The sequence below is a fragment of the Panulirus ornatus genome, chromosome 59, assembly GCF_036320965.1.
Source record: "Panulirus ornatus isolate Po-2019 chromosome 59, ASM3632096v1, whole genome shotgun sequence".
Lineage (NCBI taxonomy): Eukaryota > Metazoa > Arthropoda > Malacostraca > Decapoda > Palinuridae > Panulirus > Panulirus ornatus.
This window is the reverse complement of record NC_092282.1, coordinates 24,230,369-24,515,041: the sequence shown is the minus strand read 5'-3', so window position 1 is coordinate 24,515,041 and position 284,673 is coordinate 24,230,369. Positions and strand designations below refer to the sequence as shown.

At 45.3% G+C, this 284,673-nt stretch overlaps 2 protein-coding genes across 8 annotated transcripts in view; both read left to right on the top strand.

The window, feature by feature from the left end:
• LOC139767296 (uncharacterized) overlaps nt 1-27,400 on the top strand; it is a 494,688-nt gene extending 467,288 nt beyond the window's left edge. Inside the window, exon 4 of the mRNA XM_071696503.1 lies at nt 26,448-27,400. Within this exon, the coding sequence (XP_071552604.1) occupies nt 26,448-26,461 (14 nt within the window). The 3' untranslated portion in view covers nt 26,462-27,400. The remainder of the gene's footprint in view (nt 1-26,447) is intronic.
• A 56,638-nt stretch (nt 27,401-84,038) lies between these two features.
• Pka-C1 (Protein kinase, cAMP-dependent, catalytic subunit 1) lies at nt 84,039-268,837 on the top strand. Of its 7 annotated transcripts, none has more exons than XM_071696501.1 (9): nt 84,039-84,595; nt 176,848-177,004; nt 191,830-191,928; nt 198,494-198,576; nt 213,469-213,595; nt 215,444-215,539; nt 223,177-223,299; nt 233,328-233,492; nt 257,665-268,837. In XM_071696501.1, exons 2-9 carry the CDS (start codon nt 176,942-176,944, stop codon nt 257,788-257,790), a joined length of 882 nt encoding a protein of 293 aa, XP_071552602.1. In that variant the 5' UTR covers nt 84,039-84,595; nt 176,848-176,941; the 3' UTR covers nt 257,791-268,837. The 7 variants fall into 7 exon arrangements, with proteins under 7 accessions (XP_071552602.1, XP_071552603.1, XP_071552600.1 ...); XM_071696502.1 differs by lacking the exon at nt 198,494-198,576 and adding an exon at nt 197,983-198,065; XM_071696499.1 differs by lacking the exon at nt 84,039-84,595 and adding an exon at nt 238,854-238,988 and having other exon boundaries at nt 176,855-177,004; nt 257,665-257,803.
• Nucleotides 268,838-284,673: the final 15,836 nt, after the last annotated feature.

The following is a 284,673-nucleotide window of genomic DNA, read 5'->3' as shown; positions in this document are numbered from 1 at the left end:
TGTGTGTGTGCGTGTGTGTGTGTGTGTGTGTGTGTGTGTATGTGTGTGTGTGTGTGTGTGTGTGTGTGTGTGTGTGGGTTTCCTGACAGCGAGAAAACTTCATCAGTCTGCCACATCCAGCCTGTGTGGTTGATGACGCACACTGCACGTACCTATCGTCACGTCGAGCCACAGTGCCCCTGGCTAGGTGTGGCGGTGATGGTCGCCCGTGTGAGCGAGGGAGTGGAGGGAGGGGTGTGGTGTGGTGTGGAGGGAGGGGTGTTGTGTGGTGTGGTGTGGAGGGAGGGGTGTAGTGTGGTGTGGTGTGTGGAGGGAGGGGTGTAGTGTGGTGTGGTGTGGAGGGAGGGCTGTGGTGTGGAGGGGGGTGTGGTGTGGTGTGGAGGGAGGGGTGTAGTGTGGTCTGGTGTGTGGAGGGAGGGGTGTAGTGTGGTGTGGTGTGGAGGGAGGGGTGTGGTGTGGTGTGGAGGGAGGGGTGTGGAGGATCGTAGGACCTGTTGTGCCCCTCCCCCGTCGTCCTGACGTGGGTTAGGACTCCCTCCTTCGGCGGTAGCCATGTATCCTTCGCATTTGACGGGTCGAAGGGGGACGCGTCGATGAGGTATTGGCCTATCATCACCCTGTGCTTTACTGTGTGTTGGAGGTGCTGGTTCATATGCATAAATCCAGTAGAGAGAGAGAGAGAGAGAGAGAGAGAGAGAGAGAGAGAGAGAGAGAGAGAGAGTATTTAATGAGACTAATTAGAAATCGTAATTAATGAGTGGGGGCTTAATAACCTAATCCGCCCAGTTAAAAGGATGTCTAGTCTCATATTTACATGTAATTAGCTGTTCGTAATGACGTATCTGAAGAGCACTGCCAGTGGGCACCTCCACCCGCGCGTTCTCATCGCTTGACCTGCGCGCGGGTCGCACAGCCCGTTTTCTCTCTCTTGATCTTTGTGAGATGATTCAGGGATAAGCTTTTTAAACACTGCTCGCGTGGTTGAGGCCAGGTTGAAGTTGGTTGGTATTGTAACGCTCTGTTGTGGGTGAGGTTACCGCTTCTGTTGAGGATCAAAAAGCTTTCGGAAAACCGCAGGGATTGCATTGACTGCCTTGCTCCCGCCACACCCCAGCTATACCGCCTGTTTGGTTGATCTCTTACAGATGCTGAAGTCAAAAGGCCGGGTTTACAGTGGATATTGGTCGGGGGTAAGCCATTATCAGGCTGTGTGTGTGTGTGTGTGTCTGTCTGTCTGTCTGTCTGTCTGTCTGTCTGTCTGTACATTTGCCTCCAGAAGCGATTTATGAAGCTGTTCGTATCCTACATAAGACCTGGACTAGAATGAAGTTCGCCTAGTTTGGTTATTTTAAAGATGCCAAGTGAGCTGATAGAGAAGGTGTAGAGGAAGGGGCAACAGCCCACGTTGGTACATGCATTAAGGGAGCTCAGTTACACCGGAGGAATGTGAGGAGAGGCCAGTGTTTTGGGAGCAGGTGAGTGAGTGAGTGAGTCAGCCGTGTCGTTTACGAGAGTTCGGGTGTTGGTGATGAGTAACTTGAATGCGAATGTGAGTCATGAGACAGTAGACTGTGTCGCTGCAGGCATGGGTAGTGGGTGTGGGTGTATTCCGTAATGCGAATAGAATTGATGGATAGTTTGTGGAGTTGTATGCTTGGAAAATAGGACTGTAGAATGGGGATGATTGATTTAAAAATAGAGGAATATATGGTATTCGTGTATGAGGAGGATAGATGCTAAGCCGACATTGGTAGATTATGTTCTTATTGATCAAGTCTGCCAGAGAGAGAGAGACTCTTGGATGTGAATGTGCTGAGAGGTGTGGGGGATGACGGGATGTAGTACAAAGCCAGCACTTTGGTTGTGGCGCATTTCGCCATGCCTTGTTCGCCAGCATCCTCGAGCGCTGAAGATGGTTCGTGGGTGCCATAGTATCATGCCCCAGGATTTAGTGCGCGCGTTGAACGTTAGGATAGTGATAACGTAAGTCATTTTTTTTATGTGTAGAATATTTGTTTATGTATTAGTACGTTGATATTAATGGTAAATAACCTTTCATAAGTCGTATCAAGAGTATATATATATATATATATATATATATATATATATATATATATATGTATATGATCATTTGGGACTTCGGTCTGACTGTGTGTGTGTGTGTGGATCTTCCGGGTATATTTGGAGAGGGATGACGTCAGGAAGAATACATGTCGACATTTGAGACGTGAGACACCATGCGTCGGTGCCTGATTGTCATGACTACTGTGATTGTGAGGCTTAGAGTACTGTTGTTGTTGTTGTTGTGTAATGACACAACAGTATTAAACCTTGTTCACCGAAGCTAGGAGGCCCAGGTAGTTAGGGGGGAGGGGGAGCCAAGACTTGCGTCAGTGAAGCAGGGACGATCCAGGCGCTTGGGGTGGTAGGGAGCCAAAAATGGCCCTTCCAGAAGGTGTGTGTGTGTGTGTGTGTGTGTGTGTGTGTGTGTGTGTGTGTGTGTTACCCCTGATGAACATATATGGCCGTGTGGCACCATAGCTTCCCTGGTCCTCGTGGTCGGTTCCAGCGGGGCCCTCCCTCAATATGGCCCGTGCACCAGCAGCCCTACACACACACACACACACACACACACACACACACACACACGACTCCATGATGGTGGTAGGGAGCAAGTCGGGCTGGCCACCCACCTCCCTGCCTCTCCACATCTCACACTCGTTCACTCCTGGTCCAGTGTTGATCCCCCTTTGGTGACCTACGTATTCGTGATGTCTTGTACTGTGAACTGAAGTTGGATTTCCTTGTAACACTTGTATCTTGGCGTTAGCTTTGTTTGTCCTGTGTCTATGCTGCTTCGTTTGTTAGCTCTTGTCGTTAGCTTTGTTTTTCTGTTGCTTTTGTTTACATAGCTTTTGTTCGTGGTTTAGTTCTGGATCATGCTGTTATTTATGCTGCGTATGGTGGTAGTTTGGCCCTGTATGCTGCTTCGGTCAGCAGGTTTGCTGGGAATGCTGCATTGGCAGGTTAGCTGTGAATACTGTATCGGCAGGTTTGCTGTGAATGCTGCATTGGCAGGTTAGCTGTGAATGCTGCATCGGCGGGTTAGCTGTGAATGCTGCATTGGCAGGTTTGCTGTGAATGCTGCATTGGCAGGTTAGCTGTGAATGCTGCATCGGCGGGTTAGCTGTGAATGCTGCATTGGCAGGTTAGCTGTGAATGCTTTATCGGCAGGTTAGCTGTAAATGCTGTATCGGTGGGTTAGCTGTCAATGCTGAATCGGCAGGTTAGCTGTCAATGCTGCATTGGCAGGTTAGCTGTGAATGCTGTATCGGCAGGTTAGCTGTGAATGCTGTATCGGCAGGTTAGCTGTGTTATTCATTTAGCTTTTGCGGATAGCTTTGTTCGTCTTGCTTCTGTTGTTATGTCCTTGATGCCCGTGGTTCGTAGGGTCGCTTTTCATCAGTGTGTTGCACTGTACGTCACACAAGTGTTCCATGGAACACCCAGTAACTGTGTTGTACTATGAACCGCGCAAGTGTTCCATGAAAATCCTCCTAGATAAGTATCTTTGTTACTTATGCTGCTTTTGTAAGTAGCGTCGTCCCTGCTGCTTTTGTAAGTAGCGTCGTCCCTGCTGCTTTTGTAAGTAGCGTCGTCCCTGCTGCTTTCGTAAGTAGCGTCGTCCCTGCTGCTTTTGTAAGTAGCGTCGTCCCTGCTGCTTTTTTGTCCTACCTTGTTCTTGCAGTGTTGCTAGACGTTATAGTGTTATCTGTCTCGTGTTGAACCTTGCAGTACTGGTTGCAGACCCGTGTGGAACTGATCATCCAGTTCAGACGTTCACCAGAGCCAAATAGAATAACTAAATGCCACAACAGAGGGGGATATATATATATGGCGTCCTAGCTTCGTCTCTTCGATGTATATCAATTGACTTATATTTCTCTCATGTGTCTCCCCTGATGATGTGATTATTACACGAAAGTGCACTTGGGAACTTTTCGTGTTTCATTTTCCCCGTGGACTCGTAGGAATATATATATAAACCATGGGGTAAACCATGGAAAGCTGTGTAGGTATGTAATTTGCGTGTGTGGACGTATGTATATACATGTGTATGGGGGGGGGGCCATTTCTTTCGTCTGTTTCCTTGCGCTACCTCGCAAACGCGGGAGACAGCGACAAAGAATAAAAAAAAAAAGAAAAAAAAAAAAAAATATATATATATATATATATATATATATATATATATATATATATTTATCATCTATGTGGGCGAGATATGACAGTGAAGAGTGGGGAGGGTCTGGCTTCGACTGTTACGCCAATCACCCAGGGCATTGTACTGGTTGTACAGACCAGTTGGGTCCCGTCCAATCATGGCCCTAGCCGTGGGACAACCACTACAGGTTGTTAAGAGGACAATTGACGCCCGTGTATCTTTCTGGCCCACGACGACGAGTCGAGAATGGAAACTGATTAGACGGGGACATGGGCATGGGTGGAGGGGGGGGGGACCTGAGGCTGGCAACAGAGAGAGAGAGAGAGAGAGAGAGAGAGAGAGAGAGAGAGAGAGAGAGAGAGAGAGAGACAGAGACAGAGACAGAGAGTGGTATAGGTGAGTGTAAGGTAAGACAGGTAGTTAAAGCAAAGGAGAATGATTTGAAGGTTTGGCCAGCCATCACTACGTACTTTGTTTTGTTTTTTTTGTTTTGTTTTATTTGTTTGTTTGTCACGACTGTCGCAATGACGTGTGTATTGTCAGATGGTTTTGGTCTGGCGCCACCTGGCTGAGGGAGGTGGCTTGGGCCGACCCTTTGCCAATAGTCAGCCAGTTGACCTTACTGGCGAAATGATTGGCTGGACCCTGGCCAATAAGACCGAGCCGATTGACCTTACCGGCGAGATGATTGGGTGGAGCGTAGCCATTAGAGAGCCAGGCCAGCAGTCGATACGTCCCGGCTGGCCTCAGGGTCAAGCTGTGGACGAGGGTGCGGGGTAAAGTGGCAGGGCAGATGCTGCTCCTTGGATGGCAGAGATGGTTTATCTAACTGGCTTTGTGTGTGTGTGTGTGTGTGTGTGTGTGTGTGTGTGTGTGTGTGTGACGTGATTTTGGATCTGATTGTGTCGGGCGGTCCACTCCTCCACCCAGTCCCCCTCCATCTCTCTCTCTCTCTCTCTCTCTCTCTCTCTGAGAGAGAGAGAGAGAGAGAGAGAGAGAGAGAGAGAGAGAGAGAGAGAGAGAGAGAGAGAGAATCCATTCTTTATGTACATGTTTTTGAATAGAAGTAGTAAATAGAATTGGTGGGAGGGAGTTGATGTTTGCGTCAGAACGAACACAACGATACGACTGTTGGCTATGATGGCCTGACCTTTGACCTGACCTACCCCCGCCCCCCCACCAAGGTTCAGGTCAAGCGCGCGCGCCAGGCCATCTCATCATACCCATGCACCGTCGTACTCAGGGTGTCGTACCGTCGTCGTGTTCAGGGGGGGTCTGATGAGAGAGGTCGTATACACCAGGGTTGTGTGTGTGTGTGTGTGTGTGTGTGTGTGTGTGTGTGTGTGTGTGTGGTAAGCGCGAGATGGAGTTATGGCTGCTGTAGTAATTGCCACCCCTGACACCGCCACCTTACGTCTCGCACGTCGTTCACAGCCAAACTGGCGCAACGGTATAGGTGTTCATCAGCGTTGCGCCACCAGCACCAGCACCTTGGCTGGCAGAGTGGGAAGCTGTGAAGATAGATAGACCCGGTGTAAATGTTGGCATACGACACCCTAATAAAATACGCTGGGAGCGAGGCATGAGGCGCCCCGACTCGGGCCCCACCTGTCACCCTACTGTGTATATGTGTTGTACACTGTGAATGGTTGTACCCACTGTATGCTGGCCTCCACCTACCCCCAGCTATTGTACCCACTGTATGCTGGCCTCCACCTACCCCCCAGCTATTGTACCCACTGTATGCTGCCCTCCACCTACCCCCAGCTATTGTACCCACTGTATGCTGGCCTCCACCTACCCCCAACTATTGTACCCACTGTATGCTGCCCTCCACCTACCCCCAGCTATTGTACCCACTGTATGCTGGCCTCCACCTACCCCCAGCTATTGTACCCACTGTATGCTGGCCTCCACCTACCCCCAGCTATTGTACCCACTGTATGCTGCCCTCCACCTACCCCCAGCTATTGTACCCACTGTATGCTGCCCTCCACCTACCCCCAGCTATTGTACCCACTGTATGCTGGCCTCCACCTACCCCCAGCTATTGTACCCACTGTATGCTGACCTCCACCTACCCCCAGCTATTGAACGCACTGTATGCTCTATGCTGCCCTCCACCTACCCCCAGCTATTGTACCCACTGTAGGCTCTGTGCTGGCCCCCACCTACCCCCAGCTGTGTGACCTTCACCCCACACTATCGCAGAATGGACGAAGACAACATTAACAGATTATGTTAAGAACAGGTTTGGGCCGTCGCTTCGCTTCTAGTTACAACGTCTGTCGCGTTACAAACGTATATATCTTCAGTTACTGTGGTATATCTTCAGAGCTTCGTTATGTCGGTAGTTATCGTAATATGTTTTTGTATTTGATGCGTTGTATGTTTCCTAAGTCCTCATCATTGTCTTCATCATTCTCAGATTAAATAATTATATTTTTTTTTCCTTTTTAACATAGTTGGCTCTAATGATAATCATAAGTATGTGAATTAAATCAAGAATGAAGAGTATTCACTTCTGCATTTGGTCATTCATGGGTATGTGTAGGGGGGATGAAGTGTGTTGTATCTAAACCCTTGGGGATCGTTTACCCATAACTTGCATGACAGATCCCGGCCCTGCATGCTTGGGGGACGTCCACCATGGGAGCTTCTGATGTGACGTTGGCGATGCTTAACAGATCTTCCGCTCCACCTTGTACTACGCCTCCCCTGCCTGTTCCTCTAGCCTCTCACAAGCGTATATAACAAAGTTACACACCAGCCAGGATACTCACAACTACCACAGTCAGTCTAGTCCCTCCCTAACGAGCTGAGGTGGGCGCTCCCTTCTTTCCAGAAGCGCTTGATCCTTCGTATGTGATTTACTCTCGTAACTAACCAGCGTATCCTCGCGTATCTTCCCATCCCACAACAAACATAAAGATTACAATACACACACACACCCAGACTTGACTCGACAAGCGTTAAACTACCGCCCTCTCAGCTCACGTCTTAAACAACACCATTTTTTCCTCCAGGCATAGACACTCATCTCAAAAACCACACTCCCCCAGACATACACGATTTATCCTTTCCCATTGAGGCTCTGGACGCTCCCAATCCGTACAACACTGCACACCAGCTCGTGGATTCATCACATCTCAGGACCATTCATGCCCGCGATGGAACTATGACAGTGATGACAACGACCGCAGATGCCCCACACTATCCCCACACAAACGCATCATCGCTACACTTTACGTCCTATGGTCCCTCCCACCCGGTAGACTCAGCCGGTTTCCTGAGCGCTGCAGGAGACCATAGCATGTGGAAGGCACTACTGGGGCAGGAATTAAGAGTCAGGTCAAAGGTCAAGTCATCTTACTTAGGGGTCTTACCGTCGTGTTCACTTTTTTTTTTTTTTTTAAGGCTTCAGTCACGGACAACAGTTCACATCAAGGCCAGGACTTAATTAAAATATAAAGAGGTTAATGAAAGGGAAAACGAAGAGACAGTGAAAAGTATTTACGCAATATGTAGGAAGTGAAAAACCTGTCTTTTGAAATATGGCAGGTTATAGTTATTGGGAGAGACATGAGAGGGTAGAGAGTTCCAAAGCCTCGAGGTGTCGGGAAAGAAACAGGTATTAAAACGGCCCACCCTTATGTTGTTGATGGCCACATTGTGATCATGTGACGCAGCAGCTTGCCGAATATTGCGTGGTCTAGCTAGTGGTGGAGGGGCACACAAGCAGCCAGCTCTCGGGAGCAAAAACCAAAGCAATACCTATAGAAAATGGAAGGTGGACCAGCAGTACAACTTAGGGCAAGCGAGTCAATTCATAAGTCGGTCCGCTTTCGACTCGACTCTGTCAGGTATGGATGGAGAGCTAGGACCACCTCAGATGTGAGAGCAGTACTTCATACGAGGACACGCATATATTCACCTGTCATTACCTCATATGACGTCCTGACAATTAATCATCAAGGCAATTAATCACCTACTGATTGGCCAACACCGTGTGACCCTAGCCGAGTCTCGTAACACCTGCAGTGGATTGTCACATGACGTTATGGCCCCACTTGACAATGCCTGTCACGGTGACAAGATCTTATTACGGTCGAGATTGATGTAGTTGTGATTGTGTGCCAGACCTCTCGTGGCGTCGTATGGAGGCGTAAGTGTACATCTGTGTTTGCTAGATGGGTGATGTGTGTCGCTTGTGGCGCTGCCCTAGAGCACGACAAGGGCACGACCCTTGAGCACGGCGTTGCGACCCTTGAGTATGAGGGTACGAGGGCACGACCCTTGAGCACGACCCTTGAGTACGAGGGCACGGCGCCACTGGGAGCTTGACGGCACAACGATCCCTGAACACGACGGTGCACAACAACCCTTCAGCACGACCTCGGGGTGTGACGTAGCCTCCCCTTTAAACGGTGAGGTCGGCGGCCAAGACCTCATACCAGTGGGTCATACCGTCGTGTTCACGGGGCTAAGAATATGAGGGTCAAAAGCGTGTGTTTGTTGTGTGGAGAGTGAGTGAGTGAGTGAGAGAGAGGAGTTCGCTGCTCGCTATCTCTCTCTCAGCAGTCAGTCACCTGATAGGTGTAAACCTTGTGGCTTGTGGCCAGCCAGCATTCTTGAGATACCCGGCCAGAAATATTGTCATAATGTGCCTTCACCATGACCCGTGGTGCAGGTGTGTGTGTGTGTGTGAGGGGGGGGGCAGCATGTGTTGAACGTGGTGAATCCGAGCCAGCCCCTCTCCTCCGTCAGGAGCGCAGGAGTGGTAAACCCCAAGTAATGGCTAGCACTTCCCCCATGATGGTGGTGTGAGCGTGTGGGGGAGTTCCTGGGACACTTCTCATACCTGATGTGTCCCTACTGCTACTGCTGGTGGTGGCGTGGTGGTGGTGGAAGGAGGTCGTGTGATAGTGCCCTCATATCCAGGTATCTGAGTTAAGGTTATAACAAGCCATGCAGTTAGTTGTTCAGCCGCCTCGCTTGCACACACGCCAGCGATGGTGTTCAATGCCACCCTCTGGTGTTTGCCGCTTTTAATGTGTCCACATTACTTAGCGGCAGTGAGGGAGGGAGGGAGGGAGGGAGTTGCTACGAGCATCGGATACCAAGACTCGGGTGTTTAAAGCGACGTGGCAAATTACTTGTGTCCCGACAAATCTCTTGCCAAGTGGAGGCCGGTGCCAGGCAGGGCAGCCAGGTCGGGCGCCGCCCCTGGAGGTAGCTGGTAAGAATTGACGTGTGTTTCCCCCGGGATTTGCCGTCCTGATATGTGTGTTTGCGTTCCCCATATGTACATATATATGTGTGTAGGGGTGTATACGAGTTGGTTTAACTGCCTGTATGTAGCTAGATATGTGGTTGGTCGTGTCTTTGTGTGTGTGTGTTTATGGCAGTGTGGTTGTTCGAATGTATTTGTATCATTTTATATCTGATTACTTCTCTCTTTTTTTTTTTTTTTGTATTGTTGGTAGTGAGTTAAAAGACTGTTTTTGCCCCGTGTCTGAACAGTGCGTTTGGCAGGCGAGTCCACGAGTAGTTTGGTTGGTTGGGGTTGAAATGAGACCTGGTGTGGGGAGGTACATTTGGTAGCTATTTGCTGGTGGAGCCTGGTGGATCTGTACACACCAGGAGCCACGACGGCGGCAGTAGTGAGGTACTCTCTCTCTCAGTAGTGTCGAGCACCCGGATCGTGTATAGGGTCGAGCCTAGTTGTCGTGGGAGAGGCGATGACCAGGCAGTGAGGAGGTGCAGGTGCCTTGATTTGAACGACGGTCGTGGTGGTGGATGAGGTACTGGTGAGGAGGAGGGAGGGAGGAGGGAGAGTGCCAGGGTATCAACTGCCTCCTGCTGGTGGTGGTGGTGGTGGTGGGTGTGTCATTCAGGCCAGACGAGACCGGTGCCATAGTAGTAGTGCCCCGAGCAGTGGGCCAGCACGCGCGCTGCACACCACGTCTCCCCGTACACCCTGTCGGACCCCCGTCGAACCCCGTCACACCACCCTAGCCCCAACCACAGGACTGGAGCTCCAGGGCCCGCTGGAATTATTGATTCAAACTTTCGCCTGGAAAAGCTTGTCTCGCCGCTGGAAAGAAAACATTGGTTGACCTGGTCAGAAAATACATTCCATGAAAATTTAAGTGAATTCTCCATTAGGAAAACTGGTTCAAGTCTGGAAGGAAACACTGTGTCGTCCTCAGGAGGTCAAGAAAAACTGGAGCTTCCTTGATCAAGCCAGCAAACATTAATGAACGATCGTTTTGGGCAATACTAGTTAACCCATCGTCGAGGAGTTTATGTGTGAAGTGACCGGGGGGAAAAACTTGGGTTAGTTGGCTAGTGTTGTGTTGGTCAGTTGACGCGGAGGGAGACGCGCGTGTGTGTAGCAGGATCTCCTGTGCGTCATTGAGGACCACAGGAGGTGACGGTGTTGTCGTGTGTGTGTGTGTGGACGATGTTGGCGTGAGGTGTCACTTGGACGCCGCGTCGGTGATTAAAGGGAGATGGCGTCGCAGGAAGTGGAGGAGACGGTGATGGTCACCCTCCCGTCCTCGTACCACTGGGACTCGGGCAACGAGGACGACTGCTGCGACGAGCTTGTCCTCTCCTTCGTCCCCTGCTACGGCTCAGACTCGGACGATGATGATGATGACGATGACGATGATGATGACGATGATGAGACGAGCAGTAGCCGCCTGGATGGCCACGACTCCGGTATAGCGGTGTGTCGGCCTAGGGAAGGAGCCGAATTGGAGGACCCGTCCAGCATCTTGCCTCGCAGGGACACGAGAACCGATGAGGACGAGTATGAGGAGTACGAGTATGAGGAGGAGTCCAAGTATTGTGAGGAATCTGACTCTGAGTGCAGTGAAGAGGAGGAGGAGGAGGAGGGCCCGGTGTCCGTGACTCGACCCAGGGAAGGTCAGAACACGGGTTCGCTGGACAAGCCGCCCATCCACTGGTGGTACGACTCAGACGAAGAGGACGGCGACCACGAAGCGCAGGAGGAGCACAAGACCGGTAGGTAGGGAAGGTCCGCCTCTGCCTGCAGCCTCCACCAAGGGCCGGCGGGTCCACAGCGTTGCCGTGGATCGTCGTGAACACCCGGGATGGTGTTCCAAGATTGTTCCGCGGTGATGGGTGGTTGTAGGTTGAGGTTAGAGGGCTTAATAACCTCTGACGCGGGTGGTGGAACTAAAGCCCAAATGAGCATCTAAACAAATATCCCACCGCCTCTCCCGTTAATCAGCTAATTACCGTACATACATGTGTTACTGTAGGAGGGTCTTGTGTTACACTGTACATGCATGTGTTACTATGGGTGAGTCTTATGTTGTTACACTGGTGTTGCCCCCCGTCCCTTAACCTTGTATACACCCCATGTCTCATGTGTACACATACACATCCCAGCTTACGCCAGGTACCCGTCCATCGACCAGCCACATAGGCCAGGATGCACAGCTGAGTAGGTTGGTTGTGGGCCTACTGGCTGGCCGCCCTGCCTAGGATTCGAACCGGGGCCAGGTTAGATTGGTGGATTGCATCGCAAACCACTGAACAGCTTTGGGGGGGGGGGGGCTGAACTTCACCCAGTCGCCCGTCTCGAAGATCTCACGTTGAAGCTTCATTCTTCCGTTGCGTGTTCTTCTTTCTTCCTTCATAGTAGTAACCCACTTGGGTAGAAGTAGACAGGTGCCCCCTTGGACCTGTCATTGCTGCTAGTATTCTACCAGAACGGTGCTCCGCACCCGTCGTTCTGGAGAGGAAGACCTGAAGTAGGAACTGGTGAGGGCTGAGGGTTGTGGGAGTACGGAGTGAGAAGTGGGGAGAAGAGTAGCGTATGGTTGTAGAGTACATCTACAGAGACGGGTGTAGACTGTAGGGTTGTAGAGTACATCTACAGAGACGGGTGTAGACTGTAGGGTTGTAGAGTACATCTACAGAGACGGGTGTAGACTGTGGGGTTGTAGAACACATCTAGGGAGACGGGTGTAGACTGTAGGGTTGTAGGGCACATCTAGGGAGACGGGTGTAGACTGTGGGGTTGTAGAACACATCTAGGGAGACGGGTGTAGACTGTAGGGTTGTAGGGCACATCTAGGGAGACGGGTGTAGACTGTGGGGTTGTAGAACACATCTAGGGAGACGGGTGTAGACTGTAGGGTTGTAGAGTACATCTACAGAGACGGTGTAGACTGTAGGGTTGTAGGGCACATCTAGGGAGACGGGTGTAGACTGTAGGGTTGTAGAGTACATCTACAGAGACGGGTGTAGACTGTAGGGTTGTAGAGTACATCTACAGAGACGGGTGTAGACTGTAGGGTTGTAGAGTACATCTACAGAGACGGGTGTAGACTGTAGGGTTGTAGGGCACATCTAGGGAGACGGGTGTAGACTGTAGGGTTGTAGGGCACATCTAGGGAGACGGGTGTAGACTGTAGGGTTGTAGAGTACATCTACAGAGACGGGTGTAGACTGTAGGGTTGTAGAGTACATCTACAGAGACGGGTGTAGACTGTAGGGTTGTAGAGTACATCTACAGAGACGGGTGTAGACTGTGGGGTTGTAGAACACATCTAGGGAGACGGGTGTAGACTGTAGGGTTGTAGGGCACATCTAGGGAGACGGGTGTAGACTGTAGGGTTGTAGGGCACATCTAGGGAGACGGGTGTAGACTGTAGGGTTGTAGAGTACATCTACAGAGACGGGTGTAGACTGTAGGGTTGTAGAGTACATCTACAGAGACGGGTGTAGACTGTGGGGTTGTAGAACACATCTAGGGAGACGGGTGTAGACTGTAGGGTTGTAGAGTACATCTACAGAGACGGGTGTAGACTGTAGGGTTGTAGAGTACATCTACAGAGACGGGTGTAGACTGTAGGGTTGTAGAGTACATCTACAGAGACGGGTGTAGACTGTAGGGTTGTAGAGTACATCTACAGAGACGGGTGTAGACTGTAGGGTTGTAGAGTACATCTACAGAGACGGGTGTAGACTGTAGGGTTGTAGAGTACATCTACAGAGACGGGTGTAGACTGTAGGGTTGTAGAGTACATCTACAGAGACGGGTGTAGACTGTAGGGTTGTAGAGTACATCTACAGAGACGGGTGTAGACTGTAGGGTTGTAGAGTACATCTACAGAGACGGGTGTAGACTGTGGGGTTGTAGAACACATCTAGGGAGACGGGTGTAGACTGTAGGGTTGTAGGGCACATCTAGGGAGACGGGTGTAGACTGTAGGGTTGTAGAGTACATCTACAGAGACGGGTGTAGACTGTGGGGTTGTAGAACACATCTAGGGAGACGGGTGTAGACTGTGGGGTTGTAGAACACATCTAGGGAGACGGGTGTAGACTGTAGGGTTGTAGAGTACATCTACAGAGACGGGTGTAGACTGTAGGGTTGTAGAGTACATCTACAGAGACGGGTGTAGACTGTAGGGTTGTAGAGTACATCTACAGAGACGGGTGTAGACTGTAGGGTTGTAGAGTACATCTACAGAGACGGGTGTAGACTGTAGGGTTGTAGAGTACATCTACAGAGACGGGTGTAGACTGTAGGGTTGTAGAGTACATCTACAGAGACGGGTGTAGACTGTAGGGTTGTAGGGCACATCTAGGGAGACGGGTGTAGACTGTAGGGTTGTAGAGTACATCTACAGAGACGGGTGTAGACTGTAGGGTTGTAGGGCACATCTAGGGAGACGGGTGTAGACTGTAGGGTTGTAGAGTACATCTACAGAGACGGGTGTAGACTGTAGGGTTGTAGAGTACATCTACAGAGACGGGTGTAGACTGTAGGGTTGTAGAGTACATCTACAGAGACGGGTGTAGACTGTGGGGTTGTAGAACACATCTAGGGAGACGGGTGTAGACTGTAGGGTTGTAGAGTACATCTACAGAGACGGGTGTAGACTGTAGGGTTGTAGGGCACATCTAGGGAGACGGGTGTAGACTGTAGGGTTGTAGAGTACATCTACAGAGACGGGTGTAGACTGTAGGGTTGTAGAGTACATCTACAGAGACGGGTGTAGACTGTAGGGTTGTAGAGTACATCTACAGAGACGGGTGTAGACTGTAGGGTTGTAGAGTACATCTACAGAGACGGGTGTAGACTGTAGGGTTGTAGAGTACATCTACAGAGACGGGTGTAGACTGTGGGGTTGTAGAACACATCTAGGGAGACGGGTGTAGACTGTAGGGTTGTAGAGTACATCTACAGAGACGGGTGTAGACTGTAGGGTTGTAGAGTACATCTACAGAGACGGGTGTAGACTGTAGGGTTGTAGAGTACATCTACAGAGACGGGTGTAGACTGTAGGGTTGTAGGGCACATCTAGGGAGACGGGTGTAGACTGTAGGGTTGTAGGGCACATCTAGGGAGACGGGTGTAGACTGTAGGGTTGTAGGGCACATCTAGGGAGACGGGTGTAGACTGTAGGGTTGTAGGGCACATCTAGGGAGACGGGTGTAGACTGTAGGGTTGTAGGGCACATCTAGGGAGACGGGTGTAGACTGTAGGGTTGTAGAGTACATCTACAGAGACGGGTGTAGACTGTAGGGTTGTAGGGCACATCTAGGGAGACGGGTGTAGACTGTAGGGTTGTAGAGTACATCTACAGAGACGGGTGTAGACTGTAGGGTTGTAGGGCACATCTAGGGAGACGGGTGTAGACTGTAGGGTTGTAGAGTACATCTACAGAGACGGGTGTAGACTGTAGGGTTGTAGAGTACATCTACAGAGACGGGTGTAGACTGTAGGGTTGTAGAGCACATCTAGGGAGACGGGTGTAGACTGTAGGGTTGTCGAGTACATCTACAGAGACGGGTGTAGACTGTAGGGTTGTAGAGTACATCTACAGAGACGGGTGTAGACTGTAGGGTTGTAGAGCACATCTAGGGAGACGGGTGTAGACTGTAGGGTTGTAGAGTACATCTACAGAGACGGGTGTAGACTGTGGGGTTGTAGAACACATCGAGGGAGACGGGTGTAGACTGTAGGGTTGTAGGGCACATCTAGGGAGACGGGTGTAGACTGTAGGGTTGTAGAGTACATCTACAGAGACGGGTATCACCCACGTGAGTCTGTAGTGCGGCGAGGCACGTCTCACATGACGGTAGCATTCAGTGGGTTGCGTGGGGTTTGGTGGTGGTAATGATACAGTCTTAAAGTAACCACCTTATCATGGGTTGTGTGTGAGGCTTGCCTGGCCACACGCACCTGCTGGAGGAGGAGGGGGCGGAGGGCCACCACCACGTCCTCCTCCCATTCCCTCCTGTCTGTTTACCCTCAGCATCTTGAGCAAGAACACTGCCACCCCCACCTCCCTCCTGGAACTCTGCCACCGCGCGCATGCCCAACGCTCCTATCCAGTGTCGTTGAAGTGGTATTATCTTTATCATAACCCACCAGGACTCCTTTTTTTTTTTATATACAAGGCCTCTGTTGCATCCGAGGCCTTCCCATCGGTCGCTGGTCCGCCGCAAACAGAATCTGTTGCAGTCCTGAGCCGTGGATAGGGAAGACGTCCTTCTAACCATGGCCACTCAGAAGCGTTCATGATTTTTTTTTCTTTTCATAAATCAGATATTGTTTTGTACCCCATTCGACTGCATGACCCTTGGGCACGAGGGTTTGATCCTTGGGTGCTAAAGCGTGACCTTTGGCCTGACCCTAAACCTTCAGGTTAAAGGTCAGACCATCATATCCAAGGGCCCAACCGTTGTGCTCAAGGGTCGTACCATTGTGGTTAAGGATCGTATATATGAGCGTGGGTCGTATCCGTGCGTTAAAGGGGTCGTGCCGTTATCCTCGTGTTGTACCGTCGTGCTCAGGTGTCGTACCGTCGTGCTCATGGGTCATACCGTCGTGCACAAGTGTCGTACCGTCGAGTCCAAGTGTCGTACCGTCGTGCTCAAGTGTCGCACCGTCGTACTCCAAGGTGTGAGGGAAGGGAGTTTAAGAAGGTGTGTGTGTGTGTGTGTATGTGTGTGTGAGTTTGTGTGTGTGTGTGTGTGTGTGTGTGTGTTGAGGAGGAGTGGGCGCCAGGTGTTGCAATCCTCCAGCCTCCTTCTTCTACTTGCCACCTGATCTCTCTCTCTCTCTCTCTCTCTCTCTCTCTCTCTCTCTCTCTCTCTCTCTCTCTCTCTCTCTCACATTAACCCACGTCTCTGCTACCCCCGTCGTCTGCTGCACACCCCTGGGTATGAGGCAGCAGTCGCTCTGTGTGTGCCTCGCCTCGGGCTCTCGGGTACAGTCCTTCCCTACCCCTTATCTGTGCTTCCTTTTTGAGATATTTATTGTCACATATATTGTTTAATTCTGCTGCGCTTCCTTCCCCCTTTATTGTTTATCCTCGTATCCGTATTCTCCTTGTATCTTTCTTGCCTGTTTATCTCTCGTGTCTTGTTATCGTTTTTCCCTGTTCCTAGATCACTCTGCTTGCCCGATGGTTGACATACAAACTTGTGGGTAAACATTGTATATATATATATATATATATATATATATATATATATATATATATATATATATATATATATATATATATATATTGTATGTGTGCGTGTTGTTCGTTGTGGTATATGACGAGGTTATCTGCCATATATCAGGTTTAGGATCCACTTCTCCATGTAGATGGAGACATTACAGTAAAAGTAATTTGTTACCGAAGCTCATTTACATATTATGAATAATTAGTCACGTACCCGGATGTCGTCTAGAAACTTAAGATGTTAATGGAGTTGAAGGTTAAACTGAGTTACTTTCTAAGTACTGTGGCACTCTCTGTGTATCTAAGATAGTTTCTAAGTACTGTGGCACTCTGTGTGTATCTAAGTTTCTAAGTGCTGTGGCACTCTGTGTGTATCTAAGTTTCTAAGTGCTGTGGCACTCTGTGTGTATCTAAGATAATTTCTAAGTACTGTGGCACTCTGTGTGTGTATCTGAGATAATTTCTAAGTACTGTGGCACTCTGTGTGTGTATCTGAGATAGTTTCTAAGTACTGTGGCACTCTGTGTGTGTATCTGAGATAGTTTCTAAGTACTGTGGCACTCTGTGTGTGTATCTCAGATATTTCAGTTTAGGTACTGCAACACTCAGTAACTGTGTTGCATCCTGGGTGACACAAGTGTACCATGCAACACTCGGTAACTCTGTGTTGCATCCTGAGGAAACGGGTGTCCCGTGCAACACTTAATCATTGTGTTGCACAGCAGGCAGGGCACAGGTGTTTCGTGCAACACATAGTAACTAGTGGACTCCTGACGATGGAGTGTAACACCTCGTAACTCTATTATTGGACGACCCAAGTGTTCCATGCAACACCCCCCCACTCACCTTCTTGTCTTCTTAAGTAGATATCTTTGTGATGCTTTGTCACTGTCCCCGTAAGAGTGTCAACACACCTCGCCAGGGTACACGAGGGCAAGTAATTGGTCCTTCGCTGTTTTGGGTTTACATATGAGCGTTTTGGTGAACTCGCAGAGTGGGCGAGTATAAAGTGAGTGTTGACGCGCGCCATTGCCCTGAGTGCATAATATATGTTCCTTGGATTCGAAACCTTTTAAGTCGTTTAGCATTGCTCTGTTAGCGGGTGGTTAGCTGAGTGTCCTCCCAGCTGTTCAAGTTAGTTGAGTGGTTTAACGTCTTGTGTTCGCCATCATTAGCGGCCTGTGTTGTGTTTGTGTTTGTGTGTGTTAGGTGAGTCTGGTGGGTGTTTAGACAAGCAGAGATAGATGGTATAAGGAACTTGGCTTCGGAATCGTTTTAACTCGTGGGAAAAATCAGCTTTTACAAGACGGGATTATTTTGTCAATAGCATCGGGTTCTCCTTTTTTTTTTAGGGTGTTGGAGACGGTGTCGGCCCGTGGTCCAAGTTTCTTACGCTAGGAGCGAAGTTAAGGACACAAAATATAGCGTTTTAGACCTTCAGGGGTTTTCTGAAGGCCACAGTGATAGTATCGATATATCTGGGGTGTGAGGAACTGGTAAAAGTGTGACGTGTATGAAGATGGGGAGAGGTGGGTCAGTACGAATCTTGAAATTACTATTCCCGATTTTTTCTAAGTCATGTGATTCTTTTGATTTCATCTCTCACCCGTGTTGTGTGAGGGGCGAATACGCTGCTCTTGTATCATCCGTGAAGGGTTCAGTTTGAGAACACGTCTGCCGAATTTATGTATTCGTACCCTGCGAATTATTTCAGTGTAGGAATGTTTTTATTTTTTTTTTCTCTTATAGTCACCTTGGAATGGAAGATTCTCAGATACTCGCGAGAGTGAGTATTTGAAGAAATAGATGAAGACAGAGAGAGAGAGAGAGAGAGAGAGAGAGAGAGAGAGAGAGAGAGAGAGAGAGAGAGAGAGAGAGAGAGAGGCACTAGAGTGTAAGATCTCACTCTTGTGTACCAACAGAAATCACAGACACACGGACAGCCATTCCCCTCACTGACCGACCCTCCCCAGCTCTGGTGTGTGTGTGTGTGTGTGTGTGTGTGTGTGTGTGTGTGTGATGCTCAGCCATGTAAGATTCTAGTGACAGAGCTTTGTTCAGTGGTGGGGTTGAAACAGTGTCAGGGTAGTTAGAGGGAACACCTCAAATGGGAAGGTAGATAGTTACTGACTGTAAGTGGGGTTTGTGACGAGCCAGATAATGGATCATTGATTCGATTGGATTTTAAAAGGTTTACATATTACCGTATGTGGTGTTGGAACACGCATCTTTGGTGTGACCTACATAACTCAAATCTTCCCAGATTCTGTTCGACTGTGCTAGATAATGCCCCAGTTCGTTTAAAGAACAGACGGAGAAATATTCTCCACGACATTTAATTTTCATTCGAAAACTTACTTTTTTTTTTTTTGAAGTTACGTGAAGTTAGGGAGGAGACTTCACGGACCAGGTGGGCGAGGGAAGGAAGTTTGATCGTGAAACTACAGGATATGATGACCTGGTGGGCATTATGCCACGTGCAGGGTCCATGGTGCCCACCCGCCACCCACACACGCCTGTGCCACGTGTGCACGGCTCGTGGTCATGATGATGGTAATAAGATATTAATGATAATAATGATGATATCAAGGTCAAAGGTTAACCTCACCAGCTGTGTGGGGACTGCTACACGATACTCGTCTTCCCCCCATCTACAGTCACCGATCTCTGCTCAGTGGACACAGAACCCCTGTAGCCTCACACTACCCATCAGCTGCCACGTCCAATCCCTGAAGCACACCACTTTCTCCAGGCGTCCCCCACCCAGACTCTCTCTCTCTCTCTCTCTCTCTCTCTCTCTCGTCTTATTATTATTGTTATTAGTAGTAGTAGCAGTAGTATGTAAACATACTTTTGAGTAAAATTGTAGTGATAATAGAAATGATAGAATTATTATGACTATAACACTAAATATGTTGCTATTACTATTAATGTTCATTAAGCTATAGGTCTGTTAGTATTGATGAATGTGATGTGTGGAGTATTTTTATGTTAATATTTAGCCAGTGTGAAAAGCAGGAGCCTTTGAAAAAATTTTCCCTTCGCTTCAGAAGTTTTCTGTTTTTCGTAGAGCTAATTGCGTATGTATTTGCTCTCTTGCGTAAGCTATAATCGTATTCGTGTGTCAGGCGTACCCATGGAGCTCAGGGACCTTATGATATTCGACACAGAAATATGTTGAACACCGTTACAACCACTTATGTGGTTGTAACTGTACATGGAGTGGCTGTGGTCAAAGAGGAATCAGTTTGTGGTTGTGTGGTGTGGTGGCCATCCACGTGGTAGTGGAGGTCATGTTTGTGGTTGTGTGGTTGTGTGGTATGGTGGCCATCCACGTGGTAGTGGAGGTCATGTTTGTGGTTGTGTGGTGTGGTGGTGGTTCAAGGCCTGATCTTGGCTGGGAGCCTTGCCTCCACCGTCCGTGTGTTGTGACAATCGCGATTCTTGTCAGAGATGGAGGTGGGCCACAACCAGCATCATAAAGTTGTAATATCACGGCAAGGAGGAAGACTGTCTTAAACCCTTTTCCCTCCTCCTCCTCCTCCTCGTCTTCCTCGGGTCTCTGAGGAGCTGGACGTGGGGTGCGAGAGATCATGGTGTGTGATGAGACGTATCTCTTGTTGTGAGAGAGGGAGACACACTTGCTCCCAGTATGTTACTGAAGTTAGATCACATGTGACAGACATCCAGGTGTTGCTCAGACGAAAAGCTTTGGTGTGGTAGACGGGACTTCCCGCCTTTGAAGAGATACTCTTGTTGATATATATATATATATATATATATATATATATATATATATATATATATATATATATATATATATATATATATATATGCGTCATACTGAGTTGGTGTGGTTGCCGTATGTGTTGTAAGAATAACTTTACTATAGTTATTATCTACTGGAGGACAGTACATGGGAAGGACAGATAACACAAGACCTGATGGTCTATGACCAGGTTATCTGCTGGATGTGGATAGAGACAGGATAGTGAAGCAGAAGGCTCCTCCCCATCCACCACTATAGATGGAGACAGGATAGTGAAGCAGAAGGCTCCTCCCCACCCACCACTATAGATGGAGACAGGACAGTACAGCAGAAGGCTCCTCCCCACCCACCACTATAGATGGAGACAGGATAGTGAAGCAGAAGGCTCCTCCCCACCCACCACTATAGATGGAGACAGGATAGTACAGCAGAAGGCTCCTCCCCACCCACCACTATAGATGGAGACAGGATAGTGAAGCAGAAGGCTCCTCCCCACCCACCACTATAGATGGAGACAGGACAGTACAGCAGAAGGCTCCTCCCCACCCACCACTATAGATGGAGACAGGATAGTACAGCAGAAGGCTCCTCCCCACCCACCACTATAGATGGAGACAGGATAGTGAAGCAGAAGGCTCCTCCCCACCCACCACTATAGATGGAGACAGGACAGTACAGCAGAAGGCTCCTCCCCACCCACCACTATAGATGGAGACAGGATAGTGAAGCAGAAGGCTCCTCCCCACCCACCACTATAGATGGAGACAGGATAGTACAGCAGAAGGCTCCTCCCCACCCACCACTATAGATGGAGACAGGATAGTGAAGCAGAAGGCTCCTCCCCACCCACCACTATAGATGGAGACAGGACAGTACAGCAGAAGGCTCCTCCCCACCCACCACTATAGATGGAGACAGGATAGTACAGCAGAAGGCTCCTCCCCACCCACCACTATAGATGGAGACAGGGTAGTGAAGCAGAAGGCTCCAGTGTTGTGGTTAACATATGTTATTTAGTTTGCATGTTAAAGGGTAATTTGTCTCGCTTCCTTTATTTTAATTCTAGCTCGCTAGTCCGCGTATATGACGTTGGCAGTAGCGAACTTAAGATTTTGTGGGTAATTGTATTTTATGGTTCAGCTTCCTTTGTATTTAGCTGCCAGTTTCTTTATCTGTTTTGTTTATGTGACGTTTCGTGCATATGATAGTGGTTTACTGCAGTGCTGTATGTCGTCCGGATAGAGACGGTTTTAGTTGGTGTGTTTCATTTTATTGTGTTGTTTGTGACCTTGTTGTGTTGCTCTTGTTTTTGTGTTGATCATTTGCATGTTGGGCATTAAGTCCTCCCGCTCCTCCGCCAGCTGATGTTGTCCTGTTCCGAGTTCCCTTCTCCTGCTGGGTGTATCTTGGTGTTCCAAGTTCCCTTCTCCTGCTGGGTGTATCTTGGTGTTCCAAGTTCCCTTCTCCTGCTGGGTGTATCTTGGTGTTCCGAGTTCCCTTCTCCTCCTGGGTGTATCTTGGTGTGTCTTTTGTGTTGCCCTGATGACTAGAGAGAGAGAGAGAGAGAGAGAGAGAGAGAGAGAGAGAGAGAGAGAGAGAGAGGAGAGAGAGGCGCACCCTTGTGTGTTGCTGTGGTGGGAACCTGTCTTGCGGAGGTTTGACGTTGTGATCACACGACCCCCACACACATACGTTGTTCCGACGTAACCCTTGCGGGGAGGGAGGGGTCCGGTAGTACAGTTCTCGCTACGTCGCCTCCTCATGTAGACGTGTCGACCCCCGTGGTGGAGGAGGTTTTGAAGAAGACGAGTGTGTGATTGTGACCTTGTTCATGTGTGATGGTGTACACACACACACACACACACACACACACACACACACACACGCACTGTGGGGTTCGTGTTCGTTGAATCAGTCATAATAACCCAGAGAGCAGGCAGGCCAGTGAATGCATTACCTAAATGAGGAAAAAAACGACCGAGTCTGGCAGGCAGGTGTTTATATAGTGTTGGATGGTGTGTGTGTGTGTGATGAGTATTGGATGTTCATTGAGGAAATTACCTGCCTGGGTGTTGGAGAGGCCGCTGGGGTAAGATCGTAAGAAAGTGATGGATGAAATAATGTTGCGACGTTTTCAGAGAAATGTTGATGCTACGTTTACTGTTTTAAAGATGTATGTTTGTACAGTTGACCACAGTGCACCGTGGTGATGTGTCGTGTGTTGGAGCGGGAGGTGTAGACCAGACACAGGGTTATGTGTAGTGCCAGGTGTTCCTCTGTACGTTTAATAGCTAGAGGAGGTGGTGTTAGGTGATCTGTGTGGAGGCTTCTTGCCTATACTGGTCTCAAGGGCGGAGCTGGCCCGTCTGAAGACAAGGGCCCGTGTCAGGCTAAGGGCGGAGGGGCCGTCTGAAGACAAAGGCCCGTGCTAGGGTAGGGTTACAAGGGCCTTCTGAGGACAAGGGCCCGTGCCAGGCTAAGGGCGGAGCTGGGCCGTCTGAAGACAAGGGCTCGTGCCAGGCTGAGGGTGGAGCTGGGCCGTCTGGAGACAAGGGTACGTGGCAGGCTAAGGGTGGAGCTGTGCCGTCTGAAGACAAGGGTACGTGCCAGGCTAAGGGTGGAGGGGATGTCTGAAGACAAGGGTACGTGCCAGGCTAAGGGTGGAGAGGATGTCTGAAGACAAGGGCTCGTGCCAGGCTAAGGGTGGAGTTGTGCCGTCTGAAGACAAGGGTACGTGCCAGGCTAAGGTCCGTTGAGTCTTTAAGAACAACTTGTCTTCGCTTCGATCTTATGATTATATTGTGGTCAGTATGTGACTGTGTGTCTGGTGACAGTCATCAAGTGGCTCTTTGTCCCAATGTGACGTTTCTTCCCTGAAGCTCTTCCCTCCGCAGTGTCTCTTCAAAGGAACTGATGAAATCATTGACTTCCACAGTGGCTGAGGAAGCCTTCAGTACTTGTTCATGTACGCTTTTCTTCAACTATAGAAGTGCTATTTTTATATATTTTTATACTTCTTTCTTCTTAGTTTCATAGTGTGTCCTCAGGTTGGTCTGTCCTCGCATCTCTCGAAGACCTGATCGTTTTCCACGTCATCAGACAGATTTAGAAACTTGCACAGGGTGATCAGGTCACCCCTCGCTTTTCTCTCCTTTATGGTTGGCAAGTTTTTATGGCCTGTAGCCTTTCCCTTTGATGTAGCTCCCTCATTCCTGTTACCATCTTCTTCTTCTGGACCTTCTCTATTAGCTCTCTGTGCGTTGGCCGAGCTGAAGAAGCTAAGTCTGGTTTTGGTCTAGTATGTGATGTGAATAATTTGCTGAATGATTCGTTATCCATGAACTGCATTGCGATTATTTATCATTTACCAGAAGGATGTTTATCTCCTTTATAATCCTCTTGATGTGGACCTCTGATTGTGTGTGTGTGTATGTATGATTGATATTTGCGTCTTTCTGGGAGAGGGTTTTACACTCACGTTGCCCCGTCTCTTAACTCATATATATGTACCATGTCTTTACTGAAATGTGGATACACACATGCGTGTGTGTGTGTGTGTGTGTGTGTGTGTGTGTGGTTCTGCTGCTAGCCCGTATCGTGGTGTAGACATGTGTTGGTAACAACATAGTGAGGGATAGGTCTATCCACAGGTATGACGTGTCTGAGGGACACCACATGTGCTTCTCTCCCCTTAACACCTGTGTAGATGTGTGTATATCAGGTGTATCCATGTGTGTTGGCCCAACATGTCCCCTGGAACACAGAGTCTTTCCCTCAAAGTTGATGACGGAGAAGTTGGTGGTGTTTGAGCGACTGGTTCCCTCCCCTGGTGCTGGTGACTGGTTCCCTCCCCTGGTGCTGGTGACTGGTTCCCTCCCCTGGTGCTGGTGACTGGTTCCCTCCCCTGGTGCTGGTGACTGGTTCCCTCCCCTGGTGCTGGTGACTGGTTCCCTCCCCTGGTGCTGGTGACTGGTTCCCTCCCCTGGTGCTGGTGACTGGTTCCCTCCCCTGGTGCTGCGAGAGAGAGAGAGAGAGAGAGAGAGAGAGAGAGAGAGAGAGAGAGAGAGAGAGAGAGAGAGAGATGATTGTAGCCACTATAGCGTACCGTCATTAGCAGCCAGAACACATGCTAGTGTTCAAGTGTGGCGGACTTGGTCATAAAACCTCTCTTGTTTATTACAGTTACGTAAGTTTAGTGTGTGTGTGTGTGTGTGTGTGTGTGTGTGTGTGTGTGTGTGTGTGTGTGTGTGTCGTTACCTCTCTCCCCCATTACCCATCTGTGCAATATTGGGAGGGAGTTCTACATTCGTTGGGGCCCCCACACACACACCTCTTGTGCGTGAGTAAGACGCTTGGATTTGGGTAGGAGTAGCCAGTGTCGAACAGATGTTGGAAGTCTTCCCCCTCCGGCACCAGACCGGTGTAGTCGTGTACCTTAACACCTGTACAGATGTTCAGCACTCGCGCGCCTCCCTCGAGCTGCTTCAACAGGCCTTCAACACCTGATCTGTCACATCACATTACCGTACTGACTTCGGTATGGGGTGCCCTTCGTGGGTACCAGCCACGGACACAGAGCTCTCTCTCTCTATAACGAATTATTCGTAACGGTTACAACGTGCGCAGACGTTCTCGAGTTCCGCTTCTGTGAAGTTCTTGTATGTGTTCACTCCACTCCCAAGTTCACAGAGTGTTTTCTTATGTTCATTGTTCAGGAGTGGCTCTTGAACACCAGACGTGGGATCTTTGATTGTGGGAGTCAGAGAAATGAACAGATTGAACACGACGGTACAGACCTGCAACACGACGGTACATACATACCTTGAAGGTCTGTACCGTCGTGTTCAAGGCCTGTACCGTCGTGTTCAAGGTCTGTACCGTCGTGTTCAAGGCCTGTACCGTCGTGTTCAAGGCCTGTACCGTCGTGTTCAAGGCCTGTACCGTCGTGTTCAAGGCCTGTACCGTCGTGTTCAAGGCCTGTACCGTCGTGTTCAAGGTCTGCACCGTCGTGTTCAAGGCCTGTACCGTCGTGTTCAAGATCTGTACCGTCGTGTTCAAGGCCTGTACCGTCGTGTTCAAGGCCTGTACCGTCGTGTTCAAGGCCTGTACCGTCGTGTTCAAGGCCTGTACCGTCGTGTTCAAGGCCTGTACCGTCGTGTTCAAAATCTGTACCGTCGTGTTCAAGGCCTGTACCGTCGTGTTCAAGGCCTGTACCGTCGTGTTCAAGGCCTGTACCGTCGTCTTCAAGGCCTGTACCGTCGTGTTCAAAATCTGTAACGTCGTGTTCAGTTAACGTTTATTCACGCATATTGACTTTTATTTACCAGATTCATATTTACATATTTTTCCGTATTTGAGGCATGACGTTGACTTGTTTCTGTTTTAGAATTTATGAGCTCAAGTTAAACTGATTTCTGTGTGGGAGATGTGCATGTCACCCTCTGTTGTGTGTTTGTTGGAGAGAGAGAGAGAGAGTCAGCATTGATGTTGAATCCAGAGATGATGATGACGTAGCAACAAACACAGTGTGTTTGTTGCAGGTGTACAACAAGGAACGGCTCGTACACATACCTGACTGTCATGTATAGTTTCGTATAACATTACTGTAAGGTATATTTTGGTTGTGAAATCTTTATATATATATATATATATATATATATATATATATATATATATATATATATATATATATATATATATATATAGATGTTTCTCTCTTGTGTCTCCCCTGATGATGTGATTATTACATGAAAGTGCACTTGGGAACTTTTCGTGTTTCATTTTCCCCGTGGACTCATAGGAATATATATATATATATATATATATATATATATATATATATATATATATATATATATATATATATATATATATATATATAGACACTGTATATATAAATTATTCGATTTCGATTCTTTTGCACTAACGATATTTATCTTCTTTCTTCCAGGTGAGTGTTCATAGCGTGGAGCCCCAGTGTATGTACGAGTTAGTCATGTGTCCGCAGGACGTGCAGCGCCTGTGCGTAGGTGTTCATGAGCCGTGAGTAGCAGCTTCGCCTGCACCAGCGTTGTCTTTACTTATGACAAAGAGAACATTTCTGTCGTGTGACATTTCCTGATGGAATTGTCACTTCTGATTGCAATTATGGAGAAAAAACAATATAAGGGAATGTCCATTGTTGTGGTATATGGGGGGCGACGTGCTGTCATTGGGCTGAATCAGGGCATATGAAACGATGAGAGTGAAGGATAGACTAGTCTTTGGGGACTGGCTTTGCATGGTGGACAGTGGTTGGAATGCATTGTAAAGTAGAGGTAGGGAGTGGATGTGTGTATATGAGGCCATTGTTCGTCTCTTCCTGACGCTGTCTTGCTAGAATGGGAAAGAGAGTCAGGTACAGAGAAGAAAAAGTCCATTATCACTGAGTGTTGTGCGGTGTAAGTAAAGGTGATTCATCATTGTTTACCCTGAAGATTGTGGTCGTTGGGTACGACCCTTGAGCACGTCAGTACGACCATTGAGCACGACGGTACGACCCTTGTGTACGACGGTACGACCCTTGAGCACGACGGTAGGCCCTTGTGTACGACGGTGCGACCCTTGAGCACGACGGTACGACCCTTGAGCACGACGGTACGACCCTTGGCCGTGCCTGACCTTTGACCTAGACCCTGTAGGCCAAACCATCATCATACCCAGAGTCGTATATCGTCGTACTTCAGGGTCGTATACGGGTGGTACTCAGTAGCCAGCAGGTGTGGGTCGTGCCAGGGTGTTAGGAGAGAGAGAGAGAGAGAGAGAGAGAGAGAGAGAGAGAGAGAGAGAGAGAGAGAGAGAGAGAGAGAGAAACACCTGTGTGGGACGTCCTCTGGTAGACTCATTGACGCAACACCTGCCTCCTGAACGGGTATTTTATCGGTGTAAAATTGGACTTGGTGGAATATTTTTATCCCTGTCATCATATATATATATATATATATATATATATATATATATATATATATATATATATATATATTTATATATATATATATATATATATATATATATATATATATATATATATATATATATATATATATATATATATATATATATATATATATATATATATATAATACTATTCACAGTATTTTCGGGTTATCATTATTCACATACTATTTTCGTCTGTCTGTTCGAGTGTTGTGTGTGTGTGTGTGTGTGTGTGTGTGTCTATCTGATCAGTGAATATCTGCGGACGTTCAAGTTGGTGGAGGTATTGGCAGGGTGGTTCGCTATCTGTCTCATTACCATACCATTATCGTGTAGTGTCCATTACCTGCGCGGGAGAGAGAGCGTCAGGGTTGAAATTGACGATGACGGCGCGTTTGACCCGCGTGGACTCATGCGCTGTGTGTAATGTGATCTGCTGTGTGTGTGTATGTTGGTCAGGGTCTCTCTCTCTCTCTCTCTCTCTCTCTCTCTCTCTCTCTCTCTCTCTCTCTCTCTCTCTCTCTCTCTCTCTCTCACCGTGATAACCTGGCGGTTTGGCTGGCTGGTTGGGTCGTGTGCACGCCCAGCATCCCGCCCTGGAGAGTGGAGTGTGTGGGGATGGGTTCGATACCCTGTGTCTGTATATTCTAATAAGGTTTGCATTCTTATTTATTTTCTTTTTCATGCGAGAGTTTCACTGGTGAGCAAATAGGCTGGATCTTTATGATGGACGTGGCCAGCTTCCTGAGCGCTGCTGGGGCCATATTTAGGGATAGAAGGAACTCCAGAATAATTGAGATAAGATACAGTATATATATATATATACTGCAAGAGGTCACACACTAGTGTATGCACACACACACACACACACACACCCACCCACCCACCCACACACACACACACACACACACACACACACACACACACACACACACACACACACACACACACACACACACACAACACCTCTCACAACCTCTCTACAAGCCATGCACAATCTAGGAAGAGAACCTTTTTTTTCTTTTTTACAACCCTGTGATAACCGTGGCCTCCATCATGTCCGTAATAACCCGGCCGTGTCAACAAGCTTTATGACCTGTGACCCGGGATGACCTCCCTCCTCCCTTGTCTTGGTCCGCAGTAATTTCTCCACATCGTCAATAGATGATGTTTGTGGCCAGTATTCCTTCATGTTTATGTGTTCATTTGTTTTTGTGCTGTCTCGTGACGTGTTCAGTTCATTGTTCACTTCACCCCTTCTTCCTCGTACACGCATTGATATCCTCAACATTCCCCCCCCCCTCCCCCCTTATGGTTTGATTATTCGTAAATCATTTACTTCGGCGTCTCATTTACACTAGGAGCTCCCCAGCCTCGCCTGCTTGCCATGCACCAGGGTCGTATACCACGCCTGCCTCTATCTCATCAGACTAGGGTCTCTATCTCATCAGACTAGGGTCTCTATTTCTCTCATCAGACTATGGTCTCTTTCTCATCAGACTAGGGTCTCTATTTCTCTCATCAGACTAGGGTCTCTATCTCTCTCATCAGACTAGGGTCTCTATCTCTCTCATCAGACTAGGGTCTCTATCTCTCTCATCAGACTAGGGTCTCTATTTCTCTCATCAGACTATGGTCTCTTTCTCATCAGACTAGGGTCTCTATTTCTCTCATCAGACTAGGGTCTCTATCTCTCTCATCAGACTAGGGTCTCTATTTCTCTCATCAGACTAGGGTCTCTTATCTCTCTCATAAGGCTAGGGTCGTAGGGGGGGGTATTTAACTCTCACTGTATCTCACCAGGTGGTAGGTGGGCGGGTGGGTTGATAAGGGCTGGTCGGGACGCCCTTGGTGGGCGGGTGGGTTGATAAGGGCTGGTCGGGACGCCCTTGGTGGGCGGGTGGGTTGATAAGGGCTGGTCGGGACGCCCTTGGTGGGCGGGTGGGTTGATAAGGGCTGGTCGGGACGCCCTTGGTGGGCGGGTGGGTTGATAAGGGCTAGTCGGGACGCCCTTGGTGGGCGGGTGAGTTGATAAGGGCTGGTCTGGACGCCCTTGGTGGGCGGGTGGGTTGATAAAGGCTGGTCGGGACGCCCTTGGTGGGCGGGTGGGTTGATAAGGGCTGGTCGGGACGCCCTTGGTGGGCAGGTGGGTTGATAAAGGCTGGTCGGGACGCCCTTGGCTTTGCAGCAGATAAATGTAAACACGGTGGGTGGGGGGGTAGATGTGTTATTAGTGATGATAATTTCCACAGTGTCATATTTTAATCACGGGTGACGTAGTATTCAATATATATATATATATATATATATATATATATATATATATATATATATATATATATATATATATATATTCCGGGTTTTCCAGAGATTTTCTCTTGATGATGTGTGTATATATATACACTCCGGTTTTTATGGAGAGCCTGTGTGTGTGTGTGTGTGTGTGTGTGGGCTGGAGAGTTAATTCCCTCTCTCTCTCTCTCTCTCTCTCTCTCTCTCTCTCTCTCAAAGTCGCTGGTGGTAATATTTTTTGGTGGTTCTTTTGAGGGAACTGTAATGTCCAGCGTGATGATTTTCTCGTGTATGTGTGTGTGTGTGTGTGTGTGTGGGTTACTGACGTTCTCAGTCGTGTTTGTATTAATGGCACAGTGTAATTTACGTTGCCTGTTGCTGTCAGTTAATTGTTATTATTATGATAGACAGTGCTGGCGGTGTACACATGTTGGGTGGGTGTGTGTGGTGGTTGCTGGCTGGGTTATGTGGTAGCACTGTACAAGCACTTCTCATTACATACCTAGAAGTAATGATATGGGCTATTTCATCTATATATGTATTCATGACTTAACGAGTTTGAAAGTAAGTATTTGCGTGATAGAAAACGGGGAGTGGGAGGTGCCTGGTCACCTGTGTGGCGTGGAATAAACAGCAACTGATGGTGTTGTTGGCTGGCCCCGAGATTGCTTGTGAACTCTGACCTTGTATCTCTCTCTCTCTCTCTCTCTCTCTCTCTCTCTCTCTCTCTCTCTCTCTCTCTCTCTCTCTCTCTCTAGCTAGCTAGAAGCCCAGCCCACTTGAACTTTGACCTCACCTCTGTAAGACCAGGAGCTCTGCGTGGCTGACCTTTCACCTTGACCGTGTCAGGCCAGAAACTTAGCCTACCTGACCTTTGACCTTGACTGTGTCAGGCCAGAAGCTCTGCCTATCTGACCTTTAACCTTGACTGTCAGGCCAGAAACAGCCTATCTGACCTTTGACCTTGACTGTGTCAGGCCAGAAAGCTGTGCCTCTCTGACCTTTAACCTTGTCGGGAAGGCCAGGCACTTAGCCAATGTGACCTTTACCCTTACCTGCGTCAGACCAGAAGCTAAATGCCTGCCTGACCTTTAACCTTGCCTCTCAGGCCACAAGCTGCTCCCGCTTGACCTTTGACCTTGTACCTCAGGCTAGGAGCTCTACCCTGGTTCACCCCAGCCCCCCCCCTTGCTGACCCCGGCTGACCAGGCCCTCCGTGGCAACACGTTATCGCGCCTGGCCATCCTCCTCTCCCAGACGCCACATGTCCCTCCCAATCCTATGCTGGCACGCCCCTCCTCCGCCCCCCGCGCCCCCGCCCCGCCCCAGATGGCACCGCCGCGCACCACCTGCAACCTCTCTATATTCAGCTTCATTCCTCATGATGGTGGTCGCAAGTGTGACTTATTTCCACCGCTGGGAGGTTCCTCTTTTGAGTGTCTGTTGTGAGGCGTTGGCGGAGGCAGAGAGAGAGAGAGAGAGAGAGAGAGAGAGAGAGAGAGAGAGAGAGAGAGAGAGAGAGAGAGAGAGGCAGAAGTGTGTGTGTGTGTGTGTGTGTGTGTTGCTCTTAATGGTTTGTTGACATATGAACGAGCCAGGCTGGGAAGTGGCCTTGATATATGATCGATAAGGGAGTTGTGGCAAGACGACACGCGTTGTGGACGGAGGTGCGACCCAGGGGAACACGTAGGGAGTGGACGTACGTGTGTGTGTCTGTGTCTTGTGTAGGGATGATGTGTGTGATTACCTGTCTGTACGTATGGGCAGGGAACACGACACACACACACACACACACACACACACATATATATATATATATATATATATATATATATATATATATATATATATATATATATTGACCGATGTGGATGACATTTACTTCCTCTTGGTTTAGCTTGTGTCATAAATCACGTTTCCCTCGCATGTTTGGTGTGTGTATATTTGTTTGTATTTGAATATATCTTTGCAGGTAGGAACTCGTGCAAGCATAGCCATGTGTGTGTGTCCTCTCTCTCTCTCTCTCTCTCTCTCTCTCTCTCTCTCTCTCTCTCTCTCTCTCTCTCTCTGCGTTTGGTCTAGGGGCTCACTCTCCCATACTCTAGGGTCGTACCCCGTCGTGCTCAAGGGCCGCACCGTCGTGCTCTAGGGTCGCACCGTCGTATTAAGAGTTGTACCATTGTGTCTTTCCAAGGGTCGTACCGTCGTACTCAAGGGTCGTACCGTTGTGGTCAAGGATCGTACCACAGTGTTGGAGGGGCATTTTGAAGGGAATCTCCTGGAGAGAGAGAGAGAGAGAGAGAGAGAGAGAGAGAGAGAGAGAGAGAGAGAGAGAGAGAGAGAGAGAGAGATGAAGTAGGGTGAAGATATTTTGTTTCGGGAGATGAATGGTAGAAGATGATGGGTTAATGGTCCGGTGAGAGGAGGTAGGGGCGCCGGTCATCATGGTTAGGTAGGTGTGTATTGAATGGGTAATTACCTTTTGTGGTGGAGTTGACAGGAGGCTCATTTGCACCCCTTAATGACCCTGGTGACGATGATGATGATGATGTGGCAGCAGGTAGGTAGGTAGGTTGGTGGGTGGGTAAGTAGGTAGGTACGTGGGTAGGTAGATTGGTAGGTAGGCGGGTAAGTAGGTACGTGAGGAATTAGGTTGGTAGGTACGTGGGTAGGAAGGGAGGTAGGTAGGTGGGTAAGTAGGTAGGTAGGTGAGTAGATGGGTAGATAGGTTGGTAGGTAGGTAGGAGGGTAGTTAGGTAGGTAGGTAGTAAGGTAGATAGGTACGTGGGTAGGCAGGTAGGTAGGTAGGTACGTGGGTAGGTAGGTAAGTAGGTATGTAGGTAGGTAGTAAGGTAGGTAGGAGGGTAGGTAGGTAGGTATGTGAGTGGTGAGTAGGTGTGTGTGTGAGCCTCACATTAAGACACGTGCAGTGTGAGGTGCGTGGTCCTGCTGTGCCTCACATGTGGCCCCAGCTGCTGACCATCTGTATACCGTGATGGTGGAAACTAACTCAGATGGAATCGTACCGGGAGGTGTGGCGGGGGGATCAGGGCGAGGCATCTCTGCAGTGGACGAACAAGCAGGACCGAAGGATACATTCAAAGCTCGAGAAGACATGCGTTTGGTGAGATGTGTGTGTGTGTGTGTGTGTGTGTGTGTGTGTCTCGACGTGTGACTCCAACACACACACACACACACAAACACACACACACTTCTTCTTTCATACTATTCGCCATTTCCCGCGTTAGCGAGGTAGCGTTAAGAACAGAGGACTGGGCCCTTGAGGGAATATCCTCACCTGGCCCCCTTCTCTGTTCCTTCTTGTGGCTCCTCCAAGCCTCAAGGCTGCGTTACGATCAGTGGCAGGTGAAGCTAGACTCCTTTAAAGCGAGGATGTCTTTTTATTTTTTATGATCGTGGTTACAGTGGCTGTTATAATGGTGACTTACTGTACTTTCCTCTGTATCTTTTTATCTGTTATCGTGCGTCCACAGCCAGTTGAACGGGTCGGGATCAGGTATATGCATGTTAACAGCATCCAACCCACACAACCTCTTCATTTCTCGCAGATAACCCGTGCTCGCAGAGATCCTGCTCGAACTCACGTACGCATGTCGACCGTCACATGGCGTAGTATTAATAAGACTCACGCGTCGGAAACCATTGAAGACAGAGCTAGGGCCCCACCCTGTCACCCTCATGTTTACAAGTGTTGTACCCACTGTATGCTGGCCTCCACCTACCCCCAGCTATTGTACCCACTGTATGCTGGCCTCCACCTACCCCCAGCTATTGTACCCACTGTATGCTGCCCTCCACCTACCCCCAGCTATTGTACCCACTGTATGCTGGCCTCCACCTACCCCCAGCTATTGTACCCACTGTATGCTTGCCTCCACCTACCCCCAGCTATTGTACCCACTGTATGCTGCCCTCCACCTACCCCCAGCTATTGTACCCACTGTATGCTGGCCTCCACCTACTCCCTGCTATTGTACCCACTGTATGCTGCCCTCCACCTACCCCCAGCTATTGTACCCACTGTATGCTGGCCTCCACCTACCCCCAGCTATTGTACCCACTGTATGCTGGCCTCCACCTACTCCCTGCTATTGTACCCACTGTATGCTGCCCTCCACCTACCCCCAGCTCTGTGCCATTCACCTACACTATCGCAAAATCACTTCCTTTTGTTTCCACTCCAATAAATTGAACATAAGTGAAAAAAAAAAACATGTACATTCGATTTATTGCAGAGTGGGAACTGAACTCTCTCTCTCTCTCTCTCTCTCTCTCTCTCTCTCTCTCTCTCTCTCTCTCTCTCTCTCTCTCTCTCTCTCTCTCTCTCTCTCTGGTGGGGATGGTGGACATATTCAGAATTTCCCGGGCTGGGCACTCCGAGGCTGGGCGGTTGCCAAGTGAGGAGTCTTTGTTGTGGTGTTGTTTGACATGAGAGTTGATCACACGGTACACACAGAGTAAGGCCAAAGCTCGTGTGGGGGTGTGGGAGGAGGAGCTGACCCCTTTCTTTGACTCCAGGCGGTCATGTCCCCCCCCCCCCCCCGCGTTGAGTCATGCAGGGCACCCCACAACTCACGGAACCATCCAATTGGCCGCAGACGTCGTTAGAAGGGGAAGGACAGGCGGAGAAATGGATATATGAACGGAATGAATAGTTAAAGATGTAATTAGGTAGCAGGCAGGTCAGTAATATAATTATGTAGGTAGCAGGCAGGTCAGTAATATAATTATGTAGATAGCAGGCAGGTCAGTAATGTAATTATATAGATAGCAGGCAGGTCAGTAATGTAATTATATAGATAGCAGGCAGGTCAGTAATGTAATTATATAGATAGCAGGCAGGTCAATAATGTAATTATATAGATAGCAGGCAGGTCAGTAATGTAATTATATAGATAGCAGGCAGGTCAGTAATGTAATTATATAGATAGCAGGCAGGTCAGTAATATAATTATATAGATAGCAGGCAGGTCAGTAATGTAATTATATAGATAGCAGGCAGGTCAGTAATATAATTATATAGATAGCAGGCAGGTCAGTAATGTAATTATATAGATAGCAGGCAGGTCAGTAATATAATTATGTAGGTACCAGGCAGGTCAGTAATATAATTATGTAGGTACCAGGCAGGTCAGTAATATAATTATGTAGGTACCAGGCAGGTCAGTAATATAATTATGTAGGTACCAGGCAGGTCAGTAATATGATAACGTAACTGTCTGATAATTTGCGTATGTTACTTATGACAGGAGGCGTCGGGATGGGATGTAAAGTAACCATTCATTACCCGTACGCAATTATACCACTCAAGAGATAATTTGTGCAGTTAATGAGGATGTGAACAATAAATGATGAGGTTAATGAGGGTGGGGGAAAAAGATGAGGAGACAGTGTAGTAAATGAGAGAATGGATGTAGGACGACTTCAGTGAATCGAAAAGTGAGCGAAAGAAAAGAAAAAAAAGGGACCCCAGAAATGCGGTTAATGAGGAACTGGACGAAAATGGGATGCTTTTAATGAGGAACTGAACGGGAAAGAAAAAGAATGCGATTAATGAGATAATGATAACGTTGAGAGATAAGCAGTAGAGGGGCAGATAACAGAGATTGGATTCATGGTATGAATGAAGGCGTTGTACATGAGTGACGAATCAGCATGTAAAGTGTAAAGTGAAAGAGTAAGAGCCACTTTTCTAAGTGTGTAAGTCCATGTATCACTTTACCACACCAGGGCTGAGGATACGTGTGTGCCTCTGGTGTGCTGCATGCTGTGTCTAATCCATTTCATGACCCTGGGGAGGCAGTCGTGGTGATTTGGTAGTTGTGTCGTTACGGCTGGCGTGACAGACGCAAACGAAGCTGTACGAGAAGCTTAACGACTTGATCAGGGTAGTTGATGGTTGTTACAGGGCGCTATGTGTCATTCATTCAGCTATTGTGATCATTTTTTTTTTTTTTTTTTTTGCATTGCGGCTGAAACCAACATCGCCTCCTGTGCCTGCGTCAGCAGCGGGTGGAGGTGACCACAGGACTCAGGGATCCCCGTTGTGTTCTCACAGTTAGTGGTCGTGCACACAGACACTGCTGACCTGGGCAACCTGCAGGGGAGGGGTCACGTGTCCTCCACATCGGCCCAAGTGAAGCATTCTAATCACTGGGACACACACAGACGTATGTAGACTTGTTCTTCAACCCAGCGGAACATAACGCGCGAGAGGACTGTTATAGAAGAACTAATTTCCATCCTCCAGACATGAACAGAACTCTGATGGTTTATCAGAGACCATAGACTACTTGTTCTTCAACCCAGTGGAACATAACGCGCAAGAGACTGTTATAGAAGAACTGAATTTCCATCCTCCTCCAGACAAGAACAGAACTCTGATGATTAATTTACGAAGTGGAGCGTGTGGGTGAGTACCGAGGGAGCGGCCATGGCTCCTTGGCGTGCCGTCGGAACGCCCTGGGGGAAAAAGGACCAGGACTTCGGGAAACGCGAAGCAGGTGGACACCTACCCGCGGGTACATCAGAGGGACTGGGTCTTGGTGCAGGACCTAGTCTCCTGTGCTGGGTGAGGCAGAGGGTCGAACTTGCTGGAGACCTAGTCTCCTGTGCTGGGTGAGGCAGAGGGTCGAACTTGCTGGAGACCTAGTCTCCTGTGCTGGGTGAGGCAGAGGGTCGAACTTGCTGGAGACCTAGTCTCCTGTGCTGGGCGAGGCGGAGGGTCGAACTTGCTGGGGGGCGAAAGACGAGCACCGGATGGGGCAGGTCCTGCAGTGAGGCGTCTGGTATGTGGAGGAGGGAGGTGTTCGAGGCCTGGAAGGAGGGTTGGTTTTTGTTTCCATTTGCTTCCACGTTCGCGCTGGCATGAGCGTGCCATCTGCAGGACCACCTGGGCTGGCAGGTGAGGTCATGATGATTAGAGAGAGAGTGTTGTGAGGGGATCGTGAGGTGATGAGGAAGGTTATGAGGAGAGCGAAAGACTGAAGAATGAGGACGCCTCATCAACATCATGAACCCTCATAGTACGGTAGTGACTGCCACCACACCACCTCACCAGTTACCTCACCAGTTACCTCACCTCACCAGTTACCTCACCACCTCACCAGTTACCTCACCACCTCACCAGTTACCTCACTCTTCGTGGAGGGGGGCTCCCATGGTCACCGCCACACAGTAATCACAATTATCACCACAAAGTAATCAATTATCGCCACACAGTAATCACAATTATCGCCACATAGTAACCACAATTATCGTCATACAGTAATCACAATTATCGCTACACAGTGATCACAATTATCGCCACACAGTAATCACAATTATCGCCACACAGTAATCACAATTATCGCCACACACTAATCACAATTATCGCCACATAGTAACCACAATTATCGCCACACAGTAATCACAATTATCGCCACATAGTAACCACAATTATCGTCATACAGTAATCACAATTATCGTCATACAGTAATCACAATTATCGCCACACAGTAATCACAGTTATCGCCACACAGTAATCACAATTATCGTCACAGTAATCACAATTATCGCCACAAAGTAATCAGTTATCGCCACACAGTAATCACAATTATCGCCACACAGTAATCACAATTATCGCCACACAGTAATCACAGTTTTCATCTTGATCACCAAGAACGTGTCCCCCCCCCCTCCCCCATCGTTGATCACCATCGTAATTATGGCCGAATGACAGTGGTGCCTCCCCTCCTGGGGAATGGGGGGGGGGGTAGAAATATAATGGTTTCAGTAACGTGTTGATTATTGCCGTGAGGACCGTGATTGTATCCACGCGTGTGTTCATTAGCAGGTCGTGAGTGTTTACATGTGGGTTGCGCCACTAAGCCAAGCCTTTTTGAGCGGGTGTTGGTGGTGGGGGGGTGTGGGGTGATGAGGCCCTGAAATGGAGCCTGGGGGTTCGAAGCCTCAGCATCGTCTTGACGGCCTCAGCTGTCTGTAGACCATGGTATTGGCAGCTACATACTTCGCTAGTTGAGGGGGACGTGCGATGGGCTCTCTCTCTCTCTCTCTCTCTCTGTCTCTCTCTCTCTCTCTCTCTCTCTCTCTCTCTCTCTCTCTCTCTCTCTCTCTCTCTCTCTCTCCTTCCCCATCAGCCAGAGGCCTTCCCTGTGTACCCCCCCAGAAGAACTCCGGTACGACCCTTGACTGCGACGCTGGAGCACGACGCTACGACCCTTGAGAACTGCTCTACGACCTTAGGGCGCCACGACGCTACGATCCACACGGCTGTGATGCCCAGGCCTTTGACCTGACCCTTTGAGGGAGCCAGACTCCCAAGGATCGTGCCGTCGTGCTCGAGGGTCGTAGCGGTATTCACGAGGGGGGTGTCGCACCGTCGTACATTCAAGGCGTCGAGGTTGTCGTCGTAGCAGTTGCGTCCCTGAGCTCTGACGGAGGAGCCCCCATGCCTCGCGAGGAAGCGTATTGATGTATTTTTAGTTGGAGCGGCTCATGTGACCCCACGGGTGTTCTGCGTTGTGATAAGTGAATGGCGGATGCTCAGGGATGGAGGGGTTCACCTGGCCTCTCCCAGGGGCTGCGACCGCACGAGCATACCTACCTACCACGGGTCGTGTCTTGTGTGGTACGAGCGCACCTACCACTGGGTGTGGTACGATGGTCGGGACGTGGTTGATGTAGCCTGCTAGGTAAGAGGACTGGTCCACCGTGGGGAAAGGTAACTATTACTACTTGCCGTATAGTTAGGACGAGAGGTAGTTATGGAGACCTGGTTCCGTGGCTAGGATGGTCGAGGCCTTGATTAAGATCCGGCCGGCCTTACCCCGTCAAGGCCCTATGTCTTTTGACGGCCCTTACACCCTTAGCCTCTCAAGGGCACTTGTCTCTAGACAACACCTCGTCCCTCTCTCCCTTGACCCACACGAGATCGCTGCTCCCAGGTGTCGAGGACACACCAGAGAGGTGATGTGATCCACCCCACAAGCCTTCGTCTGGTGTTTCACAACCCGTTATGAGCTGGTGTCACTGGCGAAGGATCCCCCTACCTCACCCTCAAGCCGGAAGCTGGGGGTCGAACCCGGGGTAAAGAAAAGAAAAGGAAATAGGGTAGGAGGCGAGTGTTGTACATCCATGGGTAAAATGGAATAACTTCCTATTAATCTGGTGTTCTATTGTTGTGGGTTTGAGATGGTGACACGGGCGAGAGAGAGAGAGGTTCGAATCCCATCATGGTACAGTGAAGTGGCGTGTACAATTCCCACAGAGTTTCATCTCATTAAAGGGAAAATTAACAGTGTTCCTCCCCAGGCGCTGTTGGGTTAGAATGTTAGTCTGAATGTAAGATGGTGCTGGGTCGTCTTAGACAGAGGCAAGTGCAGGGTTACTGACATGGTGGTCAGTCAGCCTGAAATCCATTGTCAAGGTTGCTGAGGAAGAAGGAAATACAGATGGGATGTAGGACACTGTACATTCCTCTCCACCACCAAGATATGAACACACACACACACACACACACACACACACACACACATATATATATATATATATATATATATATATATATATGTGTGTGTGTGCTCAGGGGTCGTACCGCCATGCTCAAGGATCGTGCCGCCGTGCTCAGGGGTCGTACCGTCGTGCTCAAGGGTCTTACCATCGTGCCTAAGGATCGTACCGTCGTGCTCAAGGGTCTTACCATCGTGCCCAAGGATCGTACCGTCGTGCTCATGGGTCGCATCGTCGTGCTCAAGGGTCGTACCGTCGTGCCCAGGGGTCGTGCCGCCGTGCTCCCTGGGGTTTATTGAACCGTGAGAGATTCGGGCCTGGTGTAAAAGCGACAGCGTGTCCGGGAACAGAGTCGAGCGTAAATATTAAGGAGTTTGTTGTCTTAGTTTTCGGTCGAGCATCAAAAGCAGAGAGCCTGGGGGGGGGCGTGCACACAAGGCTGGCACTGTGCCCAGTTGCCACGCCGGAAATTGTACGAGAGTTGATATATGTCCACGATGAAGACGGTTAAGAGAGGGGAGGGGTGTTTTACTTCCCGTGTCGTACATGGGTTGGGGGGAGGTTTTACTTCCCGTGTCGTACATGGGGTGGGGAGGTTTTACTTCCCGTGTCGTACATGGGGGAGGGGGGAGGTTTTACTTCCCGTGTCGTACATGGGGTGGGGGGAGGTTTTACTTCCCGTGTCGTACATGGGGGAGGGGGAGGTTTTACTTCCCGTGTCGTACATGGGGTGGGGGGAGGTTTTACTTCCCGTGTCGTACGTCGCCCGTGTGGTGTACGAGATGTGCCTTGATCCCCCCATGCGACACGACATCTGTACGGACACGACACCTCCTCCCATCCCCCCCCCACACTGATGACCTTGACTGCACGACCACAGAGACCTGGGCTGTAAGAGCCTTTGAGCACGACGGTACGACCCTTTAGCACGACGGTACGACCTTTGAGCACGACGGTACGACCCTTGAGTACGACGGTACGACCTTTGAGCACGACGGGACGACCCTTGAACACGACGGTACGACCCTTGAACACGACGGGATGACCCTTGAACACGACGGGGCGACCCTTGGGCACGACGGGACGACCCTTGAGCACGACGGGACGACCCTTGAACACGACCGGACGACCCGTGAGTACGACGGAACGACCTTTGAGCACGACGGGAAGACCCTTGAGCACGACGGGACGACCCTTGAACACAACCGGACGACCCGTGAGTACGACGGGACGACCTTTGAGCACGACGGTACGACCCTTGAGTACGACGGTACGACCCGTGGTTGCGGCAACCAGACCTCTTTTGGGACCCCAGACTGTGAAGGGTTGTACTGTCGTGTTCACATTTACCAAAGCATACTTGACCAGGTATACTCCGGATATACACTACATGTATACTTCATGTATACTCCTGGTACACTGCAGGTATACTTGATGTGTACATCAGTTTCATATTATATGTATAGTCTAGGTATACTCATTGTATGCTGTAGGTATACTTGAAATATACTAGAGTGATATAGTCTTGCCCGTACTGTTTGTGTCCATATAAACAGTGTTTGTATCGCCAGTTTGTTTCCATGTAACAGTGTTTGTATCGCCATTGTTTGCTTCCATGTGTTTGTATTTGTCATTGTTTGCTTCCATGTACGTGTGTATATTGCCATTGTTTGCTTCCTTGTAACAGTGTTCGTATTGGCCATTGTTTGCTTCCATGTAACAGTGTTCGTATTGGCCATTGTTTGCTTCCATGTAAGTATTTGTATTTGCCATTGTTTGCTTCCATGTAACAGTGTTCGTATTGGTCATTGTCTGCTTCCATGTAAAAGTGTTTGTATTGTCATTGTCCGTTTTCATTTAGCAGTGTTTGTATCACCATTGTTTGCTTGCATGTAACAATGTTTGTATTGCCGTTGTTTGCTTGCATGTAACAGTGTTTGTATCATTGTTTGCTTCCATGTAAGTGTTTGTATTTGACATTGTTTGTTTCCCTGTAACAGTGTTCGTATTGGCCATAGTCTGCTTCCATGTAAGAGTGTTTGTATTGTCATTGTTTGCTTCCATGTAACAGTGTTCGTATTGGCCATTGTCTGCTTCCATGTAAAAGTGTTTGTATTGTCATTGTCCGTTTCCATGTAGCAGTGTTTGTATCACCATTGTTTGCTTGCATGTAACAGTGTTTGTTTCGACATTGTTTGCCTCCATTTAAGTGTTTGTATTGCCATTGTTTGTTTTCATGTAACAGTGTTTGTATCGCCATTGTTTGCTTGCATGTAACTTGGTATCGCCATTGTTTGCCTCCATGGAAGTGTTTGTATTGCCATTGTTTGCCTCCATGGAAGTGTTTGTATTGCCATTGTTTGCCTCCATGCAAACATTCTGTTGACAATAATTCTGTGTAAGTGGTCCACCGGAGACTGGTAAACATAAAGACTGTCTGCATATATATTTACTTTTATTAAGTACACCATTACTTCTGTCTTCCCTCAAACCTCGCCGCCCTAACCTTGACCTTTGACCTGGTCTCCTGACGTGTGTGTGTGTGTACTGCAGAGGTCACCAGACGTTTCATCTCTGAGCATTCTCTCTCTCTCTCTCTCTCTCTCTCTCTCTCTCTCTCTCTCTCTCTCTCTCTCTCTCTCTCTCTCTCTCCAGCCACAGATGACAAGGTGTAAACACTGGGGAAATGTTTACTGTGACACGTGTGTTTGCTCTCTTAACAGAATATAGCATATTAAGATTGTCAGGTACTGCGTATATACGCTACGCAGGGATGACTGGTGAGTACTGTCAATGCACGACTGATGGAAGACGTGCGTAGTTTTCAGGTCAGCAAAACACTGGCTCGTCTCGTCCGCCGCTTTTACCTTGGAAATCTCTGTTAAAAGAAAGAATGGTCCTCGTTCATTCGTGGAGCCGCTGAATAATGACCAGAGATGGTGAATTATATACGTGGCCTCCTGTATTGACGGGTTCTGGAAGAAAAAAAAATGTTTTCGAAGTTTTTAGTCTCAAGTTAATGTATCCCAAGGATACATTACTTGCTAAAGTTACGATGGTATATATATATATATATATATATATATATATATATATATATATATATATATATATATATATATAGTCATATATATATATATAGTCAATTGGGAGGTGAGTTTGAATGGAGAAAAACTGGAGGAAGTGAAATGTTTTAGATATCTGGGAGTGGATCTGGCAGCGGATGGAACCATGGAAGCGGAAGTGGATCATAGGGTGGGGGAGGGGGCGAAAATTCTGGGGGCCTTGAAGAATGTGTGGAAGTCGAGAACATTATCTCGGAAAGCAAAAATGGGTATGTTTGAAGGAATAGTGGTTCCAACAATGTTGTATGGTTGCGAGGCGTGGGCTATGGATAGAGTTGTGCGCAGGAAGATGGATGTGCTGGAAATGAGATGTTTGAGGACAATGTGTGGTGTGAGGTGGTTTGATCGAGTGAGTAACGTAAGGGTAAGAGAGATGTGTGGAAATAAAAAGAGCGTGGTTGAGAGAGCAGAAGAGGGTGTTTTGAAGTGGTTTGGGCACATGGAGAGGATGAGTGAGGAAAGATTGACCAAGAGGATATATGTGTTGGAGGTGGAGGGAGCAAGGAGAAGAGGGAGACCAAATTGGAGGTGGAAAGATGGAGTGAAAAAGATTTTGTGTGATCGGGGCCTGAACATGCAGGAGGGTGAAAGGAGGGCAAGGAATAGAGTGAATTGGAGCCATGTGGTATACCGGGGTTGACGTGCTGTCAGTGGATTGAATCAAGGCATGTGAACCGTCTGGGGTAAACCATGGAAAGCTGTGTAGGTATGTATATTTGCGTGTGTGGACGTATGTATATACATGTGTATGGGGGGGGGGCCATTTCTTTCGTCTGTTTCCTTGCGCTACCTCGCAAACGCGGGAGACAGCGACAAAGTATAAAAAAAAAAAAAAATATATATATATATATATATATATATATATATATATATATATATATATATATATATATATATATATATGTTGGTCTTCGATTGATAAGAACCTGATTAAGACAGAGCATGGACCAACATGGACCAGGTTCTGCCCCTACCAGTGTAGACAGAGGGGTCGTCACAGCTTCGACCCCAGACGTGTACCGTGACTTTGGTCGAAAATTATACATTTAAAAAAAAAGATAGAATTGGAACCGTATAAGTCAGGGGGGTTCGAACCCCCAGGGAGGTGTCTGCTAGCTGGCTGTGGCCTGGTGTGGTCAGTGTTCCAGGACATACGCTGATGATGTCAGAAATTCTGTATCATACATACTCCAGGAATTTGACCTTCTTACAAGACCAGCAGAGGCTGGGGCCTTTGCTCAGGGTGTGTGGGGGAGAGGTGTGGCCTCTGGTGTGGGCTATTATGACCTGATGAAGACGACCAATGCTGGAGTTGATGTTAGTTGACCTTTGTGTGGTTCTCTTAATTCCTTTCCTTCCCTGGTAACTGGTCCGTGTTGAAGAATGAACAGGCGAGCGTCAGGGAAAGGAAGGCGAAAATCACTTTGACGTTGGAGCATATTTTTTAATATATATATATATATATATATATATATATATATATATATATATATATATATATATATATATTATCCCTGGGGATAGGGGAGAAAGAATACTTCCCACGTATTCCCTGCGTGTCGTAGTAGGCGACTAAAAGGGGAGGGAGCGGGGGGCTGGAAATCCTCCCCTGTCACTTTTTTTTTTAATTTTCCAAAAGAGAAGGGGAACGGAGAAGGGGCCCAGGTGAGGATATTCCCTCAAGGGCCCAGTCCTCTGTTCTCAACGCTACCTCGCTAATGCGGGAAATGGCGAATAGTATGAAAGAAAGAAAGAAATATATATATATATATATATATATATATATATATATATATATATATATATATATATATATATATATATATATATCGTTAGCGTGTGTGGTTATAGAATGATGATGTTACACCTATACAAGGTGATGAAGGTATTTCGCTGGGCTGTAATAATATGACCCTAACGACCTAACTGACTTGACCCTCGTTGTTACTAGTATTTAAAAAGCCATAATAACCAGCCCCCCGCCCAAAAAAAATGATTAACTCCCCCAAAAAAATAATTAACTCCCCCCCCCTCCAAAAAAAGTTAAACTCGAACATTGAAAGTGAAAATGGGGTTGTGTCGGCAAAAATCATTGTAGTGATCCAGTGCATTTAAGAAAGGCATGTCTCTCACAGCCATTAACTTCTCCTCCTCCTGCCATGCTGAAGTGGCGCCTGTTTTCTTCACAGCTCAGCACCCTCACAGCTGGTGTTGTATACGTCTGTGTTCTGCCATAAGTTTCAGGCTCGTCCCACAGAATCGCCTCGGGTCAATATGATAGTTTTACAGGCAGGTAAAATGTGTTTATGTTTGTACAGTCCCTCCGGTAACCACCTTTAACCATATCTGTTTGAGTTATTTGATCGAACAGGGCACACGTCTCTCCCACTGCCACCAGGCAGTAAGGTGAACTTGTGGTGCAAACAGGTTTTATACACCTCATAAATCTATCTGAACGAAATGCGAGGCGCAAAGTCACACGGCGAGAGGGCCCCAGGTTCGACGCCATGGGAACAGGTGTTTGGCATTACGAAGCTGGTGTGTGACAGTGGTTGAAGTTGTGGCCAAATAGTGAAGAGTTGTGTATGTGAGAGGGGTGTGTGTGTGTGTGTGTGTGTGGGAGAGGGAGGGAGGTGTGTGTGTGTGTGTGTGTGAGGGAGAGGAAGGGAGGAGGGGACCCCCAGGCTGGCTTTTGGTGCCTCGCCAGTGGGGATATTTAAGTCTTCTTTTGTTTATATATATAAGTGTTTTCCGGGTGTTGCACAGAGTGGGTCATGGAGGGTCTGAGCTTGCGACTCTCTGTCGTTCGTGGAGTAAATGGAGTTTTTTTTGAAGGCTTTCCTCCCAGCCAGCCGGGAGTAGCGGATGTATATAGTCGTATCTGCTCTCCAAAATCAGGCTTATAGAGTTGTATTTATATTGCTGTTGTATTGTGTGTGTGTGTGTGTGTGAGGGGGGAAAGGGGTGATACAGTTGGAGCAACGAGGTGGTCTGTTGTGTCCATATGTTGGGCGTGGTTGGGTCGACGAGGGCCCACTCCCTGGTGGTCGCCATACACCATCACCAGTGATGGTGTATCCCAGCACTCGTTGTTATTTTATGAAACCCATCTCACCATCACAGCCAGTCACCATCCCAACACCATCATTATTTTGTGTCGCACCCTGGCCTTCCCTCCCTTCCTCCCTCCCTCCCTCCCTCCTCACTATCACCATCAGCCACACCCGGATTGTATGGTGTCGTCACCATTCCCTCACAGCGTCATCATGAAACATTGCGGTCTCACCATCCCACACTGTGGATCACCATCTACATCCCCACGGTTGACACACTACAGTCGCCACCATCACTCTACCATCACTACCGACCATCACTATGACCCACTGTTACAGTGCAGGTGACTGGAGGTCAGCGGGACAGTAACCACCCACAGTTACCATTAGAATGGCAGTGGTCTGCCCATTAGCCGGAGGGCTAGGAGGAGCCCAGGGGCTGGTGAGGGCTAGGAGGAGCCCAGCGGCTGGTGAGAGCTAGGAGGAGCCCAGCGGCTGGTGAGGGTTAGGAGGAGCCTAGCGGCTGGTGAGGGCTGGGATAACTGCAGGAGGTGGGGGAAGGACCTGGTACAGACGCGAGCAAGGCGACACAGGCACGCCCACCGCTCTTTTCTACACACACACACACACACACACACACACACACACACACACACCCACGAGCCCCACAGCAACAGTACCATCCGGGGAGGTAGGCCCTTCCTCCCACCCGGCCCCCAGGACGAGACAAGGAAACACCCCCCTCCTCCCCCTACTCACACCTGCTGGGGGAAACAGATGGTGCAGCACCAGAGGCTGCAGCTGGTCTCCCCCCAACGCCGCACCGCCAACCCCTCAACCAAACATTTACAGGAGTGACTCCCTTCCTAGCACAGTACCTGACCCAGGGACATGCCACCACACCTCCTCGCACAGTACCTGACCCAGGGACATGCCTCCACACCTCCTCGCACAGTACCTGACCCAGGGACATGCCTCCACACCACCTCGCACAGTACCTGACCCAGGGGCATGCCTCCACACCTCCTCGCACAGTACCTGACCCAGGGACATGCCTCCACACCTCCTCGCACAGTACCTGACCCAGGGACATGCCACCACACCTCCTCGCACAGTACCTGACCCAGGGGCATGCCTCCACACCTCCTCCTCTGTACCTGACCCAGGGACATGCCTCCACACCTCCTCCACTGTACCTGACCCTGGGACATGCCTCCACACCTCCTCCTCTGTACCTTCTCTGTTGCTCCATCCCTGTAGCCGCTTCCTTTACTCTTTCCTCTGCTCTTCCATCCTCTCTCCATCTATAATGGGTAGGAATGTGGGATACTATTGTTGTCATGTTGCAGATAACCTGGTCATAGACTATTAGGTCTTGTGTTATCTGTCCTTCCCATGTACTGTCCTCCAGCAGATAACCTGGTCATAGACCATCAGATCTTGTGTTATCTGTCCTTCCCATGTACTGTTGTCCTCCAGCAGATAACCTGGTCATAGACCATCAGGTCTTGTGTTATCTGTCCTTCCCATGTACTGTCCTCCAGCAGATAACATGGTCATAGACCATCAGGTCTTGTGTTATCTGTCCTTCCCTTGTACTGTCCTCCAGCAGATAACCTGGTCATAGACCATCAGGTCTTGTGTTATCTGTCCTTCCCATGTACTGTCCTCCAGCAGATAACCTGGTCATAGATCATCAGGTCCTGTGTTATCTGTCCTTCCCTTGTACTGTCCTCCAGTAGATAACTTGGTCATAGACCATCAGGTCTTGTGTTATCTGTCCTTCCCTTGTACTGTCCTCCAGTAGATAACTTGGTCATAGACCAGCTTCCACCAGTGTGTTCTAGGCTCGAGACAAGAGTGCTGGGTGCACCAGCTTCAACCATGCTCGCTCCAGGACTTCATGCTCGTGTGTGCTTAGTACAATTAACACAGGAAATATATATATAAAGATTGTGCTAATGGTTTAGACGCGTCTCGGAAATTACAAACTGCGAATGTAATTTTTACCTATTGACTGTGTTTATAGCGAGCATGCGTCTTGCCAGACACGATTTTGCCAGTGTAATTGCCCTTAATGTCTGTGATGAATCTGTGGCTCCGAATTCGATTATGATAACGTAGCGAGCAAGCAGGAACTGTGTGTGTGTGTGTGTGTGTGTGTGTGTGTGTGTGTGTGTGTGTTGTAGGAAGGAAGGAGGGTAGGATTTAATGGGTGGCTGATAGATCGTGGTCTCCCAGTGTTACACGTGGCCATGTCCCTCACAGTGTACACCTCCCTTCTGCCTCCAGGGATCTGATGTTCCTGGATATGGCACACACACACACACACACACACACACACACACACACACACACACACACACACACACACACAGATGGTGACATGAATTGTTCGTGAGGCAGTCGGCTTGGCCCCAGGCAGACCCCTTATTACGGGACGCCCTTGTCCTCAGATACTCTTACTTTCATCTCCCTCCTCTCCTCCTTCCTTCTCCCCAGTTCGTCGTCTCCCCCATTGTTCCCCCCATGCTACCTCTCTCTCCCCGCCTTGTCTCCCCCGTAGAGACGTCCTCAGCGGCAGGAAGGTGGTATTACCCTGGGGGGAGATGAATGGATGGGTGGCGGCGGAGGGTCGACACTTGTGGCTTGATGCTGCTGTTACCGGGTTATGTAATGTGAGGTGTGGGCGACCGCATTTGCATGGGCGAGGTGTCATGCCTGCCTCCTGCCGGAGAGAGAGAGAGAGAGAGAGAGAGAGAGAGAGGAGTAGCGTCGGTAACAGCCCCGTGCGCCTCCTGATCACCCTCTTCAATCGTTGTTCGTGTTGAAGAATTAACCTCCTCTCTCTCTCTCTCTCTCTCTCTCTCTCTCTCTCTCTCTCTCTCTCTCTCTCTCTCTCTCTCTCTCTCTCTCTCTCTCTCTCTCTCTCTCCCCTCCCCCGATGGTCAGTCCGTCGGTGGGGGTCTGCGACAGGGGCCTCGCAACTCATCCCCCCCCCGACGTAACTCTCATTCCCATCCGTCTCGGGGAGGGTCGCAGAAGACAAGGGGCACGTCTCTCGTCGGTGTGAACCCTTGCGACGTCGCGGGCGTCGTAAGACACCGGACACACGGACGGATGTTGTCGTATTGCCCTCGCTTATTTAACCCCCCCAGGGTGGAGGCGGACGACGAGGACGCGGTTAGAAACCATCCCTGGAGGGTGTGGGCTTGATAGTGGTGTGGTGATTAATACAGTTCTTTCGTGTGTCGTTCAACATACCACCAGAGATGATGATCAGGGCCGGGGTTCTTGACCTCGTTTGACAGGGGTGGGTGAATGTGGCCCCAGGTCTCGTTTAACCCATGTGGGTGAATGCTGCTCCAGGCCTCGTTGAACCCATCATATCATTGTGAATGTGACCCCTGGCTTCGTTAAACCCATCATATTATTGTGGATGTGACCCCATCAGATGATGATGGATGCTGCTCCTAGCCTCGTTAAACCCGTCATATCTTTGTGGATGCGACCCCTGACTTCGTTAAACCCATCAGATGATGATGATGGACGCTGCTCCTAGCCTCGTTAAACCCATCATATTATTGTGGATGTGACCCCTGACCTCGTTAAACCCATCAGATGGCGGTGGCTGTGACCCGCTGGCCTCGTTAAACCCATCAGATCGTGGTGGCTGTGACCCCTGACCTCGGTATACCCATCAGATGGTTGTGGCTGTGACCCCTGGCTTCGTTAAACCCATCAGATGGTGGTGGCTGTGACCTCCTGGCCTCGTTAAACCCATCAGATGGTGGTGGCTGTGACCCGCTGGCCTCGTTAAACCCATCAGATAGTGGTGGCTGTGACCCTTGACCTCGGTAAACCCATCAGATGGTGGTGGCTGTGACCCCTGGCTTCGTTAAACCCATCAGATGGTGGTGGCTGTGACCTCCTAGCCTCGTTAAACCCATCAGATGGTGGTGGCTGTAACCCCCGGCCTCGTTAAACCAATCAGATAGTGGTGGCTGTGACCCCCCTGGCCTCGTTAAACCCATCAGATCGTGGTGGCTGTGACCCCTGACCTCGGTATACCCATCAGATGGTGGTGGCTGTGACCCGCTGGCCTCGTTAAACCCATCAGATCGTGGTGGCTGTGACCCCCGGCCTCGTTAAACCCATCAGATAGTGGTGGCTGTGACCCCCCCTGGCCTCGTTAAACCCATCAGATGGTGGTGGCTGTGACCCCCTGGCCTCGTTAAACCCATCAGATGATGTAGTAGGTATTGAGATATGGTGACTATTGTGGTTCCTGGTTGCACGTCTGGTTCTCGACGCTGTGTGCTGGAGGCACAACCACTTCGGATCCCCCTCGCCTGTTATCATGCAGCTAAGAACCGGAAGCAATCGCTGGCCCTACGAGCGGAGGCCTTAATAGACGTTAGGCGAGGTGAACGAAGGGTTGTGGGAATGGCGGGTTATATGGGGGGGGTGTTGGTGGAAGGTGCGTGATGGTGTGGTTTCAAAATGTTGTGGACTGTTTCGCTCGTGGGTGTTCCCGGGTCTGTTATTGAACATGGTGTTGCCGTTTGGGGTTCACGATGACGTGTGTGTGTGTGTGTGTGTGTGTGTGTGTGTGTGTGTGTGTGTTCATCTTGGTCATTTGGGGGTAGGGTGTGGCCTGCGTCTATACTGAGAGTTAGGGCCCAGACCCAGCTGTCGGGGTAGAAGACCTCCCAAACCATCGTAAGGTATACGTAAGGTAAGGTAAGGTGCCAGACCCAGCTGTAGGGGTAGAAGACCTCCCAAACCATCGTAAGGTATACGTAAGGTAAGGTAAGGTGCCAGACCCAGCTGTAGGGGTAGAAGACCTCCCAAACCATCGTAAGGTATACGTAAGGTAAGGTAAGGTGCCAGACCCAGCTGTCGGGGTAGAAGACCTCCCGAACCATCATCAGGTATACGTAAGGTAAGGTAAGGTGCCAGACCCAGCTGTAGGGGTAGAAGACCTCCCAAACCATCGTAAGGTATACGTAAGGTAAGGTAAGGTGGCAGACCCCAGCTGTAGGGGTAGAAGACCTCCCGAACCATCATCAGGTATGCGCATGACCATCCGTCAAGGAAGATGTCAGATGCACTTCTTACATTTGCCTAAACAAACATGTTTATCTTGTGGGAGTGTGTGGCAAGTTCTCAACCCACACTCACCAGCATTTCAACTTGTGCCGTATATTTCCTTTAACATGCGCTCCTCTTCCCACCATATCGTGGTAGCGTCAGCAAGAAACGACTGAACCTTCGAGGAAGAAAATAGATTCCCGTTTGGCTTCCGTTTCTTCTTTCAGAAAGTTATAATCCAGGAGGCGAGGATTGCCAGCCTCCAGGCCCTACCTCCCGTGGTTCGCCCTCACTGTCATGAAGGAAGTACATGTGTAGTGTTCTTTTTTATTCACTACCATTAAGGGTTAGTGTATACAACCACCACTACAACAACACAACCACAACCACCACAACCACAACCACCACCACAACAACAACAACAACAACAACAACAACCTCCACCACTACAACTATTATAGATGCGTTGATCACAGCGTGCCTCTGCACCAGATGGCAACATTTACAGTGTTCGGGTCTGGTGCAGATGGCAGCGCTGGCCTGGTGTCTCGACCCTGATGATGTGTATGGGGAGATGACACCCCCTGGTGACCTCACCCCCATGCTGTTATGGGTATCGGACACCCCCTGGTGACCTCACCCCTCACCCCCATGCTGTGTACACCAGCAGGGGGGGGGGGGGTTGTATGTCATGCGGGGCCTTGACGACCCGGGGCCGAGCGGGACGACCCATCCTGCAGGAGTGGTCGTGGTAAGGTTGTTCAACAACGGTGATCACAACATGGTAGGGGTCGAGGGCGCGATCCCTACAACCATGATGTAAACACCTCGAATGTTGTAACGGGTGTTGTAGGTTGTAGACACCAGCCTAACCCCAGGGAAGTACAACCCTCTCTTGGCTTGGTAGTGTTTCAAGTGATGACCGGGAAATGTATATGTGTGAGTGGTGTAATGTGTGTCTTTGAAGTTACTTCATGGCGATGACGGAGGTCGGTGGTAAATGGCCCCTCCCCCTGACCTGGTGTTTACTCTTATCACTTACAGATAACAGGTTATCGTGACGCATCGTCCATAGACCAGATCATGAGTATACCAGGATGATTTGAGTTAACGTGGTCGGCGTTTAAAGTCCTACGCAATATCTATCGACTTGTGTGTGTGTGGCGTTTAAAGTCGTACGTAATATCTATCGATTTATGTATGTGTGTGTGTGTGTGTGTGTGTGTGTGTGTGTGTTAATTTCCCTGGGCGAGCTGAATGGAGACCCTGAAAAGCTGGGACCATATGTCGCTAATTATTACGACTATAAAGTCTTGAATCATCACCATATGTGACCAGCCACTCTAGCAAGGGGGTGGGGGGGGGAGGTTGACCCGTGGGGGGTCACCTGTCTAACCCCCAGGCACTGGCTGGGGTCGCGTCACTCGCGATCTCCCCCACATGGAAACCTGTGGGGGAGATCTCCAACACTGGCCGCGTAGTAACGCATGACGGAGATCTCCAACACTGGCCGCGTAGTAACGCATGAGGGAGATCTCCAACACTGCCCACGTAGTAACGCATGAGGGAGATCTCCAACACTGGCCGCGTAGTAACGCATGAGGGAGATCTCCAACACTGGCCGCGTAGTAACGCATGAGGGAGATCTCCAACACTGCCCACGTAGTAACGCATGAGGGAGATCTCCAACACTGCCCACGTAGTAACGCATGAGGGAGATCTCCAACACTGCCCACGTAGTAACGCATGAGGGAGATCTCCAACACTGCCCACGTAGTAACGCATGAGGGAGATCTCCAACACTGCCCACGTAGTAACGCATGAGGGAGATCTCCAACACTGCCCACGTAGTAACGCATGAGGGAGATCTCCAACACTGGCCACGTAGTAACGTGTGTTTGTTCTGTCCCCACCTTCTCTCTCTCTCTCTCTCTCTCTCTCTCTCTCTCTCTCTCTCTCTCTCTCTCTCTCTCTCTCTCTCTCTCTCTCTCTCTCTCTCTCTCTCTCATCTTTATTCTTCATGTTTACTGGTCGTACTTCCTCATTCTTGTGTATCTTCTTTCCGTTCCTCATTTGTCCCTATTTATTTATTTTCATTTACTCATTTTACTTGTTTCTCTCTGGATTCTCTTAGCGTACAATGTTGGTTCCTATTGCTCCATATCAGTCTTTTTCTATATATATCCTTCCTTTTCCTACGGTGGCATAGGTATATATATATATATATATATATATATATATATATATATATATATAGTGGAGGTGAGAGGGGTTATTCTCAGGGTAGTTGAGTGTCCCATAGTAATATACACTTCAGCACGTGTTACTCTCCCTACCGTTGACCTGACCCTCTGACCTGTTGCAGTCAGCATCCAGCATGCAACACTGTGGGGGGGGGGGGTGTAGGTGTGTGTGTGGGAGGGGTTGTGTAGGACGTGTGTCGTGCGTGCGTGCGTGCGTATGTGTGTTGGCGTGGCTAGGGTGGGTGTGTGTGGGTGTGGTGTGGTGTGGTGGGGTGGGGTCGAGCCTGGTCTCTGGCAGCATCCTACAGGAAGCCATGTATATTTAGCCACCCGGCGGTGAGCTCTCTCTCTCTCTCTCTCTCTCTCTCTCTCTCTCTCTCTCTCTCTCTCTCTCTCTCTCTCTCTCTCTCTCTCTCTCTCTCTCTCAGCGCCGTCGGACGGAGGTCGTGGTGTTCTCGGTGACTCGATATCAGGGCGTTACCGGTTCGAATCCCTCCTCCCTCCCCCTCAACACCCAGGAAGTGTCTGGTGTAATTTTTTTAGGGGGGGTTGGGGTTGGGGGGTGTAGTAGGGTTAGTTAGGTCAGTAACATGGCTGCAGAGCACATGGTGGTCGCGACTGTTACCTGGCCACGTTACGTCATGGCGTGGGATATCCCGGCCAGCGCTGCCGTCCCTGTACTCCACTCCAGCTGGTTACGTCGTCCCGGGGACATGGAACCACCCCTCCCCCCCCAACCCCAGCGGGGATCTCGCCGAACCCCGGTGTCTCGTGTGTGTGTATGGTACAACCCCCCCGCCCATCATACTCCCACACGACTGGATAGAGTGAGTCACCACCTCGTATACTTCACGCCAGGTGTCTTTAGATATGAGAGAGAGAGAGAGAGAGAGAGAGAGAGAGAGAGAGAGAGAGAGAGAGAGAGAGAGAGAGAGAGAGAGAGGTTAGGTTTCCTTAGTTTTTGCTACTGGCGCTTTGGTTTGGGGGGTTCGATGCAGTGGTGGTGGGGGGGGGGGACAGTAAAGGAAAGAGGATAACTTTATTTAATTAATCAAAGACACGGCGATGTGGAGTGAACCCTGTGTGCGTGTGTATGTGTGGGTGGGTGGGTATCTGTGTACGTCCCCACACGCCACCAAAAAAAAAGGTTCAGAAAAGACCATATTTTGTGGTGAGAGTGGAGGATATTTTTGTTCATTTCTGAGGACGTCCTTAGCGAACATGTCGCCAACACTCGAGGTCTTATAGTGTACTGTGATAGTGTACTGCTCCCAAGATGGTGGTCTTATAGTGTACTCTGATAGTATTGTACTCTTATAGTGTACTGCTCCCATGATGATCTTGCAGTGTATTTGTGCCACGCTGGAGGGCTGGCAGTGACCTAGTGTACCGTGGACGTACAGTGTACATGATGTGTACTGGTGGAACCTCTGATGGACAAGGAAGGGACGCGCTTCCGACCAGTAAGGTACAATTGAGGATGGTACCGTGCACCACAGTCGTACCCCTTGTACCATTGTAGGTGCACCCCGGACAGTGGCTTTTGTACCCAGTGTACCGGGGGAACTGGCGTACCTTGTACTGTAGTTGTGGTACCTCGTGTACAGTCGTACCCCTTGTACCATTGTAGGTGCACCCTGGACAGTGGCTTTTGTACCCAGTGTACCGGGGGAACTGGCGTACCTTGTACCGTAGTTGTGGTACCTCGTGTACCGGGGGGCCTGATGCACCTTGTATACCGCGGTACCTCGTGTACCGTGGGACTGGTGTACCCTGCACCGTGTTCCGGTGCTGTGCTGAACACGTGAGCCGCGTCCCCGTACCCTCCCATGTTTTCTTGAGCGCGTCTTCAAATGGCCTGGTTGCTGGACGTGATAATCACCGTCACATATTTGGTCATAACGGGAGGCATCAGCGTCACGTTAATGAGATCTCTATCCTGCATGATTGGCCAGGGAGGTCCTACCGCTCTCGCCCGGGATCTCATATCCCCTCCGTCTCAGGCTAATGAAATATGGCAAGAGAGACTCCCTCCCCCTTTCCTTTCCTCCTCCCCCTCCTCAACCTCCATTTTTCATGGGGTAGAGGGGGAAGAACGGAGGGGGGGTAAGGAGTTAATCAACTCTGCAAAACATGAAGGCAGGTAAGCAGGCCGTGGGGGGGGGGGGGGGGGGGGTAATAATGACGTCACTGTAAATCTTCGCTTTTAATATTTGCAGTTTGGATATTTTGTTTTCCTTTTTCCCTCCTCCATGGAGGAGGTCGGCGAACAGTGAAGGAGGTGCGACAGGTTCACTGTCCGTCACTTCTCACAAGGGTAAAGTCACTGTTAACCTACATAACTCGTGTCCATATCACTGTCAACCCACATAACTCGTGTCCATGTCACTGTCAACCCACATATCCCGTGTCCATGTCACTGTCAACCCACATATCTCGTGTCCATGTCACTGTCAACCCACATATCTCGTGTCCATGTCACTGTCAACCCACATATCTCGTGTCCATGTCACTGTCAACCCACATATCCCGTGTCCATGTCACTGTCAACCCACATATCTCGTGTCCATGTCACTGTCAACCCACATATCCCGTGTCCATGTCACTGTCAACCCACATATCTCGTGTCCATGTCACTGTCAACCCACATATCCCGTGTCCATGTCACTGTCAACCCACATATCCCGTGTCCATGTCACTGTCAACCCACATATCTCGTGTCCATGTCACTGTCAACCCACATATCTCGTGTCCATGTCACTGTCAACCCACATATCTCGTGTCCATGTCACTGTCAACCCACATATCTCGTGTCCATGTCACTGTCAACCCACATATCTCTTGTCCATGGCACTGTTGACAACATATCTGACCTCGGCAGGTTGTGACATGTTTGGTGTTAAAGAATTGCCAGGCCTTGACCTGTCTCGAGCCCTTTGTTTTCAGATATCCCCTCTACCCGTGTCCTGTTAGGGGCCCTTGTTTTCAGATGTCCCCTCTACCCTTAACCTGTTAGGGGCCCTTGTTTTCAGATGTCCCCTCTACCCGTAACCTGTTAGGGGCCCTTGTTTTCAGATGTCCCCTCTACCCTTAACCTGTTAGGGGCCCTTGTTTTCAGATGTCCCCTCTACCCGTAACCTGTTAGGGGCCCTTGTTTTCAGATGTCCCCTCTACCCTTAACCTGTTAGGGGCCCTTGTTTTCAGATGTCCCCTCTACCCGTAACCTGTTAGGGGCCCTTGTTTTCAGATGTCTGCCTGTACCCTTAACCTGTTAGGGGCCCTTGTTTTCAGATGTCTGCCTGTACCCTTAACCTGTTAGGGGCCCTTGTTTTCAGATATCCCCTCTACCCTTAACCTGTCTCGGGCCCTTGTTTTTTAAAGGCTTGTCTCGCCCTTTCCTTCCTCGCCTTCTTTTCCCTTCTGCCATGGGGACCTGACTGACTGGTGTTGTAATGTGTGTTGGAACATCGGGTTATATGCGACGTATCGTGTGGCGTGCGTCACTGTGGCGGCCTCCTGGCACGGTACATGAACAGTGTCTCCCCCCCAGAGTGAGGCACTGTAGACACTGAGGCCGTATTGGTGGCACCCATAGAATGCCATATGTCTGCAGTGCCAAGGCACCACGTCTACGCACTTGGCTTCCCAGTGTTTAGCTGCTGTTTGATGTGAGGGTAAACAAGAGGGTGTCATGTGGCTTGTCACTCTCTGAAGCCAGGCAGCTGTAAGTTCCACTTTTTTTTCCCCTCCTCTCCCCTTCTCCCGCCTCGTGAAGCGTGAGGGAAGGGGGGAAGGGGTGAATTTTCATGTTAAGAATATAGTATTTCTCTCTGACGTGGTACATAAGGATGGGTCGTGTTGCACCTGCCTCCCGTAGATGGCGTCTGTCTGCTTGTGTTTACTATTTTTTGTGTTACGAGGAGAGAGTTTTACACTTGTGTTGTCCCGTCTCGTTAACACACACACACACACACACACACACACACACACACACACACACACACACGCAAGCCATATTCCCATTTATCGACCAGACCTGAGGAGACAGGATGGACACCAGGGTTGGGTGTGGGCCGAGTGCCACGCCCGTGAGTCGAGACCACTTGGGCCCAATCCGTGATTCATGGTCAGCAACGCTAACCGCACCAGCGCATGTGTGTGCACGAGGCAGTCATGAGTCATGGTGACCCAGCCATGTGCATGGCTACTGTTTCTGATCCTCTTTAGTTAAGTGATGTACGTGTGTGTGTGTGTGTGTGTGTGTGTGTGTGTGTCTGTCTGTCTGTCTGTCTGTCTGTCTGTCTGTCTGTTGACCTGACTTGACCTCATTGAGGAGTATGGGGTCACTCTTCCTGGCTCTTCGCACTGCCCTACAGTAGGTCATCTTCTTCGCTTGGCTCTTACTACTAGTGCTAGTGTCGCATCCTGCTGCTCCTGCTTGTACCTATTTTCAGGCCCCCCCGGCACGCCCATTTCGTGCCCCCAACACGCCCATTTTAAACCCGGGCCACTCCTGCGGGGGATGACCCGAGCCTCCGTGTCATAATGACCCATCATTAAGTCTCTTCCTATCAGGCCTTTGTTTGACATGTATAAACGTTGTAATGGGGGGGGGGGATGGTATTATAGAAAGTATAGATGGCTGGGGTGAATACAGTGGTACGCTGCAACGTTTTACGGACCAGAATGTGTTTGTTACAACGTTTACAGAAGAACGTCTCTCGCGTCGCTGTCGTGAACGTGGCCACAGAAGGCAGTGGTTTGTACTTCACTTCAACTGGGTTACGATCCTGATGCACGCGCGTGGGTCCGGGTCTCTGTGCTGGGTGGCCGAGACGTGACCCATCTCTCTCTCTCTCTCTCTCTCTCTCTCTCTCTCTCTCTCTCTCTCTCTCTCTCTCTCTCTCTCTCTCTCTCTCTCTCTGGCACAATTGATTTGGTTTACTTTCTATGCTATCACGAGGGCGTGAGTTGGTGCGACAATGTGTGACTGCGGGCCACATTATGTGGACGGTATGTGGCCCACCGTGTACGAGACATGGTCCCATCAGTAAATATGTAAATTACTCTCAGGCGCTGAGGGGCTGGGTACGATCCCCCCCCCCCCCCCCCCCACCTGGTGGTGTGTTACGCAAACCCTCCTGTGGTCTCTGTTCCCGGGCCATCCGGGAGAGCCACAGAGGTCATTGGTTCGAATCCCTCCCTCAGCCACCCCAGCCAGGTCCCACTGGTGATGGATGACTCCAGTGGTGATGCCTGGGGGTTGAATGGAAGAGCGGGTGGATGGAGCATGAGCGGATGGACGGGTGGATGGATGGTGGGTGGACTAGACTGACAGGCCTGTCTGTACACTGTAGTTGCAGAGATGGAGAAATTAAGGTGATGAAAGGGAGAGATAGCTAGCGATAGATGGATGGTTAATAGATGAAAGGGAGTGATGGGTAGCGATAGATGGATGGTTAATAAATGAAAGAGAGTGATAGCTAGCGATAGATGGATGGTTAGTAGACAAAAGGGAGATATAGCTCGCGATAGATGGATGGTTAATAGATGAAAGGAAGTGATAACTAGCAATAGATACATGATTAATAGATGAAATATAGAGATAGCTAGCGATAGATTATGTTTGATAAATGAAAGGGACTGATAACTAGCGATAGATAAATGATTGATAGATGATAGGGAATGATAGCTAGCGATGAATAATGATTAAGAGATGAAAGGGAGAGATAGCTGGTGATGAATGAATAGATTAATATCTTCAAAGTGCGTTAGACTGGACGGGGGTTTAGAGTGAAGGGGATGAATAATAAGTTGGCTTGTCGTTTTCCATGTACTTCCCATAATACAGAAGGAGTGTGTCAGGACCCGACATGTCCCTCCTGCTGGTATGACTGTTTCACTCGTAACTAAACTGGTCTATATAGACCCGTCAGCGGTTTGCAGTCCTGGCGGGTAAACTGTGTAAACCTCTCTTGGTTTGCAGTCCTGGCAGGTAAACTGTGTAAACCTCTCTTGGTTTGCAGTGTAGCCTGCTGTAGATTCGTGAGATGTTTTGAAGAATAATTTCATTTCGGTTTCCAGTTTGAAGGGGTAAACTGTGACAACCCAAGTTGGTCTCTTGTCTTCGGTGTGATATTCGTTGATGAGGAGAAGGAGTAGCTTGGAGGGAGGGGGGAATGGAATGGGTAGTTGGAGTGGAAAAGGGAGGGTATGGAGTAGGCAGGGAAAGTGGAACAGAGAGTGTATGAGTAGGTAGGAGTGGAACAGGGAGGGTATGGAGTAGGTAGGAGGAGTGGAACAGGGAGGGTATGGAGTAGGTAGGAGGAGTGGAACAGGGAGTGTATGGAGTAGGCAGGTAGTCTGGAACAGGGAGGGTATGGAGTAGGCAGGTGGAGTGAAGGAGGGAGGGTGGTGCTTCAAGGACAAGGGAGACAAGTGGAGGCTGTGGAGTGTGTTAAAGCTGAGGTATGAGACAGGCGTCCTGTGTGGCAAGGGGCGTCTGTTGCTGGCGCCTCCCTGCACGTCTGCCTCTCCTCCCTGCCTCCTCTCCCTCCCTCCCTGCCTCTGGAGAAACTCATCTGTTGTCGGGGCGTGAGGCTGAGGCTACCAGGGTGTGTGTGTGTGTGTCTCTCCCTCCCCCTCCACCAAGGGAAACTCCTGAAACTCCTGATAGCCTGCTGAAGGTTGAAGCGCGAGAGTTGAATATTGCCGGAGGGTGGGGTTGCAGGAGTGGCAGGACTCCTCCCTCCCCGTCTCCTGCAGGTTGATCACGGGGCATAGCGATGTGCGTTGCCTCGGGGGTCCCCACGCGACGGATGGGTTTTAACCCACCAGGTCCAGCATCTTCCAGCGCGGGGCCACTCGCTGTTGCCTGGTGTCGAAGGCGAGCACCTTCCGCCACAGCTGGGGGGAGGGGGGTATCACACGCAGGTGGCGCTGAGGCAGTTGGTAGCGAATGGGCACGGAGGAGAGAGAGAGAGAGAGAGAGAGAGAGAGAGAGAGAGAGAGAGAGAGAGAGAGAGAGGAACCCACAGCTGAAAATGGAGGGACTGGAACATTGTGTGTGTGTGTGTGTGTGTGTGTGTGTGTTTCTGTGTCGTGACTTGAGGTTGGACAGACAAGAAGGAAAAGAGGGACGAGAAACGCGATGGAAGAGGATCAGTAAGTAAGGTCAGAGGAAGGTCAGGAGAGGAGCAAGGTCACTGTAGGAGAAGTAGACGGTGCGACCTTTGGGTATGATGGTGTGACCTATAGCCTGACTGGTAAAGGATAGGTAACAGGTCACTAAGCCATTTGAGAGAATTCTAACAAGAGGAAGTTGCGAAAGAGAGAGAGAGAGGGGGGAAACAACGGGATAAAGATAAGAAGATGAATCAAAGTTTTGAATTAGATCCAAATTTCCAAGTAGCGGGACATGGAACCTCGTTTCGTAACGCTGTTGTGTCGGGGTTAGCGTTCAGTCCCCTGTATAACAATGAAGACAGACAGACAGACAGACCGAGAAGTAAGACAGACAGACAGACAGACAGAGAGCGAAGTAAGGAAACACGTGTTAAGATGCTTTGCTGACAACACCAGAGCAAAATAATTGGGTGATCAGCTGATCAAAAAGAAACAGAAGAAGACTACGATACAATCTATACATGGGTCATGATTTCGGGAATGTGATATTCCAGGGAATTTTATTCAGGAAATAGTGCTATCGAGCTGTGTTTTTTTGACAACCTCCCCAGCCTTTGGGCAAAATCATTCTTACGGAACGCGTGAATAGATCTATCTATCTATCTATCTATCTATCTATCTCAGAGTTCCGGTCTGGTATACCAGGTCGCCGGGGAGGAGCGAGGCAGCCTCGGGAGGACGCGGGTCGAGGCACCATCACGTGGGCAGTTGTTGCTGCTGGCTCCTGATCCGTGGACAGTGGTGCCTCTCATGAGGCAGCATTATGTATGCCGGGTCACACAGCCTTGCCAGATGGACCCCCTACACACCTCAGGCTCGTGTGCAGGAGGAGGAGGAGGAGGAGGAGGGGGCGTTATGTATACGTCGCTGTTACGATCGTCCGCGTCAAGGGGGTTAAGTAGCCAAGTTGCATCGCATCGCTGGTGGGATATGTTCTGTTCGAAGGTGTTCTTCGTCGTGTCTCTCTCATCTGGGATTAAAGAGATACACAGGCTGGGGGGTAGTTCAGTGGTGATTTGGAGAATGGCGCTTCTGGTTTGTAAGGATGGTGAATATGATGAATGTGGTGTACAATGTGGGCAGCGGAGAGTTCGAGGCAGGTGTGCTTGACCTCTTCTTCTCTTCATAAGCTCTCCACAGTTGGAGTCAGTTCTAGTGTTTCCATCACACTGGCCACCCACTGACCGTTTTCGTTGTCATCATGATATTGGTTATAAAACTATCGATTTTGATTGGGTGACGCGTGATGAATGTCATACACACTGATTACATTTTGCTCATGTGCTCTGCTCGGCAAACCACTAAGGCAAATGGCTACTCTGCGTCCGTTGTGTTGTGTCTGTTTCTTTCCCTACACCGCTAAGCTTTGGAAGTCTTACCTAACACCTGCCACCTGACCCTTTTTCACAGGTTTTTAGCTTACACCAAAACTCTTGGAATACATTTCCTCTCCCCCCCTCCCCTGCTTTTCTCTATTCACCGACGTTTGTGTATCATTCACGGACTTTCCTTCCTGACCGGAGTTTGCAAAACAAAAGAAGATTGAGGATATCATGCGTTTGGGGTAAAGGTTGTCAACTGTGCATCCATGGTTGCGGTGTGTTTGACCACACGGGGTCGTAGGACACCTTTGGAGGTCAGCGTCCGGGTGTATTTCGCCCCAAGAGAAGGGATCATTGAGAGAGAGAGAGAGAGAGAGAGAGAGAGAGAGAGAGAGAGAGAGAGAGAGAGAGAGAGAGAGAGCACAAGACCTCTTTCTCTGCACGTCGGAATGCGGGTCACCATATGAGCCGTGTGTGTGTGTGTGTGTGTGTGTGTGTGTTGTACTCCTCCCATGTGGCAGGAGCGCCGACACCCAGCCGGGGTCATGGTGGGACCTCGCAGCCCACCTTACCCAGATGATCAGCGGAGAGTCGGCCAGGTGGACGAGGTGTGGGCGACCAGGAGAGAGGTAAACAGGACACCAGCAAGAACGTGGGTTCGATGTTTGCTGGGTTGGCTCACAGTATGTGAGTCCCGCTGTTCGTGTAATCCACGTTACGCATACGTTCGTGCCACCTTCCTGTTCGTGTACGTGAGTCGCATGCGTTCGCACCACCTTCCTGTTCGTGTACGTGAGTCGCACATCTCTGCTGACGTAGACTCGCTAGCACTAAGTATAGACGTGCCGCTGTGGGTTGAGTTTGGAGTCATTAGGATGGGCGGGGCGGCCTGGGGGTGGGTGGGGGAGGGGGACAAAGCCTCGACTTTTACAAGAAGGTAATGATGTTGCTGGTGACGTCATACGGTCGGAGTGAACAACGCGGGCGTTCAAGTGTTCGTTCCGGGCACGGGCCGACCGGCCAGGCGACGCACTGCCACCCGCTAATGATCCCACATTAAGGGGCGGGGTGCCCCGCCGCCCGCCCCCCCTCCCTGCCTCTGTACCCACCCCGCCCCCCACCTAGCCCTCAGCCCATGTTATCTATTCCTTTGCCGTTACGCTGTCGATAGATCAGCTGCCGACCTTGACTGACCCGGACACCACCATGGTCCACAAAATGTAGTCTTGACCATGACTGTAACACCTTGTCAACAGGTGATGCACAGGTCAGGACTTAAACTACCCCCCCCCCCCCCATCCCCGCCCCAACAGCCATCATGACGCGAGACAGTGCACTGCACCAGGCCCCGCCACCACCAGAGATCCCTCGTCCCCTGGTCGCTGCACTTTCGTCCCCCACCCCGCGCACCCCCGCCCCACATCGACCCCCTGAGCTGGCACGGCCCCACCACCACAGCTGCTTGATTGATTCGTGTCCGTCCCGCTTGTTTATCATGCACGCCAAGTTCATCCCGGGAGCGGGACGGGGGCGTCCCATGTCCTAGCCGCTGGGAACTTCGCGAGTAACTGGGATAATATAACTTGCGTACACTTAATTAATTAACACCTCCCCTGCCTATGTTATTAGTGCTACAGTGTGTCGTTATTGGGTCTATTTTCTCTATACATTTTCCGTCTTTGGCTGCATATCCGTGCCCAGGAATCGAATCCGTCCGGATTCGATTCCTGGGCACGGCTGTCTGCCCACGGTTCACCCAACTGTTCATCCTCCCAGCGGTTTGGTCGGTACATTGCGTACCTTATATATATATATATATATATATATATATATATAAGGTGGTCCACCTCATACCCCCACACAAGGCAGAGTTCGTAACACAGAGGGCCAGTTACCTAACCTGGTTGTTCGTGGTGGCTGTGATGTGTGTGTGTGTGTGTGTGTGTGTGTGTGTGTGTGTGTGTGTGTGTGTGTGTGTGTGTGGTGCAGGATGTATGTAGCCGCACGCTCCTCTCTGGATTGTTACGGGGGAGGAGGGAGGGGGGGGGTAGTTTGCTTCACTCGGGGGGCGGGCTCGTGTCTTTGAACTTTCTCCATGTCACAACCTTTTAAATTTTCTGTGTCCACTGTCCACATTCACCACCTCATTCTTCACTCACAACCCCTACGCTGTAGAAGTACCTCTTTACGTCTTTTTTTCTATATAACAAATTTCTCTTGATTTCATGTCATATCTGGTTCCTCCGTCCTTAACGTGTCTCGAAGAAATGATTCGCTACACGCATCATGAATGTAGTTTGAGAATTTCAAGTTTGTGATCAGATAATCCATTACTCTTCTCTCTTCCATAGTTGACAAGTCTAAGGCCTGTGTGTCTCTTCCCTGTAACTTCTCTCTCCAGGTTCTGTTTACCATCTGTGTCTTCCTCCTGTGGACCTTCTCCCTTCGTGCTTTTGTGCATCCTTGAGAGCTGTTGATTTGCATAGTCTAATTCCCCTCGTAATTTAGGACGTGGAAAGCTGACTTGCTTATCATCATTACTAATATTATTGATTTGATTTTTTTTTCCGTGCTTGTTTGCTCCCTTTTCCCACTTAAGCGAGGTAGCGCCCAGGTCAAACGAAGGAAAGGTCATGTTTGCTTCACATCTGCTTTCTCTTGTTGTTGTTGTTGTTATTATTATTATTATTATTATTATTATTAGTATTATTATTATATAACCCCAGGACCCCAGCAGAGGGTTCTGAAGGTTTGAAAAATGCGCTACACTCAGTAGCAGGGACAGGGGAGGCTCCTTTGAAACGAGTTCTTTGCCTTGCTGTGTTTCGTCATCTGACGATGATGATACAGCCTTGACACACGTCACTCTCCACCGCCACTATAACCCTCAAGCTGGCGGAGTCCGGTAACACACAGGAGGGAGTTGGCCTCCTTAACTCGCGATGGTTGACCCTGACGACAGTTTGGGCATAATATTAACCCTAAAGTACAGTGTTAACCCTTAAGTACGATGTTAACCCTTATGTACTGCTCACACATGGATTCCTTTTAAGGCCATCTGTCACTATGACCCGTCCTTGTTACATTTTTAACCCCCGGGTCGAATTTCGTCGAGCATGTGTTGCTGTGTTGCTGGGAGAAAGCGTCACACTGGTGTTGCGCTGCCGCTTGAGCATATGTAGCGAGTGTATACACACACACACACACACACACACCAGGCAAAGTTGTGTGTGTTTGTACATATGTTTATGTATATATGTTTTTGTGTGTGTTTGTCTGTTAATGTAAGCACGTGCGTTTTTGTTTGTATATGATAGTAATAAAGACGATGATAAATGATAATGAATGATGATTATGATGATAATGATAATATTGACACGTCGACCATCCTGGTCTAACGTGGAAGCATCAGGGACGAATTAACAGTGGCCTCATTTGCATAAATCCGCTCTCTACCAGTCTTGTACAACGTACGTAAATAATGTAATATTATTGATAATGGTAATAATAATAATGATAATAATTATAATAAAAATAATAATTGATGATAATAATGTGATAATAATGATAATAAATGATCTATATTAAGTACAGGTATATGCTCTAAGTAAAGGGGGTGGGGGGGAGATGAAAGGGTTTGGGCAGTAAGACAGTGAAAAGGACAGTGACAAAATGGTGCTACAGTGCTTACACCAGCAGTGTGGATGACGGGTATGGATGTCGTCCACAAGCTTGGACTGGATGCGTCCGCGGTGCCCAACTGCAACAAGGGGACGTGGGATCTCTGGTGGCAGGAGGTGACGGTGGCGAAGACTGTGCGGGGATCATCTTTCCCGGATTGTAGGATGATGTCTTGTGTGATCACTACGGAGGCTCGTGTGTGTGGGGGAGGAACACGCCCCTAACCCATCACCTGTCCCCAGCTGGTCTGGGCCTCACCCCCACCATACACCAGCTGGCAACAGCTGGTGTATGTAAACAGCTTGTTTGTTTCCCTCGCTGACGTTTCTCTTGGCCGACGGAGGCTAGGTGTGAGACTCCCCTCCCTCACCACGTGTGGTAGGTAGGCCAGGAGAGGCGTCCCTCACTCGTGTTCATTACGACAGACGTACGCGCATGTGGGGCCTGCTTGCTGGGGGGGCGTCGTCTCTTACTCTCTTAAGAGGTCTTGACGTACGCTGGGGTGTGGGTGTGTGTGTGTCCACCTTAACCAAGCGAGTTTTAGCGCTACGTGAAGTAGAGAGGAAGAAAAAGAAAAAGTTTTTCATTTATGGTGAAGTTGGAGACTGTAGGATTATTTTTTCATTATCGTGGGTGACTTGTTAAGTCATTAGTTGGTCATTGGGATAGAGGAATTGAAGTCTCTTTTCTCAACGTAAACAAGAGCTATTGTTGTTTTCCCTGACCCCCCCCCCCCTGTTGTTGAAGCAAACATTGTTTGTTGGGTAGCAGCATTGTTTGCTGAGTATGGCCAGCCAGCCAGTGTGTTTGTTGGGTTTGTTTAGGCTTGTAAGGTTTTACTCGTAATGAAGAGAGAAAAGTCATGAGCGAGTTTACTCTGAAGAATTAAGAGATGAGAGAGAGAGAGAGAGAGAGAGAGAGAGAGAGAGAGAGAGAGAGAGAGAGAGAGAACAATGTGTGACATATTTTTCAGGCACTTGTGTGTGTATATATATATATATATATATATATATATATATATATATATATATATATCCAGGTAAGACATCACATGTGATGAGGTCGGCAGTATGCAAATGAGGCCCCGTTGTTCATTGCGCTTCTGTGTCACATTCCCACTGTCTTCCCAGGTAACCCCGAAAAATTATCACTGGTTTTATTAAGCTGATTTGCACACGAATGGTTGTCTTTTGTGCATATCAGTTACCTAGAGGATTACATTTTACGTTTTCTTCTGTGGAGAGAAAATATATACATTGTGCATGGGAGACTATGATATACAGTGGGGGTTCCATCAGTTGGGGGCAAGTTAGGGCTTGATAGTTGTAGAAGCTGATGTAGCACATTAGGGATGTAGCTATAGGTATTAGATAATGGTATATATATATATATATATATATATATATATATATATATATATCTTTCTTTTAAACTATTCGCCATTTCCCGCGTTAGCGAGGTAGCGTTAAGAACAGAGGACTGGGCCTTTTTTGGAATATCCTCACCTGGCCCCCTCTGTTCCTTCTTTTGGAAAAAAAAAAAAAGAGAGAGAGGGGAGGATTTCCAGCCCCCGCGCTCCCTCCCCTTTTAGTCGCCTTCTACGACACGCAGGGAATACGTGGGATGTATTCTTAATCCCCTATCCCCTATATATATGACATGTGAGTGTAGAGTAGCGGTATACTTGATGTTATGATGTAGTTGTAGTAAGGTTTTAGTGTTGTCACCTGGACTAATAACGTGTTTTCTCTTTACAGGTGAGTTTTGACAACCCCCGCTCTCCAGTGTACTGCCTTACGGCCAGAGCAAGTGGGTATGTTGTTAATTACCTTCTTAATTGGCAGCTTTCCCAAAGGATCGGTTTTCCTTCCTTTACCTGCTTGCCTGCTTCTTCCCCTGCCTGCTGGCCTGCTTGATTGGCGGGCTGATGGGTTTGGTTGACTAGGTGGTGGATTGATTGACGAGGTGGTGGTTTGGTTGACTGGATGTTGGATAGAATGATTAGATTGATGAGGATTATAATTGGGTTAGTCGATTGTGTGGTGAATGGTTTAACTAGGTGGTAGTGGCTTGGTTGACCGGTTTAACTGGGTGGTACTGGCCTGGTTGACTGGTTTAACTGGGTGGTATTGGCCTGGTTGACTGGCTGAAGTGGATGTTAGTGGCCTGGTTGACTGGCTGAACTGGGTGATAGTGGCCTGGTTGACTGGTTTAACTAGGTAGTAGTGGCCTGGTTGACTTGGTTAACTGGGTGGTAGTGGCCTAGTTGACTGGTTTAATTGGTTAGTAGTGGCCTGGTTGACTGGTTTAACTGGGTGATAGTGGCCTGGTTGACTGGTTTAACTGGGTAGTAGTGGCCTGGTTGACTGGTTTAACTGGGTACTACCACCTAGTTGACTGGTTTAACTGGGTGGTCGTGGCCTGGTTGACTGGGTTAGTGGTTGATGGATGATGAGAGATTGGCTTGACCCATGGCTGAGGAAGACTGTAATATGCCTGGAGCCCACAAGGACATTGTGATCCAAATTCCAGATGGACTAGGTTGAAATGAAAAGGAAAACGAGTATGAATGTTCAGTAAGTCGAAGAACCTGGTCAGAGGAGAAGAAAAGAGAGAATGAAAATAGAGTCGTGGGGTGAGGAAGGTGCATGGTGGGTTGTGTCTGGGCTGGAGTGTCGCCTGTTGTCATGGTTAGGGGGAGGGTGGTCATTCAGGTCGCCACCGTCAAGCTAAATCCACCAATCAGAGAAGGTGTGCAGGGCAGTTGTAAGACCACGCATGCGCCGTCCCTGTGTATGTGGTGGTCTGTTAAGGAGGAGGAGTCAAAGAAGTGGACAGACTGCACTGGGCAGGTCTTTGTGTGTTTTAACCTCTTTTAAGAATTATTCCTAAGAATACGACACGTTCATCATTGCTTCTTGTGTGTGTGTGTGTTTGTAATAACTGGTTTTGTTATACGTATTTTGTGCAGTAGTGGTGGGAGAGAGTTCTGCCCCACGTGGCCCCAATTTCTTGTGTGTGTGTGACAGAGAGAGAGAGAGAGAGGTTACTGTTTTGTGCGTTACGGAGAGTCTACGTTCTTGTTGCCGGGTCTCTTCACCTTCTGTATGTGTGTACCATGTCTTCCATGTGTACACACGCACAGCCGTGTGTGTGTGTGTGTTTTACTGGTTGTCAGTCAAGATGGCTGTGCTGTCTTCGTAACACCTCAGCAGTTGACGACATCACTGTGGGAGCGATGTTTTCTTTCCTACATTATACCCTCCCGTCCCGTGAGAAATAGGTCGCTAATGAAAGTGATCATTACAGAGCGTAATTATGGTAATTAATGAGGTGGCCTTGGTGGTCTCTTGCCACTGTCCCACCTCTGTGTATGGTGTTAAATGTTCTTATGGTCTGAGGGCCAGACTGGCGTGGTGATATCCTGTGGCCAGATAACACAAGACCTGATGGTCTATGACCAGGTTATCTGCTGGAGGACAGTACATGGGAAGGACAGATAACACAAGACCTGATGGTGTATGACCAGGTTATCTGCTGGAGGACAGTACATGGGAAGGACAGATAACACAAGACCTGATGGTCTATGACCAGGTTATCTGCTGGAGGACAGTACATGGGAAGGACAGATAACACAAGACCTGATGGTCTATGACCAGGTTATCTGCTGGAGGACAGTACATGGGAAGGACAGATAACACAAGACCTAGCAGCTGATTTCCTTCTTTTGGAAAGTGATGATAGACAAAGAGAGAATGTTCATCTTCGAGCTCTCGACCGTCGTAGTCCAGCAGTACGACAGAGATAATGGATGGTATTCTTCTACGCAATCCACAGGGGGAAAATATGGCGTAATAATGTCGTTTATTCTTCGGCAAAAATGGAGGGTTCGCCTCCGTTACTTCGTTAGACATAACGTCAGACCTTTAGAAGTGTAATGGAAAAGGGGGGAAATGTTATTGGCTCCCTCGCCTACCGTGTTACTAGTGGAGTGAAATGATGGTAACGTGGCGTGGATGCGTCACGTCGGCTCGATCACGCTTTTTAAAGGTTAAATTGTTTGTGCATCGCTCGTAGAGAAGTCGGGGAGGGGGGGGGGGGGCAGTAGGATTAATTCCGACTTTCCCGTACAGATTTTCATCTTTAATTGGCCCCCCACCACGTCATCCGCTGTGACGTCAGTGTCGTCACCAGCGACTCGCGACACGTTCGATTCCCGGTGTCAGGGTGGCTTTCTGTGGGAGAATCCCATGTGGTTGCCTGCTTCTGGTCGGGATCCACGTGGTTGTTTGCTGGTCGGGTTCCACGTGGTTGTTTACGGGTCGGGTTCCACGTGGTTGTTTACGCGTCGGGACTCCTCGGGGTTGTTTACGGGTCGGGTTCCACGTGGTTGTTTACGGGTCGGGATCCACGTGGTTGTTTACGCGTCGGGACTCCTCGGGGTTGTTTACGGGTCGGGTTCCACGTGGTTGTTTGCTGGTCGGGATCCACGTGGTTGTTTACTGGTCGGGTTCCACGTGGTTGTTTACGGGTCGGGACTCCACGTGGTTGTTTACGGGTCGGGACACCTCGGGGTTCAGCTGTACACAGAGGTCCTTGTCTTCTCCCCCATCGGGTATGGACCAGTGCCACGCTGTCATCACCCATTCCCCCTCATCACCTCCTACTAACCCATGCTACCATGTCCTCTCCTATTCCCCCCATCGGCTCTTGTTGACCCATCCTACAATGTCCTCTCCCTCCTTTCCCCCCCCTGCCATCGCTAGCTATGGACCCGTCCTTGTCCCGGGCGGCGCTATAATCCTGGGCGAGAAGCAATCAAGGTCTCCTCCTCTCCCCCCACCCCCCACCCAGCTCAGCCACCTGATTGGCTGGCTCTGTTTACCCTCTCGTCCAATCATCATGTGTGGCGAGGTGCAGCCGGGGGGAAGAGTTCATCTCTGGACACATTTTTTATTCTCAGGCATAACCCGTGATGGCAGCCATAGTGGTACGCTTATATAACTTCCATATTACCCTGTTTAGCCTTCTCTGATATATATATATATATATATATATATATATATATATATATATATATATATATATATATATATATATATACATATATGCAAAAAAAAAGACAGGAAAGTGAAACACGATAAGTTCCCAAGTGCACTTTCGTGTAATTATCACATCCTCAAGGGAGATGCAAGAACGAGATATAAGACGTCGAAATTGGATAGCTTTCTCGAAGGTAAAAAATTTCAGCATTTCCTTCTCTTGTCCACATAATAAGAATTTTATTGCAGCCATGATGCCAGACCCGAGCACCACCATCCCCTCGTCCTCCTATGGCGTCTTAGCTACTTCTCTTCCCCATATATCAGCTGACTGTTCAACGAGTCTCATTCTTGTGTCTCCCCTGATGATGTGATCATTACACAAAAGTGCACTTGGGAACTTATTGTTTCATTTTTTTTTTTTTTTTTGGCATATAGTAGATCACGCGCTCTACAGTTACCTTACACTATATATATATATATATATATATATATATATATATATATATATATATATATATATATATATATATATACACACACACACACATATATGGGAAGCCTCCCCTCCTTGATTGTCACATCTTAAAAAGTAGGAAAGAAAAGGAGCCAAGTGAGGATTTGTCCTGGCAGGGCTCAGAATGTCAGTTGGTAACGCTACCTCACCGAGGCTGGGTTGATGTAAAAGATTGTAAACAGACGTGCAAGTATTTCGTCATATATACACACACGTGTAAATGTTTTACAAGATTCACTTAAGTATTGGTTTTGAAATTTAGTCCTTAACTCCACTTGGATTTACAGTGAGGTGCCATACCGACCATACCGTTGCCAACTTGTAATAGTAGTAATAGTGCGCATGCGTGAACCTTGTTCTTAGTATTACGCATGCGTAACTCGCTCTCAACAGCGCGCATGCGTAATTTGCTCTGAATAGTGCGCATGCGTACCTTACTCTTATTAGCGACCGTGCGTACCTTGCTCCCAATAGCGCACGTGCGTACCTTGGCTCATACAGCGTATTTGTGCGTCATCGATGGTGTGTAGTGCGTATGATAGTTGCTGGTTGGTTACTGGCTATGTTGTGTAGATGACTGGCTCTTGTGTACGCCTTGACACGGTCGTGTCAGGTCAGGTCAAAGGCTAGGCTATCATACTCAAGGTGTCTTACCTCCCTTCTCGAGGGCCGTACCGTCGTGCTCGAGGGCCGTACCGTCGTGCTTAAGGGCCGTACCGTCGTGTTCGAGGGCCGTACCGTCGTGTTCGAGGGCCGTACCGTCGTGTTCGAGGGCCGTACCGTCGTGCTCGAGGGCCGTACCGTCGTGTTCGAGACCCGTACCGTCGTGCTCGAGGACCGTATCGTGGTGTTCGAGGGCCGTACCGTTGTGGGGTCAGAGAGTAGAGTCCCTAGGCTTGGTAATGTACACACACACACACACACACACACACACACACACACACATTAGTCACGTTTTCCTCATGTAAGAATTGCGTTGCTCTGTGCTATTAGCGCTGGCCCAGGCTTTGTCCCCTTCTCAATATCGTCGTTATGTGAAGGGTGACAGAGGGCGCGTGCCTTTAATGTGAGAGGAGGGAGGGAAGGGAGAGACATGCGCCCCTTTCCTTTGCAGGGAAAGTAGGGCACACGTACTCTTAATATGGAGGGACGAGATGGCATACGTGCTGTGGTACAACAAGGTTTCATAACCTCTTGCGTTATGAAAACATCTTGGTTGTGAGGAAGCGTCTGTAGCTACAGGTTTGAGGTTAGGAATTACCTTAAAATTACTGTTTCATAGAGACGTGGAAGAGTTTATATGATAACTACCGGTAAGATTTAAGACATTCTTGATGTCTGTATATAAGATTTAAGACATCCTTAATGTCTGTATATAAGATTTAAGACATCCTTAATGTCTGTATATAAGATTTAAGACATCGTTAATGTCTGTATATAAGATTTAAGACATCCTTAATGTCTGTATATAAGAATTGTCGTGTCGAAGTGCGTCAGATATAGCGAGGGGAACATTGTTATGTGACTGACATAATGTGAAGTGTATTGATAGTGTCTTGATGTGATATCTGTCTAGGTCATATAGGGTCAGGTCAAAGCCCAGGCCATTATACCTAAGGGGTCGTGTCCTCGTGCTCAAGGATAGCGTCGTTTTTGCTGAAGAGTCGGTCCGTCGTGCTCAAGGGGTCGTACCGTCGTGCTCAAAGGGTCGTACCGTCGTGCTCAAGGGGTCGTACCGTTGTGCTTGAGGGGTCGTACCGTCGTGCTCAATGGGTCGTACCGTCGTGCTCAAGGGGTCGTGCTGCAGAGGTTACAGCACCTCGCCACACCAGGAGAGGGGTGACAGCGTCAGGAGCGAGGCACTGTCAGCCGTCAGCACCTACTTCAGCACACGTTAAGCCGAGTGCCAGCGGGAGATTACTGCGACCTGAGTGCCGGGTTAATCCCCCGCCCTCCCTCATCCCCCGCCATTCCAGTAGCTTTGGCGTGTTGGCCAATAAAAACGGGGTTAACAGGTAGGTCTTGGGGTCCTGGCCAGTGAGAGGAGAGATAACAGGTAGGTCTTGGGTCCTGGCCAGTGAGAGGAGAGATAACAGGTAGGTCTTGGGTCCTGGCCAGTGAGAGGAGAGATAACGGGTATGTCTTAGGTCCTGGCCAGTGAGAGGAGAGATAACAGGTAGGTCTTGGGTCCTGGCCAGTGAGAGGAGAGATAACGGGTATGTCTTAGGTGTTGGCCAATGAGAGGAGAGATAACAGGTAGGTCTTGGGTTTTACGCCAGTCAGGGGACAGATAACAAGACTGTTTATCACGGTAACCAATGGATGACTCCGTTCATAAATGTACGAGGGAGAATCCTGAAGGAAGTGTTGGAGTCTTGCCGTGTTTACGACCAGGTTTCGTGGCGGGTGTGCGTACGCAAGTTAATGGTGCACACTTGGATGTGAGGTTGACGATTGGCTGAAATTGTTAGCATGTCTTGGCGCGGATCAGTGGACTTCCACCACAGGCATGATTGCAGGCAAAACATTGATGCTCCAGATTTCTAGCTGGGAAATTTGTCGTTATATATATATATATATATATATATATATATATATATATATATATATATATATATATATATATATATATATTCCTAGGAGTCCACGGGGAAAATGAAACACGAAAAGTTCCCAAGTGCACTTTCGTGTAATAATCACATCATCAGGGGAGAGACAAGAGAGAAATATAACAGTCAGTTGATATACATCGAAGAGACGAAGCTAGGACACCATTTGGTAAACATATATATATATATATATATATATATATATATATATATATATATATATATATATATATATCTTGCATGATTCGTTTTCTCCTAAGGTTGTGGTGTAATCGTTCGGTTAACGCCTCTATATGCTGAGTGCACAAGTGCTTCCATGGTTTTCGTAGGGTTGACGTAGGCATGGGTGAGGGGCTGCGTGGATAGAAATGGGTGAGGGGTCGTCTTTGGTGAGGGGCTGCGTGGATAGAAATGGGTGAGGGGTCGTCTTTGGTGAGGGGCTGCGTGGATAGAAATGGGTGAGGGGTCGTCTTTGGTGAGGGGCTGCGTGGATAGAAATGGGTGAGGGGTCGTCTTTGGTGAGGGGCTGTGTGGCTCGCCTGGTCCGTTCGAACTGTTGACCGTATAACTGCTGTCAGGGTCCCTCCCTACCCCCATGAGACAGTCAGTAGAGAGAGGGGGGGGGGGGGCGGTGACTGTCTGCTGGGGAGACTGGAGGTGGGTGACTGTCAGCTGGGGAGGGAGGAGGTGGGTGACTGTCTGCTGGGGAGACAGGAGGTGGGTGACTGTCAGCTGGGGAGGGAGGAGGTGGGTGACTGTCTGCTGGGGAGACTGGAGGTGGGTGACTGTCAGCTGGGGAGGGAGGAGGTGGGTGACTGTCAGCTGGGGAGGGAGGAGGTGGGTGACTGTCTGCTGGGGAGACAGGAGGTGGGTGACTGTCTGCTGGGGAGACAGGAGGTGGGTGACTGTCAGCTGGGGAGACAGGAGGTGGGTGACTGTCAGCTGGGGAGACAGGAGGTGGATGACTGTCAGCTGGGGAGACAGGAGGTGGGTGACTGTCAGCTGGGGAGGGAGGAGGTGGGTGACTGTCTGCTGGGGAGACAGGAGGTGGGTGACTGTCAGCTGGCGAGGGAGGAGGTGGGTGACTGTCTGCTGAGGAGACAGGAGGTGGGTGACTGTCAGCTGGGGAGGGAGGAGGTGGGTGACTGTCTGCTGGGGAGACAGGAGGTGGGTGACTGTCAGCTGGCGAGGGAGGAGGTGGGTGACTGTCTGCTGGGGAGACAGGAGGTGGGTGACTGTCAGCTGGCGAGGGAGGAGGTGGGTGACTGTCTGCTGGGGAGACAGGAGGTGGGTGAATGTCAGCTGGCGAGGGAGGAGGTGGGTGACTGTCTGCTGGGGAGACAGGAGGTGGGTGACTGTCAGCTGGCGAGGGAGGAGGTGGGTGACTGTCTGCTGGGGAGACAGGAGGTGGGTGACTGTCAGCTGGCGAGGGAGGAGGTGGGTGACTGTCTGCTGGGGAGACAGGAGGTGGGTGACTGTCAGCTGGCGAGGGAGGAGGTGGGTGACTGTCTGCTGGGGAGACAGGAGGTGGGTGACTGTCAGCTGGCGAGGGAGGAGGTGGGTGACTGTCTGCTGGGGAGACAGGAGGTGGGTGACTATCAGCTGGCGAGGGAGGAGGTGGGTGACTGTCAGCTGGGGAGGGAGGAGGTGGGTGACTGTCAGCTGTGGAGGGAGGAGGTGGGTGACTGTCAGCTGGGGAGGGAGGAGGTGGGTGACTGTCAGCTGGGGAGGGAGGAGGTGGGTGACTGTCAGCTGGGGAGGGAGGAGGTGGGTGACTGTCAGCTGGGGAGGGAGGAGGTGGGTGACTGTCAGCTGTGGAGGGAGGAGGTGGTTGACTGTCAGCTGTGGAGGGAGGAGGCGGGTGGGTGAGAGGGGAGGTTATCAAGACATAGTGGTCAACCAGCCATTAGTAACTGGGCTGGTGACTGATTACCTTAGTGGCTTCAGCAGCAGGCTCTCACCCCTGACATTAACCCCTTCTGCACGACTGTACGACCCTACGGCACGACGGTACGATCCTACAGCACGACGGTACGACCCTACAGCACAACGGTACGACCCTACGGCACGACGGTACGACACTACAGCACAACGGTACGACCCTACGGCACGACGGTACGACACTACAGCACGACGGTAAGGCCTACAACACGACGGTACGACCGTACAGCACGACGGTACGGCCTACAACACGACGGTACGACCCCACAGCACGACGGTACGACCATACAGCACGGTGGTTCGACCCTGCAACACGACGGTACGATCCTACAGCACGATGGTACGACCATACAGCACGGCGGTACGACCCTACATCATGACGGTACGACCCTGCACCACGACGGTACGACCCTACAGCACGACGGTACAGCACCAGGGTACGACCCATGGCTACGATGGCATAACCTCAGACATGACCTTTTAGGATCAGGGTCAGAGGTCAGGCCCAAGACTCGTCGAGGGTCGTAGCGCCGGGTTTGATAAGTTTCAGGGTCAGGTCAAAGGTCACGTCGTAATATACCAAAGGTTGTGCGGTTGTGGCCAAGCGGGTCAACTTGACCACACACAGTTACCCAGCCTCTCTCTCTCATCCTCTCTCTCTCTCTCTCTCTCTCTCTCTCTCTCTCTCTCTCTCTCTCTCTCTCTCTCTCTCTCTCTCTCAGATTCGAACTCGTCCGTCTCTCGTTCTCGACCAGGTAGCCGTGTGATGCTGGACAGTGTGGTGGTTCGTGAGCCGGCCATACATAGTCGTGTCGTAATGATCGTTGGCTTTCTTGCTTGTACCCTCGAGGGAAAAAGGGGGGGGGGGGGGGGGGTTGAGGCTCCCCCCCCGGTCCCTTCACAACCTCGGCGTCTTTACGTTAGTTGTTGTTGTTGTTGTTGTTGTTGTTGTTGTTGTTGTTGTGGATGTATAACGAATGAAACGTAGAAGTTGTAATTCCCACGTGGGGTAAAGTGTATTGAATGTCTGGCTTCGTGAACATCCTGTGGAATATGTGATTTAGTGATACGGTGAGATGAGATTCGTGTGTGTGTGTGTGTGTGTGTGTGTGTGTGTGTGTGTGTGTGTGTGTGAAGATTCACCAGGTCCAAGCCTGGTGTGTGAGTACTGTTTGTGTGTTACGGGGAGGGAGTTCTACACTCGGGTTGTGCCCCCGTCCCTTTACCTTGTATACATGGATTTACTGTCCTTGCTCACACACACACACACACACACACACACACACACACACACACACACACACACACACACACACACACACGCACCAGCCTAGGCCAGGTGTGTGTGTGTGTGGTGGGTGGGTATGCTTTGAAGTGAGTTGGTTAAGATGTAAAGATGAGGACATAGAAGGTAGTGTCCTGCAGGGTGGATGGGTGGTGGGTGCAGGAGTGTGTTGCTGGGTGTAGGAGTGTGTTGCTGGGTGGTGGGTGCAGGATTGGGTGGGTGGTGGTGGGTGTAGGAATGTGTTGGTGGGTGGTGGGTGCAGGATTGGGTGGGTGGTGGTGGGTGTAGGAATGTGTTAGTGGGTGCAGGAGTGGGTGCAGGTTCGAGGCAGGAGAGGTACTACCTGCAGGTACAGCCCTGACCTGCTCTGGTCACTCCCGCATGTAAGGTGATATACCTGCCGACCTGTTTTACGAGATCCGTCCTACACACACACACACACACACACACACACACACCTGTAAGATGTATTAAAAACCTCACCTCAATGCTAGCCACACTTGCCAAGGTTTTTATTGATTGAACCTTACCTCATGGATACTTAGAGGTCACGGGTCAGCCATACTTGTAACCACCCCCATTTTTGCGTTAAACATCGTTTGAAATTCCCAGACGACACAAGAATAATACTTTATACGTGAGGGAGTCATTCTTCGTCCATGTTATGCCCTCAGTCTGTGGGGTTGAGGGCCACAGTCAGGGAGAAAAAAAGCCTTCCACGAGGCCAGACCTTAAATAGAAAACAGCTAAAAGGATAGATAGTAGTAGTGAAGAGAGAGAGAGAGAGAGAGAGAGAGAGAGAGAGAGAGAGAGAGAGAGAGAGAGAGAGAGAGAGAGAGAGAGAGTTGATGGGTCGTATAGAAAAGGTTGAGACAGAATCTCTGGTCAGGTTGTAAAGGAGTAACTTGGTAGGACAACAACAATAGACATTTTAGTAGTGTTGTGTAGCTCTGCCGAGCTCAGGTCTCATCTGTGTTGATAGTTTACATGTTATGAAGTTTACTGGACCGTTATTTAATTCGTGCTTCGTCCTTTCTTTGTTACGGGTGTTTGTTTGTCTTTGTTTATCGTGGTTTTGTCATCACGTATGGAACGTTGTTGTGGTAGGGTCGCAAACGTTTCCCATTGGTCCTTGTGATTGCACTCGATCACACAGCGTGTTACGTAAGGCGCATGACGTGGTGAATGCCTGGTTGTTCCACCGTGGTGGGCGCCGCCTCGTGGCACCCTGGAATATAGCGATGGTTCAGTAGTTAAGGCTAATTCTAGGTAGAGAGTCGGGCCTCAAAGCCATCCCTTGTGTGGCCTGTTTCCGCTTGCCTTACCCAACAAGTCGCCAGTGACTCTCCAGTAAATATTCTGTCAAGTCTCAAGCTTGAAAGTTGATGGTAATGGTCTGTGAATGGGTAATTAACTCGGTCATAGACCATCAGGTCTTGTGTTATCTCTCCTTCCCATGTACTGTCCTCCAGCAGATAACCTGGTCACAGACCATCAGGTCTTGTGTTATCTGTCCTTCCCATGTACTGTCCTCCAGCAGATAACCTGCTCATAGACCATCAGGTCTTGTGTTATCTGTCCTTCCCATGTACTGTCCTCCAGCAGATAACCTGCTCATAGACCATCAGGTCTTGTGTTATCTGTCCTTCCCATGTACTGTCCTCCAGCAGATAACCTGGTCATAGACCATCAGGTCTTGTGTTACCTGTCCTTCCCATGTACTGTCCTCCAGCAGATAACCTGGTCATAGCCCATCAAATCTTGTGTCATCTGTCCTTCCCATGACCATACTTGTTCTAAAATGAAGATGTAAACATAGCCTCAAAATTAAATATCACTATATTTTATCATAATTTTTTATTGTCTGATGATAAGAGATTATTATAAAGAGATATTGTTTGATTACAGTCATTATGGCGCGCCTCGTGAATTTGCTCACTTGATGCCCCGAATTACACGGGTCAGGCAGCATCAAACTGCGCCTCGAGGGCTCGACTGTCATGAGAACAATTCCATGTAACTATTTCTATGATAAGCCTGAAGGGGGTTCACCTGAGGAGGTCGTAAAAGTCGACACAGTCACGTGAAATGATTGGCTTTTACCTTGTGGTGGTGTGAGGGCTTTGTGTGATGGCCACAGACGCTCCTCCCCGCTCCAACTTAATACCTTAAAATTGACTTAGAACTCGAGTCATTTTAAGTAAGACAAATGCTTGATGATTTCAGGCTATGGCCATTTTGAACCTGATTACGGAAGTGGTACATATTATTATATACACACCTGTAACCCTGATTGCAGAAGCGGTACACATTATCATGTACACCTCTTGTGTTATGTACAAAGTTTTGTGTCGGTAAAAGAGTATAGTCACAGCCCTGAGGAATATGTATTATATATATGTATCACATGGATACTCTTTATCCCTCCACGGAGGTCTGGACTTGTGTGTGTGTAGGTATGTATGAAATTTCATGTGTAGATCACACCGGCTAAGGTTCCTTGTCTTCCCAGGTAGCTTGGATTGGCCCTCCTAAGCCGGCAGTGGCCCAGACTAGCAGAAAGGCGTGGGGTCGTATATTATCCTGGCCACAGCAGCGACCACGGGTCGTTGACCCGACTCCAAAACGCTCATCACATTATAAGGGCCGGGTCATCGCACCCAAGAGTAGTTCCGTCATGCTCAGCGGTTGTACCATCAAGGTCAAGGGTCGTCGGTCGTAACGTCGTGCCTAAGGATCGTAATGCCTTGTTCGAGGGACGTAAAGTCGGCTCGTTAGTCGTACCGCCGTGCTTAAGGGTCGTATCTCTATGCTCACGGGTCGCACTCTCGTCCTTAAGGATAGCATTGTCATGTTCAAGGATCGTACCGTCGTGCTCGGGGATCGAACCATCGTGTTCTGGAGACGCATCTTCGTGATTAAGGATATAACCATTTTGTACAAGGGTCGTACTGTTGTGTACAGGGGGTCGCAACGTTATATATATATATATATATATATATATATATATATATATATATATATATATATATATATATATATATATATGTATATATTGATAACTACAGAAAAAAATTCACAAGTGCAGTTTCGTAATTACACGAAAGTGCACTTGTGACTTACCGTGTTTCATTTATCCTCGTGGTTATTATCAGAAACTAGATCAAGCTTATCGCTGTAACCTTACTGCAGTATATATATATATATATATATATATATATATATATATATATATATATATATATATATATATGCCTTCCTGTTTTCTTGGCACGGTTTTCCCAGGAGGGGAAGGGAGAGCATCAGTGACAACGAACAACGGCTCCACTTGTTTACATGCACACACACACACTAGCTGCTGTGTGTCATGTACCCGAAACCTGATCCCACCATCCACTCACTGTCACGACCCTCACATCATTCCTTGGTGTTATATATATATATATATATATATATATATATATATATATATATATATATATATATATATATATATATATGTGTATATCTGTTTTTGTTCGCCGTTTCCCGCGTTAACGAGGTAACGCCAGGCAATGACGGATAGATGGCCTCATACGCTCACATCCATTCTGTAGTTGTCACAAGGAGATCGAACAGCCGCGGTGACAACACACAACCCTGCCGCACCCCGCCCCACCAGCGATTAGAACCACTTATACCCTCCTCTCCACGTGCTCGTACACACACACACACACACACACATTCCTCAAAGCAAGCACCTGAGCCCCACACACGCTCTGGCCACGCCTGATGAAACCTTAGGAATAGTGCGACTGTGAGCAAAAAAATAGATCATACGTTGGGAATACAACAATACCCAGGATGAAGTTGAATTGGTCATGACGCAGCGGAGGTTGAGGGTAAGGTGTAAGGCATAACATATCCCTGGCACATAACAGGATACAGTGTGATACACACGATTATGTAATTAAAGGTTACTTGATTTTGGTAATGCATGCGTATAATAACTTATGGAATATCAGATGCTGACGTAAGATACACTTTGAACTCGCCCAGTTCTGTTTACAATTTCATCGTCGAGCAGCTAATTCCACGAGTCGAGCATTTTTGTGTTCATGAAGAAATAAATGCCACTTTACGCCCCTCTTGGTGTGTGTGTGTCTGTGTGTGTGTGTCTGTGTATGTGTGTGTGTGTGTGTGTGTGTGTGTGTGTGTGTTCGTATCCTCCGGTGTGCAGCGAAACACGAAAGAGAAGGTTGTGTGCATTGTGCCTTCACTGCCCACGTTACCAGTCGACCAGTTTAGCCAGAGAAAGGGGTTAGACAGGTTTATTCCCGGTATCACGGTATGACCTAACAGAGGCTACAGTATATTGAAGTAATTGATATATGATTAACCAACAGACACCTGCTTCTCCAGAGTTGCCAAATGTATTTTCCATGGGATGGGACGCGTTAGCATACAGCAGTGCACCCTTGAGCAGGATTTGATAGTAGTAATAACGAGTTGGAGGATATTAGATTACGCGGTTATTACATGGATTCGGATGTCGCAACGCGCTGTATGAAGAATGGTAACGTGGGATCGCAGTGATGGCAACAGTGTATGAGGGATCCGTTGGACACGACGTACTTTATTTCACCGTTGATAAAACCCCCCCGTGTTATCTCATCCTCTCCTCGTCGTCATCAACCACTCTAAAACCTTTTTTGGTATCATTATTCTCACGGGAAGTCTGGCGGTGTGCCACTCCTACGTAATTATGTATTATATGTATATGTATATATTTTCCCTCTTCGTGTGGTAACGCTGGCGGGTGTTGAAACTACCGGAGGAGCGGCGGTGGCGGCGGCGATGCCAGATCTCGCAACTGTGTTTTATTTTCGATACGAACCGTAGTTACGGTGACGGTGCTTGGTAGACCGACACACACACACACACACACAAACACACAGACGCCGGATGTGGACGGCGACTACGACGTCCTGTATAATTGGGGTTGGGTTACCAGTCTGAAGGACGGGGTTGTTGTGTGAGGCAGTGCGGGTGAGCGTGGGGCCCTCTCCATCGTGACCAAGTTCCTTGTGTGTGTGTGTGTGTGTCTGTAGGATGAGGGGGCGTCGCTCTGCCGTACTGGTCCAGTGGTGGTGTGGGCCTTAGTGAAGTGTGTGTGGGTCTTGTAGTGATGGTGACCGCCATGTGTTTGGCGATGGGTCGTGTTGGTGAAGACAGCGACTGTTTAAGACTCTACCCCGGGACTGCTTAGTGTCTGGTGAGGAGGCGGGCGGCAAAAGGTGTGTGTGTGTGTAACCCACCCCTCCTGCCAGTGGTGGTGGAAAAAGGGGTGGGTGGATGATGAGTGTTGGAGAACAGTGGGTGATACACGTCGCCGTGGAACAGTGGTGTGTGTTGTGACAGACGCGGATCTCCCTCTGCCTCTGGTGACAGAGACTTGCTTGTATAAGCCCCGACGACGCACGCATGCATGCACGCACGCCTGCTTGCTTGCCTGCCTGGCCTCCTACTCTGAGGCTGCACGTTATTGCTCCTGTTCTTATCGTTTGTGTCAAAAGTTTTCCCACAGTTTGGGTTGGGCGGGAGAGGGTCTTGGGTGGGGGGAAGATTACGAGGTCTCGTTTTAGTTTGATAAGCCATGCAGGTTTGCGTTCATTCGCAGTGCGTTCATTGTGATATGAATTCTGTGTATTAAAGGTCAGGTGAGGTCATAGTGTGACCTGCGACCGTGTTTGGTCGCTGTCTGTAGGATGACATATGAACGACACTGGGTGGGCTGTAGTATTTACGTGGGTGATATTCGTTCTGTCTGTGGTAATATGGCCCTTATTACTTTTCCCAGTGGGTAGCCTGTGGTAATATCCCACGGTGGATAGTCTCTGGGATAATATCCCGTTCATACGCTTCCTATTGGATAGTCTGCTGTAAAGTCCAGTATTGTGTCCAGTGGATAGTCTCTTTTATGGTATGTCCTTCTTTAAGTATCCTTATGTAATTATTCTGGGCCCAGCCCTGGGCTGTAGGGATGATGAAGATCTTCCTAAGACTCCACACGAGGTAATTAATTACGCCTCCCACTTGTTGGTCACTGGTAATGTCTCAATAATTACGTCTTGAGATCTCTTTAAGTCGCCTGCGACAACATGTCCTCTGTGAAGTCTTGAGTCTTAGTGTTGAAGTGAGGGGAAAATGTTGATCACATGCGTCGGGTGACGGCGAGGGCACGGAATGTAAACATTAGGCTGTTCACACATGTTTGGTGAATGGAGGTTTTAGTGTGCGGTATATTCTGTGTCGTGAATATGATGGACTTCATGTGTACCGCCTTCGGACTGGGGGAGGGTGACATTGTTTCAGCAGGAGGATGGCTGAACTTCAGTTATATTGATGGAAGTGGTGTTGCTGGTCGAGGGGGGCTGTCGGACTCGAAAGACTTGTAAGGGGAAAATAGATTTGTTTTTTTCCCTTCCAGGATTTATCATTTTATTTATTGTTCATTCGTGTTCGTCCTGTGGGGCGGTGGCGCTAAAGAGAACATGGAGTGTATGCATAAGGTTGAGGAGGGACTGGGGCCTCCCATGATTGAAGTGTTAAAACGCTTTACATCATGAGCTGTTGACAGGACCCAGAGTTGGGATACTTCATAACTATGTTGGTCAGAGTTGGGATACTTCATAACTATGTTGGTCAAAGTTGGGATACTTCATAAGTATGTTGGTCAGAGTTGGGATACTTCATAACTATGTTGGTCAAAGTTGGGATACTTCATAACTATGTTGGTCAAAGTTGGGATACTTCATAACTATATTGGTCAGACATTGGATTTTTCATAAGTGTGTACGTCAAAGTTAGGGTACTTAAGCTCGTGAGGCAAAGTTAGGATACTTCATCTGTATCTTAGGCAAAGTTAGGATATTCCTCAAGTATTTGAGGCGTAGTTAAGATATACTTGTCAAGTATCTGGGACCAAGTTTGGATACTTATAAAGTATCTGGGACCAAGTTTGGATACTTATAAAGTATCTGGGACCAAGTTTGGATACTTATAAAGTATCTGTGTCAAAGTTAATGATACCAGTGATCTGGGATCAATGATACTTCCCAAAGTATTGATCAGTATGGATGAAAATGTTCAAACAAATCTGTTTGGTGGCAATTGCCTCTGGCCACACCGATTTTACAACCCTTACAACTACGCTGCTGCTGTTGTAAGGTGTGTGTGTGGTTGCTTGTAAGTTGTGTTGTTACTTGAAATTGTGAGGTGTTGTGGGGTTGCCTGAGGTAGGATATGAAATAGGTTATCTGGAATAGGGAAATGGGATAGGTAGATGAGCTGGATTTGATAGACAGTTGACGTACACTGTGTACACTCCTGAGTTTGATGCTGTGACCCTTGATAACCAAGGTGCGTCATCTTCGTGTAACGATGGCGTGGCATCAAGACTTGGCTTCTCAGCGACTGGTTAGATAGCCAGGTCATCATGATACCCAAGGGTCGCTACGTCTTGACCTCGGCTCGTGCCATCTTGCTCGAGGGGTCGTACCGTCGTCCTCTGCGAGGGTCGTACCACCGTGCTCAGAGGGTCGTTCTCACTTCTCACTTGGCGCACCGTGGTGCTCAAGGGTCGTATTGTCTTCCTCATAGGTCATACCACCGTGCTAAAGGGTCGTGACGAGGTCGTCGTCCTTAAGGGTCGTACTATCGTAGTTAAAGGTCGTATCGTCGTCCTCGCGTGTCGCACCGTCGATCTGGAAGGACTGGCGGGAAAATTGTGACATTTGAGTTAGCGGGTCTGAAGTGAACATGACGTATACCTAACCCAGCTGGTGACGGGGTGTGTGTGTACAGCGTCTGCATAAACTGACTGGGGAGACGTGCATGAAGAGCAATCTCGAAGGACCTTAGTGTTATTCAACGTTTCCACGCCGCCCTGCAGCGACTTGACCACCCCCACGGAGAAGTGAAGAAGGAACCCGAGGGAGCGTTGTGTGTGTGTGTGTGTGTACAGGGGTGGAGGAATGCCGTGAGGGATCATCCGGCGTTGCCCAGATGGTGGAAGGTGGACGGCCGAGCAGGAGTGGCTTTGCTCTGGTTATCCTCAGGAGTCTGGGCGAGGTGGTGTACGAGGTCGTTTTCAACATGGTTACGCTGATGGCAACGCGTATCACGGCTCCCATACTTGGCCTCCCGCCGCCCTTCAACCCAGGTAAGGTCACGCTGCCTCCTGCCTCACTCACTCTTGCCTCGCTTATATTCAACTCTGTTTTGACTTGTGCACCAAAGAACATCCTTTGTCATATTTCTTGACGTATCTTTATTCTCAGGTTAGATCTGTGTGTGTGTGACCTGTTTTGCTTGCGTCTGTTATTCTCGGGTTAGGTCCGTGTGACCTGTTTTGCCCTGTCTGTTGGTGTTCAGCATTGAACAGTTCCTTTCCTATATTTGTTGAGTTTGAGTCAAGCTTTCAGACCCGTAGCGTCTCTCAGACTACAGGTTTGTATTGGCTGAAACATCTTTTTTCTACGTTTAGTATTCGTGTTTATCATTATTACTATGGGGTTCATTTGGAGCCTTGGTGTGGTCCTATGTAACATGGTGGATTTATGTATGTTTGTGTGTATGTTCGTACACAATGTTCCACATATGAGGTTAATGATGAGTGTGGATCTTCAAGAAGGGCCGCTTGAATACGTTAATATCTGTGTACGAAAGAGAGTACTACGTAGGTTTTACCTTGATAAGAGAGAGAGAGAGAGAGTCATGTGTTTTCCATCTTATAAAGGTGGGCGATGGTAGCAGTTGGGGTTCCGTTGGGCTCATACTGGGAACCATTACTGTTTTTTTCCCGACTCGCGTAAATTGCTAACACGTTGAAACCGTATCTCCCTAATGTGCTCTTATGACGATCCTGAAATGTCTGAAAGAAATTTAGATTGAGAGAGAGAGAGAGAGAGAGAGAGAGAGAGAGAGAGAGAGAGAGAGAGCAATGTTGTGCAAAACGCCCTTGACAATATGCAGCGGAGGTCAGATAAAAGGCCAGCTTGGTGTAATTCAGGTGGATGTCAGTTACTGAAGACGGGGAGGTAGGTGTGTGTGTGTGTGTGTGTGTTTGGGCTGACCTGGGCGTGGCATTCCAGGTGGGGAGGGGAAAGGAAGAACGTATGAGTCCTCATCATCACGCGCATGTTGTATCCAGAGGGCCGTGTGAGGTGGATCATAAGGGGGGCAGGCTGTGGTCGCATCCAAGTCCACGTAAGGAAGGATGTTTGGGACGATATAGGTGGCATATATGGTCTTATATGAAGCGGCGCACCGGGAGAACTAAGGCAAATGTGGGTGATGAATTTCAGTGGGATGATGTGGAACAAGAGGGGAAAGTCCTGGTCTGACCTCGTCAGTGGATGGGGTGGGGTGGGAAAGAGAGACGTGGTAATAACCAATACATTCCATAGGGTCGGCCTTGGTGGAAACGTCCATCAGCTCTTTGAAGTCAGAGGGGACTTTGGGACATAAAGCATGTCACCCATGCCCGGGGGAGGATAGTGTTAGGAGGGCCTGGGGAAAACTTTGCCTTGGTTACAGTCAGGAGGCGCGGCCGACACACGCACGATCATGTGAGCGAACGCGAGTAATTGTAGGAGGTGGAGAGGTGTGCGTGTGTGTGTGTGTGAGGCTAGGATACGGGCTCCACCTTACCCTGCTACAGTCGTCACCCTCTCCTGAGCCTGTCACCCTGCCCCACACCTGTCACCCTGCACCACGCCCGTCACCTTGCCCCACGCCCGTCACCCTGCCCCACGCCCGTCACCCTTCCCCACGCCCGTCACCCTGCCCCACGCCCGTCACCCTGCCCCACGACTGTCACCCTGCACCACGCCCGTCACCCTGCACCACGCCCGTCACCCTGCACCACGCCCGTCACCCTGCACCACGCCCGTCACCCTGCACCACGCCCGTCACCCTGCCCCACGCCCGTCACCCTGCCCCACGCCCGTCACCCTGCCTCTCCAGGGCGTTCTGGTAGGTGGGGTAGATGTCGTGCTGTTATTACCATGTTCTGTGATGGCGTTGGGAAATACTGCATCCGGGGCGAGCCATCTTTTTTAGCTGGGGCAAGGGATGTGGAGGAGAGATACGTTGTCTCACTTGTGAAGATACACTCCCTACTCCACACTCCCTATGAGAGAGAGTCTCTCTCTCTCTCTCTCTCTCTCTCTCTCTCTCTCTCTCTCTCTCTCTCTCTCTCTCTCTCTCTCTCTCTCTCTCTCTCTCGAAGAGAGCCTTGGATCCCACCGTCCTTTTATTTCGACGCCTTGTGTCATGTGCCAGGTGTGTCACGCGACACCATGTCATGTCATGTAAGACGCATGACATAATGAAACAGCGAGGCGTGCGCCATGCGAGAAATGTTTGTTGTGTCAACTGTGACGCATCAGTCCCGTCGTTATGTCATGTCATACGTTGGTTGTGACACATGACACCGCTTGACTCATGTGGCACAGCACCGTTGAAACCCTGTGTCATCTGTGCAATACAAGTGTAATAATACATGACTCTTTTAAGTCATGTGTATCAGATATGACGTATGACGCCATGCCATGTGTGACACCGTGTCATGTGTCGCGTGACACAGTAAGAGCCTGGTCCCCCCTCTGTGCCAGTGTGCAGTATAGATTTCTCTGGGGGGTCGCGGTAGCCATGGAGTGACGTGGGTTCGATACTCCGGGGTGATCGGCCTGCTGTAACCCCTCATGATAGACTGGACCAGGTTGGGAGTCGAGCGTTTTCGAAATATATGAATTATTCATTTTCTTTTAGGCTTCAGTCACTGATGTTGCCCAGCAGATGTGTGTTATTCAGTGTATTAATGCATATGGATATGTATTTGATCCGGGAAATGTATAGATTATACCAGCACAAGCTTGGAACAGGTTTTGCCCATAAGTCGAGTTTCTTTTGTTTGACTAAATTGGAGTTTTTGTGTCGTGCTGCGGGTGGAAGGGTCTTCGTTTTCTGTGGATTTCGTGTCAGTTGTTTGTGAAATTCTCTGAAGTGATCTGGTTTTGATGTGTACTGGTTCATTTGGGGGGTTAATTATAATTAGTATTAGTTGTAGTAGTAGTAGTTGTGGGAGCAGTAGTTGTAGTTGTGGTAGTAGTAGTAGTTGCGGTAGTAGTAGTTATAAATAGTGTTTGAAGATAATGTGTTTTGGTAATTCCTTCGCCTGTAATGTGTGGGGTTAAGTAGAATGGCATCTGACCGGTTTATGTATGAGGTTTCGTCCATATCAAACCAAGACAGTTGAAAACTCACTAAAATTTTAATGGAACTAACGCATTTGTAGTAATTGTGTGTGTGTGTGTGTGTGTGTGTGTGTGTGTGTGTGCTTGAGGTAGGTAAGACCAAGAAACAGGTGTTTAGTGTCTCCAGTTAAATCGTGTGTCCAAGATGTGTGGTGTACGACAGTTTTCCATCGCTTCGCAGCGTCCCTGTGGGTTACGCTGCCAGACTCAGGCGACGCCTAGAGGTTTTTTGAGTTGCGTACTGTGCATATGGACGTAGGAGCTACAGTTTGTACCATAATTATACATACATATATATATATATATATATATATATATATATATATATATATATATATATATATATATATACACACAACAAGGAAGATGAATAATGTCAGAATTTTGTCTGAAGTGGGAAAAACCAGCCTTGTAAAAAGTAACATGTAGAAGGTGTTACAAAACACACGAGAATATAAGAGTTCCAGAGCTCAGCCATGTAGGTGAAGAAGCAGACGTGAGAACGACCCCATCTGCCGATTGTAACGCTTGTTACGATTCATATTACATCTGTGAGCTTATCATTGTTATCTTGTGATGGTTTTCTCCAGTTGCTGTAAGCTTAGTCTCGTGTCTGACTTGCTGTTGTGGTTATATAAGTACATTACAACATGCTGTGTAATTTTTTTTTTCGTCTGTAATTGGACGCGCTTATAATTGGTTGTCAGCATAGACTGTTCTGTTATTTTTGTTTTGATATATGTGTTTATTTGAAAGCACTTTTTTCTCACTCCAAAGGAGTCTACATTTCCCTGCTACTGGACGGAACTGGGTAACAACGGGACTCTCATAGAGAATGGTTGTGGTAATTACCGTTTAGATAATATATTTGTGTCCAGATCTTTGAAGCCTCAGAAATTAAGTCCTGTAACGTATTTGTTATATGTAATTAGTGGTTATATAACTTGCATGAGAGTATATCATACACTCTTGATGTTCCATATATATATATATATATATATATATATATATATATATATATATATATATATATATATATATATATATATATATACATATTGGAAAGGATCACAATTTTGCGCGTGATCAAGATATTCCTATGAGTCCACGGGGAAAATGAGACACGAAAAGTTCCCAAGTGCGCTTTCGTGTAATAATCACATCATCAGGGGAGACACAAGAGAAAAATATAACAGTCAGTTAATATACAGCGAAGAGACGTAGCTAGGACGCCATTTGGTAAACAATCGCATGTTTACCAAATGGCGTCCTAGCTACGTCTCTTCGTTGTATATTAACTAACTTATATTTTTCTCTCATGTTTCCCCTGATGATGTGATTATTACACGAAAGTGCACTTGGGAGCTTATCGGGTTTCATTTTCCCCGTGGACTGTTAGGAATATACTTGATCACGCGCAAAATTGTGATCCTTTCCAATATATATATATATATATATATATATATATATATATATATATATATATATATATATATACATATATATATATATATATATTTTCACGTCGTCCCTTATTGTTCCATGCTGTCCCTGAGTGTTCCTTGTCTTCCCTTAAGGTCCAAGTCTTCCCTTGATGTTCCACGTCTTCTCTTGAGATAAGGGAGATGATAATGATAAGAACATTGAGAAGAATGTGTAGACACGTGTGTCATGATGTGTAGACACGTGTGTCATGATGTGTAGACACGTGTGTCATGATGTGTGGACACGTGTGTCATGATGTGTAGACACGTGTGTCATGATGTGTAGACACGTGTGTCATGATGTGTGGACACGTGTGTCATGATGTGTAGACACGTGTGTCATGATGTGTAGACACGTGTGTCATGAGTACACTGCTAGTAGGGTTGTACATGGGGGGAGGCGGGGGACCTTGTCCCGGGGGAGAGCCTGGGGGTGGGGGGGGGGGGGATTGCCGGTATTGGTTTGGGGGTGGGGGGGGGGGGGGTAGTAGGCGGCAGCCCTCAAACGTGGCACCTTCAGAAATCGATGCGTCGGTCGTGTGTGTGTGGCACTGTGCCTCTACAGGTCCTCCTCCTCCTCCTCCTCCTCCTCCTCATCCTCCCACTCCACCCACGGCACCTCCACCTCCTCCACACGACCTTGGCCCTACCTCCTCCCCTTCCCTGGGAAGGTGTTGGGGGGGTGGTCGACCTTGAGCACGACGATACGACCTTTAGTTACGATGGCCTGGCCTCTGACCTGACCTCACAGCAGAAGATTGGGATGGTGAGGAGCCATCTGCTTAGGGGGGAGGGGGTGTCCATGAAAAGATCAGGCCGTCGTACCCAGGGGTCGTACCGTCGTAGTCAAGGGTCACACCGTCGTACTCAAGGGTCGTGCAGTCGTAGTCACGGGGCCGGACCGTCGTAGTCACGGGGTCGTACCGTCGTAGTCACGGGATCGTACCGTCGTAGTCACGGGCCGGACCGTCGTAGTCACGGGGTCGTACCGTCGTAGTCACGGGATCGTACCGACGCAGTCAAGGATCGTACCGTCGTAGTCACGGGGTCGTACCGACGCAGTCAAGGATCGTACCGTCGTAGTCAAAAGGTCGTACTGCAAAATCCTGTGCACCTCAGCATCATGTCCTCATCTCTGACACCTTCATCCACTCTTGACCTACACCCTGTGTGTGTGTGGTGTGTGTGTGTGGGAGGAGCCCTCGCTTCCCTACCCTGACGCCGCTCCCTCACGCGTCCCCCTCCTCTCCTCCTCGTCTCACTTCCCTCTCCCACGTCTCCCTCACACCATTTTTTTGTTCTGTCTCAAGTTATCTCTCGTGTTGCCAGCCCATGTGAAGACCCGTGTTTCTGTTCTCCCACACACACACACACACACACACACACACCACACACACACACACACACGACATTTCGTTGACCACTGATCGCCTCTCTCTCTCTCTCTCTCTCTCTCTCTCTCTCTCTCTCTCTCTCTCTCTCTCTCTCTCTCTCTCTCTCTCTCTCTCTCTCTCTCTCTCTCTCTCTCTCTCCCACGTCCTAGATCGTTTCCAGTGCCGTTCCACACACCTCGCACCATACGTTCCTGCCTCTCTACACAGTTGCCGTGCACAGCTTTCCGTAGTAGTGGTAGTAGAAGTAGTAGTAGTAGTCTAGTAGTAGTAGTAGTGGTAGTTGTAGTAGAAGGGTGGTGTAGCGTTCCTGGGCGAGGAGCCATGTAACCTTGTCCTCAACTTTCCTCCGTCGCCGTGGGTAGTGTTGTCCCCCTCATCTAGCCACCGTGTCATTTACCCAGACATAGTTTATTCAGCCTCGCTTAACGGATCCGCTTGAGCTCGCTCGGCGGACATGCTTGAAGTCGCTCGACGGACGAACTTGCCTGGATTTACCAAGTCGTGGTCAACTTTGTGTTCTGAGTGAAGGCCACGGCTGACCCAGCTCAGGTATATTTGGTAACTACGGGTCAGTCAGAGAGAAAAATGATCAAGGCTCGGTTTTAAAACGCAACAGAAAGCGGAAGAGATTAAGCGGTCATAAGAGACGAAACATCTAAGAATATTAGATTGATTGATTGATTGGTTAGAGAAAGTGGAAAACGGGCCTTCCAGAAAGGGTAAGGTGGTAGGTATAAGGAAAGACATGGGAAGGCAAAGAGTTCCAAAGCTTATCGGTGTAGGGAAAGGGTCAGGTGGTAGGAAAGACATGGTCCATGACCAGGTTATCTGCTGGAGGACAGTACATGGGAAGGACAGACAACAGAAGACCTGATGGTCTATGACAGTTTCTGTGAGAGATGTTGAGGAGGTAAGTGAGGTGTTGGTAATGAATTACTTCGTCCAGTTACGGTTCGGAAGTAATCAAACTGTATTTGGTGGCGGACGTGGGGAGCGGGTGATTATGCTAATGACAGGGCCAGTCTATATGAGGTGGGGTGGCTGGTTGGTTATTAGGCCTGGTAGGCCTGTGGACTGGCTGTCAGGTCCGGTATAACTGGTTAGTTGGTTATTTAGGGTAAGCCTAATGACTGCCTAGGGTCATTAAAGCCGTCACTACTGTTATAACTACCAATTGAAAAATCTTAAACAACTTCATGGGTGTGTGTTGTTAGTGTGGTTGTGGTAGGTTGTGAGAATTTGGTTCACAAGTCGTAGTAACTTTCTCTGGGATGTTTGGGAAGGGACACGACAGAGCAATTTAATCTCCTTAGTGACGACGGCTTTTAACGCCTATATAGAGAGAGTCGCCGTACTCAAGTCGGGTTAAATCGCACTCATGGGATTAAGCCGTCGTGTTTAAGGGGTTAGGTTATCGTGTGGAGGGGGTTGAAGACGTCGTATTCAGGGGGGGGGGGGTTTACCTGGTGGAGTTAACGCGGTTCTTTAAACCCCACCACAGCCCGGGCTGGGGCCCAGCCTAGTGAATGGGGTCGTTGGTGTCGACCAGGTTGTTGAAAGCCGCAGCCCGCAGGCCCACATAGCTACCCTCCCTCTCCCACAGCCTGGCTGGTCTGGTACAGTGTGTAGGTACTTGTCCTGTGCCATCTTGAACTGCTCCACCGTCCAGCATCCCAGGCTGTTTCTGATGATGGTAGATGGTAAGGTGTTGAAGACATAGTCTTGGGTCCCCGGACGCGAAATGATGCTTTCTCTCCTTTTTTTTTTTTTTTGTGCATCTCTTTCCTTTGGATTTTCAGTGGTTGTATTGTGTTACGTCTTCCATGTACCAGTAATTACGGGCGGAGAGAACAGTCGTGTTGGAGTGGCAAGGAAGACGTGGGTCTCTCAAAGGGAAAATGAAAAATGAACACTCGAAAGATCTGCTTCATTAACACCATGTGATTATTCTTTGTTGAACATATATTGCAGCTGTACGGTATGATGTATAATGCAGCTTCTCAGGTTGGTGCATACCACAGCTGCACAGCCTGGCATGCATACCACAGCTGCACAGCCTGGTATGCATACCACAGCTGCACAGCCTGGTATGCATACCACAGCTGCACAGCCTGGTATGCATACCACAGCTGCACAGCCTGGTGTGCATACCACAGCTGCACAGCCTGGTATGCATACCACAGCTGCACAGCCAGGTGTGCATACCACAGCTGCACAGCCAGGTATGCATACCACAGCTGCACAGCCTGGTATGCATACCACAGCTGCACAGCCAGGTATGCATACCACAGCTGCACAGCCAGGTATGCATACCACAGCTGCACAGCCTGGTGTGCATACCACAGCTGCACAGCCTGGTATGCATACCACAGCTGCACAGCCTGGTATGCATACCACAGCTGCACAGGAGCCAAAGTGGTTTTCGTCATAGGTCACGGTCGTGTTACTTGCTGAATTCCTTATGTCGGGCCTGGACTTGGTCGTCTTATGTGGAGGTGGCGAGAAAGATGAGACGGATGGGCGAGTGACCACCTCATGAGACGGGTGGGCAAGTGACCACCTCATGAGACGGGTGGGCAAGTGAGCACCTCATGAGATGGGTGGGCAAGTGAGCGCCTCATGAGATGGGTGGGCAAGTGAGCACCTCATGAGACGGTTGGGCAAGTGAGCACCTCATGAGATGGGTGGGCAAGTGAGCACCTCATGAGATGGGTGGGCAAGCGAGCGCCTCATGAGACGGGTGGGCAAGTGACCACCTCATGAGACGGGTGGACAAGTGAGCACCACATGAGACGGGTGGGCAAGTGAGCACCTCATGAGACGGTAGACAAGTGAGCACCTCATGAGATGGTGGACAAGGACCTCGTGGAAAGAGTGGGTAAGTGCCTCATACGATGGGGAAGTAAGTACCTCATGAGACGGTGGGCGAGTGACTACCTCATGAGACGGGTGGCCAAGTGAGTACCTCATGAGACAGATACATTCTGGAGATGTACCTCCTCCAGCTGTGTCAGGGAGACCCAGCTGCCGTGTTGCCCCTCACGCTCAGTCACTCAGGCAGTTCGGAGGCTGCTGACCGATCGTTAGGTAACCACCAAACTACACCTGGCTGCTCGTTACGCTGTGGAGGTTCCTTTTGACAAGTGACCTCTACAGGCGTCTCCAACGTGTATGCAACAGTGAACCTTAATGACGGAGAGTAGTTTGTGGAATGAGTGTGGCCCTGGATTTGTCCTGCTCTTCTTGGAACGACTGTACAACCCCTCAGCTCCCCGGTACGACCCTTAGACCTGACCCTTAAGGGAGGCGAGGCAGAGGTCAGACCCTCGTACTTAAAGGCCGTCCCTTCGTACTAACGGATCTTGCTGTTGTGCTCGTGGGTCGTGCCGTTGTAGTCGGAGAGTCGTACCGTCGTGCTCAAGGGTCGTACCTCCGTGCTCGAGGGTCGTTCCACCATGCTCAGGGGTCGTTCCACCGTGTTCGAGTGTCGTTTCATCATGCTCGAGGGTCGTTCCTCCGTGTTCGAGGGTCGTTCCACCATGCTCGTGGGTCGTTCCTCCGTGTTCGAGGGTCGTTCCACCATGCTCAGGGGTCGTTCCACCATGCTCAAGGGTCGTTCCTCCGTGTTCGAGGGTCGTTCCATCATGCTCGAGGGTCAGTGCCCTCACCACACGTCAGACCTCTCCCTAGTGCAGGCCAGCCATCAGATGGCCAGCAACAGGGGTCTGTCCCCCTTTTTTTTTCCCCTTCTTTTCTTCTTTTTTACAGGCCGTGCCATTCACCTCACTTGCACGCCATTGTAAAACAGATCTACGTAAATATGTCCTTTCATGTGTTATATTGTGTGTGGTTGTTTGTGGCTCCCGGGGTGGCGGCCGGTGTAAGGTTTCGCCCTGTATGCTCAACACCTCATTGTCAACCGTTGTATTCAACGGAGGGTTTTACGGTGCCCTCCTCCGCCCAAAAGAACCTTTGACACAAATTACACTGGTGGGTGATGTATGCTGATGGCCGCCATCATTGGTCCACGCATGGCTGTATGGTGTGCGAGAGGTCTTGTCGTATGATATTCGAGTCTCTCTCTCGTGTCAAGAGGTTCACGACCTTGTTGTTTGATTTGTATTGTCGAACTCGATAGGTGATTACTGCTTGTGGGATGGTAGCCAGTCTGGCAGCAGGGGAGAAGGGCACCTCTTCACACAAGACTTGAGGAGGGAAGCCCTCGGTGCACTGTGAGGATTTCTGCAGGAAACTGGCGTCTTAAGGTGAGCTGTGAGGAGAGAGGGTGTTTGTGGCAGCGAAATTTGCCAGGCCTCGCTCGGGCCCTTGTCCTTAGACGGCGGCCCTTCCCCCCCATATCTAGGCCTTAGCCAGCCTGGCATGGGGACCTCGTTCTTGAAACAGCCCTTAAGCCCGTCCTTTGACCCTTGTTGTGGCAGTTAATGGAGTGTGGTAATTGGTCGTTTCGAGGGATAGGGATATTGGTATGAGGAGGAGGGAGGCGGGTTCTTCATGGCAGGTCCTGGCCACCTTGGTCGTGAAGCAGGAGACACAGTCATGTGCTTTGAATAAATGAATTGAATGTGGCATTTTTACCACAGAGAGAGAGAGAGAGAGAGAGAGAGAGAGAGAGAGAGAGAGAGAGAGAGAGAGGATTGCAAAAGCTGTATGATGATAGCGGCTTTCTTTTTCTCTTTTTTTTTTTTGATATGATAATTGTAGTTCTCGCTACCAGTTATGAGTGACACAACTGTGTGTGCAGTATGACCAGAGAGAGAGACATTTGTGGTGGGTCCTTGTTCCCGCTGTTCACACCGCAGTTCGCGCCTGGATGCAGATGAGAATATTTAGGGGACTTGAGAACGCAAAGCACCACTCAGCCCGCAGCTCAGGTCGTTTGGTGAGGTAAGGCGGGTGTGTTATTATGTTCGTGTTATTATAGTCATACAGTTATCCTGAACATGGTCTTCATGTGTTGACGATTACGCACGACGGGTGGTTATAACTTGACGTTCGACAGCCCTAACGACCCTGGCAGTGGAAAGGTCAAATGACCGACCAGTCTCGACTCCTCCCTCCTGGATGTCTGTGGGTGGTTCACTTCCTCTCCTGTGTCGCCCCCACTGCTACAATCACTTCAGCGGCGTCAGATGCGAATGGGTTTTGGTGACCGAAATAATATGGTCTTGGATGGGGATCGAACCCTCTTTAGTACGGTCCACGATGCTGGCTGGAAGTCTTCCACTGCTAGCCATCCCCGGGAGGTCGAACCCGCCTTGCGAGGGAGCACTGGAAATGCCTGGAATGGTACGTGCTACAGCTGGGCTGGATGGCTCAGCGATGCCTCGTCCAGGGACGGGGGTCTGGGCGTGAGACCTGCTGGCTGGGAGATCTTTAGTAGGGTGCTTAAGGAACGGGGGTCATCATCACCGAATTATCTCTCTCTCTCTCTCTCTCTCTCTCTCTCTCTCTCTCTCTCTCTCTCTCTCTCTCTCTCTCTCTCTCTCTCTCTCATCTATCTATCTATCTATCTATCTGCTGCAGAGTGGTCCTGTTTTAAGAACAGACACTCACCCTTCCCATCTATGCCCGGGACACTTGAGGAGCAAGTATCTTGACTTTGTCCCAGATACTTGGCAAGTATCCCACCTGTGTCCCAGATCCCTGAGAAGTGTCCCAACTTTGTTCCTGGAAGTATTCCAGCTTGCCTGGCGTGACCAGTTCATCCATCCTGTAACGTTTTCTGTCATTTTGATGACTGTATCCCAGTTCCTGGTGCCCGCCCGTCTGTGCTCCCTACCTGTACGGTAAGATGAGACAGGAGTGGACAGTAACTCAGCTACCCTTCGCGGCTACATTCACTCGCGCGATTTTGAGAGTAAGTACGCGCAGTTCTCTTCCCTTCTTGTATGTCTATTACTTCTATTGTCTACTTCCGAGAACTGGGTGCTTGTGTGCCACCAGTGTGTGTGTGGTGTGTGTTTGTGTGTGTCTGTGTGTGTCTGTGTGTGTGTGTGTGTGTGTGGACTGAGTGATCCCTGAGTTAGGAGTGAACAGGTACGGCTCGGAGGTTCGTAACGACGCCATACTGTGTGTGTAGGAAAAACAGGTTTCAATCAGGGTTTTTTTTTTTTTTTTCTTTTTTTTTTTTTTAACTCGCGGTTGGACAGAGACCAGAACTTGTTTTGCTTTTTGTTGAATATCAGATTGACATATTTTTCTCCCCTTATATTCGCCGGCGCGTGGTTAAAAAGGAGAGAAAAAGGGTATATCCCCCCCCCCTCCCTGTGAAACTGTTAACCTGTTCGGTACATGTGACCTGGGGGGGGGGGGGTTGACATGACCTGGTCGATGACAAGGTCATCCTACATTCCTCTTCTGTACTGACATGGAGACGGGATGGTGAGGAAGGCTCTGTATTCACTCGTGAGAACTGTATTGCCAAGTACCTGGTGTGTGCACCGCTCCTTGTGGCTCGGGGTTCCCGTATGCCTTATGGGTTCTGTCCTGTAGTCGACGTGAGGCTGAACCACCCACTCTAACCCAGTCATATGGCCTGAGCAGGTATACAGGAGAGTTGAAGGAGGAGGTGTGTACAGTGGTTGCTGTGCAGGAGGGTTGGAGGAGGAGGAGGAGGTGTGTACAGTGGTTGGTGTGCAGGAGGGTTGGAGGAGGAGGTGTGTACAGTGGTTGCTGTGCAGGAGGGTTGGAGGAGGAGGAGGTGTGTACAGTAGTTGGTGTGCAGGAGGGTTGGAGGAGGAGGTGTGTACAGTGGTTGGTGTGCAGGAGGGATGGAGGAGGAGGTGTGTACAGTGGTTGGTGTGCAGGAGGGTTGGAGGAGGAGGTGTGTACAGTGGTTGGTGTGCAGGAGGGATGGAGGAGGAGGTGTGTACAGTGGTTGGTGTGCAGGAGGGTTGGAGGAGGAGGTGTGTACAGTGGTTGGTGTGCAGGAGGGATGGAGGAGGGGGTGTGTACAGTGGTTGGTGTGCAGGAGGGATGGAGGAGGAGGTGTGTACAGTGGTTGGTGTGCAGGAGGGTTGGAGGAGGAGGTGTGTACAGTGGTTGGTGTGCAGGAGGGTTGGAGGAAGAGGTGTGTACAGTGGTTGGTGTGCAGGAGGGTTGGAGGAGGAGGTGTGTACAGTGGTTGGTGTGCAGGAGGGTTGGAGGAGGAGGTGTGTACAGTGGTTGGTGTGCAGGAGGGTTGGAGGAGGAGGTGTGCACAGTGGTTGGTGTGCAGGAGGGATGGAGGAGGAGGTGTGTACAGTGGTTGGTGTGCAGGAGGGATGGAGGAGGAGGTGTGTACAGTGGTTGGTGTGGTAATGTAGTCTCCTGCAGAAAGTTAGTTCGCCAGGTTGCTCGTGTTAGCTGCGAATATCATGTGTATGTGTAGGAGTTTCCACTGGTCTGTTTACTCGGTGAATTCTCCTCATATTCACGTTGTCATTCCCCACCTCCGTCCCCGCTACCCGCGCCCCAGCCATACTCACTGCTGAGTATGGTAGGGGGCAGCACTCTCATGGGTTTACTCATGTCCGTGCAGGGCCTCGACCACTGACCACTGCCCTGTCGTGTGGCGATCCTAGCGCTCCTACTGTAGGTCGTGTACAATGGAGGCGATTGGAAGTGTTTCGCCTTGTCTGCTGAGAACGTAGGATTGGAAGCGTTTTGCCTTGTCTGCTGAGAACGTAGGATTGGAAGCGTTTTGCCTTATCCGCTGAGAACGTAGGATTGGAAGCGTTTGCCTTGTGTCTGCTGAGAACGTAAGATTGGAAGCGTTTGCCTTGTGTCTGCTGAGAACGTAGGATTGGAAGCGTTTGCCTTGTGTCTACTGAGAACGTAAGATTGGAAGCGTTTGCCTTGTGTCTGCTGAGAACGTAGGATTGGAAGTGTTTTGCCTTGTCTGCTGAGAACGTAGGATTGGAAGTGTTTTGCCTTGTCTGCTGAGAACGTAGGATTGGAAGTGTTTTGCCTTGTGTCTGCTGAGAACGTAGGATTGGAAGCGTTTGCCTTGTGTCTGCTGAGAACGTAGGATTGGAAGCGTTTGCCTTGTGTCTACTGAGAACGTAAGATTGGAAGCGTTTGCCTTGTGTCTGCTGAGAACGTAGGATTGGAAGTGTTTTGCCTTGTCTGCTGAGAACGTAGGATTGGAAGTGTTTTGCCTTGTCTGCTGAGAACGTAGGATTGGAAGTGTTTTGCCTTGTGTCTGCTGAGAACGTAAGATTGGAAGCGTTTTGCCTTGTCTGCTGAGAACGTAGGATTGGAAGTGTTTACTTCATAGATTACGTTTGAAAATAGACTTCATACTCTCGCTTCCCAGTCCACGATTCACATTTTATAGGACTCTGTAATGAATGTCGTAAGCATTTCTGTCTAAGTCATGTGCTTGATCATCTGCAGACTCCACACAAAGCTGTGTGTGTGTCTTGTATCTTCTGCTATTGCAGACAATCTAGGAAGGACGCCCTGGCCTCGTATTGTTTGCATTTCTTTTCTGTAGCGTTGTGTTTGCTTGTTTGTTTTTCTTGTATCCACTTGGGTTAGTAGTAACTCTCCGTGGTATATCCACACACACACATATATGCTCATGTTTACGCACATCTCCTCACAGTTATACCATCCCAAGCTGGGAGGCTGAACTGAACTGCCGTGAACTAAAAATGAAATCAGTGTAAGCATATTTTGTGGTAATTCTGTGTTTACCAGACGAATGGAAGCATTCATTAGGTCGGTAACCTGGAGTTGATAAGAATGTCGCTTCAGGAACTTTAGAAGAAAATTTTAATTTGTCCTGGGAAATCTAAAAATATAATAATTAAAATTTTATATATAATATATTTTTATATATAAAATATTATAAAATTTTTTTTTTTTTTTTTTTTTTTTTTTTTAAAAAATATTGTTTTGATTTGGGTTTGGTGGATGGTAGCGGGGGTTTAAAACATAAGAATGGGTTATGGGGATATTCCCCACCTGGCCCCCTTTTGTTCTTTTTTGGAAAATTTTAAAAAAATTTGAAGGGGAGGTTTCCAAAAGGGCCCCGGGGTCCCCCCCTTTAAATTTTCCCTTTACGACAGCGGGGAAACGGGGGAATATCTTTCTCTTAAAAAAATAAGGATTATTATAATAATTTAATTAATATATAAAATATATATTATATTATATATATAATTTATATATATATATATATATATTAATATATATAAGCTGTCATCGTGGAATACGAGGTGTTGACATGACGGGTGTATGAGTGGCAGAGAAATGATTGGATTGGGGCCCATACAAGTCAGCTGTCTGACCCCCAGTTGGCGTTGAAACCATGCCAGTGACGTCACGTGTTATGATCTGACTTCGTGATGTGTTAGGCTGTTCATCGGACGACCCTGTACGCAGTCAAGCCTACGTTGTATCGTACACAGGTTTGTTGCAAGATGATTGTGTGTGGTGTGTACATGTCTGTTTATGGCTGGTGACGACGGATGGGATTGCCTGCTCGTGTTGATAATACAAACCACATAACGACATCCTTTTTTTTTTTTTTTTTGGTCGCAATCGCTTAAACCACATCTCCTGACCACAATGGCCAGCAGGGGTGTTGGATCCTATGACGCGTGTGGCTGTGAGGGTGTCAACCCTCTCCATGGCGGGAGGCGACGGATGGATAAACCCCCTTTTTAGATAATGGTGGTTGTTGATGTCATGCCTCATTGCCAGTCCACCTGGCCTAATTGGTTGTTTTTTTCCGCTCTCCAGGTGAGTATCAATGAGGTATGGTCACCTAGCCAGAGAGAGAGAGAGAGAGGGAGGGGGGGGGACGACATAACGCTGTGGTCTGTGACTGAGCCATTCACTCATTTCTCATCACCTCCTCGCCATATTTACTTGTATTGTTTTATAACATGGCTCAGAGGAGCAGCTGGATATTTATTAGGCCATATATATATATATATATAATTTTTTTTTTTTTTTTTCATACTATTTGCCATTTCCCGCGTTAGCGAGGTAGCGTTAAGAACAGAGAACTGGGCCTTAGAGGGAATATCCTCACCTGACCCCCTTCTCTGTTCCTTCTTTTGGAAAATTAAAAAAAAAAACAAGAAAGGGGAGGATTTCCAGCCACCCGCTCCCTCCCCTTTTAGTCGCCTTCTACGACACGCAGGGAATACGTGGGAAGTATTCTTTCTCCCCTATCCCCTGTCTGTCCTAATTCATTCCCGCTGCCATCCCGCCACACATGAAATGACAGCCCCCTTCCCCCACATGTGTGCGAGGAAGCACTAGGAAAAGACAACAAAGGCCACATTCGTTCACACTCAGTCTCTAGCTGTTATGTATAATGCACCGAAACCACAGCTCCCTTTCCACATCCAGGCCCCACAAAACTATATATATGCTATATATATAATTGTTATTATTATTATTATTGTACTTTGTCGCTGTCTCCGGCGTTAGCGAGGTAGCGCAAGGAAACAGACGAAAGAATGGCCCAACCCACCCACATACATATGTATATACATACACGTCCACAAGCGCACATATACACACACAGACATATACATATATAAACATGTACATAATTCATACTTGCTGCCTTTATTCATTTCCGTCGCCACCCCGCCACACATGTATCCTGTACACTGGTTGTTAGTGGGTGTGTGTGAGTGTCTTTTTGATACTGAGCACTTGTCATGTAATGGCATGCATGACAAGTCTTGACTAACGACTGTGAGCACTCATCATGCAAGTTCATGACAAGTGTCGATAAGTCCTAGTATTTCCTGATGACTACGAGGAAAATGAAACGCGATAAGCTCCCAAGTGCATTTTCGTGTAATGATCACATCGTCAGGAGAGACATAAGATTCTTGTATCTCCCCTGACGATGTGATTATTACACGAAAGTGCACTTGGGAACTTACCGTGTTATATTTTCCTCGTGGTTATTAGCATATATATATATATATATATATATATATATATATATATATATATATATATATATATATATATATATATATATATATATATTTAAGCTTGGAATTATTTATTTGTTTCAAATTGTCTCCACTTGATCCGCTCTAAACCCGAATCGTTTTATTTATATATTTTTAATTTTACCTCATCCTATCCTCCTCTCCTGCGTTTTTAATCCTTCCCCCATTTTCTTTTTATTTTATTTGTTTCCCTTCTCGATGGAAGAACATAATAACTTCATTATTATTCATTTTCTTGATCTGCCTCACGTCTTTGTTGGCTTTATTTTGTTTGTTTGTTTATCTTTGTTTTACGGTTAGTTTTGTGTCTCTGTGTCTTTGTTACTTCTCGCTGTTTTTGACCCTTTGCTTATATTTTGTTACTTTGTTACTGGTTTAGGTCGATCCTTCTCGACAAGGAACATGGCGGGGGTTCCAATCACCGCTCCTCCAACGTGTCCTGGACCAGAGCTCCGGTACTTGCCGTATACAACCTTCGTCTCATCATGCTTCAGCCGCGTGCCTACCATAAGCCGGAGCCATCTGTCTCAAGAGTAACCCCCCCTGCCGGGGTAAGGATGGAAGGGCCGTCTGAAGACAAGGGCCCCTGTCAGGCTAAGGATGGAAGGACCGTCTGAAGACAAGTGCCCCTGCCGGGGTAGGGTTGCAAAGGCCGTCTAGAGACAAAGGCCCCTGCCGGGGTAGGGTTGCAAGGGCCGTCTGAAGACAAGGATCCGTGCCAGGCTGAGGCCTGATGAATCTAGAAGAGATTCCCCTCTGTGTCTCCTAACATGTAGACCATGTATTTTCTGCTCTTCCTCTCACTCTCTCCTCCTCCTCCTCCTCCTCCTCCTCCATCTTCTTCTCCCTGGGTCTCATATTGTTCATGGTCCTCCCTGGCTCTCGTAATGTTCATGGTCCTCCCTGGCTCTCATATTGTTCATGGTCCTCCCTGGCTCTTACGTAAATTGTTTGATGCCCATTTTAATCCAGATCTTCCTGCTTGGCCTGCATATTGGCCCTCCCTTCACCCCCCCCCCCTCGTCCGGTCGGGTCCTGCCACACACCTAATTACTTCCATCCTCTTGTGTGTGATTCTATTTTAACAGCCTTCCTCCGTCCCTCACCACACTGCCCACACACCTCGTGTGTCTTCTTCCTGTCAGCCTCTCCCCTCTTCTCCCCTTCCTTCATCTCCCTTCTTCTTCCCTTCACCCTCAGGTCTTCATCACTTAGTCTGTACCCTCCGCCAACATCAGGTTAGGTTAGGTTAGGTTAGGTTAGGTTAGGTTAGGTGAGGTTAGGTCTTGTGTCACCCCAGTCTACCACCTCGGCCTTAAGTAACTTGCCTTCATAATATCTCTCTCTCTCTCTCTCTCTCTCTCTCTCTCTCTCTCTCTCTCTCTCTCTCTCTCTCTCTCTCTCTCTCTCTCCACGATCAACTGGCAATATGGATTGCGTCTCGGAGGGTAAACACCCCTTCCTCGAAGCCTTATGAGAAACGTGAACTCATGATCTTCACGCGTTACCTCGATCATGCAGCGAGAACATTTGGCTGATCCTGAGACGCTGTGGTGTGGCGGCCATCACCCACCCACCTGATCCTGAGACGCTGTGGTGTGGCGGCCATCACCCACCCACCTGATCGAGAGACGCTGTGATGTGGCGGCCATCACCCCGGCGGGCCGTAGCACCGACTGCCCGGCTGATTGATCTGTCTGGCCCACAGCCTGACCCTCTGGGAGGGAGGGCGGGTCAAAGGGCATCCTCCCGACGGCTCCCTGTCGTGGTAAATGGCTTAATGAGTGTGTGATCCTCTATGTGTGAGTGTGTGTGTGTGAGTGTAGCCGCTCGTGAGAAAACTACATGAAAGACTCAGCGTGCAGAGGCAGTGTTGTGAGAACTCTGCTTTTTGTTTTCTAACATTAGAATGGCTCAGTGATTTGGTTGCATGTCTGGGGTTTAGGCTTGTTAACTACCAGGGTCGTTAAGGCCGTCTGAGTGTAGTTATAACCACCACACTACTGAACACTTCCTTCACGTGTTCATGATTAGTGTAAGACTCACAAATCGTTGTGAAGTGAATGCGTGTGAAGTCACAGGAAACATTTAAGTAGCTCAGAAACGTTCAACAGGAAACGTTAAAGTAACTTAGAAACGTTCTTCAACAGGAAACGTTTAAGTATCTCGGAAACGTTCAATAGGAAACGTTTAAGTAGCTAGGAAACGTTCAACAGGAAACGTTTAAGTAGCTCGGAAACTTTCAGCAGGAAACGTTAAATTAGCTCAGAAACGTTCAACAGGAAACGTTTAAGTAGCTCAGAAACGTTCAACAGGAAACGTTTAAGTAACTCAGAAACGTTCATGAAACGTTTTGTGTTGGTAGAGAGACAGGCTCTTACCCTGTCATGTGGTGGCTCGTGACACAGACACTGGCTGGCTCATTTCTGTTTACACGTGTTCGCGGGAATCACAAACACGTATTTTCTGCTTTACAGCCCACTCAGTAGGTAATAGAGATGGGTTAATTACGTAGACGTTGTTCCCCTAGGCAGAGGTGATTACAGAGTGGTAATCATGTGGATGTCTTATGATGTACGTCTGTATTTGAAATGGAAGGTGATTATTCTTGTAGTTGGAGATGTGATTATTTTACTGAACGTATCTTTCATCTGAAGTAATGTATATCGATACTATGAGATTCATGGATATATTTCCAAGTACTTTTGTTTATGTGTTTCAGTCTGTCTATCTGTGTGCGGATCTATCTATCTATCCGTCTGTCTGTCTCTCTGTCTCTGTTTATCTGCTGTCTGTCTATCTATCTATCCGTCTGTCTGTCTCTCTTTCTATTTATCTGTCTGTCTATGTATCTTACTATCTGTCTGTCTGTCTGTCAGTCATCATGACTGTATTGCCAGTTCAGTAAGCAGGATCAGGTCCACACAGCCTCCATACATCATCACACACACACGCACACACATCCTCACTGCCAGTGTTGACCAGTGTGGTACAGCGAAGCTTCGAGTCGGGTCCGAGGACAGGCCATCATAACCCAGGGTCATACTTCTGTCCTGTCTGGTTGTAACATCGTGCTCGTACCGCCGTGCTCTCGGGTTGTACCCTCTTGCTCAAGGGTTGTGCCCCTATGTGTTCGTGGATTGTACCGTCATTGCGGTGAGTCGTACCGTCGTGTTCAAAGGTTGTACCGTCGTGCTCAGGGGTTGTTACATAATGATGAAACCCAACTATGCAAACTCATCGCCTTCTCAGGGTTGTAAACGAGGCCAACTCATCGCCCTGTCAGGGTTGTAAACGAGGCCAGCCCATCGCCCTGTCAGGGTTGTAAACGAGACCAACTCGTCGTCCTGTCAGGGTTGTAAACGAGGCCAACTCGTCGCCCTGTCAGGGTTGTAAACGAGACCAACTCGTCGTCCTGTCAGGGTTGTAAACGAGGCCAACTCGTCGCCCTGTCAGGGTTGTGAACGAGGTCACACGAGCACATCAGAAGGAGGTCATGTGTTTTCAGCAGTGTGCGCCCCAATAGGTTGGACTCAGTATTTTTCAGCGTGTGTGTGTATATATATATATATATATATATATATATATATATATATATATATATATATATATATCCCTGGGGATAAGGGAGAAAGAATACTTCCCACGTATTCCCTGCGTGTGTAATTTTTTTTTTTTTTGGTGAATTTTAGATTAATTTTGCCTTTTTTTTTACAGCGGATTTTCAGCGTTGCTCTTGTGTGTGTGTGTGTGTGTGTGTGTGTGTGTGTGTGTTCAGTAAAGCAGGCACCAGTTGCATTTAAGTAATTGTTATGATTATTGACCTCTGGTGGAGGTGGGTGGGGTGGGAATCGTAAAGTCTTATATTTGTAACGTGTGTGTACTACCCTCATACTGCCCTCGGTCTGTGTACGAGACCCTCGTACTACCCTCGGTCTGTGTACGAGACCCTCGTACTACCCTCGGTCTGTGTACGAGACCCTCGTACTACCCTCGGTCTGTGTACGAGACCCTCGTACTACCCTCGGTCTGTGTACGAGGGGTGTGAGTGTAGGTCAGTGCAGGAAGGAGCGCAGCCACAGCAGGGAATAGATACGGTTTGTTTGTGTACGAAGGCGCCTCCCGCCACACACACACACACACACACCACACACACACACACACACACGGGTCTTTCGTCGCTCTGCGCTACCCCGACCCAGCGAAACACTTTACCCGCTTCTCTAATATATATATATATATATATATATATATATATATATATATATATAGTACCATCTTTTCTTGGTGAAAATTCAACTGTGTGTGTGTGTGTGTGTGTTTTATGTTGGCAGACGCTGATGGTGTGTGGAATTCTTGACACTTGACGCTGAGGAAGTGATGAGCTATTTCTCTCTCTGCTGGAAAGGTCAGGAGGTCGGGAGGTCATAGACTGAAGACCTGTGGAATATCCTCTCCGTGAAGAGGGTGAGGGAGGCAAGTCCTAGGACCAGAGATTTCTACACCTTTTCGATGAACTTCGCAAGAACAACCTATGAGAACAAAGCTATAGATGTTTTATATATATATATATATATATATATATATATATATATATATATATATATATATATATATATATATATATATATCCCTGGGGATAGGGGAGAAGGAATACTTCCCACGTATTCCCTGCGTGTCGTAGAAGGCGACTAAATGGGAAGGGAGCGGGGGGGCTGGAAATCCTCCCCTCTCGTTTTTTTTTTTTTTTAATTTTCCAAAAGATGGAACAGAGAAAAGGGCCAGGTGAGGATATTCCCTGAAAGGCCCAGTCCTCTGTTCTTAACGCTACCTCGCTATCGCGGGAAATGGCGAATAGTATGAAAAAAAAAAAATATATATATATATATATATATATATATATATATATATATATATATATATATATATATATATATATATACATACCATAACCCTCTATGATGTAGACATCTGCCTTATATCTTCATATTCGATCATGTTTTCCCGTTCGTTCTGTAGAATATTTTGACGGTAGTCCCAAATGTAGAATATTCACGACTGTAGTAGGGTGTGTAGACTGATGACATGTCCTCACCTTGCTCTACGACCTTCTCAGCAGACCGACTTCGTCCACTGTATGCTAAAGCTTCGCCCACCATCTGTGCCGTCATCTGAAAGTTGTCGAACTCGAGTGTTATTTTTGAGGTGGTTCCTCCCAGTTTCCCGCCGACCATCTCCTCGCTCTGTATTCCTGTCTGCATCTCATACCCAGGGGGAGATAAGAACTTATTTTAATCCAGTTTCTGGTGAAATTGGGTTAAGCATCCCATTACGACCACCCCCCCCCCCCTTCCCCCCCCCCAAAAAAAAAAAATATATAAAGTTGGCACGAGAGATAGGGTCGTCGACCTGCCCTACTTTGCTTGTTTGACGTTTGGTTAGACGAAAGGGGGCTGTAAACCGACTTGAATGGTGGGTGGGAAAGGGGGGCGAGGTTTGAAAACTCATGTTTGACAGTGCTGTCCACGCCCGGCATCCAGTGGTAGCCCACAGTGCAGGAAGGAAGGAAGAGCCCAGAGGAATTTGTAGGTCAGGAGACCGGATTTCATGGCCTGTTTATTGCTTAGGAGGAAGGACGGTTGTGTCCATGTTGGAGCGACGGTTGTGTCCATGTTGGAGCGACGGTTGTGTCCATGTTGGAGCGACGGTTGTGTCCATGTTGGAGCGACGGTTGTGTCCATGTTGTTCCATGAAGTTGTGAGAGACCCGACGTGTTTGGATGGGACTCTCTGGACTTTCCCTTGGCATGGAGATCCCTGATGACCAGGGACACAGCTTGGGTCGTCTGAAGACCCAAGTCCCGGCTCAGGGCCGTCTGAGGACGACAAGAACCCGTCCCAGGCTTAAGGCATGGCGGATTTTAGATATAACAACAACATTCTCTCTCTCTCTCTCTCTCTCTCTCTCTCTCTCTCTCTCTCTCTCTCTCTCTCTCTCTCTCTCTCTCTCTCCCGATCGTCATGCCGAGGTCAGTGTCACTTCAACAAGAAGGTCATGGTGACGTGAACAGGATGAGGGTAAGTATTCCCAGTCACTTGGCTGAACCTCTGCTCTGCCCATCTCGACCAGACGCTGTGCCTGATTCGCGAAAGCCACGGCGAGTCAGACCCGTTCTTACCCCCAGGTCAGAGGGTCAGTGGACACACGCTGATGTGGAGAGGAAGGCTTCCCCCCCATCGCGACCACATGACCTCATTTAACCAGGCTTCGCCGTTGTGAAAATTCATTTTCTCTTGCTGTTTGAGCCATTGACAATCGCCTACCGGAGTTTGCCTCAACCAAAACATGAAGATTTTTTTTTCTATGGCCAGGGTTCGTATCCTCGTAAGCCAGCGTTATCTCCCCCCCCCCCCCCCCCCCCCTCAGATTGCAGGGTCGTCTGCCTACGTGCTAGCCATACGTTTGTTGTTTAACCATTTCGGGACGACCCTAAAGGACTGCGCTACAGCCCTAAGCTGCGATGGCTTGGCCTTTGGTTTGGTTCTGAAGGGCCATTTCAAAGGCCCTTCTGCCAGACCTTAGGGTCTTACCATCGTGCTCAAGGGCCGTACCTTCGTGCTCAAGGGTCTCACCGTCGTGCTCAAGGGTCGCACCGTCGTGCTCAAGGGTCGCACCGTCGTGCTCAAGGGTCGTACCGTCGTGCTCAAGGGTCGTACCTTCATGCTCAAGGATCATGTGTGTTACAGAGAGTTTACTTTCTTGTTGCCCCGTCTCTTAATTCTGAATATATGTACCATGTCTTTACTCCTATGTGTATATATATAGACACACACAATCACACACACACACACACACACACACACCAGCTTAAACCAGGTATCCACTTTCCGACTAGCCCCAAGGGGAGGGTGTACACCTGGGTTGGGTGTGGGCCGACTACCACGCTCAGAATTTGAATTTATACGTAACAGATCCCGGACTGACCCATGCTGACTCGTGTGGTGCATATATGACTACTTATACCACACGGGGAGGGAGTTCTACATTCATGGGGTCCCATCTCTTGTACTGTACGGGGAGGGAGTTCTACACTGGTGGGGCTCCATCTCTTGTGCTGTACGGGGAGGGAGTTCTACACTGGTGGGGCTCCATCTCTTGTACTGTACGAGGAGGGAGTTCTACACTGGTGGGGCTCCATCTCTTGTGCTGTACGGGGAGGGAGTTCTACACTGGTGGGGCTCCATCTCTTGTACTGTACGAGGAGGGAGTTCTACACTGGTGGGGCTCCATCTCTTGTACTGTACGAGGAGGGAGTTCTACACTGGTGGGGCTCCATCTCTTGTACTGTACGGGGAAGGAGTTGTACACTCGTGGGGGCACCATCTCTTGAACTTTTTAAACTTCTGATTGCTGCCAGCATTCAAAAGTTCCTCTCTGCCCTGTGTGTGTGTGTGTGGCTGTGGCTGGCTGGCCGGCACTTGAAGGGTGTCTGGCCAGCCACCTCAACCCACGGTGGCCGTGAGTCACCCACCCCTGCCGGCCCTGCCCACTGTTGTCCAGTCCCCGAAGACCGCCACCCAGTCTGGAAGTCGTGTTCCAGTCCCACCCAGTCTGGAAGTCGTGTTCCAGTCCCACCCAGTCTGGAAGTCGTGTTCCAGTCTCACCCAGTCTGGAAGTCGTGTTCCAGTCCCCACCCAGTCTGGAAGTCGTGTTCCAGTCCCACCCAGTCTGGAAGTCGTGTTTCCAGTCTCACCCAGTCTGGAAGTGTGTTCCAGTCCCACCCAGTCTGGAATTTCGTTTTCCCAGCCCTCACCCAGTCTGGAAGTCGTGTTCCAGTCTCACCCAGTCTGGAAGTCGTGTTCCAGTCTCACCCAGTCTGGAAGTCGTGTTCCAGTCTCACCCAGTCTGGAAGTTGTGTTCCAGTCTCACCCAGTCTGGAAGTTGTGTTCCAGTCTCACCCAGTCTGGAAGTCGTGTTCCAGTCCCACCCAGTCCTGGAAGTCGTGTTCCAGTCCCACCCAGTTGGAAGTCGTGTTCCAGTCCCACCCAGTCTGGAAGTCGTGTTCCAGTCCCACCCAGTCTGGAAGTCGTGTTCCAGTCCCACCCAGTTGGAAGTCGTGTTCCAGTCCCACCCAGTTGGAAGTCGTGTTCCAGTCCCACCCAGTCCTGGAAGTCGTGTTCCAGTCTCACCCAGTCTGGAAGTCGTGTTCCAGTCCCACCCAGTCTGGAAGTCGTGTTCCAGTCCCACCCAGTTGGAAGTCGTGTTCCAGTCCCACCCAGTTGGAAGTCGTGTTCCAGTCTCACCCAGTCTGGAAGTTGTGTTCCAGTCTCACCCAGTCTGGAAGTTGTGTTCCAGTCTCACCCAGTCTGGAAGTTGTGTTCCAGTCTCACCCAGTCTGGAAGTCGTGTTCCAGTCCCACCCAGTCTGGAAGTCGTGTTCCAGTCTCACCCAGTCTGGAAGTCGTGTTCCAGTCTCACCCAGTCTGGAAGTTGTGTTCCAGTCTCACCCAGTCTGGAAGTTGTGTTCCAGTCTCACCAGTCTGGAAGTCGTGTTCCAGTCTCACCCAGTCTGGAAGTTGTGTTCCAGTCTCACCCAGTCTGGAAGTTGTGTTCCAGTCTCACCAGTCTGGAAGTCGTGTTCCAGTCTCACCCAGTCTGGAAGTCGTGTTCCAGTCTCACCCAGTCTGGAAGTTGTGTTCCAGTCTCACCCAGTCTGGAAGTCGTGTTCCAGTCTCACCCAGTCTGGAAGTTGTGTTCCAGTCTCACCCAGTCTGGAAGTCGTGTTCCAGTCCCACCCAGTCCTGGAAGTCGTGTTCCAGTCCCACCCAGTCTGGAAGTTGTGTTCCAGTCTCACCCAGTCTGGAAGTTGTGTTCCAGTCTCACCCAGTCTGGAAGTTGTGTTCCAGTCTCACCCAGTCTGGAAGTTGTGTTCCAGTCTCACCCAGTCTGGAAGTTGTGTTCCAGTCTCACCCAGTCTGGAAGTTGTGTTCCAGTCTCACCCAGTCTGGAAGTCGTGTTCCAGTCCCACCCAGTTGGAAGTCGTGTTCCAGTCCCACCCAGTCCTGGAAGTCGTGTTCCAGTCCCACCCAGTCTGGAAGTCGTGTTCCAGTCCCACCCAGTCCTGGAAGTCGTGTTCCAGTCCCACCCAGTCTGGAAGTCGTGTTCCAGTCCCACCCAGTCTGGAAGTCGTGTTCCAGTCCCACCCAGTCTGGAAGTCGTGTTCCAGTCCCACCCAGTCTGGAAGTCGTGTTCCAGTCCCACCCAGTCTGGAAGTCGTGTTCCAGTCTCACCCAGTCTGGAAGTCGTGTTCCAGTCTCACCCAGTCTGGAAGTCGTGTTCCAGTCCCACCCAGTCTGGAAGTCGTGTTCCAGTCTCACCCAGTCTGGAAGTCGTGTTCCAGTCCCACCCAGTCTGGAAGTCGTGTTCCAGTCTCACCCAGTCTGGAAGTCGTGTTCCAGTCCCACCCAGTCTGGAAGTCGTGTTCCAGTCTCACCCAGTCTGGAAGTTGTGTTCCAGTCTCACCCAGTCTGGAAGTTGTGTTCCAGTCTCACCCAGAGCGTTGTCACCAAGTCCAGAATTCTGGTTCCAGTCTGTTCCAATAAGGTTTACAAGTGTATACAGTTACTACTGTCATTTACAGTTGTAAGTCAATCTGTCGCTTGATTTACAGTTATTAGGCGATGATAACACATGATTTACAGTGAGTAGTCGATGAAAACACATGATATAGATGCGGTTTGAGGTCGATGTCACATGATTTACAATCACAAGTGGATCTTTTATCACATGATTTACAGTTTTAGGTCGATGTCACATGATTTACAGTTTTAGGTCGATGTCACATGATTTACAATCACAAGTGGATCTTTTATCACATGATTTACAGTTTTAGGTCGATGTCACATGATTTACAATCACAAGTGGATCTTTCATCACATGATTTACAGTTTTAGGTCGATGTCACATGATTTACAGTTTTAGGTCGATGTCACATGATTTACAATCACAAGTGGATCTTTCATCACATGATTTACAGTTTTAGGTCGATGTCACATGATTTACAGTTTTAGGTCGATGTCACATGATTTACAATCACAAGTTGATCTTTCATCACATGATTTACAGTTTTAGGTCGATGTCACATGATTTACAATCACAAGTGGATCTTTTATCACATGATTTACAGTTTTAGGTCGATGTCACATGATTTACAATCACAAGTGGATCTTTCATCACATGATTTACAGTTTTAGGTCGATGTCACATGATTTACAGTTTTAGGTCGATGTCACATGATTTACAATCACAAGTGGATCTTTCATCACATGATTTACAGTTTTAGGTCGATGTCACATGATTTACAATCACAAGTGGATCTTTTATCACATGATTTACAGTTTTAGGTCGATGTCACATGATTTACAATCACAAGTGGATCTTTCATCACATGATTTACAGTTTTAGGTCGATGTCACATGATTTACAGTTTTAGGTCGATGTCACATGATTTACAATCACAAGTTGATCTTTCATCACATGATTTACAGTTTTAGGTCGATGTCACATGATTTACAATCACAAGTGGATCTTTTATCACATGATTTACAGTTTTAGGTCGATGTCACATGATTTACAATCACAAGTGGATCTTTCATCACATGATTTACAGTTTTAGGTCGATGTCACATGATTTACAGTTTTAGGTCGATGTCACATGATTTACAATCACAAGTGGATCTTTTATCACATGATTTACAGTTTTAGGTCGATGTCACATGATTTACAATCACAAGTGGATCTTTCATCACATGATTTACAGTTTAGGTCGATGTCACATGATTTACAGTTTAGGTCGATGTCACATGATTTACAATCACAAGTGGATCTTCATCACATTGATTTACAGTTTTAGGTCGATGTCACATGAATTTACAGTTTTAGGTCGATGTCACATGATTTACAATCACAAGTTGATCTTTCATCACATGATTTACAGTTTTAGGTCGATGTCACATGATTTACAATCACAAGTGGATCTTTCATCACATGATTTACAGTTTTAGGTCGATGTCACATGATTTACAGTTTTAGGTCGATGTCACATGATTTACAGCCACAAGTGGATCTTTTATCACATGATTTACGGTCGTAGTTGGATGTCACATAACCGCTGTACGACCCGACATTGGCAGCATTGCTGATATCAATTTGTGTGGTGTTAGATTTACATTCGGTTGTGTGCGTCACAATGGTCGTCATGCCTTACGTTAGCCTCAGGACTCTGGACCATCAGGCCATCAAGAGATTTTGTCTGTCTTGCGTCCCCCTTGCCGTGATTGCGTCACACGGTAGGTGTAGTGATGATTGCGTCACACGTTAGATGTAGTAATGATTGCGTCACACGTTAGGTGTAGTAATGATTGCGTCACACGTTACGTGTAGTAGTGATTGCGTCACGCATCACGTGTAGTACGTCACACACAATTTGAGGCCTTGCCAGAAGCACCTCCATAAACTGCGCCAAGTGGCTTCCTAAACTAACGAAAACGGGAAGCGATTTCGTGTGAAAGAAAACTGGAAAGTTTGCAGAGGAACTTCGCTAATATTAATATTTGAGATTAAAAGTAGTATATTGTTTAATTTTAGTACACGTGAGAGAGATGAGAAGAAAATAAAACGCAGTGTGAGCATAAGCGACAAAATTTTACCATATTTTCTTTGTTACTTGAAACAAATATGTGATTGTTTTGGTCCCGTGTTTACAGCAAGTCGCTGGGAGATGTGTTCGCTGTGTGTGTTTGGTATGATCGCTGGAAGTGTTTGCCGCCTGGTGCTGGAAGCCAAAACACTCAGCGAACTAAACCTCCAAGCAGCGTAAATAAAACATGCGGGGAAAACGGCTCACAGTTTTCAAGTAACATCGTAAATAACTTACAAGATATTGGTTACTAGGAGGAGTTTAGGTGAGGTTTTGTTCTGGATTTTTTACGTCTGAGTTAAGCATCCCCATTTTCTCTCCTGATCCTACAGAGATCATGTTGTCAACCAGTTGATTATCCAGGAATGAAAACGGAGGGTGGGTCGCCCCCCGGCCAGTTGTGATTTATCCTCTACTGCCGCCATTTCAAAGGAAATTAATTATATTCCACAGTTAGTTAGACTGCAGCGCCAGAGTCCACTGTTACCTATGTAGCATATATATATATATATATATATATATATATATATATATATATATATATATATATATATATATATATGGTGATTTCAGAAACTTATCTATACTGAACTGATCGTAACACTGCAAGTATAGCCATCAGAACAGTGTACACTGTTCAGTGATCCTTACAAACTGTAGTGAAGGAAACTGGGTATGACAGTTTACATCCTCCTGAACAATGTACATAGAAACAAAAGAAAAATTAAAGTTTGTAGACGAATTAAGAAATGTAGATTGGCCTAGACACACAGGAACGGGGGATCTGCGTCAGGAGGAGGTGAGGGTGGCGAGAGTGGTGCAGTGGCTTCTTCGTGACCCGTGGGATGAGGTGCTGGTGGTGCTTGGAGAGAGTCAAGAGGACCGGTGTGTGATGAACGCCTCCTTCGAGCTGGTGGTGTAGAGAGGGGACCCCAGGGCGATTTCCCTCGTCTCCACCTTGTTACGTAGTTGTGTGTTGTTAGGTCAGGCGGGGAAGGTGTAGATTGGAGCAGGCAGCCCCGTCCGTCCGTACGTCCATCCGTCCGTCCGTCCGTATGTGCAACATCGATTGATGACGTCAGGTGCGCATCCCTGCCTCCGCCACCCGCACTGTCGCTACCACATGCTCCCACTACCTCACACTCGCTCCCGCACCGCTGGTACTACTGGCTAGTCCCACTCTCACCTCCCTGCTCCCTCCTCTCCACCACCACTCCCAGCCTGAGGTCACCCCCCTTTCCCCTCACAACTTCACACACACACACACACACACACACACACACACAGCTTCCACATCGTCCCCGACCTGTCCCTCGTCGCCAGAGCCCGACTCTGATGTAGTTAATGGGACCACCTGCCTTGCTGGCATATGCCACTGTAGCATTCACGTTTATGTTTAGGGAGACGTTCAGTAAGCTGTCCTTATCCTGCTCGAGTTCAGGGCTATGTTTCTCAAGCTTGGTCACCGCACGTAAAGAAGCACAAAGAGCTGATAGAGAAGGTCCGGAGGAGGGCGACGAAGATGATGCCAGAATAGGAGGGCTGAGTTACAGGGAAAGGCAAGAGGCCTTGAATTTGCTTACCACGGAAGGGAGGAGATTGTGGAAAGACCTGATTACAGTTTTTTGTAACATGATGAGGTAGAGAGTGAACAGTTCTTCGACATATGTAGGGATAGAACAATCAGAGGATGTAACCTGATATATAACAAGAGACGTAAGAATGATTTGAAGAACTTTTATAGTTTAAGAGTAGCGGATGACTGGAATAAATTGAATGAGGATATGGTAAATGCAAACACCATGCAGAGATTGAAAGATTAGTGTGATAGTGGGGAATGTTCGAAAGATGGGGCCCCACGAGTGTAGAATTCCCTCCCAGTATAGTACAAGAGATTACACACATGTGAGGGGAGCAGATGTGGAAGTGGGAGTAGGCAAAAAGAAGTAAAAAAAAAAAAAGATAGAAGGACTGTTGAATGTGCTATGTGATAGGCTGGCAGATGTAGGGTGTTTGGGATGGTGTGGTGGTGTGCGGAGTGAGAGTCATGGCAAGTGGTTTGTTGACACGAGAAGAGGAGGGGGAGGTGAAAGGTTTGTGTAGGATCCAGTGTGTCAAAGCTACAGGAGCGGATGACATTGCACTTGGGCTCCTCAAGAAAGCGGGTGACGGTGATATTAGTTGGTCAATCTTCTCTGTGTCCTTATGGCTTAAGGTGAGGTGACCTGGGGACCAGAAGAATGCCTGTATAGCGTCTTTACATAGAGGCAAGAGGGACGAAATTGATTATTCAAATTACAGAAGTGTGAATTTATTAGGTACGTCTGGGGAGATGTCTGGGAGAGTGGGGATGGATAGAGGGGTGGAGACATGCACACAGCATCAAGATTAGGGAGGGACAGTGTAGCCTCTGGAATGATTGCGAGAGAAACTGTGGATCAGGCGTTTGCTTTGGAAAAGTTGTGTGGAAACACGTCGAGAGAGAGATGGGGAGGGGAGGGGGGATTGAAAGTGCAGCTTATGGACCTAGAGAAGCGTACTATAGAGTTGATAGAGATGCCGCGCACAACGTATTACGAACGTATTGTGTGGGAGGAAAGCTGCTAGATGCAGTGTGGAATCTTTTTTTATTATTATTGAGAGAATAGTGTGTGTGTGTGTGTGTGTGTGTGTGTCTGTGTGCAAGTAAAAGAGGAGGATGAGGAGTAGTTTGAGTAAAGGTGGGTGTGCATCAAGGGTGTGGAATGGCTACTTAATCTTTTCATAGACGGAGTGGTGGGGGAGTATATGCGGGGGTTCCCGGGGAGAGGGGGGTGGGTGTATAATATGCTTAGGGTGGGGGAGGTGAGCTGGAAAGTGTCATTTGATGTTTACAGGTGAAACTCCTTCAGTAACAGAGTGGAGAAACTCCAGAAGTTGGCGACAGAGTTTAGGAGAGTGTGTGAAAGGAGAAAGTTCATAGTTGGTGCGAATAAGAGAGAGGTAATTAGGTATAGTGGGAGTGGCGATAGTTTGGGTGCAAGTTCGAGGGTAAAGAGCCTGCAGACAGTGGAGTGCTTTAGGCAACTGAGAGTGGAAATGGCAGCGGATGGAAGGTGAAGCAAACCATAGGGTGGGTAAGGGGGCGGAGATCATGGGTGCACTGAGGAGTATGTAGGAAGAGAGGTAACTGTAGTCTAGGGTAAACGCGGGTGTAGTTGATATGTATAGTGGTCCCGACGCTGCTGTATGCATGTAAGTCATGGACTCCAAATGCTGAAGTATGGAAGAAGGCGAATATGTTGGAAATGAAATGTTTGAGGAGGACAGTGTATGGTGTGAGCAGGGTTGACCATATAATGATCGACTGTAAGAACGAGGTGCTGTAGTGAACGTAGTATGATTGAGAGGTAACCAGGTTATGCAGTGGCAGTTTTGCCGTATAGAGAGGATGAGTGAGGAAAGACTGACAAAGAGGATCTACATGGCAGAAATGGAGGAAGTAAGAAGGAGGGGAAAACGAAGGTGGAGATGGACGGTTGGAGTGAACTATGCTTATGTGCTCGTGGCCTGAACGTTCTGGAGGGTGTGAGGCATTCATTGGATAGACCAAATTGGAGCACTGTTCTATAGAGGGGGAGACATGCTGTCATTGGGCTGAACCAAAGCAAAAGAAGTGGTCAAGGGAAACCATTGAAAGGTCTGACACTTAGCACTTGTCAAATTCTAATCAAATTGATTTGCAGGTCAACAGGAAAATACGTCAGATAACTGTCAGATAGTTGTTAGAACTCACTACCTGTTCATGTTTTCCCTAACACCTACCACCTGACCCTTTAAACACGTTTTCCATTTTCTTTAAAACTTCATTATTTTTGTCTCCCCTCTCAACAAACTTGATTATTTTTATCTTCCCTCTCAGCACTCTCCTGTCTTAGTTAGCTTTATATATATATCTTTAAAGCTTGGCCTCAGAGTAGTGTTATTCCCATCACTGGAACCTACAACATAAAAAAGACAAATATTTTGTCAGATGTACAGGATTGCATAAACTTCCACTCTCTGTAGAACTTTTAATTTCTGGCTGCCTCGAAAGGTACTCAAAAAAAGTGGGGGACTGTATATTATTCGTTGCAGAAACTCTTAATTAAGTTCAGCATTTTTGGAGGAAAAAGAAGAAACAGTTAGACTTAGCTGTTGATAGTCCTTCGTGGAACATGGAATTGCGAGATTTATTTTTGTAAGAGAATTTACATATATAGCTTTTCTCCGCTTTTGTTCGCCGTTAAAAATATAATCTAAAAACTGCATCATTTGTTCTCACCTGAATACAGCAAATTCAGCTGTATGTATGAGTATGCAAAGAGGAGTCAGCTTAAGCTTTGTCTTCTGTGTTGCATCAAACTTTAAAGACAGGTTTGTGGGATGTTTCGATTCACGTTGAAAGAAAACAAGAGGAGGTGAAAAGATAAGAGACCTGTAATATTAGTTTCCGTTTTCTTTTCTACTGAGCGTTTTTGGACTAACTTCAGCATTCATGACATGGACCACAAAATACCCTGTGAAAATGTCCTGCTTTTATGATATAGAAATGTCCTTCGTGTTTGATGTACCCCTTGAGCACGACGGCACGACCCTTAGGTACGGTATGATCCCTGTGCCTCTGACCTGACCCGTAAGGTTTCAGGTCAGAGGTCAAGCCATATCTCACACAAGGGTCATACCGTCGTGCTTAAGGTGACGCTAAAGGGTCGTATTCGAACGTACGTAAATGGTCATGTGTGGGATCTGTTGTTACCAGGGGTAACTAGTCGTGCACAGGATGTGTTACCAGGCGTTACCGTTGAGTTACTGGCCTTGCACAGGATCTGTTGTTACCAGGCGTTACCGTTGAGTTACTGGCCTTGCACAGGATCTGTTGTTACCAGGCGTTACCGTTGAGTTACTGGCCTTGCACAGGATCTGTTGTTACCTGGCGTTATGGTTGAGTTACTGGCCTTGCACAGGATCTGTTGTTACCAGGCGTTACCGTTGAGTTACTGGCTTTGCACAGGATCTGTTGTTACCAGGCGTTACCGTTGAGTTACTGGCCTTGCACAGGATCTGTTGTTACCAGGCGTTACCATTGAGTTACTGGACTCGTAACTCATGAAGAACAAAGTGTCAAGGTTAAGGGGGCGGGGGTACACACACACACACACACACACACACACACACACACACACACGTCCGACTGGCTGGCTGGCGGCTTGGTTGGCTGAGCCTTGCGGCGGAAACCGTTATCGGCCGTTAGATTTAAAGTGGGTGTGCGGGTCGGGCGTCGCATGCGGGCGGGCGGGGGATGAGAGTGCCGCCGTTTCATGCACCTCCTGACCTAGCTTGGCACTGTGCCAGCCAGCGGGGCTCACCTTCAAGAGGTGTTGCCCACACTTCATCATCCGGCTTGACGACAGCATACGACCCTTGAGCACGACGCCGGAACGACCCCCTCCCCCCCTTTGACCACGACGACGTTACGACCCGTGTTCCTGATAGTGAGATCTCTGACCTGACCCCCTGAGGGTCAGGTCAGAGGTCACGCCATCAGATACAGGAATTGGGACAACGATGTTAAGGTGACCGTCTTCTGTATGGAGGGGTCGTAGGACCTGCAGTGTTGGAGGGGTCGTAGGACCTGCAGTGTTGGAGGGGTCGTAGGACCTGCAGTGTTAGAGTGGTCTTAGTATCTGCAGTGTTAGAGAAAACTTAAGGCCTGCAGTGTAGGAGAAAACTTAGTACCTCCAGTGTAGGGGAAGTACCTCCAGTGTAGGGGAAAACTTAGTACCTGCAGTGTTGGAGAAAACTTAGTACCTGCAGTGTCGGAGAAAATTTAATGCCTGCAGTGTAGGAGAAAACTTAGTACCTCCAGTGTAGGGGAAGTACCTCCAGTGTAGGGGAAAACTTAGTACCTGCAGTGTTGGAGAAAACTTAGTACCTGCAGTGTCGGAGAAAATTTAATGCCTGCAGTGTAGGAGAAAACTTAGTACCTCCAGTGTAGGAGAAAACTTAGTACCTGCAGTGTTGGAGAAAACTTAAGGCCTGCCGTGTTGGAGAAAACGTATTACCTGCAGCGTTGGAGGAACCTCGTGGCTGGCCTTGCAGTGTTTGAATGCTCTCCTGACCTGCAATGCAGGAAGGGATGCAGGAGCCAGCAGCGTGCCCGGCTCTGTCGGCGGGTCTCAGGGCCGGCCGGGGGAGGTGTCTTAGGTCTGAGGGGGGAAATTCCATTCCAGGCAACACTGGAAAGATCGATCCCTTGGGAGGGGGGGTGGAAGACTACAGTGTGTCCAGGGATGCCCTCCTAGGAGAGTTTAGTGGTCCTTTGGGAGGGTGAGAAGCTCTTCTGCTCTCGTTGGGTTCGAATCCTTGTGTGTTTGTGGTGTGGTGGGATGGGTAGTATGAGAGGTGTTGGGTGGGCTGGTCTGGGTGTTTGTGGTTCTCTCGTTCGGTTTGGATTTCTTTTTTCTTTAAGATCCTGTGTTGTCTTGGACAGTCGGTTGGTTACGTCCTAAGCGTGGCAACACGACGGTACGACCCTTGAACACGACGGTACGACCCTTGAACACGACGGTACGACCTTCGAGCACGACGGTACGACCCTTGAGCACGACGGTACGACCCTGAACTTGACGATACGAACTTTAAAGATGTTGATCGTAATGTGTCGGCAAAATAAGGCCAATATAATAACCTTTAGATAAAGATTTTGTTACCTGTGTATTATTGACGTCAACAGTGCGTTTTGTTACATATTGAGACTCACAAATTGCTTCGTTCAACACGTGATCCACGACATCTGACGATCCGGGTGTGTGTGCAAACGAGGCCATTGTTCGTGACTTCGTGACACCGCATCGCTCAAGCTGGAAAAACAATTTAATGCTGTAAAGAAAAAAAAAAACCATGACAGAAGACATGATGTAGTTTCTTGAAAGGTTTATCGATTATTGGTGTGTGCCTAGAATCCTCCAGTTCATTGTATGTTCGGGAGTGTGATGTGTGTTGGATTTTACCTTCTGTTGTGTGGTCTTATACCAGATGAAGGGGATGACGCGATTTTCCCCATTATTGAACAGTGCACGTTGTATATACGTATACATGCACACACACACACACACACACACACACACACACACACACACACACACACACACACACACGGCTTTAGCGTAGTAACTACAGGAACAAGTGAACAGTGGCCTAATATGCTCATATCCGTTCACTGTTACGTAAAGAAGCATAGCGGGATGACAGACTACCATGCGTAGCTTGTAGTTGCATTTGTACCTCCTGTTTTTCCTGGGTTTTAACTCCCTAGCTTGAAGGATTTATATGGACGGTGGCTGTTGGAAAATATTGTGCTCAGTAATGCTTGGCGAGGTGATGTGTGTAGTGGGCAAGCAGTGGCATTCTAACGGACGGGATTTTCAACAAGCATTGTCGGCCTGATATATATATATATATATATATATATATATATATATATATATATATATATATATATATATATATATATATATATGCATTAATTCTTTTGATGGAGAAGATGGGTTGTTAACAACGGACATTCGAGTGTCATGCAGGACACACTGAACACGAAGAGTCCAGCACCACTGAGACAGCTACCTGATGGAGCTGCATCGTCATTGAGACTCGGGTAACAAGCAACTGGATTATAGATTGGAAAAATTATGTAATGATATATTTTTTCTCTTTTACGAATGGGCAGCGAATATTCGGACACAGTGGATTGTGACGTTGGGGTAAGCCTGGCTTGAGGCTGAGGTAAAGCCGTGCCATCTCGGAGCTACAGGAGTGCTGTGTCCCCGGGCGTTGTGTGAATATTGAGAACCCAATGTTAATTTTCATTGTTGATTCTAAGATGTAACTGTAATTTCTCCGGTAAGAAATGTTCATAATATGTAGACATTTTGATTGTGAAGATATGAGAGGGAAGGTCGTAATCATGTAGACATTTTCATGTATACACATCGTATGTTTATATATTTGTGGACTCCCGTGGTGTGGTGGTTAACGGTCCTGGCCGTGACGCATTTACGGGCCGCCCGCCCACGGTCGTCGAGCATGGCACAGGTTCGAATCCTGGTTGCTGCGGCAGTCGGTCCACAGTCAACCCAGCTGTTCATCCTCCCCAAGGGGTTGGTCGATAATTTGGGTAAATGGCTTTAATGTGTGTGTGTGTGTGTTTTGGACGTGACTACGGCATTCATTTGGCCCTACCGTCCCGTATAAAATAGCCACCTATCCGACCTTTAACTTATTTTAATACAATTTTTTCTTTCACTTGCAGGTAAGTACCACAGCTGGTAAGGGAGGAGCAAGAGGGAACTTCTGCCGAGCTGCGGGGTGTCTGCATTCTACATACCCGGGCTCTGGGCCAGTCTGCCCCGTGATGCAAGTATTGCAGTACGAGTGTGTGTGTGTGTACCAGAGCGAAAAAGGTATGGCTCTTGTGTACTGTAGGCTGTATTATTCTTATATTGATTGAAAGATAGAGTTGTAGAGGAAGGAGGAAGGAAGGAAGGGACGAGACTGTAAGATTTAGGAAGCGAAAAGGTTGTGATGTTTTAATGGAGATAACTGTAGAAAATGTCAACACATGCTCATTACACGGAGGCACGAGTCTTAATCACAACCTTCAAGTTGTCCTTCACGGATGAGAGAAGAGTAAGTGGCGACTTGATAGCGACCTACGGATTCGTAAGCCAGTGTGATGATATCAGCAGCGACATGTTCCTGGCGAGGACGCAACGTGAAGTTCAGGGAAACATTACTGGAAAGATAACAAGAACTTCGTATAGAACCAGAGTTGTGGATGAGTGGAATGAACAGACGGACAGGAACTGTCGATGTAGACGGCATTTAAAGAAAAGAAAAACTCGTAGGACAGTAGAGAGAGCGTTCAAGAGACGGGGAGTGTAGAACTCCCTCCCTGTCTGGCCCAGGTTGGAAACTCCCACTGGGTGATTGTGGCAGGAACCAGACAGCTATGGACGAAGGCTGCGAACTGCGGGTGTACCATTACAGTCGGTGCCGGAGGAGTGCCATATACCAGGTGCCAGGCACTCCTGACTGCCACCTGAAGCTGATCCTGTGGCAACGGTGCCCATGGGATGCCATGAGGCTAATGAGGTCCTCGGGGAAGGGGAGATAAGATCATGGGCAGGAGGGGCAAGGACATGGGAAAGGCGCAGGATGCAGTGTAGGTGCTGGCCGGACGAGGAATGGGCCAAGTGAGAGTAAGAGAAGGTTGGTTAACCTGGACACGTCAGAGCACACGACGTGGGTCAGGGGAGGAGGGAGTGAGTGAGGGGAGGAGGGAGTGAGGGTTAAGAAAGAGGAAAAAAGGGGGGGGGATGGTAAGGCAGGGCTTGGGGTTAGATGGGGTAGCGAGAGACCCTAGTTTGGTGAAGGATCTCAAAAAGAGATAAAGCAAAGAGGAAGGAGAACAGTAGACATAGATTTTTATAGATTTTTTTGTATCATATAGGAATTTTCATATTTCTCCGTTCATTGTTACAAAGTGTTCTTGCTTAAAGTTTCGCCCGGGCTGTGATCCGGCCGAAATCGCCAGGCAGAGCGTTTACCTTCGCTTTATTCTCTGTGGTACACGTGAGGGGGTCAGGTTCACAGGTCACGCCAGCACACGGAAGGGGGCGCACGGTCGTGCTCCAAGGGCCGTACTATCGTCTTCAGTGGACCAAGTCCCCACGAGCATCGCAATATTGCATGTTACTACTGGCTGCTGTACGTGAGGACGTGTGCACCAACACGTGCAGCCTGCTGCTGTATTTGGAGACGTGTGCACCAACACGCGCAGCCTGCTGCTGTACGTGGGCACTTGTGCACCAACACGTGCTGCCTGCTGCTGTACGTGGGGACGTGTGCACCAACACGTGCAGCCTGCTGCTGTACGTGGGGACGTGTTCACCAACGCGTGCAGCCTGCTGCTGTATGTGGGGACGTGTGCACCACCACGTGCAGCCTGCTGCTGCACGTGGTGACATGTGCACCAACACGTGCAGCCTGCTGCTGTACGTGGGGACATGTGCACCAACACGTGCTGCCTGCTGCTGTACGTGGGGACGTGTTGGTACAAACCTTATGTCATCTTTTCACGTGGCAATTTCGTGGGTCGAATAAGCCCAGCTCTTTAGTGTGTCTTACTGTTAAAGCATAATGCACGAAAACCGAGACTGAATAGATACTGTCTGTTAAGCCTTGGGCCGGGTGTATAGGTGGGAAAATGTGGATTGCAAGTGTGGTTCTTTCATGTAACTCCACTGGCAGGACTACATGTAAGGGCTGGAGTGAAGGACTGTATGTCGTGCCTTTTTTTTAAGGAAGGAGGTTGAGGAATTTACGCAAGACGACAGCTGTGATGTGAACTTGAAAAATAGTCTTGGTGTCTTGTGTTGAGTTCCTCTCATATAGTTATTGCTTCTTTCCTTTCCTGTGTTGTCTGTCCTCACGTACTGTCCTCCAGCAGATAACCTGGTCATAGACCATCAGGTCTTGTGTTATCTGTCCTTCCCATGTACTGTCCTCCAGCAGATAACCTGGTAATAGACCATCAGGTCTTGTGTTATCTGTCCTTCCCATGTACTGTCCTCCAGCAGATAACCTGGTCATAGAATATCAGGTCTTGTGTTATCTGTCCTTCCCATGTACTGTCCTCCAGCAGATAACCTGGTAATAGACCATCAGGTCTTGTGTTGTCTGTCCTTCCCATGTACTGTCCTCCAGCAGATAACCTGGTCATAGAATATCAGGTCTTGTGTTATCTGTCCTTCCCATGTACTGTCCTCCAGCAGATAACCTGGTAATAGACCATCAGGTCTTGTGTTATCTGTCCTTCCCATGTACTGTCCTCCAGCAGATAACCTGGTCATAGACCATCAGGTCTTGTGTTATCTGTCCTTCCCATGTACTGTCCTCCAGCAGATAACCTGGTCATAGACCATCAGGTCTTGTGTTATCTGACCTTCCCATGTACTGTCCTCCAGCAGATAACCTGGTCATAGACCATCAGGTCTTGTGTTATCTGTCCTTCCCATGTACTGTCCTCCAGCAGATAACCTGGTCATAGACCATCAGGTCTTGTGTTATCTGTCCTTCCCATGTACTGTCCTCCAGCAGATAACCTGGTCATAGACCATCAGGTCTTGTGTTATCTGTCCTTCCCATGTACTGTCCTCCAGCAGATAACCTGGCCATAGACCATCAGATCTTGTGTTATCTGTCCTTCCCATGCACCGTCCTCCAGCAGATAACCTGGTCATAGACCATCAGGTCTTGTGTTATCTGTCCTTCCCATGTACTGTCCTCCAGCAGATAACCTGGTCATAGACCATCAGGTCTTGTGTTATCTGTCCTTCCCATGTACTGTCCTCCAGCAGATAACCTGGTCATAGACCATCAGGTCTTGTGTTATCTGTCCTTCCCATGTACTGTCCTCCAGCAGATAACCTGGTCATAGACCATCAGGTCTTGTGTTATCTGTCCTTCCCATGCACCGTCCTCCAGCAGATAACCTGGTCATAGACCATCAGGTCTTGTGTTATCTGTCCTTCCCATGCACCGTCCTCCAGCAGATAACCTGGTCATAGACCATCAGGTCTTGTGTTATCTGTCCTTCCCATGCACCGTCCTCCAGCAGATAACCTGGTCATAGACCATCAGGTCTTGTGTTATCTGTCCTTCCCATGTACTGTCCTCCAGCAGATAACCTGGTCATAGACCATCAGGTCACCGCATGAGTGAAGGAACTGTTCTCTGGGTTGGTCCCTGGGTGGTGTTGTTCTTCTCGTAACTTGAGAACATAAATGGTGGCTGTGCACGTTGAGATGTGTGCCATACGCCAGCGAGTCTGGCGGTGGTGTTCGGGAGGTGGGCCTGGGAACGAGCGGGGAGACGAGATGAAAATAGCAAGTTGACGATGTTAGGTCAATCCCCACCCCAGACCCAACCCCTCTCCCCCCAGGAGCGGCTGGGTCCTGGCCCTGGAGGGGGGGAGGGGGGGGTTAAAGGTGACCTCCTCCTGATGTATTTCCCACGCCACCCACGCCATCACCAGTCCTCCCTGCTGTACTCTTACTCTCAGAAAGTAATAATACATAAGGAGAGGATTATCCGCTGACCCCCCCGGCTCTCTCTCTCTCTCTCTCTCTCTCTCTCTCTCTCTCTCTCTCTCTGTCTCTCTCTCTCTCTCTCTCTCTCTCTCTCTCTCTCTCTCTCTCTCTCTCTCTCTCTCTCTCTCTCTCTCTCTCTCTCTCTCTCTCTGAGTCGTCTTTTGCGATACGCAGGTGGCGTGTGGGTAGTAATCTCTCCTCCCTCGCCCCAAGACTGAACGAATTACTTTTATTTAATAGTACCTCCTCGTTTTCCTGCGTTTTCTCCTTTCCCATGTTCCGTTTTCTACGGAATATAGCCGGGGAAACTGTGCTGAGCAGTCTTGGCCTTTCACAGCTGTAGTTTGAGGTGTTGGCGTCTTATGAATATTCTGTACATGTCTCCTTCCATCATAGTGTTGTAGATGAAAATAGATAAACGAAAATTAGAATATGTTCTTTGATAAGAGGCACCAAAATCCAGCATTTGCCAAATGATTTTCATATCAAGATAGCATCTTAAGAATTTGCTATCTGTAGTGTTCGTGTCGAGGGAGCTCTTACTTGAACAGTTTGTTTGTTTGTGTGTGTGTGTGTGTGTGTGTGTGTGTTCTGTGCATTAGTTATGTAGTGATGATGTACATAAGAACGCCATCGTGTACTTGCTAAAGATATAGTAGGGTTTTGTGCCATTTGTTGATGATGTTTACTTGTAGGTACCTAGTGGGAGGTAGGTACTTGAGTAGTATGGTACTAGCCTAGTACTCATAGGCGTCTTAAGTGTATTGTATTGTTACTGGATGTGGGGTATTGACCTGGTCGTACCTGTGTGTTAGCACTGGTGCAGGTACCCTTTGTGTACCTGGGGTATGGTATTGAGTGTATGGAAGTACCAGGAGTACTGAGGACATGGTACTTGTTCTGTCGGGTACTTGGGGTCTAGGTGTGTGCGGTACTGTACATCAAGGGTACAAGGGACCTGGTACTGCCCATGAAGGAATCTAGGAGACTTTTGCTGCGGTCAAATACATACACAGCCGAATTTTTTATCATTTATTTTATTATTATTATTATTATTGCTCTCTCTCTCTCTCTCTCTCTCTCTCTCTCTCTCTCTCTCTATATATATATATATATATATATATATATATATATATATATATATATATATATATATATATTATCCCTGGGGATAGGGGATTAAGAATACTTCCCACGTATTCCCTGCGTGTCGTAGAAGGCGACTAAAAGGGGAGGGAGCGGGGGGCTGGAAATCCTCCCCTCTCGTTTTTTTTTTTTTTTTTTTTTTTTTTTTTTTTTTCCAAAAGAAGGAACAGAGAATTGGGCCAGGTGAGGGTATTCCCTCAAAGGCCCAGTCCTCTGTTCTTAATGCTACCTCGCTAACGCGGGAAATGGCGAATAGTATAAAAGAAAAGAAAAGAAAGATATATATATATATGGAAATATGATTTAACATGAATAACTTAAACTGGGCATGTAGTTTCCTTAGAGTGTAGGCGGATGAGCAGGTTTTTTTCCTTCGTTGTCTGTTTCTCCGCAGACTCCACTCTCCTGGTCTGGTTATGACCTGCAATGTCCAGTGTGGTGGAGGAGGACGCAAGAATGAATGTTTAGAGTTCTTGAAGGAAGTGGGGAATACTTCCTTTTGAGAAGAGTTCAGGTGGTAGGTGTTAGGTAAGACATGAGGTCAAGAGTTCCAAAGCTTAGCGGAGTAGGGAAAGAAACAGACGTCACACCGACCTGTTCACGAGTTCCTAATGGCCAGCCAGTCCTTGCTGTCAAGTCGGAACTCGTTGGACTTTGGAAATTCTAAGACCTATTAGTCGGAATGGTGACAGAGCCATTGACCCGACCCATAATGGTCAAAGGTCAGGTCAGGTCAGTGTGTCATCCTACCACCGTCTCACGCCAGTTCTCAGGTCCTGATGGCGGCTGGTGGTCGTCGATCGGTGCCACTGTTTCTTTCTGCAGCTGAACTGTATATACTGGAGTGAGGAAGGGAAGGAGGGAGCCATCGGGTGCCGTGTGATGGCACCTCCCTCGGACCGGCCAGGCACAGCTGGACTGTTGCCATCCCTACCTCTGGCCAGACTAATATTTGCCCCAGTCAGCCTTCATTATGAAAGATCACCTGGCCGGCTCGGCCTTGGCCCGTCCCTGGGCCAAGCGTACGGATGTCTCGTTGTATGTGGTCGGTTATGCAAGTCTCGTACCCCATAACCGGACTCTCGCTCGCAGGTTTGTATCTGATCCCCCGGCCAGCCGCCTAGGGGGGATGGGTGAGTGTCCGGATGATTGGGTTATGTGTCCGGATAGGCGACGTGTCTGTGTGTGGATATGTAATTGGTAGGCAGCCAGGGGATTACGTAACGCTAGTACCCCTTTTATGGCGTTCCTGCAGCTTCGAGGTTGTGCTTCGCGCGGGAGCAGGGTAAGGTAGGCTTTTTTTTGGGGGGATGGGAAGGTGTTTGACATACCTGTACTCATTAACCGACGGCGATGCAGCCTCGTTGAAGGTGACTTTAGACCTCACGGTGTTACCACCTACACACCTGCATACACCCGAGTCAGGTGTGTGCAGGTATGAATGGTTGCTGGTATACTAGTGACTTGGGGCGATTGTGTCATAGCTACCAGGTATATATGTCCTGGTGTATGCCCACATACCTACCCCTTCCTCGCAAGGTTATACCGGCTCAGCGGAATAAAGGGGACCTGGTCGTTTAGATACAAGGGCCCGTGTCAGGCTAAGGGTGGAGGGACCCCTGTCTGAAGACAAGGGCCCGTGTCAGGCTAAGGGTGGAGGGACCCCTGTCTGAAGACAAGGGCTCGTGTCAGGCTAAGGGTAGAGGGGCCGTCTGAAGACGAGGGCCCGTGTCAGGCTAAGGGTAGAGGGGCCGTCTGAAGACAAGGGCCCATGGCAGGCTAAAGAGTAGAGGGACCCCTGTCTGAAGACAAGGGCCCGTGTGTCTGGCCAAGGGTGGAAGTACCGTCTGAAGACAATGGTCCTTCCCCAGCAGCACTGGACCTCTGTATCTCCGTCTGGTAGCGAGTATGAGAGGACTGCGTCTGCCTGGAGAGTGGCCGGTTGCTGTGGTCGTGGTCTGTTATTAGATCACGTTCAAGGTTCAGGTGAGCCTTTTTTGTTTACTGCTCCTCTGTCCTCATCAGTCGTCCGTCTGTTAACACTTTACACAAGCCACGTCCCACCCACCCACCCACCCACCCACACACACACACACACACACACACACACACACACACACACACACACACACACACACTTGGCTCAACCGTGCCACCCCCAAGGGACCCGGAGGCTCTGCAGCGAGGGCGGTGCGTCGTAATCCAAGATGGCTGGCGGTACCGTGAAGAAGATTTGGATTCCAGACCTCAACGTTCCTAGGACCAAGAACTGGCGGGTGTCCACGTCTGTGGACGAGAAGAGAGCTAGGCCACGTAGGTACACGTCGGGTGATGCTTCTGTAAGACGTGGGAAGGACAGATAACACAAGACCTGATGGTCTATGACCAGGTTATCTGCTGCAGGACAGTACATGGGAAGGACAGATAACACAAGACCTGATGGTCTATGACCAGGTTATCTGCTGGAGGACAGTACATGGGAAGGACAGATAACACAAGACCTGATGGTCTATGACCAGGTTATCTGCTGACTTGGAGGTCTGAAATGAAAAGTTGAATGGACAACAGATTCTAATGTCATTATAGCCGGTCGGATACTCTGGGAAATAGAGATTGTAGCCACCATCTCGCGAAGGAAGAAGTTGAAACACCTGCATATTACATAGTCACTCTTGAGTAGGCTTATCCATTGATCCTTCATATCATTAAACTGTTACTTCAGTTTGGCTTTACATGTAATTCAAACCTTCGATTTGATGAGATCTGATGCTATTTTGTCCCAGTGTTATATACGTTTACTCCCCCGGCAAAAGAAATTCTCCCACGTATATATATATATATATTGCAGAGTTCATTGAACTTCATGCCCTTCAGGTCAGGGTTATCTCGAAGATGGAAAAATAATAATATGATTCACGTTGACGGAATTGAAAAGTATTTTGAATACTTACGTTAGATCTTCACGGTATTAATTTTTTTTCGTACGAGAAAAAAAATAAGGTTATTTCGGGAATTCTTTTTACTGCACTTCTTTGTATTCATTCCAGTTTGTTATGACGAAGTGTAATGATTGAGAAGTGAGGATCATATTATACAAGCGTTGTAACTAGGGATGTTGTGAAGAGGAAGTGTTGTGTGCAGTGTTATAATTTGTATTTCTGGCTGAGGAAAGTCACTTTCTGGTCGTTTCATGATCTGTAGCGAATCATTGTTTGACGTATTGTGGCTGAGGAAAGTCACTTTCTGGTCGTTTCATTATCTGTAGCGAATCATTGTTTGACGTATTGTGGCTGAGGAAAGTCACTTTCTGGTCGTTTCATGATCTGTAGCGAATCATTGTTTGACGTATTGTGGGTCATTACTCATTTATATCATTGTTGTTATGCTTTTGCTGATGGCTTATCAAACGTTATCATCGAGATGCTGAACTTTGCATTTCTCGAACACTGAAGTCTCTTGGCTGTGTTCTTCGACCATTGCATCAGATTATGTAATTCCCTCCGCATCATTAAACATTCTTTATTTGTGTATTTCGTGGTTACATGTCGTCGGTCAAAACTTGAGACAGTACTGGTGAATCTTCTTGTCCTTACGTCGCTGATGCAGATCATAAACAATGTGGGTCCAGGGAGGCGGCCTTATGGTACTCCACGTCTCACGCAGAACCAGTCGACGACTCACGTACATACCCGATATCCTACGACATGTTAAGTCCGCTTTAACGTAACATAACTTAGCGTAGCGTAGCGTAACGTAACGCGGTACTCGTGTCGTAAGTGCTGGCGTGAAAGTCGTAAAGATGAACTTTTTAATCCAGTCATATACGACCGAAGAACTTTTTTTTTAGATTTGTTAACGTTGTTTTCCCAACACTGAAATAAAGTTCACAGATGGATCATTTGACGGGGTAAAGGTCGTGTATAGTCTGTGGCTTTCACGAACTTCTGCCTCATTAGGGAGCGGTTGTAGAGCGGCTGTAGACGAGGCATTCGTATGGCTCCTGGTGGTGGCGCTGGGGTGGCTCCCTCCGTCCCTCGAGGCCAAGTGCTCTTTAAGGTCATCAATTGCTCTCCTGATATCATTTTCCGATATCTCAGTATCTCGTTTTCTGACTGACGTGTGTGTATATAGTGTTTTTATTGTTGTTGGGTCCACCGCTGGTGGGGACGATTGGTTCTGTGTTCACTCAGTTAGTGGTGGTGATGACGCGTCTTGTACGGCCCGTCACTGAGGCCGATTGGTATTGTCTTCGGTGATGTATTCATGGTGGTGGTGTGGTGGCCATGATGTATTGATTGATGTATTTATACATCCATATATGTTTTTTGTGCTGTTGTAGGCGTCTTGATCGATTTCCCTTGAAACAGTTCTGTCATGTAGATACATCAGAGGTACGAGGTGTGGGAGGAGAGGAGGCACAAGATTTTTTGTTTCTCTGTGAAAGATTTTGCCTCCATCAGGAAGTGTGTCGCGCCGGGGTGGCCGACCCCTCGTTGATATGTGGGGGTTTTGGGCCGGCATACGCCCCTTCCTCAGTGGCATGTTAAGGCAGCACCCGTGCGTGGTGGCGTCCATCACTGGTTGTATGGGTGGGTTGCTGTACCGTCGTCATGGCTGGTCGAAGGGTCGGATGCCACTGGTGACAGGTCTAGATGGAGATACGGTCGTGCGGGGTGCCTGTGTCACACACACACACACACACACACACACACACTTACACACACACACACAGTTCGTATGTGTGAGACTATACGAGTGTGAAGAAGATGACATAGTTCCTTCGTGAGAGTAGCGTCTGTTCTGCTGTGTGGTGGATGGTCTCTCCTTGTCGTAGCTGACCCCCAGTGTTGGGCTGCAGGTTGAGAGCTGGTACGCTGAGAAATCAGGTGCAAAACCTGAACTTATTTTGCGTCAGAGGACTGACTAGTTTGCCACCACATCCCATGTCGTGTCTGTTGGTAAAACACTTGCATATTAGTAAATGTCCTTGACTGATACAGTATATCTTGCCCTGATGTTCATTTACGTGTTAAATTCGTGTTTGTATCTAGTATATGTTGGATTTGATTTAAAGGCCTTGCCAACGTGGACATTTCAACGCCAAGTATTATCATACGTATCTTGTGAAATATATAATGGCGTGGGTCCTGCTTTAAGCACATGTTTGTTAGTTTCTTTGGGGAAGCCAAAAGGTTAATATTGATGGATTACCTGTTAGCGAGGGGAGGTTGTATACAGCTGTGGGTGTAGAAGACCCCCGGGAAACAACGTCAGGTATATATGTAGCAGAGGGTCCGGACTGACGTAGCGGTTGTGTGTGTATGGTGTGTGTGTGTGTGTGTGTGTTCTCTCTGTGTGTACCTTGCTGTAGGGCATTTAGAGATCACGCAGATGTTAGCCTCAAGGATGTGTGAGTTTTTAGAGCCGCATACATGAAGTATGTGATGCCAGAGCCCCCTGGTGTTAAGGGGATGGGGGAGGAGCTTTGGTTTCTGAGGGTCTTTGCTGCGAGATGATGATAAGGGAGGGAGGACCTCATAGTCTGTCTTGGTGTACGGGGTGTACGTGTCTGCATGAAGGATGTGCATTTACGGTGTAGTGCCGTATAAATAGCCCGGTGTGTGTGTGTGTGTGTGTGTTTGGGGGAGCAGGAGAAGGTCAGGTGGTCGTCTCAAGACGCCACTGGGAATCTTGGCACGCTGTTTTCATATCTCCCTCGATCGTTTTTTTCCCTCCCCCTCCAGATTTATCCGCTCCTTATCTGCCAAGTTACTCTTGCACTGTTTGTGTTCATTATTGATTACACCTGGAAGAGGAGGAGCTTTACCACCAGTGCATGGGTATGACGCAGGTGTTGACTGCCTGGTGATGGACGGGGAATACACTCGCGCTGGGTTCTGGGAAGGCCCGAGAAGGCATTGTGGGCTATGCCAAGTTAGTCATGCCTTGATCTGCTTGGATTACAAGGGCCGGGTTAGCATACACAGGTCCAGAGGCAAGCAGGGAAGGAAACCTCTGTAGTGGATGGCTAATTCTCTCTCTCTCTCTCTCTCTCTCTCTCTCTCTCTCTCTCTCTCTCTCTCTCTCTCTCTCTCTCTCTCTCTCTCTCTCTCCACGCGCATTCATCCCTTTACCCGTGAACGGGAGCAGAGCTAACCTAACCTGGATATAATAGTCTCAGAAGTGTATGTTGAGGACCGTTGAATGTGGGACGAGCGTCCTTTGGACACCGTACGGGCACAGATGTTAGCGACGGACGGAGGTTCGATACCGAGGGGGTCAGACTAGTTGTTGGTCGATAGGTGGCTGAAGATGATGGACTGATTGATCTCTTAAACACGGAGACACAAGCCTCTTCGTGCATGACACTGCATGCCTCCGGATGAACAGCTGGATTGACTGTGGACCGACAGTATAAACAAAATAGGTATCATCTGCCTCACCTACACTATTCTTGGGATGTTCATTTTCCTCCTCTTCAACGTTGGGACGGGCTTAGGTGACCCCTATACGGGTGTAGGTGACCTGTGAGAGGTGACTTCCTTCTGAAACAGGTCATTGCTGTGTATATATTTAGACGTTGGTACCCACTCGATTTCCCTCCTGACGTAGGCGAGAGCATTGGTGGACGGACGTGTACACTGTGACCTGTATGTAAGGTCAGCCTTTGCCTCACTTTGAACTTTAAAGGTCTTCAGAGGGCATTGTGGAAATGTTGCTTGTGTACAGAGTAACAACAATATCGTACACCTGCATCACACCTGACTTGAAATACATGTGATCCAGGCGTATCAAGGAACCGAGAAACATACTTGTAAACTCAGGCTTTACCTTAGTGTAGGCAGTGTTTGGAAGATGCTCTGATGAAGTGGAACCATTCTGTGTGTGGAGGTGTGTGAGAGTGTTGAAACGTTGGTCCACACTTCACGAATACACTTTTGGACTGTAAAGTGAGAGAGTACGAAGCACTTTTGTAAGTATGGAGTCCCGTTTTTCAGCTTAGCAAAAGTGAGTCATGGGTTGTGGATATGTGTGTGTGTGTGTGTGTGTGTGTGTGTGTGTGTGGGTGTTGTGGTGCAACAAGCTGTCTCTACTTGATCCATCCCATAGAATTGGGATACAAGTAATAGTGATAGATAGATGAATAGATAGATAGATTTTCTGATATACCTGAAGGAGACAACAACGAAGTCATGGTTAGCATGGCTGTACGTTGTAGAAGTCTGGGATAGCGACTATGTCATCAGGGAACGCCCACATACCTCCAATACTCCCCGAGCCTCATACGGAATTGCCAACATTTCCCCCCGTAGAGGTGAGTGACCCACACCTGGTCTACACTCGTCTCGAACGTGAGGTGTGTGTGTGTGTGTGTGTGTGTGTGTGTTTGTTTACGTTACCAGAGCACTGCATCACCGTTACAAAGACACCATAACATTATTAGCGTTACAAAGAGGCCATAACGTTATTAGCGTTATAAAGACGCCATAACGTTATTAGCGTTACAAAGACGCCATAGCGTTATTAGCGTTACAAAGACGCCATAACGTTATTAGCGTTACAAAGACACCATAACGTTATTAGCGTTACAAAGACACCATAACGTTATTAGCGTTACAAAGACACCATAACGTTATTAGCGTTACAAAGACACAACATAGTTATTAGCGTTACAGAGACACCATAACGTTATTAGCGTTACAAAGACACCATAACGTTATTAGCGTTACAAAGACACCATAACGTTATTAGCGTTACAGAGACACCATAACGTTATTAGCGTTACAAAGACACCATAACGTTATTAGCGTTACAAAGACACCATAACGTTATTAGCGTTACAAAGACACAACATAGTTATTAGCGTCATAAAAACACGTTATCGTTATCAAGGCCCCCTTATCAGTGATACCAGAATACGTATCAGCATTATCACCACATCATCGATGCCAGGACACCGTATTATACGTAGCAAAAGATCTTATCCGATTCACCAACACACAGTAGTTGCTGAAGATACCATATCAGCCATATATTAACAAAAAAAGGTATGATAGCGTTATTAACAGCCATCTTTATTATCTTCTCCCAACACCACATCATCAGCAAAACTGACCTCAGGTCCTAGCGTTATTAGCCCTGGTCTTTATCCTTTGTACCCGGCCCTTATCTTGCTTTACCCCCCCGCGTCCCAACCTTGACCCGTGACCTCTCGTCATCTGCAGCAGCACACGCTGCAGATACTGCGGCAGTCTTGTGTCCTGAAGACGACCCGGGGGGAGAGAGAGAGAGAGAGAGAGAGAGAGAGCGAAGCCCCTCCCGTCCTCGGTTGCTGCTGGTGGCGTTGTCCTCGTCCTCTTGGGTAACATACCACAGTCTTGAGTGGAAGGTGTGAGGATAAGGTAACATGGTATCAGATATAGGATATGGTGTGGGCTAGACGCTCGAGGCATAAGCTTCAGAATAGGTGTTTGGACTCGCGCTACGGGCGATCAATAAGAGAAAACAGGAAGACAAGGTGAGGACAGTGTTTAGAAAACGTGTCGTTGTCCTCTTCCTTCGGTCGAGAACCTGTCTGTTTGGTGTCGTAATCTTAGCAGCGGAGGATGGTGGTGTTTGGAAACGTTCCCCATGTCTTGTAACTCCTTCAGTGCTTCTGGTTAACTCTTAGGTGATAGCTAGAACTCATGGTGACAAGGGGTAAGACCTTACATATAATCTAGAGTCTTTACGTGGAGAAAAAATACAGCAGAGTCTTGTGCCAGATATGCTGAGGAAAACCACCTGGAGACAGGATCAAGGGTGAACAGGCTGTTCAAAGACAAGGGTCAGTGCCAGGTTAAGGGTGAACAGACCTTCTAAAGACAAGGGCCTCGAGTCAGGCTAAGAGAAGGGTGGCTAAGGCTTGGCAAATCATTAACAACATCAACGGCAGATCTACAGAGTTATAGATACAACAAAATGTTCAAACTCTAACAAGTGACAAGCATAATCACATTAGATTGTGTTCAGAGGCCATATTTTAGGTGTCAGGACCCACTGTCCGTCATCCTGCTATCATCACATCAATTGATGATAATGCTAATAATAATTCTGCTTAAATAGGTTTAATATGTAGGTATCTCTTCCAGGATAAACAGTGCTGAATAACATTAGGTTCCAACACTTTTACATATACCACAAAATCCTATTGATAACAGTAATGATTATTATTAGTAGTAGTATTATAATCTTAACTTTTATAATTCTTGTTGGCCGTTTCCCTCTTTAACTAGATAGCGCCGCAGCAAACGCAACGACAGTCTGGCTCACACCCACTTCGTACACTAGCTGTTGTGTATAGTACACTTGACACCAAAATCCCGCCATCCACAGCGAAGCCCTGCTGACTAATTCTATGGTCATTCTTGCAGTTTTATGTGCACGTCACCTCCCATATGACACCTCGCTCCAATTTGTTCTGTCCCGTGCACGCCTCTCACCAGGTCTTAATTCTTCAGGCCCCTGCTCCTCAAAGCCTCTTTCACGCCATCCTTCCCATCTATCTGCTAGTCTTTCCCTCCCCTTTACTCCTTCCACTTCTGCCAGATAGATCTGTCTTCACTCATCCTCTCCATATGCCCATACTACTATTCCAGCATGCCCTGATCACCCCTCGTAGTTTACCATCAAGTATCGCTTTCCCATTTTCAGAGACAGTCCACCTTCCTCTCACCACATATTGTCCAGAGGTATCATTATCCTCATCGTTGAAATTTGTTTACATAAACGATATAATCAAAGACTTGGCTGAAGAAAAAAATGACAGCGAAGCTGTAACCTTTTGCATTGAATGTTGCTACTCGGGGAAAATGTACTTTGTTGTCCTAGTCTGTCTTGCTCTGGCTATACAAGGCGTGTGATCTTGTCGTTATCTTTATAGGTTTTCTCCCTCCACAGCCCTGGTTAACCAGGCTGTTGGAAGCCTCATCCCTCAGGCTCACTAAGCCAGTCAGCTAGTCTGGTACGCCTTGGAAATACTTATTTAGAGCAGCATTTTATATATATATATATATATATATATATATATATATATATATATATATATATATATATATATATATATATATATATATATTCACTGTGTAGCCTATATTGCTGCTTCTGGTAGGTGGCGATGGCTCGAATAATCTTAAGCCCAGAATGTTCATTGTGTTTTCTCCGTGTTCATCACACTTTGATTACAGGGACCATATTCTCCAGAAGCTTCCATGCCCGTTGCACCGATTGTTTTTAACAAGGGTCGGGACCATGTATTTTAGGTCTTTTTTCCAAGTGTAAATGATGATGACTATGACTCTTGTCTGCTCTCTAGTGAGTAGAGACCCGGTTACTTCAAGGCGTTCCCGGTAATTCCTCTACCTTACCGCGTGAAGTATCGTGGGACACTTTCCAGCCCTGCATCTTCTCCCGGCCCGGCAGGATGTGGTCAGTATGCGAAGGAGGTGTATAGGGAAGGTGACGGTGTCATCCCACACTGGATAATGACGACCCCCGCCTTGCGTGTGCGAGGTGCGGCATCTGAGCGAGGCAGGGCAGATGACACTGGGTATTGGGGTGGGCCACCAGTGCCTGCCGTGCCCCAGTGCCAGAACCAGCTGTCCCTCCGCCGTCGTTGCTCCTCTTGGCACTCACTAGTTCATCGCGGCAGCCCCAGCTGTGGCCCTCCCATGGCCAGCCCTGCCCTGGCCAGTTGGCCGTCAGTAGACCACTAAACTCCCCAGCTGCCGCACCCAGGCCTCAGTAGAGGCCTCAGGCACGCAAGGAGGTCGAGTCACCAGGACGGTGTTTGTGGACCAAACGTTCGTGTCAGCCGCTAGATCGTGTGCTGTGGTGGTTGGCAGCGCTGCATGGAGGGGGCACAGCACCCCGGCACAGCCCTCACTCCCTGCTGTCCTCACCTGTGGTGCCCTCCTGCAGGGTGTTGTGGTGCCTCCTAGCGTTTAACTTCGGTGTTTGTCGTCTCGTAAGGACCGATCGTTTTGTTCCTCCCTCGACCCAGGGCCTAGGAAGAGGGCCCGAGTGGGAAGTGTGATTTAACAAGTGATTAGCCCATGATCTGTGAGTGACGGGACGTGCCTCATAACGAGCAGTTGTGGCAGAAAGTGTGAGTGTTTGGGCGAAGTGGAAACCCCATGATAACCCACTGGTTATAATACTTGATGCCTGGCGGTGGGTGAGGGTTTGAGCCTCCTCAGTCCTACGAAGGAGTGGCCATGGGAGGAGGAGCAGGAACCTGAGGGGGTTTAATTGAGTGAAATAAAAGCCACAGTGAGGGACGTGGTTGAGGTATGTAGCGTCTGGTTAAGCCGCGTCCAGAGAGAACTTGTGGCGGAGGGAGGCTAGTGTGAGGCGGTGTAATGAAGGTCTTGGGCGACTGCAAGAGCCCTTTAAGTCAGGCTGGTCCTATGGCTGAGCATGGCGGCGGCGGCGGGGGTACGGGAGGACGTGCCCTCTCCCTGCTCTCCCGCCTCACCATCAGCAGGGCCAGCAGCAGCAGGCGCTCCAGCAGGAACTCCAGCAGTAGGAGGAACAGCAGGAACAACATCTGCTTCACCCACACCACCGCCGCCACCACCACCACCACCGCCCACCGCACCCACCACCTTCCGGCCGCCCACGAGGTGGAAGCCGGGGAGGGCGGCAGCCTTGGGGAAGCCGAAGGAAGCGTGGGAGTCAAGAACCTTCTGCAGTGGGCGGTGGGCGTCATGCAGCGGTTCCGACACCCGTGGCTGGACTCTGCGCCCCTCTCATGTTAGTACCAGTCTGGTCTGGTGTCGGCTTCCCACTGCCCCGGCACGCAGCAGGTCTTACGTTCCCTCACACATGTCATGAATGATTCAGGTGTTGACATCAATGGGAGATGTTGGGAGAAGCAGCCTTCTGCTGCTCTCGTGTCGACGTCTGTGTATGTCTGAGGTCATGACGACCCTTGTTGAGCACGATGGTACGACCCCTGAGTACGACGGTATGACCCTTAAGTTCAACGGTATGACCCTTGAGTACGACGGTATGACCCTTGAGTGCGACGGTATGACCCTTGAGTACGACGGTATGACCCTTGAGTGCGACGGTATGACCCTTGAGTGCGACGGTATGACCCTTGAGTGCGACGGTATGACCCTTGAGTGCGACGGTATGACCCTTGAGTGCGACGGTATGACCCTTGAGTACGACGGTATGACCCTTGAGTGCGACGGTATGACCCTTTAGTACGACGGTATGACCCTTGAGTACGACGGTATGACCCTTGAGTACGACGGTATGACCCTTAAGTTCAACGGTATGACCCTTGAGTGCGACGGTATGACCCTTGAGTACGACGGTATGACCCTTGAGTACGACGGTATGACCCCTGAGTACGACGGTATGACCCTTAAGTTCAACGGTATGACCCTTGAGTACGACGGTATGACCCTTGAGTGCGACGGTATGACCCTTGAGTACGACGGTATGACCCTTGAGTGCGACGGTATGACCCTTGAGTGCGACGGTATGACCCTTGAGTGCGACGGTATGACCCTTTAGTACGACGGTATGACCCTTGAGTACGACGGTATGACCCTTGAGTGCGACGGTATGACCCTTGAGTGCGACGGTATGACCCTTGAGTGCGACGGTATGACCCTTTAGTGCGACGGTATGACCCCTGAGTACGACGGTATGACCCTTGAGTACGACGGTATGATCCTTGAGTACGACGGTATGACCCTTGAGTGCGACGGTATGACCCTTGAATTCGACGGTACTACCCTTGAGTACGACGGTATGACCCTTGAGTGCGACGGTATGACCCTTGAGTGCGACGGTATGACCCTTTAGTACGACGGTACGACCCTTGAGTACGACGTTACGGCCCTTGAGCATGAGAGTACGACTCTTGGGTGTGGTGACATGGACCTATCCACAACGTATGGAGGTCAGGTCAGAGCGAAAGTCGCCTTATCCAGGGATCTTACCGTCGTGCTTAAGAAACGCATTGCCGTTTTCAAGGATCGTACCGTCGTATTCAAGGATCGTACCGTCGTGTTCAAGGATCGTACCGTCGTGCTCAAGGATCGTACCGTCGTGCTCAAGGATCGTACCGTCGTATTCAAGGATCGTACCGTCGTGTTCAAGGGTCGTACCGTCGTGTTCAAGGGTCGTACCGTCGTATTCAAGGGTCGCACCACCGTGTTCAAGGATCGTACCGTCGTGTTCAGGGATCGCACCGTCGTGTTCAAGGGTCTTACCGTCGTGTTCAAGGGTCGTACCATCGTACCGTCGTGTTCAAGGATCGTACCGTCGTGTTCAAGGGTCGCACCGTCGTGTTCAAGGATCGTACCGTCGTGTTCAAGGGTCGTACCGTCGTATTCAAGGGTCGCACCACCGTGTTCAAGGATCGTACCTTCGTGTTCAGGGATCGCACCGTCGTGTTCAAGGGTCTTACCGTCGTGTTCAAGGGTCGTACCATCGTACCGTCGTGTTCAAGGATCGTACCGTCGTGTTCAAGGGTCGCACCGTCGTGTTCAAGGATCGTACCGTCGTGTTCAAGGGTCGCACCGTCGTGTTCAAGGATCGTACCGTCGTGCTCAATGATCGTACCGTCGTGTTCATGGGTCGTACCGTCGTGTTCAAGGGTTAAATCCTAACCTTTGATATATGTAACTTGCATTTGACGATGATTACATTCTTCTTGTACATTCAGGTTACATAACTAGCAACAAGTTGTACAGTTATCACAAGCGAGTATCGTGTGTACATGGATCCATGACGTGAATGTTGTTGTGGTTGTGGTTGTTGTTGTTGTTGTTGTTGAGGTGAATCACATGCTCTACGCCGGTCCGTGTGAGACGTACTCGCCGGGAGGGGGGGCGGGGGGGGGTCATGCATACCTCAGCATGCGTCAGGTGACCTACGTCACCACCTGACACCCTCCTCCCTCCCCCCTTCCTCCTCCCGTTCGCCTGGCACCACAACCTCCCCACCACAACCACCTCCACCTTCCTTCCTCCTCCTCCTCCCCAGGTGACGTCGCTCGCCTCGCCAGGCCCCTGCTGCTCGGCAGGGGACAGGGGTACGGGGGAGTGGCTCGTCTCGTATCACGGGCGCTGCTCGTGGTGGTGGTGGCTGGGGGAGTGAGGCAGGGAGGCTCTGTGGTTCATGTGGACGGTGTGTGGGTTTGTGTTTTTTTTTTAATGTCCCCCCACCGCACACAGGCGGCGTCGGGCGCACTCACCTTTGTAGATGCTGATGCAATATATATATATATATATATATATATATATATATATATATATATATATATATATATATATATATTTTACCCTCAAGGTTTGCCCTCGCTGGGGTCTCTGGCTACCACAATGGTGTGCACTTGGCTTCACGTTGGTGTGTGTGTGTGTGTGTGTGTGTGTGTGTGTGTGTGTGTGTGTGTGTGTTCAGGTCTCGTCGGAGGTTTTATTTTCGTCTGTTTGGCTTGCCTCACACTGGCTCCGCACTCACCACCCTCACCGTGTCTGCCCCTCCCTCCTCCTCATGCCCCACCCTCACCGTGTCTGCTCGCCCCCCCTCACTATCCTCACGTTTGTTGTTGCATTCCTCACGTCTCTCGAAAGCGCCCCCTCCTCCTCCTCCTCCTCCTCCTCCTCCTCCTCCTCCTCTTCCTCCTCCTCCTCCTCCTCCTCCTCCTCCTCCTCCTCCTCTTCCTCCTCCTCCTCCTCCTCCTCCTCCTCCTCCTCTCCCCCATTGCTCCACGTCGTACATCTGTCGCATTGCCTCACATTTCCATCCCCCGAACCCCCGGGCCATGCATCGCCCCTCCAGCTTGCGTCGTGAGGTTTCAGGTGTTAGGTACACGGGAGAGAGAGAGAGAGAGAGAGAGAGAGAGACCTTGTGTTTTCCTTGGTGTGTGTGTGTGTTTGTTTGTTTGTTTATGTAGCTCTTGCCTAATGTCATGATAGGTTTTTATGCGTCCGTGAATTTTGGCATTCTTGCCTCGTTCTTGTATTTCAGACCTTTGTTTGTTTGTTTTCCTTGCTCCTGATTGTACCTGTGTTCTCTGTATGCGGCAGTTTCTACGTTCTCTGAACTTTCGGTATCTAAAGATCCAGGTGGCCAGGCCTCGTCGTTGGTGAGTTGGGGAACTATACGTCTGTGAATCTTGTGTGTGTGTGTGTGTGTGTGTGTGTGTGTGTGGTGCACAGTTCTTGCCCCCCGACTCCCAGCTTTTCCCCTTCGTATTGTGTTTTTGGATGATGGTGTTGTGTCATTCGGGCAGTCACTTGTTTACCAGATGGCCTGACCTAGCCTCGTCTCTTCGTTGTATATCAACTGACTGTTATATTTCTCTCTTGTGTCTCCCCTGATGATGTGATTATTACACGAAAGTGCACTTGGGAACTTATAGTGTCTTCTTTTTTTTTTTTTTTTTTTTTGCCGCTGTCTCCCGCGTTTTCGCTACCTCGCAAACGCGGGAGACAGCGACAAAGCAAAAAAAAAAAAATTATATATATATATATATATATATATATATATATATATATATGTATATATATATATATATATATATATATATATATATATTAGAGGAGTTATATCTTATTTTAGAGCTTATATGATAGCTGTGTTATACTGTGTTAATGTAGTCAGGTATGTAAATGATCCAGGCAGCTTCATTGCTGACTAGGGTTACAGACCGAGCTGTGTTGCCAGAGGCCTCAATACATCCTTGTTCCATAATGGACTATAGGACCCCCCGCCCCCCGCGCGCCCCTCACTGGAGCCTCAGGGTCGAGTACCGTGGTGCCCTCGTCCGTCATGTAGTTCCCCGGAGGTTGTAGTGTTGCGTTCGCGTGACCATCGTGGTTAATTATGTGGAGGTTCCCTGGGTCACAGTCAGCCTCCGAGGAGAGGAGGTTCGTGTCGTGGTTCATCTTGTGCTGCTGGATTTGTCGAGTGAGGTGGGAAGGGAGATTAAGAGAGGCTGCGGAAGAAGAGGAGGAGGAGGAGGAGAGAAGGAACTTGAGTGAGAGAGGGAAGTGAGGAAAGCATCTAAGGAGACTAGAGAGGTGGCAGAAGGAAGCAGTGTGGACTTTACTGGGGACCTGTTGTTTGGAGTGGACTCGAACAAATGGGCGAGTGGCTTATGCTGGGGTCTTTCACTGGTGGGTATGAAGACTGTTAGTCTGGTGTGTAATAATATTTATGTAATGATAATAATAGTAATGACAATGATACAAATGCAAAGCACACTCATTAAAGACTTTGAAGCTATAACAGAGGCAGGGAAGGTGTCAGAGAGACAGTCTTTACGTCGACAATATTGGTTTTTGATGGTTTGTGATGGTGGGAGATGGTGCAGCCGTCTCTACCAGCTCGGATGGGATCGATGTGGGTGTGGCAACGAACTGCGACTAGGGGACGAGGGATCTTTGGTAAGCAGGAGATGACGGTGGCGAGTTCAGGCTTGTTTGTGTATATGTAGAGGGATTTGTACACTTGTAGGGCTCCGTCTCGTGTCCCTGTGTTTTGGTCGCAAAATCCTATGATTATTCATTGGTATTGGCAGTTACTTGCTGTTGGTTTACCGTGCATCATAACAGCGCTGTTACTCAAGAAATGGTTCCTCACTTCCCACTGTGTGTGTACTTGTCTGACCCAGCTTTCAGTCCTCTTGTTCTGGGTCTAGCCTTTAGCCAGGAAAGAACTGTCGTGTGTCATCCTCGTCATGTCGTCTTAGAAAGTGACATGTTAATCATGTCTCTCCTAACTATCCCTCATTCCTCCAGGTTAGGTAAGTTCAGTAAATTCTCCTGTCTTCGTGGCTGATTTCATTCAGTTGTGTGTGTGTGTGTGTGTGTGGTTATGTAAGAGCTTTTGTCTGGGAATGGAGTGTCTGCAGTCAACAGCACACAGCTATTGTTTGCCCCAGTCATCACGTGTTGTTCAAGCTGTAATGAGCCGTTGTTGTGGTGGTGGTGGAATCCACCCCGTCAAACCTCACTTGAAAGGCTGCTGGTATTTTGGTCTTGGGTTTGAGGGTTTATTTAAACCCATGATGTCATCAGCCTCTTGAATTGAACTTGGTTTTGATCTCCTTGCGTCAACATGGCTTTTGTTGTTGTTGTTGTTGTTGTTGTACATGTTTTGCTTTTTATTTATTTATTTATTTGAAACCGAGATTTGAAGGTCACTGTCACTGTGTTCGTTGTGGGGTCTTTGAGAGGATGGAGTCTGTGGTGATTTGATTTCTTCTGCAGTTTGGTCGTGTACGTACGTGTTGACGCCTGATGATAGGAACGTTTGGAATGGGATGTGTTGACACCTGATGACAGAAACGTTTGGAATGGAATGTAACGTTTGTATTTGGTAGTTGAATGTGAATTTTATGGGTTACGGTACAGTTCTGTAGTGTCACGTGGTCTAGTACTGTCCTCGCTGGAGTTGGCTGCTTGTGTGTGTGTGTGTGTGTGTGTGTGTGTGTGTGTGTTGGTTATTTGAAGTATGGATAGGTGTTGTTGGATGGTGGCTGTAGGATGATAGCTACTGGATAGTGGCTTTCGGATGGTAGTTGGTCGATGGTGGCTGTTGGATAGGGACTGTTGGATGGTTGTATGGCGGCATAGCCAAGGGTAACCAACGTTTGCTGAAGTTGCTTAATATTTTCATTTGAGCACGACGATACGACCCTTGGTGCGACGGTACGACCCTTGAGTACGACGCTACGATCCTTGAGCACAACAGTACGATCCTTGGGTACGACGGTTCTACCCTTGAATACGACTTTACGGCCCTTGAGCACGACTTTACGACCCTTGAATACGACTTTACGACCCTTGAGCACGACGATACGACCCTTGAGCACGACGGTACGACCCTTGAGCACGACGGTACCACTCTCGTGTGTGGTACTCCTCAAAGGTCAGGCCAGAAACCAGGCCATCATGCCCCAGTGGCCAAACCATCAGTACTCAAAGCTTAGATATCCATTTTCTTCGTGTGTCTCCATCTTGTGTGCTCTCGTTGGCCTCTTCTTCAGCATGGGGTCCATATTGTTATTTCCGGCCATGTCTTTCACTTCCAACGCATTCATATCACTCTTCTGCTATTTTTTTTTCTTTTCTGTTGCTTCTCACCTGCCTTCCTCCCTCTCCCAGTTTTCCCTCTCACATAGCCTCTCTGCCTCCCTTCCCGCGGCCATGGGAGGGTTCTGTAACGTGGGCGTGGGCGGTGGGGAGAGAGAGGGACGGTGCCACGCCAGAATAATCCGGACCCCTGGCATCATACTTTCTGCTTCTCAGTGATTGCTCGAGGAGCGGCCACTGCTGCTGCTGTGTGGTGCCGTGTGCTTGCTCTGTGCTGCTGTGTGCTTGTTGAGCTTCTGTGTGGTGCTGTGTGCTTTTTGAGCTTCTGTGTGGTGCTGTGTGCTTGCTCTGTGGTGCTGTGTTCTTGCTCTGTGGTGCTGTGTGCTTGCTCTGTAGTGCTGTGTGCTTGCTCTGTGGTGCTGTGTTCTTGTTGAGCTGCAGCTGTGTGGTGCTGTGTGGCTGACTCGTACATTTTTGTGGTTGGGTTTGTGTTTTGAGTTCGACTTGTGTTGTTGTGTGGTACTGCTCATCGTCTCGTGGGTTGCTGATGTTGTAGGTGGTTTGGCTGTTTGACTCTGTTATCTTGAGCGTAGATCGGTCGTTACGAGCGTAGCAGGCGTCAGGGCTTGTAGTTTGCATGTTCCGAGGTATGGTTGGAATTTACTCCTTGATCACACACACACACACACACACACACACACACACACACACACACACACACACACACGATCCATCAGTGTGTTTTTGAAGGACTGATCGGTATCCTGGTATAATTGTTGTATAACTGCCGTATGTAGACTCTTACATACGCAATCGTATCAAGGGCCATTGTATATATATATATATATATGTTGGAAAGGATCACAATTTTGTGCGTGATCAAGTATGTTCCTATGAGTCGACGAGGAAAATGAAACACGATAAGTTCCCAAGTGCACTTTCGTGTAATAATCACATCATCAGGAGAGACACAAGAAATATAAGTCAGTTGATATACAACTAAGAGACGTAGCTAGGACGCCATATATATATATATATATATATATATATATATATATATATATATATATATATATATATATATATATGTATGTATATAGCGTCTCAGAATTATCTTGGAAACCAGAAGGTGCTCAAGATTTCTCAATTGGTTGTGGTTCCCGGACATGACCGACCTTAGTGACCACGGCAATTAAAGCCTCTAACTTCAACCAGCCATCGTATATACTACCTGTTAGTAGACTGTAGATGTAGACGATGTTGATGGACGATATTCTGGTGGTATGATTATATGATTACAAACACACACACCCTCTGTGTATACAGGATGACCCGAGTGTTTCTTCAAGGTGTTTAGGTTGTGTGCCATGCTGGCCCGTTGAGAGGATGGTGGCGGATGTGGGAGGCAGTTTAGCTGTGCGAGAGAGGGGCAGTGTATGTAAACAGGATGCCTCACGCCAGCCAGGAGAGTTTGGCAGATCATTAAGAAGCGGGAGGGGATCCTCTTCCTTGGGGCAGAGAAAATGCTGCTCGAGGTGAGGCAATGGATACCATGGCGTGTGATGGCCTAATAGCACACAACACGTACTAAGGCCTCACTAACGTACCCTCGAGACCCAGTGGCTATAGCAGAGCTGCTCGTTCTTTCATTACGTCGTATAGTTAACGGCTAGTTCTGCTAGTAGAGCTGCTAGTTCTTTCACTACGTCATATAGTTACGGCTAGTTCTGCTAGTAGAGTTGCTGGCGTCTTACTAAACTATAGATTTGGGTAGTTACTTCACTAGCAGGGTTACTAGTTGTCCCAGTGAACCACATAGCAGAGTTAATAGCGTCTTACTAAAACTAATTAAGTGTGAGTAGTTCCCTGAAAGCGAGAGAGACGCCTCTCTCTCTCTCTCTCTCTCTCTCTCTCTCTCTCTCTCTCTCTCGAGTCAGGTTCAATCCTTCCTCCACCTCCACCCCCTCCTCCTCAGATATGACAGCCTTACACTGTGGCTCCGAACATTCCCACAGTCTTTCAAATTACCGTCCATTAACTCGATTCGATAATTACCATCATTAAACTTTCCTCTGTATTCAGTAAATTACTTTCTATACTCATTTCCAAAATTCGGTCGTTTTTCTGTGTCACACGCGCCTCGCTCTTTGATCACTTATTTACCTTCCCAGTCTTTCCTTTCTTTTCCCTCTGATGTTACAATTGATGATCAACTTCGTTACTCTTTTGTTATTTTCCTCTCGACTGTGTTTACATACTCGGCTTGTGACGGGTTATACAGAGTAAACCCGTGATGGGGGTATTAGTATAATGGTGACGGGTTTTTACAGAGTATACTTGTGACGCATACATACCACACCTGTGAGAGGGTATACTCAGTATACTAAACATACCCCTGAGTCAGAGGAAGTGTATGGAACATGAGTAAGATGATTGAAATAAAGATGCCTCACAACGCACAGAAGACGGTGCTTGGGAGGGGTTGGATGTGTCTATAATGTGGGGGTGTTCGTGGTTGGGGTGAGCTTACGCGGTGTGGGGGGTGGGTCAGCACGAGTGCTGTGGGTCACTGTGGGTGCCAGAAGATAGCGTCTCGGGTCCGTCCTAAGGCAAGACCCACCTGCCCTTATCTCCCTTGCCCATGGGCAAGCGGTGTCGCCTGCCTTAGGGTAGACTACGATGGTCTCTGTACATGACGTTGCGACCCTTGAGAACGATTGTACGACCCTAGATCACAAAGCCGCCGTCCCCGTGAGCACTGCTTGATGGCCTTTAACCTTTGACCTCTGAGGGTGTGATGAAGGAGCTGGCCAGCATGATAACCAGAGGGCTGTACCGTCGTGGTCAGGGTGGTAAAGAGCCGTAGCGAGCAGTGGTTGGAGCCGGGAGCACCGGCAGTGTGGTAAGTTGCTCCCGCCTCCCTTGGCTGTCTGCCAGTGCAGTACCTCCCACAGTGCCCTTGACCTTGGCTTCCCCGGCCCTTGACCGTGGGATTGGAGGCGGGCCGAGGCAAGTAGCTAGCACGGGGAGCAGGTCGTCTGGCAAGTACACCTTGAGGGTGGTGACGGCGAGGGGCACTTCCCCTGTGAAGCAGACGCATAGGGGGGGGACACTTCCCCCGTCAAGCAGATGCATGTGGGCACTTCCCCCGTCAAGCAGACGCATGGGGGCACTTTCCCCGTCAAGCAGATGCATGGGGAACACTTGCCTTGTCAAGCAGACATATAGGGGGCACTTCCCCCGTCAAGCAGTCGTATAGAAAGGGGTCACTAACTTCCTCCAGCAAGCTGATGTGTGAGGGGCACTTCCCCTGTCAAGTAGACGCAGCAAATGCATCTCCTGCAGGCAGAACTTGACCACGTAAAGTGTCACCCCAGGAAGCCTGACCCATGACCCGGGTGACCCCCAGCAGGAGGAGGAGGAAACAGACCGGGTCGTAAAACAACTGGCGAGTCTTACTGCCCCAGTGTTGTGATGGTTGTGAGGGAGGGGGACGGGATGGCCCCCCACACACACACACACACACACACACACACACACACACACACACACCTCAGGAAAGATAACTACAATCCACTGGTCTGGTCCTCAGAGAGGCAGGGTCCTGTCTCTCACAACTTGCGTGAGTTCTTGTGATGATATTTTGGTGACAGAGAATATACTGAATGCTGGCGTGATGTATGAGTCTACATGAGTGAGAAAGACAGACACCAGGAGGAGGCCTGATTGACCCACGACTGCGTTGTCTGGTTAAAAAAGAAAAAAAAAGATGAAAAGGGAATTTAACTTGACAAGAAAATGTAATTCCACTCAGCAGTGGTTGTTTTTTTTTTAAGCTGTCACTTACTCCCCGCTGCTGCACATTAGCCCTCGAGTCTCTCTCTCTCTCTCTCTCTCTCTCTCTCTCTCTCTCTCTCTCTCTCTCTCTCTCTCTCTCTCTCTCTCACACACACACAGAGGCCTGTAACAAACGGGTCATGAGGACGGCGTTATGATATGGTGTCCCTTACACACATCCCCCCATGACTACCTGTTCCCCGGGGTTGTACACCTGCAGTGTAACGTAGGTGTACTCATGTACCACACCTTCAGATCCTCAGTGAAGTATAGTACAAGAATAGTTAAGGTAGTCTGATCAGTAGACGACACTGACAGACTGTAAGAGATACGTTTGGTTACACCCAGATTGCAGAAGATTTCGTGGTGTGTAACGAGGTTATCTGCTGGACAATAATAAGATGTTGAATTCCTGATGTGTTTAGATGGAGACAGGACAGTACAGCAGAAGGCTCCTCCCCACCCACCACTATAGATGGAGACAGGATAGTAAAGCAGAAGGCTCCTCCCCACCCACCACTATAGATGGAGACAGGATAGTACAGCAGAAGGCTCCTCCCCACCCACCACTATAGATGGAGACAAGATAGAAGCTCTTCCTCCACCCACAGTCTTTTCTATATCATCCGGCAGTTGATGGCTGTGAAGGAGCACCGTATAGTGTGGAGAAAATATATTGACCTGAATACAAGGGTCAACTCCTTCGTCATGTTGGAGAGGAAGAAATGACAAGGTGCAGAGAACAAGACCATGTCAGTCTTTTCACAGAGGGAGAAACTTTTTAAGTTCGTGCAGTAATCGAGTGAACTGTTCGTACCCTCAGCCGGCACAAGGAACCCCTCATCTCCTCAGGAATGAATGGCTGGATTCTGCGAACCTTCAAGACACGGGTGGCGAAATTGGCGATAATCCATTCAAATTACCGGACAATGATGCTGCTGTGTCTGCTAATTTCAACTCGTAAAGGGCATGCGAAATTACCGTGTATAGAAATTGCAAAGCGTGGGAGGTGTTTGTGGCCAAAAATGGGAACTACTGTGAAGAGGAGAAAGTCAACATCACATCTGGTGTACCATGTGAACCAGACTGTGAACCTGGCGTATGGCTTCCGACCACACCCGCAAATACCTGTAGCAGGAGGATCCTCGACCGAACTCTGGGGATGGAAACCAGCCCCTGCAACCCTGCTTATGATAGCAAGCAACACTAGCAGGTTCGAGCCCATGTCTGTTAGCTGCTGCGTAGGTCGAAAAATTACATCACATATATGCCAAAAGACTCGGTCGAATACAGACGCTAATGAGCTGGTCCTTGACCTTTGAACTCTGACCTTCTCCCAGCAGACGCTTCCGCAACGTCGAAGAACGGCGGAATTACATTATTCAGTGATATAACTACCCACCCACCCACCGCCATTTTCCTTTCATACCTCACCTCGCCTGAACGAACTTCCCGCTCGCCAACATAACTCATTTTCACCCCCCAAAAATATGCATCACCCCCAGCAGCAAGCAATATCTATCTTGTACCAAGAAATAGATGAATTATTGTCAGCTGTGTCTTTCGGTTAGTCGACATGCGCCTGACACCTTCCTCGCCGTCTCTACAGACATGGGGAACGACACATGAGTCACTAATTGTGTAGTACAGATGGACAATAGCGATTCTCATTACCTCTACGTACACAGTATGTACTCGGTATGTGCCCGTCGTGTTAGTAGAATGTGTGGTCCCTGCACAGGACCCACAGGGGCAAGCTCCTTCAGTCTGTAAGGGCCGGGGAAGCGAGGAGCCTCCCTGCAGAAGGAGTGGAGGACTGAACATCCTAAGGCACAGGAGGTGACGAGTGCCGCACTGAGCTGAGCCGGGCCCTGGGGCAGAGAGTCAGTGTCAGTGGGCCAGAGATGATACTCCTCCTCCTCCTCCTCTTCTTCTTCTCCTCCTCCTCCTCCTCCTCCTCCTCCTCCTCCTCCTCCTCCTCCTACTACTACTACTACTACTACTACTACTACTACTACTACTACTACTACCACTACTACTACTATTCTTATTATTTTTTTTTCTCTTTCTCCTTCCTCCTCCTATTCTTCTCCTCCTCCTCCTCCTCCTCCTCCTCCTCCTATTCTTCTTCTTGTGCCACCTTGGTTCCTTTTCCTTTACCCCTTGGTGTAGTAGTGCCAGCCCTTCCCTGACGTGGAGCCAGCCACTCCCGCTGGCCTCCCGGGGGGTGAGGGGCCGTGTGTGCAGAGGGGAGAAGGTGGCAGCAGGAAGGTGTTGCACTGTCCCTTATCTTGCCAGGATCTGGGTAATGTAATCTCCGTGGGTTGTGAAGCCGTCGGAATGCAGTGGTGGTAGTGGTGGTGGGCAAAACTAATCCCTCATCATCTTTTGGTTGGCGGGTAAAAATACATTTTTTTTTTATTCGAATTATCATTCTTAGCCTTGTGAATTATTTTATTTAGGATAGTATATTATTCCAGAATAAACACGTAATTAGATAATTATAATCAGTCGTGGCAAAATAACAAGAAATTGAGGTGTTTTGGTGTAAGGAGATAAATTGACACACACACACACACACACACACACACACACACACACACACACACACTCATATGTATATATATATATATATATATATATATATATATATATATATATATATACTGAAGGCATTCAACGTGCGTGGCAGGCGTGATTTCTTTAATATTTTACCAGAAGAGTGAACTACCCTTGTTGGGTAACGAGCGCGCCTGGCGGTGCTGCTCATGGACTGATGCAGGTGTTCGGCTCAGTGGATGTCTTCAGTTATTTACCCCTGGAGAACCACCCGAGTCCGTTCCTCAGACGACACATTCAGTCTTCCGTGGGACGGGAGATGGATCATGAACTAGAACAGTCGCGTCTGTCAGGACGTCAAGCAGTGGTGTCACAGTGGGCCTCAGTGACCAGTCAGGTTTCTGAGGATGACCAGTTAGTCAGGTCCTTCATGGTGAACCAGTCAGGTCCTTTACGGTGAACCAGTCAGGTCCTTTCCGGTGAACCAGTCAGGTCGTTTACGGTGAACCAGTCAGGTCCTTTACGATTAACCAGTCAGGTCCTTCATGGTGAACCAGTGAGGTACATGATAATTTATGAGGCAAACAGTTCATGACGGGTTATGGTACAGGTCACCCAGGTCAGAGTAGATGAGTCACAAGGTCAGACATCTCTGGTAGATATGGTAGACAGTACCAGCCAGGTCGCTCGAGGAGGAGAGTATTAAAATGATTATTGGAAGAGATTATTTAAACATAGTAGACAGCTTTGATTACCTGGGCGTGATGGAGGTGTGTGCTGCTGTGGTGGGTCGCGTCACGCGTACACAACCAGGGACGGACAAGCCTCAGGTTACTGGATACATCACCTGGCATCAGTAGAAGCCAAGCAAGTCAAGCGCTTCCAGGTCACGGAGATCCAACCTTGTCAGGTCACGGGGTCAAACCGGTTATCGACACAGAAGTGGTCGTTTGGTGGAGCGAGTGGGATGGGTCGGAGGTCATCAAGGGTTAGGGCGAGTTCCGTTGTTTGGACGACAAGGGTCAAGTGTCAGAAGGTCAGTCCGGGCGAGATGGCCGGTGCTCCTCCATGCTGGAGGAGGGAGGATGACCTTGCTATGTCAGAGGTTGTAGCAGTTTTTTTCTGAAGACGACGCTTGCGTTTCGTGTTCATATTTGACGTCATTAGTATATAGAACTTGAGCCTTGAGGATCAAGGTTATTTGAAGAAGAAACCCAAAAAAAAAGGGGGGCCTCAGGTCCTTGACGAAGAAGAAACTCCATTGAGGCCTCGGATTCTTTTTGAAGAGACTCCAAAAAGTTGTCCTCGATTTTCAGCGGAAGAGACTCTAAAAAGTTGTCCTCGATTGTCAGCGGAAGAGACTCCAAAAAGTTGTCCTCGATTGTCAGCGGAAGAGACTCCAAAAAGTTGTCCTCGATTGTCAACGGAAGAGACTCCAAAAAGTTGTCTTCGACTGTCAGCGGAAGAGACTCCAAAAAACGTCTGACGCCCTTAATGAAAGACTCTCGTGTTTTGCGCCTGGATCTTTTTGTTCAGTCTTCAGCGCCTGGGCGATCGCTGGCAGCCTCCCCAGTACACTGGCGGTAGAGTCATCATGGGAGAGACGCAACGCTTCTAGGCGATGCTGGCTCAGCGAAGTGATGCGATGTTTCCATATGTTTTCGCCTTTTCCCCTTTCCCGACCTTCATCCTTCCTCTTGATGACCTTGCGTCGTCATCTCCCCTCTCCCCCATCAGGTCTTCCTCCCCACCACCACGAGCTGTTGTAGTGACAAAGGTCTATTTATACCCTCCCGTGTCTGGATGCGGGGGGCCGCGCTGACGTGACACATGGAGGCACCTGATTATATTGGCTTGTTTATCTTAGCGTTCCAGCAGGGTTACGTCCGGACGTTCTCCCACGCTACCCCAACGCCTCTGCCTCTCCTGTCATCCTCAGGCCCTTCGCGTTTATTGCATAATGTCTCCATCTGTTTGGATTAGGAATATTGGATCTGTATTGGTGTTCTCCAGCAGGTAACGTGGTTATAGACCGTCAGGTCTTGTGTTATCTGTCCTTCCCATGTACTGTCCTCCAGCAGATAACCTGGTCATAGACCATCAGGTCTTGTGTTATCTGTCCTTCCCATGTACTGTCCTCCAGCAGATAACCTGGTCATAGACCATCAGGTCTTGTGTTATCTGTCCTTCCCATGTACTGTCCTCCAGCAGATAACCTGGTCATAGACCATCAGGTCTTGTGTTATCTGTCCTTCCCATGTACTGTCCTCCAGCAGATAACCTGGTCATAGACCATCAGGTCTTGTGTTATCTGTCCTTCCCATGTACTGTCCTCCAGCAGATAACCTGGTCATAGACCATCAGATCTTGTGTTATCTGTCCTTCCCATGTACTGTCCTCCAGCAGATAACCTGGTCATAGACCATCAGATCTTGTGTTATCTGTCCTTCCCATGTACTGTCCTCCAGCAGATAACCTGGTCATAGACCATCAGGTCTTGTGCTATCTGTCCTTCCCATGTACTGTCCTCCAGCAGATAACCTGGTCATAGACCATCAGGTCTTGTGTTATCTGTCCTTCCCATTTTTCAAACCACCTTTCGGTTGTATTGATGTTCAGAGATATTGTAGTTGTTTTCAACATTTGTAATGTGTTGACATTACGATGAGGAGGAAGATGATCACTGATTCTTTTTCCGCGTCATCTCGTCATCCCTCCCTGTGAGTCTCATCTGCAGGATATCCCCTGACCCTTACTTCTTTCATTTCCTTCCTGCTTGCGTCTCCACCCGTGTCACCCTTCCGCCGTTTCGCAGGTCCGTCTTCCACTCCGGTCCAGCGCTTCTCCTCCGTTCCCCGCCTCCTTCAGTATTCATGCGTGTGGCAGAGTGAGGTACGCGCTCGGCCCTAGCGTGGCAACGCACTCTTTAAAAACAGAGGGATTTTCTGGGGGGGGTTGGTGAAGGGATGGTTTCTGTTGTTTCTAGCCGCTGTTGTAGCTTGCGCTGTGACAAGGAGCTGTTGCCGTGGCTCTCCTTGGCTTGTGGGCTCGGGTAGTAGGTGTGGATGCGGGTTCATGCCGCTGTGGGCCTGACTGTCAGGGCTAACGTGCGGTGTCGTCATGCAGGGGAGACCATCTGCTGGTGTGGCTCTGGTTCCTGCACTGTAGGGCAGCAGCCTGCTGTTCTTAGGGCGTGTGTGGTGAGGGGATTCGAGGCTTGCCGTGTTGGTGTCCACTGAACTGTGGAAGGAGACGGGGAAGGAAGAGCCGAGGAGGAGAGCGGAAGTGGTGATGGCGGCTGGAAACTGTGTAGGAAACGGGCTTTTCAGACGATGGACCATACCGAGTGCAGGAGTGTGTGTGTGAGGCAAGCGACGCTCAGATGAGAGAGAGAGAGAGAGAGAGAGAGAGAGAGAGAGAGAGAGAGAGAGAGAGAGAGAGAGAGAGAGAGAGAGAGCAGGTAGTGTAAGAGGATGGAGGAAGGTATTTGGGGAAAAAGAGAAGCGGAGCCGGGGGGGCAACCAAGTCAGATAGCTTGACTTGTACATTGTGTACCAGCGATGTATTGCTCTCTCTCTCTCTCTCTCTCTCTCTCTCTCTCTCTCTCTCTCTCTCTCTCTCTCTCTCTCTCTCTCTCTCTCTCTCTCAGTCTCTCTCTCACTCTCACCGTTCTTCTCGCTGGTTCCCCCCTCGTACACGTGTCGGCATATGGGAGGGGCAGAGACAGGTCATGATGAAGGGGGGTAAGACCTGTAGTGGTCTTAAGTGAGGGAGGGAGGTGGGGGGTCGTATTTGCAGCAGCAGCAGGAGAGGAGGCAGGCAGTCTGGCGCAGCGGTATTGATCAGGCAGGCGGGCGGGGCAGCGCGCGCAGTAATTAAAAAAAAAAAAAGGAAAGAAAGAGAGAGAGAGAGATATTGCCGGGTACTGTGGAGGTTGGTGGATTGGCATCCACGTTTACCGTGACTTCCAGCCTCGTCCACAGGCGAGACAGCAAAGCTCAGCGCTTGCCTCGGGCACTCTATTTATAGGCGGGTGAAACACGGGAGGCTGGGGGCGTCCACGTCTGTACACGAGGCAGGGACGACGTTGCCTGGTGAGGGCACGCACGACCCTCACCAGCAGCCCTACCAGACGCGCCGCATTTCACCGTCTGCAGTAACTTCTTCCTTCATTACTTGTTGTTGTTGTGGTGGTGGTTGAGGGAGGGAGGGGAAGAGAGAGAGAGAGAGGGGTGGCTCACCCTGAGAGCTGTTGTGTCATCGTAAAAGACGCGGGATGTTGTTCTAATGATGATACTGGTTGTTTAACAGTTATGATAATGACAGTGATAATTATTATTATTATTATCATTATTATTATTATTATTATTATTATTTTATTATTATTATTATTATTATTATTATTATTATTATTATCATTATTATTATTTTGGGTCATTCATCAGGATTTGTTAATGGAGAATGTAGGGTGGTTGGTCAGGATAGATAGAAGTTATACTCTCTTCCACCTTCAGATTATACTGTGTTCCACCTCCAGGTTGTAATCTTTTCCACCTTCAGGTTGTACTCTGTTCCACCTTCATGTTGTACTCCTCTACCTTCTTTGATAAGCGTCGTTGGACGATTCGTCTGCTTCTTTATATCATTAACAGAAGAGTCTGTGAAATGCCACGATGACTTAAATGTCTGTAAGTCACAAGGTGTTTGGGATGATTATTTTGGCATGAGTCCTGTTGAGTGCCAGGGTCGGGCTTGGCCTTCAACGTCAAGTTATAACTCCCAGTCGAGGAGTTAAGAACACCTGAGTGTCTACGTGTACGTAGTTCCCTCGTTACTGGGTATCTTCTCTGCTGGGCATAGTTCGTCAGGGTCTAAACCAGTCGCCAACTGGTAACTGGTCAGTTGGTTCGGAGTGTATAGAGCATCTAATTTGTTAGAATATGATAGACCCTATTTTGTGGACTAGTATTATTATTGTTATTATTATTGTATATATATATATATATATATATATATATATATATATATATATATATATATATATATATCCCTGGGGATAGGGGAGAAAGAATACTTCCCACGTATTCCCTGCGTGTCGTAGAAGGCGACTCAAAGGGGAGGGAGCGGGGGGCTGGAAATCCTCCCCTCTCAATTTTTTTTTAATTTTCCAAAAGAAGGAACAGAGAAGGGGGCCAGGTGAGGATATTCCCTCAGTGGCCCAGTTCTCTGTTCTTAACGCTACCTCGCTAACGCGGGAAATGGCGAATAGTTTGAAAACAAAAAAAAAAAAATATATATATATATATATATATATATATATATATATATATATATATATATATATATATATATGTATATATATATATATATATATATATATATATATATATATATATATATATATATATATGTATATATATATATATATATATATATATATATATATATATATATATATATATATATATATATGTCTTATGAGTCCACGAGAAAAATGAAACACGATAGTTCCCAAGTGCACTTTCGTGTAATAATCACATCATCAGGGCAGATACAAGAAAGAAATATAAGTCAGCTGATATACAACGAAGAGACGTAGCTATATATATATATATATATATATATATATATATATATATATATATATATATATATATATATATAAGACCCCTTATACAAGGCTCCTTCAGCTTCAAGGCAGCGCTACATCCAGTAGCAGGGGAAGGATGGAATCCTTTAGAATGATTTTTTTTTTTTCCATCGCCGATGATGTATCCTCGCTGAAGGATGACCTTTCTCCTCGGAGAGTCACCACATGGGGGTGGTGTCCGGTAACACAAACATGTTTTTTTTTATTACCATTTAAATTACATTTATTTTGTTGTTCACATACTTTGTTTCTTGTTCTTGTAAGTTTTGGTTTGTTCTCTGTGTGGTGCCTGTGTTGTGGGTGGTGGTTGTAGATGGTTGTGAGTGATCGGGTGATAGCTGGCAGGAGCTGATGATGGTGTGGCGTGGATGTCCCCTGGTGTGGGCGCCACGTCTCTGCTCTTACCGTAGTACACAAAGGTGGTACGTTCAGTGGGGTCGGGGACCCGCCACACACAACACCACGTCTCTGCTCTTACCGTAGTACACAAAGGTGGTACGTTCAGTGGGGTCGGGGACCCGCCACACACAACACCACCACTTGTCCTGCTCTCTACACTTCACACTGATCGATGATAGATCTCTCTCGCTCTCTCTCTCATTTATTTATTTATTTATTTATTTATTTATTTATTTATTCCCCACTAATATAGATGATCAGATCCTTCTTACACACACACACACACACACACACACACACACAGCTTTTTGATATCATAGTTGAGTTGAAAATATAAGGCCCCATCAGTGTAATACCCCCATTCCGTACAGTACAAATAGACAATTGAAAAGTGGGTGTTACCGGATTTCTCTCGCACGTGGTAACCATCATGTGACGCAAATGAGTCTAGGTGTCGTTAAAGGACATGGTAGTTCCGAAGGAAGCTGTTCCCGGGCAAGGAGACAGCCTCACACCTTCATCAAGAACGTAAAATGATGATGATAATGATATTTATGATGATAATGATGATGATAATGATATTAATGATAATCTTGTCGCCTCGTCAGCCCGATATATCAGGATGTATCTTAGGGTTAGATAGATGGCAGATAAAGTCACATGCCTTGGTGAAGCATTGACGAGCCAGCTGATGTTATGTGCATGACGGGTGTACATGACATGTGGCATAACCCGGTGGATGACACATGACAGTTGGCCCAGAATGTATGTGGCTGCTAGCCAGCCAGCGTGGTGAAGTATGCCAAGCAGATGGACACACATGATGTTGATGACAAGTGAGGTGTATTCTGATTGGTTCCCATCTGATGATCAGTATTACAACCAAGTCAGAATGTTTCGCATGTGTTCCATCTGATTTAAAGTAATTATTCAGTTACGGTCATTACGTAATTCATAATTTATTTATTTTTATGGTTGATGAGAGGGCACAGGGAACTCAGTATCCACAAATTTATGGCCTTGTTTTGACGATTGAGTTGGCCCTTATGTAACAACTGCCCTGGTCATTTGACGTTGAATACCTGTTCGTCTTGTTAGGCTTCATAATTGGTAGTTCCCTTCACTTGTCTACCTCCACACGCCTTTGTTGTTAGGGGGTGGTTGGGGGACCAGTCGTCATATACACAGCTGGATCTTAGGTGGATGGTCTTCGAATTATCTTACGTGGCAGAAGAAGGCGATCAAGTTATCATATTGATTAATTGATGGTTATAGCTTGACGCTGACGGCCTTAATGACCCTGGCGGGGTTGTTGGCCCGGGCCCAAACAACCAACCAGGCCACGAGAGGCCGTTCCTCCTCTGCGGCCTGCATCACGTTCTCTTAGCATTCATAGCCTCCCTCTCGAGGTAGAAGGCTCTGGCTGGGCTGATGTGTTTGTATGATTCGTTGAGCTAGCTCGAGTGTGCTACACACGATTACCCATTCTGGCCGGCGCCCCGCGGTTCGCTCCTGGGCCCCCGTCTTCCATTTGCACACTTAACGAGGTGGCCGTAGTTACCTTCAGCGAGACGTGGTGACCAGTACTGATGGTTGGGTGTGAGGGGAGGAGAGGGAGCCAGGAGCGCTGGGAGAAGGGGGCACGAACTTGTCATGTAGCTCCAGTTAAGGGTAAAAATTACCATTGCCATGAAGGGGTTGAAACAGAAGGGATCCTCCGTGGGCCATGACAATGATGTGGTACTTGATGAAATTGCATTTGGGTTACTTTATCTTCAGTGTCGTCATTGCGATTAAGGTCGAGAAGCATAACTCTGTTGTTGTTTCCCGTTGAACGTTATGAATAAGCGAGCAGAGAAACGACCTCTAACTCTATAGATAAGGTGTGAGAGTACGCCAGACAGGGGAAAGAGGATTGTATTCCCTTATTACACAGGAGACTCGTCTTTGATGTCTCTTCCGAGAGCTTCCCACCCTAGATAATTGTTATTCGACGGACGTTGATAAATTCCTCCCTTCCATATTTGCCTCTCACTCACCCCGCGACCCTGCCTATATTCTCATCTGGCTGGGATCAGGGAAGGCAGGTTTTCTGAAGCTGCTTCTTCCATCAAGCTTGCTTCAGTGCTTGCTGCTGTTTCCTTCAAGCTTGCTCCTATGCTTGCTGCTTCCTTCAAGCTTGCTCCAGTGCTTGCTGCTTCCATCAAGCTTGCCCCAGTGCTTGCTGCTTCCTTCAAGCTTACTTTTCTGCCTCGCCCCTGCCGCGGGCCCAGTTAAAGCTTTCCCCTGAGCTTATTATGTTGTGGCTCCTCAGCTCGCCCCGAAGACGAGAGATGTCTCTGGCCCTTGTACGTTTATTTAAGTCTGACCTCTTTGTTTTTATTCAAGTCTATAGTTACCTTCGCACATCGTAGCCTCTTAATCACCTTAATTATCGTAGAGGGTCGTGAGGTAGTACGTTCAATCTGCCTTAGGTTACGTTAGGTCAGGTTAGGTTACGATTCCAGAGGGTTTGGGAGGTAGAGTGTGTGTGTGTGTGTGTGTGTGTGTTCGTCCACCAGCTACCCACCAGCCATACCCAGACAACTGACATCGATATATTGTGAGCTGTGTCAGCCGCCCACCTTCCCCTACAGAGATACAGCGGTGGTCTATCATTACGTATATCTCATAATATCTTACCAGGTACTCGTATGCCAAGTTAGTCCAGTGGTGTGTGTGTGTGTGTGTGTGTGTGTGTGTGTGTGTGTGTGTGTGTGGATGGTACTGACACCACAGACTGCCCCCCTCGAACACCTGCATTTTCATCGCTCGTATACGTAGACTTGACCTCACACCCTCGGGGCGCACACGGCCTCATTCTTCCCGGTGTGGCTGACCAGCCCGGCCAGCGCCTCCCCCGTCGATATTGCGACGCCCGTCAGTTTCGTGTCCCCAACCACGACCTAACCACCTGGGCCGAACAGATGACACACACACACACACACACACACACACACACACACACACACAGACACACACACAGAGGGCGGTGATCGATTCGTGCAGAGTTCACTGGATCGTTGGTCGATGTCCCCAGTGGACTGGCACGTTAATCGTGGATGTCATGGAGACTAAGTGGGTTATCACCCATCACGAAAACCTTCCATCTCCTCCTCCTCCTCCTCCTCCTCTTCTTCTTCTTCTTCTTCAAGAGAGAGAGAGAGAGAGAGGGAGAGAGAGAGAGGTGGAAGACTGCACCCGGCTGTGTCTCGCTCAGGGTCACGCCCAAACGTTAAGGGGATATAATGCATGAGCCAGCCCGGGGCCCCTCCGCCTCCATACTAACCTCGAGACCAGGGCCCTGTGTGTATCCAAGAATATTGGCGTGATCACTAGCGTGAAGACATTGTGTGACCCTACCAGGGTAAAACACCTGAAACCGATGAAAACTGACCACTGGTGTGGAAGATGTAAAGTGTTCAAGTGGGTTGAACAATGATACTCGCTGCTTCTCTTGCGTCAGTCACTACCCACATTAGAGAATCACCTCATTATTAACTGCTACTTCGCCACCATCTGCCAGGGACTCCCACCCTGACACCACCACCTGCCTTCCAGCCCCCCAAAGCCACCTGTGTCAGTACGTCATTTTCCCAAGTTTCCAGATGGTCACACAGCCTGGGGGATTAAAGCGCTCTCCTGCATCGGTTGACACACAGAGGCGAGACTCCACAAGATATATTTTGCCAACTTCGTAACCCTGAAACACTTGTCTTCCTGTTCAGACTTCACCATTCCCCTGATGGTCTCGAACTCTGGTCGACGGTCTTCCTGTCGACTACATTCCCACGTCGGCAGCCATGACTGCCGGATACAACGGATATTTGAAAATCTGCTTTGAGTCTTACTACTTCCAGGGAAACTGGAAAACGTATGAAAAATACGGGAAAGGCAAAGTACTACAGGTACTTCGTGGGTCTCTAGAGGTCTTCACTGGAGGTCTTCACACCCCCCGCAACCCGGGCTGGGGCCCAGGCTGCTGGATTGGGTCGTTGGTGTCGACCAGGTTGTTGGAAGCCGCAGCCCGCAGGCCCACATAGCTACCCTCCCTCTCCCACAGCCTGGCTGGTCTGGTACAGTGTGTAGGTACTTGTCCTGTGCCATCTTGAACTGCTCCACCGTGCAGCATCCCAGGCTGTTTCTGATGATGGTAGATGGTAAGGTGTTGAAGAGAGTCTTGGGGCCCCGGATGTTAAAGATGTTCTCTCTCTCTCTCTCTCTCTCTCTCTCTCTCTCTCTCTCTCTCTCTCTCTCTCTCTCTCTCTCTCTCTCTCTCTCTTTGTGCTTGTCGCACCTTTGGATTTAAAGAGGTAGTGTTATACAAAGTCTCCCATACTTGTTGTGCCTGTAGGACGTTATTTCTGAATGTCAGATTGGAATGGATGCGTTGATCATTTGTATCGGCGTGCGCGATCACTCCAGTAACTTTATCGTTATTTATTAATCATTCCAGTAACTTTATCGTTATTTATTAATCATTCCAGTAACTTTATCGTTATTTATTATATATTTCGGTTGTAAATCATCCTTAGAGAAAAATCCATTCATTTGGTGGCAGGATGGGACGGGGCGGTTGAAGATAAGGTAGCCCTAAGGCCAGGCGAATCTGTAACAATAGTTCATTAAAAATTGATGATACCTGAAGACTCCTATGATGTGAAGGCAAGACCTACTGCTTGGGGCCTTGTGGAGCTGTGTGTGTGTGTGTGTAGGAGACTTAACACCCTCACCTTTGATGGATGCTGATGGGCGTAGGTAAAAGGTTTGGCCCCTGGCTGTGTGTTGGAGCTGGTATATAGTGTCGGTCCCTCTCGCGGGCGCCCCGCCTCGTGCTCTTTGACCTATGAATTGCTCGAAGCTTGGAGGAGGAGGAGGTGTTAGACTTGAGCTTACAATGTGTGAGACTCGAAAGACTGTGTGGATCCAGAGTTTTTCCCTCCACCAACTACACTTGGGTGTATATACGGGACATGGTACCGTCACCCCCGTGCGTCTGTCTGTCTTTCTGAAGACATTCTTCCTTGCACGGACCTCGAGGACGATCTAGGATAAATGCCTCATGCATAACTAGGATAAATGCCTCATGCATAACTAGGATAAATGCCTCATGCATAACTAGGATAAATGCCTCATGCATAACTAGGATAAATGCCTCATGCATAACTAGGATAAATGCCTCATGCATGACTAGGATAAATGCCTCATGCATAACACCATAAGTAACCCATGTCGAGGAGACCAGCTAGATGGATGCCGGATCGTGCAGGTGCGTCAGGTTTCATATGGAACAGGAAAAACTGATTTTCGTGCAAGTGCTTTTAACTCAGGAGTGCTGAGGGATGGGCTGATCAGATCTGTAACGTGTGTGTGTGTGTGTGTGTGTGTGTGTGTGTGTGTGTGTGTGTGTGTGTGTGTGAGGGAGACGACTGATATCATGGCGAATAAACTTTGGGAAATTGATTACCTTCTCGTGTCTTTATCTCGTGGTGAGGGATGAGGCGAGGCAGGTACGTGTCTCCCGCTTGAGACTGGGAGATGCTGACTCCAAAAAGTTGTGTGTGGGGTTAAGGGTATTTGGAAGGTGGGAAATGCATGGGTTTCCCGCCAGTGGAGCTGGATGTGTGACTCTCGACAGATGATGATTTAGGCTTTCAGTGTGTGTGTGTGTGTGTGTGTGTGTGTGTGTGTGTGTGTGTGTGTTGGGGGGGAGGGGGGGATTGATGAAGGCTTGACAGGTCCTCTGAAGACGATGGCCCTTCTGAAGACAAGGGCCCGTGTCAGGCTAAGGATGGAGGGCCCGTCTGAAGACAAGGCCCCCTGCCAGACTAAGGCCTGACGACCCTTTCGCGAGTGTCCTTTGTGATTAAGAATCGCTCTACCAGGACGTCTGCGAAGTCCTTATCTCCCCGGGGACACAGGGGGGAACTTCATGTCATGATAATGTGTTGCTGATAACAATCGCACAGAGGCAGCCGGGTTATAAAGATCAAGACTTTATGAGAAGTTAGCGAGTTACTGAGGCCCTGTGACTAACTGGCATTACTTCATAGGCAGGAGGTGAAGTTCATGTCAGTGTTGAATGGTTATCCTGCGTCGTTTAACACACGACTTCTTATGACACTTGAGCACGACGGTACGACGCGAGCACGATGGTACGGTACCTGAGCACGACGCTACGACCCTTGAGCACGACGCTACGACGCGAGCACAACGATACGACCCTTGAGCACGACGGTACGGCAATTGACCACGATGGTACGACCCATGAGCACAACGGTACCACACGAGCACGACGGTACGACAACCGAGTACGATTGCGAGTCATTTGAACTGGCCCTTTTAAGTATCACTTCTAAGGCCAGGCATCTTACCCAAGGGTCGTCCCGTCGTGTTCAAGGGTCGTACCGTCGTGCTTAAGGGTCGAACCGTCGTGCTCAAGGGTCGTACCGTCGTGTACGAGGGTCATACCGTTATGCTCAAGGGTCGTACCGTCATGCTCAAGGGTCGCACCATCTTGTTCAAGAGTCGCACCGTCGTGTTCAAGGATCGCACCGTCGTGTTCAAGGATCGTACCGTCGTGTTCAAGGGTCGCACCATCGTGCTCAAGGGCTCGTACCGTCGTGTTCAATGGTCGCACCGTCGTGTTCAAGGATCGTACCGTCGTGCTCAAGGATCGTACCGTCGTGCTCAAGGGTCGCACCGTCGTGTTCAAGTGTCGTACCGTCGTGTTCAAGGGCGATTTAGTATTTATATCAGTGGGATGATGCAGTTGATGATGTCCAAGCAGCCACCTTCGGTCGTGAATGCAGAACTAGATATTTCCAAATCAGGAAATAGTAATTGTGTTGTTGTTGTTGTTGTTGATTTAGATTATATTGACTTTCTCAAGACACATGATATCGTCAGGAGTTGAGAGCATGACTAAGCTTGACCTCACATAGGTCATCCTGGGGTCAAATGTCAAGTGGGATTCCCTGCCCCTTTGACAGTTGACGACCCCATTACAGGTTGCTACAGTGCATGCTTGTGGCCACGTATATAATGAATCCTTTTTGTATCCTGTACTGTGAGGGTGTACCGAGGCTAGCCAGTGGGAGGGGCGAAGGCGGGGCGTGTTCCAGTGGGCGGGGCCGAGCGTATTATGTTAATCAGTGGGCGTGGCTGAATCATTTGATAGAGGGATGGGGTAGATGGGCCAGCCAGCAGCTGCTGCCTGTAACGTAATTTCACGTTACTTGTTCTCCTTCGTACATGTGTACGAATTGTGTGAGAAACGTGTGTGTGTGTGTGTGTGTGTGTGTGGTAATGAGGCCTGGTGTCTTACTCAGCGGATGATTCATTTAACACGATGAGTAACACACTGCAGGTCTGGCTGAGTGAGGTAGGTAGCTGAGTAACTTGTCCCTCACCTGAGCTTAATGTGAGGCTTGAGGCAAACACAGGTGGGACTACACACACACACACACACACACACACACACACACACACACACACACACACACACAGTAAACCGTTCTTTATTTCTTTCTTTATTCATTTATTTATACATTTATATAAACGCACATTGAAGAAAAGACATTTAAAGTTCACTGGATATTAGACAGTTTTCCCTGTAAAGTTTAGGAACGAGACGCGAGCAGTGCCGATCATAACCTCGTATAGAAACTGGATACTTCGATTGAGGTCTGTGGGTCGTGTGTGTGTGTGACCTCGGCCACGTGGGTGACCAGGAGCCCCGGGTTCGATCCCCCGCCTCTGGCTGGGTGGGTGGCCAGAGGTGTGGCGGACGTTTGTGGCTGGTGAGGGACGAGCTGGCTTAGGGTGAGGCCACACTGATGATGATAGGTTGGCTTAAGGTATCGTGAGATGTGGAGGCCAGCACAGAGCATACAGTGAGTACAATAGCTGGGGGTAGGTGGAGGCCAGCATACAGTGGGTACAATAGCTGGGGGTAGGTGGAGGGCAGCATACAGTGGGTATAATAGCTGGTGGGTAGGTGGAGGCCAGCATACAGTGGGTACAATAGCTGGGGGTAGGTGGAGGCCAGCATACAGTGGGTACAGTAGCTGGTGGGTAGGTGGAGGCCAGCACAGAGCATACAGTGGGTACAATAGCTGGGGGTGGGTGGAGGCCAGCATACAGTGGGTACAATAGCTGGTGGGTAGGTGGAGGCCAGCACAGAGCATACAGTGGGTACAATAGCTGGTGGGTAGGTGGAGGCCAGCACAGAGCATACAGTGGGTACAATAGCTGGGGGTGGGTGGAGGCCAGCATACAGTGGGTACAATAGCTGGTGGGTAGGTGGAGGCCAGCACAGAGCATACAGTGAGTACAATAGCTGGGGGTAGGTGCAGGGCAGCATACAGTGGGTACAATAGCTGGGGGTAGGTGGAGGCCAGCATATAGTGGGTACAATAGCTGGGGGTAGGTGGAGGCCAGCATACAGTGGGTACAATAGCTGGGGGTAGGTGGAGGCCAGCACAGAGCATACAGTGAGTACAATAGCTGGGGGTAGGTGGAGGCCAGCATACAGTGGGTACAATAGCTGGGGGTAGGTGGAGGCCAGCACAGAGCATACAGTGAGTACAATAGCTGGGGGTAGGTGGAGGCCAGCATACAGTGGGTACAATAGCTGGGGGTAGGTGGAGGCCAGCATACAGTGGGTACAGTAGCTGGTGGGTAGGTGGAGGCCAGCACAGAGCATACAGTGGGTACAATAGCTGGGGGTGGGTGGAGGCCAGCATACAGTGGGTACAATAGCTGGTGGGTAGGTGGAGGCCAGCACAGAGCATACAGTGGGTACAATAGCTGGTGGGTAGGTGGAGGCCAGCACAGAGCATACAGTGGGTACAATAGCTGGGGGTGGGTGGAGGCCAGCATACAGTGGGTACAATAGCTGGTGGGTAGGTGGAGGCCAGCACAGAGCATACAGTGAGTACAATAGCTGGGGGTAGGTGGAGGCCAGCGTACAGTGAGTACAATAGCTGGTGGGCAGGTGGAGGCCAGCACAGAGCATACAGTGGGTACAATAGCTGGGGGTAGGTGGAGGCCAGCGTACAGTGAGTACAATAGCTGGTGGGTAGGTGGAGGCCAGCACAGAGCATACAGTGAGTACAATAGCTGGGGGTAGGTGCAGGGCAGCATACAGTGGGTACAATAGCTGGGGGTAGGTGGAGGCCAGCATATAGTGGGTACAATAGCTGGTGGGTAGGTGGAGGCCAGCATACAGGGGGTACAATAGCTGGGGGTAGGTGGAGGCCAGCATACAGTGAGTACAATAGCTGGGGTAGGTGGAGGCCAGCATACAGTGGGTACAATAGCTGGGGGTAGGTGGAGGCCAGCACAGAGCATACAGTGAGTACAATAGCTGGGGGTAGGTGGAGGCCAGCATACAGTGGGTACAATAGCTGGGGGTAGGTGGAGGCCAGCATACAGTGGGTACAATAGCTGGGGGTAGGTGGAGGGCAGCATACAGTGGGTACAATAGCTGGGGGTAGGTGGAGGCAGCATACAGTGGGTACAATAGCTGGGGGTAGGTGGAGGCCAGCATACGTGGGTACAATAGCTGGGGGTGGTGGAGGCAGCATACAGTGGGTAAATAGTGGGGTAGGTGGAGGCCAGCATACAGTGGGTACAATAGCTGGGGGTAGGTGGAGGCCAGATACATGGTACATAGCTGGGGGTGGTGGAGCCAGCATACAGTGGGTACAATAGCTGGGGTGGTGGAGGCCAGCATACAGTGGGTACAATAGCGGGGTAGGTGGAGGCCAGCTCAGTGGTACAATAGCTGGGGGAGGTGAGGCCAGCAAGAGCATACAGTGGGTACAATACGGGGTGGTGGAGCCAGACAGTGGTACAATAGCTGGTGGGTAGGTGAGCAGCACAGAGCATACAGTGAGTACAATAGCTGGGGTAGGTGCAGGCGATACAGTGGACAATAGCTGGGGGTAGGTGAGGCCAGCATATAGGGGTACAATAGCTGGGGGTAGGTGGAGGCCAGCATATGGGTACATAGTGGGGGTAGGTGAGGCCAGCATACAGTGAGTACAAAGCTGGGGTAGGTGGAGGCAGCAACAGTGGGTACAATAGCTGGGGGTAGGTGAGCCAGCACAGGCATACAGTGAGTACAATAGCGGGGTAGGTGGAGGCCAGCATACAGTGGGTACAATAGCTGGGGGTAGGTGGAGGCAGCATACAGTGGGTACATAGCTGGGGGTAGTGGAGGGCGCATACGTGGGTACAATAGCTGGGGGTGGTGGAGGCGCATACAGGGGTAATAGCTGGGGTAGGTGGAGGCCAGTGGGGAGCACGTGGTAATAGCTGGTGGGTAGGTGGGCCGCAGAGCTACGTGAGACATAGTGGGGGTGGTGGGGCCAGCGTAAGTGAGTACAAAGCTGTGGGCAGGTGGAGGCAGAAGAGTCAGGGGTACAATAGCTGGGGGAGTGGAGGCCAGTACATGGTAAATACTGGTGTGGTGAGGCCGAGAGCATACAGTGAACATAGTGGGGGTAGGTGCAGGGCAGATCAGTGGGTAAACTGGGTAGGTGAGGCCGCAATAGTGGACAATAGCTGGGGGTAGGGGAGGCCGCATACAGTGGTACAATACTGGGGAGGTGGAGGACATACAGTAGACAATGCGGGGGTAGGTGAGCCGCAACAGTGGGTACATAGCTGGGGGTAGGTGGAGGCCAACAGAGAACGTGATAAAAGTGGGGGTGGTGAGCCAGTACAGTGGGTACAATGCTGGGGTAGGTGAGGCCAGAAACTGTGGGTAAATGTCTGGGGCGTAGGTGGAGTGCAGCATACATGGTACAATACTGGGGGTAGGTGGAGGGCAGCATACAGTGGGTACAATAGCTGGGGGTAGGTGGAGGCCAGTTCAGTGAAGATGGGGAGGTGTACCGCAGAAAACGTGATGTGTGGAGACGTCTTCCCAGAGTGTAGTGTTGCAGTGGAGTGTGACACACAGTGTAGTGGTAGTGTTGACACCACTGCTTGTGGTATTTGTGGTAGGTGGTGATGGTAGCTCAGACGGAGGTTCTGTATAACTGTAAACCTCCCTGTATATGTGTAAACCTTCCTGTACATGTGTAAACTCCTGTATATGTGTAAACCTCCTGTATATGTGTAAACCTCCTGTATATGTGTAAACCTCCTGTATATGTGTAAACCTTCCTGTACATGTGTAAACTCCTGTATATGTGTAAACCTTCCTGTACATGTGTAAACCTCCCTGTATATGTGTAAACCTCCTGTATATCTGTAAACCTCCCTGTATATGTGTAAACCTTCCTGTACATGTGTAAACCTCCCTGTATATCTGTAAACCTCCCTGTATATCTGTAAACCTCCCTGTATATCTGTAAACCTCCCTGTATAACTGTAAACCTCCCTGTATATCTGTAAACCTCCCTGTAAATGTGTAAACCTTCCTGTACATGTGTAAACCTCCCTGTATAACTGTAAACCTCCCTGTATATGTGTAAACCTCCTGTATATGTGTAAACCTTCCTGTACATGTGTAAACCTCCTGTATATGTGTAAACCTCCCTGTATAACTGTAAACCTCCCTGTATATCTGTAAACCTCCCTGTATATCTGTAAACTCCCTGTATATGTGTAAACCCCTGTATATCTGTAAACCTCCCTGTATAACTGTAAACCTCCCTGTATATGTGTAAACCTCCCTGTATATGTGTAAACCTCCCTGTATATGTGTAAACCTCCCTGTATATGTGTAAACCTTCCTGTACATGTGTAAACCTCCCTGTATATGTGTAAACCTCCCTGTATAACTGTAAACCTCCCTGTATATCTGTAAACCTCCCTGTATATGTGTAAACCTCCCTGTATATGTGTAAACCTCCCTGTATATCTGTAAACCTCCCTGTATATGTGTAAACCTCCCTGTATATCTGTAAACCTCCCTCCTGTATATGTGTAAACCTCCTGTATATGTGTAAACCTTCCTGTACATGTGTAAACTCCTGTATATGTGTAAACCTCCTGTATATGTGTAAACCTCCTGTATATGTGTAAACCTTCCTGTACATGTGTAAACCTCCCTGTATAACTGTAAACCTCCCTGTATAACTGTAAACCTCCCTGTATAACTGTAAACCTCCCTGTGTAAACCTCCCATGTATAACTGGTAAACTACCTGTATATCTTGTTAAAAACCTCCATGTATATGTGTTAAACCGCCCTGTATATGTTGTAACCTCCCTGTATTCTGGTTAAACTCCCTGTATATGTGTAAACCTCCCTGTATATGTGTAAACACTCCCTGTTTATATGTAACTCTTGTAAATGTGTAAAACCTTCCTGTACATGTGGTAAACCTCCCTGTATATCTGTAACCTCCCTGTTTATGGTAACCTCCCTGTATATGTGTAAAAACCTCCCTGTATTCTGTAAACCTCACTGTATATGTGTAAACCTCCCTGTATATGTGTAAACCTCCCTGTATATCTGTAAACCTCCCTGTAAATGTGTAAACCTTCCTGTACATGTGTAAACCTCCCTGTATATCTGTAAACCTCCCTGTATATGTGTAAACCTTCCTGTACATGTGTAAACCTCCCTGTATATGTGTAAACCTCCCTGTATATGTGTAAACCTCCCTGTATATGTGTAAACCTCCCTGTATATGTGCCACCCTGGCTGTGTACACCTCAGCCATATACTTATCCCAAGTGTGGGAATATCCACCTCACACACTAATCTTATGTTCTTGTAATGATCAGTTAACTAGTAACTACCATGACCTGCCAGTTAACTAGTAACTACCATGAACTGCCAGTTAACTAGTAACTACCATGACCTGCCAGTTAACTAGTAACAACCATGACCTGCCAGTCAACTAGTAACTACCATGAACTGCCAGTTAACTAGCAGCTACCATGACCTGCCAGTTATCTAGTAACTACCATGACTTGTCAGTTCTGTAATACCTCGACTGTGTATTTTCTGTCCAAGTGGCTGACTACATCCAATAAACGAGTTATTTATTTATTTATGGTGCCACTCGACAGCAGAGGGTGTGTGTTGCCTCAACATGGTGTTACAGAGCCCGCGTAAAGGAGACATATAACTCTAGGGTTATAGATTTAGAGGCTAGTTAAGGAGAAACTAGGAGGCAAGTGAAGGTATTTAGCTTGATTTAACTCCTGTATGGCGCTTGACCGTAATGGGGTCGTAACCTGCAATAATGGGGGATGGTGTTCCTATTTTTATGTGTCGTAATTTGTTCTGTTACAACGGATACAACTCGGGCTGGAGTGGTTGATGTAGGACAACTTGTGGTTGTGTGTACGGCCAGAAGGTTGTGGTTGTCATACATCAGTGGGAGATCAGCTTCTTATTCAGCACTGTATTTTTATTGCGGCCCCTGAATAGATTTATTGATTACGGGTGCTGAAGGCCATGAGTACCAGTGACGTCATCCATCTCTCTCTCTCTCTCTCTCTCTCTCTCTCTCTCTCTCTCTCTCTCTCTCTCTCTCTCTCTCTCCCCCTGTCCGTCCGTCAGAGGCGGCTAAACTAAACTGGCACGTTGGTGTGTGTATGTGTGTGTGTGTGTATGTATGTGTGTGTGTGTGTGTGTGTGTGTGTGTGTGTGTGTGTGTGTGTGTGTGTAGACCTGTGACATGGTGTAGTCACAGGTCCCAACCGATCGCTATGAACGTTTTGTTGAAGTGTTTAGATGGGAGAACCCTTCTTACATCAGGTGGTGGGGTGGCGACGGGAATGGATGAAGGCAGCATGTATGAGTATGAACATGTGTATATATATGTATATATCTGTGTATGTATATGTATGTATACGTTGAAATGTATAGATATGTATGTGTGTGTGGGCGTTTATGTATATACATGTGTATGTAGGTGGGTTGGCCCGTTCTTTTGTCTGTTTCCTTGCGCTACCTCGCTAACGCGGGAGACAGCGACCAAGTAGAATGAATAGATAACGATATATGATTAACAGCGTTTCAGTTTCCTGCTTCTTGTGCCGTACGTATTCGTGTTTTTGGTGTTCACGGTTGGCTGATCACCAGTACGGAGAGGAAATTAGTTATATTACTATGTCTTGGCCTACGTCACTTGGTGAGGCACGCCAGAGATGGCTCCAGGTATATATAGAACAACTGTATTTCTGTCTTGGAAGGGATGGAGGGCGTGTATAGGGATGGAGGACGACTTGGAGGAAGGACAGCACATGAGGAGGACAATTACCTACAACCTGTATGTCTGCTGGAGGACAGTAATAGTGTCCTGTGTTCCTAAGTTGAAAGTGGTTGAGACAGGAGAGTCAAGAAGGAAGGCTCCTTCCCACTCATTACTATAGATGGAGACAGGACATTAAAGCAGAAGGCTCCTCCCCACCCACCACTATAGATGGAGACAGGATAGTAAAGCAGGAAGCTCCTCCCCCACCCACCCACCACTATAGATGACATGTCACTTTAGTAAAGTCTTTGCAAGCGAGATAATAAAGAAGCACATACTTAGAACACTTAATCAGCAGTGACTATATAAAGTAAGGACAGCATTGATTCGTGCCAGGGAGCTGTATAAAACTCAGCTGTTGGCACTCTGCATCAGCGCCTGTAAAACCTCCAGGTTTCTTTGACATTCCGTAAGGCATGCGACTATGTACACCACAGAATTTCAATCGAGAAATGAGCAAAACAAGAGAAGGAGGGTAGGATAGGAGGATGAATCATGGTGCATGTGGGTAACGGAAAATTCACTCTAGCATTTAATGGAACCACGTCTGACCACGTTTGTTAATTGTACCATAAGCAACCCTTTTAACCTCAGCTTTGTCAAGAATATAAAGATGTCAGACTGGTACAGGGCAAGTCAAAATAAAGCTTAAGTTGTCAAATAGTACCAGGATCAGTAAAATGACAAGAGCAGATGGCCCAAGAACACATACAAAAAAAAGGGGGGATCTTAACGTAAAATACAAATGAACAGGAATTTGATGAAGAAAAGTTTATCATCAACACGTTAACCAACTGTGTGGGAAAGCGTGAAAAATATAGAAATGTTCGTAAAAGAGAGACTGGAAATTAACGAACACTCTTGAAAAGATTGTACTTTTAAGAGTCGGATAACGAGTGGTGTGATAATGAGAACTGTCACAAGAAGAAAATACAACGAAAATCTTGACGAAAATATTTTTAGTGTTTTCATAAAAGAAGCAAAATTAACTACTTCTCTGTTGTAATTTCGCCTTATAAATAAATGAATTAAGAGAACTTAGAAACTTGATGTTAGTGGAGGGAATGGAACATGGAAACTTACAGTGAAAGACTAACAAACTCCGGCTTCAAATCCTGGGAAGAAGAAGAGAAAGATGTATGCTGGTCTGGTTGTGGTAGCAGACTGAAGACAACGATATGTACAGTTTACAGCTGAAGACTTAAAATTGACATTAATTTCCCCTAAACTGAAGTTTTTAAAGTTTAGTTGGCACATGAAAGGGAGTGCACGCCTCTCTCTCTCTCTCTCTCTCTCTCTCTCTCTCTCTCTCTCTCTCTCTCTCTCTCTCTCTCTCTCTCTCTCTCTCTCTCACAGAACTCTAAAAAGTCTTTTTAGATACTCTTTCACGTAGAAAGAAAAGAACAACACCCATGTTGTTAATGCTAACAACACTTTCGGTGAGTACATTCTTACTTGGTTACTCGTGTGTCCTTGGCAACTCACGGATGGGGCAGATGCGTTGTGTTGCTTCTTTCCCTACACCGCCAAGATTTGGAACTCTTTGCCTTCCTGTGTCTTTCCTACATCGCTGAGCTTTTCATGTCTTTCCCAACACCTTCCACCAAACCCTCTTAAAAAGGCAGGTTTTGCATTCCCTCCAGAACTCTTAGAGTGGCAATACTCTTCTCTCCTTATTCTTTATTTTTCTTTAGCCTTCTTTATAAATCCATTTAATACCTGACCTCGAGGAAGACTTCCGTCCGTGACCGGAGCTCAAAACATAAAAAAAAATAAAAAAATAATGAGTTTTGTTGGAGACATTAATGATGATGAATATTAGAATCTTGTAATAAGTGTGTGTGTGTGTGTGTGTGTGTATGTGTGTGTGTGTTTGTGTGTGTGTGTGTGTGTGTGTGTGTGTGTGTGTGTTAGAGGTTCTTGCCAGACTCCTCCACCTGGGACATTCTTTGGCCTTATCCATCTTGAGTCCATTGCTAAGTATAGCAGGCTATTTCTCATGTTACACCAATATTAAGGCCTTGGCTAATGTTAGAGGACCATTTTTTTTTTCCTTTTAATCCCCCCACGAGCCTGCCAAATGCGCATTCAAAGCTGTGATCAACAGACACATGAGGTGCCACTTGTCACTTAGATTTAAGACTTCGACTTACAAATGAACGACCCTAGCAGAGCCTCATGGTAGAATAAAAGAACGACCAGACGAACGCCATGAGAGCGGTGTGTGCCAGGAAGCTCAGGCATGTACACACTGGTGGATGTAAACAACGATCAACATGTTTTCTGTCGTCATAGTAAATAGACGCTTTTTTTAGGTTATGGGGGATTGCTGAGACCAGCACGAACGTGTGTGGTGGTTAAGGATTACTTAGAAATGCAAACGTAACGCATGAGAGTATCTTTGTACCCAGTAATGATTTATTAAACATTTGTGGTGAACATGGTCGACAACACGCCAGACCTTCTTATACATCAAGCTGTGTATTGTGGCTAGGATGTCAGATAATTTACTTCTCTCGTATATGACAGGAACTAGTGAAGAAATGTGGTCATGATTTTATGGGTATTTATGGGTAAGGGAAGGGAGCTATATGGGAGGCCTTGTCCCGCCACCTGTTCGTGTTTTTCCTTGCACATCCCAGTGGTTCTCTGGGATATCCACAACTGTGTTGCAGGGGGGAATGTATCCTCGCGCCCCACCGTGCTCAGGTCTAGCCCCAGCTGCAGAATATACCATCCTGTTTGTAGCCTCGCTTGGTATCGGAAAAACCTGTTCTTTATTTACGTCGTCACTTCTTGGAAATTGCATCGACGTATTCATGTCTCATTAAAAGTTGGGTCCAGTGCGAGTAGGTGAAGGACTTCCCTCCCTCCCTCCCTTCCCTTCCTGGTTCATTCCACTGGTTTCTGGTGTTTACGTGGCGAGTGCAGGTGAGATGAAGGAGTGGGTGTTGCGCCCTCCTGGGAGTGAAGGGCCGTGTGTGAGACGAGGACCCGGTGCTCTTATGTCGGATAGAGAGATAGATTGGATTATGTCCGGGACGCACACTTAGAGTATAACTCGTACATCCCTGGGGGCTCAGATTGGGATATGTCGAGCGAAATGGAATCTTAAAGACCGGGTTGGGAGGGAAGTGGGTAATCATTTCAGTGTTACTCTTGTTTGTGTGGTGTTTGCTGGGGATGTGGTGGTCCGTGACTTCAGGTTGCTGAGGTTCAGCCATCTGTCTGCACGGGATGAGGTGGTCCGTGACTTCAGGTTGCTGAGGTTCAGCCATCTGTCTGTACGTCTGGGTGTGTGGTGGTCTAGCATTGCTGCAAAGAATGGAACGCCCAGGATACACGAGTGAGTGTGTATTGGAAACATTTTTTTTTTTTTTTTGCTTTGTTTTGAATGTGGGCTGCATAGAAACACTTACTTTAAATAAACGCCGCAGCAAAAGTACCACCAACTGGGTTTTTTTTTAAAGTAAAAGTTAAGCTTTATGCTGAAATAATTGGCTATTATTATATTTAGAAATACTCGAATACAGCTTATGTAACAAACTGCAAAATAATTATAGGGTAGTATTGTTCGTCGAAGTGTTCTTTTCCCTGTTATTGAAATGGTGGTGTCAATTGTTATTTGTTCTTTTCAGTATTATATGCAGCAATAGGCTATATTTGGAGTTTAAAGATACCTCGAAAGTAATGATTTACCAAGTTTGGGGGTTTTTTTTTATTCATTTTCTTTCATTAAGGTAATACATGTACATTTTCATTTTTTTTAAGAAAGCATTGTACAGTTATATATCTCTTACACCTGTCAGTTTGAATTTGGTCTTTAGAAGAAAAAATTCTGGGAAAAATGGAATTTCGAAGCATAGTCTCTTTAATGATATAATTATGTAATCAGAGTAAAGGTAATTAACGAATATATATATATATATATATATATATATATATATATATATATATATATATATATATATATATATATATATATATGATGGAAATACACCATCTGATTACTAAATATCTTGAAAGCTTTTACTAAAAGTAGCTATATCCTATAGTCCTTACATATATTGGTTTCATAATCCAGTATTTGTTATATCCTGTGGTCCATACATGGTATATTTTGTGTGGCATATAGCCAGTACGTGTTATATCCAGAGGTCCTTGTATATAGTGTTTGTTATATCCTGTGGTTCTTATATCCAGTTTTTGTTATATCCTGTGGTTCTTCGGCTATACAGACATTCCCTCCGGTACCCTGCGTAATTATAGTTTGCAAAATTAGTAGAATGGCAGCAGATATTTTTAGGAGTATGAGAGTGGAATTTTTCATATACCCATTTTTGTTTGTCGTCGAGGCTGAGGGGTGCCACATATTACCTGTGCTGTGGACCCCACTAAATCCGGTTCACTTTGTGTAGTCCTGTATTACGTTGCTTTTTTACCCCCATCCATATCCATTGACTTGAAAAAGCGAATGAATTATTTGAAAAAAAAGATTTGTGAATATCACTAAGTTGATTTTCGTAAGAACATTTTTGTATTAAATTCGTATAATGTGTGTCTTCTGGTCGTAGCTTTATCTTGTGGCTTCCACAGACTTAAATCATAATTAACGAATTATTTGACTTTTTAAAGTTCGACATACGATTTTAAGTTCTCACTATTTTTGTACGTGGTGTTGTTTTCCTTAAGAGAAAAATAGATGAGTACCTGATTAAAAGAGAAGTAGATGAGTACCTAACTTAGCCTAGTAGATAAATACCTTCTTAAAAGATACATTAGTACCTAACTTAGCCTAGTGTTAAGTAAAGTATCTAATTAAAAGAAAAATAGATAAGTACCTAACTTAGCGTAGTTTAAAACCACAGCTTGATACATTGTTAGTATGGCCGTCTTCCTGAAACACGTAATATTTTTTTTTTATTACTTTATGAGTTATGTGAGGAATGTCCATTGCGATGAGAGCCGGTACTAATCGTAAAAAAAATTCAGAAACTTTTTGAATGTTTCATAATCATTTACAATCCTGGATTGAACGATATTATTGGCATCTGCCTTAATATCCACACTTAATGATGCAACAGCTAATTAACATATCTTAGCATTACCGTTAATGCTCTGTTGTTAGTATGAACTGTTCTTAATTGCTTTTTGTCTTGTCTTTAAAATGTTAAATCTCTTGTTTATAGTTCCCAAAGATCGTGGAAATGTATTTAATTAACATAAGGAAAATTAGTTATTACCCATAACCTTTGAATGTGTAAAATGCAGGGTCTGTGCATCCTCTCTCTCTCTCTCTCTCTCTCTCTCTCTCTCTCTCTCTCTCTCTCTCTCTCTCTCTCTCTCTCTCTCTCTCTCAGGAAGTCAGCCACGTCCAACGAGGAGGCCCAAACGTTACATTGAACTGTGTTATTGTTGTTGTTGTTGTTGTTGTTATTGTTGTGCATTTGTATAGTCATAACTGATTGTGTTGCCTTCAACAGAACACTGCGTGCCTGGACGACTTCGAGCGGCTCAAGACCCTGGGCACTGGATCGTTCGGGCGGGTGATGCTGGTGCAACACAAAGCCACCAAGGAGTACTACGCTATGAAGATACTCGACAAACAGAAGGTTGGCATCTCCCTCACTCCCTCCCTCATCTCCATCACGCCCTCTCTATTCGCCATCACTCCCTCTCTATCTCCATCTCTCCTCTCTAAGGCAATCATATATGAGTGGTTAAGGTTCCGGCTTTTTAAGGTTATACCGTGCGTCAAATGTCACTTTTGAACGAGGCTGCTCTTTCAAAAGGTCCTGAGGTAATATATATATATATATATATATATATATACACACCATGGTATTGCATCAGGCAGGTAACCCCCCCCCCCTTCTACGTCTTCGTACAACTTCACATGATACAATACATTTACTGCTCTGGTGAGGCTTGCAAGAGAGATAAATAATTTAGTTTCAGAATAAATGTTTGCGTTATTGATTATCATCAGGTCGAGATAATGAGTGACAAAGTCTTTTTGATCTCTTGCGGAAGCCGGTAAGTGTTCTGGGATTCAGAGCTGTGCACGGAGAGGTTTGTTGGCTGGGAATATTCCTTGGATGTTGCTAACATAGGGAATATTGCCCAACACACACTCAGAGAATATTGTTGGCCTTATTGAATATCTCTTGTTTCATGAATGTTCGGCATTTGTGCTTCTTGTTGCCGCCGAGCTAATCAATACACATCCACCACAATAAGCAACTTGCCATTAGTTTGTTTCACATTTTGTATTGATATTGATTGATGCAATGGGTAATATATTACATCCTTTTTGTTGTAGTGCATTAATGATGGGCCCCCGAGGTTTAGGTAGTGAATGTATTGGGTTTAACCAAGGGAAAGCTGGCAACGTTGGCGGCGGTGGTGTGTGAAGTGGCACTGGCTCTCGTGACGTCATGGCGGCTTAGTGACGTGAGAATACAGTATGCCATTCATGAGCCGGTCTTGTTGTTGTTGTTGTTGTTGCCCCGGTCTATTAATAGTTTTTGTCTACATAACTCCCTACAGTTCGAGTTATGATTGTATTCTAGTAAATGAACAGTTCAGGTTAGGTAGATGCTGTATGGAGGTCACCTCACTCCTTGATATTTCAGTTTTGCTTTCGTTTTTGTCTGGTGTATTTGGAAGTATATTACGTATATAAAAAAAAAGATATTGCACAATAGATAAATGAATTGCATGTTCCTGTCTATGTGGTCCAAGATGGGAGGACAGCGTGAGGCCACTTATTTAACTGTATAACCTGATATGAGACATTTTACTCTCTTGTGGTCTCTGTCAATGAAGAATGTTATATGTACCTGTATCTCATTTTGTACCTCCACATTATCGTATGGACACGGAATCTTATCTTCGAGTTGGGGTAAATGTGACAATTTTATCCACACTGTGGAAGGTTGAACATGTGGTGGCCCTGTGTGCACGACGGCCATGTTGCTTCTCTGAGAGGTTATGTGTATGTATTGTTATCCCACACTCAAAGTAGTCTTTAATGGCAGATGATAATCACGAGTTATGGAATTAGTTGCACAGTGATTATATTATTCAGTAAGAAAGCATTATTAGTGGTGCCCCAGTGGAATTTTTGTCTATGAAGGATGGAATGAGTGTGTTTATGGCCTCCCCTTCAAATTTGCCTCACGTCCATCAGGCCTGTAATTGTCTCCCTTGATATAATTTTGTATGGCCTAACGAGGATTATGGCTTCCCTTGGGGTAATTATTCCATCAGGATTATGTTAATCTCCCTCTACATTATTTAGCTCCATGGTTTAATGGCCTCTCTAGCAGAGATTAAGGTGAATTAGGGACTTCATAAGAATTTGTTAAAGTCAATCTTGTTTGACATTTGGAGTCTCCTAAACCTTTAGGCACCATAGTACGACCCTTTGGTATGATAATATGACCTTTGACCTCAACTTTGATTAAGGTCATGTTGGTGTCTTACAGGTCGTGCCCAATGTTAAAACGTATGACGTCAGACTTTTCATTTTAATTATATTCAAATAAAGATTGGAATTATTATATTCTGTAATCTAGGCTTAGGACACACTACCTGCAGGTTAGTTATCAGGCTTGGGACTCGCTACTAGTAAGCTAGGTACCAGGCTTAGTAAGCTAGGTACCAGGCTTAGTAAGCTAGGTACCAGACTTAGTAAGCCAGGTACCAGGCTTAGTAAGCCAGGTACCAGGCTTAGTAAGCTAGGTACCAGGCTTAGTAAGCCAAGTACCAGGCTGGGGACAACTAATAGGTTTAGTACCTGGCTAGGGACCTGTAACTACGGTAGACACTAGGCTTGGGGCACCAGTAGAAGGCTAGCTAGTTGTCTGGCAAGGGACACGTCTATAGTTTTAGGATTTGACTGTGCTTTAAATCGTCATATAATTTTTTTTCCTTATTTTCATGTTTTTTTACTGTCAGTCAAGATTTTGCACCTATGACTCATATTTCCTGGTCTTTCACACTTCTTTCCTTTTCATTTCCCTGGAGGCACCTGGCCATGAAGAGCTGTCACCTGGGTATGGAAACACTCTGTTGGCAATGTTATTTTGCAGTAGGGGAACACAGGTTTATGGTTTGTTTTTCCCATCTTGTTGTGGTGTTATGTTAAAGCTCTGATGGTGTGAGCTGTATACTCTGCTTGAATCATGCATCATCACTTTGGATGGGAGATGGAGTACTACCCATGTATTTCCTGCTTGTCATAAAAGATGACTATGCGCAGGAATGGGGAGGGGCTAGAAGTTATCATCTCCCGTAGTTTTACATTTTTAAATGGTGAATAGAAACTGTAAGGATTGTACCCTGAAGGCTCGGTCATCCATTCATGATGTAATCTTGCTGAAGCAGGAAAAGCCAGTGGGTATAAAAGATAAAGTAAACCAGTTATTTTTTGTACCATCATTCTTTTGATAAATTAAAGATGGTATTGTCAGATTGATTTAGGATTCTGTTTTGGAAATGGCACAGTTGGAGGTGGAAGGATAAAGTGAAAGTGATTTTGAGCAATTGGGGCCTGAACATATAGGAGGGTGAGAGGTATGCAAGGAATAGACTGAATTGAAACAATGTGGTATACCGGGGGCGACGTGGTGTCATGGACTGAACCAGGGCATGTGAAGCATCTGGGGTAAACAATGGAAAGGTCTGTGGGGCCTGGATGTGGATAGAGAGCTGTGGTTTCAGTGCATTACACAGACAGCTAGAGACTGAGTGAGGACAATTGTGGCCTTTTTTGCCTGTTTTCTTGGCACTTCCTCACTGAAGTAGGAGGTAGCAATGCTATTTCCTGTGTGGTGAGGTAGTGACAGGAATGGATGAAGGCAAGCAAGTATGAATACATGTGTATATATGTATATGTATAGAGTATGTATATGTGCGTGTATGGACGTTTATGTATATATGTGTGTATATGAGTGATGGGCCTTTCTTCGTCCGTTTCCTGGCTCTGCCTCGCTGACGCAGGAAACTTATCAATTTTGCAAAGCCCTATAGAGTGAGAGAAGAAAGTGTACTAAAATTTGTTATATACATGGGGGGGAGGAGAGAGAGTGAGAGAGACTGGAAGAGGTGACAGAGTTTGAGTATCAGGAAGCTTATCTGGGTACATTTGGGGATATGGACAGAGGGATATGGGAGAGGGAGCAGTGCAGAATAGAAGAGTCATTGGGTCCCTTTATATAATGATGAAAGGTAGAGGTGTAAGTATGGAAGCAAAGAGAGGGTTAAGGGATAGCAAAATCCTTCCGACCCTGAAGTATGTAGCCACAACATGGACTTGGAATGATTCACGTAGATCAAGAATGCAGGCTGTGAAAATGAGCCTATTGAGAGGAGCATGCAGTATGACTTAGTGGAATGAAGAGAGAAATGAGGGGCGTCTGTGAGATTTGGTATGGCAGGGAATGAATTGTTGAGTGGTAGAGTGAGTGAAACATAATACTCAGAGGTGGTTTGGGCATGTGGAAAGAATGCAAGATAGGTAGTCAAAAGGCGTGTCTATGATAGTACAGTTAAGTGGAAGAGTAATGGAGGGGGAGAAAAGTTGGAAGAATGCAGGAATGAGGTATTTAAGGAAGGCATGAAAGGACTGAGGTAAGTGGAGACTTGCTGTGGCCATCCCCTTGATGGGAGTTCATGGGGGAAAGGGTCATTGGAGATTTAGATAGGAGAATGTGTGAGGAAATTACTGCCTATCTCTCATCAAGCTGAAAGATGTTGTATAGCCTCATTTTGATGGGCTGATATATATCATAGAGGAGTCCAGTCAGGGTTGAGAACATCCCTGGCAATGGCTGAACTACATAATGGAGGAATCCAGCCAGGGATGAGAATGTCCCTGGGGAACAGCAGGTGACAGATACCTTTGTCACCTTTAGATAGGCAGATTCATTGGGTACCAGTTCCTTTGTCACCTCTATCTGGGTAGATCCATGGGGTACTGATTTCTGTGTCACCTCTACCCTTGTAGACTCTTGTGATTCCAATTTCTGTTGTCACTCTTAATGGGGCCGATTGATGGAATATCAGTTTCTGTCTCATTTATAGCTCTGTAGACCCATGTGGTATAGGTTTCAGTGTCACCTTCTCTGCAGACCCATGATGTACAGGTTTCTGCATCATTTAGCTGGGTAGATCGGTGGTACATATATTTTTGTCAGCTTTAGCTGGATGTGGTAGCTCATACCCAGTGTGTCACAGTGAATCAACATGCCTCCAGGTGTGTGGGACAGGTGGTACTACAGGTGGTGGTGGCACTAGCAGCAGTGTTAGCTGCACATTCCGATAATGCTAAATAAGCTAGGAACACTAATTTCCTTCCCCCAGTCCATGATCTATATCCCCTCTCCCCCCTCTGTACCTCTCCTGGAAATGAAAATTTACGAGCCAATATAGGAAACAATGAAAATGCAAGGGAAGGAATTGACAATTACCATAGATATGAAGAAAGATCTATAAAATAGATTTGAACAAAAATGGAAACCATTTAAGGGAAATCAGAGCAGGAAATTCTGGAACAAACATGATATTGAAAATAGATGGAGAAATAATGAAACCACCAAAGATGCCACCCAAAATCGAAATCAAGATTGGCTAAAATGTGATAACGGAAATCACATACCACCATCTTTTAGAAAACTAGAATGGTATGATGGAATGAATCAGTAATGACGAGCATGAAACATGTTGGATGTGAACGAATGTGGCCTTTCTTTGTCTGTTCCTGGTGCTACCATGAAAAAATGGGAAATGACTATTAAGGATGAAAAAAGAAAATGAAACATGGTAAAAAAAAATGGAATGAGAACCATAGCAATACTACCCAGATTATGACTACCACAGAAACCCATCTGATGGAATTCTTTTTTATGGAGAACCAGGTGTGGTAAGTTGTTGCGGAAATGGGTGTATAGCAATAGTAAAATTGCACAGCATTTTTGGGTTGAAAAAATGCCTTTTTTGAAATTGGAAATAAATAATTACACAAGAGAAATTAAGAAATAGGAGGCAAGGCTCCATAACCAAAAGTCAGCTGAGGATTGATAGTGTAATTTGAGAATCCTTGAAAACATTTATAAACATACAAATTCTTGTATGTGAGAACTTTGGAATCAGAGTTGATTGCACCAGTGAATACACGAAGGATAAATCTACAACCCTAATTGATATGTCAGAAACTTGGCTTAATGAAAAAGGGCAAATGAAGCAAATTTATGACTATTTGAAATGCTCAGAGGATTTAGAATCAAATTTCAACAAGGTGGAAACAGTATGTGTCCATGATAACCTAGAAGGAAAGCAGATAAATATGAGTTATGATAAAAGTGAAGTAATTATAGTGATGATCCTAGCCATAAATACAATTAAGTTAGTGTGTACATACCACCATAAACAAGACCGAATGACTTTAGAACAACTATGACAAAAGTCAAATTTTTTTTAAATGTATTAGAGAAACCTGACCTAATAATGATATGGACGGGTGACTAAATTTTGTCATTTAATGTCAGGTAAGAGGAGTAGATCATAGATGCAGATACAGATACAGTGTAAATAGTAATTGATGAGCAGATGAAAGAGCACAGCTCCAAAGACGTAATTAATTCATGTGATTCATTTAGCCTTGTGCAGGTAAACCACAGATTGATAAGAGTGAGCAGCACAATAGATCTTATTTATACAAATGACATGGCACTGTTTCCTGATAATGAGGTAAATAATTCAAGTCTGTCAGATCATAATATCGTAGAAATCTCTACAGCATATAAAATGCAAATAAGTCATTTTGAACATGATGCAGCAGTAGTAGTAAAAGACACAGGGTTTAGCGATATAACTTTACACCTTGACATACCAGACTGAAAAAGATTGTTGAGAAGATTCTAAGCCCATAATGGAATGAGGCCACTGAAACAATGACTTGGTAATAGATATCAAAGAAAAGAGCAGAAAATGGGAAATATGTAAGGTTAGAAAAAGATGATTAGATAGGAATATAAAGAATGCAGATGTAGAGATAATGAAATCCTGTTGAAGAAAAAAGTAATGAAGGAAACATTATACAAAACATAGAACCAAATCCAAAATTACTGTTTACATACTCAAACAAAGCAAAAAATGAGAAAACATACAAGGTAGGAGATAGATACAAAAATGACACCAAGGAATACACAGAATGTTAAATGAGCAATGTATATCAGTATTCTGCTGAAAATCAGGAAGCTAGAATTATTATTTAGTGTACTACTTGGAGAATCAAGAAGTGTGCATGAAACAACTGCAGAAGCATTTAAAAGAAAGCTTCACGTATGGTTGAAATCAGTCCAGGATGAACCCAGAAGTGGTGATTATGTAATGGAAGTGGCACATGAGAAGAAAGCCCTGCCATTTTGCCTAAATTTTTTCATAATTAGGTGCTTTTGCACTCTCTCTCTCTCTCTCTCTCTCTCTCTCTCTCTCTCTCTCTCTCTGGCATATACCACCCAGATTATTGAAAAAATAAGAATAAACTTTACTCTTTCAAGTGTGTGAAAGAAGAAAGCTGAGAGTAAATGTGAATAAGAGCAAGGTTATTAGGTTCAGTAGGGTTGAGAGACAAGTTAATTGGAAGGTAAGTTTGAATGGAGAAAAACTGGAGGAAGTGGATTTAGCAGCGGAGGGAACCATGGGAGTGATGAGTCACAGGGTGGGGGAGGGGGCAAAGGTTCTGGGAGTATTGAAGAATGTGTGGAAGGTGAGAATGTTAACGTGGAGAGCAAAAATGGAAATGTTTGAAGGAATGGTGATTCCAACAATGTTATATGGTTGCGAGGTATGGGCTATAGATAGGGATGTGCGGAGGAGGGTGGATTTGTTGGAAATGGAATGTTAGAGGACAACGTGGTGTAAGGTGGTTTGATCGAGTAAGTAATGAAAGGGTTAGGAAGATGTGTGGTAATAAAAAGAATGTGGTTGAGAGAGCAGAAGAGGGCGTATTGAAATGCTTTGGTCACATGGAGAGAATGAGTGAGGAAAGATTGACAAAGAGGATATGTGTGAGAGGTGTAGGGAACGAGAAATGGGAGACCAAATTGGATGTGGAATGATGGAGTGAAAAAGATTTTGAGCATTCAGAGCCTGAACATACAGAAGAGTGAAAGGCATGCAAGGAATAGAATGAATTTGAATAATGTGGTATACCGGGGTTGACTTGCTGTCAGTGGATTGAACCAGGTCATGTGAAGCATCTGGGGTAAACCAAGGAAAGTTTTGTGGGGCCTTGATGTGGAAAGGAAGAGCAGAAGAGGGTGTATTGAAATGGTTTGGTCACATGGAGAGAATGGGTGAGGGAAGATTGACAAAGAGGATATATGTGTCAGAGGTGTAGGGAACAAGAAGTGGGAGACCTAATTGGGTGTGAAAGGATGGAGTGAAAAAGACTTTGAGCATTCGGGGCCTGAACATACAGAAGAGTGAAAGGTGTGCAAGGAATAGAGTGAATTGGAATAATGTGGTATACCGGGGTTTACGTGCTGTCAGTGGATTGAACCAGGGCATGTGAAGCATCTTGGGTAAACCTAGGAAAGTTTTGTGGGGGCCTGGATGTGGAAAGGGAGCTGTGGTTTTGGTGCATTACACATGACAGCTAGAGACGGAGTGTGAACAAATGTGGCCTTTGATGTCTTTTCCTAGCGCTACCTCGCACGTGTGGGGGGGGGGTGCCATTTCATGTGTGGCAGGGTGGCAACGGGAATTGATGAAAGCTGTAAGTATGAATATGTACATGTTTATTTATGTATATGTCTGTGTATGTGTATGTATGTATATATTGAAATGTATAGGTATGTATATGTGCGTGTGTGGGCATTTATGTATATACATGTGTATGTGGGTGGGTTGGGCCATTCTTTCATCAGTTTCCTTTCACTACCTTGCTAACGCAGGAGACAGCAACAAAGTATAATTGAGTAAATAATATAGAAAAAATAAATTGTACAATGCTCATAAAATGAATTGAAAAGCATGTGCAGGAAACATAAGATGTGGTTTGTTGTAGATAGAGATATTTTACCTAAACTTAATGTGTAGACTGTGGACATGGTAAAGATGGCTGCCAGTTTGAAGAAATAATAATGAAAGCAATGGATATTTATGGCACTGTAATGATTGCACACACAGAAAAAAGACAAAAAAAAATTTACAAGTAAGGCAAGGGAGATGGATATGACATGGTTGATATAGATCAAGAAGGTAGTAATGAATATAGAGAAAATGATAGTGAACGTGTACCAGAGGAACATGAAGAAAATATTAGTGAGTCAAATGATAGATGAAACAGTGATACAGATCAAAGTGATGAAAGTGTATGGAATAAAAAGAAAGAAATGAAGTCAAATGATAGCAGGAAGGAGACAGAAAGTGGGGAACATAGTCATTGATAGATAAGGTGAAAGAGGGCAACAGAACATGCACTACTGTTTGAGAGACAAGTACAAGCACTTTGATGAATGTGAACATAATCACCCCAAAATGTGTTTGAAAGTGCTACTTTTTAGAACTCTAGATGCCAGAGAATGTAATACTGAAGAGATATGTGATTATGTACATCTGGAAATATGCTACACATACGACAAATATTGTATATGCCAATGGGGAGGATAATGTAGGTACATGCATCCACTAAGCTTAATCCAAATGGACATTTACTTTATCAGTGAACAAGGTTGTAAGAGAGTATGAATTTAAACATCCACTACCAGTGGAATATGATGAATATTCAGGAGCTTGTATAGGAGATAATGAAAATGCATGAGGAGAAGGAAATGACATTTACCATATTTTGTGCTAGCCATGCCAGTTTAGCTGAATCTCTTAATGAGTACTCATAGGTAGTTACTGTCATACTGTACAGTTTGAGCCCAGAGCAATGGCAGAAGATGAAGAAGTATTGTGTTAGCAGATGGCACAATTATGGGAGGGATAATGGCATAGATGGTAGTGATTGTGCTGGGGATCAGAGTAGGTATGTTCATGGAAGGGACCGGATTAGATTAAGCGAGTTGAACAGTTGGTACCATGGATTTGTATTGCTGCCAACTTCATCACCACCTCCCTTAACCCCCAGACCCATGCTGCTTGTCTCTCACTCTTACCACAACAGCTGTCAAGTCATCTACCTACACCACTGTATAGAGACTGTTTCCTTGCTGGTTGTTACTTGCAAAATGTTTTAGGAATTTCCTGGACAGAAATACTTCATGTATGTTTTTGAAAAGAATCAACATTCAACCTTAAGTTTTTTATTAATAGAGCACATTGATATTAGCTTTGGCCTAGCCTTTGATCTGACCCTTAAGGATAGTGTCAAAGGGCAGGCCATTAATGGTTATACCTTCATTCTCAAGGGGATCTAAGGTATTGATCGTGTTTGTGGTCTTTTGATGTGCCTTAAGTACGTAGGGAATTCAAGACTGTGTTGATGCTCATGTATACCTAGGGCCATTACAGAGGGCCACTTAAAGACGATAGTGCCTTGCTCACGCCCACACACTTTCACTGCCCTGCCTCTGCGTGGGCGAGCATTGTGGCATTTCACAGCCTCAGTGTGATGATTGTGGGTGGCAGTAAGTGACTAGTGAAGATGACAGTATTGGGTGGTGAAGTAGGTGAGAGTATGGGTGCTAGTGCTTTGCAAAGAACAGCCCAGTTGTTGGAGTATTGTTGCAGTATATTTCATTAGAGATTGCATGTGTAGGAAGACAGAAGAGTGTGTGTAACCTGAAAATATATTAAAGAATATTGTGTTCTGGAGAAGGAGGAGTGATAGAGTAACATGGTGAGGTCTTGAAGCCTAGAGATGTGGAGTTGGGGCAGTGTAGTTGGTCTTATCCATTGCATACCTGTTCCTTTTTCCTTCACATGATGTTCCTGTGCTTTTCCGGTTATTGGCTTTGCCTCGCCTGACCCTTTTGCCTACTTCTTCATATTTCAATCTTTCATGTGGCTTTTTCTTTCCTTCTGGTGTCATTCTAGTTTATCAAACTGGCCTCTATATGCCATTACTTTGTTGGCCTTGTTCACCCAGGCTGCCCATCATCCTGTCGTCCCTTCATCCTGCCTGCCCATTACCCTGCCTACCTGTCACCCTGCCTTCTCGTCACCTTGCTAGCCAGGAGTGTCTGTTGGTGGTGCTGCTGACCCTATCACCTCTTGCCATCTAACATCAACTTTAACTTCACCATGGCTTACAGTTTCCTTTCTCATGTATATTGATAAAAGTATCAACATCGACAAACTGCTTTGATAGCAACAGCAATAAAGAGGGCAGTAAAAGAAACTAGTGGTAAAAGAATCATCACAGGACTGTGGAGGTAACTTTTGAAGAGAAATACACTATTAGGACTATGAAAGTAATTAGCAATAAGAAATATTGTACACAACAGAACTATAGAAATAACTAGTGACAAGAATTATTCCACTGGCCTGTAGAAGTTGACTAATGAGAAATACATCAAAGGTTTATAGAAGTAAACTAGGGATAAGAAATACACCAGAGGACTATAAAAGTAAACTAACAATTGGAAACACACAACAGGGCTGTATAAGTAAACTAGTGATAAGAAATGCACCACATTACTGTAAAACTAGTGATGACATGCACTACAGGACTGTACAAGTTAACTAGTGATAAGTAGTGTTCCACAGGACTATATAGGTATACTAGTAATAGAAAATACCACAAGCCTATTGAAGTAAACTAGTGATAAGAAATGCACCACAGAACTTTATAGGTAAACTGGTAATAAGAAATGCTCCACAGACCTACAAAAATAAATTAGTCATAAAAATGGACCACAGGTCTTTGCATCTAGCAAAATACACAGCCACCCAAAAGTCAAAAGTTTTACTTAAGAGTTTAATATCAGCAAGGGTGTATAGTTGGCATAGGGCTCAGCTAACTTTACAGTGGTCTTTTAACATAGGTAAAACGTCATATACCTATATACTCATGCATAGTTCAGGTTTTTAAGACCAAATTTTTAAGCAGAAAATTGGGGGTCGACCTAAACAAGGGTAATAGTTTCATTAGTTTGAAATCCGTGAATGATGGGAAGAGCTAGGAGCAACTTTTAGCTCAGACATGAAAAATATTTACCAGTCACTGCCAGTAAGCAACGGAAACATAAAATATGTGCCAATTAGTATTGAAAAGCTGTGCAGAGCTTCGTGCCTTCAGCAGACGAAGCTCACCAACTTACAGTAGGCTAACTTATCTTACAACATGTTTCATTAGTCTAAGTTCTTAGGTAAGGCTAACTTATCATACCATATATATGGTATCCTTGTACCCATATATCCACAAAATATACTGGTAATAAAAAGTTAAGAGTAAATGTGAATAAGAGCAAGGTTATTAGGTACAGTAGGGTTGAGGGTCAAGTCAATTGGGAAGTAAGTTTGAATGGAGAAAAACTGGAGGAAGTAAAGTGTTTTAGATATCTGGGAGTGGATCTGGCAGCGGATGGAACCATGGAAGCGGAAGTGGATCATAGGGTGGGGGAGGGGGCAAAAATCCTGGGAGCCTTGAAGAATGTGTGGAAGTCGAGAACATTAACTTGGAAAGCAAAAATGGGTATGTTTGAAGGAATAGTGGTTCCAACAATGTTGTATGGTTGCGAGGCGTGGGCTATGGATAGAGTTGTGCGCAGGAGGATGGATGTGCTGGAAATGAGATGTTTGAGGACAATGTGTGGTGTGAGGTGGTTTGATTGAGTAAGTAACGTAAGGGTAAGAGAGATGTGTGGAAATAAAAAGAGCATGGTTGAGAGAGCAGAAGAGGGTGTTTTGAAATGGTTTGGGCACATGGAGAGAATGAGTGAGGAAAGATTGACCAAGAGGATATATGTGTCGGAGGTGGAGGGAATGAGGAGAAGTGGGAGACCAAATTGGAGGTGGAAAGATGGAGTGAAAAAGATTTTGTGTGATCAGGGCCTGAACATGCAGGAGGGTGAAAGGAGGGCAAGGAATAAAGTGAATTGGATCGATGTGGTATACCGGGGTTGATGTGCTGTCAGTGGATTGAATTCAGGGCATATGAAGCGTCTGGGGTAAACCATGGAAAGCTGTGTAGGTATGTATATTTGCGTGTGTGGACGTGTATGTATATACATGTGTATGGGGATGGGTTGGGCCATTTCTTTCGTCTGTTTCCTTGCGCTACCTCGCAAACGCGGGAGACAGCGGCAAAAAAAAAAAAAAAACTATTTGATATTTCACACTTGATGTGATAATCCACCTCAATCTCATATTGTTTACAACAGTACATGATGCACCATCAGTTGTTGAGTGTTAGCACAGGACAATGTAAAACATCAGGTATTCATTTTGAAAATTCTCTTTATAGATAAGCCAATTTTGTTAATTAGATTTGAAACATCAATTTTTTTTTAATCAAACAGACTGCAATACCATATTTATGAATATTTTCATTAAAATCCATCAAAATCATTTTCCTTATCTTCTTCAGCACCATATAGTTCCTCCCAGTCCTCTCCTTCAACAGCATCATCATATGGATCAACATCATCATTAGCCATAAATCATCAATATCTACATCCTCATTCATGCTGTCATTAGCCTTATAAACTCACAACTCATCTTCTCTTCCATCAAGAGAATTCAAAATCCCACATTTCTTTAAAGATTTCACTACAGTTTCTGGTCTAATTATGTCCCTGGCCTGTACAATCCATTCATATTATGTTGCTAGTGATGGATCTTAGATGTTGCCTCCCTTTGTGGATACATGATGTCTCCATGTCTGTTCAATTTGTTTATGTATGGGATGGTGAGGGAGGCAAATGCAAGAGTCTTAGAGAGGGGGACAATCTGCAGGGGATTGGGAAGTGTCCGTTGTTATTTGTTTCATGATACAGCACTGGTGGCTGATTTTAGTGAGAAACTGCAGAAGTTGATGACTGAGTTTGGAAGTGTGTTTGAAAGGAGGAAGTTAAGAGTAAATATGAATAAAAGCAAGGTTGTTAGGTATAGCAGGGTTGAGGGTCATGATAGTTGGGTATGAGAAATGGGAATAGAGAAAATTGGTGGAAATTTAAGTGTTTTGGATACCTGGGAGTGGACATGGCAACTAATGGAAACATGGAGGCAGAGATAAATCATAGGTTGGGTAAGGGGATGAAGGTTCTGGGTGCACTGGATAGACAGATTTTTGTCTAGGAGGGCAAAAATGGATGTGTTAAGCAATGTTATATGGATGCAAGGCATAGGCTGTAGATGAGGATGTGTGGATGACAGTGAAAGTGATGGAAATGAAATGTTTGAGAACAGTGTGTGGTGTTAGTTTGATTGTGTAAGTAATAAAAGATCGAGAGAGAGGTGTGGATTAAATGAGTGTGGTGAAGAGAGCTGAAGAGGACATGCTGAAATGATTTGGACATGTAGAAAGAATGTGTGAGGAGAGGTTAACAAAGAGGATATATGTGTCAGAAGTGAAGTGAACAAGAAAGGGTAGACCAAATTCAAGATACAAGGATGTAGTGATTGGGTTCTGAACATGGAGCGTGAAAGGCATACATGGGATAGAGCGAATTAGGACTGTTTGTTATGCAGGGTCGACATGCTCCCTGGGGCATGTGAAGCAGGCAGGATAAACCATGGAAACGTCTGTGGGGCCTGGTTCGGTGCATAATACTTGACAGCAAGAAAATTTATGTTGGTGAAAGCAGCCTTCTCTGTTTCTGACACTACCTAGCTAATGTGGGAAACATTGATAAACTATGAAAAATCATATATTTAGATACTGATAGATGGGGAGCTGTGGTTGTGTGCATTAAACATGAAGGCAAGAAAATGTTTGGAAGCGAATGCAGCCTTTCTTTTCTTTTCCTGTCACTACCTCGCTAATGTGGAAAGTGTTGATAAAGTATGAAGAATTAAGTATTTAAATATTGATAGATTTAAGTGAGAAATTGTAGAAGATGGTGTATCATTATGGGAAGAAGTTGAGAGTAATTATGAATAAAAGCTAGGGTATTTGGTTATGGTGAGGGACAGGTTTGTTGGGATTGAGTTTGAATGGAGAAGTGGAGTGTTTTTGATACTTTTGAGTGGACATTGGAGATATTGGACCATGGGCAGGACCGTGCATGAATTGTAGTCAGTGGTGCTAACCACAACACCAAAGTACCCTGTGTATGTTTGATTTAAACTCCTAGAGCTTTATTGTAGCATATATTCACTATTATAGGAATGGTGTATGGCATTTTTTATTTTTGGCAAATTCACAAAATGATTGTACAAAATGAATTTTACACATTACTGTTTATTTCATGTGATTATTTTATGGGTTTGTTCATTTGATAATGTAATTTCTGAGGAGTCTTCTCTTTGGTTTCAGGTGGTTAAGTTGAAGCAAGTGGAACACACCCTCAACGAAAAACGAATATTACAAGCCATCACTTTTCCCTTCCTTGTCAGCCTAGAATTCCACTTTAAGGTAAGACTGCATACTCCACCTGTTCAGCCACCTCCACTTGTGAACTTGTACTTTGTGGAGTTATGGTTTGCCGCTTGAAGTATAGTATTTGCCCCTGTTTTTCCTCTCTTAGTATTTTGTTTACCCTAGGTATATCATTTGCAGTATATATTGCTTACCATGTATAATCTTAGCATATTGTTGTCCCTGGTTAATTCTCACTGTATTTGATGTCTTGGTTATGCCTTATGATATTTTATTTGCCTTTGTCAGTCCACTCTTAATATATTGTTTTCCCTGGTTATTCCATTAATAGTATATTTTTTGCCATGATTACAATTTCTTTTGATATTTGCCTGGATCATTACTGTCATAGTATACTATGTACCCATATTATTCCACTAACATTGTTTCCCTGATTATTGATTTTAATTCCATTCTATTTTTAGTATATTGCTTGCCCTAGTTATTCTACACTTATTGTATTGCACAGATTATACCTTTCTTAGTAATATGTTCTTATTATTCCACTAATATTTTACCAGATTATTGATTTTTGTAGTACTGTAGAATGTTTGCCATGTTTATGCAGTTCTTTTTCTTTTTATTGTATTGTTTCCCCTAGTTATTCCACATGTTTGCCATGTACATTTATATTTGTATATTTTCATTGTTATTTACATATTAGTATATTGTTTGTCTTTGTTATCCTACTCTTAGTCTGTTGTTAACCTTGGTTTTCCACTTTTATTATAGTGTTTGCCCTGGGTATTCCTTTTTAAGGATATTGTTTGCACTGCTTATTTTTTCTTAGTGCTGTTTTTTCCTTAGTATATTGTTGCTTGCCCTGTTTATTCCATTCACAACATATTGTTTGGTCTGGTTTTTGCACTTTCAGTATATTGTTTGCTATAGTAATTTTTAAGTTTACTGCTTGATGTGATTATTCCTTTCTTGCCTTATTTAATCCTTTTTTTCCACATTGTTTGCCCTGAGTATACCTTTTTGTATATTTTCTCCAATTCCATTTTTTCTGAGAAAATTGCTTGTCCTGGTTAGTTCAGTCTTAAAGTTGTTTCTGTTCGTCAAAGTTGTTCCAGGAAATTAGAACACTTGAACTTGACATGCAGCCTTTGAATGCTGTGGCTTAACCCTTGAACATGAGAGTACAACCTTTAAGCATGACAATGCAGCCCTTGAATATGATAGTGCAACCCTTGAACATTATGGTACAGCCCTGGTTCAATCCATTGACAGCAAGTTGACCCTGGTATACCACATCATTCCAATTCACTCTATTCCTTGCACACCTTTCACCCTCCTGCATGTTCAGGCCCCAATCACTCAAAATCTTTTTCACGCCATCTTTCCACCTCCAATATGGTCTCCCACTTCTCCTTGTTCCCTCCACCTCCGACACATATATCCTCTTGGTCAATCTTTCCTCACTCATTCTCTCCATGTGACCAAACCATTTCAAAACACCCTCTTCTGAGAGATGGGGTGAGAGAGTATCATTGAATTTTAGGGAGAATAAAAAGATGTTTTGGAAGGAGGTAAATAAAGTGCATTAGACAAGGGAACAAATGGGAACTTCAGAGAAGGAGGCTAATGGGGAGGTGATAACAAGCAGTGGTGATGTGAGAAGGAGATGGAGTGAGTATTTTGAAGGTTTGTTGAATGTATTTGATGATAGTGGCAGATATAGGGTGTTATGGTCGAGGTGGTGTGCAAAGTGAGAGAGTTTGGGAAAATGATCTGGTAAACAGAGAAGAGGTAGTAAAAGCATTGTGGAAGATGAAAGCCGGCAAGGCAGCGGGTTTGGATGGTATTGCAGTGGAATTTATTAAAAAAGGGGGTGACTGTATTGTTGACTGGTTGGTAAGGTTATTTAATGTATGTATGACTTATGGTGAGGTGCCTGAGGATTGGTGGAATGCTTGCATAGTGCCATTGTACAAAGGCAAAGTGGATAAAAGTGAGTGCTCAAATTACAGAGTTATAAGTTTGTTGAGTATTCCTGGTAACTTATATGGGAGGGTATTGTTTGAGAGGGTGAAGGCATGTACAGAGCATCAGATTGGGGAAGAGCAGTGTGGTTTCAGAAGTGGTAGAGGATGTGTGGATCAGGTGTTTGCTTTGAAGAATGTATGTGAGAAATACTTAGAAAAGCAAATGGATTTGTATGTAGCATTTATGGATCTGGAGAAAGCATATGTGTAGAGTTGACAGAGATGCTCTGTGGAAGGTATTAAGAATATATGGTGTGGGAGGCAAGTTGTTAGAAGCATTGAAAAGATTTTATCGAGGATGTATGGCATGTGTACTTGTAGGAAGAGAGGAAAGTGATTGGTTCTCAGTGAATGTAGGTTTGCGGCAGGGGTGTGTGATGTCTCCATGGTTGTTTAATTTGTTTATAGATGGGGTTGTTAGGGAGGTGAAGGCAAGAGTTTTGGAAAGAGGGGCAAGTATGCAGTCTGTTGTGGATGAGAGAGCCTGGGAAGTGAGTCAGTTGTTGTTCGCTGATGATACAGCGCTGGTGGCTGATTCATATAAGAAACTGCAGAAGCTGGTGACTGATTTTGGTAAAGTGTGTGAAAGAAGAAAGTTGAGAGTAAATGTGAATAAGAGCAAGGTTATTAGGTACAGTAGGGTTGAGGGTCAAGTCAATTGGGAGGTAAATTTGAATGGAGAAACACTGGAGGAAGTGAAGTGTTTTAGATATCTGGGAGTGGATTTGGCAGCGGATGGAACCATGGAAGCGGAAGTGAATCATAGGGTGGGGGAGGGGGTGAAAATTCTGGGAGCCTTGAAGAATGTGTGGAAGTTGAGAACATTATCTTGGAAAGCAAAAATGTGTATGTTTGAAGGAATAGTGGTTTCTACAATGTTGTATGGTTGTGAGGCGTAGGATATGGATAGAGTTGTGCGGAGGAGGGTGGATGTGCTGGACATGAGATGTTGGAGGACAATATGTGGTGTGAGGTGGTTTGATCAAGTAAGTAATGTAAGGGTAAGAGAGATGTGTGGTAATAGAAAGAGTGTGGTTGAGGAAGTTTTTATTTTGCATAAATGTTTAGTACAAGGAAAGTTTTGTTGTATGGCCATGGATGTTAGGGCAAGAGATTTTCCCCTCATTTCATGAATGTTTAAAGATTTTAAACAATAGTCTTTCTGATTTTTCGTGATATTTAGAAAAATCTAGAAGAAAAATTAAAAACTGAGATTTCCATTTACATTGTTTATGGTGTTTTAGATAAGTTTATTTCTTGATTGTGGGTTGCATATGAAAGGTTTCCTTCTGCTGGTTATCTTTTGTTTACATATTTGATGAGGAAAGGTTTTCTGTTTTCACTGGTATTGGGCTGTTTTGGAGTTTTTCTTTTCTTTCAATTAGTGATCCCTGGGAGTACATTGATTGTGATTTACAATATATTTGTAGATATTTCCTTTAAGGATGTTTTATGATTTAAATGCTGCAGATGTTTTGATTAAATGGTTGGTTGTATGTTATTTGCTTGTTTGTACAGTAGTTCTTTTGATTTTGTTTTCTTTTCACAAGTGGCCATTTAGATAATAGTATTTTAGCTGTACATTATTTCATTTTGCTTGTTATAAGGGATCATTCATGGATACTTTAGAATGAATATAATTTGGAATGAACATTCCCAAGTTTTCCACTTTCCACGTATGTAAGTTTAGTTTTCATTTGTGTATGCCTTGTTGATAAATATCTTTATTAGTAATTTTGTATTACAGTGAATATTGAGTAATTTTTCAGTTGCACTGCATTTTGCATCATTGAATATGTAATAAGGCATTGCTAGATTGCTAACACATTTTCTTTAAGTAATTTTTAGATAGTATTTTGTGAAATTTATCATGATCATATTCTTTCTTTCAGATTTGGTGAATCAAAATGTTCTTTCATTACTGGTATTGCTGCTATGATGGTCATCTCTTTCCCCATACCCATCAATAAACTTTCTTTTACTGCTCAGTGTTCCTTCACTGTTAATCATTTTTTGTTTTGTTATTTTTTCATCATTGTTAGTCTTACGATTTTGTGTATTTGCCACAGCATGCAGGTTCCTCTACATTTTTATCCATATTTTTCTCTTTGCCTTCATCTGTTATCCACTATATTTCATCAAGCTTACTCACATATTACACTCACTCGTATCCAGTTTGCTCTCTCAATCACATGTATGTATTTTTACACTCGTTTGCCATGTGCACTTCCATTCATAAGCATCTCTCTCCGTTATCCATATCTGCCTTTTTACACTTTCATATCTGCTTTTCTTAACCATGTGCAACACACTCCCTGTCCATCTTTCTTTCCTTCATCCACTACTACCCCATCTATGTTTGCCTTATTTACTTATCCTTATCAGTCTTATTTGTCCATCCTCATCTGCCTCAGTTCCCAGTCCATATCAGCCTGTCCATGTCATGGGTGGCCTTCCACTCCCAGCAACCCCTTTAAATGTACCATCATACACTCCTTGTAAACTTCCAGTGTTGCATTCTTTCAACTTGCCCAAAACATCTTAAAGTAATATGTGTCACCCATTCTACCACTCCACAATTTGTTCCTTTTGCATTCCCTGCCATACCACATCTTTCATACACCCTATCATTTCTTTCTTCATTCCTTCTAGTCACACCTCATGCTCTTCTCAAATAGCTCATTTCTGCAGCCTGGATTTTTGATCCCTGTAACTCATTCCATGTCCATATTTTGGTCATGTCAGTTTTTCATTCATCCATGTGTATATTACTTTTACACAACCTCTTCCCCTTAACAAGAATATTGTCTGTCCCCATATGTAACATGATAATTACAAATTCTCTCTCTCTCTCTCTCTCTCTCTCTCTCTCTCTCTCTCTCTCTCTCCTCTCCTCTCTCTCTCTCTCTCCTCTCCTCTCCTCTCCTCTCCTCTCCTCTCCTCTCCTCTCCTCTCTCTCTCTCTCTCTCTCTCTCTCTCTCTCTCTCTCTCTCTCTGGGTGGGTAAAATGGTTTGCCTCATCAGTAACCAGTCTTCAGCTTGTTCAAAGCCTTCTGTACATGTCAGACAAACTGTATCTTCACTTTTTGCCTTTTGTGGTTGTTTCCATGGTCTGTTATCCAAAGAAATGTAATCTCCCATCATCCACTATCTCATCAGTCTCAGCCACAGTAGGTCATATGCTTCATGAATGTTCTGTTTTGAAAGTCGTCATCCTCATATGCTTACTTCTTTCCAAGTGTCTTTTATTCAGCAGTTCCGACACTCACATATCTTGCTGTCCTACAACTCCTTGAAGGTAGGACATTCACACATCATCAGTCAAACTTAGCTTGTGTATGGGTTACTTTGCGAAAGCATACCCCATGTATCTCCATGATTACATTATTTAAAAAAGGAAAATCCATTTCTTCTTTGGCCCCTCTTCATTTCCTGATATTGACGTCTGATTGTGCCATCATCATTGCCATGGCTTACTTTCAGTGCTATCTTTCCTCCTTAACTCCTTGTCTCATCTCTCATATTGTTTCCTTATTATATTTTTTCTTCCATCTTCTCTTTTCTTTGAATCAGTACTCTTCCTATATTTTCCATTTCCTCTTTCTTTTGAACTGCCAATAGTATCAATTTTCTAAATCCTTTTTACCTTTTCTTAGGTATACATGTTTTTGTTTTTCCTTTCTTAATCTCCCTTCCTTTTCTGTCTGAGGTACACCTTTGTTCATTCCACTTTCTAGCCTATATTCAAGAGTTTTTCTCAGCGTTTTTCCCTTTCTTTCTTTCCTCTGTTTATCATCATTTTTCAACTTGCATACCCTGAAATTTTATGAAACTCTGATCTCTGATTCCTCATGTGAGACCATTATCCATTTTTCCATAATACTCCTCAAGCTTTACTCACTCCATTTTAATACTAAAACCATACTCACTCCATTTTGATAACTATTTGATATCCTTGGTGCAAAAATATTGCTATCCTAGTTTCCCCTTTTGCTTTTCCCCTTTTTCTCACTTCCTGGCAAGTGGAAGTATTTTATTCATCATGTCATTATTATACTTGCAGGATAACACCAATTTATATATGGTGCTTGAGTATGTCCCGGGGGGTGAGATGTTTTCACACTTGCGGCGCTTAGGAAGATTTAGGTAAATACTAACCCCTGCTTCTTTCAAACATTTTGTGTATGGTCTTCTCCTTGTTGATTCCTCCACAGGCACCAGGATAACATCTGAAACCAGCAGTATCATGCAGAATTATTTGTGGCTCCTGTGTGGTTTACCTATATTCCCAAAATGCATTCAGGCAGTACATGCAGGATACTGTTCACAAAAGCACTCGTATTACTCTTGGGATTATTTACTGGTAATGCTAATTGTGAAAGGATTGCCTGAGTGTAATGTTCTATCCAAGTTAGATTTCTCTTAGATGAGAAACACCCACAGCTGCAGTATAAAAACAATACCCTTCTAACACTTCTCCCACCAAATGTTAAGTACTAATGAATCCCAAGTACTAATGTTGAGCACTAACAGGAATGGCGTAACTCAGTGTTTACATTTCTTCAACATTTCAGGATAATTCCAATTTATACATGGTGTTGGAGTACGTGCCTGGTGGCGAGATGTTCTCCCACCTGAGAAAGATTGGCAGGTTTAGGTAAGAGTATCTGCAGAGCACTGCTACTGCTACCACACTCAAGGGCACATTATAAGCTGTGGCCCCTTAAGCTTTTCATTAGAATGCATTAGATCTCTTGAATGTAGCACCAGACTTGCACATGTCAGAACCATGTGTTTGGTCTGATATGGCATATTCAGGACACCAGTCATGCCAGTTCAATTATGGTGGCAGTTTAACTGTTTTATGTATTTTACTTTTTGCTGTCATTTTAGATGCTTGTATGAGTAATGTTGGTGTTGCCATTAGCTGTCATGGCTATAAAAGTTGTGTGATAACAATATTGAATAATTTATATTAAACTATCCTTTTGGCACATAGTATATTGTAGAACCATTACAAAGTACATGTAAAGAGTAGTTATAAAAGGGCTGACTTCCAATTTTGTGTGTGTTATATCATACCTTGACTATCATCCGGATGTAAACACTTTATGTCTTGTATGCCCTTATGTGTGGCCATTCCCAGGCATGAGATATGTGATGACATTGCATTGTTTTGCACCGACCTCTTACTTCTCCCCATACCACCTTCTTTTGCCAGTAAGCTGATGGTCACCTTATGTATAAATTCTTATGAATTTCATAGTATTGGGAGTAAAGCAGAGCCTGCACTTTTTCTAAGTAATTCTGAGCACCTGTGTGACCCTTTGCATGCATTTGATGACACCTAGTAGGCAATGACTTTAGGTGAGATGAGGACATACCCTCAGGACAGGGCATTTTGATAAACTTGAATTTGTGCCTCACACTTTGATATTATATAAAAAATTAACAGATCGGCACATGAATGTACCTCTCAGACCCCCAGGGATTTTACTTTTGTTGGACATTCCCCTGTTCCTTCTCTTGTATGTCAAGCATTGTATATACCTTTCCTTTGCATTTAAGAATATCATCTTGTGCCCTGTCCTCATGTTTGATACTATGTCAGCCATACACCTATGAGTCTAAAGCCACATACTGCAATCCCTCAGAATGTGCTGAATTTACTCTCTTGTTATTGACATGCTGTGGCCTTGCTGTAATTTTTTTTTGTATTTTATGGATATGTATCAGGAAATTTGGAATTACAAGTGTTACACTATGTAGTAACATTGACTGTAATCAGTGAAACTTAGACAATCTGCTGTTGTTTGCAGTTCACAGCAAATTAAGGTTGTAAGATACTAGAACAGCAAATTCATTGCTGATTAATATATAAGTGAGGTGGCCACCCTTGAAAAAGTGTAGTAGTGTACGCAAGACATTACAGCACTTGACACCCTTTAGTTTGTAGAGTTAAGACGGATTCAAATTTTTCACATTTCAATATCTTGTTAGTAAAGGCAATTGTTGGTGATGTTTACTGTCAGTTACATCAATAAAGTTCACAGGCTTACAAAGCTCAGGTTTAGGAGTAGCACACCTGTGAAATGGTGAGGGTTCATGAGACCTGGAGGTCTGAAGCTGGTAACAAAGGCATTTACATCACCTGATTTTAACAGTAAAGGTGTGGCACACATTACAGGTTATACCAATACCCACTTGGATGGACTGTTGAATAGCATATGAGGCAAGGTAGAGTTTCCCTGATGGCCCTATCTTTCAATGCACTCACTCACACACACATATATTTTAGATGTTCAAGTGATGAGGTCCCACACATTTAAAACCCTCCCCATACAGTACAAGTAGGTAAGGACACTCATACGTCACAGGTTTGGTGAGTATTGTATTACATGAGCAAGAGAGAAGTAAATGAGTGAAGTTATAGAGGTGGGCGGAGGGCCTCATGTATTCATTAGTTAAAGACATGTTATGGGTTTGGGATTTTTATGTTTAGATGGGTTCTTCATTATGGAATCTTGAGTGTACAGTTATTTGCACAAATTGATTATTTTAATTTTCTTGTTCTGATATTTGTAGTTGACTTGAATTCACGGTAAAATAGAATTTAAGTTCAGTAATCCCTCAGTTTAACAGAACCAATTTAACAGATTTTAGATTTAATGGACCGGGCAAATGATAATATATTGATAAAAAAGAATTTAGAATTCAAAAATCTCAAACGCCGTGTGCTTTTTATATCACACTTGTATTTGGTAGTGTGGGGTATACTCACTTTGTTTGCAGTCCTTACAGTTCAAAATAGCATCATGTGATAGAGGAGTTAAAAGAAAGCATGTGGACTAATATTGTGTATTGTATTAAAAAATGGTCAATAGGTTACATTCTTAATTTAACGGACCTTCAGCATTAACGCTTCCCCTCCCCCGATTAGTCCTTTAAATCGAGGGTTTACTGTAGTTTCTGTATTAGCCATTGGATTTCAGTCTTTAACTTTTTGAAGTTTTGGGACCACACAAGGTTTTACAGCTCACAGAAGAATTGATTTGAGTGAGGTGAATGACTGACCTGGATGTCACTGAAGCACAAAGTATTTGAAATTTGAATGTATTTTTCAAAATTGGTTGTTGTTCATGTGAAATCACCATATCTGTATTAAACTGCTGATTAGTTTTTATATGACATACTGGTATATGTATTTTATGCTTCATGTCACTTGGTACAAGGCGATTTAAGAATAGAGATCCACCAAGTGGTATATACAAGAAACAAAGTTGTCCTTGCTCACATTTGGTTCATATAAGTATCTGCCTACAAGTACCAGTCATGGAATTTTACGTAACACAGAGCTAGTATATAACACTTACCACATAACCTGCATGTTTCTCAATACAGGTAAAGTTTGAAAATCTTTAATCCTCAGGACTGAGCAACATAAGGGTTTGAGAATTTTAAGAATTTTAGAAGTACTTTGCCTGCAAGTTATCTGAACATGTAACTTTGAAGTGTCCTTCATACTTAATGCAGTTTTAGAACGTTTTTTAATGTGTGCAAAGAACTGACTAACGTTAATAAGTTCACAAGTATTTTCACAGTGGAAGATAGTATAGCTCAAACACCATTGAGCTAGAATGTGGAGGAGATCTTGGAAAGTGTTGAAATATCTATAAAAGACAGCCATACTGCTAAAGAGATGTTTGACCCATATTTGGCTCAGGATTCTGATGAAATTGCTGTTTTTGCTGAAGACTTATGCAGATACAGTTACACATCAATGGAAATGTCATTCCAAAAGTTGCTAGAAAAAGGCAGTGCCAAGGGAATGGAAAAAGGCAAATATTATACCTGAAGAAAGGAGACCAGGAGGATGTGTTGAACCACAGACCAATCTTCCTGCTGATTTGGTTTATAGAGTACTGGAAAGTATCTGAAAAGCAAATGAATATTTTGCAAAGGGTGAAAGACAGCACAGCTTCGGGGCTTAGAAGATCACGTGTATCAGACTTCTTAAATTTCTGCAAGAGAATGACGAAAGAGAAGGCTTGTTGGAGTGTCTGTATTTGCACTGCAAAAATTCTTTTGACTTGGTTCTACAATGGGTGATTGGTAAAGAAGCTGGATCTATAGACAGGGCTAAGGGATAGTCTACTTTGATGCATATAGATTATCTTAGGGGAAGGGAACAAAGGACACAAGTCAGGAGAGCTTTCTCGCAGCTGGTTTAGATCGCCAGTGTCATGTCACAGGGGTCTGTCCTGGAACCATTGCTTTCCTTGATCTATGCAAATGACTTGCCAAAAGATTGTAGACTTACTTGAATATGTTTGCAGATGATGCTAAGGTTATGAAGGAAGTGAAAAGCAAAGAGGAATGCATCAACCTACAAGGGAACCTGAAAAAACTCCAGTGTTTGTCTGATTCATGGTTTATGAAATTAAACCTGTGTAAATGTAAAGTAATGAGTTTATGTCACAGTGAAAGAAGGCCTTGATGTGAATATTGTCTAGTAGGAAGAAGTTGCAGAAATCTGTATGTGAAAGACGGGAGTAGATATTGTCTTTGATCTGTTGCCAGAGTTCCACATTAGGAGTATGGTTAAGGTGGCAGACTCTCTTGGTAAAACCTTAGATTAGCTTTAAAGAATATAGAAAAGAAAGTATTCAGCAAGATTCTCAAATTATGCATCATGCCAGAACTATATGCTTCTCAAGCTTGGTTACCATTTAAAGAAGCACAAAAAATTAATAGATCTAGAAGGTCCAGAGGAGGGAAACAAAGATGGTACCATAGATAAGAGAGCTTGGTTAATAGAAAGGTTAGAGGCCTTTAGTATGTTCACTGTGGAAGAAAGAGTAATGGATTGACCCGATCACAACCTACAAAGTTTTTAAACCAGAGTACTTCTTCAAAAGAGGTTGGAATAGACAAACCATATGTCATAACATAGAATGAAGCAAGAAACTTGTTAGGAAAGATGTTAAGTATGGATAATGGATCAGTGGAATAAACATAGTATTGAGATTATGAATGTAGATAGCATTTCAGAAGCTTAAAAACTTCCTGTGATAGTTTAGAAAGTTCAAGAGATGTGTCTCAGGATTACAGAACTTCCTCCCTGTAAAGTGCAAATAAGTAACAACTGTCCTGGACATTTAAGCATTATGCACCAGCCAACACTGACCCTGGGAATAGTCATGCTTATCACCAGGTAGAGACACCCACATCCTTAATCATAGGAGATATGATACTGTAACTATGAACATGTGCAGGAAAGAGAAAGCACTATGCTGTCTTAATTGTTTTGTTATGGATGGTAAAGTAATTTGAAATTTTTAATATTCGTTGGAAGACTTGAGTACATAGAAGCACAATTAAAGATTATTTTTTTTATTCAGCAAAATGTATTATAATTTCTTAGTAGCATAACATTGCATATTATTTTGTGTACAGATCTATGATAATTTTTATAGTATTTCATCTAGGAAAATTTTCAGGCATTTAAAAGTGATATCTTACGAAGCAAATTCAGCTTTACTGTCTGAAAATGATGTTCATTATTGCCTCTTAGACTTAGGTAATTGCAGATGATATATATATATTCATGCTTGCTTTTTTGTTTTGGAGTAGATTGAATATGCAGCAGATATATGCATTGCTTGTATGTTAGGGAATAATGATAGTAACAGATATAGATATTGCGTATCAATATACTATTTTTTTCCTTTTTTTTTTTATAAATCTCTTATTTTGTCTGTGTTGAATTTTGTAGTTGTACATATCTAAAACAAATAGTAATAGTAGACATTAAACAAGTACGACTTAAATGTATGTATCAGCAGTGTTATTCCTTTCCTCAGGTATTAGATATATATTTTACAAATGTGTATGTGTGTGTATGTGTATATGTATATATATATATGTATATTATCCCTGGGGATAGGGGTGAAAGAATACTTCCCACGTATTCCTCGCGTGTCGTAGAAAGCGACTAGAGGGGACGGGAGCGGGGGGCCAGAAATCCTCCCCTCCTTGTATTAACTTTCTAAAATGGGAAACAGAAGAAGGAGTCACGCGGGGAGGGCTCATCCTCCTCGAAGGCTCAGAGTGGGGTGCCTAAATGTGTGTGGATGTAACCAAGATGTGAAAAAAGGAGAGATAGGTAGTATGTTTGAGGAAAGGAACCTGGATGTTTTGGCTCTGAGTGAAACGAAGCTCAAGGGTAAAGGGGAAGAGTGGTTTGGGAATGTCTGGGGAGTAAAGTCAGGGGTTAGTGAGAGGACAAGAGCAAGGGAAGGAGTAGCAATACTCCTGAAACAGGAGTTGTGGGAGTATGTGATAGAGTGTAAGAAAGTAAACTCTCGATTAATATGGGTAAAACTGAAAGTTGATGGAGAGAGATGGGTGATTATTGGTGCATATGCACCTGGGCATGAGAAGAAAGATCAAGAGAGGCAAGTGTTTTGGGAGCAGCTGAATGAGTGTGTTAGTGGTTTTGATGCACGAGACCGGGTTATAGTGATGGGTGATTTGAATGCAAAGGTGAGTAATGTGGCAGTTGAGGGAATAATTGGTATACATGGGGTGTTCAGTGTTGTAAATGGAAATGGTGAAGAGCTTGTAGATTTATGTGCTGAAAAAGGACTGATGATTGGGAATACCTGGTTTAAAAAGCGAGATATACATAAGTATACTTATGTAAGTAGGAGAGATGGCCAGAGAGCGTTATTGGATTACGTGTTAATTGACAGGCGTGCGAAAGAGAGACTTTTGGATGTTAATGTGCTGAGAGGTGCAACTGGAGGGATGTCTGATCATTATCTTGTGGAGGCTAAGGTGAAGATTTGTATGGGTTTTCAGAAAAGAAGAGTGAATGTTGGGGTGAAGAGGGTGGTGAGAGTAAGTGAGCTTAAGAAGGAGACCTGTGTGAGGAAGTACCAGGAGAGACTGAGTACAGAATGGAAAAAGGTGAGAACAATGGAAGCAAGGGGAGTGGGGGAGGAATGGGATGTATTTAGGGAATCAGTGATGGATTGCGCAAAAGATGCTTGTGGCATGAGAAGAGTGGGAGGTGGGTTGATTAGAAAGGGTAGTGAGTGGTGGGATGAAGAAGTAAGAGTATTAGTGAAAGAGAAGAGAGAGGCATTTGGACGATTTTTGCAGGGAAAAAATGCAATTGAGTGGGAGTTGTATAAAAGAAAGAGACAGGAGGTCAAGAGAAAGGTGCAAGAGGTGAAAAAAAGGGCAAATGAGAGTTGGGGTGAGAGAGTATCATTAAGTTTTAGGGAGAATAAAAAGATGTTCTGGAAGGAGGTAAATAAAGTGCGTAAGACAAGGGAGCAAATGGGAACTTCAGTGAAGGGTGCAAATGGGGAGGTGATAACAAGTAGTGGTGATGTGAGAGGGAGATGGAGTGAGTATTTTGAAGGTTTGTTGAATGTGTTTGATGATAGAGTGGCAGATATAGGGTGTTTTGGTCGAGGTGGTGTGCAAAGTGAGAGGGTTAGGGAAAATGATTTGGTAAACAGAGAAGAGGTAGTGAAAGCTTTGCGGAAGATGAAAGCCGGCAAGGCAGCAGGTTTGGATGGTATTGCAGTGGAATTTATTAAAAAAGGGGATGACTGTATTGTTGACTGGTTGGTAAGGTTATTTAATGTATGTATGACTCATGGTGAGGTGCCTGAGGACTGGCGGAATGCGTGCATAGTGCCATTGTACAAAGGCAAAGGGGATAAGAGTGAGTGCTCAAATTACAGAGGTATAAGTTTGTTGAGTATTCCTGGTAAAGTATATGGGAGGGTATGATTGAGAGGGTGAGGGCATGTACAGAGCATCAGATTGGGGAAGAGCAGTGTGGTTTCAGAAGTGGTAGAGGATGTGTGGATCAGGTGTTTGCTTTGAAGAATGTATGTGAGAAATACTTAGAAAAGCAAATGGATTTGTATGTAGCATTTATGGATCTGGAGAAGGCATATGATAGAGTTGATAGAGATGCTCTGTGGAAGGTATTAAGAATATATGGTGTGGGAGGAAAGTTGTTAGAAGCAGTGAAAAGTTTTTATCGAGGATGTAAGGCATGTGTACGTGTAGGAAGAGAGGAAAGTGATTGGTTCTCAGTGAATGTAGGTTTGCGGCAGGGGTGTGTGATGTCTCCATGGTTGTTTAATTTGTTTATGGATGGGGTTGTTAGGGAGGTAAATGCAAGAGTTTTGGAAAGAGGGGCAAGTATGAAGTCTGTTGGGGATGAGAGAGCTTGGGAAGTGAGTCAGTTGTTGTTCGCTGATGATACAGCGCTGGTGGCTGATTCATGTGAGAAACTGCAGAAGCTGGTGACTGAGTTTGGTAAAGTGTGTGGAAGAAGAAAGTTAAGAGTAAATGTGAATAAGAGCAAGGTTATTAGGTACAGTAGGGTTGAGGGTCAAGTAAATTGGGAGGTGAGTTTGAATGGAGAAAAACTGGAGGAAGTGAAGTGTTTTAGATATCTGGGAGTGGATCTGGCAGCGGATGGAACCATGGAAGCGGAAGTGGATCATAGGGTGGGGGAGGGGGCGAAAATTCTGGGGGCCTTGAAGAATGTGTGGAAGTCGAGAACATTATCTCGGAAAGCAAGAATGGGTATGTTTGAAGGAATAGTGGTTCCAACAATGTTGTATGGTTGTGAGGCGTGGGCTATGGATAGAGTTGTGCGCAGGAGGATGGATGTGCTGGAAATGAGATGTTTGAGGACAATGTGTGGTGTGAGGTGGTTTGATCGAGTGAGTAACGTAAGGGTAAGAGAGATGTGTGGAAATAAAAAGAGCGTGGTTGAGAGAGCAGAAGAGGGTGTTTTGAAGTGGTTTGGGCACATGGAGAGAATGAGTGAGGAAAGATTGACCAAGAGGATATATGTGTCGGAGGTGGAGGGAACGAGGAGAAGAGGGAGACCAAATTGGAGGTGGAAAGATGGAGTGAAAAAGATTTTGTGTGATCGGGGCCTGAACATGCAGGAGGGTGAAAGGAGGGCAAGGAATAGAGTGAATTGGAGCGATGTGGTATACCGGGATTGACGTGTTGTCAGTGGATTGAATCAAGGCATGTGAAGCGTCTGGGGTAAACCATGGAAAGCTGTGTAGGTATGTATATTTGCGTGTGTGGACGTATGTATATACATGTGTATGGGGGGGGGTTGGGCCATTTCTTTCGTCTGTTTCCTTGCGCTACCTCGCAAACGCGGGAGACAGCGACAAAGTATAATAAAAATAAAATATTTACAAATAGAGTAACATGCAGCTCAGTATAAGTTTTAGTATTATTATATGTTCTGAAGTTTAACTAAATATCAGTCTTAAATACTAGCAGTCAGAGAAACTAAACAAATTTCTTGAGAGAGAGTGTAAAGGAATGACCTGCAGTACATTTAGTTTTACTCTGTAGATTAGATTAAACCCAACAGTTTTGGGTTGAACTGCTTGCCACTTACTAGTGTAGAGCTTTTTGGAAATCAGTTCTTTACAACAGATACAAAAGCGAGAGAGTCCTCTGCTCTATGTAGATACCCATGCTGTAATCATGATGTTAATAATTGTTTTTAGTTTTATTACTAGTCTTTAGGTTATTGTTTGTTTCTCCCATCTTGGCTTTAGCTTTAACATACTAGTGATGGAAAAAGTTAAGCCATTTTTGTGTGTGTTTTAGAAAATCTCATTTGGTCTGGAGAGGGTTGGGGGTGATTGTTTGTCCTAGGAAAGTTACTAGTGAGTAGGTTATCACCATGGTTTAGGTTAAGCAGGACTAGAAAAGTGAGTGAAGCAGTGGGAAGGATGAAAGTAGAGAAGTCAAGAAATGAAAATGTAAAACTTCACTTCCAAGAAAAATTGAATGAGAAGCTGAGGAAATTTGATGAGGGAATACTGAGGTGATGTGGAGGCATTTAGAGGGCATTGTTAGAGTCCTTCAACAGAGTGTACAGTACTGTAGTTATAAGTCATGGGAAGAGAGGTACAGCAGGATGGAATGAATAGATACAAGAAAATTGCACGAGGAAAAACGTTTCAAAGAAGCAGCTGTTGAATCTTAACAAAATTAATGACATAAGAACAGAGAGTACAAAATAAAGTTTTGAGTTGAAAAATTTTAAAGATGGTACATACAAATATTAGAAAGCAGTTAAGATTCTTGTCAGAAGAATGAATAATACCTCAGTGAATAAACAATTATTTTGGAAGATGATGAATAAATGGAGAAAATAAATTTGTTTAAGGAATGAGAGAACTAGATAAGTATAGGAAACTTCAAGTGTGTCAAAGGATGAATTTATAAGAGACTTGGAGAGTAAATAAAGCTGAATAGAGATGATGAAAAGATGGGGCTGCAGGTATGATAGGATTACTGTATGAATAAGGAAAGAACAGAATAGGTTTAGGGGAAAGAAGACAGTATAGAGGAGGTAGTTAGAAGAACAGTAATGTTTCAAGAGATGGAAAAATAGAGGGTTTAGATGGCATGGTGAGTGAGATAAAGAATGGTGGCACTGCATTAAATGGATTTGGAAAATGGTCATATGAGTGGATGAAGGAAGTGATTGCTCTGCTGTATAAATGTGGAGGTAGTTAAAGTGAATGTAAAAATTATAGGAATAAGTTGTCTTTGATAGAGTGGCAGATATAGGGTGTTTTGGTCAAGGTGGTGTGCGAAGTGAGAGGGTTAGGGAGAATGATTTGGTAAACAGAGAAGAGGTAGTTAAAGCTTTGCAGAAGATGAAAGCTGGCAAGGCAGCGGGTTTGCATGGTATTGCAGTGGAATTTATTAAAAAAGGGTTGATTGTGTTGTTGACTTGTTGGTATGGACATTTAATGTATGTATGACTTATGGTGAGGTGCCTGAGGATTGGCGGAATGCATGCATAGTGCCATTGTACAAAGGCAAAGGGGATAAAGGTGAGTGCTCAAATTACAGAGGTATAAGTTTGCTGAGTATTCCTGGGAAATTATATGGGAGGGTATTGATTGAGAGGGTGAAGGCATGTACATGGCATCAGATTGGGGAAGAGCAGTGTGGTTTCAGAAGTGGTAGAGGATGTGTGGATCAGGTGTTTGCTTTGAAGAATGTATGTGAGAAATACTTAGAAAAACAAATGGATTTGTATGTAGCATTTATGGATCTGGAGAAGGCATGTGATAGAGTTGATAGGGATGCTCTGTGGAAGGTATTAAGAATATATGGTGTGGGAGGCAAGTTGTTAGAAGCAGTGAAAAGTTTTTATCGAGGATGTAAGGCATGTGTACGTGTAGGAAGAAAGGAAAATGATTGGTTCTCGGTTAATATCAGTTTGTGGCAGGGATGCATGATGCCTCCATGGTTGTTTAATTTATTTATGGATAGGGTTGTTAGGAAGTGAATGCAAGAGTTTTGGAGAGAGGGGCAAGTATGCATTCTGTTGTGGATGAGAGAGCTTGGGAAGTGAGTCAGTTGTTGTTCGCTGATGATACAGCACTGGTGGCTGATTCGGGTGATAAACTGCAGAAGCTGGTGCCTGAGTTTTGTAAAGTGTGTGAAAGAAGAAAGCTGAGGGTAAATGTGAATAAGAGCAAGGATATTAGGTACAATAGGGTTGAGGGACAAGTCAGTTGGGAGGTAAGTTTGAATGGAGAAAAATTGGAGGAAGTGAAGTGTTTCAGATATCTGTGAGTGGATTTGGCAGCAGATGGAACCATGGAAGTGGAAGTGAGTCACAGGGTGGGGGAGGGAGCAAAAGTTCTGGGAGCACTAAAAAATGTGTGGGAGGCGAGAACATTATCTCGGAAAGCAAAAGTGGGTATGTTTGAAGGAATAGTGGTTCCAATAATGTTATGTGGTTGTGAGGCGTGGGCTATAGATAGAGTTGTGCAAAGGAGGGTGGATGTGTTGGAAATGAGATGTTTGAGGACAATATGTAGTGTGAGGTGGTTTGATCGAGTAAGTAATGAAAGGGTAAAAGAGATTTGTGGTAATAAAAAGAGAGTGGTTGAGAGAGCAGAAGAGGGTGTTTTGAAATGGTTCGGTCACATGGAGAGAATGAGTGAGGAAAGATTGACTGAGTCAGAGGTGGAGGGAACGAGAAGTGGGAAACCAAATTGGAAGTGGAAAGATGGAGTGAAATAGATTTTGAACGATCGGGGCCTGAACATGCAGGAAGGTGAAAGGCGTGCAAGGAATAGAGTGAATTGGAACGATGTGGTATACCAGGGTCGACGTGCTCTCAGTGGATTGAACTAGGGCATGTGAAGCGTCTGGGGTAAACCATGGAAAGTTTTGTGGGGCCTGGATGTGGAAAGGGAGCTGTGGTTTCGGTGCATTATACAAGACAGCTGGAGACTGAGTGTGAATGAATGTGGCCTTCGTTGTTTTTCCTAACGCTACCTCGCGCGCATGTGGGAGGAGGGGGTTTTCATTTCATGTGTGGAGGGGTGGCGACGGGAATGAATAAAGGCAGCAAGTATGAAATATGTACATATGTATATGTCTGTGTATGTATATATATGTATATGTTGAAATGTATAGGTATGTATATGTGTGTGTGTGGACATGTATGTACACATATGTATATGTGGGTGGGTTGGGGCCATTCTTTCGTCTGTTTGCTTGCACTACCTGGCTAATGCGGGAGACAGCGATTAAGTGTAATGATAAAAATAATAATTATTAGCATTGGGGGCAAGGTACATGTTGTACCTCTTTAATCCGGCAACTTTGGGACATGGCCATTGCTGGATCACAGAAAATGCCAGAAAACAGAAATTGACCCCCCTAAGTCATACACAGTTGATGATCTGATCTCATAGCACTCACATAGTCTTTACAGAAGTTCCTTCTGATTTTTTAGTAACTCCACCTTTTCAAGCATAGATAATGATTTATGCTTACACTTATTAGCACTAGCACCATCTTCTGCACCTCTTGGACAACATCCTTAAGGGCTTAAATACAGCTGAACACAAGAAATTAGCATACCAGTTAATTAGCTCAGCTGCTGTGTAAACAGATTTTGGCACCTTAGTGTTGCTAACAGCACTGCCTTGATGGCAGATCCACAAACTAATAACTAATGGCAGCACATTAAAAAAATGCCAGACCAAGGAAGTTGCTGGACCACCGAGTGCCAGAGTAGAGAGGTACAACCTGCTCATGGTAGGAATGTGTATAATAGCAAAGAATAAATGAAGTTCATTCTGACATATAGTATGATAGCAGCAAGACACAAGCTGTTAATCAGGATTGAAGTCTCAGTGTTTCAACAGCTGCCTGTGTTTGGAGAATATAACACATGACAAAGTAGTGTCTCACATAGGATTACATTCAGTGGTGTTGAACCAGGTTCCCAGTTACTGTGGCCTGATTCTCTGTGGTTTGTTTATTCTTGTTGCATGCCTACTTGTAATGGACCAAGCTGCACCCACCAGTTTGGCAGCCAGTGTAAAAAAGAATCACACTTAGTAACTAACTGCTACTTTGTTGATGATATCCTCTAGTAAAATGTAGGCTCTTCCACTGCCTTCCTCCTTTGTCTTTCCAAGCTTTGCAGATAATTTGTGCCTTTTCCTATTTTAGGAGATATCCTGCTTCTACATCTACCACAGTGGCATTGATCATTTCTTGGTTTTTCGTCATTCCTGTATTCTCTTAGGAAGAGAATTGTGTTATACAGGATACCATTCAGAGGATGTAACTGGATGTACATGGGAGAGACATGTTGATGCATGGAAACAAGGAAAGAAAACACAGGGATGACATGGAAAACCATGAAATTACCAGTGCAAAAGTTGTATATGTAAAACAAGCAGGACATCTCCCCAAATGAGAAAAGGCATGTGTTAGCTGCAAAGGCTTGGGCTGACAGAGTAAGGAAGTGGTGGAAACAGTCTACATTTTACTAGAAGATAAAGTCAACACAGCAGCAAGGAGTTATAGGTGGACCACAACAGCTGCCAGACTGTTGGGTGGAGCTTTCATATACGAGTAGGCTTGCAAGAAGAACTGACCAGTCAGGGAGTGCCATGCCACAGTGAAGGGAACCTGGTTCAACGGCACTGAATATAACTTTGTGTGTGATACTGCTTTGTCGTATTCTCCTGAGGAAGACAACTGGCAAAACATTGGGAATCAAATTCCAGTTACAACCTCATGTCTCCTTGCTAACTTTAGCAAAGGATAAGGTAGATTGAGGAGGAGAAGAGAATATGTAGACAAGATTTTTAGGCTTGGTTTGGTAGTGGAGAATGTTCTTGAGAAAGAATGTGCTTTTAATGTTCCAAAGGTGCATATAATAAACTTTTTAGAAAAGTTTGTATGGGACTTCTGACGTTATAGGCATGCTTGGAAAACATTTGAATACTGTTAAGCTTTTATAATGAGTGAGAAAGTAAATGGTGGAAAGTCACAAGTGATAGCTATTCAAATAGTAAATGACTAATAGTCAGTTATAGTTACACTGACCCTTGAGAAGGTTGTGAGTTAGCTGCTCTGATTATTCTACTACTTGAAGAGAAAGTTTCATAAAATGGTGGAATTTTATAATTACTCCTATATGTAACCATGTATTACTAGAAATACAACCATTCTTATGACTTTACGAGAAACCTCATTTTTACTATGTCACATTTTGATTTACTATAAAGCCTTCAATTGATTGTTATGATGATACATAACTCAGAGGAATTTTAAAAGTTATCTGTTTTATGATTACCCCTCTATATATTTCATAGAATCCATTTTGATATTGTATCTACTAATCAAAAGTGAATGTAAATTTCTTATCACCCTTTGGAACTGATGCAAGCTAGTAGAGACTTTGTGGGTAAAGAAGTGTGTCTCATGAAACTAATACCATACTTATTTTTGAGGGTTTATGGCTTTGGATTTTACTGGATTGAATGCCCAAATTACGAGATCACATTAAACTACTCCCATTCCTACTTTTCATTATTAGATTTCACTTGATATTGATATTTGGTCATATATCGTAGGATCCAGATGTATTGATTTTTGGATAGCCAGTGTAAGACTGTATTTGTTTCTCATTCAAGATATAAGTTTGTTCAGTAAGCTGTAAAGCCTAACTTTGAGATTAATACTTTGTTTTGTATAACACAGCTTCGTCTTGAACATGAATTCATGAATAATAATATGTTAAGGTGTAATATTAAGATTTGAACATTTATTTAAGATTTCCATCATCTAAAGCCAGTGCTAATTCACAAAATTGATATTATTCACTTACATCTGATTCAGGCTGCATTAGGAAGGTCATTGATGGATTTCACCCATAATGGTTGTGATGTAAAGAGGATATGGTTAAAATGTCTATCCATACTTGATTAGGAATTTATATACATCGGAAAGAAAAAGATTTTTAGAAGTTAGAATATAATGCTGCTGTTGGATGAGATATCATGGGTCTATGTTGAATAATAAAGGTGATTAAAATCTTGTATTGCTCACATGTAGTAGGTTAGAGTGACCCCTGTAAAAACTATTTAATTTTAACATAAATTGACTAAATCTTATTAATGTAATGTCTGTGCTCCTCCAGTGAACCCCACTCAAGGTTCTACGCTGCCCAGATTGTGCTAGCATTCGAGTACCTTCACTACCTAGATCTCATATACAGAGATCTCAAACCAGAGAACCTACTTATAGACAGCCAAGGGTACCTTAAGGTTAGTGTTTATGTACCTTGCTCTTGGTTGTTCTTTTCTTTTACATTAACTGAAACTTAGTTTAAGTGTGTTTTTAAGGAACAGGGATTTATCCTTTGACTGCAGTATTAAGAGATGCATTTTGCATTTGTTGTAAGTGTCAGGCATATCATCTCTTAGGTGTTAAAGATGTTTTACTCAATCCACTTGTAAAAGTAGTTTTAGTATTTTTATCTTAGTTTCCAAAGTTCCCATTGTGAATGGAGCCCTAAAACTTTTGGAGTGTACCCAGGATGAAGGTTTATCAAGAAATTCAAAAAGGTGTTTGTCTGATCATCTAACAGGAGATATCAAGAGAAGTTTAAGGTAAAGGTAAAATCTGGGAAATTATCCATATTTGTTGTTACACTGACCTTTAGATTTGGCATGCTGTGCATGCATAGCTTATCACATGTTTGTTCACTTTTGCTTTCTCATCCATCATAGTCTCTACTCTGCCACCACCATGGATTACTGATACACAAAGAACTTTTCCAACTGCTAACAGTTCAACATTTGCTGATTCATAGTCACCATAATTTGTGCCCCCAAAGACTACCATTAATTGGCTGTGGTTGATATGTGCTTACCATGCACACAGAATAGAGCTATACTTTCCATCTTATTATATAGTATATATAATTATAGTGCTAATAGATGCTTGTGCGTAAGGCATATATACATGCTGATGAAGCATACCTACCAATTTGCATAATTGGGGAAAGGCGACCCATACAGGTTCAGCTAGAGTTCCCATACTGTCGTTATAACATCATCATGATACATGGGTAACTGACTCTCAACGTTTTTTGCCTGGTGCTAATTGAAGTTTCTTGTGACCTTAGACATCTCTGTACTCTACTTATGTGTGCCTTCCAGTTTAAATGAGAGTGGGAAGAGGACATCCATACAAGTACATGTAGTCCTGCCACTGTAAACTGTATGTGTATAGCTGGAGTCCTTAAAGGGTTAGAGGGCTTTCCATTTACACAAATGTTGATGCAGATTTATTTGCAAAATCTGAGTATTGATTTTTAGATTTTTAAGGTTGTCTGTCAGTTATTTCAGCCAATAAACAGAATAAGAAAAACAAAGTTATTAACTATCTTTTACAGTTTTGTGCAGATGTTTTGAGAGGTGATCTCTATGCTCATTGCCTACCTGTTAGAGAATTTTTAGAAATGTAGTTGGTAAAGAGATAGTGACTTGGCATTAGTTGCAAAAGCTTAAGAAAAGATTCTGCTGCTCAATATAGTTGATTTAACATTATTTTTTGTAGCCACATTTAGGCATTATAATTTGGGGAAAGCAGAGTGCCTTAATTTAGAGGATGTGTTGTCAGTGGGCTGAACCAGGACATATAAAGTATTCAGGGGAAACCATGGAAAGGTTTATGGATATGGCTGTGGAAAGGGGGCTCATTTTGGTGCATTACATATGATAGCTATAGAGTGGATGTAAACAAGTGAGTTCACTTCTTTATCTATCCCTAGTGCTGCCTCACGAATGCAGGAAATGATAAACATATAGGGAAGCATTGTTCTGCCTACCTGGTTTACTGGCCTACAGAAATTTTATCCTTATCTTAAGACAGCGAGAGCCAGTATCAATTAGGGTTTGTGTATTATCTTCCCAAAATAATTGGTGCTCACCATACACATGGGTTAAGCAAGTGTTGCATAGCTGAATTTCCTACCTAAAGGGGCACCACTGTGGCAGTTGTTGTCCCAGAACCTTGCGGTGTATTGCCAGCTCTCAAACATTGCAATCACAGATGTTATATGATTAATATTATTACTCAGGTTGTTACCCAGGATACTTGTATTGCAGGTGACAGACTTTGGGTTTGCCAAACGGGTCAAGGGACGAACGTGGACTTTGTGTGGAACTCCGGAGTACTTAGCCCCAGAGATCATTCTTTCTAAGGTAATTTTTTTTCCCCCCAGATATATAATTTGGATAAATGAATGCATTTTCCCTATAATATCTTTCTTTACATGCATTTGCTCATATAAAAGTCTGTTAGCATGTGCTGTCTGATTTGACATTGCTTAGAAATATGATATGTAAATTGTAAGATTGCATTCTGTACTGAAAGTTTTTTACTTATAGACATTCCCCAAAAGTTCCTAATTCTCCTTGATATTCTTTTCCCCAACTGGAAATGACCATAAAGTCTAATGTATCTGCCATTGATATTTCTAGAAGACTATTAATGGAAATTTAGAGTTTCAATAAGAAAAGGTCTGAAATTTATTGAAGTGCATGCTGCTGTGTACAAAATTAAAATGGAGGAATATGATTCGGTATGAATTCCTATCCCTGGGAATAGGGGAGAAAGAATACTTCCCACGCATTCCTTACGTGTCGTAGAAGGCGACTAAAGGGGACGGGAGCGGGGCCTAGAAACCCTCCCTACCTTGTATTTTAACTTTCTAAAAGGGGAGACAGAGGAAGGAGTCTTGTGGGGAGTGCTCATCCTCCTCGAAGGCTCAGATTGGGGTGTCTAAATGTGTGTGGATGTAACCAAGATGACAAAAAAGGAGAGATAGATAGTATAATTGAGGAAAGGAACCTGGATGTTTTGGCTCTGAGTGAAACAAAGCTCAAGGGTAAAGGGGAAGACTGGTTTGGGAATGTCTTGGGAGTAAAGTCAGGGGTTAGTGTGAGGACAAGAGCAAGGGAAGGAGTAGCACTACTCCTGAAACAGGAGTGGAGGGAGTATGTGATAGAGTGTAAGAATGTAAACTCTAGATTGATATTGGTAAAACTGAAAGTGGATGGTAAGAGAGGGGTGATTGTTGGTGCATATGCACCGGGGCATGAGAAGAAAGATCATGAGAGGCAAGTGTTTTGGAAGCAGCTGATAGAGTGTGTTAGTAGTTTTGATGCACGAGACCGGGTTATAGCGATGGGTGATTTGAATGCAAAGGTGAGTAATGTAGCAGTTGAGGGAATAATTTGTGTACATGGGGTGTTCAGTGTTGTAAATGGAGATGGTGAAGAGCTTGTAGATTTATGTCCTGAAAAAGGAGTGGTGATTGGGAATACCTGGTTTAAAAAGAGAAATATACATAAATATACGTATGTAAGTAGGAGAGATGGCCAGAGAGCGTTATTGGATTACATGTTAATTGATAGGCGCATGAAAGAGAGACTTTTGGATGTTAATGTGCTGAGAAGTGCAACTGGAGGGATGTCTGATCATTATCTTGTGGAGGCGAAAGTGAAGATTTGTAGAGGATTTCAGAAAAGAAGAATGTTGAGGTGAAGAGAGTGGTGAGAGTAAGTGAGCTTGGGAAGGAGACTTGTGTGAGGAAGTACTAGGAGAAACTGAGTACAGAATGGAAAAAGGTGAGAACAAAGGAGGTAAGGGGAGTGGGGGAGGAATGGGATGTATTTAGGGAAGCAGTGATGGCTTGCGCAAAAGATGCTTGTGGCATGAGAAGAGTGGGAGGTGGGCAGATTAGAGAGGGTACTGAGTGGTGGGATGAAGAAGTATGATTATTAGTGAAAGAGAAGAGAGAGGCATTTGTACAATTTTTGCAGGGAAAAAATGCAAATGACTGGGAGATGTATAAAAGAAAGAGGCAGGAGGTCAAGAGAAAGGTGCAAAAGGCAAAAAAGGGCAAATGAGAGTTGGGGTGAGAGAGTATCAATAAATTTTAGGGAGAATAAAAAGATGTTTTGGAAGGAGGTAAATAAAGTGTGTAAGACAAGGGAACAAATGAGAACATCAGTGAAGGGGGCTAATGGGGACATGAAAACAAGTAGTGGTGATGTGAGGAGATGGAGTGAGTATTTTGAAGGTTTGTTGAATGTGTTTGATGATAGAGTGGCAGATATAGGGTGTTTTGGTCGAGGTGGTGTGCAAAGTGAGAGGGTTAGGGAGAATGATTTGGTAAACAGAGAAGAGGTAGTAAATGCTTTACGGAAGATGAAAGCCGACAAGGCAGCGGGTTTGGATGGTATTGCAGTGGAATTTATTAGAAAAGGGGGTGACTGTGTTGTTGACTGGTTGGTAAGGATATTTAATGTATATATGACTCATGGTGAGGTGCCTGAGGACTGACAGAATGCTTGCATAGTGCCATTGTACAAAGGCTAAGGGGATAAGAGTGAGTGCTCAAATTACAGAGGTTAGAAGTATGAAGTCTGTTGTGGATGAGAGAGCTTGGGAAGTGAGTCAGTTGTTGTTCGCTGATGATACAGCGCTGGTGGCTGATTCATGTGAGAAACTGCAGAAGCTGGTGACTGAGTTTGGTAAAGTGTGTGAAAGAAGAAAGTTAAGAGTAAATGTGAATAAGAGCAAGGTTATTAGGTACAGTAGGGTTGAGGGTCAATTGGGAGGTAAGTTTGAATGGAGAAAAACTGGAGGAAGTAAAGTGTTTTAGATATCTGGGAGTGGATCTGGCAGTGGATGGAACCATGGAAGCGGAAGTGAATCATAGGGTGGGGGAGGGGGCAAAAATCCTGGGAGCCTTGAAGAATGTGTGGAAGTCGAGAACATTATCTCAGAAAGCAAAAATGGGTATGTTTGAAGGAATAGTGGTTCCAACAATTTTGTATGGTTGCGAGGCGTGGGCTATGGATAGAGTTGTGCGCAGGAGGGTGGATGTGCTGGAAATGAGATGTTTGAGGACAATGTGTGGTGTGAGGTGGTTTGATCGAGTAAGTAACGTAAGGGTAAGAGAGATGTGTGGAAATAAAAAGAGCGTGGTTGAGAGAGCAGAAGAGGGTGTTTTGAAATGGTTTGGGCACATGGAGAGAATGAGTGAGGAAAGATTGACCAAGAGGATATATGTGTCGGAGGTGGAGGGAACGAGGAGAAGTGGGAGACCAAATTGGAGGTGGAAAGATGGAGTGAAAAAGATTTTGTGGGATCGGGGCCTGAACATGCAGGAGGGTGAAAGGAGGGCAAGGAATAGAGTGAATTGGATCGATGTGGTATACCGGGGTTGATGTGCTGTCAGTGGATTGAATCAGGGCATGTGAAGCGTCTGGGATAAACCATGGAAAGCTGTGTAGGTATGTATATTTGCGTGTGTGGACGTGTATGTATATATATGTGTATGGGGGTGGGTTGGGCCATCTCTTTCGTCTGTTTCCTTGCGCTACCTCGCAAACGCGGGAGACAGCGGGAAAAAAAAAAAAAGTTTGTTGAGTATTCCTGGTAAATTATATGGGAGGGTATTGATTGAGAGGGTCAAGGCATGTACAGAGCATCAGATTGGGGAAGAGCAGTGTGGTTTCAGAAGTGGTAGAGGATGCGTGGATCAGGTGTTTGCTTCGAAAAATGTATGTGAGAAATACTTGAAAAGCAAATGGATTTGTATGTAGCATTTATGGATCTGGAGAAGGCATATGATAGAGTTGATAGAGGTGCTATGTGGAAGGTATTAAGAATATATGGTGTGGGAGGTAAGTTGTTAGAAGCAGTGAAAAGTTTTTATCGTGGATGTAAGGTATGTGTACGTGTAGGAAGAGAGGAAAGTGATTGGTTCTCAGTGAATGTTGGTTTGCGGCAGGTGTGCGTGATGTCTCCATGGTTGTTTAATTTGTTTATGGATGGGATTGTTAGGGAGGTGAATGCAAGAGTTTTGGAAAGAGGGGCAAGTATGCATTCTGTTGTGGATGAGAGAGCTTGGGAAGTGAGTCAGTCGTTGTTTGCTGATGATACAGTGCTGGTGGCTGAGTTTGGTAAAGTGTGTGAAAGAAGAAAGCTGAGAGTAAATGGGAATAAGAGTAAGGTTATTAGGTACAGTAGGGTTGAGGGACAAATCAATTGGAAGGTTAGTTTGAATGGAGAAAAACTGGAGGAAGTGAAGTGTTTTAGATATCTGGGAGTGGATTTGGCAGCAGATGGAACCGTGGAAGTGAATTATAGGGTGGGGGAGGGGGCAAAAGTTTTGGGAGCATTGAAAAATGTGTGGAAGTCGAGAACGTTATCTTGGAAAGCAAAAATGGGTATGTTTGAAAGAATAGTGGTTCCAACAATGTTATATGGTTGCGAGGCATGGGCTATAGATAGAGTTCTGCCTAGGAGGGTGGATGTGCTGGAAATGAGATGTTTAAGGACAATATGTGGTGTGAGGTGGTTTAATCGAGTAAGTAATGAAAGGGTAAGAGAGATGTTTGGTAATAAAAAGAGTGTGGTTGAGAGAGCAGAAGAGGGTGTTTTGAAATGGTTTGGTCACATGGAGAGAATGAGTGAGGAAAGATTGACAAAGAGGATATATGTGTCAGAGGTGTAGGGAACGAGGAGAAGTGGGAGACCAAATTGGAAGTGGAAAGATGGAGTGAAAGAGATTTTGAGCGATTGGGGCCTGAACACGCAGGAGGGTGAAAGGTGTGCAAGGAATAGAGTGAATTGGAACGATGTGGTATACCGGGATCGACACACTGTCAATGGATCGAACCAGGGCATTTGAAACGTCTGGGGTAAACCATGGAAAGTTTTGTGGGGCCTGGATGTGGAAAGGGGGCTGTGGTTTCAGTGCATTATACATGACAGCTAGAGACTGAGTGTGAACGAATGTTGTCTTTGTTGTCTTTTCCTAGCACTACCTTGTGCACATGCGGGGGGAGAGGGTTTTCATTTCATGTGTGGCGGGGTGGCGACGGGAATGAATAAGGGCAGACAGTATGAATTATGGACGTGTATATATGTATATGTCTGTGTATGTATATATATGTATATATCGAGATGTATAGGTATGGATATGTGCGCGTGTGGACGTGTATGTACATACATGTGTATGTGGGTCGGTTGGGCAAGGTATGATAAATAGATATTTTTTATTTATTTATTATACTTTGTTGCTGTCTCCCGCGCAAGCGAGGTAGCGCAAGGAAACATGAAAGAATGGCCCAACCCACCCACATACACGTCCACACACAGCATATATACATACCTATACATCTCAAAGTATACATATATATATACACACAGAGACATATACATATATACATAATTCATACTGTTTGCCTTTATTCATTCCCGTCGCCACACATGAAATGACAACCCCCTCCCCCTGCATGTGCACGAGGTAGCGCTAGGAAAAGACAACAAAGGCCACATTCGTTCACACTCAGTCTCTAGCTGTCATGTATAATGCACCGAAACCACAGCTCCCTTTCCACATCCAGGCCCCACAAAACTTTCCATGGTTTACTCCAAATGCTTTACATTCCCTGGTTCAATCCACTGACAGCACGTCGACCCAGTATACCACATCGTTCCAATTTGCTCTATTCCTTGCACGCCTTTCACCCTCCTGCATGTTCAGACCCCAATCTCTCAAAATATTTTTCACTCCATCTTTCCACCTCCAATTTGGTCTCCCACTTCTCGTTCCCTCCATCTCTGAAACATATATCCTCTTTGTCAATCTTTCCTCACTCATTCTCTCCATGTGACCAAACCATTTCAAAACACCCTCTTCTGCTCTCTCAACCACACTCTTTTTATATTAATATATAGATAAATATTTTGTTTCTTTTTTTTTTTAAGGCTGATGGGAAAAGAAGAGAAAACCTTAAACTGATGAATCAAAATTTGATTTAAAAGGCTGAATAGAAACTTCAAAAAATCAAATTTCATATAACATGTATGGTATAGTGGAAGTCTCCACGGTAAAAAATGGACAAAAATATTGGTAATATTGGAAATAATCATATGTTTTATATGCCGTAAATACAGTAAGATTTTGTTGATTATTCATTTTATGGTGCATCATTTTATGAAAATCATTTTGAATAATCTCACATCAAAAGTGTTAGTCCACTTTCACTTAAAATAATCATGCTTGTGATAATAATTTGTTTCACTTCACTCTTTTGTGTTTTTTTTGAGATTAAACCATCCTCCAACTCAGGAAGTGTGGGCCTTATTCTTTAGAGTGGCCTGCTGGTGGTGAGGGACCTAAGCATTGGGCCTAGGTGGCTGGGCTTGTTATCTCACCTGGCCTCCACGAGAGCTAGGCTCCCTCTGACAGAGAATACCCTGATGAGTCCCTGATTAGTTATTAGTTTTTTGTTTTTTATATAAGGCATATAAGAAAAACATTTACACTCCATGTGTTATTGGATTCATAGCTAAGTTACTGTAATATAAGTACAAATCAATGCTGTACAGGTGGCTTGGGAAACATTTAGCATGGTCAACAGATATATGTTTATGTTGTATTTTATTACAGGTGAGTTTGAATGGAGAAAAACTGGAGGAAGTGAAGTGTTTTAGATATCTGGGAGTGGATCTGTCAGCGGATGGAACCATGGAAGCGGAAGTGGATCATAGGGTGGGGGAGGGGGCGAAAATTTTGGGAGCCTTGAAAAATGTGTGGAAGTCGAGAACATTATCCCGGAAAGCAAAAATGGGTATGTTTGAAGGAATAGTGGTTCCAACAATGTTGTATGGTTGCGAGGTGTGGGCTATGGATAGAGTAGTGCGCAGGAGGATGGATGTGCTGGAAATGAGATGTTTGAGGACAATGTGTGGTGGTTTGATCGAGTAAGTAACGTAAGGGTAAGAGAGATGTGTGGAAATAAAAAGAGCGTGGTTGAGAGAGCAGAAGAGGGTGTTTTGAAGTGGTTTGGGCACATGGAGAGAATGAGTGAGGAAAGATTGACCAAGAGGATATATGTGTCGGAGGTGGAGGGAACGAGGAGAAGAGGGAGACCAAATTGGAGGTGGAAAGATGGAGTGAAAAGGATTTTGTGTGATCGGGGCCTGAACATGCAGGAGGGTGAAAGGAGGGCAAGGAATAGAGTGAATTGGAGCGATGTGGTATACAGGGGTTGACGTGCTGTCAGTGGATTGAATCAAGGCATGTGAAGCGTCCGGGGTAAACCATGGAAAGCTGTGTAGGTATGTATATTTACGTGTGTATGTACATGTGTATGGGGGGGGGTTGGGCCATTTCTTTCGTCTGTTTCCTTGCGCTACCTCGCAAACGCGGGAGACAGCGACGAGGTATATAAAAAAAAAAAAAAAAAAAAAACTATTTTTCATGCTGAATTTGAATTTGGAGTTGAAGTATATTTTGGGGATCATTAAGGCCTGCAAATAAGTATTTTATGGTTACTCTTTTAGAAGATTCTTTTATTCTTCGTATTTATTGGGTATATGTCAGCTTAATATTTCAAGTATAGAAGAGTTTCATTATGTTGTATTGTAATTTCAAAGCAAAAATGTTTGTGGGTAAAAAGATATACTGAACTTTTTGCTTTAAAATTGCTAAATAAGATAATGAAATGCTGTACTTGAAATAATCATGAAAAATATGTCACAATGGTAGCCTGTACTGACATACACAATAAACACAAAGCAAATTATCTCAGAATCTTCTAGAAGAGTAACCATGAAATGCTTAATTCAGGTGTGAATGACCCCAACATATATTTCAACCCCAAATTTGTATTCAGTATGAAAAATATTCATGATAATAAGGCTTTCAAGCAAATCTATTACCTTCCCAAAATACCAGTAATTACATTTTGCAGGTTTTTCACAGATTTCTTAATTTTGAAGAAAAACAGCTGATCATGTTTTATTTATGCAGGGGTACAACAAGGCAGTGGACTGGTGGGCATTGGGTGTTCTGGTGTATGAAATGGCAGCAGGATACCCTCCATTCTTTGCTGACCAGCCCATCCAGATTTATGAAAAGATTGTCTCAGGAAAGGTATGCCATTTTTCTGTTCATCCAGTGATAAGTGAATATTTTGCTAGACTGTGTTTACTGGTAAGACATGCAGTATGTTGATGTTTTAATCAAAGTGTAACAGAATTTGCTATCGTGATTATTTGCTTGTTTTTTTATATTTTATTAAAGTGTAATAGAATTGCTATATTGATTATTTGCTTGTTTTTTATTTGATTATAATAAAGGTATCTTTATATATGTAGTATAGGTAAGTATCGTGATTGCCTAGGGTTGAAACATTTTAAAGATGTGAAAATGGAAAGATAATGATACAGTTGTTACTGCCATAGCTTAGCAGTATGGTGTGTTTGTCATTCTACATACCTCATACAGCAGCTTTTCCAGATGCCTTTTGCAACTGATTTTTATCCATTTCCACCATACTCAGTCCCCTCAGCTTGTATACTTTTTTAGAGTGTCATTCTACCTTGTCTTCGGTCTCCATGTATACCCCTCCCATTAATTTTGTTCATATTTACTTTCTTGGGAACTTTTTCAATATCCATTCTTTTTTATTTACAAGTATCAGTTTTTCTTATAGTCCTTTCCAACTTTGCATTGTACATGCCACTTTAGTATTGAACTAGAATTAGCAAAAAACTACATAACCTGGAAACTTACTTATATGGAAATATGATAGATTACACTAACTTGTTGCCTTTAGAAAAACAAGTACACCAAGCCTCTTTGTGCCAGGGTTATGTTTCTGGAAGAACCATCACTTCAGTGATCCATTGGTGTATGAGTAGTTGAAATGCATTATATAATGGGTTATAATCCATCAATTCTCTACCTTTTTTCATATTTGTTTGCTGTTGCCAGCATTAGCAAGGTAGCACCAGGAACAGAAAGGCCCCATCTGCTGCAACACTATCCACTCCAACTGCCTTTCCACATATCATATTATATGATGCTTTCACCACCTCTTCTTCATCATACTTCTCTACATGACTCTCTCACCTCGCATACTCCCCTGACCCAAGCATCATACATCTGCCACCCTATCATAAAACACATTCAACATTCCTTCAAAATACTCCCTCCATCTCCTTACTTCATCACTACCTGTTACTACTTCCCATTTTGCCTCCTTCACCAGTGTTCCAATCTGTTCTCTTGTTTTTTTTCACAGAAGTAACCTTTTTCCAAAACATTTTATTCTCCCTAAAGTTTACTGATACTTAATTTCATTTGCCCTTTTTTTCAACCCTTGCGCCTTCCTTTTGACCTCCTTTTGCTTTATCTCTTACTTCCCCAATCATATGCACTCCTTCCCAGTAATTACTGCCCAAATGGCCCTCTTTTCTCTTTCACTCGCAACTCTACTTCTTCATCCCACCACTGACTTCCCTTTCTAATCTGCCTACCTCCCAAGTTTTGCATGCCCCAATGCATGTCTTGGACATGCCAACACTGCCTCCGTGAATACCTCCCATTCCTCCCCAATCCCCTTGCTTTATTTACTCTCACCTTTTGCTTTTTTTTCACCGAGAGTCTCCTGGCATTTCTTCAAGTTTTTTCCAAGCTCACTTTATCTCAAAACTCTCTTTTCACTGACGTCGTTTCCTCTTTTCCAAAAACCACAAGTCTTCACCCTCACTTTATAAGATAGTGATCAGACATCCCACAGGCTGCCCCCTCTCAGCACTTGTATATCCAAAAATCTCTGTTACAAGCTTATCAGTTAATATGTAATCTAGTAATGCCTACTACTATATCTCCTAATCACATAGGTATACTTGTATATGATCATCTTTTTTAAACCAGGTGCTCCTAGTCACCAATTCCTATTCAGTACACAACTCTACAAGCTGAATATTCCATGCCCCCAGTTATACCCAGAATTTCCACATTACACCACCTTCACATTCAAATCAGCCATCACTAATACCTGCTTTCTTACATCAAAACTGCTGACACACTCACTCAGCAGCTTCCAAACCACTTGCCTCTCATGAGCTTTCTTCTCACATATACATGTGTGCCCCTTCTTATACTAGGTATTCTGAATCACTGGTCCTTTTTCAGCACAACTCCATAAGCTGTTCACCATTTCCATTCATAATAATGAATACCCCATGCTCCCCAATTATATCCTCAACTACCGCATTACTCACCTTCGCATTCAAACTACCTATCACTAATACCTGGTCTCATGCATCAAAAAGCTGACTCGCTCATTCACCCACTCCCAAGATGCTTGCTTCTCATGGTATATCTTCTCATGGTGAGGTGTACAAGCACCAATAATCACCCATCTCTCACCATCCACAGTCATTTTTACCGACATCATTCTTGAATTTACTTCCTTACACTCTTTCACACACTCCCATTCTATGAATTAAGGAGTTAAGCATTTGTAATTTTGGAAAAACATTATTTACTGGATTTGTCAATCCAAAGTATGTTCAGTGAGTGCTAGTTGTTGGCACCACAGATGTAGCAAGGTTTTGGAAAAGGCTTATAGCAGAATACCATGGTCACAAAACAGTTACTAATACCTTCAGGAAGCTCCAGTGACTCATTCATTTGGTTGCCATCCATGGCTAGCCAATAGAGCTGACAGCATGTATGCAGAATACAACTTGTAGTAGAAAATTGAGGTGTTGATCGCTTTTCAAAGCACCTTGCTACGTGATAATAGATTAACATTATGGAACCAAAAGGGTTAAATGTCTGTCATCACTCCATTAATATTTATTTTTTTTATTATACTTTGTCGCTGTCTCCCACGTTAGCGAGGTAGCGCAAGGAAACAGACGAAAGAAAAGCCCAGCCCACCCACATACACATGCATATATATAAACGCCCACACACGCACATATACATACCTATACATTTCAATGTATACATATATATACATACACAGACATATACACATGTCCATATTCATACATGCTCCTGCCACCACACATGAAATGACAACCCCCTCAACCCGCGTGCATGCGAGGTAGCGCTAGGAAAAGACAACAAAGGCCACATTCGTTCACACTCAATCTCTAACTGTTATGTGTAGTGCACCGAAACCACAGCTCCCTTTCCACATCTAAGCCTCACAAAACTTTTCATGGTTTACCCCAGACGCTCCACATGCCTTGGTTCAATCTGTTGACAGCACGCCGACCCCGGTATACCACATCGTTCCAATTCACTCTATTCCTTGCATGCCTTTCACCCTCTTCTATGTTCAGGCCCCGATCGCTCAAAATCTTTTTCTTTCCATCCTTCCACCTCCAATTTGGTCTCCCACTTCTCGTTCCCTCCACCTCTGACACATATATACTCTTTGTCAATATTTCCTCACTCATTCTCTCCATGTGACCAAACCATTTCAATACACCCTGTTCTGCTCTCTCAACCACATTGTTTTTATTACCTCACATCTCTCTTATCCTTTCATTATTTACTTGATCAAACCACCTCACACCACATATTGTCCTCAAACATCTCATTTCCAACACTCCCACCCTCCTACACACAACCGTATCTATTGCCCGTGCCTCACAACCGTATAACATTCTTAGAACCATTTTTGCTCTCCGAGATGATGTTCTCGCATTCCACATATTCTTCAGTGCTCCCAGAACTTTCGCCCCTCCCCCACCCTGTGAATCACTTCTGCTTCCATGGTTCCATCCACTGCCAAATCCACTCCCAGATATATAAAACACTTCACTTCCTCCAGTTTTTCTCTATTCAAACTTCATTATTTTTATTTATTATACTTTATTGCTCTATCCCGCGTTAGCGAGGTAGCGCAAGGAAACAGACAAAAAAAAATGGCCCAAGCCACCTACATACACATGAATATAACCCACACACACATATATATATGTATACATTTCAATATTGGTATACATACACATACATATACATATGTATACACATGCTTATATTCATACATGTTGCCTTCATCCATTCACTCCACCACCCCGCCACACATGAAATGACACCCCCTCTCCCCACGTGCACATGAGGTAGCGCTAGGAAAGGACAACAAAGGCCACGTTCGTCCACACTCAGACTCTAGCTGTCATGTGTAATGCACCAAAACCACAACTCTCTTTCCACATCTAGGCCCCACAAAACATTCCATGGTTTACCCCAGATGCATCACATGCCCTGGTTCAATCAATTGACAGCATATCAACCCGGTACACCACATCATTCCAATTCACTCTATTCCTTGCATGCCTTTCACCCTCCTGTATGTTCAGGCTCCGATCGCTCAAAATCTATTTCATTCCATCCTTCCACCTCCAATTTGGTCTCCCACTTCTCCTTGTTCCCTCCACCTCTGACACATATATCCTATTTGTCAATCTTTCCTCACTCATTTTCTCTGTGTGACCAAACCATTTCAGTACACCCTCTTCTGCTCTCTCAACCACACTTTTTTTACCACACATCTCTTACCCTTTCATTACTTAATCAAACCACCTCACACCACATATTGTCCTTAAACATTTCATTTCCAACACATCCACCCTCCTCTGCACAACCTTTTCTATCGCCCATGCCTCTATTCCTTCAAACATACCCATTTTTGCTTTCTGAGATAACATTCTCGCCTTCTGCACATTCTTCACCGCTTCCAGAACCTTTGCCCCCTCCCCCACCCTATGACTCACTTCTTCATCAATGGTTCCATCCGCTGCTAAATTTTTTTTTTTTTTTTTTTTTTTTTTTTTTTTTTTTTTTTTTTTTTTACTTTGTCGCTGTCTCCCGCGTTTGCGAGGTAGCGCAAGGAAACAGACGAAAGAAATGGCCCAACCCCCCCCCCCCATACACATGTATATACATACGTCCACACACGCAAATATACATACCTACACAGCTTTCCATGGTTTACCCCAGACGCTTCACATGCCTTGATTCAATCCACTGACATCACGTCAACCCCGGTATACCACATCGCTCCAATTCACTCTATTCCTTGCTCTCCTTTCACCTTCCTGCATGTTCAGGCCCCGATCACACAAAATCTTTTTCACTCCATCTTTCCACCTCCAATTTGGTCTCCCTCTTCTCCTCGTTCCCTCCACCTCCGACACATATATCCTCTTGGTCAATCTTTCCTCACTCATTCTCTCCATGTGCCCAAACCACTTCAAAACACCCTCTTCTGCTCTCTCAACCACGCTCTTTTTTATTTCCACACATCTCTCTTACCCGTACGTTACTCACTCGATCAAACCACCTCACACCACACATTGTCCTCAAACATCTCATTTCCAGCACATCCATCCTCCTGCGCACAACTCTATCCATAGCCCATGCCTCGCAACCATACAACATTGTTGGAACCACTATTCCTTCAAACATACCCATTTTTGCTTTCCGAGATAATGTTCTCGACTTCCACACATTCTTCAAGGCCCCCAGGATTTTCGCCCCCTCCCCCACCCTATGATCCACTTCCGCTTCCATGGTTCCATCCGCTGCCAGATCCACTCCCAGATATCTAAAACACTTCACTTCCTCCAGTTTTTCTCCATTCAAACTCACCTCCCAACTGACTTGACCCTCAACCCTACTGTACCTAATAACCTTGCTCTTATTCACATTTACTCTTAACTTTCTTCTTCCACACACTTTACCAAACTCAGTCACCAGCTTCTGCAGTTTCTCACATGAATCAGCCACCAGCGCTGTATCATCAGCGAACAACAACTGACTCACTTCCCAAGCTCTCTCATCCCCAACAGACTTCATACTTGCCCCTCTTTCCAAAACTCTTGCATTTACCTCATTTACCGCTGCTAAATACACTCCCATATACCTAAAACACTTCACTTCCTCCAGTTTTTCTCCAATCAAACTTGCCTTCCAGTTTACTTGTCCCTCAACCCTACTGAACCTAGTAACCTTGCTCTTATTCACATTTACCCTCAGTTTTCTTCCTCTCACTTTACCAAACTCACTCACCAACTTCTGCAGTTTCTCATCTGAATTATCCACCAGCACTGTATCATCAGCGAACAACAACTGACTCACTTCCCAAGCCCTCTCATCCACAACAGACTGCATACTTGCCCTTCTCTCCAGAACTCTTGCATTCACCTCCCTAACAACCCCATCCATAAACAAATTAAACAACCATGGAGACATTACGCACCCCTGCCACAAACCAACATTCACTGGGAACCAATCACTTTCCTCTCTTCCCACATGTACACATGCCGTACATCCTCGATGAGAGCTTTTCACTGCTTCTTGCAACTTACCCCCCACACCATATACTCTTAATACCTTCCACAGAGCATCTCTATCAACTCTATCATATGCCTTCTCTAGATCCATAAATGCTACATACAAATCCATTTGCTTTTCTAAGTATTTCTCACATACATTCTTCAAAGCAAACACCTGATCCACACATCCTCTACCACTTCTGAAACCACACTGCTCCTCCCAAATCTGATGCTCTGTACATGCCTTCACCCTCTCAATCAATACCCTCCCATATAATTTCCCAGGAATACTCATTAATTTGAACACTCACCTTTATACCCTTTGCCTTAGTACAATGGCACTATACATGCATTCTGCCAATCCTCAGGCACTTCACCATGAACCATATGTACATTGAATATCCTCACAAACCAGTAAACACAGTCACCCCCCTTTTTAATGAATTCCAAAGCAATACCATCCAAACCCGCCACCTTGCCGGCTCTCACCTTCTGTGCTTTCATCTTCCGCAAAGCTTTCACTACCTCTTCTCTGTTTACCAAACCATTCTCCCTGACCCTCTCTTTTCGCACACCACCTCGACCAAAAGACCCTATGTCTGCCACTCTGTCATCAAACACATTCAACAAACCTTCAAAATATTCACTCAATCTCCCTCTCACTTCACCACTACTTGTTATTACCTCCCCACTTGCCCCCTTCATCGATGTTCCCGTTTGTTCTCTTGTCTTACGCACTTTATGTACTTCCTTCCAAAACATCTTTTTATTCTCCCTAAGATTTAATGATACTCTCAACCTGACTCTCATTAATATGTTCCCAGGAAATATTCCCAATGTGAAATTTTGAATCTTCTTTATTTGGATGCTTTTGGATTCAAAACTTTAGTTTTAATGCTTTACGTTTATTTTATCTATCCATTTATTCTTCTGACACTCATTCTCTCTGGGAACTCCCTTGAGGGAGTGGCCATGACACAGTCTCCATAAGTTGTGAACTCCATTGCCACTTCTTAACCTTTCGTGACTCACCCTTAACAGGCCACTGACAGAGGGCAACACTAGCACAGTGTTTTCAGAGGCTTCTACCCAGTTTCTCAGCAACTACTTCTGCCTAATGTTCCTATCTAGTATTCTAGCCTACTACTTCTATCTATTGCTCGCATTTAATGTTCCTACCTTCTATTTTTACCTTATACTTCTACCTAAATCTGCTATTGTTCCTGCCTGCTACTTCTTTATTTTGTTCTCACCATTTGGCCATTCATATATGGTATACCTCTCCCATCTTCTGTCTAAGACTGAAGAATTCAAGGTCTTTTAGCCAGGAATGGTAGTTCATATGTTTATGACCATCTCTTGATTTTGAAGTTTTTTTTTTGTTTTATTCATTAGAACTTGTTTCCATTTGTTTAACTGGTAACCATCCAGCTTTGCAATATTTCATTTTTCATATCATACTCATAACATTTTCACTGTTACATTTCTGACTTTTGTGTTCCCCTTGAATTGTAGTTTTTCATTTATAAAAACTCCCAAATCTTTGACATTTCAGTATTCTTAACCTTTAGGGCCTTTGTGGCCTTTGTAGGAAGGTGCCAGTTTAATGTTAATTGTTCCATGGAGCAGTCTTTTCTCCCTTTCTGTGATAAATGTCGCAGGAAGGTGCCAGTTTAATATTAATTGTTCCATGGAGCAGTCTTTTCTCCCTTTCTGTGATTAATGTCGTAGGAAGGTGCCAGTTTAATGTTAATTGTTCCATGGAGCAGTCTTTTCTCCCTTTCTGTGATAAATGTCCTAACTGGCATTCTTTAACAAAATAAAGCTAGTCTTATCCACACTAAACACTTAATAAGGTTCTTGTAGTATATCACATACACATGTATGTGAAACCTTCTCCTACATCATTTTCTTTAAATATGCATGAAATGATTGGTAAAAGCAGAAATATGTGTAATAAGAATGAATGTTGGGGATGAGAGAGCTTGGGAAGTGAGTCAGTTGTTGTTCGCTGATGATACAGCGCTGGTGGCTGATTCATGTGAGAAACTGCAGAAGCTGGTGACTGAGTTTGGTAAAGTGTGTGGAAGAAGAAAGTTAAGAGTAAATGTGAATAAGAGCAAGGTTATTAGGTACAGTAGGGTTGAGTGTCAAGTCAATTGGGAGGTGAGTTTGAATGGAGAAAAACTGGAGGAAGTGAAGTGTTTTAGATATCTGGGAGTGGATCTGTCAGCGGATGGAACCATGGAAGCGGAAGTGGATCATAGGGTGGGGGAGGGGGCGAAAATTTTGGGAGCCTTGAAAAATGTGTGGAAGTCGAGAACATTATCTCGGAAAGCAAAAATGGGTATGTTTGAAGGAATAGTGGTTCCAACAATGTTGTATGGTTGCGAGGCGTGGGCTATGGATAGAGTTGTGCGCAGGAGGATGGATGTGCTGGAAATGAGATGTTTGAGGACAATGTGTGGTGTGAGGTGGTTTGATCGAGTAAGTAACGTAAGGGTAAGAGAGATGTGTGGAAATAAAAAGAGCGTGGTTGAGAGAGCAGAAGAGGGTGTTTTGAAATGGTTTGGGCACATGGAGAGAATGAGTGAGGAAAGATTGACCAAGAGGATATATGTGTCGGAGGTGGAGGGAACGAGGAGAAGAGGGAGACCAAATTGGAGGTGGAAAGATGGAGTGAAAAAGATTTTGTGTGATCGGGGCCTGAACATGCAGGAGGGTGAAAGGAGGGCAAGGAATAGAGTGAATTGGAGCGATGTGGTATACAGGGTTTGACGTGCTGTCAGTGGATTGAATCAAGGCATGTGAAGCGTCTGGGGTAAACCATGGAAAGCTGTGTAGGTATGTATATTTGCGTGTGTGGACGTGTGTATGTACATGTGTATGGGGGGGGGGTTGGGCCATTTCTTTCGTCTGTTTCCTTGCGCTACCTCGCAAACGCGGGAGACAGCGACAAAGTATAAAAAAAAAAAAAAAAAAAAAAAAAAAAAAAGAATGAGGCATGTAATGATTGGTAAAAGCAGAAATATGTGTAGTAAGAATGAGCATTTGATCACAAGCACTAGTATTTACAAGCTGAATACCAGAGGGTGGAGGATGAATTGAAACTTTACCAGTGGATGGGATATGAATCAAAGTATTATGATCTGAAGTCTTTCTGGATTGCTTGATTAAAAAGTAGCTTAGATTATCTTGAAATATTTCATTATAAATGAGTAAGAATACTTTATAAAGTAAACATTACATCCTTTCAAATATGATCATCTATATAATCATTAGCTTGCATTTAGTTATCATCAATCCCATATTATCTTCTGTTATTTGGGTAATTCAGAAGCTTGCCAAAGCACATCCCTTATTTTAGCAACATCTTGCTCATTTATATTTGTGTGTTCTTCAATAGAAATATACATTTCTTCCTTTGGGGAGACCAAGCTTAAATATGATTAGTATATCACAAAAACATTCTTGAGCATGTTTGTTCATGGACTTAGAGGTGTTTTAACATGACCAAAGTATGTTTTGTCTCCTTTTACAACCTCTTTAAGTGATTTTCAGGGAAAAGGTCTGGCATAATGTTGACTCATAATTCTCCATATAATTTTCCTCTTATAGGTTGTCAGCCCCAACAGCATCTTTGGTCTAATCGGATTTCACACTTTCCTTTTCTCAAAACTTTGCTAGCATGTATAGTTTTTTAGAATATCATTCATGAAAAAATTTCTTGGAAGATTATTGCCATTTAAGAGAGCTGATATTTGCTCTTTGTAGGTTCAAGGTAATTATTTTCATGTGGATATCTTCTTTTAGGTCCGATTCCCAGGTCATTTCTCATCTGACCTTAAGGACCTCTTGAGGAACCTCCTGCAGGTTGACTTGACCAAACGATATGGAAATTTAAAGAATGCTGTCAATGACATCAAGAATCACAAGTGGTTCACATCAACAGACTGGATTGCTGTATATCAGAGGAAGGTAAGCTTATTGCAAGTGCTGTCATGCCTCTGTTCTTACCATCTCAGGCTAATGGCTATTCTAGTTTTGAAACTTTTTGTAGAAGTTTGCCTTGAATTTGCAGCTTGCATGCTGAGTTTAAATTATTTATGTTATGTAGTTGCATGATATGAGACAATTGCATTAATATTTGTTTTTAACTTTTATTATTTGTTAAATCACCTTTCTTTATGTAAAGCTCAAGGATATAATCTCAGTTTTTTCTTGCATGACTGAACAGTTGGTACAGAAATAGAGCTTATTTCAAAGTCAAAGAATGGACTGTATCATAGCAAGGCTTCACAGCAGTTCTTAGAGTGCCTCATGCTTTAGTTTTAACTACATAACTACTCTCAAATGATGTAAGGTAATGGATAGTCTATGGACAGACTGGTTATTGCCGTATTTATGGTTTGTTCCATTTGCACGCCAGCAATTCACGGGAACTAAGTAATGTTGGAACTGTTGCTGCCTTTTTGTTGTATGTAGATTTAAAGTCAGTTTTTTCACATAACCATTGTTGCCTTTTCATTGTGTAAAGTTTTAAAGTTGGGTTCAGTTGCAGCATTCGCAATTTGTTGTTTCCTCACTTTATTATTACCTTTCCTACTTTGCATGAGGAATAAGTTCGAGGAAAAGTCCGTACAAAGCAAGTCTATAAAGGAAACCGAGTTTTACATGGTAAAAGGGGGGTTATGTTTTAAGCCCAAACTGATCCTGATATTCACACTTTTATCTCACAAGTGTAGTGCACATAAAACATGTACATGATATATCAGATGAAAGATTACTTGCTATAGTTGGAGCTTATAACTCCACTCATGAATGAATGGAGGCAAGCGAGTGTCCAGACTGTCCAGGTTGCTGACAGTCTGGTGTTGGCAGATCATATTAGTTCATACTGATTTCAATTTGTATTTTCTTGTTTGTTTAGAATTCATGCATACGAATAAGGAATAGAGTGAATTGGAACGATGTGGTATACCGGGGTCGACATGCTGTCAATGGATTGAACCAGGGCATGTGAAGCGTCTGGGGTAAACCATGGAAAGTTGTGTGGGGCCTGGATGTGGAAAGGGAGCTGTGGTTTCGGTGCATTATTACATGACAGCTAGAGACTGAGTGTGAACGAATGGGGCCTTTGGTGTCTTTTCCTAGCGCTACCTCGCACACATGAGGGGGGAGGGGGTTGTTATTCCATGTGTGGCAAGGTGGCAATGGGAACAAATAAAGGCAGACAGTATGAATTATGTACATGTGTATATATGTATATGTCTGTGTGTGTATATATGTGTACATTGAGATGTATAGGTATGTATATTTGCGTATGTGGACGTGTATGTATATACATGTGTATGTGGGCGGGTTGGGCCATTCTTTCGTCTGTTTCCTTGCGCTACCTCGCTAATGCGGGAGTCAGCGACAAAGCAAAATAAAAGAAAAATAAGAATAATGGGGTTACACATGTCGTAGAAGGTGACTAAAGGGGATGGGAGCGGGGGGCTAGAAACTCTCCCCTCCTTGTATTTTAACTTTCTAAAAGGGGAAACAGAAGAAGGAGTCACGTGGGGAGCGCTCATCCTCCTCGAAGGCTCAGATTGGGGTGTCTAAATGTGTGTGGATGTAACCAAGATAAGAAAAAAAGGAGAGATAGGTAGTATGTTTGAGGAAAGGAACCGGGATGTTTTGGCTCTGAGTGAAACGAAGCTCAAGGGTAAAGGGGAAGAGTGGTTTGGGAATGTCTTGGGAGTAAAGTCAGGGGTTAGTGAGAGGACAAGAGCAAGGGAAGGAGTAGCACTACTCCTGAAACAAGAGTGGTGGAAGTATATGAAAGAGTGTAAGAAAGTAAACTCTGGATTGATATGGGTAAAATTGAAAGTGGATGGAGAGAGATGGGTGATTATTGGTGCATATGCACCAGGGCATGAGAAGAAAGATCGTGAGAGGCAAGTGTTTTGGGAGCAGCTGAGTGAGTGTGTTCGTAGTTTTGATGCACGAGACCGGGTTATAGTAATGGGTGATTTGAATGCAAAGGTGAGTAATGTGGCTGTTGAGGGAATGATTTGTGTACATGGGGTGTTCAGTGTTGTAAATGCAAATGGTGAAGAGCTTGTAGATTTATGTGCCAAAAAAGGACTGGTGATTGGGAATACCTGGTTTAAAAAGAGAGACATACATTTTTTTTTTTTTGCCGCTGTCTCCCGCGTTTGCGAGGTAGCGCAAGGAAACAGACGAAAGAAATGGCCCAACCCACCCCCATACACATGTATATACATACGTCCACACACGCAAATATACATACCTACACAGCTTTCCATGGTTTACCCCAGACGCTTCACATGCCTTGATTCAGTCCACTGACAGCACGTCAACCCCGGTATACCACATCGCTCCAATTCACTCTATTCCTTGCCCTCCTTTCACCCTCCTGCATGTTCAGGCCCCGATCACACAAAATCTTTTTCACTCCATCTTTCCACCTCCAATTTGGTCTCCCTCTTCTCCTCGTTCCCTCCACCTCCGACACATATATCCTCTTGGTCAATCTTTCCTCACTCATTCTCTGCATGTGCCCAAACCATTTCAAAACACCCTCTTCTGCTCTCTCAACCACGCTCTTTTTATTTCCACACATCTCTCTTACCCTTACGTTACTTACTCGATCAAACCACCTCACACCACACATTGTCCTCAAACATCTCATTTCCAGCACATCCATCCTCCTGCGCACAACTCTATCCATAGCCCACGCCTCGCAACCATACAACATTGTTGGAACCACTATTCCTTCAAACATACCCATTTTTGCTTTCCGAGATGATGTTCTCGACTTCCACACATTCTTCAAGGCTCCCAGAATTTTCGCCCCCTCCCCCACCCTATGATCCACTTCCGCTTCCATGGTTCCATCCGCTGCCATATCCACTCCCAGATATCTAAAACACTTCACTTCCTCCAGTTTTTCTCCATTCAAACTCACCTCCCAATTGACTTGACCCTCAACCCTACTGTACCTAATAACCTTGCTCTTATTCACATTTACTCTTAACTTTCTTTTTTCACACACTTTACCAAACTCAGTCACCAGCTTCTGCAGTTTCTCACATGAATCAGCCACCAGAGCTGTATCATCAGCGAACAACAACTGACTCACTTCCCAAGCTCTCTCATCCCTAACAGACTTCATACTCGCCCCTCTTTCCAAAACTCTTGCATTCACCTCCCTAACAACCCCATCCATAAACAAATTAAACAACCATGGAGACATCACACACCCCTGCCGCAAACCTACATTCACTGAGAACCAATCACTTTCCTCTCTTCCTACACGTACACATGCCTTACATCCTCGATAAAAACTTTTCACTGCTTCTAACAACTTGCCTCCCACACCATATATTCTTAATACCTTCCACAGAGCATCTCTATCAACTCTATCATATGCCTTCTCCAGATCCATAAATGCTACATACAAATCCATTTGCTTTTCTAAGTATTTCTCACATACATTCTTCAAAGCAAACACCTGATCCACACATCCTCTACCACTTCTGAAACCACACTGCTCTTCCCCAATCTGATGCTCTGTACATGCCTTCACCCTCTCAATCAATACCCTCCCATATAATTTACCAGGAATACTCAACAAACTTAAACTTATCCAAATGTATATATATATATATATATATATATATATATATATATATATATATATATATATATATATATATTCATGTGAGAAACTGCAGAAGCTGGTGACTGAGTTTGGTAAAGTGTGTGGAAGAAGAAAGTTAAGAGTAAATGTGAATAAGAGCAAGGTTATTAGGTACAGTAGGGTTGAGGGTCAAGTCAATTGGGAGGTGAGTTTGAATGGAGAAAAACTGGAGGAAGTGAAGTGTTTTAGATATCTGGGAGTGGATCTGGCAGCGGATGGAACCATGGAAGCGGAAGTGGATCATAGGGTGGGGGAGGGGGCAAAAATTCTGGGGGCCTTGAAGAATGTGTGGAAGTCGAGAACATTATCTCGGAAAGCAAAAATGGGTATGTTTGAAGGAATAGTGGTTCCAACAATGTTGTATGGTTGCGAGGCGTGGGCTATGGATAGAGTTGTGCGCAGGAGGATGGATGTGCTGGAAATGAGATGTTTGAGGACAATGTGTGGTGTGAGGTGGTTTGATCGAGTGAGTAACGTAAGGGTAAGAGAGATGTGTGGAAATAAAAAGAGCGTGGTTGAGAGAGCAGAAGAGGGTGTTTTGAAGTGGTTTGGGCACATGGAGAGAATGAGTGAGGAAAGATTGACCAAGAGGATATATGTGTCGGAGGTGGAGGGAACGAGGAGAAGAGGGAGACCAAATTGGAGGTGGAAAGATGGAGTGAAGAAGATTTTGTGTGATCGGGGCCTGGACATGCAGGAGGGTGAAAGGAGGGCAAGGAATAGAGTGAATTGGATCGATGTGGTATACCGGGGTTGACGTGCTGTCAGTGGATTGAATCAAGGCATGTGAAGCGTCTGGGGTAAACCATGGAAAGCTGTGTGTGGACGTATGTATATACATGTGTATGGGGGGGGTTGGGCCATTTCTTTCGTCTGTTTCCTTGCGCTACCTCGCAAACGCGGGAGACAGCGACAAAGTATAATAATATATATATTTTTCAAATTTCAATTACATAGAGACAGCACTTTTTACAAAATATTTATGTAAAAATTACATTATGAAAGATGATCTCTAATGGCACAGTTCACAGCTCTCATAGGATTAATTCATTTTGACTGATTAATTTACCTTTCTCAGCATGTTGCAACAATACTCTGTTCCCATTAAGGATTGTTACTAATATTCTCTGCAACTATTACTTCTTGGGGAACCATCAATTTTTGAGCCATATATATTTTGTTTCAGTATTGATTAATTTTCAAGTTGCCCTTTTTCAGTCTTTAAGTTGTATCAAGTTGAAATTTTTTTCTTATTTATCGACATAAAATTTTAAACCGATTGTTTTTCATCCTAGGGATAACATTGGATATGTACACTAAATGTTGCGGATTTTCCATCTCGGCAACAACTCGGACATGAGTATAATCTTGGTTGTAGATACAATTTAAAGACTACTGCAACAGTAATATTTTGCCATTAATTAGTTATTTAGTACTTAAGGATTTAACTTTCCAGGTTTGGGAAAGAGAGAAAAAAAGAACATTATTTTGAGAATGTTCTTATTCTATTAGCTGAATAAATGCAAGAATTAATGAGATGTCTTTCATGCTCAAAAAATTGTTGTGACCCTTTAATGCCTGCACTGCTGAATGTTGCATGTGACCGCTTTGTTACCTCCCCATGGTAGATATCTGCCCCGCTGGTTCCCAGGTTAAAAAACCGTGGGGACACAACCCAATTTCCTCAGTATGAGGAAAGCAGGAGCACCTTCCGGACTGCTTCGCTGGAGATGTTTCCCAAAGAGTTTGCAGAATTCTAGACGGTAACAAAAATTTACTTCTTTCTATCAGATAGCGCATAGCTTATCAGTTATAATAGTGTTCTTAGTATAATATTTGTACTACACATGTAATAGCATAATATAACTGCACAGAACTTTCGCTCATATAGAACATAATACACTCTGCAGTAATGTTATATCATTGCAGAGTTTTACATACTTGATCCTTTCATGCACTCCTATTCTTAATTTCATCTTGCACTGTTTCCATATGTCCACGTCTCCCAGGCATACCTTTCCCTTCAATATGAGCTTTTGCTTCCATAACTCCATTGTTCTTCAGACCTTTCTTCTTCAGAGACACATTTGAGGTATTACAGATATTACAGAATAGACTTCATGATAGTAACTAGATGACTCAAGCAAGGATATATATATATATATATATTTTTTTTTTTTCCTCCCGCATTTGCGAGGTAGCGCAAGGAAACAGACGAAAGAAATGGCCCAACCCACCCCCATACACAATGTATGTACATACACGTCCACACACGCAAATATACATACCTATACATCTCAATGTACACATATATATACACACATATATACCCATGCACACAATTCACACTGTCTGCCTTTATTCATTCCCATTGCCACCTCGCCACACATGGAATACCATCCCCCTCCCCCCTCATGTGCACGAGGTAGTGCTAGGGAAAGACAACAAAGGCCCCATTCGTACACACTCAGCCTCTAGCTGTCATGTAATAATGCACCGAAACCACAGCTCCCTTTCCACATCCAGGCCCCACAGAACTTTCCATGGATTACCCCAGGCGCTTCACATGCCCTGGTTCAATCCATTGACAGCATGTCGACCCCGATATACCACATCGTTCCAATTCACTCTATTCCTTGCACGCCTTTCACCCTCCTGCATGTTCAGGCCCCGATCACTCAAAATCTTTTTCACTCCATCTTTCCACCTCCAATTTGGTCTCCCAATTCTCTTTGTTCCCTCCACCTCTGACACATATATCCTCTTGGTCAATCTTTCCTCACTCATTCTCTCCATGTGCCCAAACCATTTCAAAACACCCTCTTTTGCTCTCTCAACCACGCTCTTTTTATTTCCACACATCTCTCTTACCCTTACGTTACTTACTCGATCAAACCACCTCACACCACACATTGTCCTCAAACATCTCATTTCCAGCACATCCATCCTCCTGCGCACAACTCTATCCATAGCCCACGCCTCGCAACCATACAACATTGTTGGAACCACTATTCCTTCAAACATACCCATTTTTGCTTTCTGAGATAATGTTCTCGACTTCCACACATTCTTCAAGGCTCCCAGGATTTTCGAACCCCCTCCCCCACCGTATGATCCTCTTCCGCTTCCATGGTTCCATCCGCTGCCAGATCCACTCCCAGATATCTAAAACACTTTACTTCCTCCAGTTTTTCTCCATTCAAACTTACCTCCCAATTGACTTGACCCTCAACCCTACTGTACCTAATAACCTTGCTCTTATTCACATTTACTCTTAACTTTCTTCTTTCACACACTTTACCAAACTCAGTCACCAGCTTCTGCAGTTTCTCACATGAATCAGCCACCAGCGCTGTATCATCAGCGAACAACAACTGACTCACTTCCCAAGCTCTCTCATCCCCAACAGACTTCATACTTGCCCCTCTTTCCAAAACTCTTGCATTCACCTCCCTAACAACCCCATCCATAAACAAATTAAACAACCATGGAGACATCACACACCCCTGCCGCAAACCTACATTCACTGAGAACCAATCACTTTCCTCTCTTCCTACACTTACACATGCCTTACATCCTCGATAAAAACTTTTCACTCCTTCTAACAACTTGCCTCCCACACCATATATTCTTAATACCTTCCACAGAGCATCTCTATCAACTCTGTCATATGCCTTCTCCAGATCCACAAATGCTACATACAAATCCATTTGCTTTTCTAAGTATTTCTCACATACATTCTTCAAAGCAAACACCTGATCCACACATCCTCTACCACTTCTGAAACCACAGTGCTCTTCCCCAATCTGATGCTCTGTACATGCCTTCACCCTCTCAATCAATGCCCTCCCATATAATTTACCAGGAATACTCAACAAACTTATACCTCTGTAATTTGAGCACTCACTCTTATCCCCTTTGCCTTTGTACAATGGCACTATGCACGCATTCTGCCAATCCTCAGGCACCTCACCATGAGTCATACATACATTAAATAACCTTACCAACCAGTCAATAATATATATATAATTGGGAGGTGAGTTTAAATGGAGAAAAACTGGAGGAAGTGAAGTGTTTTAGATATCTGGGAGTGGATCTGGCAGCGGATGGAACCATGGAAGCGGAAGTGGATCATAGGGTGGGGGAGGGGGCGAAAATTCTGGGAGCCTTGAAGAATGTGTGGAAGTCGAGAACATTATCTCGGAAAGCAAAAATGGGTATGTTTGAAGGAATAGTGGTTCCAACAATGTTGTATGGTTGCGAGGCATGGGCTATGGATAGAGTTGTGCGCAGGAGGATGGATGTGCTGGAAATGAGATGTTTGAGGACAATGTGTGGTGTGAGGTGGTTTGATCGAGTAAGTAACGTAAGGGTAAGAGAGATGTGTGGAAATAAAAAGAGCATGGTTGAGAGAGCAGAAGAGGGTGTTTTGAAATGGTTTGGTCACATGGAGAGAATGAGTGAGGAAAGATTGACCAAGAGGATATACGTGTCGGAGGTGGAGGGAACGAGGAGAAGAGGGAGACCAAATTGGAGATGGAAAGATGGAATGAAAAAGATTTTGTGTGATCAGGGCCTGAACATGCAGGAGGGTGAAAGGAGGGCAAGGAATAGAGTGAATTGGAGCGATGTGGTATACCGGGGTTGATGTGCTGTCAGTGGATTGAATCAGGGCATGTGAAGCATCTGGGGAAAACCATGGAAAGCTGTGTAGGTATGTATATTTGCGTGTGTGGACGTATGTATATACATGTGTATGGGGGTGGGTTGGGCCATTTCTTTCGTCTGTTTCCTTGCATTACCTCGCAAACGCGGGAGACAGCGACAAAGCAAAAAAATATATATATATATATATATATATATATATATATATATATATATATATATATATATATATATATATATATATATATATTATCCCTGGGGATAGGGGATTAAGAATACTTCCCACGTATTCCCTGCGTGTCGTAGAAGGCGACTAAAAGGGGAGGGAGCGGGGGGCTGGAAATCCTCCCCTCTCGTTTTTTTTTTTTTTTAAATTTTCCAAAAGAAGGAACAGAGGGGGCCAGTTGAGGATATTCCAAAAAAGGCCCAGTCCTCTGTTCTTAGCGCTACCTCGCTAACGCGGGAAATGGCGAATAGTTTAAAAGAAAGATATATATATATATATATATATATATATATATATATTGAAATGTATAGGTATGTATATAAGTGTGTGTGGACGTGTATGTATATACATGTGTATGTAGGTGGGTTGGGCCATTCTTTCGTCTGTTTCCTTACGCTACCTCGCTAACGCGGGAGATAGCGACAAAGTATGATAAATATAAAAAATATATATATATATATTATCCCTGGGGATAGGGGAGAAAGAATACTTCCCACGTATTCCCTGCGTGTCGTACAAGGCGACTAAAAGGGGAGGGAGCAGGGGGCTGGAAATCCTCCCCTCGTGTTTTTTTTTCTTTTTAATTTTCCAAAAGAAGGAACAGAGAAGGCGGCCAGGTGAGGATATTCCCTCAAGGGCCCAGTCCTCTGTTCTCAGCGCTACCTCGCTAATGCGGGAAATGGCGAATAGTGTGAAAAAATATATATATATATATATATATATATATATATATATATATATATATATATATATATATATATATATATATATTATTTATTTATTTATTATACTTTGTCGCTGTCTCCCGCGTTTGCGAGGTAGCGCAAGGAAACAGACGAAAGAAATGGCCCAACCCCCCCCCCATACACATGTATATACATACGTCCACACACGCAAATATACATACCTACACAGCTTTCCATGGTTTACCCCAGACGCTTCACATGCCTTGCTTCAATCCACTGACAGCACGTCAACCCCGGTATACCACATCGCTCCAATTCACTCTATTCCTTGCCCTCCTTTCACCCTCCTGCATGTTCAGGCCCCGATCACACAAAATCTTTTTCACTCCATCTTTCCACCTCCAATTTGGTCTCCCTCTTCTCCTTGTTCCCTCCACCTCCGACACATATATCCTCTTGGTCAATCTTTCCTCACTCATCCTCTCCATGTGCCCAAACCACTTCAAAACACCCTCTTCTACTCTCTCAACCACGCTCATTTTATTTCCACACATCTCTCTTACCCTTACATTACTCACTCAATCAAACCACCTCACACCACACATTGTCCTCAAACATCTCATTTCCAGCACATCCATCCTCCTGCGCACAACTCTATCCATAGCCCACGCCTCGCAACCATACAACGTTGTTGGAACCACTATTCCTTCAAACATACCCATTTTTGCTTTCCGAGATAATGTTCTCGACTTCCACACATTCTTCAAGGCCCCCAGGATTTTCGCCCCCTCCCCCACCCTATGATCCACTTCCGCTTCCATGGTTCCATCCGCTGCCAGATCCACTCCCAGATATCTAAAACACTTCACTTCCTCCAGTTTTTCTCCATTCAAACTCACCTCCCAATTGACTTGACCCTCAACCCTACTGTACCTAATAACCTTGCTCTTATTCACATTTACTCTTAACTTTCTTCTTCCACACACTTTTCCAAACTCAGTCACCAGCTTCTGCAGTTTCTCACATGAATCAGCCACCAGCGCTGTATCATCAGCGAACAACAACTGACTCACTTCCCAAGCTCTCTCATCCCCAACAGACTTCATACTTGCCCCTCTTTCCAAAACTCTTGCATTTACCTCCCTAACAACCCCATCCATAAACAAATTAGACAACCATGGAGACATTACACACCCCTGCCGCAAACCTACATTCACTGAGAACCAATCACTTTCCTCTCTTCCTACACGTACACATGCCTTACATCCTCGATAAAAACTTTTCACTGCTTCTAACAACTTTCCTCCCACACCATATATTCTTAATACCTTCCACAGAGCATCTCTATCAACTCTATCATATGCCTTCTCCAGATCCATAAATGCTACATACAAATCCATTTGCTTTTCTAAGTATTTCTCACATACATTCTTCAAAGCAAACACCTGATCCACACATCCTCTATATATATATATATATATATATATATATATATATATATATATATATATATATATATATATAAATATATATCTTTCATTCAAACTATTCGCCATTTCCCGCATTAGCGAGGTAGCGTTAAGAACAGAGGACTGGGCCTTTGAGGGACTACCCTCACCTGGCCCAATTCTCTGTTCCTTCTTTTGGAAAATTAAAAAAAAAACGAGAGGGGAGGATTTCCAGCCCCCCGCTCCCTCCTCTTTTAGTCGCCTTCTACGACACGCAGGGAATACGTGGGAAGTATTCTTGCTCCCCTATCCCCAGGGATTATAAATATATATATATATATATATATATATATATATATATATATATATATATATATATATAAATATATTTTTTTTATTTATTTTGCTTTGTCGCTGTCTCCCGCGTTTGCGAGGTAGCGTTTAGAACAGAGGACTGGGCCTTTGAGGGAATATCCTCAACTGGCCCCCTTCTCTGTTCCTTCTTTTGGAAAATTAAAAAAGAAACGGGAGGATTTCCAGCCCCACGCTCAGTCCCCTTTTAGTCGCCTTCTACGACATGCAGGGAATACGTGGGAAGTATTCTTTCTCCCCCATCCCCAGGGATTAAATATATATATATAGAGTGAGTGCTCAAATTACAGAGGTATAAGTTTGTTGAGTATTCCTGGTAAATTATATGGGAGGGTATTGATTGAGAGGGTGAAGGCATGTACAGAGCATCAGATTGGGGAAGAGCAGTGTGGTTTCAGAAGTGGTAGAGGATGTGTGGATCAGGTGTTTGCTTTGAAGAATGTATGTGAGAAATACTTAGAAAAGCAAATGGATTTGTATGTAGCATTTATGGATCTGGAGAAGGCATACGATAGAGTTGATAGAGATGCTCTGTGGAAGTTATTAAGAATATATGGTGTGGGAGGAAAGTTGTTAGAAGCAGTGAAAAGTTTTTATCGAGGATGTAAGGCATGTGTACGTGTAGGAAGAGAGGAAAGTGATTGGTTCTCAGTGAATGTAGGTTTGCGGCAGGGGTGTGTGATGTCTCCATGGTTGTTTAATTTGTTTATGGATGGGGTTGTTAGGGAGGTAAATGCAAGAGTTTTGGAAAGAGGGGCAAGTATGAAGTCTGTTGGGGATGAGAGAGCTTGGGAAGTGGGTCAGTTGTTGTTCGCTGATGATACAGCGCTGGTGGCTGATTCATGTGAGAAACTGCAGAAGCTGGTGACTGAGTTTGGTAAAGTGTGTGGAAGAAGAAAGTTAAGAGTAAATGTGAATAAGAGCAAGGTTATTAGGTACAGTAGGGTTGAGGGTCAAGTCAATTGGGAGGTGAGTTTGAATGGAGAAAAACTGGAGGAAGTGAAGTGTTTTAGATATCTGGGAGTGGATCTGGCAGCGGATGGAACCATGGAAGCGGAAGTGGATCATAGGGTGGGGGAGGGGGTGAAAATTCTGGGGGCCTTGAAGAATGTGTGGAAGTCGAGAACATTATCTCGGAAAGCAAAAATGGGTATGTTTGAAGGAATAGTGGTTCCAACAATGTTGTATGGTTGCGAGGCGTGGGCTATGGATAGAGTTGTGCGCAGGAGGATGGATGTGCTGGAAATGAGATGTTTGAGGACAATGTGTGGTGTGAGGTGGTTTGATCGAGTGAGTAACGTAAGGGTAAGAGAGATGTGTGGAAATAAAAAGAGCGTGGTTGAGAGAGCAGAAGAGGGTGTTTTGAAGTGGTTTGGGCACATGGAGAGAATGAGTGAGGAGAGATTGACCAAGAGGATATATGTGTCGGAGGTGGAGGGAACGAGGAGAAGAGGGAGACCAAATTGGAGGTGGAAAGATGGAGTGAAAAAGATTTTGTGTGATCGGGGCCTGAACATGCAGGAGGGTGAAAGGAGGGCAAGGAATAGAGTGAATTGGAGCGATGTGGTATACCGGGGTTGACGTGCTGTCAGTGGATTGAATCAAGGCATGTGAAGCGTCTGGGGTAAACCATGGAAAGCTGTGTAGGTATGTATATTTGCGTGTGTGGATGTATGTATATACATGTGTATGGGGGGGGGGTTGGGCCATTTCTTTCGTCTGTTTCCTTGCGCTACCTCGCAAACGCGGGAGACAGCGACAAAGTATAAAAAAAAAAAAAAAAAAAAAAAAAATATATATATATATATATATATATGTTTGAAGGAATAGTGGTTCCAACAATGTTGTATGGTTGCGAGGCGTGGGCTATGGATAGAGTTGTGCGCGGGAGGGTGGATGTGCTGGAAATGAGATGTTTGAGGACAATGTGTGGTGTGAGGTGGTTTGATCGAGTAAGTAATATAAGGGTAAGAGAGATGTGTGGAAATAAAAAGAGCGTGGTTGAGAGAGCAAAAGAGGGTGTTTTGAAATGTTTTGGGCACATGTAGAGAATGAGTGAGGAAAGATTGACCAAGAGGATATATGTGTCGGAGGTGGAGGGAACGAGAAGTGGGAGACGAAATTGGAGGTGGAAAGATGGAGTGAAAAAGATTTTGAGTGATCGGGGCCTGAACATGCAGGAGGGTGAAAGGCGGGCAAGGAATAGAGTGAATTGGATCGATGTGGTATACCGGGGTTGACGTGCTGTCAGTGGATTGAATCAGGGCATGTGAAGCGTCTGGGGTAAACCATGGAAAGTTCTGTGGGGCCTGGATGTGAAAAGGGAGCTGTGGTTTCGGGCATTATTGCATGACAGCTAGAGACTGAGTGTGAACGAATGGGGCCTTTGTTGTCTTTTCCTATCGCTACCTCGCACACAGGAGGGGGGAGGGGGATGGTATTCCATGTGTGGCGAGGTGGCGATGGGAATGAATAAAGGCAGACAGTGTGAATTGTGCATGGGTATATATGTATGTGTCTGTGTGTGTATATATATGTGTACATTGAGATGTATAGGTATGTATATTTGCGTGTGTGGACGTGTATGTATATACTTGTATATGGGGGTGGGTTGGGCCATTTTTTTCGTCTGTTTCCTTGTGCTACCCGCAAACGTGGGAGACAGCGACAAAGCAAAATAAAAAAAATGAAAATAATACATATATATATATTTTTTCTTTTCTTTCAAACTATTCGCCATTTCCCGCATTAGCAAGGTAGCATTAAGAACAGAGGACTGGGCCTCCGAGGGAATATCCTCACCTGGCCCCCTCCTCTGTTCCTTCTTTTGGAAAATTAAAAAAAAAAAAAAGAGGGGAGGATTTTCAGTCCCCCACTCCCTCCCCTTTTAGTCGCCTTCTTCGACACGCAGGGAATACGTGGGAAGTATTCTTTCTCCCCTATCCCCAGGGATATATATATATATATATACCTATATATATTATTTTGCTTTGTTGCTGCCTCCCATGTTAGCGAGGTAGCGCAAGGAAACAGACGAAAGCATGGCCCAACCCATCCACATACACGTCCACACACGCAAATATACATACCTATACATCTCAATGTATACGTATATATACACACACAGACTTATACATATATACACATGTACATAATTCATACTGTCTGCCTTTATTCATTCCCATCGCCACCCTGACACACATGAAATAACAACCCCCTCCCTCCTCATGTGCAGGAGGTAGCACTAGGAAAAGACAACAAAGGCCCCATTCGTTCACACTCTAATCTCTAGCTCTCATGTAATAATGCACCGAAACCACAGCTCCCTTTCCACATCCAGGCCCAACAGAACTTTCCATTGTTTACCCCAGACACTTCACATGCCCTGGTTCAATCCATTGACAGCACATCGACCCTGGTACACCACATCGTCCCAATACACCCTATTCCTTGCACGCCTTTCACCCTCCTGCATGTTCAGGCCCCGATCACACTAAATCTTTTTCACTTCGTCTTTCCCCCACCAATTTGGTCTCCCACTTTTCCTCGTTCCCTCCACCTCTGACACATATATCCTCTTGGTCAATCTTTCCTCACTCATTCTCTCCGTGTGACCAAACCATTTCAAAACACCCTCTTCTGCTCTCTCAACCACACTCTTTTTATTACCTCACATCTCTCTTACCCTTTCATTACTTACTCGATCAAACCACCTCACATCACACCACATATTGTCCTCAAACATCTCATTTCCAGCACATCCACCTTCCTGCGCACAACTCTATCCGTAGCCCACGCCTCGCAACCATATAACATTGTTGGAACTACAATTCCTTCAAACATACCCATTTTTGCTTTCCGAGATATTGTTCTTGACTTCCACACATTCTTCAATGTTCCCAAAACGTTCGCCCCCTCCCCCACCCTACGATTCACTTCTGCTTCTATGGTTCCATTTGCTGCCAAATCCACTCCCAGTTATCTAAAACACTTCACTTCCTCCAGTTTTTCTCCATTCAAACTTACCTCCCAATTGACTTGTCCCTCAACCCTACTGTACCTAATAACCGTACTCTTATTCACATTTACTCTCAGCTTTCTTCTTTCACACACTTTACCAAACTCAGTCACCACTCTTGCATTCACCTCCCTAACAACCACATCCATAAACAAATTAAACAACCATGGAGACATCACACACCCCTGCCGCAAACCTACATTCACTGAGAACCAATCACTTTCCTCTCTTCCTACACGTACACATGCCTTACATCCTTGATAAAAACTTTTCACTGCTTCTAAGAACTTGCCTTCCACACCATATATTCTTAATACCTTCCACAGAGCATCTCTATCAACTCTTATCATATGCCTTCTCCAGATCCATAAATGCTACAAACAAATCCATTTGCTTTTCTAGGTATTTCTCACATACATTCTTCAAAGCAAACACCTGATCCACACATCCTCTACCACTTCTGAAACCACACTGCTCTTCCCCAATCTGATGCTCTGTACATGCCTTCACCCTCTCAATCAATACCCTCCCATATAATTTACCAGGAAAACTCAACAGACTTATACCTCTGTAATTTGAGCACTCACTTTTATCCCCTTTGCCTTTGTACAATGGCACTATGCAAGCATTCCGCCAATCCTCAGGCACCTCACCATGAGTCATACATACATTAAATAACCTTACCAACCAGTCAACAATACAGTCACCCCCTTTTTTAATAAATTCCACTGCAATACCATCCAAACCCGCTGGCTTTCATCTTCCGCAAAGCTCTTACTACCTCTTCTCTGTCTACCAAATCATTCTCCCTAACCCTCTCACTTTGCATACCACCTCAACCAAAACACCCAATATTTGCCACTCTATCATCAAACACATTCAACAAACCTTCAACATAATCACTCCATCTCCTCACATCACCACTACTTGTTATCACCTCCCCATTAGCCCCCTTCACTGATGTTCCCATTTGTTCCCTTGTCTTACGCACTTTATTTCCCTCCTTCCAAAATATCTTTTTATTCTCCCTAAAATTTAATGAGACGCTTTCACCCTAACTCTCATTTGCCCTCTTTTTCACCTCTTGCACCTTTCTCTTGACCTCCTGCCTCTTTATTTTATACATCTCCCAGTCATTTGCATTATTTCCCAGCAAAAATCATCCAAATGCCTCTCTCTTCTCTTTCACTGATAATCGTACTTCTTCATCCCACCACTCACTACCCTTTCTAATCTGCCCACCTCCCACGCTTCTCATGCCACAAGTATCTTTTGGACAAGCCATCACCTCTTCCCTAAATACAGCCTATTCCTCCCCCACTCACCTTACGTCCTTTATTCTCACCTTTTTCCATTCTGTACTCAGTCTCTCCTGGTACTTCCACACACAAGTCTCCTTCCCAAGCTCACTTATTCTCACCACTCTCTTCACCCCACCATTCTCTCTTCTTTTCTGAAAACCTCTACAAGTCTTCACCTTCACCTCCACAAGATAATGATCAGACATCCCTCCAGTTGCCCCTCTCAGCATATTAATATATATATATATATATATATCTCTTTCTTTTTTTCATACTATTCGCCATTTCCCGCCTCAGCGAGGTAGCGTTAATAACAGAGGACTGGACCTCTGAGGAAACATCTTCACCCAGCCCCCTTCTCTGTTCCTTCCTTTGGAAAAATTAAAAAAAAAAATGAGGGGAAGATTTCCAGCCCCCGCTCCCTTCCCTTTTAGTCGCCTTCTACGACATGCAGGGAATACTTGGGAAGTATTCTTTCTCCCCTATCCCCAGGGATAATCTTTTTTTTTTTCATACTATTCGCCATTTCCCGCGTTAGCGAGGTAGCGTTAAGAACAGAAGACTGAGCCTTTGAGGTAATATCCTCACTTGGCTCCCTTCTCTGTTCCTTCTTTTGGAAAATTAAAAAATGAGAGGGGAGGATTTCCAGCCCCCCCGCTCCCTTCCCTTTTAGTCACCTTCTACGACACGCAGGGAATACGTGGGAAGTATTCTTTCTCCCCTATCCCCAGGGATAATATATATATATATATATATATATATTTTATTTCTATTTATTTTGCTTTATCGCAGTCTCCTGTGTTAGCGAGGTAGCGCAAGGAAACAGACGAAAGAATGGCCCAACCCGCCCACATACACATGTATATACATACATGTCCACACATGCACAATATACATACCTATACATCTCAATGTACACATATATATACACACACAGACATATACATATATACACATGTACATAATTCATACTGTCTGCCTTTATTTGTTCCCATCGCCACCTCGCCACACATGGAATAACAACCCCCTCCCCCCTCATGTGTGCGAGGTAGCGCTAGGAAAAACACCAAAGGCCCCATTTGTTCACACTCAGTCTCTAGCTGTCATGTAATAATGCACCGAAACCACAGCGTTTTACCGAACCTATATATATATATATATATATATATATATATATATATATATTTTTTTTTTTTTTTTTTTTTATACTTTGTCGCTGTCTCCCGCGTTTGCGAGGTAGCGCAAGGAAACAGACGAAAGAAATGGCCCCCCCCCCCCCCCATACACATGTACATACACACGTCCACACACGCAAATATACATACCTACACAGCTTTCCATGGTTTACCCCAGCCGCTTCACATGCTTTGCTTCAATCCACTGACAGCACGTCAACCCCTGTATACCACATGACTCCAATTCACTCTATTTCTTGCCCTCCTTTCACCCTCCTGCATGTTCAGGCCCCGATCACACAAAATCTTTTTCACTCCATCTTTCCACCTCCAATTTGGTCTCCCTCTTCTCCTCGTTCCCTCCACCTCCGACACATATATCCTCTTGGTCAATCTCTCCTCACTCATTCTCTCCATGTGCCCAAACCATTTCAAAACACCCTCTTCTGCTCTCTCAACCACGCTCTTTTTATTTCCACACATCTCTCTTACCCTTACGTTACTTACTCGATCAAACCACCTCACACCACACATTGTCCTCAAACATCTCATTTCCAGCACATCCATCCTCCTGCGCACATCTCTATCCATAGCCCACGCCTCGCAACCATACAGCATTGTTGGAACCACTATTCCCTCAAACATACCCATTTTTGCTTTCCGAGATAATGTTCTCGACTTCCACACATTTTTCAAGGCTCCCAAAATTTTCGCCCCCTCCCCCACCCTATGATCCACTTCCGCTTCCATGGTTCCATCCGCTGACAGATCCACTCCCAGATATCTAAAACACTTCACTTCCTCCAGTTTTTCTCCATTCAAACTCACCTCCCAATTGACTTGACCCTCACCCCTACTGTACCTAATAACCTTGCTCTTATTCACATTTACTCTCAACTTTCTTCTTCCACACACTTTACCAAACTCAGTCACCAGCTTCTGCAGTTTCTCACATGAATCAGCCACCAGCGCTGTATCATCAGCGAACAACAATTGACTCACTTCCCAAGCTCTCTCATCCCCAACAGACTTCATACTTGCCCCTCTTTCCAGGACTCTTGCATTTACCTCCTTTACAACCCCATCCATAAACAAATTAAACAACCATGGAGACATCACACACCCCTGCCGCAAACCTACATTCACTGAGAACCAATCACTTTCCTCTCTTCCTACACGTACACATGCCTTACATCCTCGATAAAAACTTTTCACTGCTTCTAACAACTTGCCTCCCACACCATATATTCTTAATACCCGAATACCCTTCATCTCACAATGGTGAGCAACGGGGTCTATATTGGTTATTTCCGAACAGACGCACATAGCCAGCTGATAGCGTTTTACCAAACCTAACTGTACAATGCGGAGGTATATGAATACGAATAAAGTGCATATGAGCGCGCACCTTCATAGAACAGTTAGGTTCGGTAAAACGCTATCAGCTGGCTATGTGAGTCTGTTCGGAAATAACCAATATAGACCCTAACTGTACAACGTGGAGGTATATGAATACGAATAAAGTGCATATGAACGCGCACCTTCATAGAACAGTTAGGTTCGGTAAAACGCTATCAGCTGGCTATGTGCGTCTGTTCGGAAATAACTAATATAGACCCCGTTGCTCACCATTGTGAGACGAAGGGTATTCGGGTACTTAGTATTTCGAATAGTTGTTTCCTATTATACAGTCCCATAGCCTAGCGGTTAGCATGCCTGTCTCTTGCACAGGGGTCCCGGGTTCGATCCTGGCTGTTGGAGGTTTGTATGTTCTATGAAGGTGCGAAAGAGAGACTTTTGGATGTTAATGTGCTGAGAGGTGCAACTGGAGGGATGTCTGATCATTATCTTGTGGAGGCTAAGGAGAAGATTTGTATGGGTTTTCAGAAAAGAAGAGTGAATGTTGGGGTGAAGAGGGTGGTGAGAGTAAGTGAGCTTGGGAAGGAGACTTGTGTGAGGAAATACCAGGAGAGACTGAGTACAGAATGGAAAAAGGTGAGAACAATGGAAGTAAGGGGAGTGGGGGAGGAATGGGATGTATTTAGGGAATCAGTGATGGATTGTGCAAAAGATGCTTGTGGCATGGGAAGAGTGGGAGGTGGGTTGATTAGAAAGGGTAGTGAGTGGTGGGATGAAGAAATAAGATTATTAGTGGAAGAGAAGAGAGAGGCATTTGGACGATTTTTGCAAGGAAAAAATGCAATTGAGTGGGAGATGTATAAAAGAAAGAGACAGGAGGTCAAGAGAAAGGTGCAAGAGGTGAAAAAGAGGGCAAATGAGAGTTGGGGTGAGAGAGTATCATTGAATTTTAGGGAGAATAAAAAGATGTTCTGGAAGGAGGTAAATAAAGTGCGTAAGACAAGGGAGCAAATGGGAACTTCAGTGAAGGGCGCAAATGGGGAGATGATAACAAGTAGTGGTGATGTGAGAAGGAGATGGAGTGAGTATTTTGAAGGTTTGTTGGATGATAGAGTGGCAGATATAGGGTGTTTTGGTCGAGGTGGTGTGCAAAGTGAGAGGGTTAGGGAAAATGATTTGGTAAACAGAGAAGAGGTAGTAAAAGCTTTGCGGAAGATGAAAGCCGGCAAGGCAGCAGGTTTGGATGGTATTGCAGTGGAATTTATTAAAAAAGGGGGTGACTGTATTGTTGACTGGTTGGTAAGGTTATTTAATGTATGTATGACTCATGGTGAGGTGCCTGAGGATTGGCGGAATGCGTGCATACTGCCATTGTACAAAGGCAAAGGGGATAAGAGTGAGTGCTCAAATTACAGAGGTATAAGTTTGTTGAGTATTCCTGGTAAATTATATGGGAGGGTATTGATTGAGAGGGTGAAGGCATGTACAGAGCATCAGATTGGGGAAGAGCAGTGTGGTTTCAGAAGTGGTAGAGGATGTGTGGATCAGGTGTTTGCTTTGAAGAATGTATGTGAGAAATACTTAGAAAAGCAAATGGATTTGTATGTAGCATTTATGGATCTGGAGAAGGTATATGATAGAGTTGATAGAGATGCTCTGTGGAAGGTATTAAGAATATATGGTGTGGGAGGCAAGTTGTTAGAAGCAGTGAAAAGTTTTTATTGAGGATGTAAGGCATGTGTACGTGTAGAAAGAGAGGAAAGTGATTGGTTCTCAGTGAATGTAGGTTTGCGGCAGGGGTGTGTGATGTCTCCATGGTTGTTTAATTTGTTTATGGATGGGGTTGTTAGGGAGGTGAATGCAAGAGTTTTGGAAAGAGGGGCAAGTATGAAGTCTGTTGGGGATGAGAGAGCTTGGGAAGTGAGTCAGTTGTTGTTCGCTGATGATACAGCACTGGTGGCTGATTCATGTGAGAAACTGCAGAAGCTGGTGACTGAGTTTGGTAAAGTGTGTGAAAGAAGAAAGTTAAGAGTAAATGTGAATAAGAGCAAGGTTATTAGGTACAGTAGGGTTGAGGGTCAAGTCAATTGGGAGGTGAGTTTGAATGGAGAAAAACTGGAGGAAGTGAAGTGTTTTAGATATCTGGGAGTGGATCTGGCAGCGGATGGAACCATGGAAGCGGAAGTGGATCATAGGGTGGGGGAGGGGGCGAAAATTCTGGGAGCCTTTAAGAATGTGTGGAAGTCGAGAACATTATCTCGGAAAGCAAAAATGGGTATGTTTGAAGGAATAGTGGTTCCAACAATGTTGTATGGTTGCGAGACGTGGGCTATGGATAGAGTTGTGCGCAGGAGGATGGATGTGCTGGAAATGAGATGTTTGAGGACAATATGTGGTGTGAGGTGGTTTGATCGAGTAAGTAACGTAAGGGTAAGAGAGATGTGTGGAAATAAAAAGAGCATGGTTGAGAGAGCAGAAGAGGGTGTTTTGAAATGGTTTGGGCACATGGAGAGAATGAGTGAGGAAAGATTGACCAAGAGAATATATGTGTCGGAGGTGGAGGGAACGAGGAGAAGAGGGAGACCAAATTGGAGGTGGAAAGATGGAGTGAAAAAGATTTTGTGTGATCGGGGCCTGAACATGCAGGAGGGTGAAAGGAGGGCAAGGAATTGAGTGAATTGGAGCGATGTGGTATACCGGGGTCGACGTGCTGTCAGTGGATTGAATCAAGGCATGTGAAGCGTCTGGGGTAAACCATGGAAAGCTGTGTAGGTATGTATATTTGCGTGTGTGGACGTATGTATATACATGTGTATGGGGGTGGGTTGAGCCATTTCTTTCGTCTGTTTCCTTGCGCTACCTTGCAAACGCGGGAGACAGCGACAAAGCAAAAAAAATATATATATATATATATATATATATATATATATATATATATATATATTTTAATTTTCCAAAAGTAGGAACAGAGAAGGGGGTCAGGTGAGGATATTCCCTCAAAGGCCCAGTCCTCTGTTCTTAACGCTACCTCGCTAACGCGGGAAATGGCGTATAGTTTGAAAGAAAAAGAAATATATATATATATATATATATATATATATATATATATATATATATATATATATATATATATATATAGTAGGGTTGAGGGTCAAGTCAATTGGGAGGTGAGTTTGAATGGAGAAAAACTGGAGGAAGTGAAGTGTTTTAGATATCTGGGAGAGGATCTGGCAGCGGATGGAACCATAGAAGCGGAAGTGGATCATAGGGTGGGGGAGGGGGCGAAAATTCTGGGAGCCTTGAAGAATGTGTGGAAGTCGAGAACATTATCTCGGAAAGCAAAAATGGGTATGCTTGAAGGAATAGTGGTTCCAACAATGTTGTATGGTTGCGAGGCGTGGGCTATGGATAGAGTTGTGCGCAGGAGGATGGATGTGCTGGAAATGAGATGTTTGAGGACAATGTGTGGTGTGAGGTGGTTTGATCGAGTAAGTAACGTAAGGGTAAGAGAGATGTGTGGAAATAAAAAGAGCGTGGTTGAGAGAGCAGAAGAGGGTGTTTTGAAATAGTTTGGGCACATGGAGAGAATGAGTGAGGAAAGATTGACCAAGAGGATATATGTGTCGGAGGTGGAGGGAACGAGGAGAAGAGGGAGACCAAATTGGAGGTGGAAAGTTGGAGTGAAAAAGATTTTGTGTGATCGGGGCCTGAACATGCAGGAGGGTGAAAGGAGGGCAAGGAATAGAGTGAATTGGAGCGATGTGGTATACCAGGGTTGATGTGCTGTCAATGGATTGAATCAAGGCATGTGAAGCGTCTGGGGTAAACCATGGAAAGCTGTGTAGGTATGTATATTTGCGTGTGTGGACGTATGTATATACATGTGTATGGGGGTGGGTTGGGCCATTTCTTTCGTCTGTTTCCTTGCGCTACCTCGCAAACGCGGGAGACAGCGACAAAGCAAAAAATATATATATATATATATATATATATATATATATATATCCCTGGGGATAGGGGAGAAAGAATACTTCCCACGTATTCCCTGCGTGTCGTAGAAGGCGACTAAAAGGGGAGGGAGCGGGTGGCAGGAAATCCTCCCCTTTCATTTTTTTTTTTTTCTTTTTTAATTTTCCAAAAGAAGGAACAGAGAAGGGGGCCAGGTGAGGATTTTCACTCTAAGGCCCAGTCCTCTGTTCTTAACGCTACCTCGCAAACGCTGGAAATGGCGAATAGTATGAAATAATAAATATATATATATATATATATATATATATATATATATATAGAAGGCGACTAAAAGGGAAGGGAGCAGTGGGCTGGAAATCCTCCCCTCTCTTTTTTTTTTTTTTTTCCAAAAGAAGGAGCAGAGAAGGGGGCCAGGTGAGGATATTCTATGAAAGGTCCAGTCCTCTGTTCTTAACACTACCTTGGGAAATGGCGAATAGTATGAAAAAAAAAAATGTATATATACATGTATACGTTGAGATGTATAGGTATATATATGTGCGTGTGTGGACATGTATGTATATACATGTGTATGCGGGTCGGATGGGCCATTCTTTCGCCTGTTTCTTTGCGCAACCTCACTAACGTGGGAGACAGCAACAAAGTGTAAAGTAAAGTATTCCCAATCACCAGTCCTTCTTCACCACACAATTCCACAAGCTGTTCATTGTTTTCATTCACACAGGATTCCCCATACGCTTCACTTACTCCCATTGTTGCCACATCACCCATTAAAGTTCAAATCATACCTTGCATCAAAATTGCTGACACATTTTCCATCTGTTTGGAGTTCAGTTCCATACCCCTAGGACATTTGCAGTCCTTTTGAGCTTAGTTTCACTAAGAGCTAGAACATACCAGGTTCCTCTTCTCAAACATACGTGCTACCTTTATCTCCATTCACATCCTTGTTACATCCACACATCCCACTTTTTGATTGGCTACTTCTGTTGCAACTTCAGAAATTAAAGTACAAGGAAGATAAGGTTTGCAGCCTCTTTTTTAGTCACTTCCTATATCATGCACTGAAAAAAAAAGTTGTTTTTATCCCCTATCATGAATTTTTTACGTAGCATAATTTTAGAAATGAATATCTTATTCTAAATTATTTTGTCGTATATTTTTATTTTGTGTTGTATATTTACCATTACTGCATTTTGACAAATACTTCTCAATTTTAGGTTGAAGCACCATTTATTCCCAAGTGCAAAGGGCCTGGAGATACCAGCAACTTTGACGACTATGAGGAGGAGGCCCTTCGTATATCCTCCACAGAAAAATGTGCCAAGGAGTTTGCCGAGTTCTAGAGGCCTTTTGCAGTGTCTAGAGGCTAAGCTGACTCTCTGTGTCTGTGTACAAGTTTAGTACTCCCCTCCAGAGACCCCAGTGCATGTGCGTTGTTGTATACATAAGGCTGTGTGCACACAATTATGTGTGGCATGCAGTCATGCCTCAGGCAAGCAGTGGGCTAAGCAAATGCAGCAGGAGCTTAGTTGTGGGAGATGCTGCTGTTTACTTGGTAGCTCACACATGTGCAGACAGTGCCAGAGCCAAGGCTGTGATGGCATGAGTGCCAAGGAGCAGTATGGTGGTGTGGTTAAAGGTGCCACTGAGGATGGTCATCTTTAGTGTCACTTGAATTCAGCTTGATGGATTTTAATAAATAATTCCATATTAATGTAGCTGTCAAGGGAGAAACACCTCAGACTTCTGATAAACATCATTTGATTGAAGTATGGAACAAGTTGACATCAAGTAACATTAGAGATAAATTTGCCTTTGTGTAGAAAAATGCCACCTCAGGAACATGCCAGACAGAGGCTGTCAAGCGATAGTGGAGTAAGTGAATGGCGTAAGTTGTGGTGGTGGGAGCAAGTGCCATTTTTAGCAAATAAGGTGGCGTGCATGAAGAGGTGTGCCGCTGCTAGCCAGCCAGCCACTTGGGGTCTGGGAGCTAACCTAGTCATGTGGTGAGTGGGGGTTGACGGACATGTTGGGAAGAACACCACTATACAGGAGACAAATTGGCGGAATGGAGGTATAAGGAAGCTGAATAATTACTGATCTGCATAGAAAGTTCTGTCATCTTTGACTAAGTTAGAAAGAAAGGTCTGATTTTAGTTCAAGGTGATTTGTATATGTGGTAAGAGCAAGAGTAACTGGACTGGACTTGGATGTCCATGAAGGAAGTGGGAGCAGAGGCTATTTGGAGTGACAAAATGATCTCGTATTTGCAGATACGGCATTGGACATTCCTGCAAAATTCTTGAAATCAAAACATATCCTTGATCTTAAGTATTGCAGAGATTTAATAATCGTGAAGGAGCACCTGTTAGAACAAGGGGCAAGTCTTCATCCCAGGCTAACTCCTCCGTCGGTCTCCTGGAGTCTCCCTATTGGCCGTCATCATAATCGACTGCAGCTTTATTTACTACGCATGGTCGATGCCCCATATTAACTATGCCAAAATGCAGCCGACTCATCACACACTTTGTAGATTACATAGTACACTTATATGGGTTCAACAGAGTTTTTATGATTTAATACAAGAATGACAGATGGCTAGATTTCCCCAAGTTGCATGTATGTAGGTATGTATCAAAGTTAATAACATAAAAAATATGTCCATGTGTGCAAAGTTGTAGAATACGTATATGTTTGATTAGTGTTTCTATGCGATTCACATTGATGTGATAAATTTGAATGATATGTGATGGCTTCTTTTCATCCATTTCAAAATGAAAACTAGTTAGGCATGTAAAAATAAGATTTTGTGAACTAATCTTTTCTTTTAACTGCCTGTGGGAATGAATGGTTATTAATTGCCTAATTCTGAGAGCAAATATTTTTCTTCTCTTCCTCCTTGTGAAGTCTCAAGCTATATAATACTGTATGACTCTGTGAGTCTTAAGGCACATTGTAAAAAATAATATTACCTGTCTATTTTCCTGCATTTTAGAGTCTTATTATCATGAATATGATTACTATTGTTATGTTCTGGCGCTCAGTTTACGTATCACACTAACCTTAGAGAATTTTTATTGAAGAATTTTGCTAAGAGCGTCTGATTTCTTTATAGTGCAATATTTTGATGAAAGATGCCCTATTTCATTGTACTTTGCAATGTTACAAGAATATGCAGCTCCAAGGTTTTCTGTCTTGATGTATATATAAACTCAGATCATAGGTGGCATCATAATTACCCAGCTGACCTAAGCATCTCTTGTGCTGAGATGATTTGAGTTGTGCATTGGCCATCGTATAGAAACTTTTTTACAAGAATTTGTGTTGGATTGTCACTTCTGTTAGCAAGGGCAGTGTCTGACTGGTAGTGAAACTTTAGTGCAGTGCCAGCCTAAAGATTTTTTTTTCTAATAAGTATGGAATAGAGAAGTTACTATATTTGTACAGTTTTGACTTTACATTCAGTAATTTTGTGTAAACTGGAATTTGAGAAGTCACTGTATAGAATGGATAATGGAAACAGCCATTGTATACACAGTTTCATATGAATGGTATTTACCATGGGAGTATGGCCATTTTGTATTTTTTTGTATGTTGAGAAGTAAAACTGCTCAATGGGGTAAGTTTTTGATGTGTTAATGTTCTATCAACTTTTTATGCCGGGCTTTTCTTTGTACTGATTTTTGCCAGAGTTACTTCTATCAAATGAATTCTGTGTGGGACAAGCATGGATGACAACAGAATCAGTTCCTTTTTTATACTGTGAAGGTGTGTTTTAGCAGTTATGCTCAGTTATTCAAGTAAGTATGATTTGAGTCTCCCTAATCAACCATGTCTGCTGGTGTGTGTAGTTGGAAGAATTTTTTTCTTTCATGGAACTGCAGAATCATAGATTTTTGAAAACCAGCGACATTTAAGTGGAATTCTTGTTAGATTTTCTTTACATGTATTAAAAGGTTATTCTCTAAGCAACAGCTGGGAATTAACAACTCCAACTCAGTAATGAGTAATACAAACTAATTGTTGGAACAGTAACCCACATTAGCAGTATCTTCTGATTGTTTTATCCACTAATACACAGTGTTTGGTATTGCTCTTTTGAAGAGTTAAACTATTAATTTCCCACACTAAACTGGCCTAGACAGAGCTCTGTCATCTTATTAATGAAGACTGGTATAGGGAGTAGATGTTACCATCAGTTAGTGACTGTATGCACCCCAGCTAAAGTATAAATAGTAAGATATTAACCCTACCAATAATAGAAATAACATTTTAAATGGCCTAAGAATTTACTGTGATTAAGTAATTCATCATTTCCAAAAAAATTATGTTAGAGTAGCAACTCTTCCTCAGAATTATGTTGCTAGCTAGTTTAAGCTATTGATACCTGGTCCTGTGCAGGTATTATGAACATATTCTGTGTGCAAGCGAAAAAAAAATATTAGGACCCTTGCTATAGCTTATATTTTGAAACTATGGATCAAGAGTTTTCATATATTTTCTTGGACCATGAAGCCTCAAGCTTTGTGCATCTTCTCTTCATGTCCTTCAATACTGAATATTTGATAGTCACATTAGTGACATTAAAAATTTTATTTAGAAATATTAAAGATTTTCTAAGCATGAATGTAATATAGTCATATAAAATCTATGTAACTGCAGTACTAGATGATTGCAAACAGGTGTTAATTTCAAATATAGTGGTGGTTACCAACATTTAGGGACAAGGGAAGCAGTCTGTGAAAAGCTATTACTAAACTGGTGCAGACTGATTTACGTTGCCATTGGATGATTGCAAAAAAGGGGTGTCATCTACATGCTCAATGTTTTACTAAAGATTTTCATGGGCTGGCATTAGCATAGCTTTCTTTTTCCCTAATTAGCTTGGTTCTTATGGGAACACATTTATCAGTGTCATGTAATCACTCATTTTCATTGTTAATATTTCCTTTGCTGCTCATTTTAATGTAGATAATTATTTTTCTCTAATTTTCATTTTAATATGGTAAGAGCATGAAATGGTTTAAGAAAACAGGAAAATCAGCAGTGTGTAATCATTATATTTTATAAATCTAGCATATCCTTGCCAAATTAGTACTTTGTGAATGGACTTAACATCACTAATTTTATCACTTAGCCTTGTACAAGCTCAGCAGCCGAATCCCATCTTTCTTGGCAGTGGAGCTTTTTTACACTGCCTCTGCATGGTCCAGTAGCTTTCCTAATGTTTAGATGACAGTGTCATCCAAACTCCATCTTTGTGTGATCATTTTCCCAAGTATACCTAACAAGACTGAAACTGAACAGGTTGGGAGGGTGTGGATGAAGGCAAGCAAGTATGAATATGTATGTGTGTATGTATGTAATGTCTGCATATGTATGTTATTTTGTTTAATTTTGTTTTGTCGCTGTCTCCCGCGTTAGCGAGGTAGCGCAAGGAAACAGACGAAAGAATGGCCCAACCCAACCACATACACATGTATATACATACACGTCCACACACGCAAATATACATACATCTCAATGTATACATATATATATACACACACATACATATATACACATGTACATAATTCATATTGTCTGCCCTCATTCATTCCTGTCGCCACCCCGCCACACATAAAATAACCCCCTCCTTCCGTATGTACACAAGGTAGTGCTAGGAAAAGACAACAAAGGCCACATTCGTTCACACTCAGTCTTTAGCTGTCATGTATAATGGACCGAAACCACAGCTCTTTATTATATATATATATATATATATATATATATATATATATATATATATATAATATATATATTGGGGAAGAGCAGTGTGGTTTCAGAAGTGGTAGGGGTGTGTGGATCAGGTGTTTGCTTTGAAGAATGTATGTGAGAAATACTTAGAAAAGCAAATGGATTTGTATGTAGCATTTATGGATCTGGAGAAGGCATATGATAGAGTGGATAGAGATGCTCTGTGGAAGGTATTAAGAATATATGGTGTGGGAGGCAAGTTGTTAGAAGCAGTGAAAAGTTTTTATCGAGGATGTAGGGCATGTGTACGTGTAGGAAGAGAGGAAAGTGATTGGTTCTCAGTGAGTGTAAGTTTGCGGCAGGGGTGTGTGATGTCTCCATGGTTGTTTAATTTGTTTATGGATGGGGTTGTTAGGGAGGTGAATGCAAGAGCTTTGGAAAGAGGGGCAAGTATGAAGTCTGTTGGGGATGAGAGAGCTTGGGAAGTGAGTCAGTTGTTGTTCGCTGATGATACAGCGCTGGTGGCTGATTCATGTGAGAAACTGCAGAAGCTGGTGACTGAGTTTGGTAAAGTGTGTGAAAGAAGAAAGTTAAGAGTAAATGTGAATAAGAGCAAGGTTATTAGGTACAGTAGGGTTGAGGGTCAAGTCAATTGGGAGGTAAGTTTGAATGGAGAAAAACTGGAGGAAGTAAAGTGTTTTAGATATCTGGGAGTGGATCATAGGGTGGGGGAGGGGGCGAAAATTCTGGGAGCCTTTAAGAATGTGTGGAAGTCGAGAACATTATCTCGGAAAGCAAAAATGGGTATGTTTGAAGGAATGGTGGTTCCAACAATGTTGTATGGTTGCGAGGCATGGGCTATGGATAAAGTTGTGCGCAGGAGGATGGATGTGCTGGAAATGAGATGTTTGAGGACAATGTGTGGTGTGAGGTGGTTTGATCGAGTAAGTAACATAAGGGTAAGAGAGATGTGTGGAAATAAAAAGAGCGTGGTTGAGAGAGCAGAAGAGGGTGTTTTGAAATGGTTTGGGCACATGGAGAGAATGAGTGAGGAAAGATTGACCAAGAGGATATACGTGTCAGAGGTGGAGGGAACGAGGAGAAGTGGGAGACCAAATTGGAGGTGGAAAGATGGAGTGAAAAAGATTTTGTGTGATCAGGGCCTGAACATGCAGGAGGGTGAAAGGAGGGCAAGGAATAGAGTGAATTGGATCGATGTGGTATACCAGGGTTGACGTGCTGTCAGTGTATTGAATCAGGGCATGTGAAGCGTCTTGGGTAAACCGTGGAAAGCTGTGTAGGTATGTATATTTGCGTGTGTGGACGTATGTATATACATGTGTATGGGGGTGGGTTGGGCCATTTCTTTCGTCTGTTTCCTTGCGCTACCTCGCAAACGCGGAGACAGCGACAAAGCAAAAAAAATATATATATATATATGGTGTTGGAGGCAAGTTGTTAGAAGCAGTGAAAAGTCTTTATCGAGGATGTAAGGCATGTGTACGTGTAGGAAGAGAGGAAAGTGATTGGTTTTCAGTGATTGTTGGTTTGTGGCAGGGATGTGTGATGTCTCCATGGTTGTTTAATTTGTTTATGGATGGGGTTGTTAGGGAGGTGAATGTAAGAGTTTTAGAAAGAGGGGTAAGTATGCAGTCTGTTGTGGATGAGAGAGCTTGGGAAGTGAGTCATTTGTTGTTCACTGATGATACAGCACTGGTGGCTGATTCGGGTGAGAAACTGCAGAAGCTGGTGACTGAGTTTGGTAAAGTGTGTGAAAGTAGAAAGCTGAAAGTAAAAGTGAATGAAAGCAAGGTTATTAGGTACAGTAGGGTTAAGGGACAAGTCAATTGGGAGGTAAGTTTGAATGGAGAAAAACTGGAGGAAGTGAAGTGTTTTTGATATCTGGGAGTGGATTTGGCAGCGGATGGAACCATGGAAGCGGAAGTGAATCATAGGGTGGGGGAGGGGGCGAAAATTCTGGAAGCCTTTAAGAATGTTTGGAAGTCGAGAACATTATCTTGGAAAGCAAAAATGGGTTTGTTTGAAGGAATAGTGGTTCCAACAATGTTGTATAGCTGCGAAGCGTGGGCTATGGATAGAGTTGTGCGCAGGAGGGTGGATGTGCTGGAAATGAAATGTTTGAGGACAATATGTGGTGTGAGGTGGTTTGATCGAGTAAGTAATGTAAGGGTAAGAGAGATGTGTGGAAATAAAGAGTGTGGTTGAGAGAGCAGAAGAGGGTGTTTTGAAATGGTTTGGTCACATGGAGAGAATGAGTGAGGAAAGATTGACCAAGAGGATATATGTGTCAGAGGTGGAGGGAATGAGGAGAAGTGGGAGACCAAATTGGAGGTGGAAAGATGGAGTGAAAAAGATTTTGAGTGATCGGGGCCTGAACATGCAGGAGGGTGAAAGGCGTGCAAGGAATAGAGTGAATTGGAACGACGTGGTATACCGGGGTCGACGTGCTGTCAATGGATTGAACCAGGGCATGTGAAGCGTTTGGGGTAAACCATGGAAAGTTCTGTGGGGCCTGGATGTGGAAAGGGAGCTGTGGTTTCAGGCATTATTGCATGACACGTGAGGGGGAGGGGGATGGTATTCCATGTGTGGCGAGGTGGCGATGGGAATGAATAAAGGCAGACAGTGTGAATTGTGTGCATGGGTATATATGTATGTGTCTGTGTGTGTATATATATGTGTACATTGAGATGTATAGGCATGTATATTTGCATGTGTGGACGTGTATGTATATACATGTGTATGGGGGTGGGTTGGGCCATTTCTTTCGTATGTTTCCTTGCGCTACCTTGCAAACGCGGGAGACAGCGACAAAGCAAAATAAATAAAAATATAATTTTTTCTTTTTTTCATACTATTCACCATTTCCCATGTTTGCAAGGTAGCATTATGAACAGACGACTGAGCCTTTGAGGGAATATCCTCACTTGGTCCCCTCCTCTGTTCCTTCATTAGGAAAACTAAAAACAAGAGGGAAGGATTCCCAGCCCCCCGCTCCCTTCCCTTTTAGTCGCCTTCTACGACACGCAGGGAATATGTGGGAAGTATTCTTTCTCCCCTATCCCCAGGGATAATATATATATATATATATATATATATATCCTATTATACTCTTGCAGTCTCCTGCGTTAGTGAGGTAGCGCACGGAAACAGATGAAAGAATGGCCCAAACCACCCATATACATATGTATATACATACACATACCTATACCTTTCAACATATACATATATATACATACAGACATATACATACATACACATGTACATAATTCATACTTGCTACCTTCACTCATTCCCATTGCCACCCCGCCTTACATGAAATATATATATTCATACATATTACCCTTATCCTGCATTAGTGAGGTAACGTTAAGAACAGAGGAGTGAGCCTTCTTTTGGAAAATTATAAATGGGAGGGGAGGATTTTTAGTCCCCCACAGGGAATACATGGGAGGTATTCTTTCTCTCTTGTCCCCACGGACGTGTGTGTATATATATATGTATATATATATATATATGTGATATATATATATATACACTACCTCGCTAACACGGGAAATGGCAAATAGTATGAAAAAAAATATATATATATATATATTCTTTCTTTTCTTTTAAACTATTCGCCATTTCCCGAGGTAGCGTTAAGAACAGAGGACTGGGCCTTTTTTGGAATATCCTCACCTGGCCCCCTCTGTTCCTTCTTTTGGAAAATAAAAAAAAAAAAAAATGAGAGGGGAGGACTTCCAGCCCCCGCGCTCCCTCCCCTTTTAGTCGCCTTCTACGACACGCAGGGAATACGTGGGAAGTATTCTTAATCCCCTATCCCAGGGATATATATATACATATATATAGATAAATGATTGCATGCATTGTTAGTTGACTGTCTATGTACAAACTAAAGGATTACTTTCCTTCAAGGCAGTGTATTAACAAACTTAGTGAAATTAGGTTGTTACATTGCAGTAAGTACACTAATGATCACAGATCAGTAAATATAATTGTTAACAAAAATACACATACCTTGTAATGTTCACAAAATTTTCAAACTCCCATGATGGGGAGAGCAGAGTATCTGTGTTCCAAAATGAGTGAATCTCAGGTGGCTGTACTGTTTCCTTCACATCCTCCTCCTCCTTCAGTCCCAGTTTATAGGCCAGTGTGGAAGTTGTGCAGCCATTTCCTAATGGAATGAGAATAGGATTTGATGTTATTGAATGCATGCAGATACTGTTGGAGGTGAAGGATTACGCCTCAGCAATCCCTGCAGTAGCATTACGTTATTAAAATTTCACACAGTGGAGGTGACCTTTTTGCAGCAGGTTGAATGTAGTATGCATTGTTTCATGGTGGTATGATCCACATGATGTGTTTGAAAACTACCATTTATCAGTCTCCCTTACCACTTACTCATTACTTAAGCTTGTATTGTGTTGAGTAAAATTGCATGTCATTATGCTGAAAATATCTTTTGTGCTCTATTTCTTATTTCTTTTTATGAACAGTATCTTAAAATAATGCATACAACAAACCCTATAATTTCTTTTAAGACTTGCTCATCAAAACTTGTCATCTGTGAACTCACACATATCAGTTGACTTTTTCCACCAGTATTTTTGAAGGTCATAACTTTCACCTGTCAGATCATTGCTAATTATAAACTAATGATGAATGCTTTGGCTGTGAATGAATTAAAACTACTTTCATGTCTTTTGAACGCTTGTAATACATCATGTTCCCAGTATCTGGAATATTATGGAAATAGCCATGCCATTATTCAATAATGTCAAGATCAGAGTGATATAGGAATTCACACACCCAGTAAAGTAGAAGTGAAAGATTTGATTTAGAATGTTTTAAATAAAGTCAACCCTTTATCTCAAAACCAGATGTAAATAGTATTAGGAAAACATCAAATTTCACCTTTGTTTTTCATGGCTCGTCAGGCTTGTGGTTGTGTTTGTTACTTTGTAGATGCTTGGAGTGTCATTATTTTAAACTGTTAAGTTTGTGAGTTGTCAACCATGTTCACCTACTTACTATTAGGGAATAATGAATATGTAATTGAAAATAATCAAAGCTACCAACCCTTAAGTAGAGGTCCTGATATTTCTCAGTTCGCTTGTACATTACTCAAGTTTAGAAAAGAGCAGTCAGTATTTATTTGTAAGCTTTAGGGTATTTGGAAAAATATAAATGTAAAGCATATTGATTGAATTGAAATTCATGATTAATACTCAAGAACATAATTGTCATTTGAAACATGTAAGCACAAACAAGGTTGTTTCCATAGCAAACATAAAGTTGTTTAAGACAGTTAGTCATCACATTGCTGCTGTATTGGCATCAAGTGGAAGAAAAATAATAAGCCTCTCAGTTGGCAGGGTTTATCTTAGGTCATATTGATTGTATGTTTCTCAGATAATTTTTAATGCTGAAATTTGAACCCATTTGTGTATTTAAAAGCTCAATTTATTTTATCTGTTGGTAGATTTTTTGAAAATAACTTCTTGCAGCTTGTACTGGCAAGTGTGTCCTTAGGACATGCACCTCTGAAATGGCAGGCATATTTTATGCCTTCTCTCTCCAGCATTATTCTCAGTAATTCTGACATTTTGATGAAAATTGAATTTTCATGGATTGTACAAAGACATTGTCTAAAGATTTTTTTTTCCATGAAATGTTTTCTGTAACTTTATGAAAACATTGTTTCTTAGATGCTATAATGAATTCAGTCTTCAGTGCAGCAGTACATTTAAAATTTGTAACTTGAGCAGTCACACAGACTGATGCATTACATACATTCCGCACACTGAGCCAGAGTTAACATGGGCGTGTGAATTTTGTTTCCTGTTAACTTTGATATCTGTATTCCGAATCACTTGCAGAACTGTTTGAAGCTCAACGTCAGTCACACTGCAGATGTGGACGTGCATATATTGGGAAATTTTAACCAGTTTGTGAACATATTTTATGCTTCTATTTACTTTAGATTTGTTCTAAAGGGGTGAGAATTACCTTAAAGTAAAGCGTTCCACTACACCATGGAGGTTCCGACACGTCATAAAATTCACATTTGCCCAAGTAAGCCTCTGCTAGCTGCGGTGAGAGCGAGTGGTGATTGCTGAAGTTTTAAGGTAGTGGTGATAATTATGATTTTTGAGTGGGGAAAACAAAACAGGCTGACGTGCGTTAGTGGGTTCCTTGATGTTGAGATGTTGACCGTATGAATTCCTCAGCTCCCAAAACAAGCGACCTATGCAGGGTCCCCTAAGGAAGCCACAGAAATATCTTCTTGTGAAGGGCTAATTGCTGTATGATGTGTGATTTTAGCATTGATTCATCATCCCCTAATGATTGTTACTATATATATGATATACATCTCAGAACTGCTAGTATCTATTTTTCTTAATCTCTAACGTGCATTAGTATGTATGTGTGTGTATGTGCCCTTGGGAATATGTTTGTATGGAAACTGTGGTGGGACCTTGTACAGGAAGCTTAAATCAGACTATATCCCAATTGAGTATTTAATCTATGTTCAGTGTTCATAGTCCGATTGCATTGAGTTCATATTTTGTGATTTGTAGTTGCCAATTTTGAATAAGACGTTAATAAATGAAACATGTACTAAGACTGGGTATTTTATTAAAAACCTTGTTTTTATTACTTCTCGAGATGGACTAATATTAACCAAAGTAAACTGCAAAATCCTGCATTGTAGCCCTTAAATTTTTTTGTCCATAAATTGAATGCTTGCATTTTCTCAATCTTTGAATTTGGCCCTATTAGAAAAGTTTCAGATGTATTAGCTAAAATGCACTAGTTATTTTGGCAGACTATTTTAGCGAAATTTAGTACTTCACTACAGAATTTTTTTGAACTGCATAACAATGCATCAATTGGTGGACCAAAGACACATTATCAGCCAATTTCATTTCTCTGCTATTATATGGTTTATGCATGAAAATAACCCCATGCTTTCCTTTCTTACGTGGGAATCGATGAAATTCCTCTTCAGTACGTACATGGTGTAATTGCACACACACATGGATTGTACTACAATCCTAATTTTGTTTATTTACGATTTGAATGAGCACAGGTGCTGCTCATTAGGATCTCTGGTACAAATACTCAACCCAGAATGAAAATTTCCGTAGCTTTTACAGAAATTCCTTGTTTTTTTTCCACTCTTGATAATCTATTCATTAAAGGAGTTTCCATACCTGGTAATCCTGCTTCATAATTAGTTCCTTTCTGGCTGTCTATATACAAATAATTCCTAGATAACCAAGTTTGTTTTGTAACACTTGGCATCATTTCCTGAAACTACGATGCCCCTCAAGTACATTTCTTTTCACAGTGTATAAGGTAATCAATTCCTTTCTCAAGAACCTTAGAGACCACATTCAACTCTAAGGTCCCGTAAAGATGAGAAATTGATAAGGTAATCAACTTCTCATCTTTATGGGACCTTAGAGTTGAATGTGGTCTCTAAGGTTCTTGAGAAAGGAATTGATTACCTTATACACTGTGAAAAGAAATGTACTTGAAGGGCATCATAGTTTCATGTTGAGGTCAAGTGATAAAAAAAAATTCTATGAAAAAGCTGGCAGAAACCAATGTGTGGTTTAGTGCAAATTCCTGACCTCCTTTCATACAGATAGGTGACATTAGCCTGATCTATTCCTTTTGGCGCTGAAAAATGCATAGAAAGAATGTTTTCTGAGAAGGCAAAGCAGAAGGGAGTCATAAAGTGAGTGAGGGGAAGGTTCTGAAAAATGCATAGAAAGAATGTTTTCTGAGAAGGCAAAAATGAGTATGTTTCAAAGTATCATATCTACCTATCTCTGATGCCTGTTCCCACCTGGAACTCCCTCAAGGGGATGGTCACAGCAAAATAGTCTCTCCATAACTAGTGACCTCTACTGCTGCTTCTTAGCTTTTAGTGCCTCACCCTTAACAGGCCACAGACAGACAGCAATTCGCAACTCAAGTGCAGAGGCCTCTGATGAATGTTCCTATTGACTACCACCAGCTAATGCTCCTACACATGTTCCTACCTATTACTCCTACCCTTTTGCCAAAAAAGCTTGGCTAGCGCATGTGTTCACCACAGGAAAATCTAGAGTTATGAAGAATGAGCTTTATGAGTTAAGTGTAAAGTTTTATGTAATGGTCAGAATAAAATGAAAAGGCAAGCTACAGTACAGATTCTGCTGATCTGCTAAAGGTAAATGAGGAAAAACACTCAGGTTTATTAATCTCTGGTGACCTAAAACCAAGCAAGCAGTGCACAAACACAGTGAAAATGAGAGAACAATTCTTGATTTCAAGGGCAGAGCCTTTAAATCTAAGTCCTGAGAAATCATCCTCACTTTCACCAAGTCATTGGTTCTTCCACATCTTGAATACTGTGTTCGGTTTTCGTCACGTTACCTAAAACAAAATAGACAGAATGAACCAAGATGATTCCTGGACTGAAAAACAAATCCAACGAGATGATATTAAACAAATTGAATCTATTTAGCAATGCAATTATTCAAAATGATCAAAGTCTTTGATGATCTATCAAATTACCTAAGACTTAATTCATCTGATTTTACTTGTAGTAATAGATACAAACTCATGGGCAAACGATTTACCTTGAATGAAGTTAAGTACTTTTCCTTCAATAGGATTGTTAACACATGGAACGATTTGCCAAGGTGTCATTGAAAGCAGTACCATACTTAAGTTTACGAAGGCTTGATAAATATTTTGCTGCAAGTCCATTATTTGTGCCTCATCTCACTTGCCAACATTGTTACCTCTTCATTCTTCCTTGCACTATACCTCAACTCCTCCCTAATCCTCATCCTCACAAGAACTACGAAATGGTCAGCCTCCAAAGAATCCTCTCAAAAACCCTAGCATCCAGAACAGCTTTTCTCAATCTTTCATCCACTACCACATAGTCAATCAAAGCCTTTTGCTCTTCTCTTCCATCCCTCTTTTTTAACCAGATACTCCCAATCACACCTTTTTTCAACACAGCTCCACAAGCTCTCCACCATTTCATTCAGAAAACTGAATACCCCATGCACTCCAATTACACCCTCAACTGCCATGTTACTTACCTTGGTATTACATCACCCAACACTAAAACCTGGTCTCATACACCTACATAGCTGACACACTCAGCTGGTTCCAAAACACATACCTCTCATAATTTTTCTTCTAATGGCCAAGTGTACAAGCACTAATAATCACTCATCTCTCGCCATCCACTTTCAGTTATACGAATATCAATCTAGAACTTACTTTCTTACACTCTATCACACACTCCCACAACTCCTGTCTCCTTCCGTAGTTCTTGTCCTCTCACCAACCTGACTTTACTCCTAAAACATTTCCAAACCAATCTCCCCCTTTATCCTTGAACTTTGTTTGACTTAGCCAGAACATCCAGGTTTCTTTCCTCAAATATACTACCCATCTCCTCTCTTCTCACACTGGTTATATCCATACACAATCAGACTCCCTAATGTGAACCTTTGAGGAGGAGGAGCCCTCCCTGCCTGGCTCCATCTGTTTCCTCTTTTAGAAATTGAAATGCAAGGGAGGGTGTCATGTTACAAAGCTTCTCCAAAGGTGTGGTTAGTAATCATTACAAAAAGAAAGCAAATACATGAGTTACATCACCAAGCATGTTAGTGCTCAGGTAGCCAAGACAAATTCTGTCAAATAATGCACCACCCGCAAGCAGAGAAGTATAAATTTTATACACCACCACCAGCAAGCAGACAAGTATAAATTTCAGCTCAGCAATAAATAAGGTAAGTTTGCCTTTTTTTTCCTTTTCATCTAGATATTTCCTATTACTGAGGCCCCTTGTATACCATGGATTTGTTTACTACTATTTTGAGTATACACACTTACAATTATCATAGATGCCATTCCACCCTCCACAGCATAAAATTTTGAGCATCCGTGGTTTTCCAAGGCACCACAAAATTTCATCCATGCACTGGGCGAGTTATGGGTCTGCAGTCTCCTTGTGGATCAGCCCAGCAGACCACAACTTGTAAGGAGAGGTAGGATAGTCATAACTTGGTGGCGCTGCCAGGGTAAGCATCAAGGGAGCCTTTTGTATTATATAGTTGGCAGGCTGCTCTGTGGGAGTATGGAAGTGTGGCTTCAGTGGTAACATACTGCCATCATAACAATAATTATTAATTCACTGTTTTGTATATCTCTGTATTTTCATAATATACAATCAAGTTAAACATTCAATTTTAACCGTGAAATGTTCATTATAGGAATTAAGGTATGTTTCTCACAAGTCACTCTAACCCCCTATTTCCCATGAGCCCTGTACTTCCAAGCCATGGTTGGCAAGGGACTTCTATAAATAAAACCATTTTTTTTTCAACTATTTGAAAATCCCTCATGCCGAGACCGCCTAAATTTTCAGGACTCCACTGCTAAGTTGTTAAGAGCCTACCATTAGGGTTGCTATGGTAAAAGTAAGTTGCCAAAGGCCATAATACATTTCCCCATATAAAAGAAAATTACCTCTCTCATAATCTCCCAGCCATAGTGACCATGTCTCTTGCTGTAATTCAAGTTTTATGATTTATTCATAGCTCATGACAGAAAAACTGACAAAGATGCTAGATCAATAAATTATATTCAAAGTGTCAGAGTAACATAGAATGACAGCATACAGTTATAAAAGTGTCAGGAGATTCTGTGCATGTTTCTTCTCCCACACCACCACTTGGGATTTTTGCATTTGTTCTGCAGTATGTTTTTATGTTATTAGTGGTGTGCACATGTAGTGGGAGCCGTGAATTGCAATGATTTGTTTGTCAGTGGGTAGAGTGTAAACAAATGTGCAATACCACTTTCACCCATGGTGAGTTTGTGACTGTTTCCAAATTGTACTTACATTATAACTTTTGTTTCATTGACTTTATCATTTCAAGATGTTATGATGTATTTTATATTTTGTAAAGTTTATTTGACAAAAATCTAAGCTTTCATTTCTTTTTATCTTCCTCCCAGAAAGCGAGTACCCATGACTACACAGAATGGACTACAACACTTACACTTGTATACTGGGAAAACAATACTCCAATGAAGAAATTAAAATCAGCTTTTCCTGCTACCTGATCCCCTCAGCAATACCAACAATGGATCATCAAACTCTGTACTTTAGCAACTTCTCAACCCAAAAGCTGGTCACTACATACCAGTGTACATACAGGACATACCTGCCTCTCTTGTATGGTCAGGGAAGGAGACAGACGTGAAAAGGTTGGGAAGAAAAGTTTTGACGGAAAAAAAGGCAGATGATGAGGAGGTACTGGAACTAGGTGTTTCGCTTCACTCAGGATTAAGGAAAATATTTTCATAAGCCATACCTATCAGTGTAGTGACCAGAAAGTGTGGACTGGCTGGTTTGGGATCTTTTTCAAGATGCAGACACATTTCAGAGTAAATTAAGTAAATTTGGTCATGTGGATTTAAAATGCTGATATCTGAAGTGATAATAAATTTATATTCTACAAGAGTCCCTAATTTCCTTGAAAGTACAAATAATGATTTTTGAGCACTGAGAGAAATATACTGGATAACTAGAAATTAGTGATAAGAAATGAAAACCTCTTTATTGGTATTCTATTCAAAGAATATTGATAGTGTCCCATACTTCACATTAATAAACAAATCTTTAGTGTTAAAGATTATAAATTACAGTTTTAATATCAAACAGAAGTGCTAAATACATAAATTTTCATACAAACAAAATAAATGGGGCCTTACTTCTTTTAATCTTTTCATCACATAAATTTCATGAGAAATCTCATTAAGATCTTACAAAGTTTTCAAAACATCAGAAAGTTTATGATTACTTATTACAGTAATGATATTGAAAGGGATGACTGGAATTTCAATTAAAAAACATCATTATTTGCCATAATACGACCTGAAAAACCACCTCATGTCCGTACATCATTAAATTTTGAATAACAACGTTCTGATGTCTGGACAAATTAAACATATGCAACTCCCACAAACTCCATCATAATACACTGGCATTTCTTTAACATTATGCATGCTGCACATAGTAAAGAAAGTATTGGGATAAAATTACCAATAAATATGATTTGATTTAAAGAAAACGAATGTAAAGATAATGATAAAGTTCGTCCCTATGATGTCAAAGTTGAAATTAAAAAGGATGCCTTCATTGTTTCAAATCTATCTCAGCTACTTTTCAATCACAAAACAATTTTCACAACTAAACTATTACAAATTAAAGACGCTCTGTAATGTCCTCAAGAATGTGATTGTTTCTGCAACAGAAAACATTTACACATTCTTGGGGTCCATATCTCTCAATCAAGTCTATCATTCATTCTCCAGTGACATCTTCAGAATATATTAAGAGGCTTTTTCAGTTCATTCATTACCCCCCCCCCATTTTTTTTTTTTTCTATAGCTAAGATGGCATGGGGAACCGAGGCTGTTTCCCGTGTCAGCAAGGTAGCACCAGGAAACCGACGAAAAATGGCTCATCCACTCATATACACATATATATATTATATTTATTTTTTTATTATACTTTGTCGCTGTCTCCCGCGTTTGCGAGGTAGCGCAAGGAAACAGACGGAAGAAATGGCCCAACCCCCCCCATACACATGTATATACATACGTCCACACACGCAAATATACATACCTACACAGCTTTCCATGGTTTACCCCAGACGCTTCACATGCCTTGATTCAATCCACTGACAGAACGTCAACCCCGGTATACCACATCGATCCAATTCACTCTATTCCTTGCCCTCCTTTCACCCTCCTGCATGTTCAGGCCCCGATCACACAAAATCTTTTTCACTCCATCTTTCCACCTCCAATTTGGTCTCCTACTTCTCCTCGTTCCCTCCACCTCCGACACATATATCCTCTTGGTCAATCTTTCCTCACTCATTCTCTCCATGTGCCCAAACCATTTCAAAACACCCTCTTCTGCTCTCTCAACCACGCTCTTTTTATTTCCACACATCTCTCTTACCCTTACGTTACTTACTCGATCAAACCACCTCACACCACACATTGTCCTCAAACATCTCATTTCCAGCACATCCATCCTCCTGCGCACAACTCTATCCATAGCCCACGCCTCGCAACCATACAACATTGTAGGAACCACTATTCCTTCAAACATACCCATTTTTGCTTTCCGAGATAATGTTCTCGACTTCCACACATTCTTCAAGGCTCCCAGGATTTTCGCTCCCTCCCCCACCCTATGATCCACTTCCGCTTCCATGGTTCCATCCGCTGCCAGATCCACTCCAAGATATCTAAAACACTTTACTTCCTCCAGTTTTTCTCCATTCAAACTTACCTCCCAATTGACTTGACCCTCAACCCTACTGTACCTAATAACCTTGCTCTTATTCACATTTACTCTTAACTTTCTTCTTTCACACGCTTTACCAAACTCAGTCACCAGCTTCTGCAGTTTCTCACATGAATCAGCCACCAGCGCTGTATCATCAGCAAACAACAACTGACTCACTTCCCAAGCTCCCCCATTCCCAACAGACTTCATACTTGCCCCTCTTTCCAAAACTCTTGCATTCACCTCCCTAACAGCCCCATCCATAAACAAATTAAACAACCATGGAGACATCACACACCCCTGCCGCAAACCTACATTCACTGAGAACCAATCACTTTCCTCTCTTCCTACACGTACACATGCCTTACATCCTCGATAAAAACTTTTCACTCCTTCTAACAACTTGCCTCCCACACCATATATTCTTAATACCTTCCACAGAGCATCTCTATCAACTCTATAATATGCCTTCTCCAGATCCATAAATGCTACATACAAATCCATTTGCTATTCTAAGTATTTCTCACATACATTCTTCAAAGCAAACACCTGATCCACATATCCTCTACCACTTCTAAACCACACTGCTCTTCCCCAATCTGATGCTCTGTACATGCCTTCACCCTCTCAATCAATACGCTCCCATATAATTTACCAGGAATACTCAACAAACTTATACCTCTGTAATTTGAGCACTCACTCTTATCCCCTTTGCCTTTGTACAATGGCACTATGCACGCATTCCGCCAATCCTCAGGCACCTCACCATGAGACATACATACATTAAATAACCTTGCCAACCAGTCAATAATACAGTCACCCCCTTTTTTAATAAATTCCACTGCAATACCATCCAAACCTGCTGCCTTGCCGGCTTTCATCTTCCACAAATATATATATATATATATATATATATATATATATATATATATATATATATATATATATATATATATATATATATATATATATATATATATAATAAATAAAATATATATATATATATATATATATATATATATATATATATTTTTCTTTTTTGCTTTGTCGCTGTCTCCCGCATTTGCGAGGTAGCACAAGGAAACAGACGAAAGAAATGGCCCAACCCACCCCCATACACATGTATATACATACATGTCCACACACACAAATATACATACCTACACAGCTTTCCATGGTTTACCCCAGACGCTTCACATGCCCTGATTCAATCCACTGACAGCACGTCAAGCCCGGTATACCACATCGATCCACTTGACTCTATTCCTTGCCCTCCTTTCACCCTCCTGCATGTTCAGGTCCCGATCACACAAAATCTTTTTCACTCCATCTTTCCACCTCCAATTTGGTCTCCCACTTCTCGTTCCCTCCACCTCCGACACATATATACACTTGGTATATCTTTCTTCACTCATTCTCTCCATGTGCCCAAACCATTTCAAAACACCCTCTTCTGCTCTCTCAACCACGCTCTTTTTATTTCCACACATCTCTCTTACCCTTACGTTACTTACGCGATCAAACCACTTCACATCACACATTGTCTTCAAACATCTCATTTCCAGCACATCCATCCTCCTGCGAACAACTCTATCCATAGCCCACGCCTCGCAATCATACAACATTGTTGGAACCACTATTCCTTCAAACATACCCATTTTTGCTTTCTGAGATAATGTTCTCGACTTCCACACATTCTTCAAGGCTCCCAGGATTTTCTCCCCCTCCCCCCACCCTATGATCCACTTCCGCTTCCAGGTTTCCATCTGCTGCCAGATCCACTCCCAGATATCTAAAACACTTTACTTCCTCCAGTTTTTCTCCATTCAAACTTACCTCCCAAATGACTTGACCCTCAACCCTACTGTACCTAATAACCTTGCTCTTATTCACATTTACTCTTAACTTTCTTCTTTCACACACTTTACCAAACTCAGTCACCAGCTTCTGCAGTTTCTCACATGAATCAGCCACCAGTGCTGTATCATCAGCGAACAACAACTGACTCACTTCCCAAGCTCCCCCATCCCCATCAGACTTCATACTTGCGCCTCTTTCCAAAACTCTTGCATTCACCTCCCTAACAACCCTATCCATAAACAAATTAAACAACCATGGAGACATCACACACCCCTGTCGCAAACCTACATTCACTGAGAACTAATCACTTTCCTCTCTTCCTACACGTACACATGCCTTACATCCTCGATAAAAACTTTTCACTCCTTCTAACAACTTGCCTCCCACACCATATATTCTTAATACCTTCCACAGAGCATCTCTATCAACTCTATAATATGCCTTCTCCAGATCCATAAATGCTACATACAAATCCATTTGCTTTTCTAAGTATTTCTCACATACATTCTTCAAAGCAAACACCTGATCCACACATCCTCTACCACTTCTGAAACCACACTGCTCTTACCCAATCTGATGCTCTGTACATGCCTTCACCCTCTCAATCAATACCCTCCCATATAATTTACCAGGAATACTCAACAAACTTATACCTCTGTAATTTGAGCACTCACTCTTATCCCCTTTCCCCTTGTACAATGGCACTATGCACGCATTCCGCCAATCCTCAGGCACCTCACCATGAGTCATACATACATTAAATAACCTTACCAACCAGCCAATAATACAGTCACCCCCTTTTTTAATAAATTCCACTGCAATACCATCCAAACCTGCTGCCTTGCCGGCTTTCATCTTCCGCAAATATATATTACAGAGGTATAAGTTTGTTGAGTATTCCTGGTAAATTATATGGGAGGGTATTGATTGAGAGGGTGAAGGCATGTACAGAGCATCAGATTGGGGAAGAGCAGTGCGGTTTCAGAAGTGGTAGAGGATGTGTGGATCAGGTGTTTGCTTTGAAGAATGTATGTGAGAAATACTTAGAAAAGCAAATGGATTTGTATGTAGCATTTATGGATCTGGAGAAGGCATATGATAGAGTTGATAGAGATGCTCTGTGGAAGGTATTAAGAATATATGGTGTGGGAGGCAAGTTGTTAGAAGCAGTGAAAAGTTTTTATCGAGGATGTAAGGCATGTGTACGTGTAGGAAGAGAGGAAAGTGATTGGTTCTCAGTGAATGTAGGTTTGCGGCAGGGGTGTGTGATGTCTCCATGGTTGTTTAATTTGTTTATGGATGGGGTTGTTAGGGAGGTAAATGCAAGAGTCCTGGAAAGAGGGGCAAGTATGAAGTCTGTTGGGGATGAGAGAGCTTGGGAAGTGAGTCAGTTGTTGTTCGCTGATGATACAGCGCTGGTGGCTGATTCATGTGAGAAACTGCAGAAGCTGGTGACTGAGTTTGGTAAAGTGTGTGGAAGAAGAAAGTTAAGAGTAAATGTGAATAAGAGCAAGGTTATTAGGTACAGTAGGGTTGAGGGTCAAGTCAATTGGGAGGTGAGTTTGAATGGAGAAAAACTGGAGGAAGTGAAGTGTTTTAGATATCTGGGAGTGGATCTGTCAGCGGATGGAACCATGGAAGCGGAAGTGGATCATAGGGTGGGGGAGGGGGCGAAAATTTTGGGAGCCTTGAAAAATGTGTGGAAGTCGAGAACAGTATCTCGGAAAGCAAAAATGGGTATGTTTGAAGGAATAGTGGTTCCAACAATGTTGTATGGTTGCGAGGCGTGGGCTATGGATAGAGTTGTGCGCAGGAGGATGGATGTGCTGGAAATGAGATGTTTGAGGACAATGTGTGGTGTGAGGTGGTTTGATCGAGTAAGTAACGTAAGGGTAAGAGAGATGTGTGGAAATAAAAAGAGCGTGGTTGAGAGAGCAGAAGAGGGTGTTTTGAAATGGTTTGGTCACATGGAGAGAATGAGTGAGGAAAGATTGACCAAGAGGATATATGTGTCGGAGGTGGAGGGAACGAGGAGAAGAGGGAGACCAAATTGGAGGTGGAAAGATGGAGTGAAAAAGATTTTGTGTGATCGGGGCCTGAACATGCAGGAGGGTGTAAGGAGGGCAAGGAATAGAGTGAATTGGAGCGATGTGGTATACAGGGGTTGACGTGCTGTCAGTGGAGTGAATCAAGGCATGTGAAGCGTCTGGGGTAAACCATGGAAAGCTGTGTAGGTATGTATATTTGCGTGTGTGGACGTGTGTATGTACATGTGTCTGGGGGGGGGGGTTGGGCCATTTCTTTCGTCTGTTTCCTTGCGCTACCTCGCAAACGCGGGAGACAGCGACAATAAAAAAAAAAAAAAAAAAATATATATATATATATATATATATATATATATATATATATATATATATATATATATATATATATATATATATATATATATATATATATATATATGCGGGTGGGTTGGGCCATTTCTTTCGTCTGTTTCCTTGCACTACCTCGCAAACGCAGGAGACAGTGACAAAGCAATATATATATATATATATATATATATATATATATATATATATATATATATATATATATATATATATATATATATATATTCTCTTTTTTGCTTTGTCGCTGTCTCCCACATTTGCGAGGTAGCACAAGGAAACAGACGAAAGAAATGGCCCAACCCACCCCCCATACACATGTATATACATACACGTCCACACACGCAAATATACATACCTACACAGCTTTCCATGGTTTACCCCAGACGCTTCACATGCCCTGATTCAATCCACTGACAGCACGTCAACCCCGGTATACCACATCGATCCAATTCACTCCATTCCTTGCCCTCCTTTCACCCTCCTGCATGTTCAGGCCCCGATCACACAAAATCTTTTTCACTCCATCTTTCCACCTCCAATTTGGTCTCCCACTTCTCATTCCCTCCACCTCCGACACATATATACTCTTGGTCAATCTTTCCTCACTCATTCTCTCCATGTGCCCAAACCATTTCAAAACACCCTCTTCTGCTCTCTCAACCATGCTCTTTTTATTTCCACACATCTCTCTTACCCTTACGTTACTTACGCGATCAAACCACCCCACATCACACATTGTCTTCAAACATCTCATTTCCAGCACATCCATCCGCCTGCGCACAACTCTATCCATAGCCCATGCCTCGCAACCATACAACATTGTTGGAACCAGTATTCCTTCAAACATACCCATTTTTGCTTTCCGAGATAATGTTCTCGACTTCCACACATTCTTCAAGGCTCCCAGGATTTTCGCCCCCTCCCCCACCCTATGATCCACTTCCGCTTCCATGGTTCCATCTGCTGCCAGATCCACTCCCAGATATCTAAAACACTTTACTTCCTCCAGTTTTTCTCCATTCAAACTTACCTCCCAATTGACTTGACCCTCCACCCTACTGTACCTAATAACCTTGCTCTTATTCACATTTACTCTTAACTTTCTTTTTTCACACACTTTACCAAACTCAGTCACCAGCTTCTGCAGTTTCTCACATGAATCAGCCACCAGCGCTGTATCATCAGCGAACAACAACTGACTCACTTCCCAAGCTCTCTCATCCCCAACAGACTTCATACTTGCCCCTCTTTCCAAAACTCTTGCATTCACCTCCCTAACAACCCCATCCATAAACAAATTAAACAACCATGGTGACATCACACACCCCTGCCGCAAACCTACATTCACTGAGAACCAATCACTTTCCTCTCTTCCTACACGTACACATGCCTTACATCCTCGATAAAAACTTTTCACTGCTTCTAACAACTTGCCTCCCACACCATATATTCCTAATACCTTCCACAGAACATCTCTATCAACTCTATCATATGCCTTCTCCAGATCCATAAATGTTACATACAAATCCATTTGCTTTTCTAAGTATTTCTCACATACATTCTTCAAAGCAAACACCTGATCCACACATCCTCTACCACTTCTGAAACCACACTGCTCTTCCCCAATCTGATGCTCTGTACATGCCTTCACCCTCTCAATCAATACCCTCCCATATAATTTACCAGGAATACTCAACAAACTTATACCTCTGTAATTTGAGCACTCACTCTTATCCCCTTTACCTTTGTACAATGGCACTATGCACGCATTCCGCCAATCCTCAGGCACCTTACCATGAGTCATACATACATTAAATAACCTTACCAACCAGTCAATAATACAGTCACCCCCTTTTTTAATAAATTCCACTGCAATACCATCCAAACCTGCTGCCTTGCCGGCTTTCATCTTCCGCAAAGCTTTTACTACCTCATCTCTGTTTACCAAATCATTTTCCCTAACCCTCTCACTTTGCACACCACCTCGACCAAAACACCCTATATCTGCCACTCTATCATCAAACACATTCAACAAACCTTCAAAATACTCACTCCATCTCCTTCTCACATCACCACTACTTGTTATCACCTCCCCATTTGCGCCCTTCACTGAAGTTCCCATTTGCTCCCTTGTCTTACGCACTTTATTTACCTCCTTCCAGAACATCTTTTTATTCTCCCTAAAATTCAATGATACTCTCTCACCCCAACTCTCATTTGCCCTCTTTTTCACCTCTTGCACCTTTCTCTTGACCTCATGTCTCTTTCTTTTATACATCTCCCACTCAATTGCATTTTTTCCCTGCAAAAATCGTACAAATGCCTCTCTCTTTCTCTTTCACTAATAATCTTACTACTTCATCCCACCACTCACTACCCTTTCTAATCAACCCACCTCCCACTCTTCTCATGCCACAAGCATGTATATACATACGTCCACACACGCAAATATACATACCTACACAGTTTTCCATGGTTTACCCCAGACGCTTCACATGCCCTGATTCAATCCACTGACAGCACGTCAACCCCGGTATACCACATCGATCCAATTCACTCTATTCCTTGTCCTCCTTTCACCCTCCTGCATGTTCAGGCCCCGATCACACAAAATCTTTTTCACTCCATCTTTCCATCTCCAATTTGGTCTCCCACTTCTCGTTCCCTCCACCTCCGACACATATATACTCTTGGTCAATCTTTCCTCACTCATTCTCTCCATGTGCCCAAACCATCTCAAAACACCCTCTTCTGCTCTCTCAACCACGCTCTTTTTATTTCCACACATCTCTCTTACCCTTACGTTACTTACTCGATCAAACCACCTCACACCACACATTGTCCTCAAACATCTCATTTCCAGCACATCCATCCTCCTGCGCACAACTCTATCCATAGCCCACGCCTCGCAACCCCACAACATTGGTGGAACCACTATTCCTTCAAACATACCCATTTTTGCTTTCCGAGATAATGTTCTTGACTTCCACACATTCTTCAAGGCTCCCAGAATTTTCACCCCCTCCCCTACCCTATGATTCACTTCCGCTTCCATGGTTCCATCCGCATTCACTTCCGCTTCCATGGTTCCATCCGCATTCACTTCCGCTTCCATGGTTCCATCCGCTGCCAGATCCACTCCCAGATATCAAAAACACTTCCTCCAGTTTTTCTCCATTCAAACTTACTTCCAATTGACTTGACCCTCAACCCTACTGTACCCAATAACCTTGCTCTTATTCACATTTACTCTTAACTTTCTTCTTTCACAGACTTTACCAAACTCAGTCACCAGCTTCTGCAGTTTCTCACATGAATCAGCCACCAGCGCTGTATCATCAGCGAACAACAAATGACTCACTTCCCAAGCTCTCTCATCCACAACAGACTTCATACTTGCCCCTCTTTCCAAAACTCTTGCATTCACCTCCCAAACAACCCCAACCATAAACAAATTAAACAACCATGGAGACATCACACACCCCTGCCGCAAACCTACATTCACTGAGAACCAATCACTTTCCTCTCTTCCTACACGTACACATGCCTTACATCCTCGATAAAAACTTTTCACTGCTTCTAACAACTTGCCTCCCACACCATACATTCTTAATACCTTCCACAGAGCATCTCTATCAACTCTATCATATGCCTTCTCCACATCCATAAATATATATGAAGGGCGCAAATGGGGAGGTGAAAACAAGTAGTGGTGATGTGAGAAGGAGATGGAGTGAGTATTTTGAAGGTTTGTTGAATGTGTTTGATGATAGAGTGGCAGATATAGGGTGTTTTGGTCGAGGTGGTGTGCAAAGTGAGAGGGTTAGGGAAAATGATTTGGTAAACAGAGAAGAGGTAGTGAAAGCTTTGCGGAAGATGAAAGCCGGCAAGGCAGCAGGTTTGGATGGTATTGCAGTGGAATTTATTAAAAAAGGGGGTGACTGTATTGTTGACTGGTTGGTAAGGTTATTTAATGTATGTATGACTCATGGTGAGGTGCCTGAGGATTGGCGGAATGCGTGCATAGTGCCATTGTACAAAGGCAAAGGGGATAAGAGTGAGTGCTCAAATTACAGAGGTATAAGTTTGTTGAGTATTCCTGGTAAATCATATGGGAGGGTATTGATTGAGAGGGTGAAGGCATGTACAGAGCATCAGATTGGGGAAGAGCAGTGTGGTTTCAGAAGTGGTAGAGGATGTGTGGATCAGGTGTTTGCTTTGAAGAATGTATGTGAGAAATACTTAGAAAAGCAAATGGATTTGTATGTAGCATTTATGGATCTGGAGAAGGCATATGATAGAGTTGATAGAGATGCTCTGTGGAAGGTATCAAGAATATATGGTGTGGGAGGAAAGTTGTTAGAAGCAGTGAAAAGTTTTTATCGAGGATGTAAGGCATGTGTACGTGTAGGAAGAGAGGAAAGTGATTGGTTCTCAGTGAATGTAGGTTTGCGGCAGGGGTGTGTGATGTCTCCATGGTTGTTTAATTTGTTTATGGATGGGGTTGTTAGGGAGGTAAATGCAAGAGTTTTGGAAAGAGGGGCAAGTATGAAGTCTGTTGGGGATGAGAGAGCTTGGGAAGTGAGTCAGTTGTTGTTTGCTGATGATACAGCGCTGGTGGCTGATTCATGTGAGAAACTGCAGAAGCTGGTGACTGAGTTTGGAAAAGTGTGTGGAAGAAGAAAGTTAAGAGTAAATGTGAATAAGAGCAAGGTTATTAGGTACAGTAGGGTTGAGGGTCAAGTCAATTGGGAGGTGAGTTTGAATGGAGAAAAACTGGAGGAAGTGAAGTGTTTTAGATATCTGGGAGTGGATCTGGCAGC

Bases quoted from the DNA above. Each gene is read 5' to 3' on its own strand.
- Pka-C1 (XM_071696496.1), top strand. From the start codon at position 178,267: ATGGACACGGAATCTTATCTTCGAGTTGGGGTAAATGTGACAATTTTA. The intron at 191,929-198,493 runs GTAAGACTGCAT...TCAACATTTCAG, and splicing joins GCCTAGAATTCCACTTTAAG to GATAATTCCAATTTATACAT. The intron at 198,577-213,468 runs GTAAGAGTATCT...GTGCTCCTCCAG, and splicing joins AGAAAGATTGGCAGGTTTAG to TGAACCCCACTCAAGGTTCT.